At 40.8% G+C, this 274,922-nt stretch overlaps 7 protein-coding genes and 1 long non-coding RNA gene across 18 annotated transcripts; 5 read left to right on the forward strand and 3 right to left on the reverse strand.

The window, feature by feature from the left end:
• The first annotated feature begins 3,451 nt into the window (after positions 1-3,451).
• Positions 3,452-25,952, forward strand: LOC134225512 (putative leucine-rich repeat-containing protein DDB_G0290503). Of its 3 annotated transcripts, none has more exons than XM_062705674.1 (5): positions 3,452-3,599; positions 22,718-22,860; positions 22,927-25,203; positions 25,262-25,408; positions 25,471-25,952. In XM_062705674.1, the coding sequence occupies exons 1-5, from the start codon at positions 3,581-3,583 to the stop codon at positions 25,717-25,719; spliced, it is 2,835 nt and encodes a 944-aa protein (XP_062561658.1). In that variant the 5' UTR covers positions 3,452-3,580; the 3' UTR covers positions 25,720-25,952. The 3 variants fall into 3 exon arrangements, with proteins under 3 accessions (XP_062561658.1, XP_062561657.1, XP_062561659.1); XM_062705673.1 differs by lacking the exon at positions 3,452-3,599 and adding an exon at positions 3,662-4,142; XM_062705675.1 differs by lacking the exon at positions 3,452-3,599 and adding an exon at positions 21,631-21,770.
• Positions 25,953-33,461: 7,509 nt separating this feature from the next.
• Positions 33,462-52,514, forward strand: LOC134221092 (zinc finger protein 772-like). 2 transcript variants are annotated; one of them, XM_062700278.1, is made up of 3 exons: positions 33,462-33,750; positions 33,852-33,975; positions 50,537-52,514. In XM_062700278.1, the coding sequence occupies exons 1-3, from the start codon at positions 33,713-33,715 to the stop codon at positions 52,205-52,207; spliced, it is 1,833 nt and encodes a 610-aa protein (XP_062556262.1). In that variant the 5' UTR covers positions 33,462-33,712; the 3' UTR covers positions 52,208-52,514. The 2 variants fall into 2 exon arrangements, with proteins under 2 accessions (XP_062556262.1, XP_062556263.1); XM_062700279.1 differs by having other exon boundaries at positions 33,855-33,975.
• Positions 52,515-68,210: 15,696 nt separating this feature from the next.
• LOC134221094 (uncharacterized) lies at positions 68,211-69,525 on the reverse strand. 2 transcript variants are annotated; one of them, XR_009982204.1, is made up of 3 exons: positions 69,433-69,525; positions 69,057-69,368; positions 68,211-68,972 (listed from the first exon to the last, which is right to left on the reverse strand). It is a non-coding gene; the product is annotated as an uncharacterized LOC134221094 (long non-coding RNA). The 2 variants fall into 2 exon arrangements; XR_009982205.1 differs by having other exon boundaries at positions 69,429-69,525.
• A 3,301-nt stretch (positions 69,526-72,826) lies between these two features.
• Positions 72,827-218,633, reverse strand: LOC134225515 (serine/threonine-protein kinase Wnk-like). Of its 7 annotated transcripts, none has more exons than XM_062705680.1 (14): positions 218,480-218,633; positions 203,398-203,901; positions 139,916-140,125; positions 138,471-138,655; positions 104,005-104,856; positions 103,371-103,851; positions 103,131-103,312; positions 95,138-97,814; positions 94,842-94,976; positions 94,145-94,207; positions 75,173-77,118; positions 74,945-75,086; positions 74,009-74,882; positions 72,827-73,826 (listed from the first exon to the last, which is right to left on the reverse strand). In XM_062705680.1, exons 4-14 carry the CDS (start codon positions 138,503-138,505, stop codon positions 73,264-73,266), a joined length of 7,950 nt encoding a protein of 2,649 aa, XP_062561664.1. In that variant the 5' UTR covers positions 138,506-138,655; positions 139,916-140,125; positions 203,398-203,901; positions 218,480-218,633; the 3' UTR covers positions 72,827-73,263. The 7 variants fall into 7 exon arrangements, with proteins under 7 accessions (XP_062561664.1, XP_062561665.1, XP_062561666.1 ...); XM_062705681.1 differs by lacking the exon at positions 218,480-218,633 and adding an exon at positions 212,594-212,720; XM_062705682.1 differs by lacking the exon at positions 218,480-218,633 and adding an exon at positions 212,454-212,469.
• On the forward strand, positions 197,176-199,816 carry LOC134222702 (dynein axonemal heavy chain 12-like). Its single transcript, XM_062701865.1, has 4 exons — positions 197,176-197,189; positions 198,460-198,640; positions 198,702-199,556; positions 199,613-199,816. The coding sequence occupies exons 1-4, from the start codon at positions 197,176-197,178 to the stop codon at positions 199,814-199,816; spliced, it is 1,254 nt and encodes a 417-aa protein (XP_062557849.1).
• Positions 218,634-219,785: 1,152 nt separating the features above from the next.
• On the reverse strand, positions 219,786-221,649 carry LOC134221097 (uncharacterized). The gene is made up of 2 exons (XM_062700289.1): positions 221,239-221,649; positions 219,786-220,120 (listed from the first exon to the last, which is right to left on the reverse strand). The coding sequence occupies exons 1-2, from the start codon at positions 221,602-221,604 to the stop codon at positions 219,893-219,895; spliced, it is 594 nt and encodes a 197-aa protein (XP_062556273.1). The 5' UTR covers positions 221,605-221,649; the 3' UTR covers positions 219,786-219,892.
• A 711-nt stretch (positions 221,650-222,360) lies between these two features.
• On the forward strand, positions 222,361-224,563 carry LOC134221098 (nitrilase and fragile histidine triad fusion protein NitFhit). The gene is made up of 5 exons (XM_062700290.1): positions 222,361-222,626; positions 222,706-222,917; positions 222,987-223,355; positions 223,419-223,920; positions 223,983-224,563. The coding sequence occupies exons 2-5, from the start codon at positions 222,711-222,713 to the stop codon at positions 224,330-224,332; spliced, it is 1,428 nt and encodes a 475-aa protein (XP_062556274.1). The 5' UTR covers positions 222,361-222,626; positions 222,706-222,710; the 3' UTR covers positions 224,333-224,563.
• An 11,845-nt stretch (positions 224,564-236,408) lies between these two features.
• On the forward strand, positions 236,409-237,644 carry LOC134222703 (uncharacterized). Its single transcript, XM_062701866.1, has 3 exons — positions 236,409-236,421; positions 236,554-237,339; positions 237,400-237,644. Exons 1-3 carry the CDS (start codon positions 236,409-236,411, stop codon positions 237,531-237,533), a joined length of 933 nt encoding a protein of 310 aa, XP_062557850.1. The 3' UTR covers positions 237,534-237,644.
• Positions 237,645-274,922: the final 37,278 nt, after the last annotated feature.

A 274,922-nucleotide genomic window follows, 5' to 3' on the forward strand; every position in this document is an offset into this window, starting at 1 on the left:
CGAGAGAGTTTCACTAGAAGAGTTTCCGCAACAACAGGGCATGTATCTAAAATTGTGTAAAATTGAGATGAAAATATCAAACTTTTATTTTATTATTGGTGAATCTCAGTACTCAACAGTTCAACCGATAAGGTGTAGACACAGATAACAGATATTAAGGCTGATATTCGATACATGTGTAAATATCTGTAACCGTTGATTCAAATGTATGAAACGCAATTGGCAAACGTTTAGAGATGTGGTGTAGAGTTTAATAATTTTTAAAAGTGGTTTGCAAATAAATAATATATTTAGATTCTCAATCCCCTGTGCCCATCCTGCTTGCATCACTATATACCTAATTGGGACTCCGTCTGTCTTTTCTATATTGGGGTACACTTTACGATTGCGAAAATCGGGGACCGTCATAAGAATATGATAGACTTTAAATTTTAATACCTCAGCCGTTTATCGACGGATTTTCAATTGTTTTGGACCATTCGATTAAGGATGAGTCAACGCTTCTTTGTATTTATATGAAAATACTGATTTTCAACTTTTTATTATCGATAATTGATGAAAAGTTTAGAAATAGGTAAACCAACCAATCACGTACATGCATCACTAGCACAGACATCAAAATCAAGCAACTTGCGGGTTTGGATCTAATCCTTAGGCCCGATGGCCACGTAGCGTCTTTTCAACGCTGCGTGCACACGGCGTTAAAAGGACGCATGTGTGCATCGGGAAAAAGCGGTAACGCTGCGTCGCCGCACCGATGCACACCTGCGTATTTTCAGCGCCACGTGCACGAAACGTTGGAAAAACGCTACGTGGGCATCGGCCCTTAGTTTGAACAAGATTTCACGCAGAACGAACGCATCAAAGCGATCGCAGCGGAGCGGGCACAGCATCACGGAGGCGCTGGTAACATTTTCAACGGTAATCCATCGCATGTGTGTTGCTGCAGAAATTTCACCACCAGTGGCGATGCAGAAATTTCAACGCAAGGTTCCAACAAACGTTTGGTTGTAGTTAGTTATTGAAAAGCTGCATTGGGGAAAGAATATTGGTTCTTCTGATGACCAGATCAGAAAGGGTTGATTGTAAAAATGGACTGTTTCGGTGCGGCGATTGACGTAGTATATTGCTCTTAGTGATTCCATCCATTCAAACAAATTTAGTGCATCATCCCCTCCGTCGAGCGGTTGTGATTCTGCCACCGAAGGGTAACTTTCTGTCATCGCTAAACGATTAAGTTTTGCACTTTCAAGAAAATTTATTTCGGATTGACCTCTTCTACTATAAAATGGTTGCCCGGAAAAAATCGATTTCATTTCCAATGACTAACAGAAACAAAACCAAATAATATTGCCAGAAAATTGCACTTAATGCCGACGACAGCCAAATCGAGGAAGACGCTTTCTTAGTGGAACATTTCGTTTAGCTGTTTTAATGTTTGAAATTACGCATTATTAAAAATTAGGAATACCTACAGAATCGTCATTGTCGTTTAAACGGATAAATTCGAAAGCTTAAGTCTGACTGGATTAAGATTTTCCAAATGGTCAAAAACTCTTCATGTATAAATAGTTTATGTTCTGGAAAAGACTGTGTGTAATTAATTCTTGAAGTTCCTCTTATTTTGCCACCGGCGCCATAGAAAACGATAGACGCACGCTTCCATCGCGGGCTAAAACCTCTCAACAAACATTGAAAGCTTATAAAGCATTTATTCACCCAAAAATACGTAGCTACGTAGTCCTACGTCTCTTTTGCGTACAACCCGATTGGGCTGCACCTTTGAGTTTTTTTTCATTCCGCGACTATGCTCTTAACGAAACCTAATCAATAGTTTCAAAATAGTTGAAAATAGTTTTTCCGAGAAAAAATGACTTTAGTGACTTGAAGTCGAAAAAACAGACTTTTTAGTGACTGACCCGAAAAAAGTGACCAAATCACTAAAAAGTGACCCGCTACTAGGCCTGTAGGTTCAATACAGCAGTTTATCTGTTTGCCTACAATCAGTTCGTGTGGTGGTGTGGTGGGCGCTCTAAACAATTCAAAATTATTTTGGGTTCGAATCCCGTCGCGGGCCTACATTTTTGTGAATATGCTTGTAAAAATCATCTGGAGAAGTGACGAGATGGAGAATTTGGAGGCGCAAAATTAAATTATCCGGCAAGCCAGCGCTCACGAGTTTATCACTCGTCTTTCTATCCGGATAAAATATTGTTTGAGAACACTTGCTCACAGGAGAACATGGAAAAATTGCACTCCGCTGTGTGGATCAATCAATCCATATGAGTGATAAATCCGAAACCTGGTCAAATCGGCGTTTTGCGTTTTTGAAACTCATACAATAAAGTTCTACCGAAAGGCGATATGAGCACTCCGAAAACGATTTTTTGATGGGAGTCCCGGAGACCCATAGTGTTATATACCAATCGACTCAGCTCGACGAACTGAGATGATGTCTGTATGTGTGTGTATGTGTACAAATTTTGTAGACACACTTTTGGGAACTTAGCATTGTCCAAAATACTCGCAACAGGTTCCATTCTGGCTTGGTGGAGTAATCAGAGTTTTTTTTATTACCTTTTATAACGCAAGAAAATTGCATCATCACTGCTCAGCTGAATAATCATTGCCATTATAATTTCAATATTTCCTACTTGACTAACTACGATCAGATGTGTATTCGTCAAAAGCGGAGTGTGCCGAGTACGAACGTTTTCGTATAATTTAACCGTTACGGTCTACTCGGTACACCCAGTTCATGATGTATAGGTACATACCTGGTAGAAGGGGGAAAAAAAATGAGGGAATCCTGTGACGCAGTGGCACGAGTCGCAAGGACATACAGTCTTCTCCCAAAAAGTACAGTTTACGGTTTGTTGTGTTTTCTTCACGGTAGATATTTTAAGGTTACACATAAAGTAGTAATTATATATTGGCGATTTCAAATAATGTTGTACTTGATTTAAAAAGCTCCATCGTTGGGATTAGATTTCACGTTTTGATTATCGTTTAATATTGGAATATCTTGGTGACCCAATATTGAAGGAGTAATATTTAGTGTGATCAAAAATATAACAAACAAATATTAACGTTTTGATTATCAAACATAAGACCCATTGTTGGAGCATCCCTTTTCGAATAAAATTAACATTTGGTAAGGAATTGAAGGCATATTATTTTAATTTAAGCATAACAGAATCAAAAGCCCGAAAATACTTTTGGTAAAATGTGCTTATAACATACTGCTAAATACATAATCTTCTTATGTGCATTATTTTAAAGGTGAACTTGAAACGCACTTTTGCAGATAAAGCTGCACGCTGCAGCACCCAGCGCTTGTGTATGTACGCGCGGTAATGCTCCTGGCTACCATAATACTCGCGCAGTTCTTCTTATATATCCTTCGACGCAGTTCCCGCTCCTGCTCAGCTGGATGAACCGGGATAAGTAGATTTGCGACCCGTACAAGAAAGCACCGTACCGTCTTTAAGAAGGGTTCGACCCTTTTGTGCTTGCTGCCAGTAGTTGAGGGGACGACCGCTCGACTGCAGTCATCGACCGCAACCGGCAACCGGAGGATATGATGATGCGATCGTTGTGTGAGTATAGATATATGTGGCAGAAAACATATTTAAGAGGGTCTGCGCGGTAAGACTCGAACCTGGGGTCCTCATTACGAGTTAGACCATCGGAAAGGAACGTACGCGAAGATTGTCGCCGTTGTCGTCATCTTCACCGTGTCGGAATTAGATTTCACAGGCAGCGTGCAGAGGAAACGGAAAACGACCGTTATGGAATAGGCGCGAACCGTGCGGGTCGATGAAAGGAACGAAAGAAAGAAACGTTAGGGAATTGAGTTTTATGTTGTTTTCGGAAGTTTTTGTTATGCAATGAGTTTTTGAGAAGTTTTTTTTATTTATTTAATTTTATCACACAAAACTGAAAATCTGCGAAAGTCTATTCAAAAGTTAAGTGTGTTGAATTTTCGTTTATCGTTGTGAATTGATTGGAAAACCAAAAGACTGTCGGATTAGTTATAAGAGAGCGCCAAACAAATCGAGTCTAATCGATTACCCACAACAAAAAAAAACCGTTACCAATGTTCTCCAAGGCAAAACTGAAGAGATTTAACGACGTTCCAGGTGAGTGAAAGTGATACGTGACAAACTGGTGGATCTACCGATTATTGTGACCGAGGATTGTGGCTGGTTTGATGGACAATATTTGGATACTATGCATTGGATACACCAAGCAAACGCATGTTTGAATATTTATCAAGGAAAATTATCAATCAATTGACAATATTCTGTTGAATTGTTGAATCTAAAAATATCCCAACTGCGCCAGAAACGTTCCCCATGTAAACTTTACCACTGCAGTATATATGCAATAAAGGAAACATGGAATAAATACACTGCGTAGAAAGGAAATCATGAAACCGTGGGAAATTGTCGCAAGAGCACCCTCCTGTGGGGGTCTATCATGGAACGAGATTTACCTGTCTTCATTTGCTTCAACAGGACCCTACTTTTATCTGAATGCTTGTGCAATTTCATCATACAACAGTACATAAGGAGGGGAGAAGCTTATTCTGGAATTTATGCGACGATTGTGAAACTATTGCTGGTTGCTGCCTCCCAGAAATTTGAAAAATCAATATAGGTATGCAGGTCTTACTACGTACCCGATCAACAATCATTTGCCAATTGACACTGATTTTGTAAGTGTAAGACTCATCGAGCGTAAAAATCGATTTTAAAAATTAAAAGTTTGGTTGATTTTTTTAAATTAAATTGAAGCAATATAACTCAAAAACGGGTTGATTGGTTCGTCTTGGGATTCGCAGTATTTATACACATGGAAAAGCCCCTTTTATGTTTGAACTACTTTTACATATGATGTGCTTCAAGCATGAACGTACCCCCGATATAACGTACACTCGATATAAAGTCACTCGATATAGCGTACATTTTTCCCCGATATAACGTACACTTCGTAAAATAATTTTAATTCGGGTAGTTATTCCGAAATAATCATTCATGTGGGGATGACATCATCTTATGGAGTCTAATTTTATCAGCTAGAGGCATTATTGTTACTTCCACGATGTCGGGTTGCTTCCCAGTCCTATAGTCAGCCAATGTCGAGTACAGTCGAATTTATTTCGTTTGTTGGGCTATGTATAAGTGGGCTTCGTTAAAACTGGGCTGGTTCGGGGATGTACAACTTGAATAACCAAATAAAAATTAAAACAATTTAAAAGCAAGTTTATTACAAATTCATAATTAAAATAAAACAGCGGAAATTTCAATTCAATATCAAAATTCTTCAACACGTTCGTTTTAGCCATTCCGCTTCAATAAGTTTTGTGCGTAGAGCGTTCAAACGACAAACTTCTGCTGCATCGTGTTTTACAAAACGAATTACGCAATCAAGTGACTTAATTGCGTCTCCAAATTCTGGATCTTCGGTATTTATAGCCGAAGTATGAAGAGAGTTGTTACTGTTCTCTGTCGATTCTTCCAACCATTCCTCGTGCATTTTTGGTTGACCTTTATGAAGGACGGATGACAAAATCTTCTCGTCTGAAAACACTTCACTGGTGACCCAATCTGGGTTATGTTCAGCGTCATACCACAGACAAACAGACGTAACACTAGAGAAAATACCATGGATCATGACTTCAACGATCAATTTGAATTTGATTGATTACGCAATTCACAACTAGAGGCGCTAGTGTAGTAATCCTTTGGGTTTGACATTTCACTCCAGCGCCTGCTGGTGACGATGTCATACGAAACATCGTTTCGTGTAACATGCTCGCAAGATGGTGGTAGAGGAGTTGAGCGATAGATTTATCAGAAAAATGTTCAAGCTGTTACGTCTGTTTGTCTGTGCTCCTACACTTGATCCTTCATTCACAGATCGATATCTTCGTCAGATGTGGTCGTCCCTGAAAGATTGTCGATATTCGCAATGAGTGTTCTGAAATCCGCATCGTCTGCGTTCGTCCCTTCGTCGGTAGTATCGTTCGGTAAACCATCGATTAATTTGCGCCAAGAATTCCGGATGGTATTCGCGGAAATTTCATCCCAAGAAGAGGCCAACCATGTGATGCACTGCTGAAGGGTGATCTTTTTCAAGCGATCTACAAATGTTAGATGCTCGTTTTCCAAGATCAGCTTCAACATCAGTTTTCTTTTGTACTTCCGCTTCACTTCATTGATAACCGATTAGTCCATTGGCTGACACTCAGAGGTGACATTTGGAGGAAGGTAAATAACCTGAATCAGCCCGTCATCACTTTTGCAGAGGATCGTCTAGATCGTAATGACTGGTACAATTGTCAAGCACGAGCAATGCCTTTGGTTCCAAGCCTTGCTCGAGAAAAAATTTCCGCACTGCGGGGGCAAATTCCTCATAGAACCAATGACGCTGCTTGAAGCGATGCATCCAGCCGTCTGAAGATGAAAATTTGTGCACGACGTAGTGCCCTTTATCCTGCAACAGCTTGAACAAAAGCTCCGCTTTAGTTTTCAGGATTTCCACCGTTAACAGAATATTAGACTGTCGCTGCTGGAGAATCCAGACATAGAGAGCTTCTTCCAGCAAAGGGAACCTCTGCTCCCTTAACCGATTCAATCCGGTTTTTTCTTTCGTCGTATTTCAACATAAATTTTGGACATTCTGCTTCAAAAACGTATGCAAACCATGAAAAAGTAAAAATATGGGGTAATTTTTTTTTGAGATCATCTAGGGCTTACAAACCTTCCTTGAATTCAGATCTTGTTGATATACATAAACAACAAAGCGTTTTTCGGCTCCACAATCCTTATTTGAAGTTGGCATTGCTACTTGAGACATAATTAAACTATTTTTTTTATCAAATCGCAGTGTTACCAAAACATAAACGGTACTCCAAACTATTCTTGAGTTCAGATCTTGGAGGTCTACAAGATCAACAGAGCAATTCATAGGTTCCCGAGCTTGTGTAATAGTTGGAGGAGCCCCATGGAACATTATTACAGTAGTATATACAAAATACAAGACTCCCAGAATATCTACGGTACTCCAAAAAATTCTTGAGTTCAGATCTTGGAGGCCTACAAGACCAACAGAGTGATTGATAGGTTCCTGAGCTTGTGTGTTAGTTGTAAAAACCCCATGGGACGTGATTATGTCAATATATAAAAACATCCACATTCCCAGAATATCTACGGTACTCCAAACCTTTCTTGAGTTGAGATCTTGAAGTTCTACAACACCAACAGAGTGATTCATAGGGTCCTGAGCTTGTACGTTAGTTGGAGCAACCCCTTGGGACATCATTATGCATTATGCAGAATAAGCAAATCACAGCATTCCCAGAGTTCCTGGGGTAATCCAAGTAATTCTTGAGTTCATATACTGGAGGTCTTCTAGACCAACAGAGTGATTCATTGATTTTCGAGCTTGTGTGTTAGCTGGAGAAGCCTCATGGAACACAATTACACCAGTATATACAAAATACAATATTCCCAGGGTATCTACGGTACTCCGAATCATTCTTGAATTCAGATCTTGGGGGTCTACAAGACCAACAGAGTGATTCAAAGGTAACTCAGCTTATGTGTTAGTTGTAAAATGCCCATGAGACATCATTACACCAGTATATGAAAATTGAAATATTCCAAGAATATCTACGGTACTCCAAACGATTTTTGAGTTCAGATATTGGAGGTCTACTAGGCTAACAGAGTGAATCATAGAATCCTGAGCGTGTGTGTCAGTTGTAGAAACCCCATGGGACATCAATATACCAGTATATACGAATCATAACATTTCGGAATATTTACGGCTCCATACATGAGTTCAGATATTGGAGGTCTAAAACACCAACATAGTGATTCATGGATTCTGAAGCTTGTGTGTTAGTTGGATAACCGTCATGGAACATCATTACACCATTATATAAAAATCTTGTTAGTTGGAATTGCTCAAATGGACATCATTACGTACACAATACGTAAGTACGAAAAAAAAAACGTGTTATTGTGATCACAAACATCGCATCCACAATTTTTTCGTTCCTTTTATCGTCTATAGTGTTATAGAATAAAGCTTGGTCTACGGGTACCACGGCGTCTCTTGATGACCGGCTGGGCTATACATGTGAATTATTGCTACTCCATAATCGATCAGAATTAGAGTAAGTTGCACCCTGAAGGCGTTGGTACTCTCATACTTACTTGTTTCATACTTATTATAAATATTATATATTTTATACGATATGTTTACCCAAGTGTTTACCATTTCTATACGTATTGAAACCACCAAGGGGAGCGATTCCAAGCAACAGCATCAAAATTTAAGAAAATTTTTAATTCATGATTTTCTATTGAGTTGAAACTTTGCACAGTTTTTCAATTTCATCTAAATCGTCATTTTTCGATATCAAATCTTCATATTGAGTCACGACTAACTTTTCAAAAGGGTGTATGTGAAAATGGTTCAAAAATATTTAAAAAGCTGCACAGCAAAAACGGAATGTTCGATTGTTATGATTTTTTCAGCAAAGTTAGACAACTAAATGGTGATTCTTAAGAAAATGTGCACAGTAAAAAAAAAAATTTTTGCCTTTAAAAATATCATTTTTGTCACAAAAACTCAAATATCTCAAAACCCTATCTTTTTTCGAACGTAATCCATAAAAATTTGGTGATGGTAAACTAATAAACAAAAAAGTTATGACATTTCAAACATTTCACAATTTTCACATATAGTAAACAAAAAAAAATTTCCGTGTATTTTTTTTTTCAAGAATCGCAGTTTGATGCTGATTTTATTGTTAAGGGCCTTGCGTGAGTTAAACAAGTTGTTTGTATGATATTCCATATTTATGTATTCATCGATATTATGTATATTATATGTATAAATATTATATGTATAAATAAATAAAAATGAATTAATATTATCCTAAGTATTAAATTAAATGTGGCAGTTACACAATGTTGTTATAGAAACTCTAAGAGTTTTGGGTTTGAATTTTGGTATGGGTTATGATATCATGAAAACAGTTTATTAATACTTATTTTTTATTTATTTTTATTCAAATTTTTTAAAATATCGAACACTTTTGAATTATTATCAGCACAGTTTGAGTATAGTTTTGCTTTAATTTTATTTTCCGACAATGGAATGAAACAGTGAAATTTTTGGGTTCCTTGGATCGCTTTATTATTCCTCCAATAGCATCACAAGGACCTTTGCCATGTGATGTAGCAAAAAAATGCCATTCTGCATCAATTCCGTACATTGATTTAAGGTCACTCCTGACGGAATCCAATTTTCAAAGTACTCGCGTTTTCAAGGGCACACCACTCGATTCAGAGGCGGTGCACAACTGTCGTTTTTGTTGATTTAGCTTTGCTGCGTCGCAGCATGCGTGAAATAATAGAAATGACAGTTGTGCGGTGCTTCCGTATCGAATGGTGTGCCCCCGAAAACGCGAGTACTTTGAAAATTGGATTCCGTCAGGAGTGACCTTAAATTGACATAGGCTCGAAAAATTCTTACGATTTTTGTACTGCGACGCTGCTCCATCAGACATGAAATATATCTTTTTGACTTCTTTATGCCTATCAACGCGTAAAAAGTTAATCATTTTTTCAATGAACAAGTTTACGGATACTGAATCGTGTCTTAAATCTTCGGAAATTATAATAAAACTTAAGTGTTCAATTTGCGTACTTCCATTAAAATAAATAACGAATGGATGAATTGTAGCTTGTTGTACGTTCCAGTGATGGGACTGCACTTCATCTTGCAATACAAAGCTGTAATTTTCAGAAAAATCACAAATGACTAAAAATTCACCATTTTGTAATGTATTTTTCGTATTTTTTAAAAAGCTGGATTGTTCTGTTTTAATGAAATCGTGAGGGATTAAACTTTCTAATTTCAAGCAAAAATATGACACAAACTCATCTACAGGTTTTACAATAGTTTCTATGTCACACCTATCCGTGGTCACCCATTGCTCAAATGATAACTGATCAATATATTTTTCTTCAAACTCAGCGAATAAAGTATTTTCCAATGATGAAGAATCTGGACAATCCGAACAAGATCGTAGATAGCAATTTGATGTTGTATTTTCACACAAAAAACTACCAGTTAACATTTTAATATCCTTTGTTAAATTGATTCTTTTCAAACTATGTAAAATAAGATTAATATTCTCATGGGTTGTGCACACACACACATTATGTGTTCCTGAATTGGAAAGAAGCTTACATTGCCTTGGCCGAAGGCTTGCAAATGAGGAAAACCTATTTTAATATTATCGTGAATTTCCTTGAAGCGTGTGTACGCTTCTTTCAAAATCGTCATCATTAATCGTTTTTGGATTGCTTGACGCTTTCCATCTTTTTTACTGATAAATAATCTTTTGACCAGGCATAGCTCGACTTACTTCATCATCTTCAAAATATTGAGCTACTATTTCTTTTGTCTCATCTGTTAATGCAGTACTAGACCTAGTATTTTTGGTTGAAAGACAGTTATTCTTCAATTGTTTTGCCTCTTTTACTGTATTTCTATTGGTTTTGAACTCATCAATGGCATCCTGAATAGACCACGAACTTGGCAGCATCGACAAAATCAATAATTTTTCTTTCCTTGTCGTGGCTGCATTCGAGAACCTTTCCTTCATATTTATAATTACCTCATCGTAGTCTGTATTTTCCACATCATCAGGTCCTAATTTGAAGAGGTTTCTTCGTACAGCTTCGTTTATTTCACGGTATTTTTCTCCGGGTAATAAACGTAGTCCATCTTACTCCATTTAATCGGAGTCACTTTTATCCCAGCTATGCCCTCGCTAAAGCGTTCGATGTTGACCTTTTGGATACACTCATCTTCCGATTGATTTGTTGAAACAGATTTCGCTGATGGTACGGTGGCAAGGCTCTCAGCACTTAATACTTCTGGTAATTCCTCAGTTGTTGTCGATACATCTGGCAATTCCTCAGTTGCTGTCGTTTTCGAACTTCCTGCGCTCTGCTCAACCGATGATATACAGATTGCTCTTTTGTCAACGTTTAGACGGCAGGACGTGCAAATGCGTAAATTTGTATTCAATGTGGACATTGGAGCATAACCAGTCGCTTTCAGTTTATCTATGGTGCTTTCGGTGAGATTTCGTAACTCTTTTGAACACTTTTTTCCATCAAACGGCCTACAACAGTTGAGAAAGCGGCTACTCATGTTGTTCGTAATATTTCAATAAACAAAATCACTTTTAAGTTTTTACTGACTAGTTTGGTGTCATTTGCTTGACTGAAGAAAAAATTACTATAAGATCTTTAACAACCTTAGTAGTAGTAATTTTTTGCTTTTCGTGAGCATTGTCATGGTATGTACCTATCATGCATTTGTTGTTGTTGAAGATACCCTATTCTCTAAGAGGTATATTTTTTGCAGGTAAACTATAGACGTACACGTGTATATAAATCTTTGATTTTGTAGCTTTTGTCTTAAAAATAACATTTCTGATATGTTTCTATCAACGTTATTATCAACAGGTTTCAACACTATTAAAAGAATTTTTCGCCAGTCACGTGCAATGAAAATTATGACACTATCAATACTTTTGATCACAACACTGGATCGTGTCTAAGTTTCTTATAGATGCTATGAATAATTAAATCAAAATATCATGAAAACAACTTGTTTAAATCACGTTAACAATAAAATCTGCATCAAACTGCAATTCTCGAAATAACTTACACAGAAAAATTTTTTTTTACTAAATGTGAAAATTGTGAAATGTTTGAAATGTCATAACTTTTTTGTTTATTAGTTTACCATCACCAAATTTTTATGGTAGATAGCTAATATAATGGACCGTTTTCCCTAAAAAAATTACGTTCGAAAAAAGATAGGGTTTTGAGATATTTGAGTTTTTGTGACAAAAATGATATTTTTAAAGGCAAAAAAAAAATTTTTTTACTGTGCACATTTTCTTAAGAATCACCATTTAGTTGTCTAACTTTGCTGAAAAAATCATAACAATCGAACATTCCGTTTTTGCTGTGCAGCTTTTAAATATTTCTGAACCATTTTCACATACACCCTTTTGAAAAGTTAGTCGTGACTCAATATGAAGATTTGATATCGAAAAATGACGATTTAGATGAAATTGAAAAACTGTGCACAGTTTCAAATATTTTCGAAATGGTCGCTCAGGATCGACTGACATGCCCCCGTGGAATGCCTCAGCTACTAATAAACAGCGGCCAGACTTCCGGCTCTCCACGAAACTTTGGAGGTTGCTGGGACACTGCTTTCCGAGCGGCTAGCTGCTGTTTCGAGATATGGCCAATATCACGCCCCGGCCCGTCGGGATCATGACTGCTCTGTACGCTGCCATACCAGCTCTGACTGTGACGGCTTTTCACTGGATAGTCCAACGACTCGCTGCTTTCGTCTTCGCTAGACTCTGACTCGTTGTCGACGATTTCAGGCACATCTTTTACCGGTTTCATCGACTTCGTTTTGTTCGCCTTGATAACCACTCCTGCTCCCAGCTCTCGGAAAAGCTCTGGACTGTTGCAGCCACTCCACCACCGCCTGTTCCGGTTCACTCTTCGACTTCCCACCGACAGCGCCATCTTCGTCCTTGGACGCATTCACTCTCTTGACGCTGTTGTCGAATTTCTTCCGGATCGCGTCTCGCTTCTCCAAAAAATCCTGCTCCGCAGCCAGTTGAGCGTCCAACATTTCCTGCTCTTGTTGCAACTGCTGCTCTTCTATCTCGCGTTGTACTTGGAGCTCCAGTTCCCGCATTTCTCGTTCTTGTCTAAGCTGTTCCTGCTTCCACGTTTTCTGCCTGGCGAGTAGCTTCTTCCGCGCCTCCATCCTGTGCAAAGGTTGATTACAGGGTTTGCAGAAATCGCTCTTAATAAATAACGAACAACGATAAAAGAGAGGCAAAAACTGTTCCGAATCATAGCAAGCCATGATAACAAATTTATCAAACTTATATACACCTGCGAAAAAACAGAATCGGATAGGCAGCCTCCACAGAAAAATGGTGATTCTCGCTTTGTTTTCGCTCCTTTCGTGTTGGTTTCTGTACAGGTGTGTAGAACAAGTTGAAATGCATCATCAGAGCCAGTCCTCCCCGCATTTGGAGCTCTCTAAAAGAAATTTATCATGGGGTATAGCATTCCGAATCAGTTCTTTATCATGACAGCTGGCGAAAAAAGTTTCTCGCGGTATCCTACATATCGTATATGTATACAGAGATGATAAGTGAGTGACTTGCTCTTTCTCTTTAGGATTCAATCCCTGGTTGATTACCAAAAACGGTTTCGTTCAATAGCCGACCGTCCGAACACCCGCCTATAGCCATCTTCATCAGGAGGAGTCCATTCATCTGACACACTCTATTGAGATAACATTAAAATCTTGTTAGCTTCGTAAATCTCATCTTTTCATCGTTTTCTTTTTTACGAAAAGGCCACTATAATAAATGGCTAAGGAGAAATTTAGATTAGAAAAAGTTATAGGGTCCTTTGAGGGCTACATGTTTATATAAAAAAAAACATAATTGTAAATAATGTGTGGAAAAAATTATTAGCAAATTAGTCTCATAACATCGAAATGACATTTCTCGTCACCCCAAGAACATCTTAAGGCCTCAGCATGCCCAAAATTCCAAATAACACTCCATCTTTTTACGCCATAGATTCGAAATAACGCTTCCTCTTTTTACGTTCTGATGCAATTTACGCTCCTTCGTTTTGGGCGGAAAAAAAGAGGTTTTGCGCTATAAAAAAGTTGCAATCCCTTCCTCCACCCCTCCTTGATCGAAACTTCTGTCACCCCCTGCAATCGATTTTAATCGTCATTATTACGGATTTGACAGAGTTTCGACACCCTACTATGAAAAATCACTTAGATATCGTGAATTGAATTACGAAAGGTACCCAGCCGGCCACATGAAAGGGTTAAGGCAGCCTTCAATGGCACCGTTGCAAAAGGACAACACCACCGATAAAACCAGGCAAAATAAAAAAATCATTTGATTAAAATTTGTTCTTTCTGTCATATGATTGAATGATTTGTCACATCTTTAGTATTTAAACATTCTAACATTCTTTAAAAAGCCAAATTTAAAAGGCAAAACATCAATAATTCTGAATTCATCATTTTTCTGAGAAACATGTTCTCTTTCGTTTGAAAGTTGATTTAAAGCCTCCTGCTATATAGACTGTAAGTAGTCACCACAGGAGTCAAGAGGGTTTCCACATGCGCTTTTTCTTATCACAACTGTCTCTTATGGTAGGCTGTCGTACATTACCCATGCCCAACAGGCACGCGACCACACCACCTAAAAAGAAAGAAGTCTGTTTGGACAGATGTATTTTGTTCAATACAATTCGTTTCTTTCGGCTACCCTTCCAAAGTCATAAATTTAAACGGAACAGCTGTAAAGTCTAGCTTCTTGACAATTACAATCGTCTAGAATTTTTTCTCCTCGATGGTCGACTATCCCAAGACAGAAATTCGCTTCGCTTAATCAAAGGCGTATTAGTTTTAAAGCAATTTTGGAGCAAAGGATAAAGCCAATAGCTGCCGGAAATTGAAACCAAGCAATGTATAAAAACCGTTGCCACATTCAAACTCAGAATAGAAAAAAAAATCTTTTCCATTCTAACGAAAAAATGATTAATAGTCCCGATGCAATGTGTAGTTGAGCCGTAACGCACAGATACGGTCGAACGCCCACCTTCGCTTTTCCTTTTGTCAGCACAGCGGAAGCTCGAGTCAAGCTTGAGGAAGGGTCAAACGATCCGCACTCCTATAAGGATGATGGAACCTTAGGCCCAGCCCAGAGGGTAAGACACATCATTTATCACGCTTGGGTGGCTTTCGTTGGGACCCATTATTTTTCGGTTTCGGGTCCGCTGACGAGTGCGCAACTTTTACGTTTTATGTTCTACAAGCTTGTGACCGGCGCGGCGCGGCAATCGGAAGTTTGTGACGTGATAGCTAATGATGAAAAAACGTTAGCACGTGAGTAACTTCGTTTTTGAAAAGATGCGATAGGGTAGATAACGTTGGGCGCATGCGACAAGGTGCCATCCGTGTAAGCAGGAAGTGAATAAATTGGATTGAAAAGGTGCATTTGCTATTGTTAGAATGTTTTGTCGATATAGTGTAGCATGTTTCTATTCGTACAAATATACTCTATTACTAATTATTAATAATATACTATATTTGATTCGTATTACCAAAAAAAGACTATTCACCCTTGTATCTACCTTATTATCGCAAAGTTCAAATAGAAGATATTGATTTTCCAGATATTGAACCATTGCTAAGCACGTGCAAACTCTCACCCTCTTCTGTACATCAATCGCTGCTTTACCTTGAAGTTGAACACCCAGGTTTTTTTTTACGCGGTTGGAATTCATTAATTTCTCGGTCAACCTGAATTTTCACAGCTTTTAAAATACCCCCTGAATTTTCTTTGATTTTTTGTGAATTTTTTCGTGGGGTTAACTCATTGTTTTATTGACGCTGAGGGTCTTAAACGACTAAAACCAAACCGTGTAAAAAAAACCTGGGTGTAATCTATTCTATTTAGATTTAGATCTGTTATGATCTATTTAGATTTAAAAGGCCACAAACTAAAATTCCGTTTTTATTTTCTTCTTTATTAAAGAGGCTTTCAGCCCTTGGCTGGTTCACCTCTGGTGGCTTAAATTCTGTGTGTGTGCAACAGCTGAGATTTCGTTCAATGTTTTCACCAGAATTTTTTTTTTGCTGTAGCCTCATAAACATTTTACCGAGTTTTGGAGGAAGTGATGTTAAAGCGAAATTTCAGTAAAAATTAACAATCTCTTGATGAAGTTTTTGACGGACTGAGCAGGGTCCGTTGCCATATGTCGCTGGGGGCCATATACTCGGCCTCCATGGACGAGAGCGTAACACAGCCTTGCTTGCGGCTTGCCCATGAAATCGCTGAACCGCCGAAGAAGAACACTATACCCGATGTCGATTACCGATCCGCCGATTAGCAATATCCGGACGAGCTGCTACTGCCAGATAAAACAGGCCTCCTACAAAACTCCGGTATTGGGTGGCATCCTCCATAACTTCGCTGTTTTCTTCACATTTCAGGTAGCCTGGATCCATTGGCGACCTTGCCCTTTTTGCGTCTTTCATTCCGTGACTTTGGATGAGCTTCTTGATGCACGGTTTCAAACGAATCTTAAACGCTCCTTCCTCCCGTTTCACCTTCAATCCAAGGAAGTGGGACACTGGTCCCAACGATGTCAAGTCGAACTCCACCTTCAAGCTTTCGAACATTTTCTCGATTTCCCTCTCCGAGTCCGACGCAATCAAGAGGTCATCGACATAGACCAGCAGATACGCTTCGCTATCATCACCCCGGACGTAAAGGCAGGGATTAGCTGCCGACGCCTTGAATCCGAGTTTCGCAAGAACTTCATTCGGTTCCAGCACCTAGCGAATTGCCGGAGGCCATATATGCTTCGTCTCAACCTGCACACCAACTGCTTTGGACTTTTCTTTTTGAACCCTAGGGGCTGCATCATAAATATTTCCTCATCAAGAGAACCGAGGAGATAGGCAGCTTTCACCTCGAAATGGTGAATTCCCTGTTCACAACAACTGTGAGGAATGTACGTAGTGATACATGACTTGAAACTGGCGCGTACACGTTACTGAAGTCAACTCCTTCACGCTGCGTGAAGCCCTGAGCTACTATTCTGGCCTTGTGCTTCACAGGTTCCCTCCTCTCGTAGTCCTTTAGTTTGAAGACCCACTTGGACCCAAACAACCTACTTTCCTTCTGGCAGGGTTGTCAACTCCCAAGTTCCATTGCGTTTGTGGGCTTCGATCTCCTCATCCATGGCGCTACGCCAGTGTGGATTCCTCATGGCTTCTCCGTAGTCATTGGGTTCCTCGAATGCACAGGACGCTTTTTCAATTACACTTTCTAGCACGTAGTCGCCAAGCCTCAGCGGTTGCACGCCACGGGTGGAGCGGCGACTCGGCATCTTCGTACAAATCTTTGCAATCAGACCCGTCTTTCAGCGGATCCTGGTCATCTAACGACTCGTCCTTCCGCAAAACACTTTCACGCTCATTCTGCTTAGGCGCCGAGATTTGAATTGGCCTGCTTCTTCATCGGAATTTCGACACTCGACGATCCGTTACCCAACTCCAAAAATCGAGTGTCCCTGCTGACGGTTATCAAGTCTGTCTCTCGATCCAGGAACCGGTACCCCTTATGTTCCAAATTTGCGCGCCTTGCTGTCCATCTTGGTGCGCTTCACTGCCGGAACGTGCACGTACGCTTCACTGCCAAACACGCGCAGGTGTAACAGATCTGGTTTTCGCCCCCACCACAGCTCGTAGGGCGTTTTTCCGATGGATCTCGACAGCAGCCGATTCTGGAGATAAGTGGCTGTCAACACTACTTCTCCCCAATACTTGATACTTGATACTTGATGGGCTACAGCTCTTCGATGAACCTACGCCGAATGGAGTATCCTTCTCCACTGGACTCGATCCTGGGCCAATCGCTTCCAGTCGCCCTGAACATTGAGCGCCCCCTGGTCCTCTTCAACTGCAAAAAGCCATCGTGTACGCGGCCTTCCACGAAGCCTGCGGCCTCTTCCGGGTTCTCTACTAAATATTATCTTCGCTTGTCGTTCTTCCGGCATACGAACAACGTGGCCAGCCCACCGTAGTCTGCCGTGTTGTATAAGCAATAATATCCAGCCCTTTATACACCTGGTACAATTCGTGATTCATGCGACGCCGCCAGATACCGTTCTCCTGTTTACCGCCGAGTATTGTCCGCAGCACCTTACGCTCAAACACTCCGAGAGCTCTCCGATCAGCCTCCTTTAACGTCCATGTCTCATGGCCGTATAAAGCCACCGGAAGAATCAGAGTAGTATACAGCGCGAGTTTTGTTTTCGTTTGCAGACTACGGGACTTAAGCTGGTTACGAAGTCCGTAATAAGCCCTATTTGCAGCTGCAATACGCCTTTTCACCTCGCGGGTAACATCATTATCGCACGTCACTAATGTTCCAAGATACACAAATTCTTCTACCACTTCAAATTTTTCACCATCCAGCACTATTTCGCTACCACCACCACTAATGAACCCACGTTGATTGCCAGCGACCATGTACTTCGTTTTGCTGGTATTGATCGTGAGTCCAATCCTCGCTGTCTCCCTCTTAAAAGGCGCAAAAGCCTCTTCCACGGCGCGGCGATCAATTCCGATAATATCGATATCGTCCGCAAATCCCAGGAGCATATGCGATTTTGTGATAATGGTACCGCTTCTTTGCACACCAGCTCTCTTAATCGCTCCCTCGAGCGCTATATTGAACAGTAGGTTCGAGAGTGCATCACCCTGCTTTAATCCATCTAAGGTAACAAATGACGTCGATATTTCATCCGCAACCCTTACACTTGATTTCGATCCGTCCAACGTTATACGAATCAGCCGTATCAGTTTCGCCGGAAAACCATGTTCAAGCATATTTTGCCATAATTCATTCCGTTTCACTGAATCGTACGCCGCCTTGAAATCAATAAACAGATGATGTGTCTGCAAGTTGTACTCCCGGAATTTATCAAGGATTTGTCTCAGGGTAAACATTTGATCCGTCGTTGATCGGCCTCACGAAAACCTGCTTGGTATTCGCCGACGAAGGACTCTTCAAGCGGTCTCAATCTGTTGAACAGAATACGGGACATAATTTTGTACGCCGAATTAAGGAGGGTTATTCCTCGGTAATTGGCGCACTCCAGTCTGTGCCCTTTCTTAAACAGAGGGCAAATGAGGCCGTCCAACCAGCTAGCAGGCATTTCCTCGTCTTCCCATATTTTCGACATAATATGGTGCAGAACTTCATAAAGCTGCTCACTGCCATGTTTGAGAAGTTCAGCCGGGAGCTGATCCTACCCGCAGCCTTATTGTTTTTCAGCTCTTTAACAGCTTTTTTAACCTCATCTAGTGTAGGTGACTCCACAGCTTGTCCATCGTCGCTAATATTTATTCTGTTCACCGATGCACCGTCACTTCCTCCATTCAACAAAGTCTCGAAGTGTTGCTTCCACCTGGCAGCCACTTCAGTTTTATCTGTCAACAAATTCCCTTGTTGGTCGTTGCACATGACGGGAGATGGCGCTGTCTTTCTCCGCACGCCATTGTCAGACTCATAAAACCTCCGCATATCGTTCTGCTCCATTTTTTCCTGCGCCTCACTAATCACTTGTTTATCGTACTCTTTTTTCTTGCTTCCTTGTACCGATCTCTATTCGATCGGGTACCTGACACCAACATCCGGCTTCTGGCAACGTTCTTCTCGTCTGTCTCTCTCTGGCACTCCACATCGAACCAACCCGTCCTGGGTCGCCTCTGTGCAGTGCCTACCACCGTGCTGTTGTGCTCACCGCTCCATGGATCGACTCCCATAGATCGTTGATGTTGTCGCTAACGTTGATTGCACTTATCCGTTCGTCGAGCTTCTGGCGGTACTCAGCCGATACTCCTTCCGCCGACAATCGCTGGATATTGTAACGCATCGTTCGCTGTGATCTTTCGTTCGATACAGTTGACAACCGTGATCGAATTTTACTGACAACGAGGTAGTGATCAGAGTCAATGTTCGGACCTCTGAATGTCCGCACATCGATAACATCCGAGAAATGGCGCCCATCCACCAGAACATGGTCTATCTGGTTGCAAGTTTCACCATTTGGGTGTCTCCAGGTGTGCTTTCGGATGTTCTTTCGTGCGAAGTAGGTGCTACTGATGGCCATCCCTCTGGCAGCAGCAAAATTTACTAGCCGTAGGTCGTTGTCATTGGTAGCGGAGTGAAGGCTCTCCCTACCGATTATGGGACGGAAACAGTCCTCTCTACCGACCTGAGCGTTAGCGTCACCGATAACAATTTTCACGTCATGCTTTGGGCACTCTCCATAGGCTTTATCAAGACATTAATAAAACGTGTCCTTCACGTCGTCGGATTTATCGTTTGTCGGTGCGTAAACGTTGATTAGGCTGTAATTGAAGAATTTGCCCCGTATCCTCAACACACAGATTCGTTCGCTAATGGGTTTCCACCGCATCACTCGCTTCATCTGCTTGCCCATCGCTACGAAACCAACTCCATGCTCTGCTTTTTCACCGCCGCTGTGATAGATGTTATACTTGAATGCAGTATTGGTCGTGGGGTCCACGGCTCGGAATTCACGTTCTCCGGATCTAGGCCATCGGACTTCTTGAATAGCAGCCACGTTCACTCCAACCTTCTGCAGTTCACGAGCCAGAAGGCTCACTTGTCCAGGTTCATTTAGGGTCCTGACATTCCAGGTACCGAGTTTCCAATCATAGTCCTTATTTCGTTGCCGGGTCGGTTGCCAAAAATAACGTTCTCTTTTTCTTCTATCTCCATTTTTCGTGGTATTTAAGAGGCTTCAGTAAGCTACCTTACCGGGGTCGCGTTACCTACATCGCGATGATGGGGCTGCCACCTTAGGTATAGCTGACGCGATACAGCATTTCGTTAATCAGCCGCTGGGTACCAGGCAGACGCTGTTTGAGCCGCACCTCCTGGTGAACAGACGCTCGAGGCGTACCTTCTCACTCTAGCTGATGTCAGAAGGACAACAGTGCCCAGGCTGCACTACCAGCTAAGTACACAACCCTTAGCTGGCGGTCCTTTGTCATCGGACGACCCGTGGAAGCGTGAGATAGGGACTTGTGGGGACCAGAGCTCTGTTGGGCGCTCCTTCCTTGATGTCAACCCACCATTTTGCAGCCCAATAGCTCCCCAATAGCGCTTCTCTAAACCAGCGTCGATCAGCAAACACGTGGCCATCTCGGTGGTCGTTCTATTCTTTCGCTCGACCACGCCATTTTGCTGAGGGGAATAAGGAGTCGTGAACTGCGCTTTAATGCCCTCTTCACGGTAAAACTTCCGCAACTCCTTGTTATCAAATTCTCCTCCTCCATCCGAGCGCACCACGGTGGGTTTGCGGCCGAATGTATTCTCCACCCAACGAACATAATCCCTCATATTAGCCGCAGCTTCGGATTTGTGTTTGAGCAGGTACGTCACTCTCCGACCTTCACCGAGTATTTGCGTTTTGTGTCCGTCGGCCATCGTAATCTAGCCACCCGCGAACTCATCCAGTTCAGAAAAGAACGCTCTGTCACCCGTCATATGGGCGCTAGCCCCACTGTCGATTAGCCACGAACGAGAATCCCCATCGACCGTAAACGCGACGTGCTTCACTTCACTGTTAGCCGTTTTGGCTTTTCTGGCTTCTTCTTTTCGGCCTCTCGACCCACTGTCTTCGTTCTTCAGATACCCTTTGTATTTCCGGCAGTTCCGCCGGACATGTCCGGACATCTTGCTTCGAACCACTCGCACCCGCATCGCGTTCTTAACGGCGACCGTACTCATCCGAGAGTTTCGCTTTCACTACATCCAGCGTGATTTCATTGTCGGGACGACTGTCCAGAACCGATACCAAACTGTCAAACGAACGGGAACGGCACACTTGCGTGTCTTTATCGAGAGACATTCCTGAGGCTTCCAAACGGTCGAATAATTCGTCCACTTCCAGCAAATGCTGCTCTAGGTTTCCGCCTTCGCTCAAGTTAATCGCGCACAGTTTCTTGAGCAGCGAAACGCGTACCGACCGTGACGTTTTCTCGTGGTAAGTACGAAGCGCGACGAAAACATCCCGAGCATGCGCGTACTTCCTAACGAGAGGCAACTGGCTGTCCTCGAGTAGCAACACTATCGTGGCCTTCGCCTTGCGGTCTTCATTTTCCCAATCTTCATCGCGATCATCTTCATCAGGCACATTCTCTGACACAACACCCACAAGTTCTCGCGGCACAACAACATTTCGAGTCGAATTTTCCATGTCTACCAGTTTGATCCGGAAAGCTTCGGAACGACAAACCTGGCGTCAGACATTTCGACAACATTCGCGGGTCACTTTTCCGATCAGTGAGAATGAAAACAAAAAACACACCGAGGTTAGTTTGCTCGGGTGGTCTCTTCACTTTTCATCGAGCTCAATATGCTCGGCTGTACACTAGGGAACGATGAAAAACGAATTACTGCTTTCCCTCTTCAAGCGGCATCTGGGCGCTCGCTCAGCAGAAACACTTTTTCTTCTTTCCTCCTCCTGGAGGAGTAATCGCACGCACTTTTCTCTTCTATTTCTTCCTTCCTTTTCGTTACCCTCGCCCCGGGGCGGAATTCCACGTAACTTTTCCGACAGGAAGAATTCACTCGCGTACCGACTTTTTCGCCATTGCTTCTGGGCCCATAACCTGACGGACTGAGCAGGGTCCGTTGCGCAGCAGAATAACGCGTTCGTGGGGAAAATTCGGTGACACGGAAATAACACACGCGAAACAAGAGAAATTGTAGTATAATAAAAGCAGAGCTATATTTATCTAACGGTTTTTGGTACAGAGCTTAAACACGTCTTGACGCGATGACTTTCGGTCGAAATAATAAGTTTTGCTCTACATGGGTGCATTCCCTTTCCACAGTTCTCCGATTTAACAAATAAAAAAACACACAAATAGATTTATAACGTAACAACGAAAATCTTGCTATATTAATGATATTTAATTTATTTCACAGTCGTTTCCTCTCCATCTCCATTTGTGGAACCAAAAGAGAAGGAACCTACCAAAAAGTCCAAGAAAGAAGAAAAAATAAAACAGGGAAGCATGGACGCCGAATCGATAAAACCCACCAAAAGTGCGCTCAGTCTATTCCGAACGGTAAGTATTCACGACACCAGCCGCACTATTCAATTTAAAACTAACCGTCCAACTTCGTTCTTTTAGCCCTCATTACCCAAGCGGCTCAAATTCAAACACATCTCGGACCTAACGCCCAAGAAGTCAAAGGAAGCGGCAGCGGAAAAATTACGTCAACTGGATCTTGAATCGCCCGGGGCCAAAACGAGTGAAAAGGCCGTCGACTGCGGCGGTGGCGGCGCCAAGGTTCCACCAATAGTGCAGCTGTACAACAAAATTGACGTGAACAAGGAAGCGTTGCAGCGAACCCGCGAGGAAAATGAAGAACTGAAGGCCAGGGTTCAGGAGCTGTTGGCGGAGCGACGGCTGGCCGAGAGCGAGAAGTGCGCCGTGCTGGAACAGAAGGACCATCAGATAATGCTGCTGGAGCGAGAGTTGACCAGCATTACCAAGGCCGACGAGCTGTTGCAGCAGATTGCGGAGGGGTGTTTGGAGAAGGTGAAGGAAAATGAGGAGGAGATTAAGCGACTGCACAGAGATTACGAGCGGCAGTTGTGTGAGGTTCATGATTCCAAGATAGAGCTGGAGTTGAGGTTTGAGGAGTTGGAGATGAAATGCAATGAGTTGCATGATGAACTGATAGTGGTAGAAGGGGAGAATTTTCTGTTGAGCGATGAATTATTGGCGATGAGAGAAATTGTTGAAGCGCACGATATGGAGCTTCAGAAGAAGGTTGACGAAATCAAGGAGATGGAACAAAGTTTGAATCGTTTGATCAAAGAGGGGAATGATTTGAAAGAGCAGGTTAACTATTTCCGCATTCAAGCGGAAGAAGATATGATGAAATATGTGGAAGAGAGCAGAACAACTATCTATGAGATCGATACTTTCAAGAAAAAGAACGACGAGCTAATAGCACAATTAGCAGAGAAGAATTCAATCATCGAAGAAATGCAGGAGGAATTGAATGAAAATCAGTTCGAGATGGACGAAATCAGGGATGACGTCCGGAACGATTTCAATCAGGAATTAACTTCGGTGGTCAAGAAATACGAACAACAAATTGCAACATTGAATGAAGTCAATGAGATGAAAATTAGGGAATGCGAGTCTATATTTGTGCTGGAGAAATCGAAAATGATCAAAGAGCATGCTGACAAGATCAAGAATATGGATAAAGACCACCAACGCGAGATCGAGCGAATTAGCGAACAAGCCGAAGAAAAGATCCGCATATCGGAGGTTCAGACCGAAGAACGTATGAAGGGCTTGGAACTGTCGATCCAAAGTTCGATCAGCAACGCCATGGCGAATGAGAAGCTGCACTGGCAAAAGGAAATGGACAAATGCCAGAAGATCGCAGAGACGGAGATCATGCAGTGTGAGTTCGAGAAACGAGACCTTCGGGCTCTCTGGGAGGCATCAAACGAGGTCATCAAGGAGCACGAGAGAAAGATCGCCGAGTTGGAACGAAGACTGATTGCAGAGATGGGAGGAAGCAATAAAACTAAAGACGAGTACGAAAATGAACTTAAAGAACTGAACAGGGAGAATGCGAGACTGCAAACGGAGAAATACAACTACCAACTGACACTGAGTAATACTCGATCGACAGTGAATATTCTGATGGAACGGCTGAAGAAGTCGGACGGCGATGTTGAAACGCTCAAGTCGGAGCTCGACTCGGTTATCGAAGGCAAATCTGCAATCGAGACCGAGAATAACAAACTCAGGGAAGAGATAGAGGAATACCGACGAGTTCTGACGGCGCTTCGATCGTCATCTAATCAGCTGGAGAAGGAAATGCGTGAAAAGGAGGAAGTGTTCGAAAAGATCATGACATCCGAGGAAGACGCCATTTTAACCGTTTCACAGATTGGAAAACTCTTCAACGAGAAAATGGAGGAGAGCATTTCCCGTTACCTGGACATGTATGATGAGCTGAAGAAGAAGTACGATGCTCGAGAAGCCTACATTCAAGATATGAAAACTCTGTTGGATGAGTTTGCCACCGGAATCGAGCTGGCGCGAATCGAACTGGACACAAAGGATAAGAAGATATTTGAGCTGGAAAACGAGAATAAAGATATCAAGCTGGAAAACATGACCTTCCGGTTCAAGTGCGAACAATTTGAGAAATATCAAGTCGAGGGTCGTGTTCCGATTCCGTCTCCGGAAGTTCCATCGAATGTTGACGACGAACAGCAACTGGTGTCCAACATGCTGATCGAGAATATTATCAATCAGCTGGAGAAGGGAAGCGATGACAAGGTGCTCAACAGCGAACACATCGAACTGATTCAGGAGGTGCTCGAATGCGATATCAATAAGGATGACGCCAGCGTGAGCGAACTGAATGAGAAGGTTTGTGACCCTTTTTCCCAATAAAATGTAAGTTCTTTAATTTTTTCTATGGTTTTAGCTCAAGGAAACTGAAGAAAAGTTGCGTATTGTCGAAAAGTTCGCCAAAGAAACATCCGATAAATATACGGAACTTTTGGAAAATCAGAATAATCGACAGAAGGTGAAGAATGTTGAAAACAACAAGGATCACCAGCAATTGAAAGCGGTAAGTTTAAATGGCGTTATATCTTTATGAATGTGTCTGACGATGCTCTTTCACCCTAACAGAAAATAGCCAAACTGCAGGACGTCAACAAAAAGCAGGAAAACACTATTCTGGGCCTGCAGCAACAGTTGTCGTGTTTCGATTCGCCTCAAAAGCTAAACCTGTCCGGAAAGCTATTCGGCATCGGTAGCCCTAAAACGCCCAAGAAGATGATTTCCTCGCCGTTCCCTGGAAAGGAGAATCGCTCACCCGTTACACCTGGCACTGTGTATAGTCCGCGGAATAACGTACTGCGCCCACGGAACAACTAATGGCCTTGAATGATGTCTCAGTAATGCGGGAAGAACGTCACAACAAAGATGAATCCATTTCTGGAAACTTAGTTTTACGAAACTAAAATGTATTTATTGTCAAAACCAAAAACGAAAAATACTCCTATGTGAGTACATTCAAACAAGTCACGTGATACAAGTCAATTTATATGTACGAACGGTTTATAAAATACAAAAATAAAACAATAAATTTGACAAAATAATATATTGGATGCAAGTCATAATAATTTGTCAGAACAGATACAAGCATAGTCCAATATGAATAAACAGAAAACATGAATTCCAAAAATTTAAAAGAATACTTCGTTGCTATCACATGAGTCCGTTTGGTATAATAATTTTTTATTATTGACTTATTACCAAAACGTTCAACCCAGAGCTTTGTCTCGTAAAATCAATCCAGTCCAGCAAACTTTTACTTACTTATGGATCCTGTACACCTGCGGTGGTGCAAAGGGCCGACTTGAACGATCTCCATCCTGAGCGATGTCCAGCTATCGCTGTTGCCAGGTTAGATTTCGGTCGACTTCATTTATTTCTCTATTGTGGCTTCGCCGCCATGAGCCTCTGGGTCTGCCGCTGCTGCGATGTCCCGCTGGGTTCCAGTCTAATGCTTGTTTACAGATTTCGTTTCCGCTCCTACGTAATGTGTGGCCGACTCAGCCCCACTTCCGACCCCGAATTTCTGTTGCTATCGGCTTTTGGTAACAACGACGATGGAGCTCGTTGAGTTGAGAGTTGAAAATTCGTATTGTGGTGTGTTCCCTTATTCGCCTGTTTTTCCAGATATTTCTTAAACTCGTAAAGGCCGCTAAACGACTAAACAGGCCAAAGAGGAGCGCTCGACAAGGTCGTTGAGCTTACTCTGCATATCAGAGCGCCGTTGAGCGAGGAGTGCAACGTCATCAGCTAATTCGAATTCGTTTAGGTGCTCCATGGTTATAGGCTACCATAGCAGCCCGCGGTTTGGTTCACGGTCAATCGCACTTACCAGAATCTCGTCGATTACGATGAGGAACAGTAACGGTGATAGAATACATCCTTGCCTCACACCAGCTGCGACCCGGATAGGGTTGGACAAGACCCCATAGTGCAGCACTCTACACGTAAAGGCCTCGTACTGTGCCTCGATGAGGCCGATGATTTTCTCAAGAACCCCCTTGCGTCTCAGGGTGCCACATATTCTTGTGATTGAAACGGTCGAAAGCTTTTTGTTCGTACTCAATGAATACCAAGTAAAGGGACCCTTGGAATTCGTTGACCTGCTCCAGAATGATACGGAGCGTGACAATATGGTCCACACAGGATCTTCAGAGACGAAATCCGGCCTGCTGCCGCCGGAGAGTCGCATCGAGCTTCTCCTGAATTCGGACTATTTTCGCTACAGTCAGGTTACCCTTTTTGGGAACCTTCACTAAGATACCTTACATCCAGTAGACCGGGAAAGTTGCGGTGTCCAGATATTACGAAATAAACGATGCAGTAGTTGAGCGAATGTCATGGGGTCAGCTTTGAGCATCTCGGCTGATATGCAATCGACACCTGGGGCTTTATTCGATTTCATGCTTTGGATGGCTGTTTGAATCTCTAGCAGTGATGGAGCTTCGGTATTGACGCATGTTATACGTCGGATCTTAGGCAGATCATGCCGAGGTGGTGGTGGCCTGGCTGGTACTTGAAAAAGTTGTTCGAAGTGCTCGAACCAGCGTTTCAGCTGGTCAGTTGGGTCGGTCAATAACTGATCATTCGCGTCTTTCACAGGCATCGTTGCATTCATCTTCGCCCCACTTAAGCGTCGTGAGATATCGTAGAGGAGGCGAAAGTCCCCGGTTACTGCGTCCGCCCACGCTCGCTTGTCACATCGACATGAGCGTTTACTTCTTTCTCCAGAGCCGAGCATCGTTGACGGGCTAAGACTTTGGCTCCTCTGGTTTTTGATCGCTCTATCGCGGCTTTGGCTTCTATTCGCTCCTCTATCTTCCCCCAGCTCTCATCGGTGATCCATTGTTTTCTCTGGGTGCGCAGCTCGCCCAGATTATTCTGCATTCTTCTATGTGCCTCCGCAAACCTCGGGCAGTCGAATACCAGGTGCTCTTGAGTCTCCTCTAGGTTTTTTAACTCCTCTACGTTGACACACGCCTGGCAGAATGGCGATGACGCATGGCCACACCGGTGCCAATGTTGGACGAAACAACCGTGTCCGTACAGGAACTGTTTAAAGTAAAGGTTCACCTCACCATGCTCCCTGTCCCCATTATCCGCATTGCCCGCTCCTCCTGCCAGTTCACCATTGAGTCCAGACTCACCATCTTCCTCATATTCCTGGTATATCTCCGTTGGTGGCACTCGATATCCTCTGCTAGGGTTATGCAGATTGGAATCATCCTTGCGATAACTCAAACTGCCTCCGATGACGCTCACGAGAGTTCAAACTTCACCGCGGCACGGAGATCAACCGGCGGAACACGGCAACACCCTTGACGACTCATGCCGTGTTGTTGATGGGTCATTAGGGTGGGGTGGGTGGGTCATTAGGCCTAAAGCCGTTAGGTCGAAAGCCAGTAGCCCGAATAAAAAGTAAGAAGTGAATAGTGGGAAGTGGTATGTGAGAAGATAGAAGTGCGAAATAAGAAACGAAGGAAGACGGAAGAGAAATAAATAAGGAAGCAGGAAGAAGAAGGAAGAAGGAAGAAAAAAAGGAAGAAGGAAGAAAAAAGGAAGAAGGAATAAAGAAGAAAGACAAAAAAACAAAAGGATAAGGGAGAAAAGAGAAGGAAGAAAACGAAGGAATAAGTAAGAACGAAAAAGAAAGAAACTTCCAACAAAATATGTTATGTTTATGATAAAATTGTAACAAAATTTGATAGTTTTTATTTCAAGTAGTGTAATTTTTGATAGAAATTTATATATTTTAACAACGTCCTACACTATGTTTCCAACAAATTTTGTTATAAAAATTGAGTATAACATAATAAAATATCTCGCTTAACTTTTCAAAAGGACCTAAGTAACATTTTTTTCATGAATTAATTTGAATAGCGCAATCAACAAAGCAACATGAAAGCTTTTGATTGCAGTACTCAAATTAATTCATGAAAAAAATGTTACTTAGGTCCTTTTGAAAAGTTAGGCGGGATATGTTGACACAATTTTGATAAAACCTTCTAGTCGGGAATGTTCCCGTTTATGACGCTAAGACCGTTAGGTCGAAAGCTAGTAGCCCGAAAGCTAATAACTATTGGCCTAATAAAAAGTAAGAAGTTAATAGTGAGAAGTGGTATGTGAGAAGTTAGAAGTGAGGAGAAAGAAATAAGAAGTGAGAAGTCAGAAGTGAGAAGGAATAAAGAAGAGAAAGAAATAAGGAAGAAGGAAGAAAAAAAGGAAGAAGGTATAAAGAAGAAAAAGAAAAAACGAAAGAAAGAAGAAAAAAGGAAGATAAAGGAATAAGTAAGAACGAAAAAGAAATAAAAATAAGGAGAGAAAAGTAAGAAGGGAGGAAGAAGAATGAAGAGAAAGAGAAAGGAGAAACAGAAAGAAGATAGAAGGAAGAAGGAAGAACACACTTCTCACTTCTTAATTTCATTCGGTCTATTGATCATTTGGCCTGCTTCGACGAGGTGGTGGCCAGTGCTTCCAAATCTTTTATATGCAAAATACGCCAAATAATTTGTTATTAAATTTGATGTTTCTCGTCAATTACTTCGATCATTACCATGTTACGTACTAACAGAGGCAAGTTTTTACGTGGAAATAGATAAGTTTTAGAGTGAAAATGCTTAAAAAGTGATCAATGAAGATTCAAATTGTGTGTTATAAATAACCTTTGAGAATCATGTATACAGTCAAACCTCCATGAGTCGATGTTCTATGACTCGATATCGACTCATGGAAGTAAATTATGCCATATTAAAAAATATTTTCTGGGCTACTGTGATGGTCCCTTTAAACAGCTTCCCAGGGATTTTCTATTCCACATCTCGATATTACTATGAGTCGATGGTCCCTTCAATATCGACTCATGGTTTCACTGTATATCATTTACAGTCCAGCATAAATTCATTTTAAACAAAAAACTCATTTAAAAAACTTTTGCATATTTTTATGAATATCAATTTTATGAACCAGCAACACAGCCAAGTTCTGAAAATGTGCCATCACCGATCAAAGTAATCGATTGTCATTTTCACCCAATCAGCAACCGGTACGATAATGAAGGGAAATCGGTATGATTTTGTATGACTTATTGGCACATCTTATCCCATGTTCGATCTCGTGTGATGTTGTAGCAATGTCGCATTCTGCATTCTTCTTGCCCACCAACTGCTCACATTAATGATCCGGGAACACCGTGCGTAGTGCAGCGGTTGTGATGCTTCCAATGGAGGATCGAATATGTTTCCACAGACAAACAGACAAACCACTTGTGAAATTCTCATTGTTCACTGATTTACTGGTCAATTTAAATAATCTCTAGTTGATCAATCGACCACTCGTGGTGCGCGCAGCATCGGATTTGTTCGAGATTGACGTTTGCTCACTTTCTCCAACTGGTTCGTGATTTGTCCAACTAAGTGAAAACAACAAAAGCCGTTAGGCTTCGGGCTATTCGCGAATTAAAATCAAATTAAACTTGCTGCGAGTAGTCTTGGGCTAGTCAACCGTTTTGAAGCCGCCCAATGCTAAGCCACGTGGTCGAATTCAATTTTCGCAATGTGGTAGGTGCGGATATTCGTGATGGCGGAGAAGAATTTACCGTCGATTCCCCAATAACATTATCCTGGTTTTATGGAGGTCTTGTAGAGCAAATAATGGTTTCCAAGACCATTTTAAACTAAAAATGTTACTTGGGTTAGAACGTGGTTTTCCGTTTCTTGGTTAGGTGATTTCCATGTGACCTTGTGAGTATGCTTGCGGGGAAAGAAAGTTCTTTGAACTATCATTCCGCGGGATGCTGCACAGTTTATACACCGGTGGTCGTTGTCATTCGATTCGATATGCAAATTATGCGATGCTACTTATGCATGCAATAAAAATAATTTATTTAACTTTAGATACGTTTACAACAAATCACTCTTTAAGACTAAAGGCTAGATCGAATTGAAAACCTTGTCCTGCATAGTAGGCGAAAATGCGCGTTGCGAATTGCCCATGCGAAACTCCCATACGAATCCTCATTTTAGTTTTTCACGATTTACACAACTTTACTAATAATTTGAGGAAATATCATATAAACCCGTCGGAAACTATAACAAATGTAACTGCTGAAGGAATGAATAAAATCCATCCAGCCGTTTTCGAGTTATGCGGATACGAACACAGACCATTTCATTTTTATTATAGGGGAACGGTTCGCCACTTCATCTCATAGCTCCTATTTCCATCCCATCAAAAACAAAGCAATGGTAAGGAATTTGGTTTGTTTATTATTTTTGTGATTTTTTTCAGCAGTGAGCACGCATGTTGATAAAAAGAAGCGACGAATTTGGTGTCGTATTTCTTTGTTTAGCGATGAGATGAATATATGTACAGTGAGATGGAGATCGGAACATTTCCCCTATAAGAAGAAGATTTCTGCCGATTGACCGTTCTTCGCTGGGTGGTTCGATTCTCATGCAATCTGGTTCGCGTGGTCTGATCGATAAGCTGTGCGTCATCGATTTATCGGAGTGCGGTCATGCACCTGGTTCGGTTCCTCTATTTGTTGCTATGGACCTCGGTTGAGTCCTGCTGATGTTGCGTTTGCGTGGTGGCTTCGGGTATGACTATTAGGGTGGTTCAAAAAATCGATTTTGCTCCACAGTGCTCATCTGATTCTTTACCATGTTCTGAGTGTCCTCTGAAAATTTGAGCTCATTTGAATTAAAACTGATTTAGCTTACTAATTATTGGGACGATTAATCAACATGCAGTTTTCGTTGGGTGAAAGCTGTTCAGTATCCCTTTTAGCTATGTATGTTTTCTTTTAACCTGCGCTTAATGGGGAAACGTTATTAACAGTACAATGAAAAAATAAATTTCCCCATACTAATTTGCATGCAAACTTGAAACGGCTTGTGCTAAATCAGTTTCAATCCAAATGAGCTCAAACTTTCAGAGGACACTCAGAACATGGTAAAGAATCAGATGAGCACTGTGGAGCAAAATCGATTTTTGAACCACCCTAATGACTATGGTGGTCGCCCGTGGTGTAACGTGCATACTATCCGGTCCGATCAACGGTCTGTACATTTCCTCCCTTCCTACCTGAACCTCCATGTTGCCGATGACGATTTTGAAGGCCCGCAGTGGGCATCCATCCATAGAACGCATCTTTCTCGTCGACAGATAACCCTTCGTGTGACCAGCGCACGTTGGTGATACTAAAGTTCGGCGTATTGAAAAGTATTTTAAAATTGACGTCCTATGCCTTGCCGGGTGAAATAAAAAAAGCATCACACATTTTGTTTTCACACTACCGTCAAGGCCAATTGCACTACGATCCAAGTGAAAAAAGGTTTTGGTTTACAAAAAATATTTAATTACCAGATGAAGATTGTCGCTTCGGTTCCCTTTGTTCTGCTGTCCGAAACATGTGTGGTACCTAACTGTCAAATCGTATGTATTTTTCTTTCATTGACATTTAGATCCCCTATCCTCGCCAGCAAAAGATGTTCCGGACAGCGACGACAGCGACAATGTTTATCTTGTAACTAAAATATTGGATTAACTATATATTTTCAAAGTACACGTTTCAGCAGCTCGCAAATGTAGACCAATGGGATTTGTCCTCCAACCTCAATGTACACAGTCCGAGAGCTGCAGCATTTTGAATGGACGATAACGACGTAGGCCACGTCCTTATGGTCTATTGGGGATGGGAAGGAATTGATGATGAAAAACCCAAGCAACCAAAAGTTCCTTTCCGTACCATGGGAAATATATAGAAATATACAAAGAAGGAATGTAACAGGCCTGGGATTGACCCCACGACCTCCTGCGTGGTAGTGGTAGCCATTTGACCATCAAGCTCGTTAATCAGTCCTTTATCATAACAACTTGCAAAAAAACGGCTCTCACGGTATGCTATAGGGGAAACTGGGGTAATATGCACCCCCGGGGCAAAACGACCTTTTGACGTTTTTGAGGACATTTTCAGCAATTTTTCGAGCATATTTGCTACAACGCATGTAGTTCGGATCTCGAACTACCAGTCCAGCAGTAAACATTCCTGAAAATATGTCTGAAACACCGACAAAAATGCCAAAAGGTCGTTTTGCCCCGGGGGTGCGTTTTACCCCAGTTTACCCTATATCATGAGTGTATACCAGAGAGGATAAGTGTTAGATTTTTTCATTTTGCTTTGGATTCAATCCTTGATGATGACTGATTAATTTTCCTTCCTTGTCTCCGTTGTTGAAGAACCACGTGGTGCTGAACTCGGTTTTATAGTTTTTCGAACAACTAGTAACTAGCAAAATATCTGTTTCAAATTTCAGCACATTAAAACAGCATAAACCAAGAACTACATACTCTGTGATAGACATGTAATGCTGTTCCTAAACTGTATTTCAAAAAAATGCAGGCCACTTAAAAGCTAATCTGTGGTAAATTTACAACGATTTCAATAACTCTGACCCACAGTTTTCCAACCCTCCAAACCACATACGACAACCACGCTGCTGTCATGTAAGGCACGGGCTTTTCGAAAGCTCTCCATCATGGAGGAACAACTCGGAAAGTCGAACATGAATAAATATAAAAAAGCACAAAGAGCAGAAGACCTGCACCTTATCGGAATGTGTTGTTGCCGCGAGGAAAATAATAAAATAAATACGCAAAGTGTTGAGCCGCAATTCGACGACGATTGAAATCTCGCCCTGAGTGAGTGATAAAAACAAAACAAACACCTTTGAAGATTTGCTGAGGATATTCGTCGCTCACTCCTTAGACTCGGTTTCCCGAGCGCCGAGCATCCCTCCCCATCAGGCCTATAATGGAAAATATTGTACTGAAAGAGGCAATAATCATGGCGTGAGTTATGGCTTAAATAAACAAACGATGTGGAATATTGTTTATTTCGCCGCATAAAAATAACCAAATCTATGCTTACTTCAATCATGCGATCATTTCAGCAGCAACAACAGCAACAATATGTGTCGACTGTGCTTATCTGCCAATGGGATTACCGAGCCCATCTGCTACGACCAGCGTGATCAGTTTTTGCTGCAGAAAATATACGAATGCACTACGCTTCAGGTGAGTGTGCTATTGCTGTTGTTGATGACTGACTATGCCGAGCCGCGACTGAGAAGTCCTTGGGAGAAGTCGGATGCTTGTTCAAGTGCACAGCACGAATGAGAGGCTGATGGGATATGGCGAGGCGATGATGTGTGGGAGGTGTTACAATATAAATTATTTATTTTTCTGATTGTGCCATCGTTGCCATCCGTTTGCGTGACGTGAGTCGGTCTGTGTCTGTAAGCAGCGTCCTTCGTTAGAAATATCCAGATTAATCTACCTAGCGGTGACGATGCCTTTCTCGATTCAATCGTCTGGTTTCGTGATACACTCAACCCTCTTTTTACGTCACTTATTGGGGGGCGTAAACCGAATGTAACGTAAAATTTTTTGCTGAAATTTCTAGTATTCCACATAATTTATTGATTGTTGGAAGGGGCCCTCCTTAGCCGTGCGGTAAGATGCGCGGCTACAAAGCAAGACCATGCTGAGGGTGGCTGGGTTCGATTCCTGGTGCCGGTCTAGACAATTTTCGGATTGGAAATTGTCTCGACTTCCCTGGGCATAAAAGTATCATCGTGTTAGCCTCATGATATACGAATGCAGAAATGGTAACTTGGCTTAGAAACCTCGCAGTTAATAACTGTGGAAGAGCTTAATGAACACTAAGCTGCGAGGCGGCAATGTCCCAGTGGGGGATGTAATGCCAATGAAGAAGAAGATTGATTGTTGGATACTTTTAAATATATTCACTTGGGTCTTACATGAGGTATTGTAAGATCTCTCCAAATCCAGGCATATGAGATGTTGTAAGATCTCCAAATTGTCCAATCAACCAAAGCCTTCATGATGTCCCAAGCCGTGGTATCAACTCAATTATGTCCTCCGAGGATTTGTCTTTCACTTGCGTCTCAAAACAAGACATATGAAATGTTGTAAGTTCTCCAAATTGTCCTGGAATTTGAATCAAATGCTCTACCGAATCAACCAAGGCTTCCATGGTGTCCCCAGCCACGGTGTCAATCCAATGTTGTCTTCTGAATATTGGTCTTTCACTAACGTCTCAAATACAGGCATATAAGATATTTTAAGATCTCCAAATTGTCCTGGAGTTTGAATCAAATGGTCTACCGAATCAAACAAGGCTTTCACGATGTCCCCAGCCGCGGTGTCAACCCAATTTTGTCTTCTGAGTATTAGTCTTTCACTTGCGTCTCAAATTTTAGCATGTAAGATGTTGTAAGATCTCCAAATTGTCCTGGAGTTTGAATCAAATGGTCTACCAAATCAACCAAGGCTTCCATCGCGGTATCAACTCAATTATGTTCTACGAGTATTTGTCTTTCACTTTCACTTGCAGACAAATACTTGGAGGACACGGAAACGGTGTCACGGAAACAGGTAGTGAGTTACAAGTTTATAATTTCAACTACGATTTTGAATCAAGTTGTACAACAATGGTAAAAAATATTTAATTGATTCCTAGACAGATTATTATTTGAACTCACAAAGCTATAAACCTTTAGTAGTTAAAAAAAAACTACGATAACAGTAAGAGTTGAAAGTAGGTGAAGAAGTTAACCCTAAGTACATTGCCCCACTCCCATATCAGTCCCATAATACTTTTCCGCATACTGAGTTGCCATTGAAGTTCCAAATAGCATCTTCCACATAAAACTTAAAAAAAAAATCTAATAAATTGAAACATCAACGGATATTGTTGAATTTTTGATAAGTTGTTCATTATTCGATAGATTACCGTGAAACGATTCAGTTTGATTGAAATTGTTTTGATCCGTGCAATTAGGTCATGTAAGTTCTTAATAAGACTGTTATGCGGAAATTTCCAATAATTAAATATTAAATAATTACAATTACAGTTACAATTTATGGAAGTACGGAAGTACATAAGAAATGAACACTATTCCTTGGGTTAACTCAAAAGTGATAAAAGTCAAATGGGACTGTTATGCGAGTGGGGGCAGCACAGTAAAATTGAACTAAGCGAACACCCGCGTTAAAAAAAAATTAGCGGCGCCGTGTCACTATCTGATTTTTTTCAAAGAAGCATGTACAGGGGATGGACAAAATAATTAGGATAGGCAAATTTTAGGTAAAATTAGATGTGTTGTAACTACCTTAGTTATTATCCGATTTTGACAATTCAGGCATGCCTGAACTAGAAAATTAATGCAGTTTGACGGTATATACATGGAACCGACTATGGCCACAGAATTCCTGAGATATTCCGGGTTTTTCGGAGGTAGGTTCAAAACCGTAAATTTGAGGTGGATATTAGGAGAAGTTGTAGTTAAAAATTGAATAATATTAGTAACCACAAATGCAGTAGGGCTCTTGCTGATTGGAACCATATATTGAGATTTGGAATCGGACCAGAATCAAGTGAGATATGGCTGTTTCTTTAAAATCGGTTCCGATCGATACTTATCAAAGGGGTCAGGCCACAACTTCATTTGAATCTCGCTTTTTGATAGATCGTCCACTATGATTTTATTCTAGAAGGCTCTAATGTGTCCAGAATGAAAAACCAATTGAAACCATGAATGAAAAACAAAAACCAAAACGAATCCTGGAGTCGCTGGGATGTCTCCGGGGAACCTGTGAATGGGGACATTTAAGTTTTACCACCAAAATCAGTCATTCGACGGCTCTTCTTTCATGGTTTTCGATCAGGAAGCGAAGTATGAATAGAAAATGTTCCATTGACGGCTCTAACCGCTTCCAGGATCTACAGATTGGCCCCGGGGAACCTGTGGAAGGGGACATTTTAGTTTTACCAAAAAAGCAGTCGTTCGACGGCTCTATTTTCATGGTTTTCGATCAGGAAGCGAAGTATGAATATAAAATGGTCTATCCGCTTCCAGGATCTACGGATTGGTCCCGGGGAACCTGTTGAAGGGGACATTTTAGTTTTACCACCAAAACCAGTCATTCGACGGCTTTTTTTTCATGGTTTTCGATCAGGAAGCGAAGTATGAGTATAAAATGGACCATTGATGGCTCTGACCGCTTCCAGGACCTACGGATTGCCCCGGGGAACCTGTGGAAGGGGACATTTTAGTTTTAGCACCAAAACCAGTCATTCGACGGCTCTTTTTTCACGGTTTTCGATCAGGAAGCGAAGTATGAATATAAAATGGTCCATTGATGGCTCTGACCGCTTCCATGATCTACGGATTGGCCCCGGGGAACCTGTGGAAGGAGTCATTTTAGTTTTAGCACCAAAACCAGTCATTCGACGGCTCTTTTTCATGGTTTTCGATCAGGAAGCGAAGTATGAATATAAAGTGGTCCATTGACGGCTCTGATTGCTTCCAGGACCTACTGGTTGCCTCCGAGGAACCTGTGGAAGGGGACATTTTAGTTTTAGCACCAAAACCAGTCATTCGACGGCTCTTTTTTCATGGTTTTCGATCAGAAAGCAAAGTATGAATATAAAATGGTCCATTGTCGGCTCTGACCTCTTCCAGGACCTACGGATTGGACCCCGGGGAACCTGTTGAAGGGGACATTTTAGTTTTAGTATCAAACCCAGTCATTCGAAGGCTCTTTTTTCATGGATTTCGACCAGGAAGCGAAATATGAATTAAAAATGACCATTGACGGCTCTGACCGCTTCCAAGACCTACTAATTGCCCCCGAGGAACCTGTGAACGAGGACATTTTAGTTTTAGCACTAACACCAGTCATTCGATTTTTGATCAGGAAGCGAAGTATGAATATAAAATTGTCCATTGGCGGCTCTGACCACTTCCAAGACCCACGGATTGCACCTGGAGAATCTGTGTAAGGGGACATTTTATTTTAAGCATCATAACCAGTCATTCGACGTCTCTTTTCTAGTCGTTTCGATTAGGAATCGAGAAATGAATATAAAAGGGACCATTGAGGGCTCTGACCGCTTTCTGGACCTACAGATTGACCCAGGAAACCTGTGGAAGGGACATTTTAGTTTTAGCAACAAAATTAGTCATACAAGGGCTCTGTTTTCATGGCTTTGGATCAGGAATCGAAGGAAGGAATGAAGTAGGCAGGTTCCCCGTGAGCTATCCGTAGGTCCAGGAAACGGTCAGAGCCGTCAATGGTCCATTTCTTGTTCATACGTCACATTCTGATTGAAATCCATGAAAAAGAGCCGTCCCATGATTGGGTTTTGTGCTAAAACTTAAATGTCCCCTTCCACAATTCCCTGGGGGCAATCCGTAAGTCCTGGAAGCGGTCAGATCCATTAATGGTCCAATTTATACTCATACTTCGCTTTCTGATAAAAAATCATGAAAAAAAGCCGTCGAGATTTTGGTTTTGGTGCTTAAACTTAAATGTTCCTTTCCACTGGTTTTCCGGGGGTAATCTGTAGGTCCTGAGAGCGGCAGAGTCATCAATGGTCAATTTTATATTCATACTTTGCTTATATTAAAGAAGAGCTGTCAAATGATTGATTTTGGTGTAAAAAATAAAATGTCCCCTTCCACAGGTTCCTCGGGGCAACCAGTAGGTTCCGTAAGCGGTCAAAGCTGTCAATGGTCCTTTTATATTTATACTTTGCTTCCTGATCAAAAACCTATAAAAAGAGCCGTCAAATAACTGATTTTAGTGCTAAAACTTATATGTTCCTTTCCACAGGTTCCCCGGGGGCAATCCTTGGGTCCTGGAAGCGGTCAGAGCCGTCAATGATCCATTTTATTTTCGTACTTCGCTTCCTGATCGATAACCAAGAATGAAGAGCTGTCGAATGGCTGGTTTTAGTGCTAAAAATAAAATGTCCCCTTCCACAGGTTCCTCGGGGTCAATCCGTAGATCCTGGAATCGGTCAAAGCCGTCAATGGACCATTTTATATTCATACTTCGCTTCCTGACCATGAAAAAAGAGCCGTCGGACGACCGGTTTTGGTGGTAAAACTAAAATGTCCCCTTCCACTGGTTCCCCGGGGCCAATCCGTAGATCTTGGAAGCTATCAGAGCCGACAATGGACCGTTGTATATTCATACTTCGTTTCCTGATCGAAAATCATGAAAAAAGAGCCGTCGAACGACTGGTTTTGGTGGTAAAACTAAAATGTACCCTTCCACAGATTCCCCGGGGCCAATCCGTAGATCCTGAAAGCGGCCAGAGTCGCCAATGGACCATTTTATATTCATACTTCGCTTCCTGATCGAAAACCATGAAAAAAGAGCCGACGAACGACTGATTTTGGTGGTAAAACTAAAATGTCCCTTCCACAGGTTCCTGGGGCCAATCCGTAGGTCCTGGAAGCCGTCAGAACCGGAAATTGACCATTTTATATTCATACTTCGCTTCCTGATCGAAAACCATGAAAAAAGAGCCGTCGAACGGCTGGTTTTTGTGGTAAAACTAAAATGTCCCCATCCCACCTGAAGTCAAAGTACTTATTTACGGAGACTTCAGCCAACGCACCGTTGCGTTGACTTGATTCCGGATTCAGAGAACGAACAAATTCTACTTCCAGTCGCTGGGGAAAATGAAACACTTATGTTTATATTTGACAGAACTGCTAGCCTAGGACTTAACCAAATCAATCACATTAAAAATCAACAGAACTGTTACCTTGATCTCCTACTAACCAATATTCAAGAAGATTTCTGTGTGACTAAATCATTGAATCCCTTATGGAAAAACGAAACATTCCACACGGCAATCGAATACTCTGTGTTCGTTCATGAATATAAAAACCCAGCGACTGTGACTTTGAAGAAGTCCTTGAATACAACAAAGCAAACTATGAAAACATAAGTAGATTTAACTGGAAGCAAATTTTAGAGAATGAAGGTAATATTGAATCTTCCGTTGATGTCTTTTATAACATTATTTTTGATATTATTATTGACGAGGTCCCAAAAAGAAGAAAACGGCGGAGCGGAAATTCAAAATATCCAATTTGGTACAACAGGCAAATAAAAAATTTAAAGAATCGCAACCAAAAAATTACATAAAAAGCTAGACAAGACGAATGAAAATTTGGAAAATATTTGAACATCTGAGATCAATTAAAATTAGCAATTGATGTAGCATTTGAAGAACACAACACGAAAACAGAAAACGAAATAAAGTCATGTCCAAAGAACTTCTTCAATTACATAAAATCAAAATTAAAATCAGACAATTTTCCGTCAACCATGTATTTAGACGAATGCGTCGGTAATTGCTCGGAAGATATCTGTAATCTTTTTGGAGATTTCTTCCAAGAAATATACACCACCTTTTCGGAACAAGATCGCGACCTAGATTTTTTTGCGCCTATCCCAGAATTCGCTAGGGATATCGGTGTTAATCAGATCATGGTGAACGATATTCCAAACGCTTTAAAAAACTAAAAGGCATCTAAAGGCCCTGGTCCTGACGGTATTCCACCGATATTTATGATGAGTCTGGCTAAAGAGCTGACTGCACCTTTGTTTTGGCTCTTCAGATTGTCCGGAAAATTTCCCAGCGTATGGAAAAGCTCCTATCTTGTGCCTATCTTCAAATCAGGCAAAAAATCTGATATTCGTAATTACCGTGGAATAGCCATTATCTCTTGCATTCCCAAACTTTTTGAATCCATTATCAATGAAAAATTATTTTCACAACTTAAACACAGAATTACGAATAAGCAGCATGGATTTTTCAAAGGTCGCTCTACCGCTACCAATTTAATAGAATTCATTGACTATTCTCTTAATGCAATGGATAATGGTAACTACGTGGAAGCTCTATACACTGACTTTAGCAAGGCGTTTGATCGCATTGACATTCCAATGTTACTCTTCAAATTGCAAAAAATGGAATTGAGCCAGGACTCCTTAGATGGCTTGAAGCTTATCTCACAGACCGGCAACAAATAATAAAATTTAACGGAAAGAAATCCAATCCCATTCAAGTCACTTCAGGAGTTCCACAAGGCTCTCATCTTGGCCCTCCTTTATTTATATTATATGTAAATGACATTACCTTCATTCTCAAAAATATAAAGATTTTAATTTATGCCGATGACATAAAGCTATTTACGGAAATAAAAAATGAAGACGACATAATCATATTCCAGAATGAAATACACATGAATGCTGTCCAATGAGCAGCTCGAAGTTGTTCCTGTCACGCTCATGCCCGTTTGTTGACAAAAAAGAACGAGCAGGACGGGAACAACTTCGAGCTACTTTGAGCTGCTCATTGGACAGCACTATGTTCTACACATGGTGCAGAAAAAGCCTATTGCAACTGAATGTTAAGAAATGCAACATAATATCATTCAGCAGAAAAAGAATAACACCAAATACACAAATTGTAGTAGGGAACAATACTGCAGAAAGACACGAAAGAGTTAGGGATTTAGGAGTGATTTTAGATTCGAAACTAACTTTTGTTGATCACTATAACACAATCATCCACAAAGCAAGGAATATTGTAGCATTGTATGGTCGCCTTATACAACCACACATGAAGAAAGAATAGAGTCAGTACAAAACAATTTCTATTATACGCTCTTTGTAAATTAGGTTGGACTTCATTTCCTCTTCCATCTTATGAAGCACGTTGCATGCTTATAAATATACAAACTTTGAAAGAACGTCGAGAATGTGCAACGGTTTCATTTGTTAACGATATAGTTTCTCAACGTGTTGATTCAACTGAAATTTTATCGAAATTTAGCTTTAACATACCTTCTCGGCTACTTCGACATAGAACATTATTTTTAACCAACCACTGCCGAACAAATTACGCCAAATTTGGGCCTCTCAACCGAATGATGGCTGTTTACAATCAACACTGCGAAACTATTGACTTAACAATGTCTCGGCATAACATTAGACAGTATTTTCAAAGAACAAACATTACAAATTCAGCAATATAAATTCAAAATCAAAATTATACATCACTTTACTAAAAAAACCTATTATTTAATTATACTATAGCATTACAAAAACAAACATGTATATGTATATGCATTATTCTACGTTGGCCGACGAAAAAAAAAAATAAATAAATAAGTTTTGGTGGTAAAACTAAAATATCCCCTTCAACAGGCTCCCCGGGGCCAATCCGTAGATCCTGAAAGCGGTCAGAGCCGTCAATGGACCATTTTATATTCATACTTCGCTACCTGATCGAAAACCATGAAAAAAAGAGCCGTCGAATGACTGATTTTGGTGGTAAAACTAAAATATCCCCTTCAACAGGTTCCCCGGGGCCAATCCGTAGATCCTGGAAGCGGTCAGAGCCGTCAATGGACCATTTTATATTCATACTTTGCCTCCTGATCGAAAACCATGAAAAAAGAGCAGTCGAATGACTGATTTTGGTGCTAAAACTTAAATGTGCCCATTCACAGGTTCCCCGGGGACATCCCAGCGACTCCAGGATTCGTTTATCCAATTGGTTTTTCATTCTGGACACATTAGAGCCCTTCTAGAATAAAATTCTAGTGGCCGATCAATCAAAAAGCGAGATTCAAATGAAGTTGTGGCCTGACCCCTTTGATAAGTATCGATCGGAACCGATTTTAAAGAAATGGCCATATCTCACTTGATTCTGGTCCGATTCCAAATCTCAATATATGGTTCCAATCAACAAGAGCCCTACTTCATTTGTGGTTACTAATATTCTAGAAGCGGGTAGATGCATCTTACGAGAGTCGGCCGACAGCGTATGTTTAAACAAATGTTCATGTTAATGTTTCCATGTTATAAAATGTTAAATGTTTCTAGTTATCCCTTGAAAAAGGTCCAATACACGGGACCGAAACGTCGGGCTATGCCAAACTAGCCGTCTTAATTAAATTAGACTGAGAAAGCCAACGTCAAAATATCCATTCTACCAGTCGCAATCTCCTACAATCATCAAGATGGCTGATATACACGGTAGTTTCTTCAATCAAATTGAATACCATTTCGGACATGACACTGCACAGCATTTCAAAAGCTATGCCACCAACAATTCCAAACTGTGCAATATGACAGTGAGAAAAGAATTCCTCCTCGAGTGTCGGAGGAAAGGGGTGTTCCCAGCGCATATCATCAACACGGTAAGATGCATCTACCCGCTTCTAGAAGAAGGTAGTCCATATATATCCAAACTTGAAAAGTTACTAATATTATTTTATTTTTAACCACAACTTTACCTAATATCCACCTCAAATTTACGGTTTTGAACCTACCTCCGAAAAACCCGGAATATCTCCGGAATCCGGTGGCCATAGTCGGTTCCATGGACATACCGTCAAACTGCATTTCTTTTCTAGTTCGGACATGCCTGAATTGTCAAAATCGGATAATAACTAAGATAGTTACAACACATCTAATATTACCTAAAATTTGCCTATCCTAATTATTTTGTCCATCCCCTGTATCAAGCAACTTTTTTACCCACGCCCTCTGCACTTGCTTCGCAACTCGATTTTGCAGAACCTGTTTTTTACGCACGGTCAAAACGCTATCTAGCTTGAATTACTTCTGACAACAATCATAAACGACTTTAAAGTACTTTCCATCATTGACTCCCTATAAACGCTTATTATCTTCCCTGACATATAGAAACCTCACTCGACATCGGTGTTATTATGTGATGCAGCTAAAATTATGTTCACTATCTTAGTAACAGGAAGAAATTTACGCTTTCCTATATGGTTCCTATGGTTTGAATACTCCTCAGTTCTCTACTCTGCACTCGAGGTCTGCAATTCGCATTTTAACAAATCCCATTCATGAATAACAAGAGCAAAACCATAGTTTACCTAAATCGAAAGTAACCTGACGATTTTTACAATACGCCCTCGGAAATAATTATAAAGCATTCGCTGATTTTCATACAAAATGGTCATGTTTGAGGAATACATAAAGTCTCGATTTTTTGCGATTAGATTGGGGAGATTTTTGGCATTCCATTCCAGCCCTCATATAAAAGTGGTGGCTGCATAATTATTTCCAACTACAACAATCATTAACTAAAAATGTAGGTCATTTAAGGCTGGGATGCCAAACATGACCATTTTGTATGAAAATCAGCAATTGCTTTATAATTATTTCCGGGTCTGTACACTTGGCGCTTTTTGGAGCATATTACTTCAAATTTAAATATTGCTACTAGATTTACATTTGATTTAGTTGATAATAAAAGTAGGTTCAAATTATTTTTATTTTGAATTTTTTACTACAGGCTGTGGATAAATAGTGACTTTAGTGACTTTTGGATGCAAATAGTGACTTTTTAGTGACTTGACTTGAAATAGTGACCGAGTCACTAAAAAGTGACTCGCTACCAGGCCTGCTGATGGAATGGAATTTCCAACCGTACTTGGGTCAAACTTCGGGATTTTTTTTGTGGACTGCTTTTCCTGTTGAGTTTACCGAACTTACAGCCTGATGCCAGTGTCACTATTCCTTCGTTTTGTCTTCCTATGTTTTGCAATCAATATGTTTTGTCGTCGGAGATTACAATGGGCCAAATAGAAGTGAGAATGGGTGACTGTTTCATAAACTTTGAATGTCTGTATAATGGAACTAATGTAGAGGTTCCCAAACTTTTTGATATCTAGCCCCTCTAGCAAAATCCTACATTGCTTGCGATTGATTGAACAAAACTTAATAAAATACTTTCTTCCTCTTTTTGGCACTACATTTCCCACCGGTAATGAAGCGTTAAAAAAAGGTTCACTTACCAAACGATCCTGTTCAAAGAATTCGTATGATGTTGAATTGTCAATAAGTATCTTGAATTCTCTTTTTTTTCAATAACTTAATTGAAGAATTTTTAAAAAATATTCTTCGAATGGTTTTATAACTTACTATTCATTTTTAAGTGCGGTAAGACGCGCGGCTACAAAGCAAGACCATGCTGAGGGTGGCTGGGTTCGATTCCCGGTCTCAACTTCCCTGGGCATAAAAGTATCATCGTGCTAGCCTCATGATATCCGAATGCAAAAATGGTAACCTGGCTTAGAAATCTCGCAGTTAATAACTGTGGAAGTGCTTAAGGAACACTAAGCTGCGAGGCGGCTCTGTCCCAGTGTGGGGATGTAATGCCAATAAGAAGAAGAATTCATTTTTATTTTCTTTGCAGTTGGCCAAAAACATACATATTTTGTCTAAGAAAAGTAGTGAAAGTTATGTTCCCCAAATCACCGACATAAGGTAGAAATAAATCTGGAAGAAAACTTATAGCAATCAAATGACTGCACAAGACTTATTGTTCTTGAGTTACTTAAATCCAGATCCAAAAGCAAGCATTAATTACTTACCTGGTACCTGGATATCTGGTTGACTACAGTGTCGATGCGCCTATGCCTGAGGTATTGTAGACCTCCATAATCGTCGGTCTTGGGCGATGTTCCTCCAGTTTCCCCGAACGTTTTGGGTGGGTCCCCAGGTCCGATTCCACCGCGTGTAGCCAGCGTGTTCGTGGCCTTCCACGAAGTCACCGGCCTCTATCTGGTTTTCTGTTGAATATTGTTTTCGCTATTATTTCTTCCGACATGAGCATTAAGTGACCATCCCGCCGAAATCTGCCGTATTTGATACGATTCACAATATTTTCTTCTTTGTATGCTTGATACAGCTTATGATTCATGCGTTTGCGCCACACACCATTTTCTAGTTTCACTCCGAGTATTGTTCGCAGCACTTTTCGCTCGAAAACCCCGAAAGCTCTCTGGTCCGCTTCTTTTAACGTTCATGCTTCATGTACATTGAGGGTTACTGGTAGAATCAGAGTTTTATATACAGAAAAATCTCATTTTCGTCTGCATGTTGCGGGACGTAAGCTGGTTACGTAATCCGTAAAAGGCCCTATTCACAGCAGCAATACGTCTTTTCACTTCATGCGAAACGTCATTGTCACATGTAAAAGGCGTTCCAAGGTAAACAAATTCTTCGACAGCTTTTAACACATCCCCATCAAGCACTACCTCTGCATCAACACCATTACTGCCGTGAATCGCATATTTGTCCCATATGAATAGGAAACCCAGCAAAGATGGGACAGATATGCGATTCACGGCAGATTAGGTCTCCCCCTATCTTTACCTACCACCATGTACTTTGGCTTGGTAGAGTTAATGGTTAAGCCTATCCTCGCCGTCTCACAGTGGGACGGATTGAAAAAAAAGACGGTCAAAAGTACAAATATGGCTTAAAATGAGAACAAATGGGTTTATTATACTTACTGTGATGAAATTTTATCATTTTCAACTACATTCATAACGAGTGTTGTGGTTGTAGCATTCAGTACATATACATACATTTTCATGCATTTTACGTCATTTTCAAATGCCTCGGAAAAAACCTGCGGGCCCTGGCGGGCCCTAAATTTCGTTTAGTTTGAAAATATATTATGTAAAGTAGTAGCCATGCGATTTTCAGCGCTGGGTAATGATGGGTAAATTGTTTTCTGACCACATGAAAACACCACGAAATGAGTAAATTTCGATATAAGCCCAAATTCAACTCCATAAGCCAAGGGTTAATATTTCATGAATTTGTAATACAATGTATGCAATTGATAGTTGATTATGTTATCTTTGAAGATGTATTGAGTTTGAAATGATTGAATAACAAATTTGAAAAATATTGCAAAGATATCATACTTCATATTTATATATTATCGAAGGTGTTAAAAACAGTTTTCATGCCAACTTCAAAGGTACCCCAATGGGCACAATATCGTCAAATTGACTCAACCAAAGTAATTTACAATGTTTTATAACCTGTATAATGCGAGAAAAATATTTAAAAATTAGAATACATCATTTTGGAAAATGACCTTTTGACCCTCTTTCTAAGGATTCGTCCCTCTGTGCGTCTCCCTCTTCAGTGGGACAAAAGCCACAACTACTGCTCTGCGTTCGATTCCAATGAGGTCGATGTCGTCCACAAAAGCCAGAAGCATATGCGACCATGTGATGATAGTGCCGTTCCTCTGCACGCCAGATCTCCTAATAGCGCCCTAGAGTGCAATGTTAAACAATAAATTAATTATGGAAACGAAATAGACACTATAGTATGAATCAGTATTTATTTCTCGCGATCCACCAATGATCAGCCCACGACCCCCCTTGGGCCAAGCACCAAAGTTTGGGAACTTTTGAACTTATGTACCGTCGTCGGAGGTGACAATGGGTCAAAAGGGGGTGAGAATGGGTCACTGTTTCAAGTACTTAGAATGCTTGTAGAATGGATTGAATGTATCTGAGGGCAAGAAGACTAAAATATAAGAAAACTTTTTGAATGATTTTGCTCTACGACCTCCAGGCTGCCGGTGAGAGCGATGACCCATTCTCACCCCTCAGACCCATTCTCACCCCCGATGGCGGTATCTAAGTAAATATGAGCATGCGCATGAGCAGGATGACCGTACAATTCGTAGTTGCTACTCCGTGATTGACTAGACTAGAACCTACGAAAATGTACAGGGACCCATTTGAATGGAGCTATCATTCTCAATGTACAAATTTCGAAAACACATTGCATTTTATTAAGTCAATTACGGCGCCGGCCACGTCCTCACGGTCATTAAGAAAAGGAAGTATTAATAGTTCGACTCTCGTTGTTACTAGAGATCAAGAATACCTCTGCATCTCCACGATCGTCTTAGGGTAAGAATTGTGATGGATATATTATCTGGATTCACTTTGGTAAGTGCTGCGATCTATGGGATGGGAATCTTTTTGAATAAGAATTAGAAGTAGGGTTGGATGGGGCAGAATGGGTCACCTAAAACGAACTCTGAATGCCTCAAAACAAAAACATTTTAATTTCAATGTGGATCTATAGAAATAGTTAATAATCTGTAAGCCAGAGGTATGAAATAACAAAAAATCCACTTAGTTAATTTTGAATCATTAAAGTAGAAGTCTATTTTTCTGTCAATCGAAAAATGCCGGGGTAAGATGGGTCAAACAGCGGGGCAAGATGGGTCACCTTTCAATTCTGCAATTAATTGCAATATTGTTTTTATTCATAATATTAAATTACACACAGATAGGATAGGTTTATTTCCAATGATTTTAGTGCATAAAAATTATTGTTTAAGCTTTGGATGAAGAAATGGCTCTACATTTGAAAATGTTTGCAATTTCTTATAAAAACAAGTCGTCCGTGTATTGCTTTCTTAAAGACAAAAATTGTATATTTTTAATAAACAAATTAATACCATTATGCCTTGAAACGTTTAAAGGAGCAATGGAAAATATGTTTTGAATACGAGTTATGCCGTTCAGTATGTGTTGACCCATCTTGTCCTAAGTAACTTTTTATTCTTGAATCAATTTGAATATTGCTGTTAACAGACCAATATAAAATCTTTTGATTGCATAACTCTAATTAATTTATGAAAAAAAATGTTAGTTAGATCCTTTTGAGAAGTTAAGCGAGATTTTCTAGCCCTCCAGCAGGTGTTAATTCTGAAAATTGGCCCGTGGCTTGAAAAGGTTGGGCAGGTCTGGTTTACATACGGCCGAATTGGTAATTTGGCCGAAAAAGCACTCTTCTTTAACACGTCGTTTGGCTGAAATGGTCGCTTGGCCGAATAGGTTATAAGGCCGAAAATGTCGTTTGGCCGAAATGGTTGTTTGACAGAAAGGGCCATTTGGCCGAAAATGTCATTTGGTCCAACAGCCAAATGTTGATTACTGAACGGGTAATATGGTTAAAAATATCCACCCGTTTGGCCATAAAAAATTGTCGGCCAAATGGCCTTTCGGCCAAACGACCATTTCGGCCAAACAACTTCTTAGCAAAATGAAAATTGTCGGCCAGGAGGGATTTGGTATAATGATTTGTTCGGCCAAATGGCACATTCGCCCTATCTGTCGTTTAGCCGAAGGTCATTCGACGAAAAGCCATTTATTCGAATAATAGGTAGGGGGCCCTCCTTAGCCGTGCGGTAAGAGGCGCGGCTACAAAGCAAGACCATGCTGAGGGTGGCTGGGTTCGATTCTCGGTACCGGTCTAGGCAATTTTCGGATTGGAAATAGTCTCGACTTCCCTGGACATAAAAGTATTATCGTGTTAGCCTCATGGTATACGAATGCAAAAATGGTAACCTGGCTAAGAAATCTCGCAGTTAACAACTGTGGAAGTGCTGAATGAACACTAAGCTGCGAGGCGGCTCTGTCCCAGTGTGGGGATATAATGCCAATAAGAAGATGAAGAAGAAGGTTAGGCCAAAAGTTATGTAGCCAAATTCCATTAGGCAGAATTAAACGTTTGTCTCATTCGTGGACAATTGGTAATTTGACAGAAAAAGTTGTTTGCCCTGATAGTTTATTTGGCCGTCTAAATCATTTGGTCTAAAATACCGTTTCCGTTTGGAAGAAATTGTCGTTTGACAGAAAAAGCCATTTGGCCCGAAAATGTCCTTTCAGCAAAACAAACATTTCAGCCAAATGACATTTTCTGCCAAATGACCTATTCAGCTAAACGACTTTTTTTGGCAAAATGTCCAATTCAGCCGAACGACACTTTTGGCCGAATGCCCATTTCGGCCAAATCACCCTTTCTGCCAATTGAGCTATTCAGCCAACTGTTTTTTTTTTCAGCCAAAGGAACTGTTTGACCAAATGACATTTTCGGCAAAATAATTCTAGACTAGATGGGCTTCAGCAAAATGGTTTGTTTGGTCGAACGACATATTAGGCCAAACAACTTTCGACCTTACCAACAAACAAATTTAGCTAAGAGCTAAAGAGGACTAATTTTGGTCATTTAAGCGATTATTTACTCTCCTCCAATGTTTGTTGGAGTTGTGGCATTCTTCAAAATAGATTTCTGCCAAACGACTCTCCGTTCAAAAATTTCATTTCAACAAGATTTTTTTTTCGAAATTTACACTTGAAGTTTTCCTAAATTTTTACGGAGAGATTTTCGAAATTTTAACGGGGAATTGTATGGAATTTTTAAGGATATCATTGCCCAAGTAACCATTAAGCCGTTAAAAATGACTATTCGGTTCTGATTTGTAAAGAGATTTAGATATTTGATTATTCATATGATCTAATATGAAATGTTAAGATGCCAGGGATCGAACCCCTGATCTCCTGTTTATGAGGCAGAAGAAGTGGCACAAGGCCACCAAGCCTCCGTTTTTTAAGGGGCGAGCCAGGAATTGAACCCACGACTTCCTGCTTTTATAAGGCAGAACCGGTAGCTACTAGATCACCGAGGAGCTCGTATTTTAACTTATGTATTTAACCCTTAAATGCGCAATGTTGTTTTAAAACAACAAACCGAAAATACGTTTAATGTTAATAATTTTAATGGTAGTTTACGCTAAAAATACTTTCGACGATTTCTAAAAAAATCGCCTTGCGCCTTTAAGGGTTAAGGACAAAAAAAAAACAAAAACATAAGAAACCTGTTTGAACGATTTAGTTATCCGACCTATAGACTGTTCATAAGAGCGATGTCCCAATCACTACCAGGCTCATTGTTTTTCCTGTTGACGTTGAGAACTATGATCTTATTGTTCTCTATATCGAACGAATCCCAAAAGCTAATCTCAGTACATGCCCAAAAATTAACGATAGCAACATAACTTATCCAAATTACCCCCTTTTACGTTTTATTTCAGATATCGCCTTTGAACGGGATCCCCTCCTCGCTCTGCACTATCTGCAAAGCACGTCTAGATGAGTTCTACCAGTTTCGTTGGCAGTGTATCAAAAACGATGAAATCATCCGCCGAATAGCGGACAGCTTCCATAATAAGCAATCGGATGATTCGTCAACGTCTTCACCTATCACCGCACAATCTCCTAATCGAAACCCTAAGCTGGAAGTAATTGATCAACATCTGCCCGCTGGTGGTGAAATGCAGCAAGTTCCTACGGCCGATGGACGATCGTCCTCCGAGTACAAAGGAGGCGCCGAAGAGGAACACCTAGTAGATGAGCGAGCTGCCCCAATTGGGTACGGCGAACATACCGAACAAGGAGGAAGGCCACATCAGGATGGCTACAGTTTGGGAGAGCATAGCCATGCAATGCACAATCAATACGTCACAGGCCCGGCCATGAATCCGTATAACGGCGAACACACAGCAGGTTTCCAGCCGGAGGATAAATACCAAACACCACATCAATATGAGTTTTCGGATTTTCGGAGGAAGCGTGGTCGTCCGCCGAAGCAAAAATTCGACCCATATCACCACCCTATCGTGAAATACGGCGAGAGTTCTATTGACGAAATGAAAGGCTCTGTAGAAACAGGTTCGAGTATTTTGGAACAAGAACCGGAAACCATTATGACATATGGAGAAGGGACGTCTAGGATCGAATATCAACATGGACCTGTCTATGGTGATTGGGATCCCCAAACGAAGATCAAACTAGAACAGATCGATCATCAGCAAGTTCGATATGATGAACCGGAGCCCGCCTCCCCGCAAGCACATGAGCAGAAAGTGGTTACAACAAACATGATCCAGACCGTGTTAACTCCGGAAGGGTTCGTGAAAAGAAGTCGTGGACGTCCTCCTCGGGAAGGAGGTTGTCCGAATCAAGATCGAACCGAGTACCGATTCCAGTGTCAATTCTGTGACGCCAGGTTCAAAGCGGCCATAAACTTGAAATTGCATACCAATACTCACACTGGTGAGCGACCATACAAGTGTCAATTGTGTGAAAAGTCCTTCGCCCATCCTAGCAATTTGAGCGTTCATACCAAGCTTCATACGCAAGAACGTGTGAAACGGGAAGGTGTTCCTTCGGAGAAAAAGTTTCAGTGTCCATATTGCAACACGTTGTTTGCCTTAGCGTTCCAGCTCAAGATTCACATAAACACGCACACCGGACAGAAACCGTACGTGTGTAAGAACTGTGGCAAAGGCTTCGCCCAACCAAGCAATCTACACGTGCACATCAAGAAGCATTGTCATAAACGGGTCGAATACCACGAGCAGCAAGGCCAGAATGACCAGCACCATTCTTCAGAACATCAGCAGATTCACCATCATCCGCAAAATCAACTAACTCAACAGCAACCACACTTCCACTCTGCCCCTGCGCAACATCATACGGTTGTCCCTCCACATTCGCAAACATCCCCGTCACATCAGCCACACTCTCCTACTCTACAAATCACTCAGACTGATGATCCGAGCTCTTCATTGAACCACTCTACCCAGCAACCGATTCCACTTGAACACAGTTCGGAGCCCACAGCCGAGAAACAACGAGGAACTAGTCCCTGTCAGCAGCCGCCCACAACCGGAATGGGGATTGCTCCGATTATGTTGGTTTAGAAAACTAGACATACATTAGTCGGTACACTTTCAAAACTACGCAGCTTTTAATCAAAATATCCAAAAAATACGAAATGTGTATAATTAGATAGGTTCAGATGAATGTATTACAAATTACATTCAATTCTGCAGTAGAACGGTAGTTTCATACTCCCAACATATTAAATATGACTAACTTTCTAAATGTGTAACTTTTTAGGGAAAACTATCTGTTTTGACGTACTAATTTGCAGTAATATTTTTTTAATTTTCATATATACATATACAAATGTAGCATTTGTTGTATTAATAACATAAAAAAATTAAAGCTTTAAACAAAATGTACATACAATTGATGACAGCCAGATGTTTAATATGTAGAACACGTACCTACTAATTTGTAAAGGACGACGGAAGTCCTTCGTAGATAAATAGGGAAAGTACCTGTACAGCATACTGGAATCGTGGGTTCAAATCGCATCGCAGGAATTGGTTACCTACAGCACATTTTTAGAACTTATGAAAAGGCAATGTCTAATTGATTTGAAAGCATTAAAGTAAGCTTGATATGAACAACAACGGAGAGCCACCAAAATATCAATCAAAGCAATCGTGGTACTCGCCAGCAGTCAAAGACATCACGGACTGGAGTGACAAATAATCAGCAGACAGCAGCATGATAGTCTCCACAATTCCCTTCAAAATCCGAAAGGAATTTCCATCAGAATCCGCGAAGAATTCTTATTGAAGAATTCCTTTCAGAATCATCGAAGTATTCCAACCGGAATCCATAAGAATTCACACTAGATCCCTTTTGGTGTCGTTGAGGGATACCATTGGGAATCTGTGGGGGATACCTTTCATAATCCATGGAAGATTTCCTCAGAATCACGCGTTGATTTTCTTCGGAACTCCTCCTGAGTTGTTCGAAGATTTGTTTCGGAATCATTCGGAGATTTGCTTTGGAATATGTTGATGATTTGTTTCATAATACTTCGATGGTTTGCTTTGGAATTCTTCGAAGACTTACTTCGGAATCCCTCGATGATTTATTTCGGAATCCCTCAACGACCCTAGTAGCACACATGTTCCAGGTCGGTTGCCGTAACTGATCAAGTTGCTGTAACCAGATTCGATAGAAATGTGCTACTTGAGGAATTGCTTCGGAATCATTCGACGATTTGCTCCGAAATCCCTCGAAAATTTGCTTCGGAATCCCTCGAAGATTTGCTTCAACATCCTTGGAGAATTCCCTTTGGAATCATTGGAGGATTCTTTACGGAATCCCTGGAGGATTGATTGGAAGTCCCTAGACGATTTGCTTCGGGATCCCTCGACGGAATCGGAATCCTTCGACTATTTTCTTCTACATCACTGGAACATTGCCATTCACGTTGGAATTCCTGGAGGATTTCCGACGGAATCTCTGAAACATTCCTGTTTGAGCTTCTGGAACATTTCTGTCGGAGTTTCCATTTTGGAGAGGAATATTTCTGTCGGAATGTCTGAAGGATTCCATTCAGAATCTTTAGAACATTCTAATTGGAATCCATGAAATATTTCCGTCGGATTCTCTAGAACATTCCCGTCGACATCCCGGGAGGATTTGGGATCTCTGGAATATTCCCTTCGGACTCCCTGGAACATTCATGTTGGAATCCCTGGTGGATTGCCTTCAGAATCCCTAGAGGTTCCTTTCGGTATGCTTGGAGGATTCCCGTCTCGTCGAAATCTTTGGAACATTCCCGTGGAAATCACTGATTTATTATTATAAGAATCTTTACATGATTCCCATCGGAATGTTGCTTTTTTTCATTTTATATAGATAAAATATTTACAGAAATATGCAAATATATTCACTGCCTCGGTGTAAAGCCTGACGGCGATCCAACACACATTTGGGTGAGCGGGACAAAGCCGAGTCCTACTACACTTAGATGCAATAGCCATACACTATCAATTTGAGTCGTTATAGCAAGCAGCGGGGAAGGGTCGTTTGGCCGGAAACCATCTGGCCGAAAGTCATTTGATCGAAAGGGTCATTTGGCCGAAAGGGTCATTTGGCCGAAAAGGTCGTTTGCCGAGAGAGTCATTCGCGCTTCTCACTTTTTACAGCAAGAAGTGATAAATGAGGAGTAAGATGTGAAACGTCGCCTGAGGAATGAGAATTGAGACGTCTTCCTTTTTACTCTTAATTTTTCACTTTTCAAATTTGGTTCCCTGTGCAATTTCGCAAGTTCTAGTCAATCACGGAGTAGCAACTACGAATTGTACGGTTATCCTGCTCATGCTCATGCTCATTAATTTTTCACTTTTCAAACTAACCTTTCGGCCAAACGACCCTTCCGGCCAAATGACCCTTTCGGACTAAAGGTATATTCGGCCAAACAACTTTCGGCCTAGTGGCATTCGGCCGAATGGGTTCGGCCAAATGACCCTTCCCCCATTCATCGGCAGGTAAACAACACACGGTCGACAACAGAAAGCATGTGCTTGAGAAAAGAGAATATAGATGAGTGTGATTGATCCGCAATTGCCTTAGGTCAGCGGGTATCAACCTGGGGTACATGTACCCCTGGGGGTACCTTTGCCGGCCCCAGGGTGTACCTCGGACTAAAATGCGTAATGGCGGATACATATATTACAAATTCAATAAAACTTATTGACACAGTTTTGATAATTATGTTTTTTTTAGATGCCAAAACTTTGTATTGTACATAATATGCAAGGCGATCAGTAAATCAAAACCTTATAAATCCTGTACACTACAACCAGCATAGTGTATGAAGGGCTGTGCAACAAAAGATCAAAAGGACAAAATGTTTAGTGACGAAGATCTAGAATCTAGAGGTTTGGAAAACTCTATTTGAGAAGCATGAAAGCTTTTCCGAAATGCTCATTAGCTTCATTGCTAAAGGCTTGGAATCCTTTTTCCAAGAAACTCGTAAGCTTCTTTTTAAGAGGCTCCAAAACCTTGTTTGAAAAGGCTCCAAAACCTTGTTTGAAAAGGCTCCAAAACCTTGTTTGAAAAGGCTCCAAAACCTTGTTTGAAAAGGCTCCAAAACCTTGTTTGAAAAGGCTCCAAAACCTTGTTTGAAAAGGCTCGGCAGCCTCCTTTCAAGAGGCTCAGACGCCCCCTTTCAAGAGGCCCGGAAGCCTCCTTTCAAGAGGCTCGGAAGCCTCCTTTCAAGAGGCTCGGAAGCCTCCTTTCAAGAGGCTCGGAAGCCTCCTTTCAAGAGGCTCGGAAGCCTCCTTTCAAGAGGCTCGGAAGCCTCCTTTCAAGAGGCTCAGGCCTCCTTTCAAGAGGCCTCGGAAGCCTCCTTTCAAGAGGCTCAGAAGCCTCCTTTCAAGAGGCTCGGAAGCCTCCTTTCAAGAGGCTCAGGCCTCCTTTCAAGAGGCTCAGAAGCCTCCTTTCAAGAGGCTCAGAAGCCTCCTTTCAAGAGGCTCAGAAGCCTCCTTTCAAGAGGCCTCAGAAGCCTCCTTTCAAGAGGCCTGGAAGCCTCCTTTCAAGAGGCCTCAGCCTCCTTTCAAGAGGCCTCAAAGCCTCCTTTCAAGAGGCCTCAGAAGCCTCCTTTCAAGAGGCTCAGAAGCCTCCTTTCAAGAGGCTCAGCCTCCTTTCAAGAGGCCTCAGAAGCCTCCTTTCAAGAGGCTCAGGCCTCCTTTCAAGAGGCCTCAGAAGCCTCCTTTCAAGAGGCTCAGAAGCCTCCTTTCGAGAGGCTCAGAAGCCTCCCTCAAGAGGCTCAGAAGCCTCCTTTCAAGAGGCCTCAGCCTCCTTTCAAGAGGCCTGGAAGCCTCCTTTCAAGAGGCCCGGAAGCCTCCTTTCAAGAGGCTCAGGCCTCCTTTCAAGAGGCTCAGAAGCCTCCTTTCAAGAGGCTCAGAGCCTCCTTTCAAGAGGCCTCAGCCTCCTTTCAAGAGCTCAGAAGCCTCCTTTCAAGAGGCTCAGGCCTCCTTTCAAGAGGCTCCAGCCTCCTTTCAAGAGGCTCAGGCCTCCTTTCAAGAGGCTCAGCCTCCTTTCAAGAGGCTCAGAAGCCTCCTTTCAAGAGGCTCAGAAGCCTCCTTTCAAGAGGCTCAGGCCTCCTTCAAGAGGCCTGGAAGCCTCCTTTCAAGAGGCCTCCAAGCCTCCTTTCAAGAGGCCTCAGGCCTCCTTTCAAGAGGCTCAGGCCTCCTTCAAGAGGCCTGGAAGCCTCCCTTCAAGAGGCTCAAGCCTCCTTTCAAGAGGCTCAGAGCCTCCTTTCAAGAGGCTCAGAAGCCTCCTTTCAAGAGGCCTCAGGCCTCCTTTCAAGAGGCCTCAGAAGCCTCCTTTCAAGAGGCTCAGAAGCCTCCTTTCAAGAGGCTCAGAAGCCTCCTTTCAAGAGGCTCAGGCCTCCTTTCAAGAGGCTCAGAGCCTCCTTTCAAGAGGCTCAGGCCTCCTTTCAAGAGGCTCAGAAGCCTCCTTTCAAGAGGCTCAGAAGCCTCCTTTCAAGAGGCTCAGAGCCTCCTTTCAAGAGGCCTGGAAGCCTCCTTTCAAGAGGCCCGGAAGCCTCCTTTCAAGAGGCTCAGAAGCCTCCTTTCAAGAGGCTCAGAAGCCTCCTTTCAAGAGGCTCAGGAAGCCTCCTTTCAAGAGGCTCAGAAGCCTCCTTTCAAGAGGCTCAGGAAGCCTCCTTTCAAGAGGCTCAGGCCTCCTTTCAAGAGGCTCAGAGCCTCCTTTCAAGAGGCTCAGAAGCCTCCTTTCAAGAGGCTCAGAAGCCTCCTTTCAAGAGGCTCAAGCCTCCTTTCAAGAGGCTCAGAAGCCTCCTTTCAAGAGGCCTGGAAGCCTCCCTTCAAGAGGCCTGGAAGCCTCCCTTCAAGAGGCTCAGCCTCAGAAGCCTCCTTTCAAGAGGCTCAGAAGCCTCCTTTCAAGAGGCCCAGCCTCAGGAAGCCTCCTTCAAGAGGCCTCAAGCCTCCTTTCAAGAGGCTCAGGCCTCCCTTCAAGAGGCTCAAGCCTCCTTTCAAGAGGCTCAGAGCCTCCTTTCAAGAGGCTCAGAGCCTCCTTTCAAGAGGCTCAGGAAGCCTCCTTTCAAGAGGCCCCAAGCCTCCTTTCAAGAGGCTCGGAAGCCTCCTTCAAGAGGCTCAGAAGCCTCCTTCAAGAGGCTCAAGCCTCCTTTCAAGAGGCTCAGAGCCTCCTTTCAAGAGGCCTGGAAGCCTCCTTTCAAGAGGCCCAGGCCTCCTTTCAAGAGGCCTGGAAGCCTCCTTTCAAGAGGCTCAGAAGCCTCCTTTCAAGAGGCCTCAGGAAGCCTCCTTCAAGAGGCCTGGAAGCCTCCTTTCAAGAGGCCTGGAAGCCTCCTTTCAAGAGGCTCAGAAGCCTCCTTTCAAGAGGCTCAGAGCCTCCTTCAAGAGGCCTCAAGCCTCCTTCAAGAGGCCTGGAAGCCTCCTTTCAAGAGGCTCCGGAAGCCTCCTTTCAAGAGGCTCCAGCCTCCTTTCAAGAGGCTCAGAAGCCTCCTTTCAAGAGGCTCAGGCCTCCTTTCAAGAGGCTCAGGCCTCCTTTCAAGAGGCTCCAAGCCTCCTTTCAAGAGGCCTCAAGCCTCCCTTCAAGAGGCTCAGGCCTCCTTCAAGAGGCCTGGAAGCCTCCTTCAAGAGGCCTGGAAGCCTCCTTTCAAGAGGCTCGGAAGCCTCCTTTCAAGAGGCCTCAGGCCTCCTTCAAGAGGCTCAGAGCCTCCTTTCAAGAGGCTCCAGCCTCCTTCAAGAGGCTCAGGAAGCCTCCCTTTCAAGAGGCTCAAGCCTCCTTTCAAGAGGCTCAGGCCTCCTTTCAAGAGGCTCAGAAGCCTCCTTCAAGAGGCCTGGAAGCCTCCTTCAAGAGGCCTGGAAGCCTCCTTTCAAGAGGCCTCAAGCCTCCTTTCAAGAGGCCCCAGCCTCCTTCAAGAGGCCTCAGGCCTCCTTCAAGAGGCTCAGGCCTCCTTTCAAGAGGCTCAGGCCTCCTTTCAAGAGGCTCAGGCCTCCTTTCAAGAGGCCTGGAAGCCTCCTTCAAGAGGCCCGGAAGCCTCCTTTCAAGAGGCTCAGAAGCCCTTTCAAGAGGCTCAGAGCCTCCTTTCAAGAGGCCTCAGAAGCCTCCTTTCAAGAGGGAAGCCTCCCTTTCAAGAGGCCTCCAGGCCTCCTTTCAAGAGGCCTCAAGCCTCCTTCAAGAGGCCTGGAAGCCTCCTTTCAAGAGGCTCAAGCCTCCTTCAAGAGGCCCGGAAGCCTCCTTTCAAGAGGCCTGGAAGCCTCCCTTCAAGAGGCTCGGAAGCCTCCTTTCAAGAGGCCTGGAAGCCTCCTTTCAAGAGGCTCAAGCCTCCTTTCAAGAGGCTCAAGCCTCCTTTCAAGAGGCCTGGAAGCCTCCTTTCATGAGGCTCAAGCCTCCTTTCAAGAGGCTCAGGAAGCCTCCTTTCAAGAGGCTCAAGCCTCCTTTCAAGAGGCTCAGAAGCCTCCTTTCAAGAGGCCTGGAAGCCTCCTTCAAGAGGCTCAGGCCTCCTTTCAAGAGGCTCAGAAGCCTCCTTTCAAGAGGCTCAGAAGCCTCCTTTCAAGAGGCTCAGGCCTCCTTTCAAGAGGCTCAGAAGCCTCCTTTCAAGAGGCTCAGAAGCCTCCTTTCAAGAGGCCCGGAAGCCTCCTTTCAAGAGGCCTGGAAGCCTCCTTTCAAGAGGCTCAGGCCTCCTTTCAAGAGGCTCAAGCCTCCTTTCAAGAGGCCTCGAAGCCTCCTTTCAAGAGGCTCGGAAGCCTCCTTCAAGAGGCTCAGGCCTCCTTTCAAGAGGCCTCAAGCCTCCTTCAAGAGGCTCAGGCCTCCTTCAAGAGGCTCCGGAAGCCTCCTTCAAGAGGCTCAAGCCTCCTTTCAAGAGGCCTGGAAGCCTCCTTTCAAGAGGCCTGGAAGCCTCCTTTCAAGAGGCCTGGAAGCCTCCTTTCAAGAGGCCTCAAGCCTCCTTTCAAGAGGCCTGGAAGCCTCCTTTCAAGAGGCCTGGAAGCCTCCTTTCAAGAGGCCTCGAGCCTCCTTTCAAGAGGCCTGAAGCCTCCTTTCAAGAGGCTCGGAAGCCTCCTTTCAAGAGGCCTCAAGCCTCCTTTCAAGAGGCTCGGAAGCCTCCTTTCAAGAGGCTCGGAAGCCTCCTTTCAAGAGGCTCGGAAGCCTCCTTTCAAGAGGCTCGGAAGCCACCTTTCAAGAGGCTCGGAAGCCTACTTACAAGAGGCTCGGAAGCCTCCTTTCAAGAGGCTCGGAAGCCTTCTTTCAAGATCCTCGGAAAAATAGATGAAGGGGCTATACTACCGTAAATCACATATTTGTCCCATATGAATAGGAAACCCAGCAAAGATGGGACAGATATGCGATTCACGGCAGTATAGCCCTGCTAGTCATCGACGCTAGTTACGCCTATGGCTATTTTAATTCATTCTTATACTATATCCACACTACGGTCTAATAACATGTTATTCGCGCTTTGGTGTTATTCGGCCAATAACATGTTATTCGAAGGTAATATTCCCATACATTTCTAACAGCCGAATAACACCTTTGAAAAACATGTTATTGCGAATAACATGATACAACTGATCGAATTTGCTGCTCGACTGAAGTCCGAAGGCCCTGCGCATGTTTTCTTGCATTCAAGTGGTTGGTCATTTCGCGTGTCCAATTGGATTATACGGCAATGTCATTTTTGATTTCCTTTTCGTTTTCTATCGGATTCTCCAATCAGCCGTGTAGAACGATGGACTGAAAATTGACAAGGTATACTTCATGATGATTATAAATATTTAATGTAAAATACTGAAAAAAATATAAAATATAAAATATTAAATATAAAATGTTAAATATAAAATATAAAATATAAAATATAAAATATAAAATATTAAATGTTAAATATTAAATATTAAATATTAATATATTAAATATTAAATATTAAATATTAATATTAAATATTAAATATTAAATATTAAATATTAAATATTAAATATTAATATTAAATATTAAATAATAAATATTTAATGTTAAGTATTGAATATTGAAATTTTCAATTTTAAATACATATTAAATATTAAATATTAAATATTAAATTATCAATATTAAACATTAAATATTAAATATTAAATAATAAATATTAAATATTAAATATTAAATAATGAATATTAAATATTAAATATTAAATAGTAAATTTTAAATATTAAATATTAAATAGTAAATTTTAAATATTAAATATTAAATATTAAAAATTAAATAGTAAATTTTAAATATTAAATATTAATTATTAAAAATTAAAAATGAAATATTAAATATTAAAAATTAAATATTAAATAATAAATGTTAAATATTAGATATTAAATAATAAATATCGATACCGATATCGATTATATTACCAAGTAGCTGCTGACTTGCATTTTGAGTTCCTAATTATGTGAAGGAGAAACGATTTAGAAATTGCCTGCAGAATGCACACGATAAGTCGTAATCACGTCACGATAAGTCGTTTCACAACTAGAGGCGCTAGCGTCGAAACCCTTCGAGTTTCACTCCAGCGCCTTCTGATGACGATGTCATACGAAATATTGTTTCGTGTAACATGCTCGCAAGATGGTGATAGAGCAGTTGGGCGATGGATTTTTCTGAAAAATGTTCAAGCTGTTACGTCTGTTTGTCTGTGGTCAGAAGATCGTGTGCATCAAAGAGTTGTAGAAGTACTCCGGTGTACTTGAAAACCCGCCATTGTAACGTAATCCACAAGTGTTCGACTTCTCATAACTCATAATAAAAGTTAAATGGAATTAAATTGGGATTGCATTTAACCGGAGGTGTACAGGATCCGTAAGTAAGTATTGAACCCAAGTAACAAAGTTTGTTGAATGAAAGTGAAAAAAAAAACATATCCAGTATTTTGCGCTTGATAATGGCGGCTGAGTGAGTGTCTTTTTGACATTCAAAAGGTAGAAAATATTTACCCTTTTTAATCAATGGCCTTGAAATATTGAAAAACATAGGCACTCATCTGGTATCGGTATCTATAAACAAACAAAATGTCAAAATATTTTCCGTTGCATGTTGCAAAAGTTTGGTAGTTTTTTCAAGCATTTTCAATAATAATGTATTTTATTTTATTTTCTAGGAATATATAAAAATAAGGACCGAAACATTCCGAAACCAAGTCCTCTACCAGGGCAGCGGGAGTGTCCACAGCTGATGGGCAGGTTAACTTACAGGACTGAAGGCATCTTACTACCAATATGTCGCTACCTTTAGCAGATTACTTATACTGTGTGAGACTTAAGGCCGGCGCACAATGGATCCGGAAGGCAATCCGGAAATTTGACAGCTAGTTTGAATACATGCAGTCAAACGTAGCAACGCACAATGCATCCGGAATGAGTTTGCGGATTGTACTAAACGCAAAGTAAACCGCAAACCTGTCCGCACCATTTGAACAATCTCAAACTTTGCGGACAGGCTTGCGTCAAATAAATAAACAAATAACGAGAAAATGATGATGATGACTTTTCAGGGGAAATTGTAAGGAACTTCCATACGAAATTGCGAGGAATTTGAACGGGAAATGGAAGGAATTTCGTCGGGCATTTGTAAGAAATTTCCATTAGCATTTGATAGGGATTTCCATCGTAAATTGTTAGGAATTTCCATAGGAAAATGTATGAACTTCCATAGAAATTATTTAAATAATACCGATGGCAAATTACAAGGGATCTCTATTGAAAATAGAAAGGAATCTCTAAGGAAAATTAAATGGAATTTTTATAGGAAATTGTAAGAAATTTCCATGAGAAACTGTTATGGGATTTTTCATGAAAAAAATTGAGGAATGTCCATGGAAAACCATGAACAGAGAGGAACTTCCATGAGAAACCATGGAGAATTGTATGGAATTTCCATTGAAATTTCTAGAGGAATTTCTATAAGAACATTTGAGGGATTTCAATCGGCAAACTGCTAGTAAATTTGTGACGCATTTCAATGGAATTTGTAAGGAATATCCATGAGGAACTGTTGGGAATATCAACAGTAAATTGTTAAAAGTGCTATTCAAAGAAATTTCCATGGCAAATTGTGAACGTAATTGTAAGAAAATTCAATAAGAAACTGTTAGGAAATTTCATGGAAAATTGTTAAGAACGTCAATAAGAAATTGTAACAAATTTCCAAAAGGAATTGCAAGGAATTACTATGAGAAACTGTTAGAGTTTCTCATGGGAAACTGCAAGGGGTTTGCATGGGAAATCGTAAGGAATTTTCATAAGAAATCGTAAGAAATTTCGATTGGAAACTTCAACGAATGCCCATAGAAAATTGAAAGATATTTTATCGGAAAATCCAAGGAAGTTTCACAAGACATTTTTTCAAATTTCCGTTGGAAATAGCAAGAAATTTGAAAGATGAAACGTAAGGAATTAAAAGTGCCTCCAGGAATTCCACCGGAAGTGCTTCCAAGAATTTCTACGGAAGTTCGTCCGAAAATTCTTTCAAAAGGTCCTCCAAAGAATTATTCCTCCAGGATTTCTTCCGGAAGCGCTTCCAGAAAATTCCTCCGTAAGTTCCCTCAGGAGCTCCCCCTAAAGTTCCCTCCATGGTTTCCCCTGGAAGATCGGAAGGAGTTCCTCCTGGAATTCCTCTAAAAGTTCCTTAGAAATTTCCTTATGGTTTTTTTTTCTATAGCGGATCCTCCGAAAATTCCGACAGAAATTCTTTCGGAAGTTTCTACAAAAAAATCCTTTGGAAAATATTCCAAAAATTCCTGCGGAAGTTCCTCCAGGAATTCCTGCGGAAGTTCCTCCAGGCATTCCTCAGAAAGTTCCTCCAGGAATTTCTCCGGAGGTTCCTCTAGGATTTCCTGGGGAAGTTCCTCCAAAAATTCCTCCGGAAGTTCCTCCAGGAATTCCTCCGGAAGTTCCTCCAGGAATTCCTCCGGAAGTTCCTCCAGGAATTCCTCCGGAAGTTCCTCCAGGAATTCCTCCGGAAGTTCCTCCAGGAATTCCTCCGGAAGTTCCTCCAGGAATTCCTCCAGGAAGTTCCTCCAGAATTCCTCCGGAAGTTCCTCAGGAATTTCTCCGAGTTCCTCCAGGAATTCCTCCGGAAGTTCCTCCAGGAATTCCTCCGGAAGTTCCTCCAGGAATTCCTCCGGAAGTTCCTCCAGGAATTCCTCCGGAAGTTCCTCCAGGAATTCCTCCGGAAGTTCCTCCAGGAATTCCTCCGGAAGTTCCTCCAGGAATTCCTCCGGAAGTACCTCCAGGAATTCCTCTAGAAGTTCCTCCAGGATTTCCTTCGGAAGTTCGTCCAGGAATTCCTCCGGAAGTTCGTCCAGGAATTCCTGAAAAAACTTGCGGAGGATGTCCCGAAGAAAATTCCGTAGGAATTTCTGAAGGAAATTTCGGAAGAAATTCTGAAGGAACTTCAGGAGGAATTCCTGGAGGACCTTCTGGAGGAACTTCCCGAGGAATTCTTGGTGAAACTTCCGGAGGAATTCCTGGGGGAACTTCCGGAGGAATTCCTGGAGGAACTTCCAGAAGAATTTATGGAGGAACTTCCGGAGGAATTCCCGGAGGAACTTCCGGAGGAATTCCTGGAGGAACTTCCGGAGGAATTCCTGGAGGAACTTCCGGAGGAATTCCTGGAGGAACTTCCGGAGGAATTCCTGGAGGAACTTCCGGAGGAATTCCTGGAGGAACTTCCGGAGGAATTCCTGGAGCAACTTCCGGAGGAATTCCTGGAGGAACTTCCGGAGGAATTCCTGGAGGAACTTCCGGAGGAATTCCCGGACGCGCCGCCCTAGCAATTCCTGGAGGAACTTCCGGAGGAATTCCTGGAGGAACTTCCGGAGGAATTCCTGGAGGAACCTCCGGAGATTCCTGGAGGAACTTCCGGAGGATTCTTGGAGGAACTTCCGCAGGAATTCCTGGAGGAACTTCGGTAGGAATTTCTGAAGAAACTTGCGCAGGCCTTCCTGGAGGAACTTCCGCAGGAATTTCGTGGAATAACTTTCGGAGGAATTCCTGGAGGAACTTTCAGAGGAATTCCTGGAGGAACTTTCAGAGGAAATCCTCAAGGAACTTCCGGAGGAAATGCTGAAGGAGCTTCCGGAGAAATTCCTGAAGGAACTTCCGGAGAAATTTCTGGAGGGACTTTCGGATGATTTCCTAGAGGAATTTTCGGAGCATTTTCCGAATGTTTTTCTGTAGAAATTTCCGCAAGAATTCCTGTTCAAATCTGGAGGGATCCCTGTAGAAACTTCGGAAGAAATTTTTGAGGAATTTATAGAGGAATTGCTGGAAGAACTTCCGGAGGAATTTCTGGGGGAATTTCCGGAGGAATCTTGGAGGAACTTTTGAAAATTTCTTTAGGATTCTTCATAAAAACTTCCGAAGTTATATTTGTGGCATTTCGGGGAGAATTGCTGGAGAAACTTCGTGGGGTGGGGGTGGCTGGTGACTGCTGGAGCAACTTCCAAAGGAAATATTTGAAGATTTTCTGGGGGAATTCTTGGAGGCAGTTCCAGGGGAATTCCTGGAGGGTCTCCCTGAGGATTTTTTTGAGGAATTTTCGAATCCGAATGATTTTTTGTATTTTTTTATAAATTGGATGAATTTGCGGAGGAATTCATAGGATATTTCTGAGGAATTCGTGGAGTAACTTTCGGAATCCTTAAGGAACTCTCGCATAAATTCCTGAAGGAAGTACCGGAGGTATTCGTGGAGGATCTACCTGAGTTTTTCCTGAAGGAACATTCCCGGGAATTATTGAAGGAACTTCCCGGGGAATTTCTGGAAAAACTTCCGGAGAATTTCCTGAAGGAAAGTCCGTATAAATTCCAAAAAGAACTTCCGGAGAAATTCCCGGAGGAACTTCCAGAGGAATTCTTGGAGGATCTTCCTGAGGAACTTTCGGAGGAATTCCTGAAGGAACTTCCGGAGGAATTCCTCAGGGAACTTCAGGAAGAATTATTGATAGAACTTCCGGAGGAATTCCTGAAAGAACTTGCGGAAGATGTCCCGAAGAAACTTCCGGAAGAATTTCTGAAGGAAATTTTGGAAGAAATTCTGGAGGAACTTCCGGAAGATTTTGTGGAGGAAATTTCGGAGGAATTTCTGGAGGAACTTCCGGAGAAATTCCTGGAGTAACTTCCGGAGAAATTCCTGAAGGAACTTCCGGATGATTTTCCAGAGGAATTTTCAGAGCAATTTCCGTATGTTTTTTTTGTAGAAATTTCCGAAAGAATTCCTGTACAAATTTCTGGAGGATTCCCTGTAGAAGCTTCGGAAGTAACTTTTGAGGAATTTATAGGAGAATTCTTGGAAGAACTTCCGAAGGAATTTCTGGAGGAATTTCCGGAGGAATCCTGGAGGAACTTTTGAAAATTTCTGTAGGATTTTTTATAAAAACTTCCGAAGTTATTGTTTGTAGCATTTCGGGGGGAATTCCAGGAGAAACTTCGTGGGGTGGGGGGGTGTCTGGTGACTGCTGGAGCAACTTCCGGAGGAAATATTTGCAAAATTTCTGGGGGAATGATTGGAGGCAGTTCCAGGGGAATTCCTGGATGGTTTCCCGGAGGATTTTGTAGAGAAATTTTCGGAGGATTTTTGGAATGATTTTTTGTAATTTTTCATAAATTTCTGGAGGAATTCCTGGAAGAACTTCCGGATGAATTTCTGGAGGAATTTGCGGAGGAATTTCCGGATGAACTTACGAAAATTCCTGAAGGATTTAAAAAAAAACTTCCGAAGTCAATTTTTGAGGAATTTCTGGGGAAATTCCTGGAGGTACTTGCAGGAGAATTACTGAAGAAACTTTGGGGGGAACTGTTGGAGAAACTTCCAAAGGAATGCCTGGGGGAGCTTCGGGAGGATATCTCATAGGAACTTCCGGAGGAAATTCTGGAGGAACTCCCGGAAGAATTCCTGGAAGAGCTTCCGAAGCAATTCCTGGATGAACTTCCAGAGCAATCCTTGGAGGATCTTCCGGAACATTTCCTGGGGGAAATTTTGGAGTTTCTGGAAGAACATCCTGAGGAATTCCTAGTGGATTTTTCGTAGGATTTTCCGAATGTTATTTTGTAATAACTTCCGAAGGAATTCCTGTAGAAATTTCTAGAGGACTTCCTATAAAAACTTCTAAAGGAAATTTTTTGAGTAATTTTTGGAAAATTCCTGAAGAAACTTCCAGAAGAATTCTTGGTGAAATTTCCCGACGTATTCTTGAAGGAATTTCCGAAGAAAATTGTAGATAAACTATTTATAATTCATGTGGATATTTTGTAGGCATTTCTAGAGGAACTCTTAGAGGAACTTCTAGAAGAATTTACGGAGAAACTTCTGGATAAACTCTCGCAGGAATTTCTGGAGAATTTAGTGGACAATCTCCTGGAGAAACTGCCGAAGGAATTTCTGGAGAAAGCTTCAGAAGAACATCTTGAGGTACTTTCGGAGGAAGTCTAGGAGGATTTTATGAAGGAGTTCCTAAAGAAGCTCTCGGAGGAATTTCTCAAAAAAATCCTGTAATGACTTGTGGGGAAACTTGCCTAGGAAACACCTGAATCAATCACGATTTTTAATGAACCTCCATCCTCCAATGTCCAAAAATTCAGTTGTGATTCTCCTTCAAATTTTCTGAATACTTTAATAACTTGTCTAAAAAAATATAAGCTCAAAATCTCGAGCGCCAGAGATACATATATCCATTCCGTAATAACTTATTTGGAACCCAACAGCGACAAATAAATGTTAACTGATTAACTGTCAAAAACCGTATGCATTGTGGGTTGCTTATCCGTTTTGCGTACGTTTTGTATTTTAGTACAAAACGTATCAAACGGATAGCAATACGCAAACTCAAACGCAAACGCAACGTATCCATTGTGCTCCAGCCTTTACTGACGACCCTTAGCGACAATGTCAATAGGTATACTACGGGCTAATAATAAGCGCATCAAGTCAACTGCAAGTTTGTAAACATTCTTATGCTTAGTGATTCCATGTTCGCTAAGATTATTAAGGTAGACAATTGCATAGAATACAGTTTTTAGGTGAGAGGGAAATGGTTAGTCTAAAGGGAGTTAGTTCTAGCGTAACTATGGTAGTGCGTTCAGACTTCCAGTATCACTTCACCCAGGTGTCTGGGTGCAGATTTCCTTTACTCTTATATAAACATTGATCCGTCCTTATCTTGTGGCTTTTACATTCCTAAAAAATAAAATAAAATTAAAACAAAATATGCATAAGAAAACTACAAGATCTTTGAACAACAGAATGCTTGACATTTGTTTATTTGTAGATACAAGTGAGTGCCAATGTTTTTCAATTAATCAAGGCCTACTTTGATTAAAATATGTAAATATTTTCTACCTCTTGACTGTCAAAAAGGCACTCACTTGGCCGCCATTATCGAGCGCAAAATACTGGATAGGTTGTTTATGTTTAGTTAAGTTGGAAGTGAGTTTTCAATAACATTCACTCAAAATAATATGATCTGTAAATTTAATACAACAAAAGCTGTTGATAAATGTTTCATTCCAAAAAAAATATTTGCAGGATTAGATGAAAAAAATCCATGCATACATATTTTAGAATTCAATTTTGATCAAATAAATTCAAATACACATACATGGTATTTGAAATTCATGTCGATCATATCTGCATATCTTCTAACTAAACAAATGTCAAAAAATGAACATGTTTATTGAAAGTTCGAGAAATCATCCTGGCGACATGTTCTATATCTAGAGAGTGTAAAACAAAACATCTTGAAAAACCAAACAAATATCAAAAAATTACATGTTATCAGAAAGTCGTAATGTAATACAAAACATCTTCTATCAATCAATAAGCTGTATGTTTAACAGACACCTTTTCACAACTTCCTTCGAACACGTTATGTTTTGTATTTCATCTTTCTAACCATTATACAACAAATTCTTAAATTCGGTATTACTTGGGAAACTTTCATAAATAATTTTTAAATTCATAAAAATAAAGCTAGATTAAAACTGAATTGAACCCATAGTTAATAAAAACAAGAATAGATTTTCAGATTACTTACATTTTATTTAAACCGTCTAATTCATATTAACTTGAATATATTTAGCTCTTAAGCTATCTGCCTTTAACTGAATGCGTAGGACTGCGAATCAAGAGTTAACAAGTTCGATTTTCGGTTCAGTCTAGTATGTTTTCGGGTGGGAAACAATCTCGATTGCTTGGGCATAATGTATCCATTGTACTTGCCAAATAGGAGACACACTTATGCAATGGCGGGCATAGAAAAGCTTTCAAATTATAACTGAGAAAATGGTGAAGGATACCAAGTTGAAAAGCGGGCCAGGAATGTAGACCCATAGAAGAAGAAGAAGAAGTAAATGCGTTTGAATATCTTTATTTCGGTCGAATCATTCTACTCTAGTATCTATTATAGTTAGTAGTACTCCACGATCCCTTCCTAGCGAAACGTAGTTCCGTCCCTGGCCTCGTTCACCTAAGTTGAGATATAAATGGAATGTGATGAATGGTTTTTGATGATTTCGGCCACTAATACCATCTCCTCTGATAATGATTACGTGCGATATCATCCTGCGTTGTTCAATTGTTATTTTATTATAAAAAATTATTATTATAAATTATTATAAAAAAGTTACTTCATACATCCTCTTGTGGGTGAAACCACGGTGGGTTTCTTACTCTTAAAACCAATTATAATACTATCACTACCGGCAACTTGTGGTCTTCCGATGACCTTTTGAGCAAAACTGGATCTACAAAATAGGTGCAGAATAATCAACCAACACTGACGACACTTCCCATTGGGTCCAAGGACTAGACGCATCTAAATACATAAAATTATTACCGTCAGCAACATTATTTCGAAAATTTAGAAAATATATTGCATAATAAACTGTTTCGGGCTTACCGCAATAAAAAGCCGGCGGTCGCTCCAAACGATAGTACTGAATATTTTTGGAATTTTCACCGTTGTTCGCGAGCTAGCTCGGGTTCCAGGAATCCTGTTTTCTCGCGCTGCGGTTGCTCCGTGAATTCCATTGTCACACTGTTTTGGTAATACAATTTTGTTTAACTTGAATTCACGTTGGCTCGTCTTGCAGCTGCTAAACATTATTTCTGAACAATCTTGACCTCCCAGGCTCCATTGATGCTTTCTGCATGTGTAATATTTATGGAATCCTCGACTTCACATCCCGTTCACCGATGACGAAACCTAAGACTAACAATACACACCATTTTATATAGAAAGCAACATCAGTAAACAAGCTAATGAAATTACCTACTTGTAACCAAAAGTTCCTAGCCAATTTCCGATGGAAAAATGAGCAAAATAAAATACTTCTGGCTTAATTGAATTCTAATTTGAAGAATCTCGCTGCATATTTGTAAACAAACAACAAACTGCTCGAAAAAATTTGGCGCTTGACACATGCTGTTAGCTGTCAAATAGTATTACCTAAAATGCTAGTGCGAACGGTTTTGTTATTCAGAAGTAACACCTTCGAATAACATGTTATTCAGCTGTAATCTGAACAAGGCATTATCTTCATCTAATATTTTCATTTCGTGTTTCAAAATTTCTGGTTTTTTTATTTGCTCTTTCCCGCTTAGTCATAATAGCAATTAAGACTTCATGGGAAACCACGATTGGTGGCACATCTGGTGATGCACTGTTCGCGATAGATGGGGGTTGATAGACGATGCAATGACTGGCTGTTGCTCATTATACGTTATACGCTCATACGCTCATTTGTTAAATAGTTTGGCTGTTCATATTAGGCTTGTACGTACACGCACATTTCAATCACAATTTTACTCAGTATGTTTGCAACCACGAGCAGCTGTCACGGCAAAATCAAATGGGATTGTTTGCAACCACGAACCGTGCGTTCGTATTGGTAAGAAATGTCGGCAAGACCCTAATGCACAGCACATGTTTCGTAATGGACAAATTGATATGAAATTCGCGAAAAAAATCCACGTTTTTTGGAGGGACTCGAACCCTCAACCTCCTACTCTCTAGATAGGCGTGATAACCCCTACATAACAAGCCCACTTAAAGGTCACGTTTGCGGAAAAGCCGTCAAAATCCGAATACCAACCTCCACCGCGGTTAGCTCTTTTTTGCAAATTGAATAGGTACCGTGGAGGCACCATATTTGACGCAGTTAAGAAAATTTTGAAAAGAATCATTATTTAAAAAAATAATTGCAAATGGATTCGCTTAATATTCTGCATAACGAGCATTCTACTATTATAGAATGTGTACAAATAATGAAACTTCGAAATATAAGTTTATTTCTTAGTTTTTCAAATGTAATTTTATGTGGTACTTAGGTGCCCAACTTGACGCACTAATTTTACCATGTTCCTTATTTGACGCAAAGTTGTTCCTAATTTGACGCACTTTGAAATTATGTTAAAACTCAATCAAATAAACGCCTTATTTTTGTTATTATATAATGACAGTACAAAAGAACTTTGTACGGTATAGAATAACAAGTTAATTAATTTTACAAAGCAGCATTTCATTTATTTTTGTTCAGTTGTTCTGCAAGTTATATGCTTTGTGGCATGTAAGTGTTTTGTTAGTTTCATGTACCCTACACATCAATCAAAATGCTTCTCAATTAGGTGTAAGAGTCATGTCAAAACATATATTCACGGGAGAATTAACTTTGACATTTCATTGCATAACCAGCCTATCATGGTCTGTTACATTTATAATAAAAACCACTTTCTTTGGTAATCTGCCATTTTAAATCTATAAACTAAGACGGATACAAGGAACGCAACCTGTATATGAACCTTTTTAGAACAACGTTGAAGTTACCAATATTTAAATGCTACTTGACCGGCAGGTATTGTCGGCGTAGCACCAACTTAGAATTCGGAAGTCGGGACTTCCGAACCGAACTTTCTTCCGAAGTTTTATCTGTCAAACTAATTGATGCGTTGTTTAGCCCATCTTTAGACGAAGCCAGCGCACTACTTCCGAAGTTGGGAAAGTTGCCTGTATCTGGAGAAAAATCCAACTTCGTTTTCCGTCTATATACAGCTTGTATAAGAAAGCCAGGCATATTTTTGTTTGATTTCCTATTCAGGGTTGCCTGGCTTGTAGCTTGCATAGCAATAGAGTAATTAATTGAAAATGTGTTCATTTTTTGGCCTGTTAGAATTTCGTACAGAGAAAGTAAATTGAATTGTATGATACTAATTTATTATATAATATTATTTTCTCGCGAGAATCTCAAAACCAGCAAAGAAAAATTGCATAATTACCAAATGCCGTGTAAAAAAACGCATCAAAATAGAAGACAGCATAAGGCATACTACCATGGGTTAGACACTTAGTGGAATAATCCAATGTTGATTAAAATTCTAAGTAGTAGAGTTTTAGTTAAAATAAATTGAATGCATATTGCTTTTCCTAAGAGTATTATTGAGGTTTCTATGCACTGCATTTTATAATCGTCTGATAAGGTTAATTAGGAACATCAAAATGAATTGTGAGCCTAATTTGACGCAGAACATTTTGGGTTGAAAAATGCGTTCGAATGTTGCAATTTTCGTCATAAAAGGAAAAGCTTACTCATAATGCTCAGTTGTTTGTAGGTAGGGGTCGAAAATTCTCACAAAAGTCATTTTGCGAGCAAAAAATGATCATTCGATCCTTAGCATTGTGGCTAAGAAAGCGAAAAATTGACGCATTATAAGTATGACCTCCATATATTTTATTCGGATAAGTTAATTCTTCATCGATAATATGCTTTTTCTGCCATATATGCAAAGAAGAAGAGCAAATAAAGCCATCTAGCTTGATTCTTTGATATATTTTTGGCGAAAATAAGTTTTATGAATCATTTGATATGAGAGTGCGCCAAGTTTGGACCTGCGTCAAATATGGTACTTCCACGGTAGCTTTCGGATGCTTGATATGCTCAATCGTCGAATGTGCTTTACTGTTGTATATCCACAGTCAAGTGAGCCCACATTGTTTATTATCGATAAATTTTGCACATCTATGAGAGCCTTGGAAAATGATCCAAAAGTTGTCATTTTGTTGCGAGGCACAATATTCAACAAAAAAAAAATCGCAACAAGTTTGACGGGGAATCTTGTCAAGTTTTGTTTCCTATTGAAAATTCGGGACCGATATGCGATTTGAGCGTAAATTATTTTGTAAACAAACATTGTGTTATGGATTCCATAAGCGCTTCCTTTCAAAACTAATCCCCTTATCTGATAGAAGGAAGCTTATTCTGTCGGATACATTCCTTGGTTTTCCCAAAAATGCCTGATTTAGCAAAAATTCGCCTTCAATTGTTTGTTTACAAAATAAGTTACGTTCAAATCGCAAATTAGTTCCGAATTGGCAAGATCGCACATGTGCTTGAAAGTCATGGTAAAAATACTATATTTTATATGCACGAGAAAGGGACTATCGTCGCTAGGTGGATTTATCAGGGTTTTGATATATAAAAACAGAAAAAAGATGTTGTACTTACTTGCCTGTAATAAAGTTGCCAAGGAACTGCTACATCATGCATAGTAAATATCTCACATATCAATGTCACATTGTTCCTTATCCCGGGGAGTATTCAGAGATTCTGACCCAAGATCCAAGAATTTGACTTCTTCAAAACGCTTTCTCTACTTTTAGTACAACACGAAAACTACGGAATGTGAACAAAAAATGTATTTTTATAACCTCGTGTAATTAGTGACCCGGTTTCAGCACGAATTGTTCCGTACCATAAGCCAGACTGTCGAAGAATATGGGTTCTATTGGGCACTAGCTAGGTAGGTAGTAATAGTAGTAGATTATCGATAGGGCTCATCGCGAGTTCTAGAATATTTTCCTCATAATCTTTTCATTTTCGGTTTCGAATGAATGACGAAAGCGTTATTCAACAGCCAACCAGCAGCCCCGGAAAAGTGAAGGAGAAACGGAAAGCCAATAAAATGTGGCTTCTAATATATATACCTCTAGATAAATATATGTACGTTTATAAAAAAACAATGCTCACTAGCAGTAGCAATTAAATTCCTCTAGGAAGAAAAAAACACCCTAAAAACGAACCACTAAAACTGCCACTTTTACCCCGTTAGTTCTACTTGTTCGTTTCGTTCACTATCGTAAGCGAAGCATCGAGATCGATCAGTTCGGGGCCGCTGCCACCGCTGCTGGAACTGCCAATCGTGCTATAGTTGTTGTAGGAAGGAGTGGTGATCGTATTCTGATCGAAGCCCCGACTCACGGTAAGCGTCGGCGATGTGATGTCCGCAATGATGGCACCTTGCACCATCTGTGGTTGCGGTGGCTGCTGCGGAACAGCAGCTACCACAGGTTGTACCTGAACCGGCGCTGGCCCTGGCAACGCTTGCGGCTGCGGAGCTGCTGCTGATAGTGCGGGCGGCTGTTGTGGCTGCTGCAGCGCAGGTTTCATGTCTTCTTTTTGCTGCTTGAGAAACTTTTCCAGCTCGAGAAAATGGCGCAGCTTCAGTTCTTCGTGTTCGATGTGCTGACGTGAGAGCAGCAGCTGCAGCTGCTGCCGAGCACTGGACATCAGCTGCAAACTGCGCAGATGATTTTGAATGGCGATCAAGTTCTGCCCGATGTCTTCGCTGTTGAACGATTCCACGGCATTCTGGTCCGAATAGACGGCGACGGTGTCTGTAAGGAGTAGTTGATAAAAAGGTCACAATTTTTGTTTGTTTTCCAGATGATATTAAAGGAAGTACAGTACAGTAACTGTAGCGAGTCATTTATCCATGTTTTTTTAAGGGAAAAGATTCCATTTAAATACCGAGATATTTAGATTTAGATACATTATAATATGAGTAGTAAATACTCACTAGATGCATTCTGCACTGGGATGATCTGTTGCTGTTGTTGTTGCTGCTGCTGTTGCGCCATTTGCGTCACGACCGGCATTATGGCAGACTGTTGGGGTTGTGGTTGTTGCTGCGAAAGCATGGGCTGTTGGGGTTGCTGAGGAATTTGCTGCTGCACAGTTGGTTGGACATGCACGGTCGGTTGATACGTTGGTTGTTGGTGCTGCTGCTGCTGGGGTTGATGTATTAATTGTGGTTGCTGTTGTTGTTGTTGTTGTTGCTGCAACATTTGTTGTTGCAGCATCTGCTGTTGCTGTTGTTGCTGTAGCATTGCTTGTTGTTGTAGAATCTGTTGCTGCTGATGATGTTGTTGAACAACTTGTTGCTGCTGTTGTTGTTGTTGTTGCATAGGAACTGCTGGAATCATTGGCTGTGGTTGTTGTTGAGGAATTTGCTGCTGTAACGGCTGTTGCTGTTGAAGCTGGTGTTGCTGCTGTTGCAGTTGTTGCTGCTGATGCTGCTGAATTTGTTGCTGTTGTTGGAGCGCAGCGGCGAAGTTGGGTTGCACGACTTCCATATTGGGTGTCTTCGGCATCACTTGGTTTAGCTTGGCTTCAAGATCATTTGCTGTTGCAACGTCGCAAGCCAGAGGTTGTTGCTGATGCGCAGAGTATGTCTGACCGGATCTATCGTCTGTTGGAGACGAATAATTCTGTATGGGTTGCTGCTGTGATGGTTGCGGTGGCTGCTGTTGTGGATGAGTTTGATCTGGTTTAGGAGATTCTTGCACGGTTTGCACCTGGAAGCGAGACACTTTGCGGACCATTGGTTTTGCATCGTTCGGGAACTTTGGTTCCGGATATTCCACCGAAGGACTAGTAACAGCAGAGTTTTGCTGTGAAATGGTCAGTAACGTTGTATTATATGCATTATAAATAAATGTACAAAAGATTTTACCTGAGTATGCAGTTGCTGCTGCTCAAATGCAGCCAGTTGTTGAGGTTTTGGAGGATGTTGCACTACTGGTGACTCATTTATTTGAGCCGAAGTCAGCTGAGCTAGTTTCTGATGGAGATCAGCTAATGAATTGTTACCAGAGCTGTGAAGTAAGTAGAAAATAAAATATAACAATAATGAAAACTCATCCTACTTTTCCTATCATTTGTGAAATAGTAGCAAACTTACCTATCTATCCGATCTACACTACCCTGGTTGGAAAGCCGTTTCTCTTGATCGCGCAAGTTCGGTGTGCTGGTATCACTGCCAGCCGCGCTCACGGCCGTTACCGAAGTGGGCACTGATCCGGGTTGGGTGTGCGACGACTGCTGCGGAACGTGATGCTGCTGTTGCTGTTGATCGATGATCGGCGGTTGCACATTCATGTCGGCCGACGTTCGTCTTGAGTTGTACATCGAAATGTCCTGAGATGATGACATCGTGGTCAGCAAATGTTGTTGTTGTTGCTGTTGTTGAAACATTTGTTGCTGCTGCTGCTGTTGCTGCTCTAGGAACGCTGTATCCGCGGCATACTCTGGGGCCACTTCCGGTTGAACATCTGGGACATATTCTTGTGCTTGGTAGATTTGTTGTTGCTGAAGAAGTTGCTGTTGGACGAGATATTCATTGGGCGGAATATGGCCATGGGGATCCATGGACTGCGGTGGCAGCTGTTGCTGCTGGATCGGTTGCTGCTGTTGCTGAACCGCATGAGCGGACGACGGCGGTTTGCTAGTTACCACGTGTACATGCGTAATGCTTTCGAGGCCGATTTTTAACTGCTCGAGCGTTTCCGGCATGCGACTAGGCTGTGAATCTCGGGATGATTGATCAATAGACGATTGCGACGAAACCGACGGTGGTTGCGACGATTGCGCTTGCTGTTGTGCTTGTTGCTGGAGCAACGCCTGTTGGTACTGTTGCTGCTGATACAGCTGCTGTTCATACTCGATAGCGGCTGCTTCCGTTATGAACTGTTGCTGCTGCTGCTGTTGTTGTTGATACTGAAGCTGTTGCTGCTGCATTTGGTATTGATATTGCTGTTGAGCACGCATCTCTGCTTCCTGTTGTTCCATCACCAGTCTCTGCTGATACATTTCCGCCTGTTGCTGTTGCTGAATAAGCATTTGTTGCTGCAGAATATCAATTGAAGCTTGATCCGTGGCTGTTTCCCCACTGAGTAGCTGGGGTGTTTGCGGTTCAACAACAGGGATAACTGGTTCCGGGGCGACTTCATTGTGCTCTGCAGGTTTGGGTGACTCTAGGGCGGCTGGTTTGCTGTCTTCAGTTGGGAGCATTACGGGTGTAACGGAAAATCGAGACATCTTACGTTCTCTTAGCGGTTGTTTGTTTTCAACATTTGGGGAATCAAGGGGTCCATTGCTAGTGGTTGCATTGTTTGAGATAGGGGTGGAAGTTACAATAGAACTAGTAGCATTAGCAGGTGTCTGCTGTGTACTAACAACTTGTTGACTAGATGAAATTTCAGTATTACTGATAGCAGTAGTAGTAGTAGTATTAGTGGGCTTATTATTTTCTTCGTTACTGGCTAATGGCACTGTAATAATACACTGATCAGATTTGTCCGCTTCCTGGCTTTCTGAGGAAGCGACAACAGGTGCAGCTCCTTTCGGGTCCTGCTCCAGATCGTTATAAACAAAGTGCTGATGCAATTGGCTACCCGGCGTAATCGTATTCTCCGGGGTGTTCTCATGCGATGTATAATCTGTACTGATCGTACTGGTCTTTCGGGAATTCTCGTCACAGCTGCTATTGTTATCATTGGTTCCATCATCCATCACCACATTGGTAACGGTCGTCAAATCACCGGTCCCCCCGCTCAGATCGCCAATCGTAACAATATCCTTCAGATCCCCCTTGGAACCGTGCTCTTCCGTCGGGCCACCGTTATTGCCCGTCACGCTACCGTTACTGTCGACCGACATGGTCTTCTGCAGGTCACCGCCATTGGTGCCACCAGGACATGTGGGTCCGGATGGCTGCTGTGAAAGTGGCGACGAAGAAGCTGATGAATTCGTAGTGCTGGACACGGCGGTTGCCAGTGCCTGCCGATCGATAATCGTCGGATCGAACATATGGGAAAAGTTCGAACCGGTCGAAGACGTTTCATCGCGCTGAGGAAAGAAAAGACATGTCAGTATCTGTGGGTGCAATATCCGGAGGAAGGATGAACAATTAAAATACTACCTACAAGGTACGGCATATGATGCGTGATTAGGCTAACACTTACAAAAAGATGAATTCATAAATTGATTCTTACCGATGGTTTTTCTTAGCATACTAGAAAATCAGTAAAAATGCAATAGATCTAACGTAATATTATGACATACGTGACCAAAAAGCTTAATAATTATTCTTATTCCTGAATCTAAAATACATTTTAATCAATCAATCTGAACAAATGCATTGTTTTCCATATTACCAGTATTGGCGTAAATAAGGGGGCTGAAAATTTATTGTTTTGATTTTGTTAGCTGCTAGCGCAGCGGTTCTCAACCTTTTTCTTGAGAGGTACCCCTTCGAACATTTGCATTAATTGAGGTACCCCCTCTCGAAAGCAGGCTTCCAATCCTCTTGAAAACATAATTCCGAGCCCTTTGAAGGGAAGCTCCTTTCAGCTATTGAATCCTTTTAAAGTAGGCTTCCGCGCCTCTTTTTATTAGAGGCTTCTGAGCCTTTTGTAGAGAGGCTTCCGAGCCTCTTGAAAGCGGTTTTCAAACCACTTGAAAAGAAGCTTTCTTTGCATCTTAAAAGGACGCTTCCAAGCCTCTTGAAAGAAGAAAGCCTCTTGAAAGGAGGCTTCCGAACCACTTGAAAGTAGACTTCCGAGCCTCTTGAAAGCAGGTTTACGAGCCTCTTGGAAGGAGGCTTCCAAGCTTCTTGGAAGGAGACTTCCAAGCCTCTTGGGAGGAGGCTTCCAAGCCTCTAGGAAGGAGGTTTCCGAGCCTCTAGGAAGGAGGCTTCCGAGCCTCTAGGAAGGAGGCTTCCGAGCCTCTAGGAAGGAGGCTTCCGAGCCTCTTGAAAGGAGGCTTCCGAGCCTCTTAAAAGGAGGAGCCAACTTGAAAGGAGGCTTCCGAGCCTCTCGAAAGGAGGCTTCCGGGCCTCTTGAAAGGAGGCTTCCGGGCCTCTTGAAAGGAGGAGCCTACTTGAAAGGAGGCTTCCGAGCCTCTTGAAAGGAGGCTTCCGAGCCTCTGGAAAGGAGACTTCTGGGCCTCTTGAAAGGGGGCTTCCGAGCATCTTGAAGGGAGGCTTCCTAGCCTCTTGAAAGAAGGCCTTCGAGCTGCTTGGAAGAAGGCTTCACAGAGGTATAGAAGGATGATTATAATCCTCTTGCAACGAAGCAACCGAGCTTTAGTGAAAAAACAAATTATTTTGTTCATTCGACGCTTTGTTCGTTTGATCAATTGTTCCGCAGCCCTTCATACATTGTCCTGGTTGTGGAAGGCAGGATTCAATTGGGATTTATTGATCGCATTGCATATTATGTACAAAATAAATTTGAAATAGAAAATACGCAATTATCAAAACTTTATCAATGAGTTTTGATTGGAATTGTAATACGTCCGCCATTACGCATTTTTGTCCGAGGTACCCCCAAGGGCCAGCGAAGGTACCCTAGGGGTACATGTACCCCAGGTTGAGAACTGCTGTGCTAGTGCTATAAATAAGAAATTCTGACCAGCAAATGAAATATACCTAGATGAAATAGGTTTTAAAAAATAGAAATTAGTACATTTTCTTACAAAAAATTTTACTTTTCGAGACTGTGATTCGAAATCAAAAACTTAGAAATGTTTCAAGTTTGAGATGTCTGACGGTCTTTTTGTCTATTTTTTTATAAAACCATTTTATCGTTCGGCACTAAGGCTTTGGTCCTATTCGTGAATTAAAATCGAATTAAACTTAAAAGCGACAGTTAAAAAAAATCAAATAACCCTGCTCGCAGAGCAAGATTACTTTTGACAGATATTGGATCATTTTTTATAGATGTTTTGTTGGTCTTGCCAGCTATTCTTATGACCGGGAGATTTTATAGAGCATGAGCATGATGTGTGTGAAATGAGCACGAGCATGATGACCGTGCATTTCGTAGTTGCTACTCCGTGATCGACCAGAACAATCGCAATTGCACAGGGAACCAATGGATGGAAGCATGGGATTTGCTCTCCAGCCTCAATGTGCACAGTCCGAGAGCTCTAGTATTTTGGATAGTCGATAACGGCGCTGGCCACGTCCTCACGGTCATCGGGGATGGGAAGGAATTGATGATGCAGTCACTCGCCCACTGCAAGCCGGAGTTTTGTTGGAATCTTGGTGTTAAGGTTTTATGGCAGAGGTTCGTCTTGGTTAACGGGTTGCCAATGTGATAGTTATGAAAGGGTTGTGTAGTATTCTAATTGGATGCGAAACGAACTTTTTTTCGCTCATTTCGAATTCTAACAGTAACCTGCTAGAACTACTCAAGTTGTTCTCAAGTTGGTATAGGGATAGAAGATGGAAACGGTATGAAAAACCCATTTCACAGTTCTAGCGATTGCTAGAACATGAGAAATATATGAAAAGATCCAAAGTAGGAGAAATGGAACGGGCCTGGGATTGAACCCACGACCTCCTGCGTATGAGGCAGAAGCGATAGCCATATGACCACCAAGCCCGTTATGAGCATGATGTGTGTGAAATCCGTATTAAGCACGCACTGTCGCCCAGCACACAACCTGCTCACCTGGCAGTTCGAACACCAAAGAGGATGACTCTTTATCGTTCAAAGCAACGCCTGCTTTGATGCGCGAAGATCAGGGATGTATCGAGGAGTGCATAATTACTATGCATTACGCATGTACGATAGGGTTATCAAGCAGCCTCTCACATCCCTCTATTTTCCCGGAGAAAGTTAAAAATTAAATGAAACAGAAAAAATATTCAAAATCAGGAATTTCGGTCCAACAACACCAAATCTCGAGGCGTTACACCTCGTCTCAAGACAAGACAGTGGTCTAAGCAGTCACGTTATGCGGGGTGGGGAAAGTAAAACTGACAGCCAGCTAGTAAGTATGTGTACGGTATTTTCCCCCTCTTTGGTTTCCATGGAATTGCTGGAAATCCTTAACACAATCGTTTATGAGGCGCATGGTTTGCTAGATTTTCAGATCGAACCAGTGAGCAAACTTTCTCCCGGAATACTCCCCCGTGAAAATCAAAAACAGTAGACCTGGTTCGCTTGGGTTTTCTTCAACTGTGAGCAACCAGCACCAGTGGCTCCGTACCTTTTTGTCGGATTGAACCAGTGAGCAAACTTTCTCCCGGAAAACTCTCCCGTGCAAATCAAAAACAGTAGACCTGGCTCGCTCGGGTTTTCTTTAACTATGAGAAACCAGCACCAGTGCCTCCGTACCTTTTGCCGGATCGAACCAGTGAGCAATCTTGCCCCCAGAAAACTTCCCCGTGCAAATCAAAAACAGTAGCCCTGGCTCGCACCAGTGGCTCCGTACCTTTTGTCGGATCGAACCAGTGAGCAATCTTGCTCCCGGAAAACTCCCCAGTGCAAATCAAAAATAGTAGCCCTGGCTCGCTCGGGTTTTCTCCAGCTGTGAGAAATCAGCACCAGTGGCTCCGTAACCTTTTGCCGGATCGAACCAGTGAGCAATCTTGCTCCCGGGAAACTCCTCCGTGCAAATCAAAAACAGTAGCCCAGGCTCGCTCCGGTTTTCTCCAGCTGTGAGAAACCAGCACCAGTGGCTCCGTATCATTGCGCATCAGTTTTTGAAAACGTAAATCTACCTGTAGTTTACCTTTGCCTAGTAACTAATTTAACTGCAACTGCACTTGTGTGTGATGGGCGACAGTAACAGCAATATTAAATGAAATGGAAGGATAAAAAAATGCCACCTAGAAAAGGTGGCTCCTGGCAGGATCGCCATTTGTGAAATCCGTATTAAGCACGCACTGTCGCCCAGCACACAACCTGCAGTTGTGGCACCTGGCAGTTCGAACACCAAAGAGGATGACTCTTTATCGTTCAAAGCAACGCCTGCTTTGATGCGCGATGTCTCCTCGATAGGATCAGGGATGTATCGAGGAGTGCATAATTACTATGCATTACGCATGTACGATAGGGTTATCAAGCAGCCTCTCACAATGTGTTACGGTTAATTTTATCTCACTTGGATGTGACAAATGTTTGAGCGGATTGGTGTATGTTCCATTGCAGCATGTTCTGTGTTTGGGCCTGAATATAGACAATAAAAATTATAAATACAGAAACTCCCAGACGCAGACTTCATATGGCTAAAGCCATTTAGCACAAATTAATTCAGGGTGCCCAAATAGGATCGGAAACCTAATACAAATCAGGCTATGGATACAGCAACATAATTGCTGTAGACAAAAAGCAATGCGCAAATCAAATACATTTGCGGGATTTGACTGATGGACAAAAACCTTTAATGAAACCTCGTCATATCTCGCAATGGACAAACACTTTGGACGCTTCTCTCGGTGTTGAGGACAAGATTCTTCACTTACCTAGAAGTAAGTTAAGTAATTTTAGGATCTGTTACCATGTGAGGTGTTTTATTCTTTTTCTGGCATCTATACTGCCGTTCTACGCATAATTGTCCCATGTACATAGTAAATCCCAGCAAACATGGGACAAATATGCGTATGACGGCAGTAATTTCCTCAAAATTTCATCTAAATATCGCTTTTTTGCACGGGAAACCAGTGAAACAGATGCTGAACAATATTAATTTCCGGAAGCCAATGGGGGAATTAGCAGCAGCATCAGAAATCAGAAAATTGTCGCCAGGAGGGTCCAAAATGTGTGGGGGTCCAAATCAAGTTGGTTACCCTACCGTTACCGTTATTGTTATTGATACTGTAACCTAAAGCAATGCTCGAAGTTCTATCGATGAAAGGAGTATTTGTTTGAGATTGCATAATTTAAGTTAGACTAGGAAGTAATCGTCCTCCTCAACACTTTTCCTCCAATCAAATTCACGAATTTTTGTGGATGCTTCTAGATTACAAAAATTTCGTTCCCGTTAGTTGAAGGATGTCTTCTTCTTCTTCTTCTTCTTGAAGGTTGAAGGATGTGTTACATTTTATTTTTGTTCGTATAGTTCGTAAATGTTAGAGTGATACTGTACCATTATTTGTGACACGAAGTCGAAAGCCTCTAAGGGTCGATTTCTTCACCTCCGCTTAGGCATTAAACCATGTTGAAGCGTATGGGTAAGCATCGCTTAGGAGTTAAGCGGATATGAAGAAATTGGTCCTAAGTATGCAATTAAATTTTTATGCAGTGAAAGGTTCCAGGCACATACATCGAATTATTGATGCCTCATGGCACCGATGCTATCGAGGTGCCTAAATAGTATCTGAATCCTACACCAAAAAATGAGCTAAAAATACAACTAACTTAGCTGTTGTAGACAAAATGCAAGACGCAATGAAACCACATTTGCGGGATTTGACTGATGAATCAAAGTCTTATAAGGAAAACCTCGTCATATCTCGCAATGTGTAACACATTGGATGTTTTTCTCGGGGCACTGAGAGATCGTCAGTTATTTTAATTTGTTGATTGTTGTGTTAATTTTTTGAATGTGTATGTTTGTAAAATTGTTGTAATGAAATAGATGACCGTAGGAACTCCATAAGATATTCCTTTCAGAAATCCGTCCAAAGGTATGCTTTAGGTTTTTCAGGACTTGATGATGAATTTCCTCTACAGAAATTGATTCTGAAGTACTATTCATGTATTTCCACTCCAGTTTACTTCGTACCTACATAAAGAGCGTTCGGGAAACACTATTACGGTGGATTCTTTCAGTACGACTTGATGTCAAAAATAATGTACAGCATTTTCTGGAAAATGAAATCATATCGAATCTGCTGACATTAAAAGTGTTCGATTCTACAACATTGGTCGAGGGCGCGATCTTTGTCTTTCCACATTTTACACGCCTATTGGAGAATTTATGAGAAAAGAAAGTCTGTGAGGAATATCACTATCTCGGCATTCCGAACCACTGACGGAGTGAAGCTGGGGCGCGATGGGGCACGTGAGCCACCAAATCGATTATTTCTCTGAAATTTAATTATATACTAAAAAATTGTCCTAAGAAAAATAACTGACTTTTCCTCAATTTTTATGATCACTGGCGGAGTTAAGTTGGGGTATTTTTGAAGACAAATTGAAAAAAATAAAATAAAATGGAATTCCGTAAATAATATAGAGGATTTCCTTGGATGTTCCTCATAACATTTCTTCGAAAATTCAAAGATTAGAATGAAAGAAGAAATCCCTTCGGAAATTTCTTCAGTTTTCCAGGAATTCTTTCGAAAATTCTTGTAGGAATTCCTTCTCTCATTCATCCGGATTTTTAAACAACTATTCCTGGAATAACTTTAGACCTTCGGAGATTCCTTTTGAAATTTCTTCGGATTTTCCTTTGAGCATTCTTTCGGGAATCCCTTAAGAAAATTCTTCAAAAATTCTTTCCGGAAATTTCATTTAAAAATCCTTTTAAGAATTCTTTCGAGAAATCTTTGAAAAAATCCTGTTAAATTTCCTTTAAAAATTCACCACCAAAAATTCCCATTTCATTCTTTAATATTTTTTTTTCGAAATAATTCTTTCAACAAAATGTTCGGAATAATTCCTGCAGGAATTTTAAAAGGAATATTACATTGTTTATTAAATAAATTTCTGAAGAAAATTACGAAAGCCTTTTGGGAGGGTTTACGAAAGAATTCCTGGAGGAGTATTCAAATAAGCTCCTGGAGAAATTTTAGAAATTATTCCTGGAGGAGTTCTTGAAGGAATATCTGGCCGATTTTCTAGAGAAATTTTAGAAAAAAATCTTGGAGAAATTCCAAAATGTATTTCAGGAGGAATTTCCGAATAAATTCTTGAAGGAATTTAAAAGAAAACAACCGGAATAGGTTTTCGAAAGGATTTTTTTTAACGAATTTCTGAAGTGTTTTTCCTGAATAATTATCATAGGAATCCACGAAAAAAAAATTAAAAAAGGAATTTTCAAGCAAATACCTATTGGAATGTTCATATAAATTTTTAGATTTCTACAGGAATTCTTTTGGAAATTACTTCAGAAACTCATGAAAAAATTCCTTCAGGAATCCCTTCCGGGATTGCAGTCGATACATCATCGGATGTTCTTAAGAATTCCTTAGGAATTCATTTCAGTAGTTGCTTCGGAAATTTCTCCAGTATTCATCCAGGTGATATTTAAAGAAAGAAATTCAGAAATTCCTCAGGTGTTCCATTTCTTCGGCATAGCGGAATTTTTTTCATGAATTTCCGAAATAATTTTTTAAGGAATTTTCGAAATTCCTGAATGTCTCTGCACATTCCTCCGAGAATTCCTTCGGATTCTTTAAGCAAAGTATCAGGAAATTACTTAGGAGGTAGATCCTTCGGATATTCCTTTTAATTTTTTTCGGAAATCACATCCGAAATTCTTTTAAGAATAATTCGGAAATTACTATAAGAGTTTTTTCGGAATTTTTTTTAAAATCTTTTCTATTTAATTTTTTAATAAATTTCCTAAAAAATTCTTCCAACAAAATTTACGGAATGATTTCTGCAGGAATTGCGGAAGAAGTTCCGTGTGGCTTCACTAAAAGCATTTCCGAAAGATTTCCTGGAGAAAGTTTCTGAGGAATTTCCGGAGAAATTTACAAAGGTCTTACAGAGAATTTTCAGAAAGAATTCCTAGTCTGGCGTAATATTCTTAATTATTCCTGGAGGAGTTCTCAAAAGAATTTCCGAAGGATTTCCTAAAATATTGGGTAGAGAACCATTTGGGCAGCACCCTCTATTCCCGTCAGCAACGCTCATTACTCAACGCTCATTACTCAACGCTCATTACACAACCGAATTACTTGGTTTTCAGTACCGTGCACGCACCCAACTTTGCGCAGCTCCTAGCTTTGCGCATTTTGCGGTTATTTTTGTAATAGAATGCGTTTAAATTGAATTTCGAAATATAATTATAACTTGTCAGCACAATATACATGGTATCATAACAGTGCCTGCATTTTTTCGCTGTTAAATGACACATTTTTCATTTTAATAGTCGAAACTTGTACTGAAAACACTGAAAATGACCAAAATGGCGTGTTCTTAGCACAAATAACAAGTGACGGTCTACCCGAAAAACTGTATTTTTTGTAAATTTTTACATTCGCTGACAACTGATTACACATGGACCCAATAATTATAATATCACTTGTCCTAAGGCGAGTTTATACCATCCATTGAATTCCACCATATTGTATCTTGACAGATACGTATTTCGACCTCAACAGTAAGTCGAGTCAAGTACGAGACACTGAAGACGGCCTTACTGTTGAGGTCGAAATACGTATCTGTCAAGATACAATTAAGTGGTGGAATTCAATGGGATGGTATAAACTCGCCTTAGGACAAGTGAAGACATTCCACTAAAAAGCTCAAAATAATTTTCTTATCAATTATAATATTGTTGAAGCCATCTCATTAGAATTTGGTTTGTTATTTACATTTTTCGTTAAAATATATGATGCGCACTGTTAGGAACAATTTTTCAATACAGTTTACCTAATTTTGCGCACAACTCGTATTTCTTCGATATCTTCAACATTTATGATATACCTCGTCGGAATAGGGTTTACGCAACAAAAACTTTTGTTAGCTGTGGCCAATGTACATAAATGAGGCTGTACATACACCAACAGACGTGAAAACATACTAAGTATGTCAAATCATAAGAAAATAATGCTGGGCAATATGCCTACAAATAGAATGAACATGAATTGTAATAGCAGTATTAACTGAAAAAAAAATTGGATGAAAAATTGTATGATAGACGCTTGCTTCGTGTTCGAAATTTTCCAAGTTATGTGCGCACAGTTAGGATTATAATAAGGGGTCTGCTTTGAAGTTCAATTTACCATTTATTTCAAATTTTTGTACCAAATTGAGTTCTTAAACAATAATATGATAATAATACTACAGCATGGAAACTATTTCAGGCAGATAGCTAATTTCTGTAAGTTGTACGAGTTGATTCAATTTTGCATTTCCTTAACTGCGCAAAGTATGGTGCGTGCACGATACATGGCTAGTTTCTGTCGATATCTAGTGATGTACAAACAATCAAGCCATTTGGTTGGAACGCGGTCGAGTTATTAACGTTGCGGGCGGGAATAGGGGGTGCTGCCCAAATGTCCCGCTCCCTATCCCGGAGAAATTCTTAAATCATTTTCTGAACAAATTCCTAAAGGAATTTCCAAAGAAGTTCCTAAAATAAATCAACGAAGGTTTTCTCCTAAAGCAATTTTCGAAGGTATTAAAAAAATCTCTTGATATTCCTAAAGGAATATCCGAAGGATTTCCTTTAGGTATTTTCGAAGAAATTTTTCAAGCAATTTTAAAGGAATTCTTAAAGGAATTTCCAAAGGAATGTCTAAAAAAATGTCTGAAGAAATTCCTAAAAGTTTTCGTAAAGTGTTTTCCGAAGAAATTTCTGAATATATTTCCGAAGTTATTTTCGGATGATTTTCTGGGGAAATCCAGTTTTAACTCCGCAAGCCCCCCAAAATGTCGTAATTACAGCCTATCCATTATCACACAGGAATTGGAAATTTATGCAAGAATATTCTTAAAAAATCCTAGTGACCTTTTCAATTACAAACGATTAAATGCACTCAAATTTTGTTATATTTGAACTGTCTGATATTTTTTAATTGATTTACGCCCCTAATTAGTTCTTCCTACTGACGCCAAATTATAAATAAACTAATTAGGGAAAATGTTCCGATCTCCATCTCACTGTACATATTTCCATCTCATCGCTAAACAAAGAAATACGACACCAAATTCGTCGCTTCTTTTTGTCAACATGCGTGCTCACTGCTGAAAAAAATCACAAAAATAATAAACAAACCAAATTCCTTACCATTGCTTTGTTTTTGATGAAATGGAAATAGGAGCTATGAGATGAAGTGGCGAACCGTTCCCTTACGCCAAACATGCTGGTGCCCCACCATTACCAGAACTCTGGCGCCGGCAGTGTTCCAAAAGGAGTTCAATTGTTGCAAATGAGTGTTAAACAACCTACACCGTCCTTCATCACATTCGGAAGAGACGATTGCCTGCAAATTCTTCCGAACCAGCCGAAACTTTCAAACGTTGTTTAAGTCCCCATCTCCATAATAAATATTAATACATTGCTGGTCCCGAATATGATCGAAACTGCAGCAACATATTGTATTTATATTTTTTATTTTTCATTTCAATTCTCATTGTCAATTATCACTTCAAATACTGCGTAAATGCTCGTAATCTGTATAGGTTTTAAAGATAAAGTATCAGCATCAAGCTCAATTACAGCAATGGTCTTCATCAAAGCGACGAACACTGGGCGGCTATCAAAGAAAATAGCAAAAACAAAGCAAATAAATCTGGCTTCGTTAAGCCTTACCGCACATGAGCCTAATAAATAAGAACGTAACCTAAAATATCTACTTGGCATGATTTTCAGATTGATTCATTCGTTTATAAGAGTGGTGAGATGATCAATATCTTAAAAAAAAGCTCAGAATAGAGAAAAAAGGATGGAGGGGCTAGGGCTGTGCACATTGCAGGTTAATCGATATCGGCGATTTTCATTTGGTGTTACATCGGTATCGGCGATATATCGGGTTTGAAAATATCGGATATCGGATCGATATCCGATAATTTAAAAAAATACAGTTTTGACCTGATTTTGTTTACCCCCGATTTTATCATGTTTGTGACCATATTTTGTCACCAAATTTTTTTGGATGAAGATTTTAGTCGTTCTTATTCATTCCGGTAACAACATCGCAAACAACAATGATTTTTATTAAATAACTTTCACCGCCTGTGGTTTATTCTGAATGATTTAAGAGTTCCTGTCAAGATTTTTGTAAGCTTTTTCGTTCACGTATTTCGCCTTCGCAAGGCATAAACTGATTCATGGTTTAATCAAAGTTAATTGAATATTTTCCGAATATTTACCACCTAGATTGGAAATTAATAACTAGTTTGATAACAAGCTTAGTGAAATTGCACATGTGAAAGATTTAGTTTCAAAAATGTATTGTAGGGGAACCCAGTATGTTAGACATGTGCTTTCCCTACTAAGCTACGACCAAGGCTGAGTCCATATTCTCAACACCAGACACAATGGACATTTAAAAAATGTAATGGACTTGCTACATATGTTTTAATGGATGTAGTCAGTGAGCTAGTGTTTTATAGTTGATTTAATTGGCAACATTAAATCGGTCTTACATTCCTGAAGAGAGAGAGAGGAGTAAACAACAGAACTCACATCACAGGTTCCTAAACCGATCAACAAGAAGAAAAACTCGTAGCCAGTGATCCGGAAAACACACCGATCAACAAGGAAAATGGCACTGTCGAGATCGAGCTCAACCACCCATCGTTGTAGAGGATGCCGATATAGATGCCATTGAAAATGCGACAGAAGAGTCAGACGACAGTTTCCACGGATTCAGTGACGATGATCCTACGCTGGGAGACGAAGCGGATCAACCAACAAGATGTTCCGAACGTTCTACTAAAGGGAAGCCGCTAGCGAGATACGCTGACCTAATGGGTGCCACGACCCACAGCATCGACGAGCCCAGAAGTTATAATGAAGCGGTGAATAGTCACGACAAATCGGCCTGGCAAGCAGCGATGGAACAGGAAATGGCTTCTCTCAACGAGCATAAAACGTGGGATCTAGTCCAACTTCCCCCTGTTGTCAAGCAATCGACACTACGAACGATGCTAACGATAGGGAGTAGAGTATGTTGGTTAAGCATCTCGACATAAAAACAGCCTACTTGTATGCCGTCCTCAAAGAGAAAATATATATGAAGCAGCCACCGTGATTTGCTGTGAACAACGAGCAGGTGTGCCGTCTCAGGCGTAGCATATATGGCCTCAAACAGTCGGCTTGAGTTTGGAATGATAAGATTAGACAGCGTACTTCAACAGATGCAGTTTCAAGCAGCCGATGCAGATTCTTGCCTATACGTTCGCGAGCGGAACGGAAAGTTCACATTTATTTTAATCTATGTCGATGACATCGTCGTGTTTTGCCATTCAGAGCGTGAGTTTCAGGAGATCTGCAGCATACTACAGAAGCACTATAAGCTATCCAATCTTGGCGAGTTGCGGCAGTTCCTCGGCATTCACGTGGACAAAGTCGGAGATCACTACACACTCAATCAGCAGAGCTGCATCGAGAAGCTTGTAACCAAGTTCGGACACGAGGATGCGAAGATTTCCAAAATCCCCCTTGACTCGCTGGCAATTCGACCCATAGCATATGTTGTTTATATGTTTCTAATTTAAACTCTTGCCAGCCGGCTGTCGAAAGAGTATATACTTATATCTATTCTATTTATTGTTTGTTCTTTAAACGTTCATGATTTATCAAGCCAATAGAGGCAGCAATATTTAGTTTTAGACTATGTATTCACTCGTGAAACTCTGATATTCCGACTTATTTTGTGGGGATAGATTATTAAAATATGATTATTAAATTTGGGCAAAACTTTTTGATCATTAAGCAAAACGATCCCTCTAGGGTAATTGAACATGAAGAAAAACATCGTGCAATAAGTTTATAATTATACTAAACCTTTTTACTCACTTTTGTATGCCGTAATTTTCCTTGATTTACGATTTCTATGTATAACGTGTGGTTTGACTATCGCGCACTAATTAGTTCAATTACTGACCGCACTAAGTAGAACAAAAATTCCGTGATCTCGAGACCGTTCTGTAAACCGTTCTGTAAACAAACCCGTCCGATCGCGCACTTAATTATTGGAATAAAATGCGTCAACACGTCACTACTAGGTCGCAAAGTTACTAAGCCAACAAACCGCGATTGAACCGAAGCTAAACGTGTCTTACGATACCTTAAAGGAACGAAGGATCGCACCTAGGCGGAGGAAGCGGAGGTCTCGAATGTTACGTCGAAGCCGAAGCAACGAAGGAGACAGAAAATCAAAGTCCGGTTTCCTTTATCTAGTACGGCGGTGGATTGGTGAACTGAACTGAACTTTCGTCGACAGAAGCGAAATTTATTGCTCTAGACCCCCTTAGAACCGTGACGTACTTTGTGGATGGCCCCTTAAATAAACCTTTATTCCGAGTTAATCAGTTAATCGTTCCAAACATTGTTTCCTTTTCTCCATACTGCGCGTATCACAACAATTGCCAACTGTATCAGGAACAAGGTCATATTCAGGATTAAGACTTGCCTAGCGCTTAAATGCATTTCCAAAGTCCTCAAAATAGTTTCTACTTGAATCAGAAAAAAACAACGGAGATGATTGGCAGACTAAAATGAGGTTGAAAACGAAGGGTTATCATTCGATAAATTGATGACTGACGCGTACTACGCCATGTTTCTTGTGATTAAATTGAAAGCTTTAAAATTAAAACCCTGCATTGATTTTCACAATTTAAGTGATAAGAAAGTGTAAATTTCGATTACTGTTTTGAAATTTTTCGAAACCTAAACTCACCTTTAATTGCCAACAAATATTCGTGAAAATTAGCCTTAAATATTGTCGAAGAACAAAAGGCCAATAAATCGTCATGGAATACGACATTTTCAAGCGAAACATCATTTGAACATAGTTCCTAGAAGTACAAAAAATGTGCCACCCGTTCAAAATAAATTTAGCACAATTTTAATATAAATTTTGGGGCTTGCTCGTCTTGCTCCGAAAGGGTGACCCTGACCATATCGCCCCATATGGTAAAAACAGGGGTATCATAAAAACACATTTTTGCCTTTCTCGTACAACAAAGTTGAACCGAAAGGCTATCATCCAGTTACTTCTCACAACAAGTTGCATTCAACAGAGACCAAGTTCTGATCGACTGTTGCGTTAAAAAGTTATTAAGAAAATGGATCATCAAACTATATTAGCTCTCCATATAAGGTTGGTGTCTTGACTAAATACGAGAAAGGCAGTATCACTACTCGATGAATTAAGTTGGGTTTTAAAAACCAGTTCAAAAGATACTGAAACTTGATTAATCAGTTTATTGATATTTATGTCTAAAATAAAGGTGTTTCAAGGACAAATCAGCAAAATTCGGAAGAGTTTCACTATTTTACAACGGTTACCGCTTAAGATGGCCATCTTGCCCCACTTTCCCCTAGTCCAAATGTCGGACCTGATGGCCCACATAGCCCAGTTCTGGTCGGAGATCGACGCATTCAAGGAACGAATCTCAAAGCAAGCTCGGGTAAAGAAGCAACAAGCTATCGAGGAGCAGGAGAAGGAAGAGCCGGGAAGCTAGTTTGGGCCGGGTGGTTTTGATCCGGTAGAGATGTGTCTTCCTCTCCGATTTCGAGACGCCCGATATTGGAATGCTGCAGGAAGCGATGAGCACACTTCCCCGCTATCACTTGAAACGTTGTATAGCTTCCGGTTTGTGTGTTCCAGGCATTAAACTGTCGTCGCTGTCCGGAACATATTTTTATGTGAATAAATATAAGTGCATAAAGGTAGAACGCTTTCTAATAACGTTTACGGACCCGTCAACGAGCCGACTGCGCAAAACCTATTAGAAGGTGGAGTGCTTGTTGTCATGGGGTTCAACGTTCAATACGAAACCCTTGACATCTTTTATCGTAGTAGTCAGCTAAAGTGTTCGGTCGCACTGCACGGACTGCTTTGTCTCTTTCTCACTGCAAAGAAATTAGAAAACAACAAGGCCAGTAAATGTCAAATTTCATGAAGTACGAAAGAGAAAAGGATTCATCCGTGCCGTGCCCTATACATATGCGAAGTGGCACAGGAGTCGACTATCCAAGTCTCACTGATCCGGTTCTGGGAAACCGGATGTGAGTGAGGTGGCAGAGCCTTCATTATTTGTCATTGGGTAATCACGCCTCGTGTAAGATGCGAATGTTTCACCCTTTTTTATCGAACAATCACGGTTCATGTAGCCTGATTTTTTGGAGAATCATCCAGTTACTTTTTATCAACTCCATTACCAACTCCAACGTCCTCTCCGGTGTCCAACGCCAAGTCCAAGCTGATCAAAGGAATCTGGCATGCTATTCATTACCACATCCAGTTCTTGATCCGTGTTCGCCAGACTTGAGAAAAGTTCATCCATCCGAAACAAGTGGTCGTGGTCTACATCGTCGTCTTCTGTCTTCTGATTACTGATAGCATCGTACGTAGCCTTATCCTTCGGGTATACCCAGTTAGGCATAAAAAAAAACAAGAACAGCCCATGATATAAAGTAAGTGCCTAACGTACATATTGCCAAACGTATACCCATACCTAAGGTCCTTACGCCGTTCGTGGCGGACCCTTGCCCGCTTTGCTGTCACGGATCAAGGAGTATTAACAGAAGAAAACGAGCGATCGTTTCTGTCAGTGGGTTGGAGACGATGAATTTCCAGATGAAATTCTTTCTATACTTCTGGGCAAATTCAACCAAAATTACGGGAACAAAGTATCCCGAATTTTCCTGGGAAATTTCTTCCTGGGTGTTTTATGTTTTGAAAAATATTAAATCAAAGGGAAATTCTCCAAAATTTTCAAGGATGATTCTCACAAATTTCTGAGGGACAATTCTCCCAAATGTCTAAAGGAAAATTCGTCCGTATTTCCAAGAGGAAATTCTACTCAGTAGAAGCTTTCTAGAGTTCCACGAAAATTTCTCAAGACCATGCTTCTTTTTTTCTACATCCGCTACTTGGATGTTGAAGCCTCTTGGCACAGTATTCTTCGAGCATGTACACTACACAATTTCTATGCTAATTGTTACCATCTGTATGGACACTTTTCCATCCAGTTGGCACACTGAACCGGGATCAGTTATATTCAAGCATGGAATGTGTCTTTGTCTAAAGAAACTTATTTTCAAAAATCAAACACCTCGATAGCATAGGCTTTCCTCTTTCCGATAGAACATTTTACTTTACCCAGGAGTCAGGCTTTGAAAGAGGAGCTCGTATACTTTTGAGTAGTGGGTGTTTCAGAGATACTGATTAAGGGCCGATGTACACGTGGCGTTTTTTTTTTACGCTGCGTGCACGCCGCATTAACGCAAGGTACCCAGTATCAAATAGAGTAATGCACACGTAAACGTGTGCAAGACTACATTTAATGCTGGGTATCTTGCGTGGTTGCGGCATGCGCGCAGCTAGAAAAAACGCTACGTGGGCTTCGGCCCTAAAAAAGAATCTCCAAATTCCAATAGAGACACAGTTACAGCCCGTCACGTTTAGGTACAAGTCAGTTTGGGCGTGAACAGTTTCTAAAAGTTGTTTTAAAATAATCCAAAAGCAGGAATGTTGTATTTATGAATATTCTAAATGTTTTATAGATATGAGTATATTTAAGAATAGTTTCCAGACTTTCATTACAAAGTTAGAGAAAATAGCAATAGGGATTATAGATAAGTTGTAAATGTAAAATAGCCCTAAATATGGAAGGATGTAAATGACAGAAGCTACAATAAGCACAACATATTAATTTGCAATCACACAAAAACACTACTAAAGAAAAAAAACAAGGAATAATTTGCATGTGTATTAAGGTGTATTTCCAACCACTTGCATCACGCAATCTCTACGCCATCTCAAAACTGTAGTTCTTCTATTCTATTGATTATAAAAATTCCTATTGAAAAGGAGGATCGCGTAGGAATTGGTTCACTGATGCAGAGGAAAATTAGTTAACAAATATCGAAATTACTTATCGCTTGAAAAAACAAACCCAGTTTGAAGATCGAGCAATAAACAAAGATAATTAACAATTATATAAAAAGAAAAATAATTTCTAAATTAGGTGGGTTCAATAAACAATTGTTTAACTACAACGTAACATAATCATCAAAACAAATAGAAGAAACGAGAAACATTTCCAATAACTGTAGCTAACGATTGATGGAAGAGAGCAAGAGACGGAATAACAGGAAAAAAAGGAGTAAAACAAGAATAAAACAATAGATTGAGGATCGCCTGCATGTCCCTGTCGTCGTCTTGCGGTCAGGCCTCTTTTCCAGGGACATTCGGCGATCCCGAGAAGAAAACAAAGTAGAAACTTACTGATCTATGTCTCTGGTGTGTTTTAAAGTTCGAACGTTGACGCGTGAGAGACGCATGGCGAACCTGTGGAACCCGATAGCAACGCACAGCGAGCAAGAGATAAAGAGTAAAATAGAGAGCGTAAAATAAATGCAAATGGGAACATACTCCGGTTTAGGAACCGGTTTTTGGTGACCATAGTCTGGGATTATGCTGATTTGTTAAAATATTTTTTTGAAATAAACGTAAAATATCACATCAACAGAAAATATTTCAAAGAAATACGAATAATCAACAGAACGATTGGTAATGTTCGATTCGTCTAATCAATAGAACCGAGTGCAATTGTAAGACATGTGTAAATCCGGCTGTTTTCTGAAGTGTTGATCCCGCTTTGGAGGCTGTTAGAAGCTTCTAATAAATTTGGCAAATACATGTTTTTAAGATTAGTGTAAGAGTTTTTATCTATAAGACAAGACCCTCTGATATTAGTTGCTTTACAACCATTAAAATAAACAGAAGAAAATCAAACTAATAAAACAACTGAGAATAAGTCGAAATCTAAAAACAACCAAAAAAGCATCATTCTAATTATCGAACCATCAAAATGAGAAAGGCATATATTTAAACAGTTTGGTTATTAAATATCTAACAGATTTCGTTAGTGTGCCATGATGATTGCGTACATTAATGCGGAACTTCTACTTCCAAAGCTTACCTTCTCGGTGTTCCTTCGGCAGCTTTGGGAAGCCACCGGCAGCTGGTTGGGATTCTCCTTGAGCTGCCGCAGGATGTCGCGCACCATTTCGATGAACACCAAACTCTGCGCCTCCGTCAGAAGGTCTTTGGACACCTGCGAATGGAAAGGACATTTTTAGCTAATGATACTCAACCATATTTTTATTCGCAGAACATTTTCCTCTTCTCCTTTGTTGACAATTCTAATAGCAAATAAACTTGTACCTTAGAATACGTTACGTCCGCTTAGAATCGGAATACGTTATATGAACTTACCAAATCCTGTGCCACCTCCACCGGGTTGACGTTGTTCGCGTCGAACTTGAACGTAATGGTCTTCGGGCGGTTCTCCATCTCGCACTCGACGATGTTGTTCTCGAAACCGAGCACCTGCAGCTTGGGGTTGCGCTCGGTCGAACGGTAATTGCGGCGCTTCTTGGAGCCCTCGTTGGTCAACCGTTTGGGGATGGCGGCGGCCTGCTGGGCGGTGGCTGCTGCACCAGGGGTCCCAGCAACCGGAGGAAGTCCAGCATTGGCATTTTGTGGTGGTGCCGGCTGGTCAGCCGAAGACGACGGTGGTTGCTGCGGCTGTGGCTGGGGAGTCGCAGTTGGAACCGGCGTGGCAACACTGGGCTGCGGGACAGTTGGCTGCTGCTGCGGTAGGGAATGCGGCTGAACTGGTGGCTGTTGGACGACTTCTGTCGGTATGGGGGGAAGTGATTCCGAGCGAACCGGTTCGGGAATTTGGCTGTCAATATGTTTTGGAGGAATCTGCTGTTGTTGAAGTTGCTGTTGCTGATATAATTGTTGTTGTTGTTGTTGGATCTGTTGTTGTTGCTGTTGAATTTGTTGTTGCTGCTGAATCTGTTGTTGCTGTTGAATCTGTTGTTGCTGTTGAATCTGCTGTTGCTGTTGCATCTGTTGTTGCTGTTGAATCTGCTGTTGCTGTTGGATCTGTTGTTGTTGTTGCTGTTGAATCTGTTGTTGTTGCTGCATCTGTTGTTGCTGTTGAATCTGCTGTTGCTGTTGTTGTTGAATTTGCTGCTGTATTTGAGGGGGTGGACTTTGAATAACTTGTTGGGTCTGCTGTTGTGGCTGTTGCTGTGGAATTTGATTAGCAAACTGTATAGGCTGCTGTTGTTGTTGCTGCACTATTTGCTGTGGTCCATTCGGAACTATGTTGACCGGTTGGGCGGGCAAGTTGTGCTGCATTTGAATCTGATCTTGGATTTGTTGCTGCATATGCATTTGATGCTGTTGCTGTTGGAGTTGCGCGGCCTGTAGGGATTGGCCGTGGGTCATTTGAGGTTGTTGCTGCTGTTGTTGTGGTGGGCTTTGATAGTGCTGCTGTTGCGGAGGAGGAGGTTGTTGTGGCGCCTGTTGCGAATGGATAGGAAGCACCGCCTGCAATTGTTGTTCGAGCGTAGGAAATTGATCCTGGAGCACTGATTGTTGCATATGTTGCTGCTGCTGTTGTTGTTGAAGCTGTTGCTGTTGAAGTAGTTGCTGCTGGAGCAGTTGCTGTTGTATTATCTGTTGCTGTTGCTGGGAAATTTGGTTGACATACTGTGGCACAGCATTTGGCTGTTGGATAGGGATCTGTTGCTGGTGCATTTGCTGGATCAGAACTTGCTGTTGTTGCATTTGTTGGATATACTGCTGTTGCTGCTGGGTTTCGATAAATACTTGCTGAGCTGATTGGGGCTGCTGAACTGCCTGAACGACTGTTTGCTGCTGAATGGGTTGAGTCTGCTGAGGTATACTACACGGGATTTGTTGCATCTGCTGAGGCATCTGAGGAATTTGATTAAGGAACTGTTGCTGTTGCTGCTGCTGCTGAATGACTTGTTGTTGATTGAGATATTGACCCACTTGATTCTGATAGTTTTGCATCAGCTGGTCGTTTCCAACAGGAGCAGACATTTGCTGTTGATAAATGATTTGTTGAGCCTGTGACGCTGGTAATGAAGCAGGCTGATAATAAACTTGTTGCTGAAGTTGTGGAATGGGGACACCTCCAACCATCTGCGGAACGTGCAATTCCAAAGGTTGGCCTTCACTTTCCGCCTGACTCTGTTGACTAGCATATAGCTGTTGAGCTAACATTGCCTGCTTTTGCAATGCTTCCGTTTCCTTCTCCAGTTGGAGCTGTCTAGCCCTCTCTTCTTTCTCTTTCAATAACGTTTGGATCTGAACCTTCAGAATTTTTGCCACCGTTTTCGAATCGTCTTCCAGCAGAATTCCACTCTTGTGCATATCACTGGCAATCTCGTCTGCATCGTCCACTTTTGTATCGAAATCGAACTGAATAGCTTCATTTTCCTTATGCTTATTGACTCGCTTTTTTGGGTCCATTATTCTCAGCCGAAACTCCATCTTTGTGCTATCCGGGTTGGCAATGAAGCTCTCCTTTGAAATGGGCTCCAACCGGACACCGATATCTTCGCAAAAGAACTCACAATTCAACAGCTCCTTACATGTTGGCCGTTCCTCCTTTTTGTCATGAATGCACCGCTCGATGATCTCCTTTACCTCCGGGTTCTCCACCTTATCTAAACTGGCGGGCTTAATTCCGGACGTCACCTTCTTATAGATCTGCGCCGGCGTATTGCACTCATTGTACGGGTACTCGCTCGTAGCCATCTCCAACATGCACATCCCGAAGGCGTACACGTCGACGGCTTCGTCGTAGTGCTCCTCGTACATCTCCGGAGCCATAAATTCCGGCGTACCGATCACCGATTTGGCAAAGCTCCGGTTCTTCAGCGTGGCCAGCCCAAGATCTCCAATCTTTACACTCCCTGTCGTTCCGGTTATAAATATATTATCACATTTCAGATCACGATGGATGATGGGCGGGGCACGCGAGTGCAGAAAGTGCAACCCCTTGAGAATCTGCCGGCACCAGGACTTGAGCACTTTCGGGTTGATCTTTTTAAAGCGACGCAAGTATCTGTTTTTTGGAAGTGGCGTGAAAGTATTTTTAAGAATAAAACATTAATGTACTGCGATTGTGCATTTTTTAACGGAACAATACAATGTGTTAACAATGGGAAGATTAAGCCGATAACAAAGAGTGACAATTTAATAATAAAAGTAAACGATAGAAAAATCAATGTGAAAAGAGAAAAAACATTACTTTACGTTGGGCTTTACGTTGCAATAGAAGCGGAAACAGTTCCGCAATTTGAATAAAAGTTTTTAATAACCCATTCTGCACTTGCGATCAATCTGCCAATCAGAAAGGCATGGTTGGTATGATCGGTACTGGGTCATTAAGCTGAATGGTCATTAGACCGAATGAGAAGTGGGAAGTGAGAAGAAAAAACAAGCAAGAAGGAAAAGGAAAGAAATCAAGAGGAAAGAAAAAAAAAAGGAAGAAGAAAAGAGAAAGAAAGACGAAGGTAGAAATATAAAATGAAAATAAATAGATAGAAAGAAGAACACAGAAAAAAGAAAGTAGAAAAGTAACAAGAAAGAAGGAAGAAAGAAAAAAGGATGGAAAAAGGAAAGAAAAAGAATGACAAAAGGAGGGAAATATGAAAACGGAAGATAGAAGGAGGAAGAATAATAAAACAAAGACAAAGGGAGAAAAAAGAAAAAAGAAACAAGGAAGAAGTGATAAAAAAAGAAAGAAGGAAGAAAGGAGAAAGATGAAAGAAGAATGACGAAGAAAGAAAAAAGAAGAAGAAGAAGAAGAACAGAAGGAATGATGAAGAAGAGACAGGAAGATGGAAGAAGGAAGAAAGAAGAAGGCGGTAGAGATAAGAAAAAAGGAAGATGAAACAAAAAAGGATGAAAGATAAACGAAGAAGTAAGAAGGGAAAAGGGAAACGAAATAAGATAGAAGGAAAAAGCAAGAAATAAGAAGGAAGGAGAAAGAAGGAAGAAATTGGAAGGAAGGGAGAAGACAGAAATAAGTAAAAGAGAGGAGGAAAGAAATAGAAAGAAGAAGAAGAAAAGAGAAACATCGTATACAGAGAAAGGAGTAAGAAAAAAAGAAAGAAGAAAAAAAGGATGAAGAAAAAAGAAAGGGAGAAAGAAGGAAAAAGGAATAAGGAAGTAGAAAGAAGGAATGAAAGGAATGAGAAGAAGAACGAAGAACGAGGAAGAAAAATAAAAAGGAAGATGTAAGAGAATAAAGAAGAATGAACTAAGAAGTGAAAAGGGAGAAGGAAAAAGGGAAAAAGCAAGAAGGAAGAAAGAAAAAAGAAGGAGGAAGCAATAATGAAAAAAGGAGGATGAAGACGGATGCAAGAAGAAGAAAGAAAAAAGGAGTAATGAGAAGAAAAAAGAAGGATGAGAGAAGGAAGAAGGGGGAAAAAATATGAAATAAGGAAGACGAAAAAAGAAAAGAAGGAAGAAGGTAGGATGAATAAAGTTGATGGATGGAGGATGAACCAAGAAGTGAAAAGGGAGAATGAAGAAGGGAAAAGTAAGAAGGAAGAAAGAAAATAGAAGGGGGAAGAAATAAGAAAGAAAGAGAAAGGAAGGAAGAAAGAAAAAATAAGCAAGAAGAAAGGAAAAAAAAGTAATGAGGAGAGAGAATAAGAAACGTGAGAGTGAGAGAAGGGAGAATGGAGAAGGACAGTAGAATTATGAAGGCAAAAGAAGGAAGAAGAAAGAAGGTATAAACAAGGAAGTCGAGAGCAGGGAGAAGGAATATGAAAGAAGGAAGAGAAAAGAAGTGGGAGAAAAAAGGATGAAAGATAAACGAAAAAGTAAGAAGGGAAAAGGGAGACGGAATAAGATAGAAGGAAAAAGCAAGAAAGAAGAAGGAAGAAAGAAGACAGAAATAAGTAAAAGAAAGGAGGGAAGAAATAGAAGGAAGAAAAAAAATGAATAGGAAGAAATCGTATACAGAAGGAGGAAGGAGTAGAAAAAAATAAAGAAGAAAAAAGGAAGAAGTAAGAAAAAAGGGAGAAAGAAGAAAGAAGGAAAGATGATAAAAAATGAAGAAAAAACAAGGATTAAAGAAGAAGGGAAAATGAAGTAGAAAGAAGGAGTAAGAGGGAAGAGAAGAAAGAAGGAGAAGGTAGAAAAAAATAAAAAGACGGAAAAGAAAAAAAGGATGACGGAGGATGAACTAAGAAGTGAAAAGGGAGAAGGAAGAAGGGAAAAGCAAGAAAGAAAAAAAGGAGGAAGAAAGGAAGAATGCAAGAAGAAGAGAGAAGAAGAGAGAAGAAAGGTGCGAGAAGGGAGAGAAAAGAAAGATGAACGTAAAAGTAAGAAGGGAAAAGAAAGGAGGAATAAATTTAAAGGAAGAAAGACAATGCAAGAAGGACGAAGAAAAGAGGAAGGAGAAAGAAGAAAAGAGAAAGGACGAAGAAATAAAAAAGGAGAAAAAAGAAAGAAGGATGATAAGAAAAAGAATGAACAAAAAAGAAGAAGGAATAAGGAAGTAGAAAGAAGGAATAAGAGGGAAGAGAAGAAGAAAAATAAAGAGGACGATGGAAGTGAAAAATGAAGGGTGGAGGATGATATAAAAAGTGAAAAGGGAGAAGGAAGGAGGGAATAGTAAGAAGGAAGAAAGAAAATAGAAAGAGAAAGAAAGGAGGAAGGAAGGAAGAACGATGGAAGAAGCAAGAAAGAAAAATATTCAATGAGAAGCGAGAAGAAAGGTGAGAGTGAGAGACGGGAAAGACGGGAGAATGGAGAAGTAAAGTGGAATAAGAAGGCGAAAGAAAGGATGAACAAGGAAGTCGAGAGAAGTGAGAGAAAAGAAGGAAGAAGGATAAATGTAAAAGTAAGAAGTGAAAATGGAAGAGGATTAAGGTAGAAGGAAGAAAGTCAATGCAAGAAGGAAGGAAGAGGGAAGAAGAAAAAGGATAAAGAAAAAAAGAATAAAAGAAAGAATGAATAATTATTTGCGATCGTTTTAGGAGAAAATGTTACAGGATTTAAACAACTGTTGTCTTCTTTTTACTTCCACTAACAACGAATTAGTGGAAGTAAAAGGAAGACAACAGTTGTTTAAAAGAAAGAAGGAGAAAGAAAAATGAAGAAGGACGAAAGCAGAAACATAAAATAAGAAAAAAAGGAAAAAAGAAATAAGAAACCAGAAAGAAGGATAGACAGAACAAATAATAAAGGAATAAAATACGAAAGTAGCAAGTAGAAAAAAAGGAGGAAGAAGAAAATAAAGAGCAAAAGGGAAATAGGTAGACGGAAGACATAAGGAGGAAGAAGCAAGAAATATTAAGGAAGGGAGAAATAAGAAAGCAGGATGAAGGAATAAAGAAATATTGACTAAGGAAGAAGGGAGAAGGAATATGGAGAAAGGAAAAAGGGAGAAGAGAAAGAAAGAAGCAGGAAGAAGATAAAAGAAAGAAGAGAGACAAAAATATGAAGGATGAATGAATAAGAAAGAAGACAAATGGGAGAAGGAAAGAGGTAAAAGGAAGAAGTAAAAAGCAAGAAGGGGGAAGAAGGAGAAAGAAGGATAAAGAAAGAAGCTTGAAGGAGAAAAAAGAAGAATGAAGGAGAAATGAGAAAGAAGGGAGAAGCTCGAGGGGAGAAAGAGGAAAGAAAAATAAATAAGGAGAGCGAAAAAAGTAGAAATAAGGGTAAAAAGAAGGTAATAAGGAGGAAGAAGACGGAAGACAGTAGAGGAAAGAAGTAAAAAAAAGAAGGAAGAAGAAAGAAAACTAAGAACGAAGAATGAACGTAAAAATAAGATGGGAAAAGAGAAGAGGAATAAAGTAGAAGGAAGAAAGACAATGCAAGAAGGAAGAAAGAAGAAGGAGAAGTGAGAAATGAGAAGGAAGAAGCCAGCACGAAGGAAAAGGGAATAGGGAAGAGGATAAATGAAAAAAAAGAATAAAAAACTTAGAAAGAAAATTGAAAAAGGGCGGAATAAGGAAAAAAGAATAAAGAAAAAAGAAATACGAAAGTAGCAAGAATTAAAAAAGAAATAAGAAAAAAGGAGGAAGAAAGAACAAAATAAAGAGGAAAAAAGAAAAAGGAGGTAAATACGTAGACGGAAGACAGAAAGATGAAGAAGCAAGAAAAAGTAAGGAAGAAGGGAGAAAAAAGAGGAAGAAAAAACAAAATAGAGAGAAAAAACAAAAGAGAAGCATGAAAATAAAATGAAGAAATAAAAAAGGAAGCAGAATGATAGAATAAAGAAATAAGAAATAAGGGAGAAGGAATATGGAAAAGGGAAGAAGGGAGAAGTAGAGAAAGAGAGTAGAGAAAGAAAGAAGCAGGAAGAAGAGAGAAGAAAGAAGGCAGATGGGAGACAAAAGAAGTATGAAGAACGAACGAAGAAAACAACAAAAGGGAGAAAGAATAGACAAGAAGGAAGAAGTTAGAAGCAAGAAGGAAGAAACATGAAGGAGAAAGAAAAAAGAAGAAAGGAAGGATATAGAAAAAGGAAGAAACACGAAGGGAGAAAAGGGAAGATAAAATAAAGAAATAAAAAATAAAAAGGGAGGATAGAAGAAGAAAGAAGGATAAAAAAGAAGAATAACGGAAGAAAGAAGACGGAAGACAAAAGGAGAAAGAAGTAAGAAGGAAGAAAAAAGGAGAAAGAAAAAGAAGGGAAAAAAGGAATAAGGGTGAAAACATAATGAAGAAGGAAAAAGGAGAGAGGAGAATTAATAATGAAAAAGAAAGAAAGAATAGGGAATAAGGAAAAGGAAAAAAAGATGGAAGAAGAAAAAAGATATAAAGTAGAAGAAAGAAGAGCGAGGGAAGAATGAAGGTTGAACGTAGAAGAAGTTAAAAGAAACGAGGAATAAGGTAGAAAAAGGAAAAAGCAAGAAGGAAGAAAGAATGAGGAAGGAGGAAGATGAATGAAGGAAAAAGCAAGAAGGAGAAAAAAAGAAACAATAACAAAGAAGTAAAGAATAAGGAGAAACATGAGCAAAAAAAATAAGACGGAACAAAGAGGAAAGAATGATCCTTATTTCATTCTTTCCTCTTTGTTCCATTTTATTAGGAAGAACTGACTTCTCGTTTCTCATTCGGTCTAACGAGCTTTCAGCCAAATGGTCATTCGTCCTAATGACCTTCGTCCTAATCGTGATATAACGGCCTTATCGAAGTGATCGAAGGAGTCATAAGTAAGTTTTGTGAGATCACATCTGATCGCATATAAAGATCAAATTCTACTTCTTCTCTTTAGTCGGATATTCAGGATTGCACTTGATGATAGCTTATTCAGGTCATGAAGTTGGAATGAAAATGATGTCCGTGTAGGATTGACAGAGCGCGACAGAGAAAGATGGATGGAAAATAACACCCGATTTCGGTCAAATAAACTTACGATTTTAATGTGCCAGATAACATCAGTTCCGTCACTAGGACGATGTTCTTCTTTTTGTTGCCAGCCGTCGGCGGAGATTCCCAATAATTGTAGAACCGCACTATATTCGGATGTTGCAACTTCTTCAACATTTCCGCTTCCTCTCGGAATCGGGCTCGCTCAACACGATTCACCTTTTTGTCCTGCAATATTAAAAATGTCCTTCTCATACTCTTCATCTGCAAACAAATCGATACCTACCAACAACTCGCACCACGCCACCGCAACGCCGGTTTGCGTGTCCAATCCGCGGTACACCGTCTTGAACGAGCCCCGACCGACCTCTTTGTCGTACTTGAGGAACCGTCCACACGGCGATATCCCGATCGCTTCGTCCTCGTCGTCTTCCTTCTTCTGCTGCTTGCGTTGCTCCTCGAACTTCTCCAGATCGAAGATCGGCCCGTACTGCACCAGCTTCTCCTCAGACGGCTTGAACTGCATCGCCAGGTTCTCCGCTTCGCGACTCAAGATCTCGATGTTGTCGTCATAGTTGCGCGGGTACTCCGTCTCGATGGTGTCGTTGTCGATGAAGTTCTTCGAGTAGGCGACCGCCATCGTGTTTTCCACCAGACTCTTGCGGATGAAGCGCGCATTGGTGCGTCCGAGCGAGCTGTCCGATTCGCACGAGTCCAGCCGCTTCCGCAGCAGCTCCTCCGTGCCGGTGCTCGCTTCCATTGCAGAACTGAAATGCAGAATTATTATCAATTGAAGTTAATTTGTGAAGAGGTCATAAAAATTGCTCTGAGGGCAGATTATTCTGGTTTATGATCAATGCGGTTCCCCCTAATTGGATGAACTGATCTAACATTAGAAGAAAAAGTGAAAATATACATACTTCAACCGTCTCCGCTCGACCACGACCGTTCCCGGTTCATCATCCCGATGGTTTTCTTCTAGCTCGTCATCGCCGTGCGGTGGATGTTCCCCATCTATCCCGGAATCGTTGGTAAGTGCCTTGGTTCGAGGTTTCGGTTCCATATCGGGTAGGTCCGACCGATCGGTCGGCGGCTCGGAGGGTGGTGGTGGTTCCGACTCCGATGGAGAGATCCTTTTCCGGGGCGAATCCGGTTCCCGGTCGACACTGTCCGATCTCTGCTGTGACTGCTGATCGATGCTACTACCGCTGGGGATGATGGGTTTCTTCCGAACCGGGGTAGATTCACGTTGTGGGGCTTTGGTAGGAGTTTTCGGTTGCGATTGTCTTCTCTCATCCATTTTGTCATTGTCGTTTTTGCCGTTATTGTTGTTATTGATGGCGGCGGAGGTCGAGACAGGCGGTTTCTTCTCACCCGGCGACCCACGGTTGTTGTTACTTCCGGTCGTAGTCGTCGTCGTCGTCGTTGTTGTCGCTGCTGGTCCTCCTGCTACTGCTGCGTGGCTACTGCTATCGACCAGTCTTGAGATTATCCCACCCGTGTTTGCTGCAGTGCTTATCCCGGTGGCTCCAGATGACCGATGCCGATTTGGGGTATGTCGGCTGCTGTTCAAATTGGCACCGGAGCCAGAGCTATGGTTAGCGCTGCTGTTGTTATTGATGTTGTTTAAATTGCTTGCCGAACTGGACTGAGTACTCGCAGAACGTAGTCTTCGCAGACGGTTAGTATTATTGTTGTTGGGATTCGACGGATTTCGCGTACTATGCGGTGTGTCGCTGCTGTTTACAGACGGCGCTGGTTGGGCTGAATTGCTGCAAGCATAGAGAAAATTGACAACAATTAGACTAAACATTTTACAGCATTGATTAGAATTGTTTTAAAATTGTAGAGAATATAATTTTTGCAACGATGGAGCACCAATTTTCTTTAAGATTTATAGATATATAGATGTGAAGAGAAATCCCAACAAATGACATCCCAATCTGGAAGCCTGTAAAGGATTCTTCCTCTCTTAAATGTTATCGTCCTATCACCCAGTAAATGCTACCGTGGAAGACCTACTCATCTTTGGCATGGTCTGTCACGCATCTTATTCCCTGAAGGGTATCGTTTTGGAAAACAAACCCACCATTCGAACAAAAAAAAACATCTAGACAAATTAGATACAATAAGTGAATCACCTAATCAGACTAACTTCCAAATATTCCCTTCAGGTTGTTTGTATGCATGATGAGCGTGACTAATTCAAAACAATCATTTTCATTCGATATCTCTGTCAGTCACCATCGTCGTCATCGTCCCTACATGTATCCATATTGGATGGTACGGTGCAGAAAACGAGAAATCGATTCCACCGACAAACATTGGCGCAGGTTTTTCTTGTAATTCAATCGTATAGACGGCGGGGTAATGAATGTGTATGCGATACAACCTACCATAGACACATAATAGAGTAAACATAGATCTACAACGAGCAATACAAACCAACTCTTGTAATTGTCCACAGTTTATCTGACGTGATAAAACCCGATAGGGATTGAATATCATTTCAGATTTGTTTTTATTTTGGTACATCCCCTGAAATATTTTTACTATAATATTTTAATACTCTTCAGTATTTACGAATTGATTGGATAAGCGGGGGAGACGGACAACCGAGGATTAGCGCACGGAGGAGCGTCGGCGCGGCGCGTGACATCCCAAGGACGAACGTGCGAAAATACACAATGCCATAATAAAGCGAGAAATGAAAAAAAAACACAGGAAACACCAGCAAAACTTCCCGTGTCCATCATCATCATCATCGTCGTCGGGCCGGGCCTGCGGCTGTGGGGCCTGCCACTTCTTTGCAGAAATGAGACAAACAAAATGGGGAAAAGCTTGCAAATGGGACGATATTTGCGGCGAGTCAACAGCACATAACTACTTAGCGCTAGCGTCCGAATGTAATCAAGTGGATGCAAGTTCTGTGTGGTTTTTGGTTTCTGTGGTTTACTTAAGAATTTATCTACGTCAAGCTTGGCAAAACATCAGGATGACCTGTTGGTAACAGCAGTGCTTGAGGACTCGAGAGCATGTTTGTGGGCTTAGTGTAGACGATGGATGCAGAAATTGTGTTTTTGTTGAATCAAGTTTTATCGAAAGTAGATGTTTAATCGACTTTGTTCTGCCCAGTGGATGGGTTTATTGGTATTTTCTGTTCTATGCATTACCTTGTTAGTTTGGTAGTGGCTCTATTTCATCTTTTTGTTGTGTAAAAATCAATAATTGTGGGAAAGTCCCTTCTTGAGGAGTGCTGGAATATAGTTAAACCAGCCATTAATGACGCAGCGGAAAGCAACGTTGGATATTTGGGACTTAACCGACGGAACGATTGGTTCGACGAAGCGTGCAGACAGATTCTGGCGGAGAAGGACCGCTGAAGCAAGGGACTTGGCAGAACGTGGAACGCTATAGACGGAAACGGAGAAGAGGGAAGTTAAGGATCCCAAAGACCAATAAAGCAGCTGGTAAGGATGGTATCGGAGCTGAGCCCATCAAGATGGGCCTGGAAAAGCTGGCCAATTACCTGCATAAACTGAATCAGAGAAACTGAATAGCTACAAGAGGAGTGGAAGGAATGGGTCATATGCCCCATCTACAAGCTAGAGTGTGAAAATTTTCGAGCGATCGCCATCCTTAATGCCATCTACAAAGATATATTCCATCGTCTGTCACCAATAGTGAATGAGTTCGTGGGAGGTTATCAAACCGGCTTCGTAGACGGCCGCTCGACAAGGGATTAGATCTTTACTGTACGGCAAATCCTTCAAAAATGCCGTGAATATCAGGTCCCAGCGCACCATTTGTTCATCGATTTCAAGGCGGCATACGACAGTACAGACCGCGTAGAGCTATGGAAAATTATGGACGAGAACAGCTTTTCTGGGAATCTTCCCGAGCTGCAGAAATAAAAACTGGTACACACCCGACTTTCAACAGATCTTGTCAATTTATTGACATGGACATTGTCGACCGAACATTTGCAAAGGTGAAAGAACTGTACACTTGCCTGAAACATGAAGCATAGAAGACGAAGCACATGCTAGTGGGAGGAACCGAGCGCGACAGGGCCCACCTGGGCAGCAGTGTTACGATAGCTGAATTCGAAGAAACTACGATCAAAAAAGATTCACCACCACACCAAATGTGTCATTTACTGAACGCTCCACGTATTCCACTACGGACATGAATCTTGAACCATGTTCGAGAAGGACTTGCAAGCGCTTGGAATATTCGAGAGGCAGTGTGCAAGAAGACGGTGTGTGGCGGCGAAGGATGAACCACGAGCTCGCCCAACTCTACGGCGAACCCATTATCCAGAAGGTAGCTAAAGCCGGAAGCGTACGATGGACCGGGCATATTGCAAAAATGCCAGTCAGCAACCCAACAAAGATGATGTTGGCTTTCAACTGCCAAGGCGTGGAGCGCAACGAGCGAGGTGGGAAGACTTTTTCGGACCTTTTCATACTTTTCATTGCTTCATAGATCTTTGCAAAACTTTATAGACATTTCGTGAACCCGAGCGTAAACCTACACGAATCTCCATGAACCATCACAGTCCCTAAGGTAACTTCGTAGACCTTCAATGATATCCCTATTAGGATTCCTTAAGCCCTCGCGAGCCTTGCAGAGCTTAATAGTAGACATTCGTAGACTTTCAATAAGTTAACTTATAATGTCATTGAACGAATACTATCTATTGAAATAATCGTTCTTATACATTGTTCAAAAATGTATTAGCCAACAGAAAGCTTCATAATATTGAACAGTTCATTCGAAGTTAATTACGTATATTCCGGGTATTGAGCCAGCCGGAGTCGTTATTAATTACTTTGTCTGAAACTCGTTTTATGCATATGCACAACATGTGACAGATTTAGTTCGAAAAATGTATTGGAGGGAAACCACTTCCTTCGATGTGGTTTGATCCCACGAAATCAGTACGCTAGACAGGACAGGCGCTTTTCCTACTAAGCTACGAAGAACGGTGGACCAACTCTTCGCTCAGGATCAATTGTATTTTACACCGATGGTTCAAAGCTGAACGATCAAGTTGGAGCAGGCGTAACTGGCCCAGGGATAAATATCTCGATTTCCATGGGCAAGTGGCCAACTGTTTTCCAAGCTGAAGTTCAGGCTATTCTTGAATCCTCTATTTTATCCTTACGCGGAAATTACAGACATTAAAATATTTCCATATGGGGTGACAGCCAAGCCGCATTGAATGCTTAAAACTCAGCAACAGGCACTTCAAACCTCGTTTGGAAATGTTTCCAGTCACTCCAAACCTTGGGTAGTCGTAACAAAGTGAACCTGTATTGGGTTCCTGGTCATTGTGGCATTGAAGACAATAAATAAGCTGATATGCAGACCAGACTCAATTCATCTCGAGAATTCATAGGTCCCGAACCATTTTATCGTGTATCAGCGTGTTCTCTTTGAATGGAACTCTAATATTGGGAACATTCTAAAATAGAGGACATCTGGAAAAACATCTTGATTGCGAGTCAGTCAAAACGTTTCATCACACCAAACGTATTTATCACTCGCAAAATTTAAGATATTAACACATACATAGGTCTTGTAACAGGCCATTGCCCGAGCCGATATCACTTGAAGCTCTTAGGAAAACTTCAAGATGATGTATGTTGTTTCTGCGGCATACATCTAAAAGACTAGGAACATATGTTATGCCATTGTCCTGCAATTTTTAGAAAGAGAATATCTTCAATAAGGGTCTGATAGAACCCTCAGAAGTTTGGGGAACAAGTCCCAATATGGTAGTACGATTCATCAGAACCATAATACCGCATTGGGATAACGCTGGTAGTCAAGGAAATGCAATTGCTCTAAATAGTAATGATGCGTCAACTTGACAAAGCTAGATCAAATGGGGCATATATCACAATAGATCTAACAAATGGTCGCAGTGATTAAGATACCCAACAGGGAAAAAAAAAGCTACGAAGAACCTTCGTGCCCTGTACTGGAAATTTGGTTTCATCACCCGCTAAGCTTCGAAGGTAGTTCATTAAAATGTTAATTAGTCAATAGATTTCGTTGATTGACAGACATTTCGTCGAAAGGACGATTAGTTAAAAGGACATTTGGTCGAATGGACATTTAATCGAAAGTAAAGTGCAACATAGCTTTTCTTATTCTTTTCATGGATACTCTTGCTTTCACTTTTTTATCCTGTTCGAGTGTGCCACTGCGACCTGTTATTAGATCTATTGTAGCGTTACCCGTATCCTTAGTGTTTACGCGCATGTCGAATTACTTAATTACTATTGATAAGCAATGCAGTATCGGTTTCGATACAGTTGTTGTTTTGTTTTCTCAAGAGCACCATGACAAGGTCCTGCTATTTAGACCCTTCACAGAGAGCAATCCCATTGGAGGCGCGCCCCTTATCAATTGGAAATCAATCCTTTCTCGAGAAAACAGAACAGTGATACTGTTTTTGGCCATGCATCGGAGACCTAGCCACATCATTGTCTTGCTTCTAGAATATCACCAGTAAAACAATGAAAACCCGGGATTTAGCTCTGTCTACAAGACCATTTCAAGCAAGAGAACATGTTCAGTAATAAGAACTTCCGTGTGTTCCTCTCACTACCATTGTTCACCAGTTCAAGAAGATTTAGTACGTATTTAAACCCCTAACTCGATTTTCCAGCATTCAGTTCACCCTAGGACCGGGTACCGAGGTTTATTGACTAATTGCTTGAAAAGTTGTTTCCGCTGCATACAGTCTAGCCTCAAACAAGAGGAATTCGAGTCTTTCAACTGTCTGCAAGGTAACATTAATTATGTTTTATTTCTGAGACTGCTGTTGGTAGCGGAGACTAAATACGATGAATCCTTAATTACCACAACTTATTGCCCTAGCTAGAAAAATGGATTAAGCTAGGGCTCTGTTTGGTAGATCTTACACCGCAACACACTACGTCAAAGTGATCTACCGTGCTACGGGACTTGCTTTCACTTAATAATCATACAATCATTAGTTCAGTATAAAATTCACTTCGAATCATCATAATTCGTGAAAGGTTGGCCAAAAACTCAATTTTGGCCAAATGGCCAAATTACCTAATGTCAGGGTGTCCATTCAAAATCGATTTCCAGATTCCCGTTTTTTCCCAATTGGAGACTAGACTGGCCCAGCTTAGTATGGGGAGGAAAAAATGTTGTCGAATTCCACGGGGCACCCCCCAGAATTGTGTCTTTGGGCGAGAAAATCAATCTCTCAAAACTTTTCGAAATTCTGATAATGACAACAAGTAATAAAAGAATCCCTTCCAATGGCGGGCTTGAGCATAAGAGATGTTATGTGTAGTTTTTGTTCCGAGATAATGTTTCTTAAAACCAGGGATGGATGATCAAAACTCACCCGCGATCTTACTTTTAAATTATCAAGTGATAAAAACTCACCAGCGATTAAGAATCGTTTGAAAATCGTATCTTGATTTGAAGCATTTATCGTTACATTTTGAACTATTTTTCCTTACTACCATGAAACCCTAACGCCAAATAGAAGATACATTGGGTTGACAAAGTTGACAATTGGCTGATATTAGTGAATTAGGATTAATGTTTGAATGAAAATGTGTTTATTATCGTTTGAGAAGTTGTTGCCGACGATAACTCGTCTACTATTTTCAGGTGATTCAGCACAACACTGCTTCAAACAACCTTTGAAGATTTCTCGCTTAACTTTTCAAAAGGACCTAAGTAACATTTTTTTCATGAATTAATTTGAGTACTTCAATCAAAAGCTTTCATGTTGTTCTGTTGATTGCGCTATTCAAATTAATTCATGAAAAAAATGTTACTTAGGACCTTTTGAAAAGTTAAGCGAGATTTGTTTAGTTTTTCTCAGAAAACTATAAAAATCCTATTACAAACATATTTTGACTTTATCAATTTCCTTTTAGATTTTTTCCGAATCTTGCACCAGAGTTTTTTTTTACAAAATTATTTGAAAAACTTTTGTTTCACCATAGTAGAAATCTTGTCCAGTCTTCACGAGAACATGTACAGCGTTGAATCATGTGTAACTTTTCCGTGTGCTTATATATGTCCCATATAGATAGAAAATCAAGTAAATATGAGAGAGTTATTTTTGCAGCGGCAGTGTACAGCTTCATCAAATTCCTTCTAAGTTTTAACGAATTGTTGAACCACAAAAAATAATAGTTCAATCAAAGTTAATTGCCTTTATCCGGGTATTGGACATTAATTTGCAATGTTCTGAAAACTCAGATGCTAAGGACACTCCTCAAGGAATCCAAGTTTCAAAGTGCTCGCGTTTTCGGGGGCACACCACTCGATACTGAGGCGGCGCACAACTGTCATTTTTGTTGATTTAGCTTTGCTGCGTCGCAGCATGCGTGAAATAATAAAAATGACAGTTGTGTGTTCCTTTCGTATCGAGTGACCGCCCCCGAAAGCGCGAAACCTGGATTCCGTGAGGAGTGACCTTAATATCTCGCGCTTAGTTTCATAGGGCGTAACTGCATAGATTGATTTCTCTTCGTCGTTGTTTTCTTTTTATTATTATACCGAATTGCGCGAGTTTGTTCTTGATTTAATGTTTTGGTGTGAAAGGATGATTGTATCTTGCACCAGAATCAATAATCACGGTTGTAGCTTTTGAAACAATTGAGTTATTAACTAAATATAAAATCGATTAAGAAAAATCGATCAATACAGTTACGCTCCTATGAAACTATGCGCAAGATATGTACATTATGTGGAAGACTATGACTATGATTTAAAGAATGTATTGGAGGTAACTACTTTCCTTCGATGGGACTCAAACCCACGACCCTCCAATACATTTTTCAAATAATAATCTTCCATGTAATGTAAATATTCACATCTGAGTTTTCAGAACATTTAAAAAAAATAATAATAGGAAACTGTTCGGTTTTCCATCCCGCTGAACATATAGTCGGGATCCAGCCAAACCGCACCAAGCGGCTTTTTGACTGACTTGTGATATTTTGTTCGCAAAAGGAAAACGGAAAGTATTTTATGTCAAATCATGCGTACATTTGTTGTAGGATATCCTCAGTTATGGCGTTGAACGATGTCCGATGCGATTTGTGATTAATTGAATCTGTTACACGAAAACTTTGGCTAAAAAATTGGAAATTTTTCATTGGCGCTTGGTGTGATTTGGCAGAACCCCGACCATATTATATTCATCTCATCGCAAAACAAAGGAATACAGCACCAATCTCGTCGCTTCTTTTTGCTAACACGCGTGCACACAAAAATCACAAAAATGAGAAACAAGTCAAATTCCTTTTTATTGTTTAGTTTTTGATGGGGTGGAAATAGGGGCTGTGGGATGAAGTGCCGAGCCGTTCCCCTGTTAAGCACCGCTTTATAGTTTCATTAGACTGCTTTTATTATATTTTATGTGAAAATAGTGAAGCTACTAAAAACAATCCGAGTTTCTCCAAAAGTTTGTTTTTGAGAGTTCCTGCGCATAATGATCGGTTAAATTGATAGCTGGCAATAGCTCTAGATAAAGATGCTAAAATTTTAACAATTTTTAAAAAGGAAAAGTGTTTGATATTATTTTATCGAAACAATAAGTCAAAATGAATAACCTTCCATCCGTAATCTTGACCTTGCTGGTGAGGACTATTCATACTTTTTAGATATCATGGTTAGTTTAAATTTCATTCGAAAAAAAGAGGCAGACCCTCATAATCTTGAAATATTTACAAATGCAATTCAAAAATCGTTTAACAAGTATAAGTTCCAAACATAGTACTGCCCTAATCTGAAAAAGTGACGTATACGCCATTTTCCAAAAATGGTGTTAACGAGTACTACTCATCGAGTTCTTTAACAGAAAAATGGAAAACATGCATGTTGTGAAATGGCTGTTACGTCATTTTTCCAGATTACGGCAGAGTAGTGAATCATGATAAGTATAAAACAGCTCCAGAAACCATAAAATATTTTTTCGGCTTAATGTGACTCGACGAAACATTATTCGACCAATTGTTTTTTGACCAGGTATAGATTCATCGTTGTTGGTAAGAGGGGTTCGAAAATCAGCTTTTGACGTAATGTCCTTTCGACCAAGTGGCATTCGACGAAACTATATAGATTCATTTATTTAAGTCCGACCCAGAACTTTTGTACATCGCGAAATAATACACAATTTTCTAGTATCCATGCTACACACGGTGGCTCTAGGGAGTTTTTTTTTTTTTAAATTCAGTTTCTCTGAAACACCCATTCCTCTTTCATGTCCAGGGTGGGAGGGTATAGCAGTGCAGTAGGAATCGTTTTGGTAGAACGTGAAACACAGAAATAACTTAATTAGAAATATAAAGTAGGAAATGAACGAGCCTGGAATTGAACTCACAACCTTCTGCTTCTAAGCAAATCTATGTACATAAAACAAAGTTGGCATTTGTACGACCGAGCATCACTTAAGAACAGACATCATGTACGCGTAAAAAAAAGGATGAGATTGAGCAACGACTACTACGCGCACATAAAATTTAGCGCACGCGAGTCTCACGAAGCTTGTGTATCTCACATTAACGTTGGTGAGTCGCATTGAGACATCTCAATGTGTATGTATAATGTATACACGAGAATTAAGAGACTATGCTTAAGAATTTGTAATTTGTTTTCCAGAAAAAAATGTGAACTGAAAAAATGTGTCAGAAAATTGATCATCTTTTGGCGAGACAAAGTTTGCCGGGTCAGCTAGTTCCATATAAACCTTTATTCACTACAAATTCATCGCCGCCAAAAACGTATTTAAAAACGACCCGAAAGTGCATTTTATTATTGCACTTACGTGAAAGAGGAAAGCTTATGTTATCGGGTAGGGGTGTTTCAAAGATACTGTTTTTTAATAAGCTTCTTTAGACAAAGAAACCGTGTATAGGGCTGTGCTACATTAAAAACACATCGGTAGACCAGTACAATGCAAATGTGATGCTCGAAAATCAAACGACTATACTGCCGCTAACCGCAAGTCGAGCACATCTGTATATGGGCCTTCATATACAGATGCGCTCGACTTGCGGTTAGCGGCAGTATATTTCTAAACCAACATTTGAAAAGGGCCTAATAGCCAAAATTTATTTCTTTTGACTCTTCGTCTACAAATATAGCATTAAATGTAGACGAGGAATACGAAGGAATAATTTTTGATTGTTACGCCCTTTTCAAATGTTGATCTAGATTCCTTGAAGATCAAAATACTCTGACTTATGGAGTTAACTGAACATGTATTTCACATATTTTAGACAGTAATCTTCGGGATGAGTGTAAAATGTTGCTGGATGGAGCCGCCCGCAATGCACTGGTGAGAAGCTGATGACGTTGCACGAAAGGTGACTTGAACTACAACATTTTGGTCGGAGTATTCGGTGATCCGGGTGATCCGTGGAGGGACGGGGGAGAATACAGAAATCAATCAATATCACAAGGCTGACAATGACTAGGTCGCCGAAATAGGTCGTCACTTTGTCAGCTCGAGCAATCTTGGACAGAACATCATCAGTCGACACAAAGCAGCCGTTAACGAGCATGCTAACAACATCCATCTTATTCAGAAAGACTTCTCGGAGGAGATGGAGATCTCAGCTGGCGAAATGGCGGCCTATATCAAATCATCGAAAAACATGAAGGCTCTAGGCTTCGACAGCATCCTGAATCTCGAACTCGAACATTTGAGAGCTCCATTCTTCGAGCACTTTTCGCTGATCTTTAATCAGTGTCTCCGTCTCAGCTACTTCCCATCGTCCTGGAAGTCAGCGAAAGTCATCCCCATCCGGAAGCCTGGGAAGGATCCTTCCTCTCCGAAAAGTTATCGCCCCATCAGCCTTCTCTCAGCGTTATTGAAGCTGTTTGAAAAGCGATTCACAGCCGATTACTTGAATCTGCCGAACACCACAACATTTTGCTCGAGGAAAAGTCGGTCAACCGTACACCAACTGACCCGAGTTATTAACGTCCTCAGATGGAACAAGTTTGTCTCAAACACATCCGCCATGGTCTTACTCGATGTCGAGAAGGGATTCGACAATGTATGGCATGATGGGCTGGTGTACAAACTATAGCTACCTGGTGAAAATCATCAACAATTACCTGTCGGCAAGGACACAACATCGTCGCAGGCGTCCCCCAGGGCAGTATCCTCGGGCCCCTGCTTTTCATTCTGTTCACCTCCGAAACCTCCAGAAGGCAACATTCTGCCCTTGTTCCAAGATGATACCTCCATCGTCTACCAAGGCAGAATGATCAGAGCGCTAGTGACAAAACTCCAACGAGGCCTGGATGCCCTGACAGAGAACCTTACCAGCTGGAAGATTTGTATCAACGCGACGAAGACCCAGGAGGTCATCATCTTCCCCCATTCAAAATCCCCTAAACATGTTCCACCTGTGGACTGTAAAATCATCCTCAATGGCAAAACTGTGGAATGGACCAATGAGGCCGACTACCTTGGCTTGACCCTCGACATCAACGATCGGTTTAGGGAACGTTGCTTAGCATCAGATCAGGCCGCTATTAGGGCGCTAGTTCCAATCTAGGTTATCAAATTGTTTTTGTATATATTAGTATAAATAGTAGTTAGGTTATATATTTTTTTAAACTAACTAATGCCTCTTCAAGGCGAACATGTCAAAATAGACTTAAAAACCATTTCCTTACTTAACAAAACAAAACATTATAAAAATAAAACTCAAGTCAAAAATCTAGAAAGCTAAAGACTTGAAATGTTGAATTGGTAAATTGTTAAAAAAAAAATTATAGAATGAAATTTATAAACATTTCGTCATGACGATTTAGAACACGACGTGAAGACACTAGACTCGTCGCTACTGTTGCATTTCGGTCTGCGACGATAACTTTTGTCAGCCCTGGTGATGCAATCTCATTAGAGATTGCACGATAGAAAAAAAAGTAACAAACTCTGTATACCTACAATGTTCGATATTCTGCTCACACGTCAGATACAAAACTCCTTAGTCTATGAAGCCCATCTTGATGTGAATCGAACGTGCAGTGTTAATAGCCGATAAATGTTTTTTATTCTCCACACAGAAGAAAAAAACGACGATAATCGATGGTCTTGGTAGTCTAGCGGACACAGATTCTATCTCATGTGCAGGAGGTGTAGGGTTCAATCACACACTCGGCCCGACAAACGTTACGTTAAACATTCTCTAATTATACCTTGAAACATTCCGTGATATTAATAGCATTCGTATGCAAGCACGTGGCTAATGCTTAAACAGAACTCAGCTGTTGGAGAGTATGTGATAGATTTTGGTATGTGGTTACACAAATGGAAAATACATTATAGACGGATTGTAGGATTTAATTAAATTAAAACTAGGTATGTGCTTCGCAAACTTTGATTTATACATTTAGTGCCATCATCTAGGTAATGCGCAGTGCTGTATTTCCTGTGTGCAGCTAAGTCACAAATTACTCTGTCTTAGGGCCGATTTCTTCACCTCCGCTTAACTCTTAAGTGGTGCTTACCCATACGCTTAAGCTTGGTTTAAGCCCTATTTTCGTAAATTTTAGTATCAGTAGCCGATCAGAAAAAAACAGACAACATTTGCGCCGAATAAAACTTTGCGAGAAAATAGGTTGAAAGTAAATGGAGATGTACCCCTGGGGGTACCTTGGACAACATTGCGTAATGGCGGATGTATTAAAATTCCAATAAAAATTTATCGATTAAAATTTGATAATTGAATTTTTTTTATTTCAAATCCTGCTTAAGGGGGCTGTTCGACAAAAGATCAGAAAAAAATTTCAAGTGTAATCCATCTGACCAAAACAAAAAATTGAATAATATAATAAGAATATGCTTCTGAACTAAACTGTTTGATTTAAAGATTCGGAAACCTTAATTTTACGTTTTTTTCCATGCGTAACGCGTAACGAAAGCCTTTTTCCATGCAGGTCGTAAGCCTCCTTTGAAGTCAAGAGGCTCAGAAGCAGCCTCCTTTCAAGACAAGACGCTCGGAAGCAGCCTCCTTTCAAGACAAGACGCTCGGAAGCAGCCTCCTTTCAAGACAAGACGCTCGGAAGCCTCCTTTCAAGACAAGACGCTCGGAAGCCTCCTTTCAAGACAAGACGCTCGGAAGCCTCCTTTCAAGACAAGACGCTCGGAAGCCTCCTTTCAAGACAAGATGCTCGGAAGCCTCGGAAGCAACCTTTTTTGTCTTACTTGTGCTGCTCGGGCGGGAAGCCTCCTTTCAAGAGGCCCGGAAGCCTCCTTTCAAGAGGCCCGGAAGCCTCCTTTCAAGAGGCCCGGAAGCCTCCTTTAAAGAGGCCCGGAAGCCTCCTTTAAAGAGGCCCGAAAGCCTCCTTTCAAGAGGCCCGAAAGCCTCCTTTCAAGAGGCCCGGAAGCCTCCTTTCAAGAGGCCCGGAAGCCTCCTTTCAAGAGGCCCAGAAACCTCCTTTCAAGAGGCCCGGAAGCCTCCTTTCAAGAGGCCCGGAAGCCTCCTTTCAAGAGGCTCGGAAGCCTCATTTCAAGAGGCCCGGAAGCCTCATTTCAAGAGGCCTGGAAGCCTCATTTCAAGAGGCCCGGAAGCCTCCTTTCAAGAGGCCCGGAAGCCTCCTTTCAAGAGGCCCGGAAGCCTCCTTTCAAGAGGCCCGGAAGCCTCCTTTCAAGAGGCCCTGAAGCCTCCTTTTAAGAGGCCCGGAAGCCTCCTTTCAAGAGGCCCGGAAGCCTCCTTTCAAGAGGCCTGGAAGCGCATATGCAAGAGGACCGGAAGCCTCTTCTCAACAGGCCTGGAAGCCTCCTTTCAAGAGGCCCGGAAGCCTCCTTTCAAGAGGCCCGGAAGCCTCCTTTCAAGAGGCCCAGAGCCTCCTTTCAAGAGGCCCGGAAGCCTCCTTTCAAGAGGCCCGGAAGCCTCCTTTCAAGAGGCCCAGGCCTCCTTTCAAGAGGCCTGGAAGCCTCCTTTCAAGAGGCCCGAAGCCTCCTTTCAAGAGGCCCGGAAGCCTCCTTTCAAGAGGCCCGAAGCCTCCTTTCAAGAGGCCCGAAGCCTCCTTTCAAGAGGCCCGGAAGCCTCCTTTCAAGAGGCCCGAAGCCTCCTTTCAAGAGGCCTGGAAGCCTCCTTTCAAGAGGCCCGAAGCCTCCTTTCAAGAGGCCTGAAGCCTCCTTTCAAGAGGCCCGGAAGCCTTCTTTCGAGATGCCCGGAAGCCTTCTTTCGAGAGGCTCGGAAGCCTCCTTTCGAGAGGCTCAGAAGCCTCCTTTCAAGAGGCTCAGAAGCCTCCTTTTAAGAGGCTCAGGCCTCCTTTCAAGAGGCACAGAAGCCTCCTTTCAAGAGGCTCAGAAGCCTCCTTCAAAGGGCTCAGAAGCCTCCTTTCAAGAGGCTCAGGAAGGCCTCCTTTCAAGAGGCTCAGAAGCCTCCTTTCAAGAGGCTCAGAAGCCTCCTTTCAAGAGGCTCAGAAGCCTCCTTTCAAGAGGCTCAGAAGCCTCCTTTCAAGAGGCTCAGAAGCCTCCTTTCAAGAGGCTCAGAAGCCTCCTTTCAAGAGGCTCAGAAGCCTCCTTTCAAGAGGCTCAGAAGCCTCCTTTCAAGAGGCTCAGAAGCCTCCTTTCAAGAGGCCCAGGCCTCCTTTCAAGAGGCCCTAGCCTCCTTTCAAGAGGCCCGAAGCCTCCTTTCAAGAGGCCAGAAGCCTCCTTTCAAGAAACCCGGAAGCCTCCTTTCAAGAGGCCCGGTAACCTCTTTCAAGAGGCCCGGAAGCCTCCTTTCAAAAGGACCGAAAGCATCCTTACAAGAGGCCCGGAAGACTCCTTTCAAGCGGCCCGGAAGCCTCCTTTCAAGCGACCCGGAAGCCTCCTTTCAAGAGACCCGGTAGCCTCCTTTCAAGAGGCCCGGAAGCCTCCTTTCAAGAGGCCCGGAAGCCTCCTTTCAAGAGGCCCGGAAGCCTCCTTTCAAGAGGCCGGAAGCCATCTTTCAAGAGGCTCGGAAGCCTCTAACCGTTCAGAAAGTATTGTAGGAAGTTTGATGTGCAAACTTAATTTGAAATGGAAATTATCACGGATAATGAAAATTTCAGTTAACTTTTTGGAGAGGCATATTTCCCGTTAGTTTTCAGGTCCTTTTCCAAATTTCTTGTGAGTTACGCTTATTTTCATTTATTGCGAAAAAATAGGGGTACCTCGATGAATGCAAAAGTTCGAAGGGGTACCTCTCAAGAAAAAGGTTGAGAGCCGCTATCTGATGGATAGAAGCTTATGTTGTCGGATGCTCACCGTGATTCTCCTTGGTAGTATTTGTTTTGAAGGACCCTGTTTCATTCCATGTACGCCAATGTCGCACAGTTGTGCGCGTTCAGCCTTTTAAGAGATTCAGAATCAATGACAGAGGAAGTCATGATTAACGCACAGTCAAAGCTTTTAGAAAGCTTAATAACTAGCTTAGATTAGATTATTTCAGATAGATTTTAGAGGGGCTCAAACTCTTTTACGTTTGTTTACAAAAATATACCAGTATTGCATGTAGAATTGATATGGGCCCGTACACTAATTACGTAAGCAATTCGACCCTTATGTATAGAGTAACTGTTCCATCTAACTGTAACTAATTTATCTGGACTTGACTTGGACTTGCTCACTGCTAAAAAAAATACAAAAATAAAAAAACAAACCGTACTGCTTTTAATTTCTTTGTTTTTCATTCTATAAGAGGTATGAGATGAAGAATACTAACTCCTACTTTGATAAATAAAAAAACACAACTCAGTGTTATTCCACGTTTGAAGCAGAAATAGTAGCTTCTATGCAATCTTTCCTATCAAAGGAAATAAACATAAAAAATAACGATAACCATTCTCTACATGTGTTCAATCCATGTGTTGCTTTAAGACATTCTATTGAATGACATTTGGTCAAACGGTCAACAAACGTCATGCGGCCATAAGCCAAAGCTTTCAAAAAACTCATCCCTGAACGAACCACAGAGAACAGAATGAAATGTCCCAACGAGCAAGGTCAAAGAGAATGGAATTTTCCACATTGGTAACACCTCCGATTCCTTTCATACGACCGGCGGCCAGCCGGGCCCGTTCCTGTCAGAACTCGCAAAGGTCAAGCAGCAGTAATACCCACTAATGAATCTATTATTCACGGCCGGCAATTGTGGAAATTGAATTAGATCATGAAATAATTTTCAGCTGCCCGTCTCGCGACATCAAGTGGACCGGACCCAAACAATGGTGAATGTGTTCGGCCGAATAACAAAACAACATTATTCCAGTGCAAAAATTATCCGCTGCCTGAGACATTTTTGTGCCTATCACATGAATACACAAAGAAACGGAAACAAACGAAATATCATTTCGGAATTTTGAATGCGTTGAATTTCACACTCAGTAATTTCCAATTAGATTAAGTGTGGTGCGAGATTTTGAATATTTTATATTGGATGATTTGTCAAATAGTTTTATATTTGCATTATTTGACCTTATGGGTACACATCATAAAACGTGTATGTCCGTTATCATGTCGAACAGATCAATAATGTTGTTGACTTGTTTCAAGTAGAATTTCTGCTATTATTCGACTCAAATTGACTAATTATTGATAATTACTTGTGTTCGTTTTATTTTTTGAACACTGCTTCAGAAGAACAATTCTACCGTATTACCATCATAAATGCAATTAAATTTTCATTCTTTTGATTTTTAGTTTCATTTTTAACTTTTGAATTACGCGTATCCATTCATAATCAACATACCTTTGGCAGTGACAGCAGTTGAGCATTGCGTGAAGTCGCGGCAACAGATCCATCAAGAAATGATATCCACAGCAGAGCATTTGTGTCATGATTCGCGATTGGATCATGAGATTCTTTTGAGCGTTAACGCAACAACTTAGTTAGATAACAAAACACACTTCTCCCGGAACATCACAATTCGGAACAGGCACACCTTCAACTGACCCGTCCTGCTTTGTAGTAGAATTCTTTGCCAAAACGATCGCTGGTCGTTTTGCGAGGATTCATCACCATGCTGCTAATCCGATAATAATCACAACAACCACCAACTGTCGATATTGCCATTCACTTTTTTTTCGTTTTGCCTTCTGATAAAGACGAGCTTCCATACAACGATCTATTTCAACAGGCGAGAATTTCCACCATCGACACACACCCCTTCGTTGGCCACGGAGTGCATCCAACCTTAACCAAATGCGAAACTGAACTGTGAATTCTTGGAATTCCTTCGGTTCGGGGCCATAAAACAAACTTGACGACCTTTCCTTCCTTCTCACTATTTTGGATTATCTGCAGACTTTTGTACCCATTACGCATGTTGTTGCCGTCGCATCGAATGCCATTCGTCAACAACCCCTCGTGAGTCATTCACGTGTCAACTCTCACGTACCAGCTTTCTTCTGTTGTTTAAATCTTAAAAAGGGAAGCGATAAAAGCCTACCACCAGCTGGGAGGTAGCACTTCGGTTCTTATCACAAACGAAAACAATAACAAAAGCGCGTAACCGTAGTAAAATTTGAGTCACCATCAGTGCGCGCTCTATTCAGGTTGCCAACACTAAACGGCATATAGCTACTAAAAAGCTCTTGGCACTAGCTTCCGATCGCAACAACAACTAACCAACCGACCGACGAGCAAGTGTATGACGACGATCCACTGGTTGCTGGCTGGCGAACTAGCAGAGAGGCCACTGCTAATGACAAAGATCTTTTATTTTTTTATTTAGTTTTTTTTTTTGCGCTAATGAGAACTCAACCGTGACGGCGCGCGGTACCAGCAGGCAGGCAGCGGGTAGTTGCAAACCGAGAGAGGTCGCCACTAAAACTACCTTTATACTATATTACTCTGAAATAAGCAACGACTAATAATGGTGGTAGAGTAGAGTTGTGGCTGCTGTACCCATACCCATCCACTTACGGACATGAGTGCTGCTGAACTGAAAGGGATGGTGATCGTGTGGTGGTGGTGGGAATAAGGCGCTCAGCAGACCGACGAACACGTAAATACAGCCACCACCCGAATAGTGCTGATTAGGGGTAGTTTGGTTGTTTCTGTTGAAACAAATTTTGGACAATTCTCTTTTTTTGCTGATTGGGATTTATATAAAACGTATATCGATAAGAATTTTGATGTTGATATTTCTCTCGATACCAACAGTGATATTGATATTGATAATGCTCTCGTATCTTTGACAAATTTAATTGCCGAAGCCAGAGGCATTGCAATTCCTCTGCATTGCAAATGTGAAATTAAATTCAACTCCATCATTATTGACGACGATCTTCAGCTACTGATTCGTCTTATTCCGTTATTTGGCAAGATTTGCAAAATGAAATTAAAAAATGTTTCATTATTCTGAGAAATAGCAACTTTGAGAATAATGTCTCGAAGTTAGATCCCAGTTCGAAACCCTTTTGGAAATTAACGAAAATTCTTAAAAAACCTCAGAAGCCAATTCCAGCGCTTAAAGAGGGAAATAAATTTTTATTAACAAATGCAGAAAAGGCTCAAAAACTTGCTCAGCAGTTTGAGAGAGCCCATAATTTTAGTCTAGGTCTCACGAGTCCAATTGAGGATCAGGTTGCATGGAGCTTCGAAGACATTCTCAACCAAGAGAATGTTTTTGACCCTTCGTTGGGAACTAATTTGGATGAAGTGAGATCTATTACTAGAAAATTTAAAAATATGAAAGCCCCGGGTGATGATGGTATTTTCTACATACTTATTCAAAAACTTCCTGGGAGCTCCTTATCCTTTTTGGTTAATTTATTTAACAAATGTTTTCAATTGGCATACTTTCCAGATAAATGGAAAAACGCCAAAGTTGTTCCTATTTTGAAGCCGGACAAAAATCCAGCTGAGGCTTTAGTTATCACCCAATCATTTTGCTTCCTTCAATAAGCAGAGTGTTTGAAAATATTATTTTAAATAGAATGATGGTTGATATTAATGACAATTCTATTTTGGCTGATGAGCAATTTGGTTTTCGCCATGGGAATTCAACCACCCATCGGTTATTAAGAGTTACGAATTCAATTCAGCTCAACAAATCTGAGGGATATTCGACTGGAGTTGCTCTTCTTGATATAGAGAAAGCATTTAACAGTGTTTGGCATGAAGGTTTGATTGTAAAATCGACGAATTTAAATTTTCCTCTGAACATTATTAAACTGATCCAAAATTATTTATCAGATCGCTCACTGCAGGTAAACTATCAGAATTCTAAATCTGATAGATTACCTGTAAGAGCTGGTGTTCCCCAAGGCAGCATACTGGGGCCCATTTTGTATAACATTTTTACTTCTGACTTACCTGATTTACCACCAGGGTGTCAAAAATCTTTGTTTGCAGATGACACAGGTCTCTCAGCCAAAAGGCGAAGCCTTCGTGTCATTTGTAGTAGATTGCAAAAAAGTTTGGATATTTTCTCCACTTACTTGCAAAAACGGAAAATTTCCCCGAATGCTTCCAAAATTCAGCTTATAATTTTTTCACATAAGCCGAGAGCTTCTAATTTGAAACCTTCTAGCAGACATATTGTGTCACTATGAATGGGGTTCCAATTAATTGGTCTAGCGAAGCTAAATAGTTAGGACTTCTGCTAGATCAAAAGTTAACTTTCAAAAATCACATTGAAGGCATTCAAGCAAAATGTAACAAATATATAATGTGTCTATATCCACTTATAAACAGAAAATCAAAACTTTGTCTAAAGAACAAATTTTTGATTTATCCCCAAAAACATTAACCTTCCGGGGCTCGCATCGTTGTAAAAAATACACCTTCGCAAAAACACTCTCATTGTTCTCTACAGCAGCGGGACTGCGTGAGCGATTCAGGATGAAGCGAGCTCTCGTTTCCACTAATGCAATTATTTTTTTTTTTACTGTGTCATTAGTGTCCAGATCAAACCCCAAGATATACCGTACCTGTAAATCGTCTGATTCTAAAGCCATGTCCGTACTCATGAGGATTATTCCACTTTCTGAATAATTTTTGAGGTTTTGTCTTAATTTTCAGGTCGTTGAAATCATTTTTCAAACAGATCTCGGCGTTGATGCTACAGACAGACATACATATTTATGCAGCTGTATTGAAAAATATATTGATCTACACGTAAAAAAATAACCTTATAAGTTATGGCAAAAAACCATTCGAAAATACTTAAACTTTTCATTATGCCACCGAATGAATGATCCCATATCGAAAAGCTAATAACATTCATAACTTAATGAAAAGTATAAGTTTCCGAATGTATGTGGCTAATGCGATGTACAAGTTTTTTCTTATACTTATCATTAACCGCCTGCTTTGGCAAAAAAGTATTAGAAATATTATTAATAAACAACATTAAATTTTTTTACGTGTAACAGTTATACGATTTTTATTGATAATTACAAAAAAAACGTTCCAAAAATAACTCATTTTGGCAAAACAAAATTTTTGGTCGACAATAAAGAAAAATATTTTAAGCTCTTTTTAGTGGAATGTATTCAACCGTCTAAAACGAGTTTAGTACTTTTCATTTAATTCCACTAAGTTAGTCTTAGTTCGTCTGTTAGACTCGTTTTAGACGGTCGGAAATCAATCCTAATTTTAAGCAAAAAATCACGTGAAAGAGTAGGATGTAATCTATAAGAGGAATAGACATTTTATTGAAATATCAAGCGCCATTCCAATTGCCGAGTATTTCTTAGTGTATTTATAATTATCGGAACGGTCTATACTACCAGACCCGACGAACTTCGTTTTGCCTAAAAATGATTTATTCTGTGATCATTTCTCGAGTTATGCAAAATTTTCTAATTCATTTCCATAACGGCACACATGTTCCACATAGGTTATTGCAACTCATATGTGACCATATTCAATCACAACTAAGTTGCTGTAACTATTTTTGTCTGATTTGCGCTGCTCGGGTTGCATGGGAGCCTACCTTTCCAGAAGGTTCGATCTCACAATCAAATGTGCTTTTTTCTCACAGATCGCACAGAACAGAATCATAATCTCGGATTTCGCGATTATTCTGCGTCCTAATACGAAGACGTCCATTCGCGCAAGAATTTATTTACTCAAGGACAACGCAAACAACAACCGGGATTTCGCGACTGCTTTGCGTCCTAATACGTCCAATCGCGTACTATTATTATTATGTTATTATACTGCCGCTAACCGCAAGTCGAGCACATATGTATATGGGCTCCATATACAGATGTGCTCGACTTGCGGTTAGCGGCAGTATATGTCTTCATAAGAGAGACATGCTAGGGGGGGTCCCGTAGCGTAGTTGGCTACACGTTCGCCTTACAAGCGGATGGTCATGGGTTCGATTCCCAGCCCCTCCACCAAACCCTCGTCAGTCGCCGGATCCGCAGCCCATACGGTGTGGCGTTTGGGAGACGCGCCTTACCGTCACGGCTGCTTGATGACGACTGACAACTTGTTCTTCTCGGAGGCAGGGTTGCCAAATGAAAATCTGTATTTTTTAACAAAAAAATCTTTTCATCTGTATTTCGTACTCCAAAAATCTGTATCGATATCTGTGTCGAATTGTTATTACCGCCATTTTTCTACGTCTATCAATCAATTGAAAAAATCAGATAAAATGTTGTATTATGGCGCTTTTATCAACATTACATTCACCTGTAAAATGTGTAACTAACTTTCCGAAAGAAAATCATAACCATCACACAAATATTACTGAAAGTCACAATACACTTAAGGAGATGTTAAGATTACCGTTAAAAGATATTAACAAATTATATGACGTAAAATTGACGTCTGATCCCTCCCTCTCCCTTTAGCTTTATGTATTAACCCTTTATAAGGCAGACGAATCTAAACAATTAATTAACAAAAACAACTATAGGACACAATGTTGACATGGTATTAAACTCAAATGTATGTTTGTTATACATTAAACAGTTCAGAAACATTGAAAAATTGGTGGCAATATAGTTGCCACTGCCCGGCAAGCGGGAAAACAGGCAACAACAAAAATAAATAAAAGATTTTTAAAAATTAGGTTTTACGTAAAACCAGTCAAATCAAGGCACGTTACATTTTTTGGGGAAGAGTCCTAGTCGGAAAACGCATTATAAGAGAAAATTTTTATTTTGCGCTTTTGTTCCCAAGGGGGGACCCTTGGGAAAAAACACAATTTCGTCAAAAATCCAAAAACCAAATATACAGAAAGGCAAAGCTTTTCTCACGCTAATCACGGATTAATCTAACACAGGAGATTCAAAATAATTAATACCAACGGGAAAAAATATATCTTTGTCGTTTTTTTAACGAATTATAACTGAAAATCCTTCTTCCACTCGAAACTTACGATCTGTTCGTAAAAAAACTGTTCTCAAATTGACATTTCAATTCATCTGGGGTGTTACTAGGAAGCAAATAAAGCCACTACATGAGAAATAATAAGTAGAGCTCTTGTTAATAAATAGAAAAAAATATAATTTGTTGGTGGCAATATAGTTGCCACTGCCTTATAAAGGGTTAATAGCAAAGTGATTTTTACTTCCATCATTTCAAATCTTAAAGAATGGACGTACTGGCAAAATAAAATAACAACTGGTGTGTAGTTTTTAAGTTTAGTAAATTACGAAACCATTATCGGCCCGAGTCGCAAAAACATAATATGGATCTGGTAAATATAAAATATCTGTACATACAGATTGAAAAAAATCTGTACATCTGCATTACAGATTCTGTGTTCAAAAACTAGTAAAAAATCTGTATAAATACAGATTAATCTGTATTTTTGGCAACCCTGCTCGGAGGCGCATTCCTCCAACGTTACCCGGATAAATGGCAATCGAACAGTATAACGATCATTGGATACACGACATGGACAAACGGACACAATGGACACACGATGAGATGGACTGGCAACGACAACGATAATGAGTAGTGGAAATCTAAAAATAGACTCTGTGTGGATTCTGTACAGCAGAATATCACAGTAGATCTCGGCACAGTAGCGGTTAAGTAACACAGAGTGCCTTTACAAATAAAGAAAGGAATAAAAAAATAAAGAGAGACTTGCCGCCATTGTCTGGCTCGTCTCTGGAACCACGCACTAGGTTACACAAAATGGTCCGTTTTGTAAACAATTTCCCTCCTCTTCCCATACTTCTTTTTACTTCCTTTATTTCATTTTTTCATTTATTTAGTTAACATCTAAACAGATAACACTGAATCAACAATTTGACGCCACAATACACGGTTCGAGGCCGCATCTCTCCATCCTCGGATACGCCCCACGCTCGCCAAGTCGTTTTGCACCTGGTCTGCCCATCTCGCTCGCTGCGCTCCACGCCGTCTCGTACCTGCCGGATCGGAAGCGAACACCATCTTTGCAGGGTTGCTGTCCGGCATTCTTGCAACATGTCCTGTCCATCGTACCCTTCCGGCTTTAGCTACCTTCTGGATACTGGGTTCGCCGTAGAGTTGGGCGAGCTCATGGTTCATTCTTCGCCGCCACACACCGTCTTCTTGCACACCGCCAAAGATGGTCCTAAGCACCCGTCTCTCGAATACTCTGAGTGCTTGCAAGTCCTCCTCGAGCATTGTCCATGTTTCATGTTCGTAGAGGACAACCGGTCTTATAAGCGTCTTGTACATGACACATTTGGTTCGGTGGCGAATCTTTTTCGACCGCAGTTTCTTCTGGAGCCCGTAGTAGGCCCGACTTCCACAGATGATGCGCCTTCGTATTTCTCGACTAACGTTGTTGTCAGCCGTTAGCAAGGATCCGAGGTAAACGAATTCCTCGACCACCTCGAAGGTATCCCCGTCTATCGTAACACTGCTTCCCAGGCGGGCCCTGTCGCGCTCGGTTCCGACCACAAGCATATACTTTGTCTTTGACGCATTCACCACCAGTCCAACTTTTATTGCTTCACGTTTCAGGCGGGTGTACAGTTCTGCCACCTTTGCAAATGTTCGGCCGACAATGTCCATGTCATCCGCGAAGCAAATAAATTGACTGGATCTGTTGAAAATCGTACCCCGGCTGTTACACCCGGCTCTCCGCATGACACCTTCTAGCGCAATGTTGAACAACAGGCACGAAAGTCCATCACCTTGTCTTAGTCCCCGGCGCGATTCGAACGAACTGGAATGTTCGCCCGAAATCTTCACACAGTTTTGCACACCATCCACCGTTGCTTTGATCAGTCTGGTAAGCTTCCCAGGGAAGCTGTTCTCGTCCATAATTTTCCATAGCTCTACGCGGTCTATACTGTCGTATGCCGCCTTGAAATCAACGAACAGATGGTGCGTTGGGACCTGGTATTCACGGCATTTTTGAAGGATTTGCCGTACAGTAAAGATCTGGTCCGTTGTCGAGCGGCCGTCAACAAAGCCGGCTTGATAACTTCCCACGAACTCGTTCACTAATGATGACAGACGACGGAAGATGATCTGGGATATCACTTTGTAGGCGGCATTAAGGATGGTGATCGCTCGAAAGTTCTCACACTCCAATTTGTCGCCTTTCTTGTAGATGGGGCATATAACCCCTTCCTTTCACTCCTCCGGTAGCAGTTCGGTTTCCCAGATTCTGACTATCAGTTTGTGCAGGCAAGTGGCCAGCTTTTCCGGGCCCATCTTGATGAGCTCAGCTCCGATACCATCCTTACCAGCTGCTTTATTGGTCTTTAGCTGTTGGATGGCATCCTTAACTTCCCTCAAGGTGGGGGCTGGTTGGCTTCCATTGTCCGCTGAACTGACGTAGTCATCTCCTCCACTGCCTTGACTTTCACTGCCTGTACTCTCAGCGCCATTCAGATGTTCCTCGTAGTGCTGCTTCCACCTTTCGATCACCACACGTTCGTCCGTCAAGATGCTCCCATCCTTATCCCGGCAAATTTCGGCTCGCGGCACGAAGCCTTTGCGGGATGCGTTGAGCTTCTGATAGAACTTGCGTGTATCTTGAGAACGGCACAGCTGTTCCATCTCCTCGCACTCCGCTTCTTCCAGGCGGCGTTTCTTCTCCTGAAAAAGGCGGGTCTGCTGTCTCCGCTTCCGTCTATAACGTTCCACGTTCTGCCGAGTACCTTGCTGCAACGCGACCGCCCGCGCTGCGTCCTTCTCCTCCAGAATCTGTCTGCACTCTTCGTCGAACCAATCGTTCCGTCGACTTCGACCCATATACCCGACGTTGTTCTCCGCTGCGTCGTTAATGGCTGCTTTGACTGTATTCCAGCAGTCCTCAAGAGGGGCCCCATCGAGCTCACCCTCTTCCGGCAACGCTGCCTCGAGATGCTGTGCGTATGCATTGGCGACATCAGGTTGCTTCAGTCGCTCTAGGTCGTACCGCGGCGGTCGTCGGTACCGAACATTGTTGATGACGGATAGTTTTGGGCGCAGTTTAACCATCACCAGATAGTGGTCAGAGTCGATGTTAGCGCCACGATATGTCCTGACGTCGATAATGTCGGAGAAGTGCCGTCCATCAATCAGAACGTGGTCGATTTGTGATTCTGTCTGTAGTGGTGATCTCCAGGTGTACCGATACGGGAGGCTGTGTTGGAAGTAGGTGCTGCGAATGGCCATATTCTTGGAGGCGGCGAAATCAATTAGTCGTAGGCCGTTTTCGTTCGTCAGCCGGTGAGCGCTGAACTTTCCAATAGTCGGTCTAAACTCCTCCTCTTGGCCAACCTGAGCGTTCAAATCTCCTATGATGATTTTGACGTCGTGGCTTGGGCAGCTGTCGTACTCACGTTCCAGCTGCGCGTAGAATGCGTCCTTATCATCATCAGTGCTTCCGGTGTGTGGGCTATGGACGTTGATTATGGTGAAGTTGAAGAACAGGCCTTTGATCCTCAACCTGCACATTCTTTCATTTATCGGCCACCACCCGATCACGCGCCTTTGCATATCGCCCATCACTATGAAAGCTGTTCCCAGCTCGTGTGTATTGCCGCAGCTCTGGTAGATGGTATGATTACCTCTAAACGTTCGCACCATTGATTCCTTCCAACAAACCTCCTGCAGCGCTACGATGCCGAATCCACGGTCCTTGAGCACATCGGCGAGTATGCGTGTGCTCCCGATGAAGTTGAGAGATTTGCAGTTCCACGAACCGAGTTTCCAATCGCTAGTCCCTTTTCGTCGCAGTGGTCTTCGCCGATGGTTCCGGTCCGTACTCTCTTGTTGATTATTCGTTGCTTATGATTTTTTAAAGGCTGGCTTGCAGGGCCTGACACCAAACCCCCTAAATTTCCGGAGGACCATTCCTCCTTATTTCCGGTGAACCATGGTGCACAGTTTCACTTAGAGTCCCTGGCTGGCACTCGGACGATGATCAACCGCCCCTAACATGGAGAACAGACGCTGTTGTGAGCCGATCCTGACATGGAGAACAGACGCTCAATAAGATTTGCACCTCCGGAGAGGAGCAAACCCCCCCTTCCGTCAGCATACGACCATAGTTCCCACCGGGGTTGGTTACCCGATCTTCCCTAAGGTTGCTCGTATCCCGGCCAGCACCGCGGGGAGGTAGGGATAGGAGTTGCTGGGTAAGAGGCTAAGGACCGCAGGATGGGGTCTATTTTATTCCTTCAGGTACGCGAAGTACCAGTGGTACGCTTTACCCAGCATTTGCCGTGCCGTACCCTTGCCGTACTTCCTTTATACGCCACTTTATTTTATGGACTCCTCTTTATTTTTTAAAAACTTTATCGACATCTTAAAGACAAACAACGCAATCTAAGAAACTCAAAAGTTAAGAAGTTGTTTTGCATCTGCAACCATTGCTCCATTGCAGGTCGCGACCCTCAGGAGACTCGTGGGTTGACCTATGCGCCGATTGAAAATTTATCGGCGGCGATTCCTCCAGTAATTCATCCGAAAGCTCCTCGGCCAGTGTAGTTCCTGATTTAATACCTATTTTGTTTTAAGCTCTATACTAGTATTTAGATTTGGATCAAAGCTAATGACTAGAGAATGATGATTGACTAAAGAAAAACTAATTTTGTGAATTACCTTCCTTTTTTAATCGAGAATAGTAAAAATATGAATGCTGAACTTAGTGTCCACCTCTGAAATAGAATAAAAAAATGCTGAGATTTGGGCAAAACAATGAAGGGGCATGAAGCCATTTATTATGATTTACTCAATCAAATAAGAGATGGTTGTTCCAAGCAAAATTTGATTTTTTATTCCTTTCTTTATTTGCTAGGAACTCTGTGATACTTAACCGCTACTGTGCCGAGATCTACTGTGATATTCTGTTGTACAAAAGCCACACATAATCTATTTTTAGATTTCCATTACTCATTATTGTTGTCGTTGCCAGCCATCTCATCGTGAGTCCATTGTGTCCGTTCTTCCATGTCGTGTATCCATTGATCGTTGCATTGTTTCGGTTGCCATCCGGGTAACGTCCGAGAAGAACAAGTTGTCAGTCGTCATCAGGCAGCCGTGACGGTAAGGCGCGTACCCCAAACGCCACCGTATGGGCTGCGGATCCGGCGACTGACGAGGGTTTGGTGGAGGGGCTGGGAATCGAACCCATGACCATCCGCTTGTAAGGCGAACGTGTAGCCAACTACGCTACGGGACCTTCGCAAAATAGGATTCTGCTAGGTGAATTATTTTTCCAAACAGTTTGGGAACATCTGCCCTGGAGTATAGACCTTAAGGTCTACACGCGTAACTAAACAATTTACAAATGGTCCATTCCCTTTTTAATTCTAAGAACCAACTTGGACACTTCTACAATTGCTCCATTTCTGGCCATCCGAGAATTCCCTGGAGTATAGTCTTTAAGGTTTGCATGCGTAACAAATCTCCTTTGAAAAATGTTTCATGCCCTTTTTGATCCATTGAACCAAATTGAATACGCCTTTCACAATTGATACATTTCTAGTTTTAGTCATTGTCGTCGTCAGGTACAGACGAAATTGTCGTGCTCTGTGTAGCCTTTGTGATGTCGTTGCCATCAGCAGCAGGCAATCACGTGCTTTTGTTCCTCGTTGTTTATCGGTCGTGCACATTATTTTGGCTCGCCGATAGTTTCTTTTCAGTCGTTGAGAAAGCTACAAATCAACGGAATAGATGATAGAGTTTTTATCAATACCGTTCAGTTATGTTTGCCAGTTGACAGTCTTGGAAGTCATTGGACAGTCCAGAAGAACAAGGCGCAGACAAAATTTGTTTAATGGAAATGGCAGGTGTGTTACGGCCTTGTGTCTGATCTGCCGCCGTAGGATAATGATGAAAGTTATCGCTGGTGCTCGGACTGTTTGGAAAAGTTGATGAATACAAGAGAAATTTTCCTCCGAATTTGGATGAGGGCATCTGTATACTTGAGTTCGAAGTGTTCATATGGAGGTAGGAAAGAATATTCCTCCATCAATAGATGTAGCCGGCATCTAGGGAAGAATTTTCTACGTCGGACACAGGAAGATCTGCTTCCAGTGTCACGCAATTGGGCATCTGAGAGACTCCGTACTACATATGCTGGCGTTGTATCTGGGAACGAAGGAGAGCGGGTATCGTCGGAAGCTCTTCAAAGTTCCAGAATAAAAGGGGGCGGGGTCTAGAAATCTCAAAAAGTAGTTGCCGTCATACTTGAATCGCCCCTGTACACGGAGCTCATATTAGTCAGAGTGTTCAGCAGTTCTACCAAATTCGTATCCGCTTCTTTCTTAATTGATGCGTCTCATAATTAACTTCATTAACTCCAAGGTTTACAAGTTTTAATATTTGGGTCATCTAAACGCGAATTATTGTCGTTCCATACTCTTCCGAAACATAACTATTTAGTACTACTGTAGTACTACATCCAGGGATTGAACTTATCATTTCATTATCATTTAGTATTCAGCCAATAACTCATTCCAGAGGCGGAATTCCGAAAAGTGTTGTATGGCGAACTTCTAGCGCTGATTCCCCTCTACAACTTTGTCTAAGGGTACATTGCTCTATGTCTAATATTCACAGCGTGAAACGCTATTATCACTCAATATACTAAATGATAATAAGTGTTATTATCATTTAGTATATTAAAAGATACTAGCGTTTCCCGCGGTGAATATTAGACATAGAGCAAAGTACCCTTAGACAAAGTTGTAGAGGGGAATCAGCGCTAGAAGTTCGCCATACAACACTTTTCGGAATTCCGCCTCTGAAATGAGTTATTGGCTGAATACTAAATGATAATGAAATGATAAGTTCAATCCCTGACTACATCCCAAGCGTACTACTACTACAAGCGTGCAATGAATCGGGTTTGAGTTTTTTTTTGTTACCTATTTGAATTTGGTGTGACATTTTTATTCGGATGCCTCTTTCTAAATGAGAGGAACCATCGTCAGATTCAGAACAAGGGTTCGGAACCTTAGTAAAACCCAAAGTTTCAAACTAATCTATGCTGACGATCTGCAAGACAAGTAGAACTTATACGGCGAATTCAATCCCTTCGTTGACACAATTCCAAAGGCTGATCTGCATTAATAAAGTAACAACGAAATAATGATCCGAAGGTCGCTCTTTCACCATCAACTGGTCAAGATTACATAAGAAGAGAGACCAAGCCGTGATAGAGCGTACAAAAACCAGAGGAGCCAGAGTTTCAGCACGTCAACGTTTCGTGATTCTGGAAAAGGAAGCGAAGCGCTCATGTCGACGGAACAAGCGAGTGTGGGCGGACTTTCTCGGGAAAATTGCGACGGGCCAGCTTGAAACACTGATTTGAGCACTTCAAACAATTTTACCAAGTGCCAGCCAGGCCATCATCACCTAGTTATGATCCGCCTTGGGTCAGGCGTATCATACGCGTAAATATTGAGGCTCCGTCAATTAAACGGCCATCTGAAACATGAAACTTTACAAAGCCTCAGGGGTGCTGAGACTTTCAGAGCTGACTACACACGGAATAAAGAAAAGTATCTAGCGTTGAGTATATTCAAACTTACTTTTGAGTTATTTTTTCTCTTCTATTTCCTCCACTCTTTCTTCTCTTATCAAAAACAAAGGAGCAAAACAAATCAACGATGCTAGACGCTAGTCCAACCTGATACACATCATCCTCATGCTTTTGTTATTTTTGTTTAAGACTGAAATCAAGGACCACTCCCCTTCTTGATTTCTGATAGCATTCTAGATAAGGATCTCAAAAGTAAAACATGAGTATCACTAGTGTTCAATCTACGAATTACACCGTAACAATGCTAATGCTAATGCTATTTTACAAATTGATAAATTATCTGAAATCTGAACACGTTTCAAATGAGTAAAGTGATTTATCACACAAGACTGAATCCGATTTGCATCCGCGAGGCACTTTCAGCGGTAAACATCAACATAAACAATGATAATTATGTTTTTTTCTGCACATAGTGAACAGACTCAGTGACAGTCGAATGAACTGGTGGAGTAGTCTTCTGACTATGTCATTCTATGTTTTGAATATTCATGCAATGTTTGTCAAAATTCGGACCGAAGTTGCTTCATGAAGATGAATATTTTAAGCTCTGGTTGCATCACTTAGGGTACGTGGAATGCAGTTAAAAGTATTAAGTAAAACTACTTGCCAAAACGACGAAGGATCGGATAATGCGCGTATTTCGAGTTTCAGGGTCGCTCAAATAGCAGTTTAAATTGAGTTTAGTTAAGTAAATGATTCCATGCATTTATCTGGGTCAGAACTGATTATTACAACACTGATACTAGACTTGACTGAACCAGGCCGCATAAATCTAGTCTGTAATCTGATGATACGAGGCGAACCGGTCCAGGGCCGAAAACCTAAAGATATTAATAATAATAGTCTGTAATCTATTTATGGCAAATATATGTTGCACAGTATTTCAATCCCCAGAAATCACTCTTTTGATCTGATCACTGTACCCAAGAGAAGACCAAAGGAGATGCAAACTGTACGGTGGGTAATAGTTCCACATTTTAATACTAATACACACACTACCAGTCGGTACTGACTTGCTTGGCCACAACTCTGCCGTTTTTTTTTCATTTTCTTATAGGTAAAGTTGTTGTGCAGCAGAGTCCGGCTATTTAGTTTCTTGTCTATTATAGTTATCATAAAGGAGTGAAACTACCGACCGAGGAACAACTAACTGCAGTTGCCCTATACAACGAAATTCGACGATGGTCGGTCGCACTCTCGGGAACCTTTTGCTGAATGGGGCGAGGAACTACGCGCGGTTTCGCATTCCGGTACACGAATTGCACAGCATTTTCTGCACAACATGGCAAATACCACACGTAGATAATATAATGATCTCAGAGTTGCCAAATTATGCCATTGACCCGGGGTTGCGAATCACGCAGGGTGATGGATGTTTTTTTTTCGACCGACACATTAATGAATAGACGAATGGAACGGATGATGGTTGCGCAACGGGCCAAGCTGATGTAACCCTATCCTATTGTTGGGGTATGTGATTTAACATTGTTTGACTGCTAAATCTTCTGAATAGGTCCATGATGAATGACATCCATCTGGTTAAGCGGTGTTTAGTTACAGAATACAACACGAGAGTACTGAATTGATTTAATTTTTCCATTTAATATTACACGTGTAATGATAATTTGCGGCACTGAATAAATTTCAGGGCTGGCATAGAAAAGCGACACTGTTTTAGTTTGTTTTGCATTTTTATGCAGACAATACAATGCTTTAGAGTTATGAGCTGCATTATTTATTTAATGGCGCAAACTGCAAGTCGGGCACATTTGTGCTTGATTTCTATACTCAGATAACACTGCCATGACGTTTACCAGCTTTATGTGGCACAATCAATTAATGGAAATCGATTTGTGTCCTGCATTGTAACTCATGCGCTTATCAATTACTCATACCTACTAGTTTTTAGAATGGTTCTATTGTAAAGCTTACAAAAGGCCATACTTAATTTTAAAATAAACAAAAAGCATCCATCTAGCAGTGATACTAACTTTCTCAAAATAATAAATAGCTTCCAAACGTAATGCCCAACCATGATCAGGATTGCGATTAATTTGATCAGTACCACTATAGGATTTCGGGCGGTCATTAATCGAAAATGTCATGTCTTCCGAATTATTTTAAAATATTTTCTCTCCATTGTCAATACTCTAATTAAGAGAAATTCTGAATTTGAAGTCTCTAGGTGCACTAGTTCCAAAGATATAAGGTGGCAAAGTCAGAAATGGGTAAAAAAGTTAGCAAATTTTCTGAAAAATATTTTATTTTCAACTATTTATTGAAATATTTTTTAAATGTTTTTCTTCAATGTTAATACATCATTACAAAGGTTATTGTATAAGCTTTTAAATGGTGTGCAAAAACTAATGGTTACACTGTGAAAAAAATTGAAAAAATGCGGAAGCAATATTTTTTCAAAACGACGCTATTTTCAACTTTGATAGTGAAGAACTTTTTTTCCTCAGGAATCCCGGGTTCTTTTATGATACACATCAAGGACAAAGCTTCGACTAAAATGTCCCGAAAGAATTTCTTGCCAGTATTTGCAATTAACAGAGTTAAGTCACTCTGATTTTTTTTCATTTGTTTTTTACCGTGTTTTGCCTCTCTCGTACTCCAAGGTTAATGCTCATTCCAAAAACGAATGTTTGATAGAAGGCCCGGAGACCCCTAGTGGTATATATCAACTAACTCAGCGCGAAGAATTGAGGTGATGTCTGTATGTGTGTGCATGCGCGTCTGTATGTATGTGCGCAAAAGAACGCAATCGCCATTTAGACACTTATTTGTGTCCGATTTTCTCGCAACAAGTTTCATTCGACGGGAAATCTAGTCCCATCGTTTCCTATTGAAAATGGGTCAGACTGAACTATGCGCTCAAAGGGTATGGTCAAAATACATTTATTGGTAATAACTTCGACTTTATTTATAACCATTTGAGCTCATTTAATTAACTTTTCAAAGGAGTAAATGAATAAAACCCCCAATGCAATGCAGCACAACGGTAACGGAAGGATTTAACAGTTCGCTCATATATTTCCTGTCAAATTTTACCGTTTCCGTCGCCATTCCGCTGAAATGCGTTTGGGGCTTGAGTGGTTTGAGTCATTCTCTAAACCTAATTTTCTGAGCTATTCATTAGCTACTGATGGAGAACTAAATATGAGATTTCATAATATGTAAATATTTATAAATCTCCTGGAATCAATAATTCCCGACATGTTTATTGCAAAAGTAAAGACGAACAATATCTTAGTTAGAACGGAGCGTATGAAATTCCTGCTAGTGTTCATGAATGTCTGGCTAATGGTAGGGAAATATTTATTCACTCATCTACACTTTGAGGTTCACTGGCTGAACAACCAGCGGAAAGTCAATATAAACAGTTGAAGAAATTTAGAACTCATAATGCAAGAAAATGATCAAGAGAGGCATATGTTGACATTTTCCTTCGTGCCTTACATGAATCAGATCCATTTTAAGTTCGATTTGGGTAACGAGGGGACGTTGGGAATAAATTTTTCACTTAGTTATTCTTATGCCATGCGTAATTTTGTAATATTTGAAGATTTTCAAAAGTTCTTTATCTTCTAATACTTTAGATGAATTTATCTCATCTTCCATCGTTGATGGAATTGAAGAAAATATCATTGAAGACTTAAACCTTGACACAGAAAAAGAATGATGCTGTATATAACTTGTAGAAATCATGAAAACAAATCAAAAGTAATTCAAATAGTGTTGTTATTTAAATTAAAAGAATTTTGCTTTTCGGAAGAATGGAGCATTCTTACATTCCACAATGAATGTCCACATTTTTGAGAATATATTAATCTCATTTTTGAATAAATTGTACACGTAAAAATGTGATGGGATTGCGCTTTCTAATTTGCTACTAACCTTTTTGAACAGTTATTTTCACTTCTGATTATTTGATTAACATTTTATGGTTTCTGATCCTTCGGATCCTAGTACTTTGTCAAACAAATTGTTCTAAATACAAATTGTGAGGCATGAGAGTGAGAACAAAAATATCACGGAATGTCATGAAATTAATGTCATTTAACATGATCGCCGCCATAATGTCCATAAATTGCTGAACTTAGTTTTTGTACAGCCCCTTCCTTCTCCTTAAGAAAACGCACGAAATTTCAACTTCCCAAATAGGTTTGCTTTGTCACGTTAATCGAACCTATGAAAAAATAATTACGTAATTCATAGACGATCCCCAAAGGGGGGTTGAAATTGTATATTCATGCTATTTCGACCATACACAGCTAAAACTAAGTGGAAAATCACTTTAAAAGTCCAATTTTATTTTTGACCGCTCGCTTGTATGGGGATCCCCCATAGTGAGTACCAAGTACAAAAAAATCACAATTTTGTTGATACTCGAACATACTTTAAATAAGTCTCAGCCACTTACCTTCTGCTAAAACATGCTCTTTTTGTTGCTCCCATTTGTACAGCATTATTGCGGCATTATTCTCGGGTGTTGTTGTTGTTGTTTGTTTGTTTCTGATGACGCTTTCCTCCTTGCAGCACCGGTTACTTCTGTTTTACCGATCCGAACACTTATCACAGTGCACGAGTGATGTTTTCACCTTCGAACTGTCCAGTTGTACGCGTCGTCGTCGTCGTCAGCAAGGGGCGAGAGAAAAATTGGAAAATGATTCTTTGAACTAGTTCTTCCGTTGTTTGATTTTTTTACAGCTCTCGTGAGGTTCGAGACGATGCAAATTCACTATGACTTTCACTATGACACAGACATGCACACAATAAACACAATTTTAGTTTGACGATATTCTGTTGTCGTTGCAGACGAAGATTGGTTGCTCTCGTAGTAAGTTTTATAGTAGTTTCGTGCCGGTGTTAAGCGTAGGACTAGGATAAGTTTTCAGGATCTTTGGAGAAAATTATGATTCAACTGCGTGAGAGAGTAAAGGGTAAAGACTGGAAAACATAAAACTAATAAGATAGCCAACCAGTGAAATAAACTAAGCCTAAATACAGTTCTTTTGTTTCGGAAGTTTTTGGATTTTTGGTATCTTTCCTAAATTGAATTCGAAAGTCGAGTCGGACGTTGAAATTGGTTGCTAAGCGTCTAATGAGAATAAATAGCACATCCGCCAAATACACTAAGGGCGATAAATTGGGATTACAATTCCTAAATAGTATAAGATAAGTATGTCTCTTTGATTATAAGTTTTTGCGATTTGCTAAGTCTACTACAGCGGGTCTTACGTGCTAGGAAATCTCAAATGAAAAATGCCTTACTAATTGCTGATAACGATAATAATTGTTTCGAAACAAGATCAAACGTTGCTTGCATTAATTATTTCAATATTCCTCTACTAAACTAGCGGTTTGTGGAAATTTGATTTCCTACCGCATCAACGGCTACTTTTGATGTCTTCTTCGTGTGAGGTATACTATAGACTAATAAACTAAACCATACTATTAGCGTCGTCGGTTGTGCTCTGGGGGGAAATCCTTTGAGGATTGTTCTACACTCAAGGGCACTCGTCGACGGTTTTCTCCGATTCTCGAAAGGTTGTTGCCTTGCAGCCGATCCGCGCTACTATACAGCATTATCACGAAACGGAACCCTGGATGGAGACGAACCGAACCGGTGATTGATCTTTCGAGCCAAAAACAGGAAACAAGAGAACTGCTGCTATTGCTGCCACTGCAATCGAAGGCAATGAACGCGAACGCGAAAGAAATCGCACCACATCCGTAGAAGGTTTGCGGTGAAGTTACTCTCTACCACATTACAAGAATGGACAGGACACGGGGATGTGGGGGTGGGGGTTTTTCTTACAAGGACAGAAAGTGAGCGGACAAAAATGATGTAGGAATGTCACTAACGCCTGTTGAACAACTACTATCGATTGATACGGGAAGTGCGCGAGTGACGTGAATTGTTGTCTGCAACCGGTGTTGGAGGTGTCGGCCTCTTTTGGGCTCACGTTTCAAGGATGATGATGCATCGGTGTCTTGTTGGGTTTTTTTATTGCTCTCTTTCTGCGCAATTGTTATACTACGACGTTAGGGTTTGTTGAATTTATTGATGATTTTCTGAAAGTGAAAAGAAAGTAAAACTATGATTTAGTCCAAAGTTTTAACACATGTATCGGATACATTTTCTTACACACAATAGACATAATAGAATTTACATAACAAATAAAAAACTACTTTAATTTTTTTTTGAAATTTATAAAGAAATGTATTGGTCAGTGAATTAAACATGACATGAAAAATTTGTATGTTATAAATTTAGTTTTACTTTTAAAGTGATAAATCAGAAGACGTAGATAGTATTAGAATAATAATAGGAAGGGAATGAGAAAATGAAGGTTAACTAAATAAACCGTTTCTTCTTCTTCTTGTATGGAATGTAGAGCCATCTGGAACTTGGACTGCTTTACAACTTAGTATTCTATTGGCATTGCCTCAGTAATTATTAAATTGTCTCTAAACTAAAATTAACAGACAAGCTGAAATGACGAAGTTCTTCAAAATAATCCGAGTGAATCAATTCAATCGACTATTTCGATTTTCTACAGGAAATTTATTTGATTTTCCAGGGGAAATTCATTCGAATTTCTAAGGGAATTTAATACGCATTTCCATCAAAAAACGCATTCGAATTTCAAAAGAAAATTAATTTTAACAGAGGCGTCAAGTGATCGATTCTTCAACCTGTGCACCGTTTGATTAAAGTTAAATATTTCGGGAAAAACGCGCATAAACGGGACCTGAAATGACACATCCAATATAAACGATTCATCTGTTTCCCATATGTTTCGTCTATCTGCTTCTAAGCTACATTTCATTAATCAAATTAAACTCAAACTAAACTTAAAGTGACTCTGCGTTTAATTAAAAAAAAATATCATCATGAGAATCGTTATGCTTTTCAATACGATAGATTTGTAAGACATCTATCTATCTACTCAATGGAACGGTATCTTTAAATTTTAATTCAAGTTATTTTGTAAAATGAAACGAATCTTATTTGTTATATTATGTTAACCAGAAAATTGAAATATGTTAAGAATGATTAGACGGGTAATAAACATTTGTATTTTTAAATTCATCAGAATTTCAACAGCTTCCTTTTAACAGCAAATTCATCCGAATTTTCACGGAAAATGCATTTGAATTACCACGGAAATGCATCCGAATTTTCACAAAAAGTTTAAAGGAAGTTCATCCGAATTTTCACGGGAAAACATTCAAATATTTACAGAAAATTTATTCAGAATTTTCGCAGAAAATTTTATTAGAATTTTCACAGAAAAACCATCCGAATTTCCACGAGAAGTTCATCTGAAATTTGATACTGTGTGAAACTTTGTGGAAACCGGTTGAGAACCCCTGTAAGAGTAGCACCATAGGAGCAGTTATCCTCAACACGGTTTTCTTTAGGGTCATTTTCCAACTCGATTCTGCCTTAATCTAGCTTCTTTCTTATGTTCCCACACTTGACAAGGGAACTCACTTTTCCGACGGTTTGGTCAATGTAACGTGGGCCACAGTTCCGAATCCGGGGAGCGGTACCGATTTTGCGTGCACTTTTAGTGGTCCTTATCAAGCGAGCCAGCCTTTTGTGAGTTGCGCAGTAACAGAATTATCGAAATACCACTCATACTGTCCACTAGACCACATCAATGTCTTTCACTGCAGAAAATTGTTCACCACTGGCTCGCTTGAAATCCGTACGTTGAAAGCCTAATGTGATATAAACGCTATTGGGTTTAACTTTTTACTATTTGGTGCACATACCCAATCGATTATGGTATTATTGATTAGCTTCAAAGGTGTTCGTCTATCCGAGGTATTTTAACTGTTTTAACACACATCTAGTTCGCAGGTTTTAACTTAATTAGTTCTAAGACATAAATTTTAAGTTTTATCTTCTGAACTACACTTACGCGGAACTACTAACGGTTAGTTTTAAAAGACGTATTATACCACGAACCGTCACTATCCTCGCTCCTCCGGACTATATTCAAAAAAGAGACCTCACCCTATTCAGGGAAAGGTATTTTTATCCTTTTCCCACGACACATAACTCAACAAAATTGAGCGATAACCATGATGAAGCAATCGAAAACGATTATGGCCATCAATAAGACGATCATGATAGTAGTAGCGATGGTGAATGTACCAACACGAACAGGAACCTTACCCTATAAAATATTTTAGTTGATATCCTATACAAATTTACAAATTTACTCCGACTGCTGCATGCTTAGCCTTAACAAATTAAAATACCCTAATACTTGTTTCTGCACAATTATATATAAAAAATACAAAGAATATGAATAAATAAATAAGTAAATAAATAAGCAAACTATAAATGAATAAATAATAAATAAATAATTAGTGTACAAAATAAATAAATAAGAAAAACTACATGACTAAATAAAAAAATATAATTAAAAAAATAAATAAATAAAACAATTGAATAAATAAATAAAAAAAAGTAGAATAAATAAATAAATAAATGAAATATAAACTAAAGTCGGAGTAAAAGAAATAAACAAAACGAATAAAAAATAAGAAGACATCAACCAAAACTACTGAACACAAAATAAATATCACTCAAACACTACATTAAGTGGAGACAGAGGTTTATCCAATATTCAGACATTTTTGACAACGCAGACATTTATAACAATTATTGTTCGGGCTAAACTACTAACTGGCCTTTCCACCAAATATATTATTGTGATCCGAAAATGAACGGTCACAAATTTCACGGAAATTTCATCTGAATTTTCACGAGAAATGCAACCGCACTTAAAAGGAAAAATTGTCCGAATTTCCAAGGGAAAATTATCCGAATTTTCAAAGAAACTTCCACGGAAATTCACAGAAAATCAATCGAATTTACACGGGAAATTCATCCGACTCTACGGGATGGAACGGTATCTTTAAATTTTAATTCAAGTTATTTTGTAAAATGAAACGAATCTTATTTGTTATATTATGTTAACCAGAAAATTGAAATATGTTAAGAATGATTAGACGGGTAATAAACATTTGTATTTTTAAATTCATCAGAATTTCAACAGCTTCCTTTTAACAGCAAATTCATCCGAATTTTCACGGAAAATGCATTTGAATTACCACGGAAATGCATCCGAATTTTCACAAAAAGTTTAAAGGAAGTTTATCCAACATTCAGACATTTTTGACAACGCAGACATTTATAACAATTATTGTTCGGGCTAAACTACTAACTGGCCTTTCCACCAAATATATTATTGTGATCCGAAAATGAACGGTCACAAATTTCACGGAAATTTCATCTGAATTTTCACGAGAAATGCAACCGCACTTAAAAGGAAAAATTGTCCGAATTTCCAAGGGAAAATTATCCGAATTTTCAAAGAAACTTCCACGGAAATTCACAGAAAATCAATCGAATTTACACGGGAAATTCATCCGACTCTACGGGATAAAAACTTAAAAAAAAAAAAATCATCTGAATTTCATTACCAGAAAAAACATCTAATTTTCAATCCCAGGAAAAAATCATCCGAATTTTCACAGGAATTTCATTCGAATTTTCACAAGAAATTCATCAGAATTTCCACAGGAAAATCATTCAAATTGTCAAGGAAATTCATCCAAATTTCCATGGAAAACACATCCTAATTTCCACGGCAAATACATCCGGATTTTTACAAGAAATTCATCCGAATTTCTGTAGCAACGTCATTTCATTTTTCACGGGAAATTCATCTTAGTTTCCACGGGAAATCCATTCAGATTTCTGCTGAAAATTAATTCTAAATTTACAGAAAATTTATCCGAATCCAAAGAAATTTCATCCGACAGAAATTTCCTTAGAATTTTCACAAGAAATTCATCCGAATTTCTACAAAAAAAATCATCCACATTTTCACGGGAAATTCATCCGAATTTCATTCCCAGGATAAATTCATCCAAATTTCATTCCCAGGAACAATTCATCCGAATTTAATTCTCATGAGAAATTCATCCGAATTTTATTTCCAAAAGAAATTCATCCGAATTTCCACGGGAAAATCATTCAAATTTCGACGGGAAATTCATCAGAATATTCACAGGAAGTTGATTTTGATTTCCAATGAAAAATAATAAAAACTTCCACGGAAAATTATTCCAAATATCCAGGAGAAATTTATCCAAATTTCCACGGGAAATTCAGTCTAGTTTCAAAGGAAAAATCATCCAAACTTCCACAGAAAATTAATCCGGATCTCCACGCAAATTTCTTTCGAATGTCCACAAAAAAATCATTTGAACTCTTCATTTAAAATTTCCACGGCGAATTCATTCTAATTTCCACAGGAATTTCATTCGAATCTTCACAGGAAATCCACGGAAAATTCATCAAATTTTCACGGAAAAACCATCTAAATTTTCACGGAAAATTCAACTGAATTTTCACAGAAAATTATTTTTCACGGGAAATCTATACAAAATTTAAACGGGAAATAAACCGAATTTCCACAGGAAATCACCCAATAAACTTTCATTTTAAAATTCCCGCATATTTATTGTTATTTTTTGAAAAATTTCAGATAAATATTGAGAATTTAAATGAAAATTTCAATTCTAATTTAAGAAAATCGCGATTGATTATATTTTATTCTAAAAGTGATTTTAATTGACGTTTCCTGTCATAAATTTATTTAGTTTTATTGTCTAAGTTAAGGTTAAAAGCCTCGAACTATGTATTTGAAAAATCGATAGTTCTAAATCAACATTTGAAAAGTGTGTAACAGCCAAAAAAAGTTCTTTCCAATTCTTTGTCGAATGAATATTTTTGTGTCTGTCAATATGTTAGCATCCTTCTTCTCCAACACCTTTTTAAAGATGAGATGAGTAAGTAAAGATTTAAAGATGAGTATAAGTAATCTGAGAAAGTGACGTACGTAAGCGCCAAATTACAACATGCATGTTTTTCATTTTTCTGTTAAAGAGCTCGATGAGTACTACTCGATAACACCATTTTTGTAAAATGGCGCATACGACACTTTTTCAGATTACGGCAGTAGGGTTGCAAAACTTTTTTTTTATATATCCATTATAGAGATTTGCAGTGGCAACTGCTGCAAACCACTTTGATAAAAATAATAATTATTATAACCATCATGTTCTTCATTGCTTGTTACCTGTCTCTAATGTATTCTTCAATCTATTGTCAGTTCTTGAAGCTTATTTATCGCTTAACTTTTCAAAAGGACCTAAGTAACATTTTTTTCATGAATTAATTTGAGTATTGCAATCAAAGGTTTCATGTTTTTCTGTTGATTGCGCTATTCAAATTAATTCATGAAAAAAATGTTACTTAGGTCCTTTTGAAAAGTTAAGCGAGATTTCACCTTCACCAGTGATGTATTATTGATATGATTATTTCTACTATTGCCACACATCATACTTCGGTCATTCCTTCATTCTCTTGCTGGTTTACGATAAAACACTGTTTATTAGTCTAAAACACTTCTCCTGTACAGCGTTATAATGTGATAAAATTAAGATGTTAACAACGAATGACCAGAGTTTGTTGAAATGTGTGCCTGGAATGGAACATAATTGGATATACACGACTAATGTCGACAAGTCTCTAGACAAAACTTGAGAGAGAATATCGATAAAGCGTTCTGAGGAATCCACAAGCTGCAACGAAATGCTAATTAGCGGTTTTCTCGTACTCCTGGAGATATTCTTGGTCTTAAGAAGCCTGCCAAAGCGTAGGTGGTATGTCGTTTTCCATCATTACTACCGCGAAGGGCTTTTATACTCGACATTAAAGAATTATTTCAATTTTTTTCATAAAATCATCCGAATCCACAGCAATTTCATCCGACCTTCGAACTTATCCACATTTTCACAGGAAATTCATTTAAATTTTCAAGTAAAAATTATTAAAACTTCCACGGAAAATTAATCCAAATCTCCACGAGAAATGTATTCATATTTCTACAGGAAATTCATTCTAAGGAAAAGTCATTCAAACTTCCATGGAAAATTGATTCAAATCTAGCATAGCATATCAACTGAACTGAACAATCTACTGTATGTTGTCGCAAATTGGTACTTGTGATTAGTACCATTTCCTATACAGTAGCAGTTGTATACCTGGCCACGTCCTTACAATCACGGAAGGAAGGGAAGGAATGTTAGTTCAACATCTACTAGTGAGGGTGTCGAGAAAGTTTCCAACCAGAAAACATCCTAGACCGGAACGAGAATCGAACTCGCCATCTCCGGATTGGCAATCCCACGCCTTTGCTCGCAAGGCTACTGGAGATTCCTAATAGGAAGCACTATTCGACAATATAGAGCATTTGTCAATAATAGAATATGCTGAAAAAATATTGAAATATATTCATTAATTTAGAACAAAGTAACCCAGATCTTGTAAATATTTAGCATCATATACAAAACACGTTCAATGGCACACTTATTCACCGAACGTTAAAAACAGAACCACAAACTCGGGTTTCTCGCGAACTATCTGCTTACTGAGCAGAAACACGACAAAACAGTCCATGGAAGATTAATCCAAATTTCCGCGCAAATTTCTTCCGAATTTCCACAGCAAATTCAGTCGAATTCCCACGAAAAATTCATTCGAATTTTTACGAATTTTATCCTAATTACCACAGAAATATCTTTTAAATCTCCTACTCAATTTTTCAATGGCAAATCATCCGAATTTCCACAAAAAAATTATCCACAGCAAATTCATTCGAATTTTTACGAACATCTTATTTACATTTTCACAGAAAATTCATCCGAATTAAAAAAAACTTATACAAGTTTCCACGGGAAATTCATCAGAATTTTTACAGGAAATGCATTAAAAAAAATCAAATACAAATATTCACAAGAAAGTCATCTGAATTCCCAAGATAAATACTTCCAAAATTCATTCGCAGGAGAAATTCATCCGAATTTCATTTTCTGGATCCAAATTTTCACGGAAAATTCATCCGAATTTCCATAGAAAATTCATCCGAATTATCACAGGAAATTGATTCAGATTTTCAGGGAAATTCATCCCCATTTCCTCAAGAAATTCATCCTAATTTTTCCAGGAAATTCATCCGAAATTTCACACAAAAAGAAAAAGAAATGCGGCTACGAGAAATTCATTCGAATTTTCACTGGAAATTCATTCAAATTTCCATGGGAAATTTATTCTAATTTCCAAGGTAAAACTTCCACGAAAAATTAATTTAAATCTCCACGGAAAATTATCCGATTCTTCCCACGAATTCCTTCCGAATTTCCACATAAAATTTATTAGAATTCCCACGAGAAATTCATTCGGAAATTTTTCACGGAAAAATATTCGAATTCTTATAAAATGCAGACATCATACGTACAAAAAAGGATGTGATTGAGCAACGATTGATATGCGCACATAAAGTTTAGCACACGGGAATCTCACGAAGCTTGTGAACTTAACATTAACATTGGGGAGTCGCATTAAAAATTGAAACGCCTCATGAGCTTTTGAAGCTCATGGCACACTGTCTCATCCATGTATACACGAGAATTACGAGACTCTGATAGAAAGTTCATTAGAATATCCACCTTCTAACATCCACGGAAACTTTCTTCGTAAAATCTATGTAAATAAAAACTCGTCTAGAAATCCGTATGGTTTGTATACACAAAAAGCTGATGAATATGAGAGATTGTGGCTAAGTAGCCCTTGGCCAGGAAGGAAGTATTTTTCTTTTCTGTGCTGTCATTTTTTCTCTCTTCAATTTCAGCCATGAAGATTCTTGATTTTTTTCGGATTGACCATGACATTTGGCTACCAGTGCTGCAAAGTGTCACCGTACAAGCAAAGCGTGACAATAACAAAATCCAGGTCATGTGTCAAGTACTCAATTGTGATGCTCAATGTGGATCTCACATGCTTGGTGTAACGATCACCATGAAAGTGACATTTTAGCAACTAGCGCTTGATCACTCACCATGTTTTCACTTCTTCTGCCTGTGATCACCAGCATGAATGATAGGAAAACTTTCCTGATGTTGTGGTTGTCATATCCATGTCATCTTGACTATCGTGATGATCACTTGACCTATGCGGTGTTTGGTTCGAAATCAACGCTCGACAGCAATGGAACAATCCACTTAGCGGAATTAATGGATTTTTGCTGTGATAAAAATGCATGAAGCCAAAATAGAACTTTTGGGAACATTTAAGTGTTCTTATTGTTTATATTGACTTTTTGTGCAATATTTTAAGAGGTGCTGTTAAAAGAAAAGTACATACATAGTTTTTCCAAATTTGATCCAGACTATCTTTTGAAAAAGGCCAAATTTTTTATTGGTTTTTCAAATGGATACAATTAAAAAACGACGCATCCTACAAAAAAATGTTGTATGAGTGACTATCGCAAAATCAGTCAAAGTTTCTAATAAAGATATCGGAAACAATTCAAATTGAGCCCTACACTGAAAAAAATCGTTTTAAAAATTAAAACTCGATTTGCGAAAAAACGCTTTTTTTGATTTGGATGAAATTGTGTCTCAAGATAGGTGATTATGTTCCCTACCAACCGTCCATACATCGCAAGCTTGGCACTTTTAAGGGAAAAAAGTTTTTCTAACAAAAAATTTTTCTTGTCGGAATTGATTTTTTTCTCAGTGTCAAGGAGTGTCAGTGGATTTAACATATACATACATATATTAAAATATTCCTGTACAGTCAAGCAGAGTACAATATTTAGGTCGTAACTAATCGCAACGGATAAAAATACACTGAAAATAATTTCGACAAGAAAAGTTTTTGTTAGAAAAACTTTTTTTCCTTCAAAGTGCCCAGCTTGCGATGTATGGACGGTTGGTAGGGAACTATCTTGAGACACAATTTCATACAAATCAAAAAAAGCGTTTTTTCGCAAATCGAGTTTTAATTTTTGAAACTAATTTTTTTCAGTGTAGGGCTCAATTAGAATTGTTTCCGATATCTTTTGCGATAGTCACCCATATAACATTTTTTTGTAGGATGCGTCGTTTTTTGATTGTATCCATTTGAAAAAATCAATAAAAAAAATTGGCCTTTTTCAAAAGATAGTCTGGATCAAATTGGTAAAAACTTAGTTAGAGCCATTCACAAATACGGCCCATACAAATTTCAGAACCCTCCCATACAAAATACGTTACGAGAAAGTGGGTGGGGGCTTTCAGCCCCCAGGTCCATTTTAGCGTTATGTAATTTGTGAATGAACCCTTAATTTAACTATTGATTTATCCAATTTATCAATTAAAAACGACGCTTACCGTCACGCTTACCTAAGGTACTCACGTGTCAGCTTCTAAATGTCACGATGCGCTCGCAGTGATTGTCAGTAAAGAACATCATTTAAAAGCGTGGTGGTTTTTGTTTTCATATCTGATCATCTGGTGATGGTCACGACATTTTGCAAGACAATGGCTACATTTATGATTTGGACTCGCGTAACGGAAGGACTATTCACTTTGGTTTGAAGAGTTCGTCGCATTACTCTGGCTTGCCCCTAAGGCGACGTTCTGGAGAATCAATTCTGCGGTGTTTGTGCTGTTCTAGAGAGAAAATCAACGACATGACGTATATGTTAAGTAGGGTATCTGTTCCCATATTAATAACAGCCCGTATATTAATCCCAACCGTCGATAAACCGAATAAAAAATCAATTTATTTACAATTTCTCACATCGTATGGAACACATTCTTGAATGTTTGGAATATTATTCTAGATTTTGTTTAAGTAATGTTTCAATTCGCAAGAATCAAATTATCAAAAGATAAAATTATAAAGCACTTTTATTTTCATTTTCCTACCTCTGAACTGATGGTTTGATGCACTGCTCGATTGCTACTAGCAGATTCATCGGTTTTCACGCCGTTGTTTTCCACTCAATTTCAAGCTAAAACAATTCTATCCTTTCAAAATTCACTTCACAGCACACAAAGCACATCACATTTTTACTATGAATATAATTATATTTTAAAACCAACGCGATTTCCTATAGTTTGATATAGGTTTATTTCGAACAACGTCTAAATTATCCTTGTTCGTATTCCCTAAACTGTTTACATGGCTTGCAGTACTCTCAAGGGTTGCCGACCTAGATTTTTATTTCAAAGCGCTTGAATGAACTTTCACTGTGAAATTCAACTCTAATGTTTGTAAAATAAATTATATCGACAAGATAAATTATGACAAACACAAAATTTAACTGATAAGATGGAAAACTGCAACAAAAACAGCAGTTTCGTAATTATATTTCAACTCAAATACAAAACATTGTAGAATTCGGCATCACTGCAATTATATCGTTACGTATACACACAAGTAATAGTGTGCGTATTTTATGTTGGAAACAGTATTATTGATATAGGTACAGGCATAGGATTGACTGGTTTTGAATGTTATTGAAATAGGTGCATGGCGGTGATGATGTTTTTTAGCTAAATACTTCTATAATGTGATGAAAATTTCATTTTTGAAGTTACCAAATTGTTTTCAATTAAAAATTACATGAGCCAAGCATAATTATTCTCATGTTTCTTGATTATTGGGTGAGAAATCAATGCATTTCATATGCGCATTGTCTTATTGTTATTGATATAGGAACAGATACCCTATTTCATTTTTATTCTCTTCATTTCTTTCAAAATTTTGAATTAGTATTGCTTTTCCCTGCTTTCGACTAATTACGGAATCAAAGGGCGGTGCTTTTTATCAACGTATCATCGTCCTCTAGAAGTAATTCGCCGTAATCCTGATCTTATAATTTATCCTTCGTTTTTTCTTGGGAAATATTCAAAAAGCCTATCCGTGTGGTGACCATTTACCTAATCTCATTCATATTTGTTCGCATAGGTATATCAAATTCTATCTGCGATCCCCTGATATGGGAGATTGCAGAGTTGAGTTCTTCTCTTTGGATCGTACCAAGTTTTTTTGAGGTTCAATATCCAAGAATGCAAGTATTTGTGGTTTTCAATCGCTCTGAAGTAATGAATTTCCAATCTTTCAAGCCACATGCCGAATCCTTGTTTCAATATTTTTAATTTAAAGATCCAGGGATTTGCGGTTAGCCAATTCGGAAATGGCGAGATCGATTCTCAGCCCGATGCTAGATGTTTTTAGGTGGGCATAATGCGTGCCACTCAATAGTTTTTCATACAATTGATGGGCATATAAAAGATTGCAATTAATAGCTGTGAAAATGTCAATAGAACACTTAGTTAAAAATCAGGCCAAGTTCCTGTTGAAATGTAGATCGAATGTAAAAGAAGAACTCTCGCGTGATTTTTTGAAAAGGTCGTAAGTCCAAAAGAGAGGCTCTCTTTGTCTACTTTCTCTTTTGATTATTACGAAGCCATAAAAACATTTACATCGGATTTTTCCACAGAGATCTGAAGGAAAAAGCTTTGTTTAGCATGCTGAGGTTGAAATATTGCAATCCGGGGGGAGTGTCAACAGTGTCAAAACGATCGAGATTTTTTGGTACGGAAACACAATTCTTCACTTGCTCTATTCGGCGTCGCAGTCCACGAACTGCGGGAAGACTTTCGTATGTATTTGCAGACCATTTCACTAGCGGAAACTACTGTTTTCTTTTCCTGTACGAACACCAACCACGCCAAGAAGCTAACCTCAAAATCGAAAAATAAACAAAGAAAACAGTCTGTCAAAGTGGCTCATGCTGCCCCGGTGATGGTGACCCATCTTACACCGATCAACAACTTATAACAAAGGGCTTTTGCTACCCTTCTTTGGAAGGAAGGGTTTTTTTCCACAACTTGAAACATTTATTCATATTAAATGTCCAACTAATAACTTCTGTAAAAACTTCCATCACCGAAATACACCCTTAGTTATTATTTCCACGTTTAAAAAAATTCAAACAATGAATTTTTCAATTGAAAAATCAACAAATATCAAATTTGCATGCAATATTTGTAAAAAAATCCCCTCCTCTCTAGGTACATGATAACCCCGCCCAGATTTATGTTCACAAATTTGTTTTCCGCATAGGGTTAAGGCAGGCATTTTCGCGTTTTCGTCATAGTCTCGAAAACCGATAAAAGAGACACTTTTTTACTATGTCTGAAACTCGATTATGCATATGCACAACATGTGATGGCTTTAGTTCGGAAAAGGTATTGGAGGGTAACCGCCCCTTCGGTGGGCTTTGATCCCACGACCCCAGGGGTCAAAGCCCACCGAAGGGGCGGTAACCCTCCAATACCTTTTCCGAACTAAATCTATCACATGTTGTGCATATGCATAATCGAGTTTCACACATAGTAATTAATTTCCACTCTGGATGGCTTAATACCCGGCATATAGTCAATTAACTTTGAATGTATTGACAAAAGCCAAACTCACCCATACCAAATCGTAAGCTTAGGAAAAACGTTCTGCTATAGTGGAGTTCTAGCAAATGGACGTGTCTTTCGTAGGTTTTAGTCCCTACGACGATGGACGGAAGTACCTGCCTTGTCCATAGTTGTTGCACATATCATTGCTTGAAGAAGTTGGCGTACTGCCAGCTGTTTGAAAATCATTCGAACTTATCACCCAAAATATCGGGCAGGATTCAATTCTTTAATTTGTATCATTGCATGATTTCTAACAAACAATGCGATTTTGCACGAGATGATGAGTTAGTTCTGGAATGGTAAAATCAGAACTTGAGTCATTTCAATGACACACCTAGATTCATCCTTGTTTCAAAATCAACGATAACGGTGCTAAACTTTATTAAACATGTATAAAAAAATAGTGTAGTGATTTTTAGGTTTGTCCAAGTAATATTTAAAGTTGCCAGAATTTCAGAATAATCACAGTAACTCGGCAATCACCGTCGGACGTGATTGTTATCCTATTATTGTTTGCGCGACACGCATACTTCTGCAAAAATATATTTCATTCAATCAGTTTGTTCTTTTTAACTTCGAATCTTATATAGATATGTTCTTTTCCAGCCAAGCAATGAGCAAAAAAAAATGACAAAGAAAACTAATTTTGTCGACTCTCCACTGTGAGCGATGTATATCCCCGCGTTGAAGAAATTTTGACACAAATTCAAAAGAACAATCCCTCACTTTGAGCGATTGATTGTTCATCCTCGAGATGAATGAACAATTGAACAATTGTAAATCATCCTACTCATACATCAGTTTTGCAAATCGTTTACCAAAACGATCCCTACAACAAACTAGCCCTAATCCCTTACTCCCAATGACTACTAGCGAGAGTGCAGAGGATTCACCGACTTTCATCCTATTGAGTTTCATTACAACAAAATCCTCAATTGACCTGCACTCGAACGCTGCTGGCGCCAGTATTGCATATAATAACGAGAAATTCCTTTGAACTTCCACTGAAATGTTTTTAAATTTTCAGGCATTTTTTTTTAAATTTTCACAAAAAAATACTGTTGAATCAAATCTTTCTAAAATATTAATGCAAACGTTAGAAAACTCATTAAGGAGAATTTTCTTTAATTATATTATACCCCACATGCCACATGACATGCTGCTGATAGATTCAGCACAAACTAATTTATTCCTGTTGGCAACTTCATTCCTGCTATTAGCACTGGCAAATAACAAAGTCAGATGATTCTCGTCATAATGATTAACACTCTTATATTAAATAATTATAAAGTCACAGCTGTTGATTTTTGATTTCAATTAATTCTAGCACTGCAATGTTTATAATTGAATAGATATGCTTGATGCGAAACAAATCTAATTGAAATTGACATAACACATTTTTGTATTAAATGAGCGATGATTCAGACAATGATTGAATTTATTTTGAATTCAGTTCTACTTGTTTCCACCTCACAGGTGATTCATATTATCAAGTGTTTTCTGTCGGCGTCTGAAACAATTGTCAGCCAAAGTAAATACAATATGCAAACAGAACCTAAACCTATATTTCATCGTTGTGGTATTTGGAAGTTCTTATTCATTGCAACAAACAACGGCATGCCAAGGTTGTGATAATGTGATAAAGTATTCCCCGTTTGGAACGCTCTCCGAGTCCAACTGAGCAGACTCGAGTAATGCACAATATTCACGTTCTTTCACGTACCTTGAACCGAATAAGACAGAAGCTCCATCATCTATCATCCCATCCAGTGCGCTATCTTGCGGATGAAGCCAGATGATGTGGCGGCGAGTGCGACGATGACGGTGCAAAGGAAATGATCGAAATAATCTTTCTCGTGGCATCTCTATACCGTCCGCCCGAAATGGGTTTCCGAGGAGCAACAGCCAACCAAAGCCATCGTTCCGAAAACGGAATTGGAAAGTGCATCATCGATGGTTGCTGCACTATGTCCAAAAATAAAAATCATTGTTTTTTTTTTGTGTATGACGTTATAGAAAAGGAACCGATGCGAATTTCGTTAAATTCGTTGTCGCGTTGAATTAATCGAGTAACTGATAATTAGCCAATCGCTTTTTCCTTTCTGACCTGATTTCCTTTGCAGCTGCACTACCACGTAGCCGCTGTTGGTGGTAGCACTGCGTTGCATCGAAACGTGGAACGGAGTGAATAAGGGCACAACGTGTTGTCTTTACTTCAAGTGCGGCTCTTACCCCTGCTTATGTGAATTTGTCACTTTCTTCCGTAATTATAAAAACTTCAACCAAACTACCTTGCTCGAATCCGTGCATAACATTCTTTGAAGTATTTTGTGGGTTAATCTCAAACGGTTTGATCGACAAATTAAATTGTCAATTTCTCTACAATATTGCAAATTATCGCCATAAGGTTTGGTTGAGAGTGCAACAAACCACGCTCCTGCTGCAACCAGACTAATCTTGAATGAAGTCGTATTGCGCGCAATATGGCCTTTCTCGCCCTAATTGACTGGACGCGTTGAAAACAAATAAATTATTATACATCGGTAATAGCGCATTCGGCAAACAACCAATCCCGCCATAGTAAGGGTCAAATGGACGAGCAGTTGTGATCGCGTCCACCTACACTCTCTTGAATAGCTTTGCTCTGAACATGGTTCTCCCAAGTGGTATCTCGTTGGATCATGTTTACAACTACTGTATATACGAAGCTGTACGCAGTCGTGGCCGGGTGCAACATTGTATGATCATCACCCGTCCGGAGCATGCGAGTAGTATGAATAATGATGGTGAACTGTTCAAACGGTGCTTGGCAAATGTTTGCGCTCAGCTTCACTTCGCTTTGACATAATGCGTTCTTCTCACTATCTACTGACACTTTCCTGTGGTTTGGGACGTATTTCTAGCATAACATTTCTCATTGACCGAAGTGTGACGATGTGTGGGCTCTCGTTAAGTTTGATTACATAGTCGTTCATGACTTGGAACTGGTTAAAAGACCGTAAGTCACAATTAAAATTTCAAATATTTTTTGAAACGATCAAAATAATAGGCAACGGAATAAAGCCATTTCAAAGAGCTTTTCATAGGATACGTTTATGTTGGTTTTACAGCTTTTCTTTGGAATATCTGTCAAACGCAATGCAAATGTATCTTATGTGTGGAGCTCTTGCTGCTTTCAACGTTTAACATTGCCTATCATTAGGTTGTATATTTTATCAGTATACGGCAGCAATGTTCGAGAATATGTCGCTAACTAACTAGTAATGACTAACCACACTTTTAGAATTAGAATTCTGGGAATATAAAATGTTGACTCCATTAACAACTATCACATAATTCATGTTCTCACATTGTCGTCTAGGCCCTTTTGAAAAGTGAAGCGCGACTTCTAGTATGAAAATTTAATTATTTTAAATCATCCATTTAGCAAAACACCCATCAGTTTGTTTTTGTTGCTGTTGAACCTGCATAGGTGAACTAACCGCAGCATCCGAAAGCCCTGAACTCAAACCACACTATTACTGAATGAACGAACGCGAACGGTGCTGATCGGATGCGGTGCGAACGCGCGGTCGCAGGCGGACCCGGGGCGGGGTGTTTTCATCACAAACATGTAATCCCCCGTAAGTAAGCGATCGTGGGCACAGATAGAGCGGTGAAGTTCATTTTGATGGGTTTCTATTTTAAGACGCACCAAGACACGCGAGCGCCAAACAAAAACAACAAGCAACGACTTGCGCCCCTTGCGCTTAGCTTCTCCATGCTATAGATAGAGGTACTCGTCAATGTTGACGGGAACGGCGACCGATGACGAAGACGGCGCCGTTGACGTTTGACGTCGCAGCTCGGCTCGAAGATCGTGATGATGATGATGATGGAGCATGGCGCAGTGCCGATCGAGTGGAGAGCGCGGTCCAGCCAGCAGCGGTGTGGTGGTGGATTTCGCTAATCCATGTAAATAGGCGAATGAATCTCTCGCGCGTGGTAATACCGTTTGCATTCAAATTCCGATCAATTCCGGGAGGGTATGAGTCACACTTCAATTGATTTTCTGATTTTTAGTCTTATGAGTGTTTGCAAATGAAGGAGTATTGTATGACGCATAGGTTGCACGATAACGAAATGAGATTTTTTAAATGAATCACTATTTTCATGTGTTTATTTTTAACTGATAAAGCAAAAGATTTTTTAAAGTTTTCTTCAGACATTACTTCATACTTCGTATTGTATACCCTTTAATGAAATGAGCTCAAATTTGTCTTAGTTTATTTATATAGGTCAATAGCAAATGTGAACAAATAGCATTTTACCCACCATCCATCAGTAATTTTGTGACACCAGAGACAATGCAATTGATACATAGCGATGGTCGAAAATGTATGATGGGAGATTATGTTTATTCGAAGACCACATTATCAAGAAGACTGGCAACACAGTCTGAAATCGGGCGACACTGTTAGCAGCGCTGTCGGTGAGCCGAGGTGGTACTATGTTTGTTTGTGTGAGTGAGTTGACACTGTATATTCAGTTACACGTTCAATCAAAATATATGAAAACCTCATTTAAATTATGCTTCGAAAAAACTCTCGAGAAGTACACTGAGATTAAACGTATTTCAATTTTATGAGATCAGCATAACTTTAAGCCGAATAATATTCGGAAGTTGGTCTTGAATTGATGAAAGTGCCACACTCTATGTTAATTTCTGTACGGACCTGTTGATTTCCTTAACATCTCGACTGCAGACTGTGTTCATGATATGATTTGAAACAATTTACTCTTTAAATTTTTCTTATTTTTATTATTACCTTGCCTAAGAAGCCAAATGTTCGAAAAGGTTATGCTATCCTAGACGTAGTAGAAAATGAATCAACTTTGTGCGTGCTTCCAGCGGCACACTAGGAGTTAACTTTCTGAAATAAGTATGGCGAAAGGCATCTAAGGTTCAAAATAAAGCACCTTCAACAATATGTGGTAGGCTTAGGCTTAGGCTGTGAACCATTCTACAGATTCGTTTAACTTTTAGTTAAAATTTGCCAAGTGGAACTTTTTATACGAAGAATGAGTAAGATTTCCGTCAAAAAAAAAAATAGATGTTTATACAATTTCACTCTGTCTCTGAGTGATTTGAAACGGGCGTGTACATAACTAGTACCAAATAGTTTTACTTGAAAAGTTCCTAACTTTGAAAAAAACCGCCGTAGATATTTTTCCCCATACAAATATCCGGTGGTTAACTCATGCTGACTGTTTGCACATATACGTTAGCGCCTGGATGCTGGCAGCGGCGAGTAGGAAACCAGCCATTACCAACCAATAATTTATTGAGAAAATTCAGATAATAGGCGAATTTGAGTAAAGCTCATCGATCACTTCGACATCTGGTGGTCGTTTCGCGTTTTCTGGTTAATCCAATCATTTATGAAAGCTGAAATAGTCGCAAATAGGAAGAAAATGTTGTTTTCTTTAGGATGAGCTTGCATATGATTTTTCCGATTAAACAGCACATCTCTTGCAGTGCCTCCATCGCACAATCTTGGTTATGAATTCCCGGATTTTTAATTCGCGGCTTATTTGGGTGGGATTTGTTTTCAACAGCTGCTTAAAGACTGTAAGAAGCCATTGCCATTGGAAAACATGAGACAATATACCAAAAAGTGAAGTAAATTTTATGGAGAAAATTTGATTTTGAATGTAAATAATCGCTTCTTACGACTTTTCTCCCAAACTCTCGCAGCGCACTCTACCACTGGATCCTTCTCGAATTTGCCTATATATAGAAAGAACGGAAAATATTCAGAATGTTGGTTCACTAGCCGTGATTATGTTACCTCGGAGCAAGCCAGAATTTAGACAGATTAATAATTTTCCTAGGCCAAAAAATCATTTTATCGCTTTTCAGTTTCAGTTGATGTTTCAAAGGTTCCAATAGATTTAAATTGGTTTTTTAATCACAACACTTTATTTTGTAGACAAACAGATAAAAACGCAAATAAGACCCCAAAGAAATATGTTTAAAGCATATAAAACTAAGTGAACAACCTCAATTTTTATTAAGAAAATTATTTTGAGCTTTTTAGTGGAATGTCTTCACTTGTCATAAGACGAGTTTGTACAATCTCATTTAATTCCATCACTTAATTGTACCTTGACAGATACGTATTTCGACCTCAACGGTAAGGTCGTCTTCAGTGTCTCGTACTTGACTCGACTCAAGTCGAGTCATGTTCGACTCAAGTCGAGTCAAGTACGAGACACTGAAGACGACCTTACAGTACAAACTCGTCTTATGGCTCAATTTTTAACTTACACCCAGATAGTTTTCTGACTCTCTTTCTCTCTTGATTGGGGTTAAGTACTACACGTAAAAAAATAACCTTATATGTTTTGGCAAAAAACCATTCGAAAATACTTATACTCTTCATTATGCCACCTAATGAATGATCCCATACCAAAACGCTAATAACATTCATAAGTTAATGAAAAGTATAAGTTTCGGAATGTATGTGACTAATGCGATGTATAAGTTTTTTCTTATACATATCATTAAGCGCCTGCTTCGGCAAAAAAGTATTAGAAATATTAATAATAAATAACATTAAATTTTTTTACGTGTAAGGAACTGCCCATGCGAGATGTTCATACAAATAATAATTCCGAATTTGTGTTTTTTTTTTCTGAATTGCCACGAAAAACTCTTTTTGTTTCAAACTCAGTTTTACGAGAAATTTTTCTGCCTGTACAAAACTGAGCTGATTTGTGATTCCGTGTGGTTTGTTTTGTGGGTTGACAGCTATATTCCATTGCAAATAATGCGTTCCGTTACACTTGGCCATGCCTATTGTGGATTGGTCAACCCTGTTCTATCGATAACAATTCTTGTTGGTTGGTAGTTCAGTTCTTGTTCTAGTTGGTAGTTCAGTACGCTATCAGGCCATTAGGACAAAGGTCATTAGGCCGAATGGTCATCAGGCCGAATGAGAATTAGGGTTCTTCTTCTTCAATGGCTCTACATTTCAAATGGAACTTGGCTTGCTTTTCAACTTGGTATTCAGTTAATAATCGAAAGCTTTTCTATGCCCGTCTTTGCATGAGTATATATCTTGTAAGGCAAGTACAATGGATACCCTATGCCCAAGGTGTCGAGAAAGTTTCCAACCCGAAAACATCCTAGACCAAGAATCGAACGGATTGGCAATTCTAAGCCTTCGCTCGCAAGGCTACTGGAGATCCAATTGGGGTATAAGGAGTAAGAAGTCAGAAGCCCTTCTTCCTTTTAATTTCTTCCTGCTGCCTTCTTATTTCTTTCTTTTTCTTCTCCGTTTATTCGCCCTCTTTCTTCCTGTTTCCTTCCTTCTTATTTTTTCTATCTCCCTGCTTCCTTCTGCTTTTCGTCTTCCATTTCCTTATTCCTTCTTTATTCGTCTTTCTTTCTTTTTCCTTATTCTTTCTCTCTTCACTCTTCTTTTTTCTCACGTCTCTCTCACTAGAAGTCTCTTTTCTGAAATCATGGTTTTATTTCGAGATTTCAATTTTGAATTTTATGATTTCCCTGAAATTTAGCGCATAGGGTAGGTGTACCAATCGTCGCCATAGTTAGGAACAACTATTTTATAAAATATAAATAAAAGGCATATGGGTGGTGTTGATATGTCAAGCGAAAAGTTTCTCTTCCAGCTGCTTATAACAAATGTGAAAACCGCATTGAAATTCGTGATAGTACCCAAAATTCCTCCGAAAGTTCCTCCGGGAATTCCTCCGAAAATTCCTCCGCACGTTCGTTCAGGACTTCCTCTGGAAATTATTCAGGAAATCCTCCCGAAGTTCTTTCAGAATATCCTCCGGGAATTCCTCCAGAAAATCCTCCGCAAGTTCCTTATTCAAGGAAATTTTTTTCCAAAAACCGAAATTTATTGGCATTATTTTTATTTTTGTGCGACGTATTTCGCATTTTTAGTTAGAAATCATCTTCATGCTGTAGTTGTGAGTAGGTCGCAATTCAATGATTTCGATTCATAGATTTCAAGGAAATGTGAATAAAGGCTACATAATTGTTCAATTTTCAATTGCCTTTCTCGTGCAAAAAAAAAATACTAACAACATGAATGAGTGCTTTTTAGCGTGTTTTGCGCATAGAAAATAGTATTTTGGCAATAACTTCTGATCCCATAGTCCAGCGGTTCTCAATCTGTGGTACATTTACCCCTGGGGTACCTTTGCTGGCCTTAGGGAGTACCTCGGACGTAAATGCGTAATGGCGGATGGATGAAAATTTCAATAATTTTTTTTTGAAAAAGTTCGGACAATTTTTTATTCTAAGACTTTGTATTGTACATAATATGCATGGCGATCAGTAAATCGAAAACTTTTGAATCCTGAATCTTTTTATCCCAAGGACAGTGTATGAAGGGCTGTGGGTCAAAAGGACACAACGTCGTTTAAAAATCTTCAATGCAATCTACCATCGAGACAAAATGTTGAATAATATGTAAGGAATATATTTCTGAATTAAAATCAAGAATCTGAAGGCGAAAACCTCTATTTGAGAGACATAAAGGCCATTTTCTGGGAAGCTCAGTAGCTTCGTTGCAAGAGGTTCGGAAGCCCCCTTTTAAGAGGCCGCTAAATGCTCAGAATTCTTCTTTCAAGGGGCGTGGAAGTTTCCTTTCAAGATGCTCGGAGACCTAATTTCAATAGGCATTCATTTATTCAGACTAAGGCCGAAGTGGCATGTGCGGTATATAAGAGTTTTCTCCATTCGGCTCGGTCCATGGCTACACGTCGCCAACCACGTAGTCTACGGAGGGTCCGCAAGTCATCTTCCACCTGATCGATCCACCTTGCCCGCTGCGCACCTCGCCTTCTTGTGCCCGTCGGATAGTTGTCGAGAACTATTTTCACCGGGTTACTGTCCGACATTCTGGCTACGTGCCCGGCCCACCGCAGTCGTCCGATTTTCGCGGTGTGAACGATGGATGGTTCTCCCAACAGCTGATGCAACTCGTGGTTCATTCGCCTCCTCCACGTACCGTCCGCCATCTGCATCCCACCATAGATGGTACGCAACACTTTCCTTTCGAAAACTCCAAGTGCGCGTTGGTCCTCCACGAGTATCGTCCAGGTCTCGTGTCCGTAGAGGACTACTGGTCTAATGAGCGTTTTGTAGATTGTCAGTTTGGTACGGCGGCGAACTCTATTCGATCGGAGCGTTTTGCGGAGTCCAAAGTATGTACGATTTCCAGCCACTATGAATTTCTCTACTGGTATCATTTTCGGCAGTCACCAGTGAGCCCAAGTACTCAAAATCTTCTACCACCTCGATTTCGTCACCACCGATGCAAACTCGCGGTGGGTGGCTCACATTGTCTTCTCTTGAACCTCTTCCTATCATGTATTTCGTCTTCGACGTGTTAATGACTAGTCCGATCCGCTTGGCTTCCCTCAAAGATGGCAAGAAGCAACAAGATAACCGAGTTCAAAACTTTTCATACATCTCACCGGAGACACTGAAATCAACGAAAGTGCTTCCATCTGTTGCACAAAAACTCAACCATTAACACTAGGATTCATTCGTTCAGAAAATCGTTGTAACTAAATTTTCAAATGGCTATATCTCAGTGGTTTTTCAACCGATTTTCTCAGTTTTTTCACCAACCTCTTAGCCATCTCTTCTAGTTTCTGGACATTGCAAAATATTGTATCTAGGGGTGTTCAATTTTTCACTAGAGCTGTGGGAGTAAAGCAACGGATTTAGAAAAATGCGATTTTGGAGATATACTTATATTTCATTACCAAAAATGATATTTATTCATATAGAGATGATGGAAATGATAAAATAATAAATAAAAGACATCACCTGGAACATAAGAACACATTTTGAGCATCCCTACTATGCATACGATGATAATTCGGTACCTTTAGGAACCACTTTATACTACACGATGTATAAAGCTTCAGAAAATGTTTTCAAGCATGTTGTCTACTGTGAACTTGTTAAAATAAATGTAAACTATATACGAAACATGTGTAATAATAAATTATGATGTTCTAGGATCTCCGAACTGTACTGGAATTTGAATCAAATGGTCTACCGAATCTACCAAGGCTTCCATGATGCCCCCAGCCGCAGTATCAACCCAATTATGTCCTCCGAGTATTTGTCTTTTACTTGCGTCTCAAATCCAAACATATGAGATATTGTAAGATCTCCAAATTGTCCTGGAGTTTGAATCAAATGGTCTACCGAACTAACAAAGGCTTCCATGATGTCCCATACCGCAGTATCAACCCAATTATGGCCTCCGAGTATTTATTTTTCACTTGCGTCTCAAATCCAAACATATGAGATGTTGTAAGATCTCCCAATTGTCCTGAAGTTTGAGTAAAATGGTCTATCGAATCAATCAAGGTATCCATGATTGCCTCAGCCGCGGTGTCAACCCAATTATGTCCTCCGAGAATTTGTCTTTCACTTCCATCTCAAATCTAGGCATTTGAGATGTTGTAAGATCTCCAAATTGCCCTGGAGTTCGAGTAAAATGGTCTATCGAATCAACGAAGACATCCATGGTGTCCCCAGCCGCGGTATCCACCCAATTATGTCCTCCGAGTATTTGTCTTTCACTTGAGTCTCAAATTCAGGAATTTGAGTTGTTGTAAGATCTCCAAATTGTCCTGAAGTTTGAATAAATTGGTCTATCGAATCAACCAAGGCATCCATGGTGTCCCCAGCCGCAGTATCAACCAAATTATGGCCTCCGAGTATTTATCTTTCACTTGCGTCTCAAATCCAAACATATGAGATGTTGTAAGATCTCCAAATTGTCCTGAAGTTTGAGTAAAATGGTCTATCGAATCAACCAAGGCATCCATGATTTCCTCAGCCGCGGTGTCAACCCAATTATGTCCTCAGAGTATTTATCTTTCACTTGCGTCTCAAATACAGGCATTTGAGATGTTGTAAGATCTCCAAATTGCCCTGGAGTTTGAGTAAAACGGTCTGTCGAATCAACCACGGCTTCCATGATGTCCTCTGCCGTAGTATGAACCCTATTATGTCCTCCGAGTATTTGTCTTTCACTTGCATCTCAAATCCAGGTATTAAGGATGTTGTAAGATCTCCAAATTGCCCTGGAGTTTGAGCAAAATGGTCTATCGAATCAACCAAGACTTCCATGATGTCCTCAGTCGCAGTATAAACCCTATTATATCCTCCGAGTAATTGTCTTTCACCTGCGTCTCAAATCCAGGCATAGGCGATGTTGAAAGATCTCGAAATGGTCCTGGAGTATGAGTTAAATGGTCTATCGAATCAACGAAAGCTTTCATGATGCCCCTAGCCACGGTATCAACCCAATTATGTCCTCCGAGTATTTATCTTTCACTTGTGTCTCAAATCCAGGCATTTGAGATATTGTAAGATTTCCAAATTGCCTTGGAGTTTGAGCAAAATGATCTATCGAATCAACCAAGGCTTCCATGATGTCCTCTGTCGCGGTATCACCCCAATTATATACTCCGGGTATTTGTCTTTTACTTGCGTCTTAAATCTAGACATATGAGATGTTGTAAAATCTACAAATTGTCTTGAAATTTGAATCAAATGGTCTAACGGATCAACCAAGGCTTCCATGAAGTCCCCAGCTGCGGCATCAACCCAATTATGCCCTCTGAATATTTGTCTTTCACTTGCGTCGCAGTTTTAGGCAATTGCAATAGGCAAATGTTGTAAGATCTCCAAATTGTCCATGAGTTTGAAACAAATGGTCTATCGAATCGACCAAAGCTTTCATGATGTCCCCAGCCGCGCTACCAACCCAATTATGACCTCCGAGTATTTGTCTTTTACTTGCATTACAAATCCAGGCATATGAGTTGATTACTTTACTTATGATGTTTATTGTTTATTATTATCATAATAATCATTCGACAGTGTATGTTTGTCTTAATGAAACTTTACTCTAAAAACCTCAATTTTAAAAACATCACTTTGTCAGTTGAAGTCTAATTTCGGGCACGTCTCGTTAAATCCGATCATCATTGATCAAATTGGTACAATCAGGTACTAGTAATGGTATCCTCGAGGTAAACGGAAGAAGACACTAGAATGGAACGTATAGGCAAGCATATTGATGTCCATTATCGCCAAAAAATAGGGGGATGGGGTGGTTACCCGATACACCAACAAGAACTTTGGTAAGTCTGCAAGTTGTACTCCCGGAATTCATCAATGATCATCCGCAGGCTGAATATCTGATCCGTCGTTGACCGACCCTCACGAAAACTGCCTGGTATTCGCTGACGAAGGACTCTTCTAGCGGTGTCAGTCTGTTAAACAGAATACGCGAAAGAATTGTGTACGCCGAGTTCAGAAGGGTGATCCCTCTGTAGTTGGCACACTCTAGTCGACGGTCATTGCTTTCAAAAGTTATGAAGAGAGATCACTTACTACCAGGTTCATTTCGGTTTTTTCTCCTTGAATCGAGAAAATGAGGGACCCGAAAACATTTCAGAGAGGCATCGTAAAGCGTGTTGTTTTGGGAGGAGTACGTTAAGTACTACGTAGGACCAGTCACGGCAGCAGAAATCTCACACTCCGGTACACTGTCATCCCTAGCTGCATGATTTGGGTAATCACTTGTCATAAGACTATTTTTAATTGTAACTTACCAGATATGCGAGGCCTTCTTTAGTGTCTCGTACTTGACTCGACTAAATGTGTGCATGAGCTCGGAAGACATGATTAGATACATGCCTTCGATGGAGACATAGTTCCAGGCGAGGTTGATTTGGTTGACAGACAACTTGATTCACATCCAGGGAGATTTGGGGGACTAATAATATAGCATTTTTATATACTAAACATGTGCATGGGCTCGGAAGATTGGATAAAAACATCTGCTGGAGACATATTTCAAGGTAGGGTTGATTTGCAAGTCGTGGTTCATTTGGAAATAATTTAAAAACAATTATGTCCACTAAATCGTTGATATCGTGGCTGAAGACATCATGGCAGCCCTGGTTGATTCGATAGGCCATTTGATTCAAACTCCAGGACAGTTTGGAGATTTTACAACATCTCAAATGCCTGGATTTGTGACGCACGAGAAAGTCAAATACTCGGGGGACGTAATTGAGTTGATTCCGTGGCTAGGGACTTCATGGAAGCCTTGGTTGATTCGGTAGACCATTTGATTTAAACTCCAGAATAATTTGGAGATCTTCCAACATATGATATGTCTGGATTTGTGACGCAAGTGAAAGACAAATACTCGGAGGAAATAATTGTGTTGAAACTGCGGCTGGGGATATTATGGAAGTATTCGTTGATTCGGTAGGCCATTTGTTTCAAACTCCAGGACAATTTAGATATCTTTCAACATCTCATATGCCTGGATTTGTGACGTAAGTGGAACTTGAAGACTCGGAGAACATTATTGGGTTGATAACGCTGCTGGAAACAGCATGGAAGCCTTGGTTGATTTGCTAGACTATTTGATACAATCTCCAGGGCATTTAGAAGATATTACAACATCTCATTTGCCTGGATTTGAGACGCAAGTGAAAGACAAGCTAGAGACTTCATGGCAGCCTTGGTTGATTCGATAGACCATTTCACTCAAACTCCAGGATAATTTGGAGATCTAACAACATCTCAATTGCCTGGAGGCGCAAATGAAATGCAAATACTCGAAGGACATAAAAGAGTTGATATCGCGGCTGACGACATCATGAAAGCTTTGGTTGATTCAATAGACCATTTTGCTCATACTCTAGAACCATTTGAAGATCTTACAACATCCCCTATGCCTGGATTTGAGACGCAGGTGGAAGACAATTATTCGGAGGACATGATAGGGTTTATACTGCGACTGAGAACATCATGGAGGTCTTGGTTGATTCGATAGACCATTTTACTCAAAATCCAGGACAATTCGGAGATCTTAGAACATCTCAAATGCCTGGATTTGAGACGCAAGTGAAAAATAAATAAGGGAGGGACATAATTGGGTTGAAACCGCGTCTGGGGACATCATGTAAGCCATGGTTGGTTCGATAGATCATTTTACTCATACCGGGACAATTTGGAGATCTTACAACAACTCAATTGCCTGAAACTGCAACGGAAGTGAAAGACAAATATTCAGAGGACACAATTGCCGCGGGTTGATGCCGCGGCTGGTGACTTCGTGGAAGCCTTGGTTGATTCGTAAGACCATTTGATTCAAACTGCAAGAAAATTTGGACATCCTACAACATCTCATATGCCTGGATTTGATACCTAAGTGAAAGACAAAAACTCAGAGTACATAATTGGGGTGATCCCGCGGCAGAGGACATCATGGAAGCCTTAGTTGATTCGATAGACCGTTTTACTCAAACTCCAGGGCAATTTGGAGATCTTACAATATCGCCTATGCCTGGATTTGAGACGCAAATGAAAGATAAATACTCGGAGGACATAATTGGGTTGACACCGCGGCTGAGGACATCATGGATCTTCTTCTTCTTATTGGCATTACATCCGCACACTGGGACAGAGCCGCCTCGCAGCTTAGTGTTCATTAAGCACTTCCACAGTTATTAACTGCGAGGTTTCTAAGCCAGGTTACCATTTTTGCATTCGTATATCATGAGGCTAACACGATTATACTTTTATGCCCAGGGAAGTCGAGACAATTTCCAATCCGAAAATTGCTTAGACCGGCACCGGGAATCGAACCCAGCCACCCTCGGCATGGTCTTGCTTTGTAGCCGCGCGTCTTACCGCACGGCTAAGGAGGGCCCCTGAGGACATCATGGATACCTTGGTTGATTCGATGGACCATTTTACTCAAACTCCAGGGCAATTTGGAGATCTTACAACATCTCAAATACCTGGATTTGAGACGCAAGTGAAAGATAAATACTCGGAGGATATAATTGGGTTGACACCGCGGCTGAGGACATCATGGATGCCTTGGTTGATTCGATAGACCATTTTACTCAAACTTCAGGACAATTTGGAGATCTTACAACATCTCAAATACCTGGATTTGAGTCGCAAGTGAAAGATAAATACTCGGAGGATATAATTGGGTTGACACCGCGGCTGAGGACATCATGGATGCCTTGGTTGATTCGATAGACCATTTTACTCAAACTTCAGGACAATTTGGAGATCTTACAACATCTCAAATACCTGGATTTGAGACGCAAGTGAAAGATAAATACTCGGAGGACATAATTGGGTTGATACCGCGGTATGGGACATCATGGTAGCCTTGGTTGATTCGATAGACCATTTTACTCAAACTTCAGGACAATTTGGAGATCTTACAACATCTCAAATACCTGGATTTGAGACGCAAGTGAAAGATAAATACTCGGAGGACATAATTGGGTTGACACCGCGGTATGGGACATCATGGTAGCCTTGGTTGATTCGGTAGACCATTTGATTCAAACTCCAGGACAATTTGGAGATCTTACAACATCTCATATGTTTGGATTTGAGACGCAAGTGAAAGACAAATACTCGGAGGACATAATTGGGTGGATACTGCGGCTGGGGGCATCATGGAAGCCTTGGTTGATTCGGTAGACCATTTGATTCAAATTCCAGTACAGTTCGGAGATCCTAGAACATCATAATTTATTATCACACATGTTTCGTATATAATTTACATTTATTTTAACAAGTTCACAGTAGACAACATGCTTGAAAACATTTTCTGAAGCTTTATACATCGTGTAGTATAAAGTGGTTCCTAAAGGTACCGAATTATCATCGTATGCATAGTAGGGATGCTCAAAATGTGTTCTTATGTACCAGGTGATGTCTTTTATTTGTTATTTTATCATTTCCATCATCACTATATGAATAGATATCATTTTTAGTAATGAAATATAAATATATCTCCAAAATCGCATTTTTCTAAATCCGTTGCTTTACTCCCACAGCTCTAGTGAAAAATTGAACACCCCTAGATACAATATTTTGAAATGTCCAGAAACTAGAAGAGATGGCTAAGAGGTTGGTGAAAAAACTGAGAAAATCGGTTGAAAAACCACTGAGATATAGCCATTTGAAAATTTAGTTACAACGATTTTCTGCACGAATGTATCCGCGTAAGTTTTTTTAGCGAATCAATCCTAGTGTTAATATTATTTTTGAAGGTTTTTGTTTATCGTGTCAGTAACGTCAGTAACAGTTACACGGCAACACCATCAGTATTTGTTGTTTTTTTTTCTGAAACGAGATTGATTCGTGACTTATGTTTAGACATATTTTTCTTGTAGCTTTTTTTAAAACTGTTCTACTCCTCCATGATAACATGTCGCTCCATAGAATTTATAACTCGCTCCACATCCAATGCGTAATCATGATCATGGGCCAAATGCTTCTCGCGAGATTCCTTGGATTTTTGTTAGGTATATTTGCTGATCGATGTCGACATTTCCCAATTCAACTTCTCCAGCAATTGATTTGCATATTCGATCGATTTAACATCTATTTCCATCGGAGTTGATATTATTGCTGCTGATTTAGCCGGGAACAGCGATGGAGCTGTAAAACGCCTTAAGCCAAAATTAATTTCATAGCTAGACTTTTTTATCATTGTTCTTATAAACATACCCTTGAAATTTATTTCTGTGATTTGAAGAAGCAGAGTTGGAGAAATGTTTGAGCAGATTTTACTGCTCTTATCGATACCCGGTTATATCAAAACTCGATCCAGGGTCTCACATCTTTAAACATAATTTAATACATATACGCACTTCATCAAATGAAAATACGTCACAGCTTTCCAGTTCAGTTTTAAAGAAATTGTTTTTGACCATTTCCTTGTGTAAGTTGTTTGCTTGGTGCAATGGGTCAGCTGTTATTGTTTTATTTTATTGACATTTCTTCAGAAGATGACCGATTATAATTAACAGTGTATTAGTTCGGTTTTTGTTCACACGCGGCGCTTATCGTGTCTCCGTTAAATCATAGAAGTCGGGTATCTTGTTGCTTCTTGTCATCTTTGCTTCCCTCTTCAGTCTGATGTAGGCTTCCTTTATCTTCTCAAAGTTACGTGCCGTAATTTCTATGTCGTCGGCAAAGCCAAATAGTTGGACGAAATTATTGAAAATTGTACCACTCGTGTTAATCCCTGCTCTTCGTATTACCCCTTCCAAAGCGATGTTGAATAGCAGACACAAAGGACCATCACCTTGCCGTAACCCTCTGCGGGTTTCGAAGGGACTCGAGAATGCTCCTGAAACTCGAACTACGCACATCACCCGATCCATCGTCGCTTTGATCAACCGTATCAGTTTATCCGGAAATCCGTGTTCGTGCATTAGCTGCCATAGCTGGTCCCGATCGATTGTATCATATGCGGCTTTGAAGTCGATGAATAGATGATGTGTGGGCACGTTGTATTCGCGGCATTTCTGCAGTACCTGGCGAATGGCGAACACCTGGTCTGTGGTGGAGCGTTCGTCCATAAAACCCGCATCGTACTGCCCCACGAACTCCCTTGCAATTGGTGCTAGTCGACGGCATAAAATTTGGGAGAGTACCTTGTAGGCGGCGTTCAGCAATGTGATTGCGCGGTAGTTACTACAATCCAGCTTATCGCCCTTTTTGTAGATGGGTCACACGACACCTTCCATCCTGCGGAAAAACTTCATCCTCCCAAATCTTGGTAATGACCCAGTGCAGCGCTCTAGCCAGTGCCTCACCACCGTGTTTAAATAGCTCTCCTGGTAGTTGGTCAACCCCAGGGGCTTTGTTGTTCTTCAGCCGGCCAATCACCTCCTGGATTTCTTGGAGATCCTGAGCCGGTAGAATTATGTCCTGCGCGCTTTCCCCCAGGTCCATCATCATACCGCTATCTTCGTCCGCCACATCGCCATTCAGGTGCTCGTCAGTAGGCATGGAAGTCTTTTTTCAAGAGGCTCGGAAGCCTCCTTTCAAGAGGCTCGGAAGCCTCCTTTCAAGAGGCTCGGAAGCCTCCTTTCAAGAGGCTCGGAAGCCTCCTTTCAAGAGGCTCGGAAGCCTACTTTCAAGAGGCTCGGAAGCCTCCTTTCAAGAGGCTCGGAAGCCTCCTTTCAAGAGGCTCGGAAGCAGAGCATAAAATATTCACTTTCATGAAGCACATTCGCACCGATTTTTGACATTCGTGTTTTGATTATTCAAAACATAGAATGACTTACTCAGTTTACTTCTTCATAAATTCATTCAATTGATTACAACTGAATATGCTAACTACGCACGAAAAAACAAAATTAGCCTTGATTATATTGACATTTGGCGCTAAAAATGCCCCTCAATTGAACGTCGGGATTAGATCTATGCGTGTATTTATTTAAATCATCAAACATGTGTTCAGTTTTATGATTATTTAATAATTTGTGATATTCAAATAAATACTCACTGACCCATATTCATTCTGAAAATTGACGGTGCAGAGCCGAATATGAATATGTTTAGAAGTGAAGTGACTAAGAAGGCCGATGGCCTTCATAAAAAATAATCGAATATTTGAAGCTCTGCTCGGAAGCCTCCTTTCAAGAGGCTCGGAAGCCTCCTTTCAAGAGGCTCGGAAGCCTCCTTTCAAGAGGCTCGGAAGCCTCCTTTCAAGAGGCTCGGAAGCCTCCTTTCAAGAGGCTCGGGCCTCCTTTCAAGAGGCTCAGAGCCTCCTTTCAAGAGGCTCAGGCCTCCTTTCAAGAGGCTCAGGCCTCCTTTCAAGAGGCTCAGAAGCCTCCTTTCAAGATGCTCAGGCTTCCTTTCAAGAGGCTCAGGCCTACTTTCAAGAAGCTCAGGAAGCCTCCTTTCAAGAGGCTCAGAAGCCTCCTTTCAAGAGGCTCAGAAGCCTCCTTTCAAGAGGCTCAGAAGCCTCCTTTCAAGAGGCTCAGAAGCCTCCTTTCAAGAGGCCTGGAAGCCTCCTTTCAAGAGGCTCAGGCTTCCTTTCAAGAGGCTCCAGGCCTACTTTCAGAAGCTCAGAAGCCTCCTTTCAAGAGGCTCAGGCCTCCTTTAAAGAGGCTCAGAGCCTCCTTTCAAGAGGCTCAGAAGCCTCCTTTCAAGAGGCTCAGAAGCCTCCTTTCAAGAGGCTCAGGCCTCCTTTCAAGAGCTCAGAGCCTCCTTTCAAGAGGCTCAGAAGCCTCCTTTCAAGAGGCTCAGAGCCTCCTTTCAAGAGGCTCAGAGCCTCCTTTCAAGAGGCTCAGAAGCCTCCTTTCAAGAGGCTCAGAAGCCTCCTTTCAAGATGCTCAGAGCTTCCTTTCAAGAAGCTCAGAAGCCTACTTTCAAGAGGCTCAGAAGCCTCCTTTCAAGAGGCTCAGGCCTCCTTTCAAGAGGCTCAGAAGCCTCCTTTCAAGAGGCTCAAGCCTCCTTTCAAGAGGCTCCAGCCTCCTTTCAAGAGGCTCAGAAGCCTCCTTTCAAGAGGCTCAGAAGCCTCCTTTCAAGAGGCTCAGAGCCTCCTTTCAAGAGGCTCAGAAGCCTCCTTTCAAGAGGCTCAGAGCCTCCTTTCAAGAGGCTCAAGCCTCCTTTCAAGAGGCTCAGAAGCCTCCTTTCAAGAGGCTCAGAGCCTCCTTTCAAGAGGCTCAGAAGCCTCCTTTCAAGAGGCTCAGGCCTCCTTTCAAGAGGCTCAGAAGCCTCCTTTCAAGAGGCTCAGAAGCCTCCTTTCAAGAGGCTCAGAAGCCTCCTTTCAAGAGGCTCAGGCCTCCTTTCAAGAGGCTCAGAAGCCTCCTTTCAAGAGGCTCAGAAGCCTCCTTTCAAGAGGCTCAGCCTCCTTTCAAGAGGCTCAGGAAGCCTGCTTTCAAGAGGCTCAGGCCTCCTTTCAAGAGGCTCAGAAGCCTCCTTTCAAGAGGCTCAGGCCTCCTTTCAAGAGGCTCAGAAGCCTCCTTTCAAGAGGCTCAGGAAGCCTCCTTTCAAGAGGCTCAGAAGCCTCCTTTCAAGAGGCTCAGAAGCCTCCTTTCAAGAGGCTCAGAGCCTCCTTTCACGGGGCTCAGAAGCCTCCTTTCAAGAGGCTCACAAGCCTCCTTTCAAGAGGCTCGGAAGCCTCCTTTCAAGAGGCTCGGAAGCCTCCTTTCAAGAGGCTCGGAAGCCTCCTTTCAAGATGCTCGGAAGCCTCCTTTCAAGAGGCTCGGAAGCCTCCTTTCAAGAGGCGCGGAAGCTTCCTTTCAAGAGGCTCGGAAGCTTCCTTTCAAGAGGCTCTGAAGCCTCCTTTCAAGAGGCTCGGAAACCTCCTTTTAGGAGGCTTGGAAACCTCCTTTCAAGAGGCTCGGAAGCCTCCTTTCAAGAGGCTCGGAAGCCTCCTTTCAAGAGGCTCGGAAGCCTCCTTTCAAGAGGCTCGGAAGCCTCCTTTCAAGAGGCTCAGACGGAAGCCTCCCTTAAAAAGGCTTAGAATTCTTCTTTAGAGAGGCTTAGAAGTCGCCTTTCAAGATGCTCGGAAGCCTCCTTTCAAGAGGCTCGTAATCATACTTTCAAGAGGTTCGCAAGCCTCCTTTCAAGAACTTGAAAGCCTCCCTTCAAGAGGCTCGGAAGCCTCCTTTCAAAAGACTCGGAAGGCTCCCTTTAAGAGGCTCGGGAGTCTCCCTTCAGGAAGCTCAGGTCAGCTCAGATTTCTTCTTTCAAGATGCTTAGAAGCCGCCTTTCACCTTCCAAGGGGCTTGTAAACATACTTGCAAGAGGTTCAGAAGCCTTGTTTCAAGAAGCTAGAAAGCCTCCTTTAAGTGGCCCGAAAGCCTTTTTTCAGGAAGCTCAAAAGCCTTTTTTCAAGAGTTATGGAAAATCTCCTTTCAAGGGGACGAGAAGCGGGGACGAGGAAGATATTCGAGTGATTGATTTTAATTCATTGAAGTTTCCAAGCAACTTCACTGTTAGGTTTCTACAATTTCAACTTTTGGCTTTATTTTTCAATTCATGCAAGGCCAAAACAAATTGAATACAAATTCACATATTGCAACGAATGTCATAGCCGGTTGAAAATTGCACACGGCGTTTCCTCTACTATTGGCCAAGGATTGTCTAGGCTTCCTTTTTATTTATACTTTATTATTATACTTTCTGCATTATTATACTTTGCAGCATGGGCGAGATTGCTGCAACACCGCACGAGGGCAAACGAGGCACGATATAAACAGGCGCGGAACAGACAAAACTCGATTTTCCGGAGGAAAAATCGCCAGCAGGAAGATCGAGACCGTGAAGAGACGGAGCAACTGTACCGCGACTGGAATTCACGGCTATCAGTACTCCGCCCCCTACGGATTTATGACTGTTGTTTAAATTTCGATCACAGCGAAAGACCTCGCAAGCAGGACCAAATATCTGGCTGGAAAGCGTGACATCATTCAGCCAAGTCTCAACGAGAACGATGATATCGAAGCACTGATCAGACACTGCAAGGTGGTACTCCTCGACCGTGGAATCAATTCCGGCCAACATTTTGGTAGTAAAGCAGCAGTTGTTCAAGTGGCTTCTGTGGCGGATTTGAGGAACTGCAAGCGCCGAACGAATCAATACGAAACATTTGGGTACTTGCCTGCGCGAGGATTTTGGAAGACCCCTCCTCACCAACACCATACGCAGGACCAGGACGGCTGCAGATCGTTGACGGGAAGGGTTCGACTGCGATGGGTGGCTTTGAGGCTTCCATAGAGCTTGTGGCAGGTCTGCGTCCCGATAACTCTATGCAAAACGCTCGGTTCGATTCGTCTGGAGACTGTTGACTGGAAGTCGAAAATGTTTAAAGACACGAAAAGTTCGAGAAAGGAGTGTAGTTGCCCGAATTTGGATTTTGGTAGACCTCTTCACCGACCCCAAACACAGGACCGGGCCGACTGTAGATCGTTGAATGACATGGCTGACTGTGAAGGGAAGGTCCGAGGCTTCCAAAAGACTTTGGGCGGTCGTACATGGTTTATTAAAGTGGAGTTAAACGGTGACTCGATGACTATTTGGTTACGGCTAGTTTGGCTGGAACTCGATATTTCAGGATTTTGGAAGACTTCTTCACCAACCCCAAACACAGGATTGGGACGGCTGAAGATCGTTGACTGGTATGGCTCGACTGGTGAAAGAGAGGTCTAAGACTTCCGTTGGGCTTCGGGCAGTTGTGCGTCCCAGTTTCCAACGATGGATGTTTAAAGTGGAATGAAACGGTGAAATTGGTCCTGTAATATTAATGGTAGAATTCGCAGGCGAGCGGCTGCTCCATTTTTTGAATAAGGTGCAATAGGCCGGACACTGATACATCAGGCAGTGGCGTCTCGTCTCTCACTTTTTACCTGTTCAACGACACACAAATAGCAAGATTTAATATTTTGACATCCTAAATAGGAAATAAAATAATCAGAGTCGATTAAGCTTATCAAAATCTATTTATTTTATGCATTTACGCATTGAAATTTCTCAAATTTGTATTCGTTGAACAGGTAGGTTGAGGTTAAGGAATCGCCACTGGCCAATCAGGCCAATACCAAGCGTCGCCGATCACACTTGAGACTGATTTGCACACAGATACTTTGAACGAGACGAAAGAGAGATCGTCTATGTGCTTGCCGCGAGGGACAAGCTTTGTGACAGTTACTGAAGAAGCATCCACGTTAGAAATCTCGACAACATATTGTTTTACTTCCTCAACTTCCTGTTCAGGAGCAAAAGGAGTTACGTAGAAGGATTCTACGTTATTCGGAGCTAACTGGATCGTCCGAGGTGTCATCCAAGTTTATCTTATCAATACGCTGTGAAAAGTTATCATGAGGCAGTGAATTGATGGTCGTCGTCGTTTGCTGTCATTACAGTATAACGTTCTGATGATTTTGCGAAGATTTTTGCCATAACTACCAAGGCTTGTCCATTGAAAATCTGTACGGATGAGCAGCTCACGCAATGTCTGCATGATAGTTTTCTCTCGATCGTACTCAGCAGGATCAAAATTCAAGCGACAAGTGTCGCAAAACCAATACATGTCGATTTTAGCACACCAAGAGGAATAATGCGTTTTGGTTAGGGATCACCAAAACGCATTATTCCTCTTGGTGTGCTAAAATCGGCATGTATTGATTTTGCGACACGTAAAACTTGCAAGCAAAATGAAAAAAAAAAAAAAAAAAAAATGCCGCATGATCCGCTGCAATTTATTGCACTTCCAAAGTAGGGTTTCTTACCCCATTCCCGGCCTAACATGCGTACGACTGCATTATTTAATTGATATTTATGACAGGAAGCAACTTTTTCTGAAATTTGTAGGCTGTATAATACTGCATTGGAGTTCACTTCTGCTTAAAAAATAGCTATTCGTGCTAAATATCGTTCAAAGAAGCTTTTATTTGATTTAAATGAACGAGGTGCAGCACTCATTTCAGTCATAGCGATTCCCAATCCGGCATACAAAAAAACCAGTTCCCGGCCTAAGCAAAATTTCACTCAATCTCTCAACATTTTACTCTCATTCTCTCTCGGGACGGTAGAAAATGCGATGTAAACAAAAATATGCACGTTCCACGACAACAAGATGCCAGATGGTATTATTCATAATCATTTTTATTTGGTTGAGAAGATATATAAACTCATCCAAATTTTTATCCAAATACTTTAAAACAATATTTATTTCACCTTTTAAAATCGAGAGAACTATAAATAACATGATAACGTCAACATATTGGACAATTTTCCTATTAACGATGAAGGATAATTTTTATAATCCTGGCCTTTTGGCAGCACGGTGCGGCTAGAAGTTCTTGGGCCGAGGTGAATTTTTGTTCGGTTTGTGAATACATTTTAAAATGTATTCTAGTATGTTTAAATAAGTTCTAGTGAAACGAACAAATAAGAATAATTGAAGTGCGGGTGTTTAGAAGTATGGTGTGGTGATTAACAGCTTCATGCAATGGTTGTATCGAGCACTGTGACGATTTTCAGGTAGGTGTTTATTCGATAATACCGTTTTGTAAAAGTGGAAAGAATCACTTCGGCTCAGTGGTGTGGCATCGGAGAGTAAAATTTTGAATTCTTAATTTTTATTTTCTACAATTGAATCAATTAGGAGTAAATCAAGTGATAGAAAAATATTGAGTATTGTGAAAAATAAATGGGAGACTTTTTAAAAATTATCAACCATAAACCTACGACTTCCAAACAGTTTAAATCATTAGTTTTCTGTGCAGTGAGCCGGGAACCGGGTCCATAGGCCCAAGTAGTGATTTACCCTATAACGCGTTTGCGCAAGATTGGTAGCATCTATTTCGTATTTCCTATATTTGTCTATCATTTATCTATCCTGATCCAGCTTCAATATTGAATATAAGTCTTCCGCTAAATGATATACAAAAACCCAGATCATCTTATACCATAAAAATGGCCAACCACTACTTCATTAGGGGTGCTGGGGGTAATATGGACACCCTAAGAAATCGCGTCAATTTCACAAGGAAAACGTCGTAATATTGGGGACCTAAACCACTCTCGTGTATTTTTTGCTTCTTAATATAATGTAAGCCAACTATACTGTATTGATTCACAGTCTGACTAAACTACAATATTGGCAATAAACCGCCAGCTCTCGATTCATCGAAAAGCCTCTTATGAAAACGAATTCTCGGAAATGTCCGATGATAAATACGACCAGTGTTTGCAACACTCGAAACCACCGTGATAGGAAATGAATTAATTCCTCAATATCATATCGTTATCACAGTTGCAAAAATCACCCCCAATTTTAGACCGACAAAGTAGAAAACCGCAATCTATTCTGATAGATAAATAAACCTCGTTGTAAAACTTCCGATGTCCATCATCCTCTTCCATACGAGCAGCTACCACCACACCATCCCCGGAGCCTTAATAATGTTTGCAACCTGAAAAAGCTCAGATAAGCGAGAAAAAGGTCAAAACTTTGGCTTGTTTACAAAAGTCGTTAACGCCTTTCCTAACTGTTGATCTCGCATTCCTGCGCTCTTATCAGAGACAATTGAGATTGACGCTGCCGCCGCCGCCACCGACCGGCTGACTGACTGATATGCGGTCAAATCTAACCGCGCGTGTGGAGGAAGCATTTTCGGGATTATCGAAACGCCTGGTCGATGTCGTCGTACTCCGCCATTATCACCATCATCATCATCATCATCGCTGCACTGTGACCTTGAAGGCTCGTCACACGCCCACACACATGTACCAGTAGTACCGGTACCAATTTCAAATCGAAGATAAGAAGAAAGTCATTGCTCGTGTGGCTCGACGCTGCACTGTGGAGCACGGACTTCTTCGACTGTTGTCGTTTGCTTGGTACGAGATGCGTGGGTGAACGTCGCAAAACCAGGCCGATGGTATGAAATATCTCTTTTGCTCAATTTCCTCATCGCTTGCGCTGCGCTGTAATGCTACAACAGACACAGCTGCCTTACGGTCGCGGCGGCGTGTGGATGCATGGAGCTAGTCTTGACTTGATTTTCATCCCCAATTACTTTCACTTGCAGCAACAACCCGACCGACGGAGTTACATGTCTGCAGTTAACGCCCACCTGGATTTTAGGGCCGTTTCAGCTTGTTAACCCGGAGGTCCCCTGCGAGTGGTTTCGCACATCTGGCTCCTGGGAACCGAGCACATTTGATTTCCAATTGGAATTCCTCGAAAAGGTCTCTGAGTTTGTCAGTGAATGGGTCAACCGAAGCAGAACTCGTAAATTAGCTCACTTGTCTGTCCTGCACATGGTTGACGATTAGTGCACAACGCCCACCACGACGACGACGACGTCGACGCCGGGAGCTCTCGGTGCGCCGCGTGGCGGTTCGCCTTTCATACCCGGGGAGATTTATGGCACCGATTGGACTGATATTTACTGTAAATGTGTGCCATGTCAAGTGGGTGGTAATTCATTGGGACCGGCAAACCAAACACCCGTTCGATTATTTGCAACGAAGAAAGACGGAAGTTATTTTTATTGGGGAAAGGATGATTGCGTAGTCATGAACGACAGATTAAGAATTTCTTATGGTTTCCAGGATTTTGGAATATTAACCCTTTTCTGGGTGACTTTTTAAATGCCCGCCTTTTTCCCAATATTTTTCTAGAAATATAATTTTGAAGGTTTAAAATAAAAATATATATTCAAGATTCGACAAAAATCGTGAATGATCATATGTGCTTGCTTTTAATTGGAAATTTCCGTCAAAATTTCTATCTCGTTTTAGTGTTTCAGTCAACTATTTGACTTATTTAGGGTCAACTTTTCCAAATAAAACCTCTAACTAATTTAAAAATCGTAAGTTAACATAAATAAATTAAATAAACGATTGGTGGAAGAGGTGGATTGTTTTTCTATTAGGACGTTGTGATCTGTCAATATTTGGCTTCCATCTTCTCCAACACCTTTATGCCTTTCATTCCTAACCTTCATTTTGATTTCAATATGTTTTCAGTTCTTGAGACTTCTAATACCTTAAGCAGGTGTTTTGTGTTGGGTGTAGTGAATCATTGTTGATTTATAAAAAATAGCGTATTCTCATTTGCAATCAAGAATTCACCAAATATTCATTTCATTTTTCATTTTGCAACGTTTGGTGGGGCAATGAGAGCGCAAGTCATTCCAAGGCCGATAATAGAGAGGATAATGGCAGAAGAGTCCTTGCAGACCACTTGAACGCCATGGGGTAGGATAAGGATGGGGTGAAATAAGGTTCGGATTTGGAATCGACTCGACACATATGCAAAATGATAATTTCAAAAATTCTAGTACAAAGTTTTCTAGTATTTAAAAGCAATGTTTAAAATGCAATGTCTTCTTTTGCTTGGAAACAGATATTTTGATGTGATTTAAGTGACCACATTTAAAATTTAAAAAAATGCGTGTTACTGTTCTATTTTATAATATTTATTTATGCAGAATGAAAATTTATTAATTTTGTTTGTCCTGGGTGTAGGGTATGCGTTCGTCAAGAAATCACTTTGTTTACCTAAGTCATTGTTCCGTCAATGTTCTTAAGCTGTGTCGACACTACAAACTCAAACTGTGAAAGAATTTAGTTTTTTCTATTATTTTTTTTGTCAAGGTTGCCTATAAATTTTAACTGTTATAACAAGTAGCTTTATCGTTGTTTAATTACGATGATTATCTATTAAGTTCTAATCAAGACCAGCTATAGGATTCACTTTTCGGTGGCAAAGTAAAGCTTCATCACGCCTATTCCCTATCTATTAGTAAAAATTATCAAGAATGAAGCCGTCATAAGATTGGTATTCTTTATTATTGCTCTTCGAAGTGAGGTATAAAAAAATAAAACTGGCGCCACGTTCCTAGTTTTGAAACAAAAAAACTTCTACTCAGTGAATCCAGCAGTCGATTCCCTACGAATGTATTGAATACATTGTTTTTCAACAAATGCCTAGCTAGCTAAATGTAAAAGACAAGATGAATAAAAAGATGATGACACTTTCACAGATAATCACGGGAGTTGCTGGGAATCCACCTAGTGGGGCATCCGGGTAAGTTGAAGTGCTGCTCCTCCTGGAGCATGGGCCGCGTTTCTGTCCGCATCGCAGTTTGGTTTCCTGATAAAGTTCCGTAGTCTTGAAAATATTGGTGCGTACCGGAGAACAGGTGTTTGTTGAAGGACTGGGCTATGTTCAAGGTCTGTCTATCTTTAGTTCATATTTTTCAGCCTTTTCTGCTTTAATGGATCCTGTCGGATCATTCAGTCCTTTCATAGAAAGGTTTGAATGCCAAGTGTTTGGGTAAATGGCAATTTCAGAGCCCGAATTTTTCGGAGGAGCCATCTTGCTCGAATGTGTGTTTTCTTGAAACCTTAATGAAAAGGTGAAGAAGATTTCAAAGACATGGAAGAAAGTCGTGTAAAAAAAGGGCTGAAAATAGAGGAGGAGGCTGAAGCCCCCTAAGCTGAACAGTGTGTGGTTTACTTAGGGGGTGGGACTTAAATCCGAGGAAAGCCCGTTCGCCTAGACAGAGGACCCTGTTCCCGAAAGAAGGTGTTCGGGGGTCCTGTATTTGATGATAAAGCCCGGCATCCTTCAAGAAGCAGAAGAGAGCTGCAGTTCTGGCTTCATCTTCGCCTAGAGCTTCTCTGATGCTGCCTGGAATCCCATAAAGTTCCCTAGGGAATTCGAATTTAGGGCATCTACAAATGAAATGCTCCACGCTGTTCCTGACTCCACACAGGTCACATTGAGGTCGGAAAGGGCCACCACCAAAATTGTGGGAGACCCTTGAATGTCCGGTCCGTAACCTCGACACGATCTCCTGCTCTTTCTGGGAAGTCAGTTCCCTCCATGGGCCAGTAGAGCCTTTAATCTTCCTCAGGGAAGGCATGTGGTTGCTACTCCAAGTCCGCGCCCAGTCCTGGCCGACGACACTTTTTGTCCACTTTTTAACGTCGGCCAGCGGGACGGAGCGGGTGTAAGGAAGACCTTCGTGTCCAACGCTTGCTAGGGCATCGGCTTCTACGTTCCCTCTGATGCTACAATGGCCGGGGATCCAGGCGAAACTGGTGTCTGGTGCAATACCTGCAAGGATTCCTTGGATCCACGGGTGCTTTGAGGAGTGGCTTTGGAGGGCAGCCACCACGCTGGCGTAAGTCCGTAAGGATCGCAATTGGTTTGTTTGCTGGAAGGGTGGCAGCGACGAATATGGCTACAGCTTCGGCGGAAAATACGCTGCATTGAGGCGGTAGGCTCTCGGACCTGGCTAAATTGGTACCGGAAACACCGAAACCTACCCCTCTGCTAGACACGGAGCCATCGGTGTACCGTACGGTATGGTTCCGAAAACGAGTGGCCACAAGCTCGATGACCGACCTTCTTAGATCCTCGGAGTTGTCGCCTCTTCGGAAGCGCGCGGCGATAGAGTTTTCAATTTTAACGGGAGGCATCGACCAGCTTCTTGCTCCGTGCCAGTGGACCCGCGCCACTGGGGGGAGACCTGTGCCGGCCACGCTTCTGAGGATCCGGTCAGCCTCGTCGAGGAGAGGGATCCCGTACTCTCCTGATGTCACCACAGCATAGGAAGCTGCCTTGCAGCAGATGGCCGTGAGGACTCTCTGCCGGAAAGGGAAGATTCCGGCTTCGACACAAGCTGCTTCTGCTGGCGTGGAAGGAAGGAGACCGGAAGCCAGTCGGACGTAGTTGTTAAAGACTGGGGAAAGCACGCTGATGAGGTCCCTTCGTGCAGAAACGGTCAGCTCTAAACCATATAGCAGGCGACTATCGATGGTTGCTTGGCCTATACTTAGCCTGGTGTGTCGGTTGTTGGTACGGTGTTTAGCGGCCATTGTTTTCATCAGCCTGATTCGCGGCTTGCAGGCCACCTTCACAGCCCAACTCCAACTTGGTGGCGGCCATGGCAAACGTGGCTCCGGTTGCACTTACCCGCATTCATGGTAAAACCAACGCAGGTGGCCCAACGGTGGATTGCGCTAACCGCCGCCTGCGCTTTGATTCTAGTTCGCCCGGGAGTTCCGCCTACGACAACCAGGAGGATGTCGTCGGCGTAGACGAAGAGATGGACGTTGGCTGGTAGTATGCCGAAGACCCCGTTCATTGCGATCAGGAAAAGGGTGACCGCAAGAACCGACCCTTGGGGGACCCCAGTTTCCTCGGCATACTCTCCGGATGCAGAGCCGCCAATGAGGACCGTGAAGGTCCTACCGGTCAAGAAATTTTTGATAAAGGCAAGCATGTTGCCGGTGATGCCCCATTCTTGTAATTTGTTGAGGACCAGGGGTGTCCAGGTCCTGCTGAAGGCTTTGGCAATGTCCAGCGAAACCAGGTCAACATGCTTGCCTTCATTATACGCGCTCTGCAGCACACTGCCCAGGTTGGCAAAGTATGTGCTGGTGCCATACCCTGGGCGAAAGGCGTGCTGTTGGAAGCCAAATCTTCCATCTGCTTCCAGTTTTTCACGGAGCCGGCGGTTGACCATCCTCTCCATGGTCTTACAGGCACAGGAGGTGAGGGAGTTCGGTCGAAACTTGGAGGGATCCCGACCCGTGGTGTGGTTTTTGGGGATTAGGATCACGTGGCTTTTCCTCCACTCGTCGGGGAAAGTGCGGTTCTCCCAAATGTAATTGACGAGTTTGAGAAGATGGGTTTTAGCGTCTGGAGGAAGCCGTTTCAGCATGGGATACCCCAACTCATCCGACCCGACAGTGCATGGGCCAACTCACCATGTAAGTGTGGCTTTGACTCAGCACCACAGGGAACGCATCAGAAAAGTATTGCCGAAAAGAAGAGAACTCACATCATTATCACTGATGAAAAAGGTCTCTACCTGACTGTCCGTTGGATCACATGCACATGCGTTAAATCAGTGCATTAATGCCAGATATGTGACCAAACAAAAATAGTCAACATGTGATACCACCACGACAGGATGTCTTTGGTTGCCATCTCAGTGCTAATGGCGTAAGTTTGTCCTGATATTCCTCCAGTAATTCCTCTGGACATTCCTTCAGGAATTCACCCAGATATTCCTACAGGAATTACTCTTAATGGTTCTCTGGAAATTCGTCCAGGAATACTCCAGGAATTTGTCCAGATATTCCTTCAGGAGTCCCTCCGTGTATTCCTCCTGGAATTCGAGCGGATATGTATCCAGGAATTATTCCGGATATTCATCCAAAAATTCTTCCGGATATTATTCCAGGAATTCCGCCAGATATTCCTCCATGAATTTTTCTGGTTATTCCACCAGAAGTTCATCCGGATATTCCTCCAGGAATTCGTCAAGATTATCCTCAGGAATTCCTTAAAATATTCCTTCAGGAATTCCATCGGATATTTCTCCAGGAGTTTGTCCAGATATTCCTCTAGGAATTCCTCTGGATGTTACTCATCCGGATATTCCTCCAGGAATTCCTTTGGATATTTCTCCAGGAGTTTGACCAGATATTCCTCCGGATATTCCTCAAGGAATGCCTCCATATATTCATCCAGAAATTTGTCCATATAATACTTCAGAAATTTCTCCAAATATTTCTTCTGGAACTCCTCTGGACAATCCTCCAGGAATTTTTCCGGATATTTCTCCAGGAATTTGTTTGGATATTCCTACAGAAATTTCTACGGATATTTCTCAAGGAATTGATTCGCTCAGACTTTCCTTCAGGTATTCCTTTAGATATTCTTCCATGAATACTTCCGGAAATACTGGGAGAATATCGGAAGGAACTCCTGGATGAATGTCCAAAGGAATTCTTGAATGAATTTCCGGACGAATTCAAGAAAGAATATCCGGAGAAATATTTGAAGGAATATTCGGACGAATTCCTGGAAGATAATTCAGTGGAATTTCTGAAGGAATATTCGGAAACATTTCTGAAGGAATGTCCGGAATACTTGTGGGAATATCCTTAGGACTAATATTCGGACGAAATCCTGGAAGAATATCCGAAGCAATATTGGGAGGAATATCAGGAAGACTTCCTAAGGACATTTTCGTATGAATTCTTGGAAGATTATACGAAGGAAATCCTGGTGGAATATCCGGAGAAGTTACTGGAGGAATATCTGAAGGAATATTCAAAGGAATTATTTCTGGATGAATATTAAGAGGAATATCTTGATGAATTCCTAGAGAAGTATCCAGAGGAATTCCTGGAGGAATATCCGGAGGAATTTCTGGAAGAATATCCGGAGGAAATCCAGAGCAGGGACGGGAACGGTTTACATTTCTTTTTATCATTCATTCTACTACGCAGTCAAAGAAAAGCAAAACCACGGTAGCCGCAGCAGCAGCCACGACCAAGCAAACGACAGTCAGCACATGATTTTATTATTTTCTCTCCCCACAAATCATATTTCTGTACGCTCATTCCACGACGTATGACCGTTTTTGGTGGTAAATGATTATTTCATTACTCCTTCCTCATTTTAGAGACTAGAACTAATGAATTAGTACCAACGACTAGCATTCTTTCTAGGCTTTGCGCCACAGGCAATTAAATTCGATTCTGTTCTGTTTGCGCTGCGCACGAACCGAAACAAGAAATCTCATGCACCGACGGCTCGACTCTCACGCAGCAGCAAACAGACAAAAATGTCACAATGAGGGGTAGGGGAAACCGCCAAATGTTGAACTGCACTTGCTAACTCCCATAAGAAATGCACGTGCGTTCAACAATAGGCGAAGAAATTATCCGTTCAACATTTGGCGAATTACCCTACATTTTGTTTGGAAAACTGTTTCGGTTTGTTCGGTGCGTGAAATATGACCGGATAAAATGTAAACATACGCATAATCACAGTGTTTTACTGTACATTTCCCAACGCTTATCCAGAGAGAATATCAGGAATAATTCCTGAAGGAACATCGCGAAGAATTCTTGGAGGAATATCCGAAAGAATATCTGGAGGAATTTTTGGAGAAATTTCTGGAGGCAAATCTGGACAAATTACTGGAGGAATATTCGAAAGAAGAATTCTAAACGAATATCTAAACGAATCTCTAGTGGAATATCCGGAGGGATTTCTGGGGGAATATCCAGAGGATTTCCTGGAAGAATATCCGGAAGAATAGAAATAGAATTCCTGGAGGAATATCTAGGGGACTTTTTAGAGGAATTTCCGGAGGAATACCCGGAATATATGGAGGAATATTTGGAAGATTTCCAGGAGGAACATCTGGAGGAATATCCGAAGTAATTACTAAAGGAATATCCAGAGGAATTTCTTTGGGAATATCCGGAGGAATTCCTGGGGGAAAAAATATCCAGAGGAATTCCTGGAGGAATATCCTGAAGACTTTCTGGAGGATTTTCCAGGCGAATTTCTGGTGGAATATCCGGAGAAGTATTCGAAGGACAAATATCCGGAAGTATTCCTGGATCTATAGCTGGAGGAATATCTGAAAATAATTATTTTGTTTATTTGTCTTATTTGTATAATTTGTCTTATAATTCTTTTTTATCCAATTTCTCTAACTTGTATTTTTTGTTTGTTTGTTTGTCTTATTTGTCGTATTTTCTTATTTGTTTTATTTTTGTTTTGTTTGTCTTGAGGTACCCTCAGAGAGCATTTTCAGTGGCGTCGCGTAACCTCACTTTTTACCTGTGCACTGACCCAAAAAGTGAAAATTTTGATATTTCGACAGCCCAAATGGAAAAGGAAATTATCAGTGTCGTTTATACTAATCAAATCTAGTTATTCTAGGCATTTCCACACACCAATTCCTTGAATTTAAACTCAGTGCACAGGTAGATTGAGGTTAGGGAAACGCCACTGAGCATTTTACTCGCAGAAAGTGACATCTGTCAAAAATTTGCATGTCTGGCTACACTGAAAGTAATTGCATGCAGACAAATGACAACTCGCAAGCAAACGCTCGCTTGCATTGTATGATTGCTAAGCGTCAAAAATTTGCAACTTGCAGAATCAAAATTGCGCTTGCTAGTGCAGCAGTAGCAAAAGTGAAAACATTTTCGTGTCAAAAATAGAAATGTAATTAGATTTTTTGGCCGAAAAACAAGTTTCTTATTTTTGTTTATATTTGCATGAGAGTAAATCTGACATTTGCTAAAAGTGAAAAGCTGCTACGCGACTGCAATTGCGAGTGCTCTCAGAAATTATTCGCTCACACGAGTGATGTCTGACGGAGCCTTTATTTGTATTATTTGTTTTATTCGTCTTATTTGTTTATTTTGTCTTATTTGTATTATTTGTCTTGTTTGTCTTAATTATCTTATTTGTTTTGTTTGTCTTATTTGTTTTATTTATGATGTTTGTTTTGTTTGACTTATTTGTATTATTTGTTTTATTCGTCTTATTTGCATTATTTGTTTAATTTTTATTATTTGTCTAATTTTTAATATTTGTCTTTTTGCCTTTCTCGTACCTTTTATTTGTATTTTTCGTTTTGTTTTTTCTTATTTTTATTGTTTATCTTATCTGTATTACACTGGATTATATTTTACACGATTTACATTATTTCAATTTTCCTAAATGTTTGACGCATATTAATTATCATGTGAATTTTCTTTGATTTATTCAGGATTTTTTGAAACATGTAGCAAAGATTTGGGTGGTAAATTGAAGTCACAGGATTAAAAATACGAGCGAAAAAAAATAGTGTAAGAACAGAATCTGAGTATTTGTCTTTTGTATTTCACATCCTTTCTTCATTAGCACCACGATTATCACTCGAATCCTGCATATTTGGAACCTTCGTACAATTAATCTTTTATAATATTTTCCAATGTTGTTCCAGAAAACGTACATGTTTTCATATTCCTCAACCAGCTGGTGTTTATTTATTTTGATCTATCCATTCCGTGGTTGATCGACACTGCTGTTTTTCTCTCGCTGATCTTCTGCACGACTGATGGGTTTCTTCCCTATTGTTGCAGCCTCTTTTGTTATCCGTTTACTGCAAATTCTCAAGCAATTGTAAACTGAACAGATGAAAAAAATGGCGAAACTGACAGCTTCATTCTGGCGGCCCAGATTTCGATTTTCTCTCTGAAAGAGAGCTACCACGTGCTTTTATAACAGAAACCTTTCGCTCAGATCTTAATCGTATATATTAGTGTTTATTTATATTAACGCTCTGACGATCACATTACTTGTCAATGTGAATCTAAACCCAACGATATTTACCCATTAACAAATGTTACTTCCTGTGATTTTTGTGGAGGCGCAGAGATAAACACGGCTCTAAAGAGTAAACATTACCTTCTAATCTGCCATAATCTGGCGAAGTGACGTATAGGCCATTTTCCAAAAATGGTGTTACTGAATAGTACTCATCGAGCTCTTTGACAGAAAAATGGAAAACGTGTTGGTTGTAATTTGGCGCATACGTCAACCTTCCAGATTACGGCAGTAATGTTCCTTCCTAACTTCATTACTGTAAGGACGTTGCCGAAGCCGTTATTGATCTTATTTACTGAGGTACTGAACCTTGCTCAGTGAGCATGATTGGATAATCCCAGTCAGCCGTTCGGTTGATTCATTGTTCAATTTTACCGATTCTGGTAAAATCACGGAGTAGCAACCATATGTACAAGTCAATCAAAGCTAAGCATTTGCACAGGATTTGGATTTCAAACAGAAATTTTCTGAGCAATTTCTTCATAAACTTCCGGACGAATTTCCTCAGCAGTTTCCGGAGGGATTTCCCACACACATTCCTAGGGGAGATTCCACAGGAATGAAAAAAAAATCATAAAATTTCTTTTTGCTAGCATGCTAGCTCACTGGCTGAAATAAATTACAAAAATAAAACACAAATCCACTTGTGTTTCATTCATGTGTGTTTCAGTCAATGTATATAGGGTCTAACAACACTATGAGATGAAGAATTAAAACAGTTATTTATTTAATTCGGCAAACGTGTTTTTCTATGCACCCGCACAGGAAGTGAAATCAACGTTGCCTTGCTATAACTTACTTTTATTGAGCTGCGCAAATATTTCGACCATTGTTTCACAGATATATCAGACTGATCTAAAAAATTTACCACCGCCATACCAGTATATTTAATGATGGTCATATTACAAACAGACATTACACTTCCGACTGTTCTATCGTTCACCTATTCGAATGTCAAATTAAATGTTCGTTTATTATGTGACTACTAGCGGCTCGGCCAAACATAGAGAAAACATCAGATGGATGGCGCAAGTATTTTTTCAAGAACGAATCTGCTAAAAAAATGTCCAAAGTATTAGGTTCACTTGTCTGTGCCCACACCAATGCAACGAGCCATACTGTAGCAATAATTTTGATTCTGCAGACGTGTACGGAATCATGCAAGTCGCGACGGAAACTTTTGTTCGATTCACGTCCCAGCTTGGATACGTAACCGGCGAAAATTACACGCATCTTGCAAAAAAAAATCAAACAGCCACATAAACAACAAGAAAACGGAAAAATAAACGGCAAACTTGTTCATTACGCAGCCCACGGTCCCCGCACGTTCTCCTCGTAGGATGCCGCCCCGTCCTTGCCAAACCAGCGCCAATGAACCCACCGATCATGAGAAAACGCAACCGATTTGTGTCTTAGTCATCACATTTTTGCGTGATTTGCCTGCCTGGACTCTGCATGCGGCGCGGCCGTTTTTGTTCGATGGATTTTTTTTGCGGCCGTTATGGTGCACGGCGAGTGCCAAAAATAGACATTGGCAACCCCGCGTCGCACCAGCGACCGATCGACCGACCTCCAACGCCCGGCAATACTCTCTATCCCTCGATCTGGAACTGGTTCAATTATTCCGGCGATGGGTTCATTATCTTTCTCTTCGGTAGCTGTGCTGCCGTTGGTTTGAGTTTTGCGAACAAAATTTACACCGCAATGTGGAACAACGACAGCGATCAAGGAGTCGTTGTTGGTTCCACTACTGCACTGGTGCGCGGTTGTTGGCTTTGTTCTTCGTTCGTGGTCAGTACCGATCAACTGTGCCATTGCGGGACTTACCATGAACATTGAACAAGTAATATGAACTGGTGTCCAGTTGGATAATTGGAACCGAACGTATCTTAAGATAATTTAAGCTCCCGGTCAAAAATAAGTCGACAGAGAGCATATTTATCGAAGACTTCGTTTCGTGTTTTCTTTTTTCTTAACGATAGAAGTTTGCTCTCTGGGGCACGTATCCCCCCCGAGGACGATCGTAGAACTGGCGTCCTTATTTTTTTCCAGTCAAACACTGCAATGTATAAATCCAATTCAGGCATTTCTTCACAACAGATTGTTAGAATTGGATAGATTTCCAATTGCAATATACTGTAATTAATATTATTTTTATGAATTTTCCGCCCATCTAATCTAACTATCTGGAAAGAACATTTTCAACTCATACTGGGTAGTCTCAAAACATTCAGCTCCTCCAGCAAAATCGACTGCTACGCCACATTCATCTATCAAGCAAGTCGGCTCCTGTCGCACGGAGTAGCGACACCAATCAACCGTTATCGTTTCGCAAATTCGCGAAACCAATTTTCCACTAAACTAAATTTAGCGGCCACGGCGCATTATTGTTTACTTTGTCCACCACCACCATTATTATGTTAGATTGTCCGGTGATGGCTGGTCCGTCGAGCGCGTGACTTTCTGTCACTTTTGTGCGCGTCACCTTTTTCAGCTGGGACTTCGTCTGCCTGCAGCAATCATAACAGCACAAATCACATGTCAAGTCAGCTGTATGCTCGACCCAGCAGTCCAACGCCCAGCAACTGTAAATTGGCCCGATATGCATATCGGAGCGCTATATGGCAATCGGCGACGGACCCCGAACCGACCGAGATTGAATTATTTCTATTGTATCGTTTTTCGCAAAACAGTAATTCGTGCTCGCTGGAAAACGTATGGCACGATCAAGACACCAACGAGCGGTGTGTGTTATCTTTTGTTGTTGGTAATTCGATAGCGCCTGTGCCACCTCGGATTGGATCGAAGTGTCGTCGTTCGCATCGCCGTATGTCAGCATGGACGACGACGACGAACCGACCGTCACTCTCGGTGCTGCTGACCATGTGATATGGAAACGATACCCATCACGAGGACAGCCAGGAGGAGGGACCTTTTTTGTTTACATCTGTGAATTCGAAAAGGCTACCGACTGATGTACGGAACCAAGGGGATGCGATGTCGAAAATTGTGGGTATTTGGAGCAGTAAATGCCGTTATATTCAACCCTCTTTTTATGTCACTTATTGGGTGGACGTAGACAGAGTATGACGTAAAAAGAATTTTTGCTTAAATTACTAGTTTTTCACTTAATTTATTGATCCGCACTAGACTGGCCCAGATTACTATGGGGAGAAAAAAATGTTGTCGAATTCCACGGGGCACCCCCAGAATTGTGTCTTTGGGTGAGAAAATCAATCTCTGAAAATTTCAGCTCAATCGCTTGTTGCATAAGCTGGCGCATTTGATTTGAAGTTTGTATGGGGATTTCAGCCAAAATGTATAGGAAAATACACCTCCGTCACTCATTCGATCTGGAAATTGGTTCTGATTGCTCGATTGACCTCAGAATTTGGTGGAGGAGGGAGGAGGTGTATTTTCCTATACATTTTGGCTGAAATCCCCATACAAACTTCAAATCAAATGCGCCAGCTTATGCAACAAGCGATTGAGCTGAAATTTTTAGAGATTGATTTTCTCACCCAAAGACACAATTCTGGGGGGTGCCCCGTGGAATTCGACAACTTTTTGTTTCCTGGGCCAGTCTAATCCGCACGCACGGCAAGCAAGTGAAAACCGCCACCCAACGACCCAACGTTTCTCTTTACGTCGTCCAACTGTTACTTCCACCGGACCCAAATTATCAACGCCGACAGAGTTGAATGGCCGACAGCGAGGCGTGACATGAAGTGGAGCCCTTCTTCTTCTTCTTATTTGCATTACATCCCCACACCGGGACAGAGCCGCCTCGCAGCTTAGTGTTCATTAAGCTCTTCCACAGTTATTAACTGCGAGGTTTCTAAACCAGGTTACCATTTTTGCATTCGTATATCATGAGGCTAGCACGATGATACTTTTATGCCCAGGGAAGTCGAGACAATTCCCAATCCGAAAATTGTCTAGACCGGCACCGGGAATCGAACCCAGCCACCCTCAGCATGGTCTTGCTTTGTAGCCGCGCGTCTTACCGCACAGCTAAGGAGGGCCCCGGAATGTGGCCGACACTTTTTACCTTTACACCAGACACATTTACTCACTACATGTTGCATTGCCGGACGCATTTTCGGCATCTGGAACCGCTGCCTCATCTCGATAAAGACGGTCTCCGAATTGGCGTGTCCGAATTGGTCGAGGTAATGCTGGATAAGATTGTGTGATGGAATCGTGACAAAATGATCGGGTGCTTCTTGTCGAAGTAACTCTCCTCGGAGTTCGCAAGCCTACCGTCCATTAGCAGAACGCCGCCGTCGTCTAATACCGACGAGCTTTTGTACACCGGGCTACCCTTTATCAACCTTTCCATTCGTTGTCCCAGCTGGCGCTTCAGGTTGTTCGCGAGCGCACTCATCTCGTCCGGGGAACTATCCCATTGCGTCTGACGCCAGAGAACCGATTCCGCTTGCTGGAGTTCTTCTTGCTCGAGTGGAGCCTTCACCGACGCGTAGTTTACTACAGTCGTTTTAATCAGCTGCCGCTGCTTCGCCGTAGCTCGTATGCTCAATATCGGCTTTACTCTCATCTTCCGTCGGCAGTCACCTCGTGGAACAGTACAGCCCTCTCGCTTCGACCTCCGTCTCTTTGGTCTCCGGCTCATGCGCTGGCCACTCTTCTTGCGGCCGATACAGGAAGGACGGTCCGTTGAACCACTCACCTTCGCTTTGCAACGGCGGACCTGTTTTCCCCCACTTTGTCACGACGTCTGCGATCAGGGTGGTATATATCGGGTGGCCAAAACGGCCGAGTTTTGCGAGTGTTGGTGAGTGTTTTGCCGTTGCAACGCAAAAAATTCATCGAAAATTTGCCATAAAGAAACCGAATCAGCTGTTGTTTACTTTTTTGAAGTAACCAATTTGAGCAAAATGTTGAAAACTTTCAATGAAGGGATGTGTTGTCAGCATAAATACGACGGAATCTTAGTACTGCATGAGAAAAATCTTGTGCAATACTTCAATTTCGACGGAAAGTTTTTCTTTGTTTTGGTTAGTTGCCATAAGGAAACCGAATCGTGAACATTTTGCCATAAGAAAACCGAAAAGTTCACTGGGTGAGTACAAAATTCACCGAGCTCGGATTACCACACATCTTTCCACCCGTAATGTAGAGCCCTGGGGTGGCATTAGGTTCTGCAGCATGACGTCACGAATGAATTCGGTCCTCGTCAAATGAACTTTTTTGACAGTTCAGTAGTACTTTCCACTGACTCCGACAAGGGTCGAGTTCGTGATTGGTTGGCTGCCCCTGAGTCCAACAAGAAGTACTACTAATCTGTCACCAGATTGAGGTTACGTACAGACGCTGCAGAACCTAATTGTGCATCTCGATTCGAACGTAATTCTATCGAGTCGAACATGTTTGGCATTACGGGGTTCGATTCGATCTCGAAAACGACTCATCGTTCGAGTATGCTCGAGGAGGTACAAGAATAACGAGATGTTTTGGCATTATGGAAACTCGATAGCATACTGAAAAACGACTCAAGTCGAATGAAAAACACTCGTCACCTTTATAGCTTTCGAATGTTGTTCGAGAGTTATTTCTTGCTGAAAGTTTTTAATTATATTTGTTATTATCTCTCTACGGGAAGAGAATAAATGTTTTATAATTGTCTCTTGAGGAAAATAAATAGTATACCTACTTTTATAGTTTCCAGACAATATGCAATCTCTAATTATCCCGGAATTTGCGTAAAAACGACTTCAACTAAAATAGTTTTTTTTTTGTAGTTTTCACGTATTTTTTGACGATTTCGATAAATTGCGTAAAAAATCTATGAAGAAAATCTGCGTAAAAACGTGTATACAGTGTTGACCCGATTTTGTCACTCCCCGATTTTGTCTACCTCCGATTTTGTCTACCCCCGATTTTATCACGTTTTCGACCCGATTTTATCACGTCCCGATTTTGTCACGTTTTCGACCCGATTTTGTCACCCCAAAAAATTTTGTCATTCTTTTTATTTTCGTAAATAATACCACAAACAACATTGATTTTCATAAAATAACTTTCACCGCCTGTAGTTTATTACGAACGACTTCTGAGTCAGTGGCGTAGCCAGAAAATTGGTCTGGGGGGGGGTTTTCAGAACATTTTTTTTTTTGAAAAAAAAAAATTTCTTCCAAAAATTTTGTCTTTGGGGGGGGTTTTATACCCAAAACCACCCCCGTGGCTACGCCACTGTTCTGAGTACCTGGGACATATTCTGTTTCGACAAGAAAAAATGGGTACCGTTCATGCATTTGGAGTTTCCAAGGCATAAAATGATTCATATTTGTGGAATGAATTAAAACAAATGGAAATATTTTTTTTCCAATTTTGTCACATACACACTTAATCGACAATTTTTTGCTCGGTAAAACAAATTGACGAACATGACCGTAAAAGCTTATTTTAACTGACATCTCGTTAACAAATAAGACTTTTCTTTGTGTTACTGAAATTCGGCAGTCAACTTTGCCACAGCTTTCGGCAATTCAGAAATGAACCGAATTTCGGTAACACATCTGTCAAAAAGAAAACTTTTTTTTCGCGCTGTATTTCTAAATCGCTCACACGTGAAGGGGAAGAAAAAAATCGTCGTTGAAAAATATTCTGGTAAGTATTCAATCGAACCTCCATTTCCTGTTAAATTTCAAATCATTTTAAGCATACTAGTTTTATTCAATTTTAGTGGATTCGCTCCAGCTGGAGTTCACACCACAAAGATGTCTTCTGCGCTGAGGAACCAAACTCGACATGCTGGGATACCATCCAGGAACATACGGAACCGCGGAGTAGGTGCGACAAACCAGGAGCAACAATTTTCGCGAAGCAATGCACGGTCGCATGTTCGTGGGAACGATTCCGTGGTGTGTTGGTGCTGACGTATATTTTTTGATGAAGAGTCATATTGGTACACGTGTTTGTTTAACCTTATTAAGGCTGTGAACCATTCCACCGATTCGTTTAACTTTTAGTTAAAATTTGACACTCCGATGGTTATTTTCCCATCGTGGTTAAAATTTTACTCCGAAGCCGACCCATTTGAGTTTTGACAGATTGATAGTTATTCGGAACGAAATGGATTTGGCGCCAATTTTCTCGCGAACAAAGTTTAACTATCGAACTGTCAGATCTAACCATGCTCCGGAGCAGGGTTATTTTTAACCACGGCGAAATAACCATCGAACTGTCAAATTTTAACTAAAAGTTAAACGAATCGGTGGAATGGTTCACAGCCTAAGCAATAAACGAAAATCTAAAATAAAGTTTCAATTTCATATTTTGATTTGATTTCGTATTTTGAAACATAAAAAAAATATTTGCTGAATTTCGGCAAAGTACATTGCCGATCGATTCGGCAATGTATTACCGAACAGTACGGCAATTTTTGACAGCTGGCTGTTTATACATGATTTACGACCAATCGGCAATTTGAACTTTCACCGAGATTTCTACCGAGATCTCAGCTGTTGGATTCTCGGCAATTTATTTTGCCGGCCTCGGCGAAAAAAATTAAGTGTGTACCCTGTTTTATCACCCCAAAATTCACCAGGGGGGTGATAAAATCGGGATATTACTGTATTCCAAAATCTACGTAAAAATAGATGAGTTAAATAAAAAAACGCGCATGAGATGATTCTAGTGCATTTAACTAAAATACATGGAAACATCAAAGTAATTTATTATCGAATCCTTCTTTAGCTTTAAATTATTTAGCTCAAAAGTGGATCTGTGGCATACAGTCGAATAAACATAAAACTTATAATTTGTGTCATAACAGTATCTCAATTTACAAAACATGTCGTATCGGCATGTTTTAATCGGTTGCAACTGCTCAATAAATAATATTGCTTTTTAAAGTCATTGAGCACAATTAGCTTGTTTATAAATTAACTGCCAATTCATGCCCTGAAGGATGCCTTACCAACAGGCAACATGCTACACGCAGATGAAATTACTCTTTTTCTCTCTGTTTACTCACATTCGCCATGCGCTGAAGGTTGTCTCTCCAGCGGGTGGCATACTAAACACGGAGACAGCTATCTCTTATTCTCTCTGTTTACATTTCGTTTGACAGAACATACTCGATTGAACTAGTACAGCACCATTCGAAATCTTGTACTGCAACTGAATGAAGTCGAACGAAATACATAATGCCGCAATTTTTTCGAAACGAATCCAAAAACTTACGAATCGAGTGATTCGATTCGAGATGCGCAATGTCACCCCTGGTCTGCGATGTTGAGCTGCGTTGAAATCCATCGCCAATCTGCCACCTTCGTCAGCTCTTGGATTTCTCCGACTCTGAAAGCAACGAATTGTTTGTATCGGTGTTGGTCGGAATTGAGCCAGCTGCACACGGTGCTGGAATCGGTCCAGAAGACTGTTCGATTAATATTGTAGGAGTGATTGCACAGCACGGTTTGACTCATCCGGGCTCCTAATACAGCTCCAGACGGGGAATGGACTGACGTTTTATCGGTGCCACCTTTGCTCGGGACATCACCAGACTGCAGTGGACTTCCGCTTGGGTGGCCACTCGCAGATATGCTATGCCGCCGTATCCGTGTTCGCTGGCATCGATGAAGATATGCACCTACAGAGAATCAACTTCGGCGGACATCGCACCACCGAGATAGCATCGGGCGGCAACAGTTTTGTCCACCGCTTCCACAGATCCCAGGAATCGGAGTCGATTTCCCCGTCCCAGTCACATTTGGAGCGCCAGAGATGCTGGATGATGATTTTGCCGTGGATGGTGAACGGCGACAACAGTCCGAACGGATCGAATAATCCCATCACGCAGTTCGCGATGAGTCGTTTCGTAGGACGTTTTTCCCACATACAGATACGGCATCATCTCTTCACGGTGCTTTGTTGAAAACTAGAGTTCGTCCATACTCGGGTCCCAGATCACTCCCGGAACTCTTTCCTTCAACGTCTGTTTATCGCAGCCGAAATGCACCGGCGCTGCCGTTTTTCCTCTCCCAGACCCAATTCCCAATTCCGGATCTCAAAACCTGCTTTTCGGTGGACTAATCTAACCTCTTGTGCTAGGGAAATCGCCTCTTTTGCGGTGTCACCACTGTCGAAGTAGTCATCTACGTAGTGTTTGTGAATGATGGCTGGCGACGCGACGCTTTGGGGTTCCGGCATTCCGATTGTTCACAAATTGGGTCGAACAGGGAGAACTTGTTGATCCGAATGTCGTCACGTCCATGACGTAAATGCTTGGTGGATCCTCCGGCGTTTTCCGGAAGATGAACCGCTGCTTCTGCTTGTCCTCTGCACGTATCTTCAGCTGGTGGAACATCTCCTTCAAATCTCCACCAAACGCAATCCGCCGTTCATCGCGGAAACCGAGGAGGACCTTGATCAGCGGTACGAGCATATCCGATCCTGTTAGCAACTGAGAGTTTAGAGAGACCCCTTGCACCGTCACTGCGGCATCCCACACCAGACGGATCTTTTCGGGCTTCTTCGGGTTTTGAACGACGTTCGGACTCGATCGGCAATCCTCTCATGTGGCCGTACTGCGCAGCTAGTTCCTCATGGTCCAGCTTTTGATGCGGCAACATCAGCTTTCCAACTGTATGGACCGTATGCAGCAACAACTTGTCGCCGGGCGCTGGACTTGTACCCGACGCCCACAAACTCATTCTCCGGGACACTTCCACACGCGAGACATTTCCCGTCTATTTGATGGTCAGCCGCTCTCGTACTCCGACTGCGCCCAAGCAATCAGCGAGCCTTTTCTCCATCAACGTGACCGAAGCACCTTCATCCAGGAACGCCAACACCGTGAGTTTGAAGTCATCAGTATATACGAGTTTGCATTTAGCTCCATATCGTTGCACAATATCATTGAAGAACAGCGTGAATAGCAATGGGCCCGAATTATTTCCCTGAGGCACGACTGATTTGTTGACGAAAGGGTTTCAAATACAGTTGTCTAGTTTCACACGTAGCATCCTATTGTTCAGATACGAATGCAGCCACGACTTGAGCTCTGCTGATGTACCTAGTTTAGAAAATTTAAACAGCAAAATATTATGGCCAATCTTGTCGAAGGCAGCTTTAAAGTCAGTGTAGATGACGCCGACTTGTTTATTCTGTTCCATCGCTTTAATGCAAGTAATAATGAAGTCCAGCAGGTTTGTCACAACAGACCTTCCAGGAATAAAACCATGCTGATCTGTCGAAATGTAATTTCTCGATTTACCGAACAGTTTTGATCCCATAGATAAGCTTGTGATGCCTCGGTAATTCTTTACATCCCGGCGGTCTCCAGCTTTGAACACCGAGAACATATAGAAATGCTTCCAAATGGCGGAAAATTTTCCTTGATGAAAGGATTGGTTGAAAATTTGCCGCAAGAGGTTTGGCTAAGGCTGCAGAACATTTGCAAAATAGAACAGCGGGTATGCCATCAGGCCCAGGGGATACAGAACTCTTTAGTTTCCTTGACGCTGCGATGACCATATCATCTTTCACTTCAACTGTTGTTAAACTTTCGCTTGCTTTATCGTCTTCGAAAACTGACGCGAAGTGCTCCGCAAATAGTTCACTTGCCTCTGCGTTGCTCGTGGCTTCCTTCTCATTGAGCCGGAATGGTTGGTATTACAGTCAAAACTCCATGGGCCGATGTTCTACGACTTGATATCGACTCATGGAAGAAAATTATGGCACATTAAAAAAAATACTGTCCGGGGTACTGTGATGGTCCCTTCAAACGGTTTCCTAAAGATTTTCTATTCCACATCTCGATATTTGCATGAGTCCCTTCAATATAGGCTCATGGAGGTTTGACTGTATTTATATGACCTTTACAAACCCTTGAAAGTCAAGCGAGCAGGTAGTAGGGTAGTCATTTTAAATCCAATACATTCTGGAGATAATCTCTTCAATAACCATATCGTTTTGACCAATTGAAGTCAACCCACGGATAATTTGGAGAAGCTAAAACATCTGAGTTGGACTTGGTGAAGCATTCGCATGACCTCTGAGGGCTTATAAGGACGCGCTGGGTTGCAGTTAGTTTGATATCAGGCGTAGTTGACCTGGTAGACCAATTGAGTTCAACTCCCGGACAATTTGGACAACCTAGAACATCTGAGTTGGACTTATTTGAATGGTTAAGGACTTGTTGGATCACTATAGGTTCATGCTTCAGGCACATAAAATTTTAATTTATTCAGAGCAACTTCACCACAATCTGCCAGATGTATTGGAGGCCTTAAGAAAGTTTTTGTTACATTATTTGCACAAATCTCATACAAATGAATCATATTGAACTGCTCTGTTCATACGGGCTGTTAAACAGACTGTTAAAACGCCAAATATGACCAGGCCCCAATGCGATGGCGGACATAGAAAAACTAATAGAGTACTAAGTAACATTGATTGGATACAATTTTTTTTCAGGTTATGCATGCGTTGGCTGCGCTACTACAATGTCTGGATGGATGGCCCGTTCGAATATCTAGAACCGCACTTTGTGGAATCCAAAACTGAGGAATTCCTGAAGGAGTTCCAAAAGACCCAGAAGTATTACCGGAATCGCATTAAGGCGGACATGCTCGAGAATACACTTTGCAAATTCAAGGTACTTGTTATTACGTTATCCTTAGGGAAGCCTTCAATTTACCACGTGCATTTGCTCTTAGGGCCAAACGGAAGATCCGGATCCGGAGAAGCATCCGTGCCCGCTAAAGCTGTGTGCACGGATGGCACAATCCATCAAGGATTTTCACCTGGGTGTTTACATCGTCAAAATCATGTGTAATCCGGCGCTGAAGGATCGCCATTGGGACGAGATGTCGGAGATAGCCGGATTCGACCTAACGCCGGATGCCGGAACTACTCTGCGCAAAATTATCAACCATCAGTTGGACAAAGATTTGGATAAGTTTGAAATCATCAGCATCGGCGCGAACAAGGAGCTCCAGTTGCAGAAAAACCTGGCGTCGATGATCAGAGAGTGGGAGACCATCGAGTTCAAGTTGAATCCCTTCAAAGAGACCGGTTTGAATATTTTGTCCGGACTGGATGAGATACAGGCGGTGTTGGACGACCACATTATCAAGACATTGGCAATGCGCGGGTCGGCTTTCGTAAAACCGTGCGAGAAGGAAGTTAAGGAATGGTACAAAACTCTCACTCGCGTGAACAAAACCATTGAACAGTGGGGAAAGGTGCAGAGCACGTGGCTGTATTTGCTTCCAATATTCTCATCGGCGGATATTGTAGCCCAAATGCCGAACGAGAGCAGAATGTTTCAACAGGTGGACAAAACCTACCGGATGTACATGAAGATTGTCGAGGCAAACCGTTCGGTGATGAATGTGGCGGCGGCCAAAGGTGTTCTGGAAGCTCTTGAAGAAACCAAAGAACTCATGGAAGAGATCACCAATGGCGTTAACGAATACCTGGAGAAAAAGCGGTTGTATTTCCCAAGATTTTTCTTCCTATCGAACGATGAAATGCTGGAGATTCTATGGGAAACAAAAGATCCACTCAGGGTACAGCCTCACTTGAGCAAATGTTTCGAGGGGGGAAAATATTGGAGTTCGATCAGGCGTTAGACATTCGGTCGATGTTCAGCATTGAAAAGGAGCAGGTTCAGTTTGTGGAGAAAGTGTCCACTTCGGAAGCTCGCAGAAGTGTGGAGAAATGGTTGCTTCGAGTGGAGGAAGAGATGTTGCGGGCAGTATTCCACGAAATGCGAGAGAGCTACGTGGCGTACAAGGATAAACCACGACACTCCTGGGTACTGGATTAGCCCGGCATGATAGTGCTTTGTGTTTCTCAGATATACTGGGCGGCGAACATCCACGCAAGCCTTGGGCAAAAGTCGGACGCGATTGTCCAGTTATTTGAGCAGTTGAGGACCGTATCACGATCAAGGCGTTGATCGTTATCGATGTGCCTGCAAAGGATGTTGTAAATGATTTGATAAAACAGGGGACTTTTCTCCGCAGTGTAGCTGGACTGGAACAATCCGGAACATGACTGTGCAGTAGGGTGGCTCAAATTAGTATGGGAAAAACTTTTTTCAATTTTTTCGATAGCCCGCCCTCTTATTCGGTTCTATTTGATGCCCTGGCGCTCTGGGCAAATTTTCAGCCAAATCGGTCAACGTTTGGGCGGTGCAAACGAGTTTAGTCCATCAAAAAATTTGAAAAAGTGTTTTTTGAGCCACCCTACTGCGCAGTTTGTCTTTATGTGCGTACTCAACCCGAGAACATTACCCACCGAATGTATTAGTGGATTGTGGAGCGCCCTGCATTCGCCAATATTGCAATGAATGTTGAATTTGCACTGCCCTTTGTGCTCGTTGAGGCAGACGTGGCACAGCTTCTCTCAATTTACCAACTTTAGCTGATCAGCATACCGCAGCTTCTTAAACTCTGTGCAGTGCCGCAAACGATGATCGGTGGCTCGGCATTGTTGGCACGGTTTGAGCCTCCTTTCTTCGCTTGAGTTAACCGCCGGACTGCTGTCGTCGCCGTAACCTTTCTCTTTCGGCTTGCTCTTTCCGGTTGGGAAAACTCTCCTCAACTGATGTGACGGCTGAACCTCGACGCCTACGTAGGCTTCCACCACTATGTCTATGAGGAAATCCGTCAGCGTTCGCAGCGTAGTTTCGCCGTGGCCATTCACGCTTCTCACGATCCGGAAGATTGGCGACCAGCGACTTAATGAGCAGCGGATTGACGAGGTGTTGCCGAAGATCCGCAGCCTCCAGATGTCCGCAAAGTTGTTCCACCGTGTTTCCGAAAGGAATAAAACTCCTGAGATTGTCCGGTTTCGGAGGATTCAAACGATCCACCTTGTCCAGCAGACTTTGTAGAAGCTGCTCTGGGCTACCATTCTGCCGTTGAAGCTTCTCGGTGACCCTCGGAATCGATGCCGGCAGAAGTAGTTGTCCCGACACTAGCTCGGACGCATCCCCTTCGCGCGTTTCCTGCAACCTCATCAGGTTTTCGTGGTTCATGTAACCACAGGCATCGTTTGAGGCTTTGTAGGCCGCGTAAAACAATGGCCACTGTGCCGGCTTGCCCGAGAATTTAGGAAATTTGTAGGTCAATCCCTTTCTCGCTGCCAACGGGGCCTTTGTCGGTTTGAACTTCTGTTGCCCCAGCCCGTCTTGGCTCACGTTGTCAACCTTCCTCCTGCTCGATTGCAAGGCGCCTGCTTTTGCGCTTTCCTTCGTCACGGTGGTGGCGCGTTTGTCCAGCCGCTCTTCTTCATCGGACTCACCGTCTTTCTCATTTTCTTCTTCACTGCTTTCACTTTCGTCGATGTCCTCGTCATCCTCTTCGCTGTCGTCATTGTCCTTCTCTAGCCGTTTGACGTTTTCCTTTGTCAGTTCCAACACTTTTCTGTTAGTATTGCCGGAATGACCCGCCCGTGATCCGCTAGCTACGACCTTCAGCTTCAACTCCTTCGACGCCGGACTACCCAAAGGTTCGCCAACCTTTCATCCATGGCCGCCATTTCCATCTCGAACGACTTCTCCCTCACCTCCATTCGCTCTATCTGCTCCTTCTTCTTACGTAGCATCTCAGCTTGCCAGGGCTTTTGCTCCTCTTCTTCTTCAGCACGCATCTTCTCCTCCATATCCATCTTCTTCCCTTTGAACGCGCTGTATCTCCTTCTCCTTCTTCCTCAGCTCCATTTCCGCCTCCAACTCTCCCATTTGCCGCTTTTGACGTTGTTCCAGCGCTCGCACTTTCGCATCTACGCTAGACGTCCCGGTGCGGGAAGTCGAGCTGTATTTGTCGGATTCGTCCAATTGCTTCCTGGGACGAACCGAGTTTTTGGCGTCCTTCTGCTTCTGGTACTCCTGAGCCTTCTCCCTACAGGCTTCGTTTTGGCAGTACCACATCTTCGGTAGTTTTTCTTCCGGTAGTCCCACGCAGCGTGTGTGGAACCACGCGGAACATTCATCACAACCGACCATCTTTTCGTCGCATGTTGATGGACCACATATCCCACACGGAGTTCCCGTGAGGTCCAACTGGGTTTTGTCAACGGTTTCGGAATTAGAAGCCATTTTGTGGCCGGACTTCTCACCACAAGCGACGTTTTTGTCACCACTACTACTACTTTTCTGAGAATTTATTTTAATGTGCATGTAAGTGTAGTAATGTTAAACGCATTTTTTATAATATTAATTAAGAAGGTAAAACACACCATGGATCTGTCAGATTCCTCTGCCAAAAGGTAATGTCAAATGCGGTAGGAATTATCCAACATTTTGATATTCAGCGGAATGGATTATTTCGCCGAGGATTCTAAAACTTTTAAATTTAGCGCATTGTCTGCACTTGCGGTGAGGCCTATATAGAAAATCTTTATTTAATTATCAAATGGAATCTGAAGAAATACATTCGAGATTTCTGTAATTCGTTTCTTTTCAAGACAGAAGTTCTAATATCGCATACCCTTACGTGCAATGTATTGCACTAAGTCACACGTATGTAGTCAAAACAACAACACTGCCTTTTTGGACAGTCATCCACAGATAAGAATCAGTAAGGCAATGTAGACGTAATATCCCATAATCATGTAGATACCGAAAAAATGCACCTTTTTCTCCATACGAACCAGTCTTGTACATGGCCACCCGATAATATCGATTCTTTCCAAGAAATGGAAAAATGCAATACCTGTCTTAATTGCCTTCTAATATGTATAACCAATCTATTACGAAGGCAATCCTAGAAGAAAGTCTCTCTCTATCAGCGAAGAATAACTAATTTATTTTAATTCGATTTATAGTATGCAACCATTTTCGGGTGGGTAAGATACATGTGACCATGTGACGTTTTATCATGAAATATACTTAATTCTGCGGAAATTAATCATAAGAAAATTATTTTGAGCTTTTTAGTGGAATGTTTTCACCCGTCATAAGACGAGTTTACAATCCCATTGAATTCCACCACTTAATTGTATCCTGACAGATACGTATTTCGACCTCAACAGTAAGGCCGTCTTCAGTGTCTCGTACTTGACTCGACTACGACTACGACACGACTACGACTTTATGGTACGAGACACTGATGACGGCCTTACTGTTGAGGTCGAAATACGTATCTGTCAGGATACAATTAAGTGGTGGAATTCAATGGGATTGTTTAAACTCGTCTTATGACAGGGGAAATTAATCGCTGGTTCGATAAGATTGCACTTTTACCCGAATGTTGACCAATTAACGTCTAAGCCAGTGACCCCTTCTTTGATTCACATCCGCGGGGTGACTGTGCCGGGCCTTGAGTCTGCTGACTCTTTCACATTGAGCGAAAATCGAAATCTGAAACGAACGGACGACGTCGACGAATATGCAGCACTTACCTTGGAAGGAGTTGAAACTGCTGCGGCGGTGGCCCGCTTGGCGTTTGGCATCCAGCAAACCGATCAGAGTGGGATTTCTCGATGAGAAACCTTCGAGCTATGCGGCTGGCTGCGGTGTGCACGTACCACAAGTTTTTTTATTATTCCTCTGCAGCGCCACCACACAGGAGATGATGATGGCGATGATGATCCAAAACACACTCCGCACACAATGTGCGTACGGCGGAGCCTGTAGCAGGGTACGTCGAAGTTGGTGTGCGTGGGCCGGAACGCAACCAGACGGACAAAGCAGTGTAACCCTCCCGGAATGGAATCCGGAAAGTTTCCGGATGGGATCCTGTAGAACAATAATTCACTCTTCTGACACTGATTGGCTTCTTTTTCTTCGCTGGTTACTGCCACCAGACACCGGAATCACTCATCTTCTTTATTAGTGCAAGAGACGATATTTCCATCTTCTGGATTATTTTCTATATTATTTTCGAGGGGCCACTAAATCACTTCCTAGCAATTTGAAAACGAAGACCATTCGTATAGAAAGCATGAGAATTGATCCGACATTATGATAGCGATTGTTTCTACTTATTCCAGGGCGAGAGATGAATAAATTGTTTCGTCAACCAACACCTTTTGCTTCCAAAAATGGTGAAAAGAGTGACACATACAAAAATCGCGACAGCAATATAGTGGCGAATATAGAGAAGTGGAGCTGACAGATTATGGAAAAAAAGTGAAGATTGTTAATAATGAAGATGTCTATTTAAAACATTTTTTTTTCTAATTGTCAATGTTATATCAATAATAGAAATTGAAACAGATTATTAGCCTAAAACAGCAAAGTAAATCATTTTAAATGTAACATGAAAAGTAGTTCACGTTTTGTTGATATGTAATTTGTTATTTACCCTTTATTTATACATTGAACGCATTCACTTTTGGTAGTAAATTATTTTCAAAACTAATGTAATTTCTTATTAGCTCATCTTCTCTGTGATGGCGCCACTATACGCTTCGGGTTCCGTATTGTCAGCAGGCCAATCGACCAATCGATAAACCTCGCAGTGTTTTTTTTTCTCTTCTCTACAATAGCAACAGCAACAATCTGACAGACAGCTAGTGAAGATTTTCTCCTTCCCGCAGACCGTCCAAGCTTTACAGATGTGGCAAACGACTACTCTTCTGTCACTCTTCTTGTTCGCCATCGATTTTTCTGCACTTCACGGGCGGCGACAGATCCCGTGGCTTATTATCTGTCATTATCCTACACAGTACTTGTGTTCAAGTTCACCATGATACGGTTTCGCAGAAATCCATGCAAATTCACTTCGGCACCGACAATTCCGTCGCAAATCCGTGCGCACCCAGTAGTTCCGTCTGACACATCACCGTTTCACCGAAAGCACCACCCCATCCCAGTTGTGCAAGAATGCCAAAATTTTCACGATCTACCAACCTTCTCACGTAGGTACGTTACCCTCGTAGTAGCTACGACACAAATCCTCCTGTAATAATATTCACACAATTTCGATTCCGAATCAGAACAAAAAAATAAATATTCACTCCAATACTCTCTCTCGAAGTATCCGTGGTTTGAATCCGTTCGGTTAGGGCACCTCTCGACGATGGTCTGACTTTCGGGTTCAAATGTGTTGGGAAGTCATCATCGTGGAGAAAATTTTGACGTTTTGATTATTTTCGTCGTCGTCGTCGTGCGCCGCGGTCTGCGACTGCTGATGACGATGACGGTTGGTGATCGCTTGCACAGATACTGATGTAGAATTTTCTGTACGCAGAGGGGCATTCCATATGAAATCGATGTTGTAAATCAAAAAGTTTGCCTGACTATTTTTTTGTTCTTCACTGGCATGCGTAATTCCCCGATCGGGGTATATCTGTGAGAATGGTTTTCGAAACTTTGTTAAAATATTTAAAAGTAAATACTGCCAAAAAGCTGAATATTAAAAAAAAATCTCCTGAACGGAAAACTCGTCTTGGACGACCATAAGTGAAACCATTATTATGAAATCCGAATATTGACCCAGTAAAATTTAATTTAATAAACATCGATCACGGTTGTCAACTGTATCGAATGAAAGAACACAGAGAATGATGCGTTATATTGTCGGCGTAGCACCAACTTAGAATTCGGAAGTCCGGACTTCCGAACCGAACTTTCCTCCGAAGTTTTATCTGTCAAACTAATGGATGCGTTGTTTTGCGCATCTTTAGGGGAATACAGCGCACTACTTCCGAAGTTGGGAAAGTTGCCTGTATCTGGAGAAAAATCCAACTTCGGTATAAAAAGCGGTATAAATTTATTCCGGATACACAATAATATCCAGCGATTGTCACATAATGTGCAATGACCAAGTAGGGAATTTGCTGGCTGTGGCTGCCAGGTTGAGGCAGCATTTCGAGACTTTGTTAAACGGTGGAAGTGACGATGCATCGGTAAACTGAATAAACATTAGCGACGATGGACAAGCTGTTTGGCCGCCTACATTAGATGAGGTTAGAAAAGCCAGTCAAGAGCTGAAAAACAATAAGCTGAGCTTCTCAACATGGCACCTATCTATCTGAGCAGCTTTATAAAGTCCTGCACTATTCTCTCTGGGAAAACGAGGAATTGCCTGCCAGCTGGTTGGAGGGCTTCATTTGCTCACATTTTAAGAAAGAGCACAACCCCTTTTAATTCGTACAAAATAATGTCCCGTATTTGGATCAACAGATTGAAACCAATTAAAGAATGCTTCGTCGGCGAATACTGTGCGGCCTAATTCCGCCGAATGAGCTATCCGTTGGTTTTGATCGCTTGTGTGCTGTCTTATCGAGCGTGCAACTCCGATCGTTGCCCGATGAGGAAAAGGGAAAGTCATGGCCTGCTATTCACTGGTCAATGTTGGCAACCGAACCGTTATTGACTTCTCCAAAGCCAGAATCACCAATACTAATGTCACTGTGTAGGATGTGTAAAATAAAAGTGGGTGGTAATCCAGTTGCAGCAAAACTATCACAAACACTTTGAGAGGAATACTGCGGAATCACGCACACTTCTATTCATTTGGAGAAGTCAATAGATACAACTCACTAGTCCACTCACTAAATTGTTGCATATAAGCTAGCGCCACCAAACAGAAATCCTTGATAAATTCCAAGAGTACAAATTGCAGACACATCATCTGTTTATTCATTACAAAGCAACTGAATCGTACAGTAAAACAAAATTAATTGTGGCAAATTATGCTAGAACGTGGTTTTCCGGCGAAACTGATACGGCTGATTCGTGTTACGTTCTTCTTCTTCTTATTGGCAACTTCCACATGAATTCCTGGAAAAACTTCTTAACGGATTCCTACAGAAACCTTAGGTGAAATTCCTGAAGGAACACTAGCAGGAATTCCTGGAGGATCTTTGGGAGGAACTTCCAAAGGAATTCCTGAAGGATCTTTGGGAGAAACGTCCAAAGGAATTCCTGGAGGAACTTCCGGAGAAATTTCTGGAGGAATTCCCGGAGGAACTACCGGAACCAATACCAGCAAAACAAAGCTGACAATTAACGTGAGTTCATTAGTGATGGTGGAGTGGTGCTATACCTATTAGGGTGGTTCAAAAAATCAAATTTGCTCCACATCGCTCATCTAATTCTGGTTTCTATTAGAGTGTCCTCCCAAAATTTGAGCTCTTTTGGATTTAAAATGGCCACAAGCCATTTTAAGTTTGTGTGGAAATTGCTATGGAAAAAATAAATACTTCATTCGAAAGCCTGGGGATATCTATCATAACTTCCTATGGCTTAAGTCGCCGGCGCGATTCAATCACCAAAATGTTTTTGGTCGGCGCGGGGAAGCCCGGTTTTCCGAAAATCATTCATCCGACAAAGAAGGACATCTTGAGTGTCGTTCTGCATTTCAAGAAAAAAAAATACCATATCTGATAGTATTATACAAACCGTTCAGATGCTAGAGAATCTGACAATTTATCGAAAATATGAAAAACGAAGGGATATAATTAAAAAGCAGATAATCAAGCTTTACAATGATTGGAGCAGTTGGTTCTTTAAATTCGACTTTAAATTTCCTTTCTGAATTTTAGATTTTTTATTCAGATCTAAACTCAAATAAAAACAGGCATTCCCGAACCGAAGAAATTAAGAGAGAGAAGTTTGTTCGTGCTCTGAATCTTCCGTTGGAATATCTGGCGTTGGAATATCTGGCGGAAAATAAGGTGAAATTGATCGGCAATAATTTTAAAACTTCCCCCAAGGTTCTTACGCCCAAACTCACTAATGCATTGGATAGAGTAGGTTTATCGATTCGCAACCCCAGTATGATTTTGGATGCACTGGTTGGGTACCAACAGTATCGAGTCACCTAAAGCACCGAGCCATTTTTCGATTAGATAAACACGCATAAAAAATCGGGAAGAACTAACTGCAGAAGTAAGTTCTACCTTTAAAACATATTCTTCTAACAGGATGATATCCATACATTATTTAATTCTATTTCATATTTCAAGATTAACAAACCATTCCACCGCATTTACCATTAACGGTACATTGGGATGGCAAGATACTCCCAAATCATATAATGAAGAAAGAGGACCGTCTCCCAATTCTAGTTACTGGTTTGGGGGCATCGAAACTTCTTGCTGTTCCATCACTACCAAATGGTACTGCCACGATTGAAGCAAAATCTATAGTATCAGCTGTCAAAGAGTGTGGAATTGACCAAGCTGTGTCAGCAATGTGCTTCGACACTACAGCAGTCAATTCAGGTAATTCGTTTTCATTGTTTTACAATAAATATTTATTGAATTCTGATCAGGTGAACACATGGGAGTTATTAACCAAATACCAATGCTGCTTAATAAGAAGATGTTAGCTTTAGCATGTCGTCATCACGTGGCAGAAATTGTATTGAAGCACGTTTGTGAAATCGATGGCGACATTTCAAGGTCCAACGATTTGAACTGCTTCAAAGATTTCCAAACCCGTTTCAATAGCATCCAATCACAAATATCAATCATCGAAACAATCCTTCAGAGCCCAAAGCTGAAACGAGTTTCAGCCCCATGGAGAAATTCAACCATTGAATTTTGTCGAATGCAATTGTTGAATAATCACCCGCGTGGATAACTTCGGACGAATTGGGTGGCATTGATCCTGTTACATTGGAACACTACGAGGTATTGGCTATGTTCATTGCTCAGTGTTATACTAAATATTGGTTCCGTCTTTCGGATCCTATAACTGCTCCAAGAGTTGACCTGGAGTTTATCAATGATCTGAAAAGGTTCTACAAGAAACAGTATAGTCTTGTTCCAACCATCTTTGGTACTTTTCTGCGTCAAATATCGCTTTAAGTTTTTTTGACGAAATAATTGACGTAGTAGAGAAAAGAAAAATGATTGATAATTTGAAAAAACCGCGTCAACAGGAAAGAAATGCAAGCATTTCTCGAAAACGGTTCAAATCAGACGCAGCATTCAAACCTTCAAGCAAACCCAAGGAAATCAGCAGTTCAGCTTCAATAAGCTCATTTGTTTCCGAAGAATCGTTAGATTTTTTTCAATTACGCAAATCGATTCAAGTTCTCTGAGAGACGATCCACCCGTGTGGCCAGAAAATCAATGCTACCTGGATGATAAAGAACGGGTCCGTGCGCTTCCAGTAGTTAATGACATTGTTGAACGAGCTGTAAAATAAGCAACCGAATTCAACGGAAGGTTAACTAGAAATCCCGATAACGGTGAATTTCTTCTACAAGTCGTTGAGTATCATTATAATATAGGAAAATGAAGCCATTTCGTTAAATATTAGAAAATATTCAAGATTGCTATATTAGAAATATAAAACAATAAAAACATTTTAAAATACTGGTCAACGTCCTATTTTACTACGAAACACATTTAATATAGGTAATGCCTAAAATAGGCCAGTTGAGCTGAGTTTGTTGCGTCCATAAGCATAAGGCTCCTAACCGAGCTTTTTAGTATAAGTCAGAGTGATCAGAAGATTCAGACCTCAAATAAACTTTTGTTTATTTATTTAATTTAAGAATTCCTTTTCCCATTTCTTTTGAGTTCTAAGCTTGTTTTTAAATTGAAAGGAAAATGATCAACAAATAAATGTAATTGCGCTGATTTCTAAGCTGTTGTCTATTGTCGAATTCGTTTTTAAACCTGGGTCAGTGCCAACCCGAACCCTGAATAAAAAATATTTTCAGTTCCATCTGTCATTGGATATGTTGGTGTGCGTAGCATCGTTTTTGTTTTGATTTGAAACATATGATCCAGGACATCCAGTGCACTGGCAGTGCGTTGGCCTTGACTAATCAGATCATGATAAATAAATATGTTTAAGTGCGTGAACTGATTTTTGCGGATAGTGGAATTTACTTTTGGGTGGATATAAATAGGGGAACTGCTCCGGGAATTCATCTTATGGCTTCTATATTCATCTCAATTAAAACAAAGCAATGGAAAGGAATTTAGATTGCTTATTTTCTTGCGATTTTTTTGTTGATGTTGACAAAAAAGGCGACAAAATTGGTGCTGTTTCCCGATGAGATGATTATATGTTCAGTGAGATGAAGATCGGAACAGTTCCCCTATTCCATTATATTCAATAATCCCGTGCACATTTTTATACCAAGAATTCCGTATAGAATTCATGTCAAAGAGATTTTCCATTCTACAAAAATTCATCTATTTCTGCTAAAGTTTTCGGAGAACACTCAGAAGCATGTAATAAAATTTCTCCAGGATCCGCTATTTTTTTTTTCCTCGTTACCTCTCCTGATAAAGGTAGCCTCAAACCTCAGGAAAATTTTCTACCAGATTTTGGGCCCCGTGCATTTTTAATTTTCAAGAATCTCCCGGAGGAATTTCTCAAAGGTACTTCCGGGGAATTTATGTACGAACCTTGCTGAGCAATTCCTGTAGGAAACTTCGAGTTAGTTCCTGTATTTCAGAAGGATTTCCTGAAGGAATTATATTGTAGGAATTTTCAAATTAATTCCTGGAGCAACTTTCAGAAAAAAAATCCAGGGTCAGTCTTCAAAGATCTTTTTAGAAGAATTCCCAAAGGAATTCATCCTGAAAGGATACCTTGGAAAAAATATGGAGGAATGGCTGAAAGATATCGCCAACAATTCAAGAAATAATTACTGAAAGAATTTCTGGCAGTAATTTCTTTCATGATTCCCGAAGAAAATTCTGAAACGCACGAAAGAGTTTTTGGAAGAATTAAAAAAAAAAATTTCTGAAGTAATTTCTGCATAAGAAATAATTCTATTCGGTATTCCTCAAATATATTTTTCTGACAATTCTTAGCGGATTTTGCGAACGGGTTTCAAGAGGAATTTCCAAACTACATAATTCCATCCACCGACCTAAAATAATTCCCTAACAATTATTAAAAAAAATGAATCTAGTCAACAGTACCAGATTAATTTCATTTAAAACTACAATAACAAATATCACAAAATTCCCGAAAAAAAAAGATTTTCAACGCGCATTTCATTTTAATAAACAGACAGCTTCGTTTCTCCCTTCTGCTTGTTAATTCCAACCAGTCCCACCCACCCACGTGGTTTTGACAGTTGAAGTACAGTTGTATTGGTGAACCCGGTGCGAAACCGTGAAACAACACAGTGCGAACCCGACAGCTTTGGGGTTGGAACTAGTGCGAACCTAGTTCCAACCTGAGCGAATAAAAAAACACTTTGACAGCACTTAGGTTGGAACTGGTTCCAACCTAGGTTGGAACTTTTTAAAAACGAATTCGACATATGATTCGTCAACTTTTCACTCTTTATATATAAAAGAGCGCGAGGGTAAATCGTCGACTTCCCCTCTTGAGAAAAAATGTTGCAAAAGGCAGTTTTTTGAAAAATAAAATGAAATACAACCAAATGAAGCATCCACCGGATACAGTTATGTCTTCGCTATTGGATGATGTAGTTTTGAAACATAAATACTTCCCCCATCCAGCTGTAGTATGAGTGGTATGAGCACGTGGCTGTCTTTCTCGTCAAAGACTGCACGACGGTAATTTGAGCCTTAAGAGCGTCTTATGAGATATGTTACACAGTTATAAGACTTTACAATTCTTCCATTTACTTATACTAAAGTGGAGTGGAAGTAAATAGAAGAATTGATAAATTTTGTAAAAGAGTAACTTGATGTCAATGCTTATACATTCAATTTTCTTTCGTTGCTTTAACCCGCAATAAGCTCAGAATCTGAATAGGCTAATGCAAACGACGACGACCGAAATTGGATTTTCTCTACATGCAATAATCAAAACTCAAAGATTGTTATGCTGTTCAGAAATTGAAAAGGAACGAAGCAAAGTGCACGTAGCTGATGATATATGTATGACTATATAAGTCTTCAAATTTACGTTTGAAAAAACCTATAAAACAATGTTTGTTTACAAAGCGCTCAAATCGCAAAGTCCCGAAATATGTAAGAGGGACAAATTGACGAATATGCTGTATAAAAAGAGGCGAAGGTTTTTCACTCAATTACTCTAGAAGGAAAATTTAAGATTCCGCAACTTATAGGTGTTGTAACTATAATTGGTGCGCATAAACAAAATATCCAACAAAATTTGCATAATGCATTTTGACCAAAAATATCAATATTCGGCTACTGTGATGATCATCAAAGCTAACTGCATATGTGTTAGTTCATAGCAATCAGCTAAATCCGCACTTTTCATATATCGGGACTGATTTGCGATTTGGGCGTAACTTATTTTGTAAACAAACATTGCTTCATGGATTCCGGCGAATGCAAGCGTTTTCATCCTGAACTAATTCCCTTATCCGGTAAAGGAAAGCTTAATCTGTCAGATCCATACCGTGGTTTCCTCATGAAATGCTTGTTTTAGCAGGAATTCGCCTTCCAATGTTTGTTTACTAAATAAGTTACGCCCAAATCGCAAAGCGGTCCCGATATCATTTTATTTAAAATATGAGTTTCTCGGGAAAATAACACTTTTAACTCATTACTAAAATAGAATAAGATTAAACATAAGAATCGTTACATACCGTATCATGATAAACTAAAAAAGAAAAACAATACACATTTCGATAAACAATGATGGACACTGGACAGTCAGTTTCAATTCAAAATTTTCCTCCGTGTCACACATGCGGCACTGACAGTTATCGTTCGTTGTCTCTCTCACCCGTAAACAAATCCGCTGTGCATCTTCTTCACTCCCGAAGGTTTTCACATCTCACACACACGCAATCTTCCCAAAGCAAAAATTCTTGGCCATATTTTTCACGAATGTCCACCCCCATCCGGAACACGATTTCCGCACCAGGGATACCAGACATACAGACATGTCTGTATTTATACAGACATTTGGTCTTGCATACAGACATCATACAGATTACAGACATTATACAGACTTTTGATGGAAGTTACAGACTTTTACAGACATTTTTGTTGTATTCGAAAACTTTGAACTTTCATACAAAATGCGGTGGGGCTTTCCAATCGAATCATTTTTGAGTTTTCAAACACAATCATTATGAGAGCGTTCTTACCTCCTTCTGGACTTCCAAACGAAGTTCTGGTGGGTTTTGAAGAAAACCATACTAGTATTCGATTGGAGCGTTCTGGGCTTCTGAACGGAATCATTTTCTTCTGGACTGAAGCACTCAAAGGATTTTGTTTGTAAGCGCAAAAGGAATCGATTCGAAAATCCAGAAAGAGTTCCCTTCAAAAGCCAAACAGAGCTCCGTTCAGAAAACCGTTCGTTACCTCAAAACAAGTCTCCTTTGGTTTCCGAACTAAATTATTTGAGATTTGGGAAAGTATTTCTGAACGAAATTATTTTGAGCTTCCAAAACAGAATTCTTTTGAATTTCGAACGGAACCTTGTTAGGCTTCCGAGCGAAATTGTTTAGGGCCTTCAAACGGAGTCCTTTTATATTGTGGAAAGAAATACTTTTGAAATTCCAATTGCAGCCATTTGGGCTTTAGTAGCCTAAAAAGATTCCGTTCGGAAGCCAAAAAGGTTTTGTTCGAAAGCACAAAAGGTATTGGTTCGAAAGTCCAAAAAGAATTTTCTTTGGAAGTTCAAAAAAGTTCGAAAGACCAAAAGTTCTCCGCCTGTAAACCCAAAATACAGGGGATGGACAAAATAATTAGGATAGGCAAATTTTGGGTTAAAATTAGATGTGTTGTAACTATCTTAGTTATCATCCGATTTTGACAATTCAGGCATGCCTGAACTAGAAAATTAATGCAGTTTGACGGTATGTCCATGGAACCGACTATGACCACCGGATTCCGGAGATATTCCGGGTTTTTCGAAGGTAGGTTCAAAACCGTAAATTTGAGGTGGATATTAGCAGAAGTTGTGGTTAAAAATTGAATAATATTAGTAACCACAAATGAAGTAGGGCTCTTGCTGATTGAAATCATATATTAAGATTTGGAATCGGACCAGAATCAAGTGAGATATGGCCATTTCTTTAAAATCGGTTCCGATCGATACTTATCAAAGGGGTCAGGCCACAACTCCATTTGAATCTCGCTTTTTGATAGATCGTCCACTATGATTTTATTCTAGAAGGCCTTTAATGTGTCCAGAATGAAAAACCAATTGAATAAACGAATCCTGGAGTCGCTGGGATGTCCCCGGGGAACCTGTTGAAGGGGACATTTTAGTTTTACCACCAAAACCAGTCGTTCGACGGCTCTTTTTTCATGGTTTTCGATCAGGAAGCGAAGTATGAATATAAAATGTTCAATTTACGGTTCTGACCGCTTCCAGGACCTACGGATTGGCCCCGGGGAACCTGTGGAAGGGGACATTTTAGTTTTACCACCAAAACCAGTCGTTCGTCGGTTCTTTTTCATGGTTTTCGATCAGGAAGCGAAGTATGAATATAAAATGGTCCATTGACGGCTCTGACCGATTCCAGGATCTGCGGATTGGCCCCGAGGAACCAGTGGAAGGGGACATTTTAGTTTTAGCACCAAAACCAGCCATTCGACAGCTCTTCATTCATGGTTATCGATCAGTAAGCGAAGTACGAAAATAAAATGGATCATTGACGGTTCTGACCGCTTCCAGGACCCAAGGATTGCTCCCGGGGAACCTGTTGAAGGGGACATTTTAGTTTTACCACCAAAACCAGTCGTTCGACGGCTCTTTATTCATGGTTTTCGATCAGGAAGCGAAGTATGAATATAAAATGGTCCATTGACGGCTCTGACCGATTCCAGGATCTACGGATTGGCCCCGAGGAACCTGTGGAAGGGGACATTTTAGTTTTTACACCAAAATCAATCATTCGACAGCTCTTCTTTAATATAGGCAAAGTATTAATATAAAATTGGCCATTGATGACTCTGACCGCTCTCAGGACCTACAGATTCCCCCCGGAAAACCAGTGGAAAGGAACATTTAAGTTGCAGCACCAAAACCAATATCTCGACGGCTTTTTTTCGTGATTTTTGGTCAGAAAGCGAAGTATGAGTATAAATTGGACCATTAATGGATCTGACTGCTTCCAGGACTTACGGATTGCCCCCGGGGAACTGTGGAAGGGGACATTTTAGTTTTAGCACAAAAACCAATTATTGGACGGCTCTTTTTTAATGGATTTCAATCAGAATGTGAAATATGAACAAGAAATGGACCATTGACGGCTCTGACCGTTTTCTGGACCTACTGATAGCTCACGGGGAACCTGTCTACTTCATACTTCGCTTCCTGATCCAAAGCCATGAAAACAGAGCCGTTGTATGACTAGTTTTGGTGCTAAAACTAAAATGTCCCCTTCCACAGGTTTCCTGGCCCATCTGTATGTCCAGAAAGCGGTCAGAGCCCTCAATGGTTCCTTTTATATTCATTTCTCGATTCCTAATCGAAACCACTAGAAAAGAGCCGTCGAATGACTGGTTATGATGCTTAAAATAAAATGTCCCCTTACACAGATTCTCCAGGAGCAATCCGTGGGTCTTGGAAGCGGTCAGAGCCGTCAATGGACCATTTTATATTCATACTTCGCTTCCTGATCGAAAATCGAATGACTGGTTTTAGTGCTAAAACTAAAATGTCCCCATTCACAGAATCCTTGGGGGCAATCAGTAGGTCCTGGAAGCGGTCAGAGCCGTCAATAGTAATTTTTAATTTATATTTCGCTTCCTGGTCGAAATTCATGAAAAAAGAGCCTTCGAATGACTGGGTTTGATGCTAAAACTAAAATGTCCCCTTCAACAGGTTCCCCGGGGTCCAATCCGTAGGTCCTGGAAGAGGTCAGAGCAGACAATGGACCATTTTTATTCATACTTTGCTTCCTGATCGAAAACAATAAAAAGAGCCGTCGAATGACTGGTTTTGGTGGTAAACTAAAATGTCCCTTCCACAGGTTCCCGGGGTCAATCCGTAGGTCTTGAAAGCGGTCAGGGCCGTCAATGGATTATTTTATATTCATCCTTCGCTTCCTGATCGAAAACCATGAAAAAGAGCCTTCGAATGACTGGTTTTGGTGCTAAAACTAAAATGTCCCTTCCACAGGTTCTCCGCGGCCAATCCGTAGATCCTGGAAGCGGTCAGAGCCATCAATGGACCATTTTATATTCATACTTCGCTTCCTGATAGAAACCATGAAAAAAGAGCCGTCGAACGACTGGTTTTTTTTTTGGTAAAACTAAAATGTCCCATTCCACAGGTTCCCCGGGGCCAATCCGTAGATCCTGGAAGCGGTCAGAGCCGTCAAGCCGCTTCCTGATCGAAAACCATGAAAAAAGAGCCGTCGAATGACTGATTTTGGTGCTAAAACTGAAATGTCCCCATTCACAGGTTCCCCGGGGACATCCCAGCGACTCCAGGATTCGTTTATTCAATTGGTTTTTCATTCTGGACACATTAGAGGCCTTCTAGAATAAAATCATTGTGGACGATCTATCAAAAAGCGAAATTCAAATGAAGTTGTGGCCTGACCCCTTTGATTAGTATCGATCGGAATCGATTTTAATGAAATGGCCATATCTCCTTTGATTCTGGTCCGATTCCAAATCTAAATATATGGTTCCAATCAGCAAGAGCCCTATTTCATTTGTGGTTACTAATATTATTCAATTTTTAACTACAACTTCTCCTAATATCCACCTCCAATTTACGGTTTTGAACCTACCTCCGAAAAACCCGGAATATCTCCGGAATCCGGTGGCCATAGTCGGTTCCATGGACATACCGTCAAACTGCATTAATTTTCTAGTTCAGGCATGCCTGAATTGTCAAAATCGGATGATAACTAAAGTAGTTACAACACATCTAATTTTACCTAAAATTTGCCTATCCTAATTATTTTGTCCATCCCCTGTACGTCCGTTCCGTTCTTTAGGTTTCCAAACGGAATTATTCCTGCTGTGCCTCTTTTGGACTTCCCAACGGATTTTCAGTTAGAAAATGGCGTGGATATTATCAATTTATGTCAATGAAACAACATTCATATTGATAAGAACATTTAGAGCTTTTAGTGTAAGATATTCACTTGTCATAAGACGAGATATTTCATTCCTCCACTTGTTTATAACGTTACAATAACTTCGAGAATATGTATTTCAACCTCAACAGTAAGATCGTCTTCAGTATCTCGTACTTGACTCGACTAAGGCTGTGAACCATTCCACCGATTTGTTTAACTTTTAGCTAAAATTTGAAAGTTTTATGGTTACTTTCCCATCGTGGTTAAAATTTTATCCCAAAGACATTTGAGTTTTGACAGATTGATAGTTATTTGGAGCAAAATGGATTTGGCGTCGCTTTTTCTCGCGAGCAAAGTTTAACTATCGAACTGTTAATTGTAACCATGCTCCGGAGTAGGGTTATTTTTATCCACTAAGAAATAACCATTGAACTGTCAAATTTTAACCAAAAGTTAAACGAATCGGTGGAATGGTTCATAGCCTAAGCACGCCTAAGTCTTACACCGACTTTTGATTATTGAAACATCGATATTCAACGTTGTCAAAAGTGCAGGGTTTTTGAATAATTTCCTAGTTCTAGTGATCGTTCGCTAATTGGGGCACGACCTTACCCCAACTAGCGAATGCCGTCAATGTTGTTTACAATATCGATCCCGCCAAACATGGAAACAAAACGTCAACGCGTTTTTGACGTCACATTCTGACGTTTAGCTACTTTTTAGTTGGGTTCCGCCCCAATTGGGGGGCCCTCCGTAGCCGGTAAGACGCGCGGCTACAAAGCAAGACCATGCTGAGGGTGGCTGGGTTCGATTCCCGGTGCCGGTCTAGACAATTTTCGGATTGGAAATTGTCTCGACTTCCCTGGGCATAAAAGTATCATCGTGTTAGCCTCATGATATACGAATGCAAAAATGGTAACTTGGCTTAGAAACCTCGCAGTTAATAACTGTGGAAGTGCTTAATTAACACTAAGCTGCGAGGCGGCTCTATCCCAGTGTAGGGATGTAATGCCAATAAGAAGAAGAAGCCCCAATTGGCGAACCCCCAACTAAAAAGGGCCCCAACTAGTAAAAAAACAATTAGCGAACGTTCACTGTACCTCATACCTCCATACAGACAAATACAGACCAGTACTGGAAAAGGTCGTGATCGTCATAAGACAAAGACCAAAGCTCCTTTTTCTATTTCAGGCAACCAAATGAAAGAATCGTGGGTTCTTTGATCAATTTCGCATGAAAGACAGTCATGAAAGCATGTTGTGCCTTATTTTAAAATTAAAATTTCTAAGTAATTTTAATAGATATTTGCGAAGAATAGTGACTAGTCAAAAAAAAATTATCATATTCCTTGAATTCATTGAGTTGAAAGTGGTAATAAACACTAAAATAAAGCAGATAGTGCACACTTTCATGCCCTGTCACGGAACAAATATTTTTTGAGCTTTTGGTAGCATGCCATTCATCCTTCGCGTTTCTATAGATATTGAAAGGGGCAAATATGTAAACATCGCGTGACATCTCTCATTGAAAATGAGAAATAACAGTACTGATACAGACATTTGGCTGCGATTGATACAGACTTATAAAAATTTTATCTGGCGTCCCTGTTCCGCACGTACCTTTCACTAAATTCGGGAACGCGTCACGAAACAAACACACACGCGGTAAAACTCGAACGAGCGAAAGTTTTCCTTCGATCCTCCGATCTGGCAAAAATTTTGCACGACCGACTGACGAAAACTCATCCGCGATGAGGTGCCGCACGAACTTGAATGAAAGATTCTCAAACCGATTCAAAGTGCGTGTAAATTCAGGTGAGGATGTCATAAATGAAAGCACGCGATGACAATGGGACCGATTTGGAAACCAAATAGGCTAAAATAAAAATGCTGAAGAATAATCAATTATGAAGTATTTTTCAATACCACGCAAACTCCCATACGCAAACCAACACCATCAATACGTAGGTTAAGTTCCAAATGAAAATAAATTCATTCCTATTCTCAACTCTACATCGAGTAGTCGCTTCGTTAATTAATCGTTAATATCCGAAGTCCGAGATGCCTCAGCGGCAATATTACAGTGGGGGATGTAATAAGCTATTTTATAAAAAGCTCAACTGACAGGAGACCTAACACCAATATTTACGTTTTACAAGGAACATTTGCGAAAATGGAATGAAATGATGATGATGATGGCGAATTGATGATGGTTTGCATGCAAATTTACCAAAACAAAGACCGAGCCGTCCACTCAAAATTTCGATCAGCTGTTCGAATCTGTCTCGTAAAATGGCTTATCATGTAAGCCCAATGATGAAAAAGAAAACGTTCTGTAATTATAAGACATTGATATTTTGTCTCGTATTCGGAACTAGTGTTGTAAAATGTCATTCATTTGTATAATTTTCCGATAACTTTCTTTAGAAACTAAATTTACATATTAATTCATGAAGACTTCTTGTAGCGCTTATATTGTCGGCGTAGCACCAAGTTAGAATTCGGAAGTCGGGACTTCCGAACCGAACTTTCTTCCGAAGTTTTATTTGACAAACTAATTAATGCGTTGTTTAGCGCATCTTTAGGCGAATCCAGCGCACTACTTCCGAAGTTGGGAAAGTTGCCTGTATCTGGAGAAAAATCCATCTTCGGTATAAATTACGGTATAGATTTTACTCTCATGAATTGGAATTTATATTCAGAGCAATGTACTTTTGGGTAAAATATATGACTACTAAAGCATTATGAGTTCATCAAAAGTAAGACTGAATGGGTTTCTCAAAAAAAGGTTTACACATAGGAGTGAAATCACCCTTTTACTAAATTAAAATATTTACTATCAGTTGCCTGCACTAGCAAGGAGTAGCAGTTCACCTCGGTTTTGACTTACTTACTTTCAATACTTTTTAGAAATATTAATGCAAGCTAAAGGAGAAAAATGAATTGATTTATTTTGGCATGTTCGTCTTTAAAGTTTAACAAACATTTATCACAGTCATATGAATGATCTCAACATATGTAAACTCTTTCTCATCAGTTATCGGATTCATCGCTGCTTTCATCGAGTTCGTCTTCGTTGCTGACCACGCGACCCCGAATGCGTGCAGAGCGGATCGTTACGCCCTGGAAAACTTCAAGAATTCTGTCCACACAGTACTTGAAATCGCCCTGATTGGTACAGTGAGGGTTGCAGAACAGGTAAGCTTCCAGGAAGGCCGGATCGTTCAGTGCTGGGTCAGCTATGATGGCGTACAGGGTATTCTGAATGAGGAAAATAACATTTTTAGTTAAAATTGATTGAAAAATAGAAGGTGGTTGAAGTTCTGCCAAATCGCAACGAGCGTCAATAAAAAATACCCATTTTTTTGTCCAAGCTTTCGTTTAGCAGATTTAATTGATCGTAAATCGTATCGCATATCCCTCAAGCCTATAACTGAGGAACACATTTTCGTACGAATAGACCAATGCAAGATCTTGACTTAACCTCAATTATTTGACAGTTCACAGAGCTTGTTTACAGTGTGTTAGAATTAAAATTGATCAGCTGGAAATAAAATTCCGTAATTTTCGTTCAAAATCATTTTGATTCGAATATTCTAGTGATATGCTTTGATTCCTACCATAAATCCACCACAGCAGACATCAATATTCTTAATTATTCGCAAAACAGTTTTTCCGGAAGCTGCTCCAAAGACTAAGTCCCTGTAAACAAGCTCTGTGAACTGTCAACCTACGTCATCATGCACTGGTCAATTGATATGAAATGAATTCCTTTCACCTTGTATGAAAAAAAGAAGCCGTTTGGTGTGGTTTGGCAGAACCCCAACCGTATAAAAAATTAAAGGCATAATTGGCGATTTGAGCGATAATAATAACAAACGCTGGGAATCAACTTCCTTTAGCTTAGGTGGAATAAACAGAAGCATAGATCAAAATTCATCATTGAAAGTGGTGGCCTATGCATTTAATTGAGGACAATCCTGCGTTATTGAACCAAGCTTTCCGCTTGAGGTACCAGTCGAAAATTTCTTATTTTAACACACTGATGCACGTTCTTCATTTCTGCCCAATTTTTAACCTCTATTAGTTGACCCGGCAGACGTTGTCCTGCATAGTCCTGCATAGCGAGAATGTGCATTCCGAACTGCCCATGCAAAATTCGCATAGGAATCACCATTTTAGTTATGCACGGTTTGCTCAACTTTACTCGTAATTTTCGCATTAGGAAATATCATATAAACCCGTCGGAAACTATAACGAATGTTTCTGCTGAAGAAATGAAAAAAATCCATCCAGCCGTTTTCGAGTTATGCGGATACGAACACAGACCATTTCATTTTTATATATAAGAAAGAAGATTATCCCATTGTTCCACTCACCCGCAAAGCTGCCGGCAGATCGTACCGGCGGATATCCTCCATCAGGATGGCGACCGTTTTCATCAGTTCCGGCCAGCGACCCCGCAGGGCACAATGGCGGGCCACTTCCAGCACGTTGGCCGTGTCGTTGATGTAATTGTCCACCTTCCACGGAGCAGTGACATTCCCCAGGATACTTTTCACACAGCCCAACGTTGATGCGGTCCGGTGTCCTTTTTTGGGTTGAGATTTATCCTCCAGAAATTTGATGGCCGCGTCCAGCTTGGAGCGAGGAATTTCGTATCTGGGATACGACTTGCGGGGCGAAGGCGTTTTCTGAGTTTTGGAACTCCGAGATTTCCCTCGTTTTGGTCGGATTTTCGGCATGGTGTTAGCTGTTTTTGTTTATAAATTTGTAATCGTAAGGAACACTTTGGAAATGTTATAAAGGGAAGGGATGCCATCAGTTGCTGATTCATTCTAATGCTTAGGGTGTGAACAAAAGATATTAATTTATGTTTTGGTGTGAACTCTTCAAAAACGATAGAGCATGTAAGGCAAGATAAATTCAAATAAAACAAAAACTCTGTAGCAATTCTCAAATTATAGCGAAATTGTAGCGATTTCCATTAATATTAATTAGGACATGTATCAAAAACTAATAATCGTCCTTCAAAAGTAATCTGGATCTGGCGATCAGGGTTATTCGATACTTATATAGCAGTCTCTTCAAAATTTAAATTGATTTTAAGCTATTACTGAGGTTTTTTTGTTTCATTCTAAGTTTTCCTCACTTGCATAAAAATCTTTAACTGAAATCTAAATACTCAAAACTAAAATGATGAAATCACAGATTAAAGATATCAAAACACTGTACAGAATATTATTGTAGGATAAGCACTTATCGATGAATGAATAAATAAATAAAAATTAGAAAAAAAACCTAAATTGATTTTAAATTCAGAAAATCAAACAAACTTATTTTTTTATTATATTTTTTTACAATCATTTTTTGGTCACACCCTATAAGCGTGCAGGGAAAGGAACAAAAAATGAAATAAAAGCTCAAAAGCTCCCAGCTTTGTGATAAAAATATTTTTTTGCTTATAAGCCATTTTATAGAAAGCTCAAATGACAGGAGACCAAATACTAATATTTACATTTTACAAGGAACATTTGCGAAAATGAAATGAAATGATGATGATGATGACGAAATGATGATGGTTTACATGCAAATTTACCAAAACAAAGACCGAGCCCTCCACTCAAAATTTCGATCAGCTGTTCGAATCTGTCTCATAAAATGGCTTATTGTTTTGTTTTGATTCGTATCGCAATCATAAACAAATACTGATAAGGAGCGCATCCAGCGATAAAACGTCGCGCAAAATATTTGATTGAATAACCAGGTGAGTAGGTAGTTGTTTGCATTTTATATTTTCCTAATTGAACAAAAATGATCCAATTCCGCTCGCCGTCACACGACAGACTGAATGCAGCCATCATTTTCGCTCGCGAGCGGCGCTCTGCTGGCAAGACGATTCAGCATCAGCATTCAACGAATTCGAAGAACCATGTCGACCTCCAGCGGTTCCCATCCGAGGGTTGCTATTGCCCAGATGCGCTCCACCAACGATAAGAATCACAACATGGGCCAGGTCAAAACGATCATCCAGAAGGCCAAGGACCAGAAAGCTAGTGTGAGCTGAATACCACGTTTGCTTTAAATTAAATTAAATTTAAATACTAAAATTGTTCCATTCTTTTAGTTTGTATTCTTCCCAGAATGCTGCGACTACGTGGGGACCAATCGAGACGAAACGTTGAAGCTTTCCGAAACTCTAACCGGCCGAACGGTGACCGAATACAAACAACTGGCCAAGGCAAATGGTCTTTGGCTGTCGATGGGAGGCGTTCACGAATCGATTGTCGGGGAGGCGTCCGAGAACGTTCAGAACATCTACAACACCCACATTGTGATAGACGACCGGGGCGAGCTGGTGGCCAAGTATCGAAAGTTGCACATGTTTAACGTCGTGACGCCGGAGTTCAAATTTCGAGAATCGGAGACTGTCCGTTCGGGGAGCGAGCTCGTGTCTCCGATCGATAGTCCCATCGGTAAACTTGGGCTGCAAATTGTGAGTTGAATTGATGCAATACCCATTCAGTAGCTATCATGAAGTCACATTTCAACATTTCAGTGCTACGATGTTCGGTTCGCGGAAGCGAGTACGCTTTTGCGGAAGCAGGGAGCGCAGATTCTGACGTACCCCTCGGCGTTTGCTGTCTCAACGGGCCGTGCCCACTGGGAGGTCTTACTCCGAGCTCGAGCTATCGAAAATCAGTGTTTCGTCATAGCGGCGGCCCAAATAGGGTTCCACAATAAAAAGCGAGAGAGCTATGGCCACGCCATGGTTGTCAATCCCTGGGGTGTCATCGTGGGGGAAGCTAGCGAGCAAGATCTGGACGTGGTTGTGGTCGAATTAGATTTTGAAAAATTAGCAACTGTTCGTCAAAATATGCCATGTTTCGAACACAGGAGAGACGATATTTACAATCTGTCATATCGGAAAGGAACCGCCAAACTGGAGAACTTCGACGAAAAATATAACTTTGGCGGTTATGACATTCCAAAGGAAACGATTTTCTACTCGTCAGAGTTCTGCTATGCCTTCGTTAATATTCGTTGCGTAGTTCCGGGTCGTAAGTTCCTAAATCCTTGTTGGTTCAAGCTTGTTTTCTTACAAATACCATTTCCTTATCAGATGTGCTCGTGTCGACCAAGCGGTTCGCGGCCCGCATGCCGGACCTCAACCCGGCGGAAATCAACGACTTATTCCAGACGGTTTGCAAAGTGCAAAAGGTAGCCGAGCGTTTGTACAACGGATCGTCGTCCACGGTCACAGTTCAGGACGGCCCGGAAGCCGGTCAAACCGTGTTTCACGTGCACTGTCACGTGATGCCTCGGCACGAGGGTGATTTTCCGGAGAACGATCAAATCTATGGCGAACTCAATAGGCACGATAAGCAACCGGAGAGGCCCCGCCGGCCAATAGAGGAAATGCGAGCCGAGGCGGACCGGTTCCGAGAGGAGTTTGCCCGTATGGGGTTGTGAAGTTGCCCTGAACGGTGAATTGATGTTTAATTTTAAGAATATGAAATGTTATGAAATATTCTCAAGGCTAGGTTGTTTTTTTAATTTTAAAGTTTAATAGGAGTATATCAAACATTAAGAATACAATAGTCATAGTCATTAGTGATGACTTTAAATTAGTGCTGCTAAATGTTTTTATATGAATGATGTCAAATGGGTAAAAATAAAGTATCACATAATTTGTATAATAAATGGTTTAGGAAAGATCCATTAATTAGGTATGCATCGCAAAAAATAACCTTTTTCAACTTTTCCTCTTCTTATTCACAATTTTATGTATAAACTATCTAAAATTTTTGTATTGGTCAAGTCCTCCGGCTCCAAGGTGTTAACGACTTGCTTCTACAAAACCCATTATTGCTACGCCTCCCATCAAGAGTTATCTTAGCGGTCCTATTAAAGGGATTAATAAAAACCCGCGATTCAAGCTACGCTCGTTGCCGGATGATTATTTTCTTGAGCAGATCTAGTGCCAATGAGTGAAGGAGTACAGAAGACACCGGAAGGAAAGCTGGTCAATACCCCACCATCATCTGACCGGAACTGTAGCTCCGGAACACATCGATTTTAGCTGGACCAGCGTCCGCACACGGAACTGGAGGAAAGTAGGGCAAGATGGCCGGTAATCCTTGCAAAATAGTGAAACTCTTGAGAATTCTGCTAATTTGTCCATGAAACACTTTTATGACATAAGTAGTAAGTAATATCAATTAACACTGATTAATGACGTTTCAGTATCTTATAAACTGGTTTTAAAAAAGGTGTTTTTATGATGCCTATATTTATCATATGGGGCGATATGATCACCCCCTCGGGGCAAGATGAGCGAGAACCAAACATTATATCAAAAGTATGCTAAATTTATTTAGAACGGGTGACACATTTCTTGCACTTCTAAGTATTATGTTCAAATGATGTTGTGCTTGAAAATGTGTCATTTAATGTTTCATGTTCATGTTCATGATTTGTTGACCACTGGGTCACTATGACAATAACTGAATTTGCCTAAAGTTAATTTTTACGATCAAATCCATATCCGTTGTTTAAATCTTCTCTAATTAAGGCTCTATTAAACCTTTCAGGCGAGGGCAGCTGGGACTATTGGGCCAAACACAATTGATACGCATACGATAAAAACGCACGCATTTTGACAGTTTTCTCATGGGAAAACTGTCAAAACGCACGCAAACGTATCAATTGTGTTTGGCCCATATGTCCAAGGGCTTGACGATCCCTCCCCAGGCCATCTGCGAGTTGTGGTGCCTGCCTAGGATGTGGTGGGGTTTGACAGTGGGCTCTGTTGAACCTCTAAAAAAGCATAAAAGCTGCATCCGCAAGTAGGCCCCGCCAAAGCGACCGTGTGCCGCTCAAAGCGCACAAGCCCAAGTCCTGGTGTCAGGTGGGACACAAAACAGACCTGATACGACGGCCCTCCGACGAGACAGCAGGTTTGCGCAGGCCCAATAAGACGCATGGAAAACCTATAATTACGAACAATATAAAAGATAATGCGATTCGATATAATCGGCAACGACCTAGGCGACGAATAAATATCACGATTGGAAGCTTGGAACATGGAACTGCAAGTCGCTAGGTTTCGCAAGTTGCGACAGGATAATTTACGATGAATTACATCCCCGCAACTTCGACGTCATGGCGCTGCAGGAGATTTGCTGGACAGGACAGAAAGTGTGGAAAAGCGGGCATCAAGCGGCTACCTTCTACCAAAGCTGTGGCACCATCAACGAGCTGGGAACCGGCTTCATAGTGCTGGGTTAGATGCGCCAACGTGTGATTGGGTGGCAGTCAATTCACGCAAGGATGTGCAAGCTGAGGGCTGCGAAATGGTGAGTTGACATCCGGGAAGGGGCGCCTAATATAGCTCTGGTCCCTGAAGTTCCAATACTCACGCTTCCACGGGTCTTCCGATGACAATTGACCGCCAGCTAAGGGTTGCGTACTTAGCTGGTAGTGCAGCCTGGGTAGTGTTGTCCTTCTGACATCAGCTAGAGTGAGAGGGTGCGTCCTGTGGGGTCTGCCTAGGATGTGGTGGGGTTCGACAGTGGGCTCTGTTGAACTTCTATAAAAAGCTGCATGTGTCCCCAAGCAGGCCCTATCAAAGCGACCGTGTGCCGCTCAAAGCGCACTAGCCTAGTCCTGCTGTTGGGTAGGACTTTAAACAAATTTGACCCGACTGATCGAGCGTCTGTCCACCAAGGAGGTGCGGCTCCAACAGCGTCTGTTCTGGCATCCAGCGGCTGAGTATGAAATGCTATTCCCCGGAAGCTATACCTAAGATGGCAGCCCCATCCCGGTGGATAGGGAACCTTGGGCCAACAACCAACTGTTCCCGAAACATCATTTTGTTCAAGAATCCGATAATGAAAGAATACGGACTGATTTTACGGCGACGACTCTTAGCGCGAAACAACGGACACGAATAGGAACATGGAACGTTTTAACCCTAGCCCAGCAGGGTAAATTGGCACAACTTGCCAATGAGGCACGCCGCATGAAGCTTGAGATCCTGGAACTGAGTGAAGTCCGTTGGCCAAACTTTGGAGAACACAGAACGCCGTCGGGACAAGTTCTGCTATATGTACTCTGGTTTACGAGGTGAACACGCTCCCCGGCAACGCGGAGTTGGCTTCCTACTAAGCGCTCAGGCACACTCTGCGCTTATGAAGTGGGAACCTATAAGTGAAAGGATAATCGTTGCCAGATTTAGAACACGGGTCCGAAACCTTACTATAATCCAATGTTATGCGCCAACCGATGCTGCCGATCTGCAAGACAAAGAGAACTTTCACAGTCAACTCAATGCCGTCGTAGATAGAATTCCGAAGGGTGATATCAAGATCTGTTTGGGCGACTTCAATGCGAAGATCGGATCCGACAACTCGAACCATGAGCGCATTATGGGACGCCATGGTCTCGGAGAAATGAGCGAAAACGAAGAGCTGTTCGCAGAATGTTGTGGTAATAACGACATGGTGATCGGGGGATCGCTCTTCCCTCATCGACCGGTTCACAAGGTCACGTGGGTCTCCCGTGACGGCTTTACAGAAAATCAAATCGACTACATCTGCATCAGACGAAAATGGAAACGGAGCCTTCTTGATGTGGAATAAACGTAGTGCCCATATCGCGTCTGATCATCACCTCCTCATCGGCGAAATACGCCTGCGCATTGCGCGGATTCGTCGACAGGAGATGCCACGGTGAAACGGTCCTTCGTTGAAGAACTGGAGACGCGTGCTGCAGATATTCCGGAAGGTGGCAGCGTGGAAGACCGATGGACCGCCATCAAGAATGCCTTCATCGCCACCAACGAGAACAATCTGGGCGAACTACGCACCCAGAGAAAACAATGGATCACCGATGAGACCTGGAGGAAGATAAAGGAGCGAAGAGAAGCCAAAGCCGCGATAGAGCGATCGAAAACCAGAGGAGCCAAAGTCTTAGCCCGTCAACGATACGCGGCTCTGGAGAAGGAAGTGATAGCTCATGTCGACAGGACAAGCGAACATGGCCGGACTCTCTGGCTGACGAAGGAGAAAGTCGTAGCAACCGGGAACATTCGCTTCCTCTACGATATCTCACGACGCTTAAACGGGGCGCAGATGAATTCAGCGCTGCTTTTGAAAGACAAGAATGGTCATTTATTGACCAACCCAACTGACCATCTGAAACGCTGGTTCGAGCACTTCGAACAACTTTTTCAAGTGCCAGCCAGGCCACCACCACCTCAGCATGATCTGCCTAGGATCCAACGTATAACACGCGTCAATACCGAAGCTCCATCACTGCTAGAGATTCAAACAGCCATCCAAAGCATAAAATCGAATAAAGCCCCAGGGGTCGACCGCATACCCCATGACATCCGCTCAACTACTGCATCGTTTATTTCGAAATATCTGGGACACCGCAACTTTCCCGGTCGACTGGATGCAAGGTATCTTAGTGAAGGTGCTCAAAAAGGGTGACTTGACTGTATGCGATAACTGGCGAGGCATTATGTTGCTGCACAGAAAAAACGAATATTGTTATAATTAAAAATGTTGTACTTTGTAACTGAAGAGTAAGGGTCTGTCTCAATTGGATAATTAAACTGAAGTTAAACTTAAAAGTGACATTTCAATAATTATCAAATAACCCTGCTCGCAGAGCAAGATTACTTTTGACAGATATCGAATCATTTTCCATCGATGTCCTATTGGAATTGCTGGGCAGCACCAGCCATTCTTATAACGGGGTGATTTTTTAATTTTCGAACTGTCACTTTTAAGTTTAATTCTCCAAATGAGACAAACCCTTAAGGGATTCCAATAGGACATCGATGGAAAATGATTCGATATCTGTCAAAAGTAATCTTGCTCTGCGAGCAGGGTTATTCGATAATTATTGAAATGTCACTTTTAAGTTTAATCTCAGTTTAATTATCCAATTGAGACAGAGCCTAAGTATTTTTCTTTAAAATAAAAGTCAAACCGCTTACAACCAAAGTATTGTATTTGATTTGAAAGTATTCTTCCCTTGTTGAAAGTGTGAATTTAAAAGTTTTCTCTTTCAACTTGAGAATTGTAGAACTGTCAAATTAGCTTGCATGGCTGGCATAGAGCTTGAGCTTGAGCTTGATTGACTGCTCGTAGTTGCTACTCCATTATGACCAGATCAGCTGTTCTTGCACAGGGAACCAACAGATGTTTGCTTGGGACTAGCACACATCTTCAATGTACAAGTACTGGTGATCTCATTTGTTAGGTCATACTGGCGCCTGCCACGTCAGAATGCAAGTCAATATAGGGAAGGAGGAGGAAATGATGATGCAATCACTCGCCCACTGCAAGCCGAATATACCTCTGCACTTGCCACGAGTTCATGCGGAATTTGTTGGAATTTCTGGGTTAGGTTGGAGAGGCAGAGGTCCGTCTTGGTTAACGAGCTGCCAATGTGATAGATAGGAGAAGGTAACTGATGGAATTTCTAATTGGATGTAGGAAACGAGCTCTATAAGTTCATTTCCAATTCTAGCAGATTACTGTTAGAATACTCAAATTGAAGGTATAGGAATAGTAATGGAAATGGTATGGAAGTCCATTTCCAGTTCTAGCGATTGCTAGAACATGAGAAATAAAGAGAAAGATACAAAGTAGGAGAATGGAACGGACCTGGGATTGAAATTCACGACCTCCTGCGTATGAGGCAGAAGCAGTAGCCATAGCCCGCTTCGAAACAAGAGAGACCACGCACTGAACTGATTAATTTTATTACCGGCCGCGCAATGCAGAACACAATATTTCGTCCGACCACGCGATCGTTCTGCTGTCCGAAACAAGAGAGATCATGCACTGAACTGATTAATTTTATTACCGGCCGCGCAATGCAGAACACAATAATTCGGCCGACCGCGCGATCGTTCTACTGTCCGAAACATGAGAGATCACGCACTGAACTGATTATTTTTTTTACCGGCCACGCAATGCAGAACACAATAATTCGGCCGACCGCGCGATCGTTCTGCTGTCCGAAACAAGAGAGATCAAGCACTGAACTGATTATTTTTATTACCGGCCGCGCAATGCAGAACACAATAATTCGACCGACCGCGCGATCGTTCTGCTGTCCGAAACAAGAGAGATCACGCACTGAACTGATTATTTTTATTACCGGCCGCGCAATGCAGAACACAATAATTCGACCGACCGCGCGATCGTTCTGCTGTCCGAAACATGAGAGATCACGCACTGAACTAATTATTTTTATTACCGGCCGCGCAATGCAGAACACAATAATTCGACCGACCGCGCGATCGTTCTGCTGTCCGAAACAAGAGAGATCACGCACTGAACCCCTTCTCGTTGCTCCCGCCCGCGCAATGCAGAACACAATAATTCGACCGACCGCGCGATCGTTCTGCTGTCCGAAACATGAGAGATCACGCACTGAACTGATTATTTTTTTTACCGGCCGCGCAATGCAGAACACAATAATTCGGCCGACCGCGCGATCGTTCTGCTGTCCGAAACATGAGAGATCACGCACTGAACTGATTATTTTTATTACCGGCCGCGCAATGCAGAACACAATAATTCGACCGACCGCGCGATCGTTCTGCTGTCCGAAACATGAGAGATCACGCACTGAACTGATTATTTTTATTACCGGCCGCGCAATGCAGAACACGATAATTCAACCGACCGCGCGATCGTTCTGCTGTCCGAAACATGAGAGATCATGCACTGAACTGATTATTTTTATTACCGGCCGCGCAATGCAGAACACAATAATTCAACCGACCGCGCGATCGTTCTGCTGTCCGAAACATGAGAGATCACGCACTGAACTGATTTTTTTTTATTACCGGCCGCGCAATGCAGAACACAATAATTCGGCCGACCACGCGATCGTTCTGCTGTCCGAAACAAGAGAGATCACGCACTGAACTGATTATTTTTATTACCGGCCGCGCAATGCAGAACACAATAATTCGACCGACCGCGCGATCGTTCTGCTGTCCGAAACATGACAGATCATGCACTGAACTGATTATTTTTTATTACCGGCCGCGCAATGCAGAACACAATAATTCGGCCGACCGCGCGATCAGACTGCTGTCCGAAACATGAGAGATCACGCACTGAACTGATTATTTTTTATTACCGGCCGCGCAATGCAGAACACAATAATTCGGCCGACCGCGCGATCGTTCTGCTGTCCGAAACAAGAGAGATCACGCACTGAACTGATTATTTTTATTACCGGCCGCGCAATGCAGAACACAATAATTCGACCGACCGCGCGATCGTTCTGCTGTCCGAAACATGAGAGATCACGCACTGAACTCGCTTGCATGGCTGGCATAGAACAAAGAAAAAAACTCAACTTTGGATCACTCTGGGATGGCTCAACACAAAAAACTCGTAAGAAATAAGAAAACAATATTTACTCTAATATGTATTTCAACTATAGCTCATTGCTCGATTCAAAGCATCACAATTTTTTTAATGCTATAATCAAGTCTATAATACCTTTATATAAATATACATAAAACAATTTGAAATGTATAATGTGCACGAGTAAATACAATTTTGACCATCAACTGATTTGCTGTAGGTCCACACTGCAACGAGACTGTCTCGGTCTTCTGTTGACATTCACATCAACAGTAAATATTTAATAACAAGTTTATTACCGCACGAAAACTCGTTAAAAATGTCTTCAAATCTACTTCGTTGTGCCTCCGATAAAAAGGCAGACGATTCGGTTTCGATTCATCCTATCGACCCATTTTTTATAAGGTAAGTAAACATACATCTTGCTGAATGTGCTGCTGTCCAAAGTTCAGTTTCTAGAAGGTTTTACCCTTGGTTTTACCTCATATTGTTTTGTTTATCATTGCAGAAACTCCATGCTTCTGATGCTTCTTCCCAGAAATCCGGACAAACATGAGGTTGAGGCAATTGTTTTTTGAGCCCGGGAAATTCCTTATAGAGGTAGGAAAACTTTTTTGATCCGCTAGATAACCCAAGGAAAAATGACAATGACAAAAATTGTTTCATTTCCCTCGGATACACAATTTTTCTCGCATCATTGAGAATCTACTGCACAAATAATAGCATTTGAGATTGGTTGGCAATAATGCGAGTAAAGTTTGTATACGCGTAATTTAAATTCTCTTTAACCATTAGAAATAAAAAAAATTCCGCAACCGTTTACAGGCTAAAGTGATGGAGATTGAAATGCTACCAACTTTACGTTTGTGCAATAGTGGTGGGCGTGACGTGAGAACGGCCAGAAGGAACTGACGATATCCTGTATTATATAGGAATAATGTAGATCACCGTGAACATCAAGCGCAATTAATGCATAATGGCGACAAAAAGATAATCCGGCTTAATCTGTTCCTGTAAAATTTCTACTATGTCCAGATGTAAATAAAAATATTCGTTAAGAAAATTATTTTGAGCTTTTTAGTGGAATGTTTTCACCTGTCATAAGACGAGTTTATACAATCCCATTGTATTCCACCACTTAATTGTATCTTGACAGATACGTATTTCGACCTCAAAGGTAAGGCCGTCTTCAGTGTCTCGTACTTGACTCGACTTGAAGAAAATGATCGCAGCTTACACTATTTATACTATGCGTAGGTATAATAATTTATCTAGGTACTTATCTTACTACGGTGCTTATTTCTACTCGCTTGATGCGCTTAATGCTTAGGTATTATATTGAAGAGCCAGGAGCTACCATTTCCTTGATCTTTATTCAACAACCGCGTTTGTACCTGTCGGTAGATTTCCAAGCTCTCAGCAACATCAAGTTTCCACGGAGAAGAGAAATTTCTTAAAATTTTAATGTTTGATGTCGTAATTGAATGATTTTCCTGATATACATGTTCAGCTACCTTAGACCTAAACCCATAATTTAATCCACTAATCCCTTATCAGTTTCCCTCTTAGCCTTACTTACTTCTGCAATATGTTCTTTGAACCTTACATCTAACGATCTTTTTGTTTGACCTGCTTTTTCACACTTTTCACACACACTTTATCACACTGTGAACAATTAATTTGATAAACCTTCGCCTTATATAACAGTTCTACTCTATCCTTTGTGGATCCCAACAATGTCTTCAGTTGATTGCTTCTGCTGGAGAATACTAAATCGATGCCGAATTTCCTTAGTCGATAGCGGAGCTGAAGGGTGATGTGTTGATCATAGGGAACCGATACCCTCTTCAGTGGTTCATCGATAGGTGTCAGTGTTGTCAGTTTTCTTCGTAGGTTTCTTCGTAGGTTCCTCTGCTTCTTGTTGATGATTGCTTGTTTTGTTCTCTCCTTGAATCCATTTATCCTCGCTGTTTCCAAGATGTGTTGTAGCTCCTTCGTTTTTCCTTCTTCGCTCAGGGGAATCGTCTGCATCCTGTGGATCATGTGATGAAAAGCTGCCATTTTGTGCTGATACGAATGATTTGATGTGTATGGGATGACTCTCATGGTGTTGGTGGGTTTCCTGTAGATTTCGAAGTCTAATGTTGCATTTGTTCCCTTGATAACCAGTAGATCCAAGAAAGGTAATTTACCTTCCTTTTCCTCCTCGTGGGTGAATTTGATGTCTTTATGCACGTTGTTTATCGCTTCCAAAATCCTGGGTAGATCTTTCCGGTTGATAATGCTGAAAATGTCGTCCACGTATCTCCACCATGTGGACGTGTACAATACACATGTGGAAGTATTGTCTTGGGAAATGGATTGCGAGTGATTTGACTATGCGTCCAATTTGGGAATCTCGAGCTCGTTCAGTAGCCGCTAGGTTGCGAAGGCCGACGGAGGTCCTTCGTAGCTTAGTTGGTTAAAGCACCAGTCTAGCGTACTGTAGGGTCATGGGTTCGAGTCCCATCGAAGGGAAAGTGGTTACCTCCAATACATTTTTCCAATCAATATCTTCCACATAACGTACATATTCTCATATGAGTTTCCATAACATTGTAAATTAACGTCCAAGTCGGGTGGTTTAATCCCCGGAAATAGGCAATTAACTTTGATTGAACTTAAATTTAAATTTTATTTAATTTAGCTTATTTGTTTTTACCGTATATAAAAATTATACAAAGCAACATCGACGTACCCTGGTTTTGTGTACTCATATATGCAAGCGTAAACTATGAAAGGATCCAATACGCAACTATTTAGGTTCGATTTGTTTTTAGTTAGGATCAAATATATTGGAATCAATATTTTCTATCATTAAAAAAACGAGCAATGGGTAATGTTTTCAACATAATCGCGAGTAGACGTAGGACTTGTATAAAAGAAACGTATTTACATTTAACTTCTAGCTTTTGTATCTACGGAGTTTTATTATAGATAGTGATATTGGAAACCACAACTTCCATGCTGTGTAGAATTATTGCCTGATTTTCTCAAAATTGCACGCGGCGTACCCTTCGGGAAAGGTACCGCCGCGCTTTCCGCACCCCGTTTACTTGATTCTTATGGGTGAATAGCATTGCGGTGTATCGTTTGGCGCGGCCGTACCTTTCGACAGTCATTCGCCGCGTGAAGTTTTGTGCAAGTACCCATTTGGGAACATTACAAACGCCGCGCAGTGTATCATATCCAGAAAATCTGACAATATTAGCAATTTGTTTATTCAAAACTTCTGGAAATAAAACTAATAATTATATATATAATTAGAATTGCTTTGTTTCTAACTATTAGGCCCTTATTTACTCAAGCAAATGTAAGGCATTTATAGATTTCTTATTGATGATAGTATTTGAAGTTTAAAAGTTCTATTTATAAAATTTTCAGACTTGGGCAAAATGTGCTATTTTAGAGGAACTGTCCCGTTTTCCAAACAAAGAAATATAGCACCAATTTCGTTGCTTCTTTTAGCTAACATGCGTGCTTACTGCTGAAAAAAAACACAACAATAAGAAACAAGTCAAGGAGCAATAACCCTACTAAAATAGAGGAGGTACTGCTAATACGTCAGCGAAAAATTATTTACTGTTTTGATTCCAAATTCCGAGTCTACGTCAAGTTTAGCAATACAATTTCTCAGAAAATAAAAAACAAAGAATAAGATAAAGTTTATTGAAATATTCTCCTGGAAATTATTTTTTGTGCACTTTTTTTCAAACATTCACATGTAATACAGTGACATTTTCTAATCTAAAATGGATATTATCACTATTGCTGATTGTGCATCTTTAATTGCTAATGCCTTCTGCAAATAAATGAAAGTAATTATTTTAATCAAATTTTTATTTTCATCAGTGTAGTGTAGTTGATTTTTTTTTGCTGGGGAATCAGAACTCTTATGGTATAACCATGTTTTAATGTACGTGTCGTTTTGTACCAAGCACAACTTAATATCGCTAGTCAAGTTGAAGACCGAAATGGGGGACTAGCGAAGTTGGATTTTTCTCGCAATCCGTACGTTAAACCTAACTTCGCTAGTAGTGCGCTAGTCTAATTAGGCCCTAATTTGTTTAGCGCGTCACTAGCGAAGTTAGGTTTAACGTACGGATTCCGAGAAAAATCCAACTTCGCTAGTCCCGTATTCCGATTTTCAACTTAATTGAGTATATATGGTCAGTCATATAACATGACTCGTACCCATCTCGGAATCATGTGGATTATTAAACCAATTACTTTTCGTGGATGAGCAGACCAAATCTCTCTAATTTTATTCTTCATCCACCGCCGCTCAGCCGACCGCAACCGACACCACTGCATCCGACCATCATCAAGCACAGAATGACAAAAAAAATTCGCCCACTTCTTTCATGCATATTCGCAGACCCACCGGCAGTTCTACCGCTGGTGACTGCATGCTGTCACTGTATAGGTAAACACAGCGAACGAACGAACGAAACGAAAAATGTGCGAGCAAAAAGCACGTCAGTACGCGTTGCTGTCACAAATTGTTATGACTCGCACACGGCAGGCATTGCTTCTTTTATACACGAAGAAAATCTTCCGGTAGACCCGAAGGACCGTGAGATACCGCATTCTGATGTCCTTGTTAGGAATGCACGGGATTGGATACATATGAATTTTTTACTAGCTTTGACAAGAATTGAAATTTTCGATAGCTTATCGTTAATAATCTTAAGTTTCAATAAAATAGGCAAAATGGTGGAGAGTGTCCGAGTCGATTGATATATAAATCTTAAAAATCCATCGAAAGATAAAGGCGCTAGTAACGTTCAAAATATTCCCTTCCAGCGTAACGATCTCGATTTCCAAAAATCTAAATGACACCTAGTATAGTAAAGAAAGACGTAAGTCCTACGTCAAAAAATCTATAAAGCTATTTTCAATGCAAGATTTTGCTGTGCTATATTCAGTTTCGGTATAAATAAGTGGTGAATAAAAATTAGTTTTTTGACTTACGATCTTTTCCAGATCGTTGCTTAATTTTTGTTCCATAGATTCTGCCATTTTTCTGTAACTGTCGGTAAATTTCGCAAGCAGCAGAAAAGTTGCTTTTCAAAAGAAGTTAAACGTGTAGTCAGAAAAAAATGGGCAGAACACGTAAATCAAGCAAGCAAAAAAGTGATGCAAAAAGGGCAAATGCTTTGAATATGGGGTTTATGGAAAATTTGGTATGTTGTTCTTCTCCGATAACTTTTTTTAATTTCTAACCTCAATTCTTTTCACAGTAAGTGGAGAAGCCGAAAACAGACAGAAAACCGAAAAAGAAACGTGACATTTCACCAGTACCGATTGACATAAACACCCCTGTTCTTATTGATACGATTTCCGAGGAGGTAATTTTCGACGACCCGACGATTTCCCGTGCTTCTGTCGTCAGCGCTGAATATGTTGTGTCCTGTGACAACCAGAGAATTGTATCCGAGGCTCGTTCTACCGGGGAGGTTTCTCCAGTTGCCGGCCCGTCCCGTGTGTTTAAGGACCCCGGGGAGGTCTTCAATACACCGCACCCGACTCGACGAATCTCTGTCATCAAGGTGGTACTTCCTAATGACCGAGTTATTGACACAGATGGTCCTGATGACATCAGCGGCGTTGACAATCAAAACATGACAAGCGCACCGGATTGTAACCAGTTTAAGACCAGCATTGAAGCACTTGTAAATTCTGCATTAGAAAGCACTGCAGCACTGAAACAAGACAATGAACGCCTCCGTATGCTCAACATGAAGCTACAAGAGGCTTTACTGGATCGGTCTAAAGAAGTTTGCTACAGCGAAGTATTTGGATTCCCCGATGCCAAATGGCTTCTGAGCGTGTCGCAAAACGCGGACGATAGCGACTATTTGTTCGTCAAAGAACTTATCTTTCGTCTTTTCCCGCAAGGAATCGGAAATGCCACAGTATCCGGACATTCTTCCAACAATCCACTTGGACGTGGATCAAAAAATACTAATGAAGCGTACGTTCGAGCAACGGTTGAGCGATTGGATCCAGAAAAGGTTAAATATGTACAAGGTGAGTCATATATTTAGAATAAATTGAATATAAGTTGCAAAGACAATGTTCTCTTTCCAGACCGACTGCAGGAAAGGCGACTCATGCTTCAAGATGAGCTGGGAGTAGCTGTGCGTAGAGCCCGTAAGACGGCACGACATATCTCTGCCGTTATTGCTAACAATCCGTCATTGCGTATTTTGCGTCAGCAGTGATTTCTCATTTCAAGTGGACTTTGAAAGCTTTCTTTCAAAATGCGAAGGCATTTTTGTTTATATTTCGAATCGTTTTAAGGTGACATACAAATTTCACAAATTGTTTTTTAATGGTAATATTTTATCAATAATTTTAAACTGTTATTTCTTCAACTGTCAACTGGTTGAATAAAAATACTATGTAAAATAAAATCATGACTTTTTTTTAACAAAGAAAATAACTCATTATGATATGATTAAGCTATTATTAATTGAACATCAAATTATGATATCGTTCAGTAATTATGATTTGAATATCACATCGAGCTATTAATTTGATATCGAATAACTAAATGAGATATTCTTACCGCTCCTCAAAATATGTTATTGGTTTGATGTTTCAATATCAAAAAAAGATATTAATTTGATGTTCTGCATATTAATTTTCGATATTATTTTTGGTGTTTTAGCTCTTATATCAAACAAAGCAATAGCAGTTTTTGATGTGCTGAAATTCATCTCGAAATAACTAATTATGATATGGATGAGATTTTCCTTCTGCTCGGGTACCAAAGCGACCGTGTGCCGCTCAAAGCGCAAACCCAGCTCACCGAGCGTCGGTTTACCAAAAAAGGTGCGCCGGAAATTTAGGGGATTGGTGTCACGCCATGCAAGCCAGCTTTAAGCAAACCAAGCAACGAATAACCAACAAGAGAACACGGACCAAAACAATCGGCGAGGACTACAGCGACGAAAGGTGACCGTAAATCTCATAACTAAATAGGAAATACATGGATACTTCCCAACAAACATTAGAAGCTTTTAAAAGATTTATTCAGTCAATAATTGGCTTCTTCAACTAAAAAACTAGCTTATTCAGCTTAAATTGTTTGTTGGGTTGCCGAAGTGCTGAAGAACCGCGGATTCGACATCGTAGCGCTGCAGGAGGTGTGTTGGAAGAGATCAAAGATGCGAACGAGATAATCAGACCATTTACCAGACATGCGGCAAAATATACGAGCTAGGAACATCTTTCAATGTGGTATGATAGGCAACACTTTCCTTTCAAAAACTCAAAGTGCCCGTTGGTCATCCACGAGTATCGCATAGCAGGCCTCGTGTTTGTAGAGGACCGGTTTAATGGGCTTTTTTTGCGTAGATTGTCAGTTTGGTACTGCGACGAACTAGGTATATTAGTCCGGATCGTTTTGCGGAGTCCAACGTACGTACGATTTACTGCCACGATGCGTCTCCAAATTTCCCTAACGGTATATTTATCGGCTGTCACCAGTGAGCTTAAGCACATGAATTCTTCAACCACCTCGATTTCGTCAACACCGATACAAACTCGTGGTGGGTGGCTTGCGTTGTCCTCTTTGAGCGTCTTAATATCATTTACTTTGTCTTCGACGTGTTGACGACTAGCCCGAAGTTACGTGCCATTTGTCTTGTGAGCTAGTGAGTTATAAATATCAATTTTCGTTAACTTAATTTTCGTTTGCGGACCAAACTTTAAACGAAATTCAAGTACAACGTCGAATTACCATCTAAATGAGTACTTAATTCTTGTGAATCTGATTTTTCTTGGCGTTTTCCATATTGTTGACCGAAATAGAAAACAACTTGCCTCATGTTTGGCGCGGAGATGCCATCCAGGCGATTGTTGGACACTCTCAGATTGCGCCTCCCGGACAAGGATTACTGCCTGCAAAACTATGTTAACATAAATTACCCCACCATGAAAGGGACCTTTGCGCTAGGGGTGTGGTGCGGTGCGGTCATTGCTTTTCTATTGTTATACACGCACACTGGATGAAGGCATACGACCGACAGAGAGTAAAACTCGTCCCGGATGGCACGGCGCAAAAGTTTAATGACGGAGCAAGTTTCTTCGGTCGTTTGTTGTCGCCTTTGTCATGATCGCAAATGGGGAAAACCGAAGAGCAAGTAAACTAGATTAGTGGTTCGTTTGCAAATTTCGTGAAACTTGTTGATGGATTGAGCTGTTCCCGAGGAGTATCCACGTGGATCTCCGTGTGTTTTAAAATGGCTCATTTATGAGAAAAAATAAAAGCGGCTGCTAGGTATCATGCACTCATGACTTAGTAAACAAAACGTTCCTTTACATAAGTGGAAATTCTCATAGTAATTTACATATAACCTTCAAATGGCACCTGCACAATCAAATTTTATTATTATTTATTTATTTTATTTTATTTTATTGATGTATAAGAGGGCCAGGGGCCAAGTCACCGATGTGAATTTGGAATTCATATCGTCCATGATACACCAGGGACTTAAGGATAAGGCTTCACAACATCTTTACTCATGGGGGTTTTAAGTTTTGCGGGATATACTCATAGTATATCGCTGCCTAAGGAGTTGGGGCAGGTTGGGGATAGTTTTATGATGAATACTTAAGCTGTGGAGAAATGTCAGTTATTATATATAATTATATGTTTTACATTTAGTTCTAATTAAAATCAAATAGCGTTTGGACCATGTTCCCATCAAGCAACAGAAGCTCGAAAAGTACGTTAAAAATTAATTAGTTAATCATCAATCGCAAGTGTCAGTCTAAATATAATTATATTGATGTTGAAGTAGGAAACTCTAATGAAAACGTATTTTAACTATCATGTTGCATTAGACTTTAAAGATTATTTAGTGAAAGCCTCTAAAACTGCATTAAAAGACCAAAGCGGGCCGCAGTTTAGAACCGTCCACCAAGCAATCATCAAAAATTCTCTACTCACAATTTTAACCACTACATATTCTGAACTTCATTCCGAGAAAACGCCGAATACTATCATTGTGGGCTACGATAGTCCTCGTCAGCATCGGAATTGTCTCCAAACAAGATTCGACAGTTCATGAGCTTCAATTTGATGATGGGCTTAGGAAGTCTTATGGCTGATCTCCACGTCGTCCACCAATGTCTTACAATGCATTATGGTACAGGATACAGATTTACGCGAAAAGATGCATTTTACGCCAAAACCATATTTTTTAGAAAAAACTGTTGTTCTACAAAATTGTTCGAAATAGTAAGGCCATCATTATGGTGTAACCAAAAAATAGGGTGGCCCATCATACAAAAAAAAAATTAAAATATTTTTTTTTATTTTTAGGAATATTGATATGCTATGTTCTACAAAGTTGTAGCACAACTTATTCCAATCAATTTTGCTGAAAAAACTTGTACTGTATGTCTTAATTTGGCTGATTCAGAGCAATTTTACTCAATTGGATTAGGGTGTACCTAAAAAAACAGTATTTTTGATCTAGTTTTTTGTTTTAGATTTGAGCTTGAGCTTGAGCTTGATTGACTGCTCGTAGTTGCTACTCCATTATGACCAGATCAGCTGTTCTTGCACAGGGAACCAACAGATGTTTGCTTGGGACTAGCACACATCTTCAATGTACAAGTACTGGTGATCTCATTTGTTAGGTCATACTGGCGCCTGCCACGTCAGAATGCAAGTCAATGTAGGGAAGGGGAGGAAATGATGATGCAATCACTCGCCCACTGCAAGCCGAATATACCTCTGCACTTGCCACGAGTTCATGCGGAATTTGTTGGAATTTTTGGGTTAGGTTGGAGAGGCAGAGGTCCGTCTTGGTTAACGAGCTGCCAATGTGATAGATAGGAGAAGGTAACTGATGGAATTTCTAATTGGATGTAGGAAACGAGCTCTATAGTTCATTTCCAATTCTAGCAGATTAGTGCTAGAATACTCAAGTTGAAGGTATAGGAATAGTAATGGAAACGGTATGAAAGTCCATTTCCAGTTCTAGCGATTGCTAGAACATGAGAAATAAAGAGAAAGATACAAAGTAGGAGAATGGAACGGACCTGGGATTGAACCCACGACCTCCTGCGTATGAGGCAGAAGCAGTAGCCATATGACTACCAAGCCCGCTCTGACAGTTTTTTTTGTTTTTTTTTTTTTGTTTTAGATTTCTCGAAAAAGTCGTCTTCAGGTGACTTTTAGAGCTCAAAAAAATGCAACTTTTGATGGGTAAATATGCTCAATATCTTTTTCCGATCAAAAGTTATAATCATTTTTCTGTCAAAATTACATTTTTTTCATAAGTTGATATCTCCGGTTAGGGCAGACCAAAAAAATATGTTTACACAGCATTTGAAAGAGAAATTCATATTCCTTATTATATAAAAAAATTGGGGATATGTTATTTTTTTATCTCAAGTTTTACCAATTTTACTAAATTCATGTTTTTTTTGAATAAGTTGATATAACTCGACAATGGAAGAAGATATAGACGATATTCTTATAGCAAAACACGCGTTTTGAAAAGCTCCAAAAGTCTTCAGAAGATGACATTCGTGAAAAATAAAAAATAAAAAATCAACAGTTTTAACACTTTTTATAAGTTTTATCATTATCATCGTATTGCAAGATTTACGAGAAAAGATGCAGTTTGGGCCTAAAGCATACTTTTAAGAAAAAAAAATTTCTACAAAGTTGTTCTGGATACTTGGGCCTTGATTATAGAGTTACCGAAAAATAGGGTGGACCATTTTATAAAAATGTGATTTTTTTTTTATTTTGCGGAATATTGAAATAAAATGTTCTACAAAGTTGTAGCGCAGCTTTTTCCAGTCAACTTTGCTATATAAACTTTTTATGTAGCTCTTAAGCTCACTTGTTTAGAGTAATTTCACTTACCAGGATTAGGGTGTCCCTCAAAAGACAATATTTATGATCTGCTCATTTAATTTTTATTTTTCAAGGGTGTCACCTTCTGGAGACTTTTGGGGCTTTTCAAAACGCGTCTTTTGCTATAAGAATATCGTCTGTATCTTCTTCCGTTGTCGAGTTATATCAATTTATTCGAAAAACATGATTTTAGTAAAATTGGTAAAACTTGAGATAAAAAAATAACATATCCCCAATTTTTTGACAAAATAAGGAATATTAATTTCTCTTTCAAATGCCGTATAAACATATTTTTTTGTCTTTTTTTGTCTGGAGATATCAACTTATGAAAAAATGTAATTTTGACAGAAAAACGATTATAACTTTTGATCGGAAAAAGATATTGAGCAACCATCAAAAGTTGCATTTTTTTTAGCTCTAAAGACGACTTTTTCGAGAAATCTAAAACAAAAAAAGTAGATCAAAAATACTGTTTTTTTAGGTACACTCTAATCCAATTAAGTAAAATTGCTCTAAATCAGCCAACTTAAGAGCTACAGAAAAAGTTTTTTTAGCAAAATTGATTGGAATAAGCTGCACTACAGCTTTGTATTGTCTGATTTTGTCAAAATTGCACGCGGCGAACCCTTCAGGAAAGGTACCGCCGCGCTTACTGCACCCCGTTTACTTGATTCTTATGGGTGAATAGCATTGCGGTGTATCGTTTGGCACGGCAAATGCTGGGTAAAGCGTACCATTGGTACTTCGCGTACCTGAAGGAATAAAATAGACCCCATCTCGCGGTCCTTAGCCTCTTACCCAGCAACTCCTATCCCTACCTCCCCGCGGTGCTGGCCGGGATACGAGCAACCTTAGGGAAGATCGGGTAACCAACCCCGGTGGGAACTATGGTCGTATGCTGACATGGAAGGGGAGGAAGGGGTTGCTCCTCTCCGAAGGTGAAAATCTTATTGAGCATCTGTTCTCCATGTCAGGATCGGCTCACAACAGCGTCTGTTCTCCATGTTAGGGGCGGCTGATTATCGTCCGAGTGCCAGCGAGAGACTCTAAGTGAAACTGTGCACCATGGTCCACCGGAAATAAGGAGGAATGGTCCTCCGGAAATTTAGGGGGTTTGGTGTCAGGCCCTGCAAGCCAGCCTTTAAAAAATCATAAGCAACGAACAATCAACAAGAGAGTACGGACCGGAACCATCGGCGAAGACCACTGCGACGAAAAGGGACTAGCGATTGGAAACTCGGTTCGTGGAACTGCAAATCTCTCAACTTCATCGGGAGCACACGCATACTCGCCGATGTGCTCAAGGACTGTGGATTCGGCATCGTAGCGCTGCAGCGCAGCCGAGGTACGATTTTCAACAGATCCAGTCAATTTATTTGTTTCGCGGATGACATGGACATTGTCGGCCGAACATTTGCAAAGGTGGCAGAACTGTACACCCGCCTGAAACGTGAAGCAACAAAAGTTGGATTGGTGGTGAATGCGTCAAAGACAAAGTACATGCTTGTGGGCGGAACCGAGCGCGACAAGGCCCGCCTGGGAAGCAGTGTTACGATAGAATGGGATACCTTCGAGGTGGTCGAGGAATTCTACATTGGATCCTTGCTAATGGCTGACAACAATGTTAGTCGTGAAATACGAAGGCGCATCATCTGTGGAAGTCGAGCCTACTACGGGCTCCAGAAGAAACTGCGGTCAAAAAGATTCGCCACCGCACCAAATGTGTCATGTACAAGACGTTAATAAGACCGGTAGTCCTCTACGGACATGAAACATGGACAATGCTCGAGGAGGACTTGCAAGCACTCGGAGTATTCGAGAGACGGGTGCTTAGGACCATCTTTGGCGGTGTGCAAGAAGACGGTGTGTGGCGGCGAAGAATGAACCATGAGCTCGCCCAACTCTACGGCGAACCCAGTATCCAGAAGGTAGTTAAAGCCGGAAGGGTACGATGGGCAGGACATGTTGCAAGAATGCTGGACAGCAACCCTGCAAAGATGGTGTTCGCTTCCGATCCGGCAGGTACGAGACGGCGTGGAGCGCAGCGAGCGAGATGGGCAGACCAGGTGCAGAACGACTTGGCGAGCGTGGGGCGTATCCGAGGATGGAGAGATGCGGCCTCGAACCGTGCATTGTGGCATCAAATTGTTGATTCAGTGTTATCTGTTTAGATGTTAACTAAATAAATGAATGAATGAACGTTTGGCGCGGCCGTACCTTTGGACAGTGATTCGCCGCGTGAAGTTTTGTGCAAGTACCCATTTGGGAACATTACAAACGCCGCGCAGTGTATCACATCCAGAGAATCTGACAATAGAACATAACATGTCAATGTTCCGAGAAATGAAAAAAAAATTTCATTTTTTTATATGATGAGCCACTCTATTTTTTTGGATGCACCATAATGATGGCCTTACTATTTCGAACAATTTTGTAGAACAACAGTTTTTTCTAAAAAGTATGGTTTTGGCGTAAAATGCATTTTTCCGCGTAAATCTGTATCCTGGACCATAGTGCAATGTTTATTTCTCCTATCATTTTGCCTGTCTTAGTTATTACATGTTCAAATGTCAGCTTTGCTTAGGGCCTGTTCAAATATTACGTAACGCAAAAAACGTTGTTTTTAAGAACCCCCCACCCCCTCGTAACAATCCGTAACAATTTTCAGAGCCACCCCCACCCCTATGCGTAACGCGTAACAAATGCTATTTTTTTGAAAAAGATCCTTATTTTATTATTACATATTACCTATTGTATATTTCATGCTTTTTCAAAGATAATGAATATTTTTGAATTTTTTAAAATATTTTTTTGCTATGCAAATAATTTGTTACGCGTAACAATATTTTTAAGGACCCCCACCCCCTATATTTTGTGTAACAAAATGTAACAAAAATCAAACAACTCCCCAACCCCTATTGCGTTACGTAATATTTGAACAGACCCTTAGACGAAAAACCTAATTAAAGTGTTAAGAGCACCTCCACGGGAGTCCCCATCTGGGGCCCTATCGCTATTTCTGGGCCCTTTATAGGGACCCACTTCTACACCGGAGGTATCTAAACGGGAATGTAAAATAAGAACGCAACTCAAAATTAGCCGTGAGTTTCCAAATTTAGCGCCCCGTACTGCGGGTTGCTAAATTTCCATACAGGGTTGCTATTTTGTGAAACGTCACTTTGGTATCGATCAAAATTGCAGAAAATCTGTTTTTCTGTTTTCAGAACAATTTCGATGGAATTAAATAGTTAAATAGCAAGGGAAATATCCATTTTTTTTTATCTAGTGCCCAGGTTCAACTTCGCGAAGAAGTAATTAAAGTAATAGAGCTATAATAAGGAGCGATGCGCACTGGCTCCCGCTAGAGCCCGAAATATTCATGGATTGTTCGCGAAAGGAAATTCTACTGTTTTTATTTTGCAAGGTCTGCCAGGAATCTCTCAGAATGTTCCTTTAGTAATTATTTAGAATGTTCTTCAACTAGTTCCTCCAGAAAATCTTCCGCAAGTTTCTCTTTTCTGTCGTTCAATCAATTATGACTTGTTTTGGAAATTCATGTAGGATCCCTGGCAGATTTCTTCGGGAGTTCCCCAGCAGTTCTCCCAGAATAGTTTTAGGATTTCTTCCAAAATCTTTCGCACTTTTTATTGGAATTGCCCAATAATGATATCTTTGATAATTTCAATTGAAAAGCTAGTTTTTTCAAGGGAATTCTTTACTTTCGGATGTTGTCACAATTTTTTTCCGGGACATCCTTCAGAGAAAAAACTGTGGAGGCATTCCTGCAGGATGTTGTCATCCTGTAGGAAAACTGGTATGAATTTCAGGAGGATTTATTTTGACTGCAAGTATAAATCCCCGAAAAAAAAATCCAGGAGAAAGGAAGTCCAGAAGGTATAACGGTTAAAAAATTTACTACGACGGATCTCCAGCTACCCTTGCGAGCAAAAGCGTAGAATTGCTCTCCGGAAATAGCGAGTTCTATTCCCGATTCGGTCAAAGATGTTTCCGAGTGAGCTCTTTGGGCATAGTTGTCACACAAAATACATACTCTTGCAATGGCGGGCACGAAAATCTTTCAATCAATAACTGAGGAAATGCTAATAGAACTAAGTTAAGCAGCTAGCCAAATTCCAGTTGGAATGTAGAGCCATTGGAATGTAGAGCTTTCTCCATTTAATTCCACTACGTTTTGTTATCTTTGCAGATTAGGGTGGTTCATATTAGTATGGGAAAAACTTTTTTCAATTTTTTTGATGGGCCGCCCTCTTATTCGGTTCTATTTGATGCCTTGATGCTCTGGACAAAATTTCAGCCAAATCGGTCAACGTTTGGGCGGTGCAAAACTCGTTAGAAGTTTATATGCAAAAATGTATGTAGAAACATCAAAAAACAGTGAATTGCAGTTGGACGGCACAACTTACGATGAAGAACTTTGATACTCATTCAGATCTTAAAAAAATTAATACAGAATGTTATGCAGAAAACCGCGAGAAGATTAGAGTTTGCCCGGCTAAGTTATTAGCATTTCTCTGAAGTGGGGTTTGAGCAAATTTCGTTTCTTTTACCTTTAAAAAGAAATAAATTCATCCCTACAACACTCCAGTAAAATGCTAATATCTTTACCTAAAAACTCTAATCTTCTCGCGGTTTTCAGCATAACATTCTGTATTTAATTATACAAGAACTGAACGAGTATCATGGTTCCTGATCGTAAATTGTGTCGTCCAACTGCAAATCACTGTTTTTGGATGTTTCTGCATACATTTTTCCATATAAACTTCCAACGAGTTTAGCACCGCCTAAACATTGACCGATTTGGCTGAAATTTTGTCCAGAGCATCAGGGCATCAAATAGAACCGAATAAGAGGGCGGCCCATCAAAAAATTGAAAAAGTGTTTTTTTTTAGCCTCCCTATTGCAGATACGTATTTCGACCTCAATTGTGAGGTCGAAATACGTATCTTCAAAGATAACAAAACGTAGTGGAATTAAATGGAGAGTGCTAAACTCGTCTTAGACGGTTAAAAAATCTTTGCAAGCCGCGTTTTCATTTGCATTATTTCTCAGATGTGCTCGACTTGCAGTTAGCGGCAGTATAAGACGTGAAAAGTAGGAAGTGAATGGAGAAATGAGAAGTAAAAACTGAAATGTGATAAGTGAAAAGTGCGAAGTGAGAAGTGAATAGTGATAAGTGAAAAATGAAGACTGAGAAATGGGAAGTAAGAAATGAGAAGTAAGAAGTGAGAATGAGAAGTGAAAAGTTAGAAGTGAGAAATTCGAAGTAAGAAGTGAGGTGAGAAGTGAAAAGTGAGAAATAAGAAGTGAGAATTGCGAAGTGAATAGTGAGGAATGTGATATGGGAAGTGAAATGTATGAAGTGAGAAGTGTGAAGTGAAAAATGAGAATTAAAAATTGTAAAATGAACCCTCATTTTTTTAACTTCTTTCTCTTATTCTGAAAACTCATAAGTGAATATGTACATTATGTGTAAGATAATGATTTGAAAAATGTATTGGAGGTAACCACTTTCCCTTCGATGGGACTCGAACCCACAACCCTCAGTATGGTTAAAGCACCAGTCTAGCATACAGAGGGTCGTGGGTTCGAGTCCCATCGAAGGGAAAGTGGTCACCTCCAATACATTTTTCAAATAATTATCTTCCACATAATGTACATATTCACATATGAGTTTTCAGAACATTGTAAAATAATGTCCAAGTCGGGTGGTTTAATCCCCGGAGTAGGCAATTAACTTTGATTGAACTTCCTTCTCTTTTTTGTTCTACATTTTTTCTTCTTTCTTCCTTCTTCTTCGTCTTACTTCCTTCATCTTTATTTTTTCTCTTTCCTTTTTTCTTCTTCGTTATTCTTTATCTTTTCCTCTAATTAGTTCTTTTTTCTTCTTTCTTACTTGTTTTTGTCTTATATCTCACCATTCACTTCTCACTTTCCAACATCTCGCTTTCCACTTCCCAAATATCATCTCTCACTACTCATCTCTAGCTTTTTTTCTCACTTCCTACATCCTACTTCTTACTTCACAACTATCACATCTCATTTCTCACCATTCACTTGTCACTAATCATTTCTCACTGCCCAGTACGCACTTGTTAGCTGGGGAGTAACAATTCCTGGACTCTGACAATGCCAGAAGGGCTTTGTCCAAGACCCTAACTTCTGGTTAAGCCACGGAAGTCGTCTGGGGTGGGTTACACCTGCCTCTTTTCCCTGGGTCGGCTAAGACAAAGTGTATGCTGGGGTTGATCAATGAGCAAACGTATCACTCTCGGTCATTTATAATTTATATTGTTCACTCTACTTACACTAAGTGTGTCGTGTGTGTGATGTGTTGCGTTGGCCGGCCGGCGTTCGAGGTTAGAAATCTCTGGATCAAGATACAGCGGTTAGGCTGTCGCGTCTATGGCTCACTGATAGCAATCGCGTGCTGGTTGGTGGGCTTTACAAAGCGGGAGGGCTTGAAGAACTGCTGCCTCGACAGGGCTGTCTTCCGACAGGGCCGATAGGGCCGATGGACGGCCGGTTGCTCAACGCTCTAAGGCGGAGACTAAAACTCAATGGGTCCTAATCGAGGGAAAACAAGGCACACTAAGCAATCTCATACAAGTATATGAGCACAATATATTTTACCTGATTCTCAAGGTAAAAGCGTAACTACTTATACACTTTTCCACTTTTTGACGTAGAACTACGTCTGTCTTTTCTATATTGGGGTACACTTTACGATTGCAAAAAATTGAAAATCGTCACGAAAATATGATAGACTTCGATCGTTAATATCTCAGCCGTTTCTCGATGGATTTTCAATTTTCTTGGACCATTCGATCAAGGAAGAGTCAACGCTTCATACCCGATATACACTGAAGTCGTTTGTTACACGGTTATTTTTACAGGAATAGTTTTTTATGAGATTTTTTTACGCGAATTTCTGGATTTCCGCGGTTCCTTCAGACATACTTTGGGATTTATGCGGTTTTTTACGTTGTTTTAATTTACGCGGCCCATACCTTCCGCGCAAAAACAGACTCTAGTATGTTACAATATCTATGTATGATAATATTTACTATTAAAAACTTGCTAACAGTTTAGCATTTGGTTTCGGTGAATCAGTCAATCTCGTAAGTGCATCGCAAGCTTCTTCTTCCATAGCACTACATTCCAACTAGAACTTGGCCTGCTTTTCAACTTAGTAATTTATTAGCATTTCTTTAGTTATTCATTGAAAGTTTTTTTTATGCCCGCCATTGCAGGGCTTTTAGCTGGTGCAGTTAGTTTATGCTAACTTAAACGTGCGTTTCCTTGGAAAGCTTGGGGGCTTTTGACGGTAGCTTCTTGCTTACGTCTGTGGATGCCAGTATAGGGGCTCGGAATTTTCTTCGCTGCTGCAGTGAAAGCGTTCTGGTAAACTTTTTTTGGCTCGTTTTTGCTGATTCGTAGGTGTCTGCCGGAGTAAACGCTAAGTCCGACACAATTCACGTGAAGGAATAATAATGAATTATTGGCAGTGGCTGATTTTCTACTCGCCGCTTCCACATCCAGGCGCTACTGTATATGCGCAAATAGCCAGCATGAGTAAACCGCCAGAAATGTGTATGGCGAAAGACATCTAACGCGGGTTTTCTCAAAATTAGGAAGTTTTCATGAAAAACTATTTGGTACCGGTTATGTAGGAAAGTGTCCGCTACTACGCCTACCAAATATTTTTTCGATAAAGGGGCTTCATTTTGAGAAATCTAACCTTAGATGCCTTTCGCCATACTGATTTCAGAAAGTTAACTCATAGTGTGCCGCTGTAATTACGCTCAAAGCAGGAGATTCATTATTATCAATAACGCCGTTGACAACCCAGCTTTCGCAATGGGTTTTTCTGTAATAAGCCACCAGGGGTTTAGACTGACTTAGCGACGGGTGGTAAGTCTCTATAGCGTCGGTGATGGTTGCTGCTGTACACTATCAGCCAGGCTTGTGCTTTTCAAATTGTGTAATCGATTATCATTTAAATCTAGACCAACATTTGAAAAGGGCGTGACAGCCAAAATTCATTCCTTCTGATTCTTTGTCCACATATATAGCTATATATGCAGACGAAGAATAAGAAGGAATAAATTTTGGCTGTTACGCCCTTTTCAAATGTTGGTCTAGAAATGTAAACCTAATTAATACCAATTTAATGTCAACAATGAAGTTCAATCGGATGTTTGGCATTGTTACCAATGCTTTGAATCGAGATACAATTATCGAACGATTCTTACTCTCTAGCGAGTTTTTATCAATTAGTAATTAGGATCTGGGTGGTGCGGATAGAATCGATTTGGTTGTCAAACTGAAGCCAAAATTTTCTATTGTGCCGGAGCCAAACATTGAAGATTGTGGTTATGTTCGTTTCTGATCTAATATTGAGAAGTATTGTAATTATTTGGGGAAAAAATAAAAATAAACTTTGTTTGAGTTTTGTTTTCTTTGTAACAAATATTCTCACATTATATTTCGAGTGGAAAATTAGTAGGAATGCAACTAAAAAGCACTCGTTATGAAATTTCACGAGATTCAGCAGCTGATTGGAGCACGAATGTATGTAAATAATCGTAAAGTCATGTAGAGTCTAGTGCATTTGTGCGCCCTCACGCAGCGTGGAAAGAGAAATTCGAAGAGCGGGAAATGTTTGACAACCAAGTAACTGCAAAATAATTTTGTTTATGGGAGTGATTTCAAAATATCCCTCTACTCGCTTGAGGGCAGAAAAGCGACTCTATCCGCAGCACCCAGATTAGGATATGTGAACGCTTGAGAGTGTTGTTCATCCTCGATTATTTGAAAATTGAATTTCATTTTCAAATGTTGGTCCAAAAATTATATACATCACCAGTTATGCTCACTCAATCTCAGGAGCATAGGATAAACAACGAAAGCAGATTCAGACTGGGCTTGAAAAACGCTTGCTTTGGTCTCATTGCACAGAATAGTCGAAAACCTGTACATTACATACAGCTACGTAGTTCAACGTCACCTTTGCGTACAACCCGATTGGGCTGAACCTTTGAGTTTTAAACTTTGTAATACTGCCCTTGATTTCATAGTTGACGTATCAACCATTTGAAATTTCATCGAATTTAACGTATTACGCGTTTATAAGGAATACTAAACCGCGGCAATATCGATACGTTGCTTATTCCAACTCTCATTCAAGTGTTTACGGGTTGAAATGTTTTAAATTTGCGATATTTGTCCCTAAATTATTCGAAATACATGCGAAAGTGCAATGGTTGATACGTCAACTATGAAATCATGGGCAGAATACAGTCACTCTCAAAATTGAGCGTACAGCATGGATTAGATGAATATGTTCGAAAATTCCAAAGGAAATTTAATTGTTGGCTCGGTTGTTTTTAATGCATTTCAATATTTATCCCTTCCTTCAATGTATGCGTACATAAAATGGTTGAAATTTTTTCTCTAAAGTTCATTTATTTGAAAATAATCTCAAAATACGCCTATTAGATGTGACAAAATTGAGCGTACAGCGAATTTGTTTCTATAAAATTTCTTATTATAAACACGATTAATGTATTTTAATATTGTTTTTTCATGATTATATTCATAATAATAAACATTCGCTACTTAAACATTCAATGTTGTGAAATTAAATCATGTTTTAATCAAAATGGCGAACAAGTAAGATGTATAAACAATGCTATTTAACAATTCAATGCTGCTGGGTAAAATAGATGTCTCAAGACAAGTCTCAAGATATGGATTTCACCGGCATTGTGTCATATATAAATAATAGATAATCGAAATCGAGCGAGACATACGATAAATTCGGGAAGATTCAGTCAGTAAATGATGAAAACAGATGTAAACATACAAAGAAAACGACAAATGTTGGGAATGGCATAATTCAAATTAAGTATAACTTTATTTATAAGCTTATAAGCTCAGGACACTCATTAATAATAATATAAATAAAAGAGCAGCACACGGATACATTATAAGATGTCATTTTATATTTGAAGAATCAGTCAACGCACGAACACGAACAAATTTGGTTGAACCATTTAAATTCACTAAGATATCATTAAATAAGCTGCCGAACTCTTAAAAAAGTTTATTTTTACTCGCCACATGGAAATCATCAAATTGTATCCCTTATGGTAACAGACCGTGGAGTTCAATCCAAATTTAATTATGAAATTACGATTTTAAGCTATCTTTTCAATATACAATGAGAAGTGCTCTACGGGGTTGAAAAGCTGTTTTTATGTTCGGTACCTAAACATGCGCCTTGTACTTTTAGAATTTGACTGTGAAAGATTGGATTCAATAATATTACTCTTAATGATAGACCTGAGACAATAATCGAGCTTTAAAACAAATTTAAGTTAAAGACATACTAAATTTGAATTATGTCATTCCTAACATTTGTCGTTTTCTCTGTATGTTTACATCTGTTTTCAACATTTACCGACTGAATTTTGACAAATTAATCGTATGTCTCGCTCGATTTCGATTATCTATCATATATAAGATACAATGCCGGTGAAACATACAAATTAAAGCATTTATTTTGCCCAGCAGCAATGAATTGTTAAATAGCATTGTTTATACATCTTACCTGTTCGCTATTTTGATTAAAACATGGTTTACTTTCAAAAAGTTGAATGTTTAAGTAGCGGATGTTTATTATTATAAATATAATCATGAAAAAACAATATCAAAATACATTAATCGTGTTTATAATAAGAAATTTAATAGAGAAAAATTCGCTGTACGCTCAATTTTGTCACATCTATTGAGGCGTATTTTGAGATTATTTTCAAATAAATGAACTTCAGAGAAAAAATTTCAACAATTTTATGTACGCATACATTGAAGGAAGGAATGAATATTGAAATGCATTAAAAACAATCGAGCTAACCATTTAATTTCCTTTGAAATTTTTGAATGTAGTCAACTAATCCATACTGTACGCTCAATTTTGAGAGTGACTGTAGATGTTGAATAAAATTTTTAGGATCACTTCCGTGCTTCCGACTTGTATCGACGTCTGCGTGGAAAAGAATTACTGTTTTATGCCTAAACTCTCGCGTAACATTTGAAAAGGGCCTACAGCCAAAACGTAAACATTGAGAAAATGCCGTTCGAAAAAAATGCATCACAATTTCTATTCCTATTTCCCAGGTTTATGATATTTTAAGCAGCAAAAACTCCTAAAAGCACATAATCAACACTATCTATCCATCCATAACCTTAATTGCATCGAAAACATGCAAAAATGTGTCGAAATCGTTAATAGTAGTTTGTGCAACTAGTTGCAAAAAGATGATTTTTTCAGCACGAGTTGTACGTTTATCCAACGAGGCTTGCCGAGTTGGATAAATACTACGAGTGCTGAAAAAATCGAGTTTTGCAACGAGTTGCACACGCTATTTTTTGCAATGACAAAAAATGGGCTTTAATATGATAAATCTATACCAAAATTGTGCAATCGAATTTACTCCACATGATCATTCATGCCAATAAATTATGTTGCGGCAGAGAACAATAAGATTCCATCTTATCGTGCCAAATTGAATAGCTTGAAAAGCTATGAAGCGATGAATGCAATTGCCTTTGGAAAATTGTGATGTTATGTCCAACAAACCATTTCATTTATCACGAGACGCTTAGAGTACACTATTTAAACACTCAACCAAACTAATTCAGCTAAATGTAGTCAAGTAACTACTGTCCCGATGTAGGTTTTTCATTATAGCACCCAAATGAGTGCTATAATGAATATTATGCAACCCATTTGAGTTGCATAATGGTCATTAAAGCACCCATTCTGTTGGTATGGAAAAGTAGGCCGTTTTATCACTCAAATGACAACTGTAAACCAGGTATTATGATCAGGAATTGCAAAAAATAAAATTTTAAGTCTGTTTTCATTTGTTTCTCCAGAATAGGCCTTCTTGATAAGTCATTCTGCATTTGCTTGTCATTCATAGACCCTTTGTTTATGGCATTTTTCGAAAGTAAACACGGGATAAGGCTTTTCGGGAGGGGAAATTTTCTCTCTCCGAGGTCGGGCCGATGACGGTTCGGAAAAAATTCCCGTTATCGGCCCGAAGTTGGAGAAGGCTTATCCCAGACAGAAAAAAACGAGTGGCTTGGCCGTTTTTTAGGGTGGACCTACACATATTTTGAAAATAACACGTAATAGGCCCAATCAAAAATTAGTTTTTTCCAAGTAATTTAATTGAAGATGCGGAACATTTTTATACTATAAGTAGCTATTAGAGGATGCTATCGAAGGGTGTTAAAATTGAATTTGTTTACTTTTCATTGTAGGCCCTAATCAATTGTTAAGCGAGAACTATTAGATAGCCTCGATTTTCCCTTTTTGTGCCATGCCCTTATCGTTATTCCCGATTAGTCTATTTCATCCGATCCAGTTGGTAGTATTTTTGTATGTAAAGTGTGCCTAGTATTTAACAAACTGTGTTCTGTGTAATTCAACATGACCGTTATTATGACGAGTTTATTTTAAATGCATGCCTAGCTTCTAATTAACAAGTTTTAATTAAAACTAAATTTTAATGTAAATTTTAAGTTATAGCTTTATTCTAGTACAACAAAATACTAATATAACATAATTCTTATTGGGAACTTTAAACATTGAAACATAAAACATTCATTACATGTGTGCGAGTAAGCTCAATGCGTTCATTGCGAATCGCAGTATATCTCTTTCTCCTGCTTTCGCTCTTCGCTCGGTGCTGATGAAAAAGGGTGGATCATCCAAATGGTAACACACTTCTCACTTGTTACTGCTCATATCTCACTATTCAGCACTCACTTCATTTCTCATTAATCATTTCTCAGTACTCTATACTCACTTCGAACATCTCACTCTCACTTTACTTAGTTATTAACTATTCCAAATGACCCTTTCTTCCAAATGGCATGCGGCCAAATAACTCTCAACCATATTTCTACATGTTATGAAGTGTTCGATATGTTGGGAAAAAAACCCAGATTAATCCACCCAGCGGCGATGGAGCCTTTCTCGTGTGTTATAAAAATAATATGCTGACCACGACTTTTGAGTCCATAGTCCGATATTGCCTTTTTTTTATTAGGAAACAATGGGACAGGATTCTGTGTCGAATGCAACTTGTTGCGAGCAAATTGGTTTAGGATAAGTGCCAAAAAATGAGTGAGAAATTTTTGTGTAAAAAAATGTGTTTTGACCATAACTCCGAATCCCATAGTCCGATCCACCCAATTTTCAATAGGAAACAATGAGACAGGATTCTGCGTCGAATGCAACTTGTTGCGAGCAAATCGGTTGAGGATAAGTACCTTAAAAATGAGGGAGATTTATTTGTCCACAGACATACCCACACACAGACATCACCTCAATTCGTCGAGCTGAGTCGATCGGTAATAACACTATGGCTCTCTATGGAGCGAATATATAGCCTTTACGTATACTTTGTATACGAGAAAGGCAAAAATATAAATATGTTCTCTATCTCCATACCTCCAGATGGTCCCTTCAATATCGAGTAAGAAGGAGTTCACTGTATTTTATTTGAGTAACCAAATAACGAACGCGGGTTCTAACAATTAAGTTCAACAACATTAAATATGTCGTTTCAAACTGTGAGATTACTTTCTAACACAATGAAAATAAATATCTAGTGGTGGAAGGATGACACGAATTGCATAACAATGCATCGAGAAATTGTACGATTATTATGACATCTTCCGGTGTCGATATTTTATCATAACGGTATTGGCCAACTAATTTAGCTCTAATTATTGTATAAATAATGGGTCCCGGTAGTAGCAGCATTGATAAATAGATTGAATAGCTAGCTCGGGTGTAGTTCATAGAATAAGCCAGTCATGCTTAATTAGTTTGCAGAGTGGTTATGGATTGGAGTAGACACATCATTCAGTCTGCCCACTAGTTATTATCGATAACTGTTGTTTGTAAGCAGTGGCTACGCACGAGTTCAAATGCAATCTTCTTAACGAGTGAAGTACAAAATGTTGTTGTCAAGGGTCTCGAGGCTTTCACTAATATTTTTAATGCTAATGTTGAATCAAAGCAATAATAAGCCAAAACAACAACATTCAAAGGACCTTCTGAAATGTGGTTCCCATCAGTGGGAAACATTGTCTACTCATGTCAGCAATCCAAACTTAAACCATTTGAGACCCCCTGTCCGTTGGTGTTTCAGTTCAGTGTCCAACCTTCATAGTTTTACAGTTTATTGTCTAATCATTCCGGCTGCGATGTTGATGGGGAAGTGAATTGCATCATCATTCGTTTCTTCCCTATTTAGACTGGGCAGCAATGCAGTTTATGTGGTTGCAGTTGCATCCCAAGAAGGACAACGCAGCTGAGCCGTGTCGGTCGTTGTTTGCCGAAGATATTTCGTTCGTGAAGTGTTTGCGGAAAAGTTATGGCTTGGCTGTTACGGCTCTCGACAACCCGGTGGATTCTGCTTAATTGGTGTGGAAAATGGTGCACGAAGTAGTACGAGCATGACGTAATGTCCAATCAACTATGGGCATTAATTTTCCTAGAAATATTACCCAATAATAACTCATCTACACCAGCTACTACGTAGTTTTGTAATGGTGATTGAGTGCATCAGCTACCATATGGATCGACTAAGAAGTATATTTTTATTTCAGGGAATGCATTCGGATGGCAAATGCTCGGCAGGGTGTTTTGAGGTAGAAGGTCTACATAAAAAAATAGAAGGTTATAATGGGTCATTGTTTGAAATTCGAAGGATGCTGATCCAGTTGATTACGTTTTATACTTTGAAACAATGTAGGGAAAGAGGCGCGAAAATGATGAATTATATAAAACTAGCTGACCCGGCGGCTTAGCCTAAATCGATCTTTTCATTATCGGATGGTAATGCCAACTTACAGATACATATGTAGATGATCAAGATTTGGAATTTCCATACAAAACATGAGCATGATCGGTGACTGTATAATTCGTAGTTTCTACTCCGTTATTGACTAGAACCTGCGAAATTGCACTGGGCACCAATTCGTATCGACTAGCACCAATTGCAAGGGAGTTCGTGGGGCAGTACCAGGTGGGTTTTATGGGCGAACGCTCCACCACGGACCAGGTGGTCGCCATTCGCCAAGTACTGCAGAAATGACGCGAATACAATGTGCCCACACATCATCTATTCATCGACTTCAAAGCCGCATATGATACAATCGATCGGGACCAGCTATGGCAGCTAATGCACGAAAACGGATTTCCGGATAAACTGACACGGTTGATCAAAGCGAAGATGGATTGGGTGATGTGCGTAGTTCGAGTTTCAGGGGCATTCTCGAGTCCCTTCGAAACCCGCAGAGGGTTACGGCAAGGTGATGGTCTTTCGTGTCTGCTATTCAACATCGCTTTGGAAGGGGTAATATGAAGAGCAGGGATTAACACGAGTGGTACAATTTTCAATAAGTCCGTCCAGCTATTTGACTTCGCCGACGACATTGATATTATGGCACGTAACTTTGAGAAGATGGGGGAAGCCTATATCAGACTGAAGAGGGAAGCCAAGTGGATCGGACTAGTCATTAACACGTCGAAGACGAAGTACATGATAGGAAGAGGTTCAAGAGAAGACAATGTGGGCCACCCACCGCGAATTGGTATCGGTGGTGACGAAATTGAGGTGGTAGAAGAATTTGTGTACTTGGGCTCACTGGTGACTGCCGAAAATGACACCAGCAGAGAAATTCGGAGACGCATAGTGGCTGGAAATCGTACATACTTTGGACTCCGCAAGACGCTCCAATCAAATAGAGTTCGCCGCCGTACCAAACTGACGAATGAACCACGAGTTGCATCAGCTGTTGGGAGAACCATCCATCGTTCACTCCGCGAAAATCGGACGACTGCGGTGGGCCGGGCACGTAGTCAGAATGTCGGACAATAACCCGGTGAAAACGGTTCTCGACAACGATCCGACGGGCACAAGAAAGCGAGGTGCGCAGCGGGCAAGGTGGATCGATCAGGTGGAAGCCCAAGTAACATTTTATGTTTTATTCTACTCTAAGAATGGTATAAGATCTAACAATAAAACCGAGTAATACACGGCAACCTTCTGATGACCACTATAAGGGTCTGTTCAAATATTACGTAACGCGAAAAACGTTGTTTTTAAGAACCCCCCACCCCCTCGTAACAATCTGTAACAAAATTAAGAACTACCCCCACCCCCATGCGTAACGCGTAACAAATACATTTTTTTTTAAAATCTTGTTTTTGGTAGAATTTGAACTACGATACAATAAAGTATTATTTTTTGTGTAGTTTATGCTATTTTAAAGACAACAACTATTTTTTGGAAAATTTAAATATTTTTTCTCATTGTTACGCGTAACAATTTCTGGAAGGCCCCCCCCCCTATATCTTGCGTAACAAATCGTAACAAAAATAAAACAACCCCCCACCCCCTATTGCGTTACGTAATATTTGAACAGACCCTAAGAGTAAGATATTGCCAAGTGGCCCTCTCCAGATAACCACTATAAACCTATTATAAGAGCATTTAGAAACCCTTTTTAAACCACCCGCAAAAAAGGGAATTTGGCTGCGGCAGCTGTCAAAATGTTGCATTAAAAAAAGAGAAACAAATCTTTGCAGAAAAATAGTAACAAAATGGATTGTTGATGAAAATTATGATGATAAAACAAAATAATATTTTATTTCAGGTTGTTTTTTCGATTCAGTACCATTGAAAAGAAGTGCGCTTCCGGTTTTATGGTCAAATGTTGTGAAAAAAATAAGGTTGAACACAGAGCGTTAATGAATAACGCTTCCAATGAATGATTAAATTTGTTATGATTAAATAATTCAACTCTATGATTAAAGATTATGATTAATGATTAAATCATCTTTGACAATGATTAATGATTATGATTAACGATTGAATTATTTTTTGACAATGATTAACAATTACGATTAATGAATAAACCGATTGGAGAATGATTAACGATTGCCGATCGTGATTAAATGCTGACACAATATGTGTATGATTAATGATTAAAAATCGGTATGATTAATGAATAATGATTATGAATAATCAAATTGAATGGTTTGCATATTGATCAATTATCAAGGGACATTTTTACCAAATTGGGTTATTGAAAGGTATGAAAATTAAATGATTATGATTAAAGATTAATGAATAAAAGCGATGTATGCAATGATTAAAATTGATGATTAATGAATAAACTCAAAACAATTATGAATATGATTAGTGATTAATGATTAAATGTAATGTTGTATGATTAACGATTAGTGATTAATGATTGAATAATTTTTTTTGTGTGATTATGATTAATGAATAATGATTAAATAACCCATTATTCATTAATCATGATTAAATCTATGATTAATCACTAATGCTCTGGTTGAACACCACGCGCCGGCCATATAACGTAGTTCGGGGAAATAAATCGAAAATATTGATTACCACAACATCTTGGAAGTCCACTAAATCGATTAGTATTTTTGCCCAAACTATTAATTAATAACATTATTTATCGGAAAAAGTATGATAAGCGGTGAAAATTTCGTTAAATCATGCATTTCAGTGATATATTTCACTGACTGCGAAATGCTTTTCCGTTTTCAATATGGCCATCATGGAATTTGATCAGAAAAATTTTGCTTTTACAAAACACCGTCATAAACTCTTCGCAATACAAACATTCTTATGGGGGTAATTCATTTGACCACATTATGACCAAAAATTGTAGCTTTATTCGAGCTTTGAAAATTGGATTTATTACGCTCTTCATCACTACCATAGATCTGTTCATATGGTAAATAGGGTTTGAAGCATTTTTCAGCAGATTTATGGGAGGTTTATTGATAGCAATAAGAGCGCCAATAAAACTGAGCAATCAGCTTCGTGATTGCTGTCATAAGTCCGCAATAAGAATTAGATAAATCCAAGAAGCATGGAAATTGTTACTTGGGAGATGACTTGCGGACCCCAATAGACTGCGTGGTTGGCGACGTGTAGCCATGGACCGAGCTGAATGGAGAAGACTTTTATATACCGCGCAGGCCACTTCGGCCTTAGTCTGAATAAATAATAATAACCAATTGGATGTAGCTTGGGATTTAGCTATCATTCTCAATGTGCAAATTTAGGAAATTCATTACATTTTACAAAGTCAATAACGGCGCCGCGCCGCACTGTGGTCGGATATCATGAAATCATGGCATTAATAAATAACTCCTTAGGGTTGCCTCATAGAAGTTAGGTGTCTTCCACAAAGTTGTTGCATGATAAGTAGGTCTTCATATGGTAGTAAAAAAATAGCTCGGAACTCTCCCGCTAGGGCGACGCTTCAGGTAACTTTTTATATTGTCAGATTTTCTGGATATGATACACTGCGCGGCGTTTGTAATGTTCCCAAATGGGTACTTGCACAAAACTTCACGCGGCGAATGACTGTCGAAAGGTACGGCCTTCGTTGAAGAACTGGAGACGCGTGCTGCAGATATTCTGGAAGGTGGCAGCGTGGAAGACCAATGGACCGCCATCAAGAATGCCTTCATCACCACCAGCGAGAATAATCTGGGCGAACTGCGCACCCAGAGAAAACAATGGATCACCGATGAGACCTGGATAAAGATAGAGGAGCGAAGAGAAGCCAAAGCCGCGATAGAGCGATCGAAAACCAGAGGAGCCAAAGTCTTAGCCCGTCAACGATACGCGGCTCTTGCGAAGGAAGTAAAACGCTCATGTCGACGGGACAAGCGAGCGTGGGCAGACTCTCTGGCCGACGCAGGAGAGAGAGCCGCCGCAACTGGGGACATTCGCCTCCTCTACGATATCTCACGACGTTTATGTCAAAATATCTGGGACACCGCAACTTTTCCGCTCGACTAGATGCAGAGTATCTTACTGACGGTGCCCAAAAAGGGTGACCTGACTGTATGCGATAACTGGCGAGGCATTATGTTGCTGTGTACCGTTCTGTTCTGTGCAAAATTATCCTAGCCCGGATTCAGGAGAAGATCGATGCGACTCTTCGGCGGCAGCAAGCCGGATTCCGTGCAGGAAGATCCTGTGTGGACCATATTGTCACGCTCCGCATCATTTTGGAGCATTTTGGAGCAGGTCAACGAATTTCAAGAGTCCCTTTACTTGGTATTCAAGACGCAAGGGAGTTCCTGAGAAAATCATCGGCCTCATCGAGGCAAAGTACGAGGCCTTCTCGTAAAGAGTGCTGCACAATGGGGTCTTGTCCGACCCTATCCCGGTCGTAGCTGGTGTGAGGCAAGGATGTATTCTATCACCGTTACTGTTCCTCATCGTAATCGACGAGATTCTGGTAGATGCGATTGACCGTGAACCACACCGCGAGCTGTTATGGCAGCCTATAATCATGGAGCACCTAAATGACTTCGAATTGGCGGATTATGTTGCACTCCTCGCGCAACGGCGCTCTGATATGCAGAGTAAGCTCAACGACCTTTCCGAGCGCTCCTCTTCGGCAGGTTTAGTCTTCAACGTCAACAAAACCAAATCGTTGGATGTAAACACGGTGACGCCTTCCAGTTTCACAGTAGCCGGGCAACCAGTGGAGAATGTTCAATATCTTGGTAGCCAAATGGCGTCAGACGGCGGTACCAAGATCGACATATGTAGGCGCACGGATAAAGAAAGCAAGGGCTGCCTTTGCGAGTTTAAGAAATATCTGGAAAAACAGGCAGATAAGTGAACGCACCAAAATACGAGTTTTCAACTCTAACGTGAAATCTGTGCTGTTATACGCTAGCGAAACATGGTGTGTATCAGTGGAGAACACGGCTGCAGGTGTTCATTATCAGATGCCTGCGGTATATAATTCGGGCCTGGTGGCCCCACAACTGGATCTCAAACAACGAGCTCCATCGTCGTTGTCACCAGAGGCCGATAGCAACAGAAATTCGGGATCGGAAGTGGGGCTGGGTCGGCCACACTCTACGTAGGGGCGGAAACGAAATCTGTAAACAAGCATTAGACTGGAACCCAGCGGGACATCGCAGCAGAGGCAGACCCAGATGCTCATGGCGGCGAAGCCTCAATAAAGAAATAAAAGAAGTTGACCGATGAAGATGGAGATCTTTCATATCGGCCCTTTGCACCACCGGAGGTGTACAGGATTCAGTAAGTAAGTAAGTTCGTCGAGCTTCTGGCGGTACTCTGCCGATACTCCTCCCGCCGACAATCGCTGGATATTGTAACGCATCGTTCGCTGTGATCTTTCGTTCGATACAGTTGACAACCGTGATCGAGTTTTACTGACAACGAGGTAGTGATCAGAGTCAATGTTCGGACCTCTGAATGTCCGCACATTGATAACATCCGATAAATGGTGCCCGTCCACCAGAACATGGGGTATCTGGTTGCTGGTAAAGTTGATTAGTTCGCTGAAAACCAGGGATGGATTCCATGAAAGTGTTGCTGCAGTGTAAACCAGGCTTGGGTGGATCATCTAGGGGCAACACTTAATTCCGGAAGGCGTGCAAAGTTTGTATGTCCATGTAGGAAAGGAAAGAGAACAACTAGTTAAAGCAATTCTTCAAATTAGATGAGTCATGTGTCACAGTCAAGCATGAAACAGAGAAGAACAAAAGGGTCTTAAAAAATCTGAACAACACTACTAGTCGAGTTTCTACAGGATTTGAAAACCTTAACCTAAACTTTTGCAGCTTTTTAAATACCCCATGAATTTTCTTTGGTTTGTTTGTGATTTTTTTCTTGGGGTTAACTCATTTTTTTTGTTGACGCTAAAGGTCTTAAACGATGAAAATCAAACCGTGTAAAAAAACCTGGGTGTAAGTCAAAACTACTCAAACTTTTGTCCAGTTTTGAATTACTCTTACGAATACAAACTAAATAAATAACTCGTTTCCACACAGTTTAAACAACAAGCATGAAATTGGCAAATAATTGCAACTGTGAGCGGATTCGTTCTTGACCTCGTTTACCGTAATGGGATAAAAACTGTTAGATTTTATGTGACAGGTAGGTAATCGATGGAATGTTTACCCTGTTTTTCTCATTTTGCCGCTCAATGCGTGGATTGTTGACCTACCTTTTACCGACTCGCTGACTCCCGTGATTCCTGACAAACAGACAAAATCCCTCTGGATTAGCTGGCTGCAATTCTGCGCGCTACTAGCTGGAATGGAATAACATCATCTACGCCGCGCCGTTGCTCGGATTACGTGATGCATACGCTTGGCCGGCAGATAGTTCGAATTTATTCCGGAATTTTCCTTTTTTTTTTTTTTTTTTTAACTGATTTTATTTGCTAATTATCTAATACATGCATTCATCTCTTAGACTAGGTGTTCCGTGTTTTCTTAACACTATCATCCTTATTTGCTATGTTACTTTTTAGTTATTATTAATACATTTCAATTGCCTCTGGCAGTTAGAATTTTTCCTCTGGTTGAATTGAACCATGTAGGAATTACAATGTTTTCAACTTAAACTAAACTTAACCTATTGTATACTAAGGGTACAAGGAGTTAATCGTTGCAATAGAAGATTGCAACGATTTTTGTCTAAAATTGGAAATTATTTTGTTGGACATTTGTTGCAATGTCTCAATATTAGAAATTCTATGAAGTTCATTGGTACTATACCACGGAGGCAACTTCAGAATCATTTTCAAAATTTTATTTTGAATCCTCTGGAGTGCCTTCTTTCTGGTATTGCAGCAACTAGTCCATATTGGCACAGCATACAACATGGCAGGTCTAAAAATTTGTTTGTAAATCAAAAGTTTGTTCTTAAGACAAAGTTTTGATTTTCTGTTTATAAGTGGATATAGACACTTAATATATTTGTTACATTTGGCTTGAAGGCCTTCAATGTGATTTTTAAAAGTTAATTTTTGATCTAGCAGAAGTCCTAAATATTTAGCTTCGCTAGACCAATTAATTGGAACCCCATTCATAGTGACAATATGTCTGCTAGAAGGTTTCAAATAAGAAGCTCTCGGCTTATGTGGGAAAATTATAAGCTGAGTTTTGGAAGCATTCAGGAAATTTTCCATTTTGCAAGTAAGTGGAGAAAATATCCAAACTTTTTGCAATCTACTACAAATGACACGAAGGCTTCGCCCTTTGGCTGAGAGGCCCGTGTCATCTGCAAACAAAGATTTTTGACACCCTGGTGGTAAATCAGGTAAGTCAGAAGTAAAAATGTTATACAATATGGGCCCCAGTATGCTGCCTTGGGGGACACCAGCCCTTACAGGTAATCTATCAGATTTAGTATTCTGATAGTTTACCTGCAGCGAGCGATCTGATAAATAATTTTGGATCAGTTTAATGATGTACAGAGGAAAATTAAAATTCATCAATTTTACAATCAAACCTTCATGCCAAACACTGTCAAATGCTTTCTCTATATCAAGAAGAGCAACTCCAGTCGAATATCCTTCAGATTTGTTGAGCCGAATTAAGTTCGTTACTCTTAATAACTGATGAGTGGTTGAATGCCCATGGCGAAAACCAAATTGCTCATCAGCAAAAATAGAATTGTCATTAATATGAACCATCATTCTATTTAAAATAATCTTTTCAAACAGTTTGCTTATTGAAGAAAGCAAACTGATTGGGCGATAACTAGAAGCCTCAGCTGGATTTTGTCCGGCTTCAAAATAGGCGGCGTTTTTCCATTTATCTGGGAAGTATGCCAATTGAAAACATTTGTTAAATAAATTAATTAAAAAGGATAAAGACCTCTCAGGAAGTTTTTGATAAGTATGTAGAAAATACCATCATCACCTGGGCTTTCATATTTTTAAATTTTCTAGTAATAGATCTCACTTCATCCAAATTGGTTCCCAACGAAGGGTCAAAAACATTCTCTTGATTGAGAATGTCTTCGAAGCTCCGTGTAACCTGATCCTCAATTGGACTAGTGAGACCTAGACTAAAATTATGGGCACTCTCGAACTGCTGAGCAAGTTTTTGAGCCTTTTCGCCATTTGTTAATAAAATTTTATTTCCCTCTTTAAGCGCTGGAATTGGCTTTTGAGGTTTCTTAAGAATTTTTGTTAATTTCCAAAAGGGTTTCGAACTGGGATCCAACTTCGAGACATTATTCTCAAAGTTGGTATTTCTCAGAATAGCGAAACGTTGTTTAATTTCATTTTGCAATTCTTGCCAAATAACTTTCACCGCGGGATCGCGAGTTCTTTGGTATTGCCTTCTTCTCACATTTTTAAGACGGATCAGTAGCTGAAGATCGTCGTCAATAATAATGGAGTTGAATTTAACTTCACATTTCGGAGTTGCAATGCCTCTGGCTTCGACAATTAAATTTGTCAAAGATACGAGCGCATTGTCAATATCACTTTTGGTATCGAGAGGAATATCAACATCAAAATTCCTATCGATATATGTTTTATATAAATCCCAATCAGCTCTATGATAATTAAAAGTAGAGCTGATTGGATTATAAATGGCTTCTTGTGAGATTTCAAACGTCACAGGAAGGTGATCAGAGTCAAAGTCAGCATGAGTTACCAATTGGCCACACAGCTGACTTGAATCCGTTAAAACTAAATCAATTGTAGAAGGATTTCGACTGGAAGAAAAACAAGTTGGTCCATTGGGATATTGAATAGTATAATATCCCGCAGAACAATCATCAAATAAAATTTTACCATTGGTATTGCTTTGAGCATTATTCCATGAACGGTGTTTGGCATTGAAGTCACCAATTACGAAGAATTTTGATTTGTTGCGAGTCAGAATTTGAAGATCAGCTTTCAACAAATTCTTTTGCTGCCCATTGCATTGAAAAGGCAAGTAGGCTGCAATGAAGAAAAATTGTCCAAAATTTGTTTCAACAGAAACTCCCAAGGTTTCAAAAACTTTGGTTTCAAACGAAGAAAATAATTTATGTTTGATACGTCTATTAATGACAATGGCGACCCCACCACAGGCGCTGTCAAGACGATCATTTCTGTAGATAAAATAATTTGGATCTCTTTTAATGGAGAGTCCTGGTTTTAAATAAGTTTCTGTAATAATGGCAATATGCACATTATGAACTTTTAGGAAGTTGAATAATTCATCTTCCTTACCCTTTAGAGAGCGGGCATTCCAATTTAGAACTTTCACACGATTATTTGGATCCATTGAAACGGAGTCCGATAACAATTGTGTGTACTTTATACCAACCTGAACAGCTTCAGGTATGGTATTTGCTTTGAACATTGCATCAATCATGTGATGCAATTGTTCAGTTAAAAAATCAAAATCGGAAGCAGTCATGCTACCTGAATCGGCAACATGACCGTTATTTTCCGTTGGGACATGGGTATAAACCTCATTTTGAGAAGAGAAATTTTGTCTACCAGCAGCGATGTTTGCATACGTGGGTACATTGGAAAAATTGGAATTTACTGAAGTGCTTGCTACCCGTTGAGGAGCAGCAAAATTTGTTCGTGAATTGTGGTGGGTATGAATTGCTCGACCGGTAACTGGTTTCGAATTTTGAGCGTTTGAAAAATTTCTACCCGTCGAATCTGGGATCCGATTGGAATTTCCAGTCATCGGTTTTGCACGGGAATTCAAAACTTTTTTGCGTGAAGGGCATTCCCAGAAATTGGATTTATGATTGCCCCCACAATTTGCACATCTAAATTTATTGGAATCTTCTCTCACAGGACATGCGTCCTTGGCGTGAGAGGTTCCACCACAAATCATGCATTTAGCATCCATGTGACAATGTTTGGTTCCATGACCCCACTTTTGGCACTTACGGCACTGGGTGGGGTTTTGGAAATTTCCCCAGGCCTGCGGAAATGTTCCCATGTAACACGGACATGAGACATAATACAGGCCTTTTCCAAACTTTTTCATATTATTTAGTTCACTTTTGTTAAAATGAACTAAATAAAATTCTTGAGAAATGCCCTCTGGGAAGTACCGGAGTGGGATTTCTTTTCATCTTAATTACTTGGACTGGTGAAAATCCTAGTAATTGAGAAATTTCAATTTTAATCTCATCCAGTCCGGAATTTTCCTGCCCGCTTTCGATTCGAAGCTGAGCGCCACTGCCCACTGGCGTCCATCGCGCGCTGACCCGGCCGGCAGGAGTTGTTTTTGTCTATTACGCTGGCTGGCCGATAACGGATGGACGAACAACGGACATCGTAGCACATCCCTTAGGCCACGTGGTGGTGCAGTCGCGACTTTCGATTGGCAAAAAATGCAAATGCGTTCGGCGTGGTCCGTGGCCGTGGTGCTCATTGTCATTGGTGCTAAATCGCCTGGGAATAGGGACGTCATGCTCTGCCGGGGCTACGTGTTCAGCTCCGCGGTAGCCTGGTTCAAACAGGGTCAGACTATTCATTGGTTTATTAAGCGATTCGACAACAATACATACAGTAAAATAAGGTCATCCACAAAACAAAGTACATTAATTATATTTATTTTTGAAATTTTTGTTCCACAACATTTTTCCTCACATCAACCAGCCTAACGCTCCCAGCTGGATGTGCATTTTTCTCGCATAGCTCGCCACTGAAGCAATTACAATATATTTTTTTCTGTTTTCACTGGCGAATCGCACCCTATTAGGGATCCTATAATGAGAGACATGCGAAAGCGGCCATTGTAAGCCAATCGAGCATTGAGAACTGTCAAAACGTGAGCCAAATGAACGTTGTTATTGTTGCAGATTGAGACGAGGTTGAGAGGTATTGAGATAGATTTCAAGAAAAGTTTCATCGATTAAACATTTTGTTTTACTTTCGCGAGTAGAAGTAATCTAGTTTATGTATCGTGTTTCGCCTATTTGAATTGCACTTTTATTTTAGTGATAATGCTTATTTAAACACTGTTAGTGGACAGACAAACATATTCCAAATTGTTATGAAATGCAAAGTCATATAGAAGCTTCAACATTTTGCTCTGCGGCAAGTGCTGGAAGCGTTTGCTAACAAAAGTAACAGCGTTGCTAAATCGTCTGGAAAAGTATTTGCATATCTCTCATTATAGGATCCCTACACCCTATGAAGCACATCACATTTGAAATTCATGAGGATTTCATTCGGCCGTTTTACGTTTGTTGTTTTATTCCATCACACGCTCTGACTTTCCACTGTTTTGATCATTTTTTTGCTCGACTTTTGTAGTGACTTGAAATGATGATTTTGCACATTTGTGGCAGGGCCACTTTTTATCGTATGTGCTTTTGTTGATTATCGCGCTGTTTTCGACTAAAATATTAGCAAAAAATGCATCCAAAAGAATGAGATTAATGTAGAACGGAACTTCCACACAAGATTAAAAATTATTATACAATAAGCTGCACAAGGAAAACTGAAATATTTTATTCATCTCAAATAACTTTTCTGTTTTTTCCTCATAGCTCCTTCACTCATCCTAAATGTAGAGGAATGGAAACAAAGGAGCAATAAAACTCTTCAGTGAATTAATGAATTCGTGAAATTCGATTGTGCCATGTATTATTCAGGTATTGCCGCATCTGATTCGGCAATCTTACCATCTTAGCGATTGTTCACAAATTTCATAGCGTTGTAGAGGAAGGGAAGGAGTCAAATGAAGTGCTCATGCGAAAAAAATAATTCATTTGTATACAAAGTGTTTGGTAATTTGTGAGTGGCCCTTTACCATGTCATGATTTCGATTTCTTATTTTCTCATTTGCCGTTAGGATATCTCTGATTTCGGAGAAATAATTGAAATTTCGGGGAAACTGTTTGTCATGATAAATGTCGTGAAAATGGATGTTTGAGCGTTACTTCTCTTCATCCTCAAGCCTGGTTGCTGCCTCTGTTCCTCACACGACTTGAAATCTGATTGTTTGCGTTAATTTAGGCTTGCTATTGCTTTTGGGACTTTCTTAGCTCACCGCAGTTAAATGTGCGACTACAAATCAAAACCACGCTGAAAGCTGATTTTTTTTTGACTTATGTGTGAATTAGACTCATGATATACGCAATAATTTATTCTGGAAGTGCTTCAATGAACACTAAGCTGCGAGATGGAAATGTCCCAGTGGGGGATGCAATACCAACTTATAATACTAAGAAGATTTATGATACTGTGTTTCTTCATCATGAACTTCGATTTGATTTTTTTTCGAAATTGTGATAATAATTAACAAAGTTATTTTTGTGATTTATGAGTCTGCTTCATTGATAGATTACTCATCATTATTTCCGGACATCTCACAATCCTCAATCAAACCCCCATTGGAAAACTTAAACGCAAACAAAATGTTTCTCCTCAACCTTTCTCTGTCTTGTTCCTTTTGGGCCACAGAGTCCTACTCAACTCATCGCTTGTTCTTTAATAGAACAACTTCGCAAACGAACAACTATGGCAACAACTGCAACTACGGTTGTTTCTGAGTGAACCTTTATCAGTGCCAAACCAAACGAGCAGCCCGAGGCGATCTGTTTCGGCTACCAATCTTTTTCGAGTTGGGAGAAGCAGGAACGGAGCCATGCCCTGAAGTAGTGATTTTTCTCTCCACCCAGTTTCTCCTCTCAACTTTGAGCTTTTGGGGCAATGTAAAACTTTATTTAGGTGGATATTTGTTGGCAGTAGCAAATAAAAGTAAAGCTGGAGACATGCCGATTAGGGATAATGCAGCCAAGGGAAAACTTAGGCAGGCAAACACCGGAGGTCGTTACTGGTCATCATCAGTCAATGTTCGGGCGGAAAACTTTTTCCCCTTAAGGGCAGCAAGAGGAATTAGGGAGAATTGGGAATAAAATTTGTGCATTTGTTTGTATAGATCAAGATATATTAGGAGTGCACTTACGCTGATTAGATGTATCGAAAGTGTCAACATTTAGCAAACTTGAAAACTGGAGATTTGGTTCCTACCTGAACAGATGAGAAGATGTAAAGCGTCTGAATTGAGCTTTTAACTCTCTAAAATTGCATTTTGAATGGAAGCTACCAAGGCATGCATCTTCAAGCATCGATGAGGAGTTTTCAAGCTTCAAAATTTTATTATTCGAGGAAGGTTAAGCTTCGAGTAGAAGCTATTCGAGGTTCGAGAAAAGGTTTTAAGATTCTAGAAGAAGCTTTACAACATTCGAGAACAATTTTTCAAGCCATCGAGAAAAGCTTTCAAGCTTCGAAAATAAGTTTCTCAAGATTCGAGAAAAGCTTTCAAGCTGAATAGCTCAAAAGCTATTCAAGCTTCGAAAAAAGCTTTAAAGTTTCGAGAAGAAGCTTTCAAGCTTCAAAAGTAGTTTTCAAGTTCGAAGAAAGCTTTTATGCTTCGAGATTATATTTCAAGCTAAAAGATTAAGCTTTTATGCTTCGAGAAGCTTTCCAAGCTTCTGGAAGTAGCTTTCAAGATTCAAAGAAGCTTTTAAGTTTCGAGAAGCTTTCAACTTCGAGAAGAAGCTTTCAAGCTTCGAGAAGAAGCTTTTCGAGCTTTCGAGCTTCGAGAAAAGCTTTCAAGCTTCGAGAAAACTTTTCAAGAGAAGAAAATTTTCAGATTTCGAAAGAAGCTTTCAAGCTTCGAAGAAGCTTTCAGTTTCGGAAGAAGCTTTCAGCTTCGAGAGAAGAAGCTTTTCAAGCTTCGAGAAGAAGCTTCTCAAGCTTCGAGAAGAAACTTTTAAGCTTCGGAAGAAGCTTTCAAGCTACGAGAAAAGACTTTTCAAGCTTCGAAGAAGGTTTTCAGCTTCGAAAAGAACTTTTCAAACTGAGAAGCTTTTCAAGCTTCGAGAGAACTTTTCAAGCTTCGGAAAAACTTTCAGAGCTTCGAGAAGCTTAAGCTTCGAAGCTTCAGAGAACTTTCAAGCTTCGGAAGAAACTTTTCAGCTTCAGGAAAAGCTGTTGAAACAGAGCTCTTTTGAAGCAGAAGCTGTGAAAGCAACTTCTCTTCTTGAAGCTAGAAGCTTCTTATTGAGCTTGGAAGCTTGTCTTGAAGCTTGGAAAGCTTCATATTGAATTTGGAAGCATCTTGAGCTTTGAAAGCTTTCTTGAAGCTAGGAAAGCTTGCTGTCGGAAGCTAGGAAGCTCTCTTGAAGCTGAGAGGCTTCATGTGAAGCTTGAAGCTTGCTTCTTGAAGCTTTGAAAGCTTCTTCTTGAAAGCTGGCTGTGAAGCGAAGCAACGTGGAAGCTTGAGCTTCTTGAGAAACTTAGGCTTCTTCTTGGAAAGGCTTGGAAGCTTCTTCTTGAAGAAAGCTCTTCTTGAAACTTGGAAAACTGTCTTGGACTTCAAACTTTCTTGGAAGCTTGGAAGCTTTGAGCTTAAGGCTTCTTCTTGAGAGAAAGCAGGCTTCTCAAGCTTGGAAGCTTCTTCTTGAAGCTTGGGAACTTCTTCTTGAAGCTTGGAAAGCTTCTTCTTGAAGCTGGAGAACTTCTTCTTGGAAGCTTGAAGAAGCTTCTTCTTGACTGAAAGCTTCTTCTTGAAGCTTGAAGGCTTCTTCTTAGAAGCAAGCTTCTTCTTGGCTTGGCTTCTTCTTGAAGCTTGGAGAAGCTTCTTCTTGAAGCAGGCTATCGCTGGAAGACTCTTCTTGGAAGCTTGGAGAGCAGCTTGAGCAGAGCTATCTTGGAAGCTTGGGCTTCTTCTTACTGGGAAGCTAGCTGCTGGAAGCTTGAAGCTTCTTCTTGAGCGGAAGCTGGCTTTGAAGCTTGGAGAGCACAAGCTAGCGGAAGCTGGAAGCTCTTCTTGGAAGCTGAGAGCTTCTTCTTGAAACTTGGAAGCTTCTTCTTGAAGCTTAGAGCTCTTCTTGAAAGCAGAAGCTTCTTCTTGAAGCTGAGCTTCTTCTTGAAGCAGAAGCTTCTTCTTGAAGCTTGGATCTAGCACTTGGAAAGCTTGGCTTCTACTGACCAGAGCTTAGAGAAACTTCTTCTTGAAGCTTGGAAAGCTTCTTGGCTTGAGCTTGTCGAAGCTTCTTCTTGAGAGCTTGGAAGCTTCTTCTTGGAAGCAGGCTTCTTCTTGAGCTTGGAAGCTTGGAAAGCAGGCTGCTACAGGCTTGGAAGCTCTGTGACTGTGTACAGCTTGGAAAGCTGTGAAGCTTAGGCTGCTATGGCTTAGGCTTCTTCTTGAAGCTTGGAAGCTTCAGCTATGGCTTGAAAAGCTGTTGCGAAGCAAGCTTCTTCTTGAAGCTGGAAAGCTTCTTCTTGAAGCTTGGAAGCTTCCTCTTGGAAGCAGGCTCTTCTTAGGCTTGGAAAACTGCTGTGAAGCAAGGAAACTGTGGAAGCTTGGGCTTCTTCTTGAAGCAGAGCTGTGAGAAGCAGAGAAACTGTGCAGGAAGCAGGCTGCTGTGAGCTTGGAAGCTATGTAAGCGGAGCTGGCGGGCAGGAGGCTGTTGGCGGGCAGGAAGCTGGCTGGCGGGCAGGAGCTGTTCGCAGGCGGAGCTGGCTGGCGGAGCGGAGGCTGGCTCTCGGGCTGTCGGGAGGCGGAGGCAGGAGGCGCTGGGAGGCCTTCGGGAGGCGGGAGGGCGGGCTCGGGAGGGAGGCGGGAGGCGGGCGGGACCGGGAGGCGGGAGGACCGGGCGGGAGGCGGGAGCTCAGGAAGGACGGGACGGGAGGAGCTGGGAGGACGGGAGCAGGACCGGGCGGGAGCCGGGCGGGACGGGCGGGAACCGGGAGGGGCGGGAGGAGGACTCGGCAGGAGGCTCAGGCAGGAGGCAGGCAGGCGGGAGGCAGGCGGGAGGCAGGCGGGAAGGAGGCGGGAGGAGGCGGGAAGGACGGGAGGCTGGGAGGCTCAGGCTCAGGAGGCTCAGGCAGGCAGGCTCAGGCAGGAGAGCCAGGAAGGCAGGAGAGCTGGGCGGGAGCTCAGGAGAGCTCAGGGCTGGGCTGTCGGGCGTAAAAGTCGATCTTCCCCGGGCTGGAACTCTTGTTGGATAGAGCCTTCTTCGCAACAGAGCTTTTCTCAATACTTCAGCTTCTTATCTAAGCCTAAAAAGCTTCTTTCCAAAGCGATGCTTCTTCTCGAAGCGAAAGTTTCTTTTTGGAAGCGAAAGCTTCTCCTTGACGAAAACGCTTCTTGGAAGCTTGAAGAAACTATTTCTTGAAGCGAAAGCTTCTTCTTGATCTTGACTTCTTCTTGAATCCTTCAAAACTACTTTCGAAGCTTAAAAGCTTCACCTTGAAAAGCTTACTCTTGAAACCAATAAAGCATGCTCGAAATACGAAAGTTTCTTCTCGCTTAGAATCTTCTTCTCAAAGCGAAAAGCTTCTTTTTCAAAGCTTGGAAGCTTCTTCTTGAGCATGAAAACTTTCTCGAAGCGAAAAACTGTTCTCGATGTGAAAACTTCTTCTCGAAGCTTGAAAACTTCTTCCTCAAAGCTTAAAAACTAGCTTCTTGAAGCGAAAACTCTCGTAACGAAAGCTTCTTCTCGAAGCTCAAAAGCTTCTTCTTGAAGCTTGGAAGCTCTTCTCAACAACTTCTTCTCAAGCAAAAACTCTTCTTGGAAGCTTGACTTCTTCTCGTAACGAAAACTTCTTCTGGCTTCAAAGCTTCTTCTTGAAGCTTGGAAAGCTTCTTCTTGAAGCTTGAGCTTCTTCTTGGAAACTTAGAGCTTCTTCTTGAAGCTTAAGGCTTTCTGAAGTTTGAAAAGCTTCTTGTTACAGGCTTGGAAGCTTCTTCTAGAAGCTTAGGCTTCTTCTAGGAAAGCTTGGAAGCTTCTTCTAGAAGCTTGGAAGCTCTTCTAGAAGCAGAAGCTTCTTCTTGGAAGCTGGAAAGCTTCTTCTTGGAAGCTTGGAAAGCTTCTCTTCTGAAGCAAATAGCTGCAAACTTGGAAAGCTTCTTCTTGAAGCTTAGGCTTCTTCTTGGAAGCTTGGAAAGCTTCTTCTTGAAGCTTAGGCTTCTTCTTTAAACTTAGGCTTCTTCTTGAAACTTAGGCTTCATGCTTGAAGCTTAGGAAAGCTGTGCTTGAAGCTTGGAAGCTTCTTCTTGACTTGGAAGCTTCTTCTTGAGCAGGCTTCTACAACTAAACGGAAGCACAACTGCTGGAAGCTGGAAGGTTTCTTCTTGAAGCAGAGAAGCTGTGTGAAGCTTGGAAGGCACAACTGGCGAAGCTTAGGCTTCTTCTTGAAGCTTGGAAGCTTCTTCTTGAAACTTAGGCTTCTTCTTGAAGCTTGAAACTGTTCTTGGCTTGAAAGCTGTCTCAGTTGAAAGCTTCTAGCTGTGAGCTTCTTCTTGGAAGCTTGAAAGCTAGCTTCTTGAGAGCCAAAAGCTCCTTCTTTAAACTGGAAGCTTCTTGAAGCTTGGGAAAGCTTCTTCTTCGAAGCTTGGAAGCTAGCTAGCTGACTTGGAATGCTTCTTCTTGAGCTTGGAGAAGCTAGCTAGCAGCGAAGCAGGAAACTGCTGTGAAGCAGGCTTCTTCTTGAGCTTGGGCTTCAGCTGGCAGGCAGGCTAATGGCAGGCTTGGAGGCAGCTGTTGAGCTTGGAGAAGCTGGCTAGCGAGCGGAGGCACAGCTGGCAGGCTTGGAGAAACTGGCTGGCAGGCTGGAGAAGCTGGCTGGCGAGCTTGGGCTGGCTGTGAAGCGGAGAAGCTGGCTGGCGGAAGCTTGGGAAGCTGGCTGTGAGCTTGGAAGCTGCTGGCGGAAGCAGGAAGCTGGCTGGCCGGGAAGCGGAGGCCTGGCTGGCGGGCTTGGAGGCCTGGCTGGCAGGGAGGCGGAGCTGTGGCCGTCTGTGTTT

This window comes from Armigeres subalbatus, chromosome 3 (assembly GCF_024139115.2).
Source record: "Armigeres subalbatus isolate Guangzhou_Male chromosome 3, GZ_Asu_2, whole genome shotgun sequence".
Classification (NCBI taxonomy): Eukaryota; Metazoa; Arthropoda; class Insecta; order Diptera; family Culicidae; genus Armigeres; species Armigeres subalbatus.

Coding starts and splice junctions, on each gene's coding strand:
- LOC134221098 (XM_062700290.1), top strand. CDS start 222,711: ATGCAGCCATCATTTTCGCTCGCGAGCGGCGCTCTGCTGGCAAGACGA. Junction 222,918..222,986: donor CCAAGGACCAGAAAGCTAGT/GTGAGCTGAATA, acceptor CCATTCTTTTAG/TTTGTATTCTTCCCAGAATG. Junction 223,921..223,982: donor TCGTTGCGTAGTTCCGGGTC/GTAAGTTCCTAA, acceptor TTTCCTTATCAG/ATGTGCTCGTGTCGACCAAG.
- LOC134225515 (XM_062705676.1), bottom strand. CDS start 120,947: ATGATCCAATCGCGAATCATGACACAAATGCTCTGCTGTGGATATCAT. Junction 97,815..103,130: donor TTATCTGGCACATTAAAATC/GTAAGTTTATTT, acceptor TCCAAAAAACAG/ATACTTGCGTCGCTTTAAAA. Junction 74,883..74,944: donor AGCAGCAACTGCATACTCAG/GTAAAATCTTTT, acceptor ACCATTTCACAG/CAAAACTCTGCTGTTACTAG.
- LOC134225512 (XM_062705673.1), top strand. CDS start 4,100: ATGTTCTCCAAGGCAAAACTGAAGAGATTTAACGACGTTCCAG. Junction 22,861..22,926: donor CGCTCAGTCTATTCCGAACG/GTAAGTATTCAC, acceptor TCGTTCTTTTAG/CCCTCATTACCCAAGCGGCT. Junction 25,204..25,261: donor TGAGCGAACTGAATGAGAAG/GTTTGTGACCCT, acceptor CTATGGTTTTAG/CTCAAGGAAACTGAAGAAAA.
- LOC134221092 (XM_062700278.1), top strand. CDS start 33,713: ATGGAAAATATTGTACTGAAAGAGGCAATAATCATGGC. Junction 33,751..33,851: donor AAAGAGGCAATAATCATGGC/GTGAGTTATGGC, acceptor CGATCATTTCAG/CAGCAACAACAGCAACAATA. Junction 33,976..50,536: donor ACGAATGCACTACGCTTCAG/GTGAGTGTGCTA, acceptor GTTTTATTTCAG/ATATCGCCTTTGAACGGGAT.
- LOC134222702 (XM_062701865.1), top strand. Junction 198,641..198,701: donor ATACACTTTGCAAATTCAAG/GTACTTGTTATT, acceptor ATTTGCTCTTAG/GGCCAAACGGAAGATCCGGA. Junction 199,557..199,612: donor AAACAAAAGATCCACTCAGG/GTACAGCCTCAC, acceptor GAGTTCGATCAG/GCGTTAGACATTCGGTCGAT.
- LOC134221097 (XM_062700289.1), bottom strand. CDS start 221,604: ATGCCGAAAATCCGACCAAAACGAGGGAAATCTCGGAGTTCCAAAACT. Junction 220,121..221,238: donor ATCTGCCGGCAGCTTTGCGG/GTGAGTGGAACA, acceptor TTCCTCATTCAG/AATACCCTGTACGCCATCAT.
- LOC134222703 (XM_062701866.1), top strand. Junction 237,340..237,399: donor AAAGGTTAAATATGTACAAG/GTGAGTCATATA, acceptor TTCTCTTTCCAG/ACCGACTGCAGGAAAGGCGA.